The following is a 276,817-nucleotide window of genomic DNA, read 5'->3' as shown; positions in this document are numbered from 1 at the left end:
AAGAAGGCCAAGTTGCATTAAGGCAGAAGAGTGGCAGATGTAGAAAACATACGTGAGAGTGTCAGAAATAACTTTTTCAACGACTTTCGACCAAAACTATAATTTTTCCAATCTGAAAGCATCTAAAAATACCGAAAAAACAAGAAAATAAAAACGAAATGAATAATAACATTTTAAAACTATGGCGTTCACCATTAAAACTTTTATCCGTCCGACCCGGCGTTTATTTGGCGCGCTTAATTTGATTTAACGCCTGTTTCTGAGTCTCTCGCTTGCTCTTCCATTTCGATTCTCTCATGGTGTCTCTGCAATCAAATCAAAATGCCAAGTTAAATGAAGCCAAAAGTTTCAATGTGTATGCGCCTTTTTGAAGCATTGCTGTGTGCTCTATGGACCCATGCACACACATCCACCCACACACAGATACATACACACACTATCTACCATCCATTTGGCATTCTGTGGCTCGCAGGCCGCTTAATACGCGGCTTCAAAAACTTTAGACACAATATCGCTAATGATAATTACAAGCTAAAACTTTTCCTACATTTGCTTGTACTTCTCTCTCGCAACGCTAAAACACACGCACACATACAAACACACACACACACCCACACACTTGTGTGTGCTTCTGCGTTTGTGTTTGTTTGTTTTTAACTTCAGTTGGCAACATCGAAGCATAAATATGAAATTTTTCAGTGGCTTCTGCAAAAGTTAAGCAAAACGAGGGCATTTCTGTAGAATTTTTATAAATATAAAAGTGCATTTTACGTGAAAATATACAAATGAAATAATGTATAATTCCCGACTTTGTTCAATGACTTGTACTCTCATTAAAATCAGATCTTTGTAAACTGTTACTTTGTCGACTTTTGGTATGGATATTTCTTGAAACAATACATGTGAAAAAAATAATGTCCTTTTTAAAGCACGTTAAAGACAATTAGGAGCTGACATTGAACGATTATTATTACAAGCTATTTTCCAAGCACGTAGAGATCTTTCTCAATAAATCAATAAATCCTCATAAAGCGTTTTGAAAATAATCTGCCATAATTAAACAAATTTTCGTAACGGCTGTCCTCAATCCCATCTTTATGAACCTTAATTTAAACTCTCTTCTGACCCGCTTTATAAGAACATAATAGTACACTTTGCTAGGGTATAAGAACTAATGCGAAATGTAGTCACATGTTCCTAAATATGTAATCCCTAATTATTTTAAAATTGAATCATTTAGTGATTAGTTGAAAGTATTTCTCAAGTTATATTTGAACGAATTGGATCTTGTTCATATCGAATAGCAACTGCAACGCATCCTCAACGCGTCATCGCAATTAAAAATCCATTTGGTTACCTGAAAACCACTTCAGGTCAGACCAATTCTGGCGACAATGTCAGCAGAAGAACTGTGTGTCGGCTGGCAATTTCCGATTCCTCTATGCTGTCTCATTTTCATACATGTCGGGCCGCAAATGAAGTGCAAATTGGCTTAGAGTGTGAGCCGATACAGCGTTTCGCCTAATTATCAGTGAGGGTGACGCTTGATGTGGTCTGAACCACGCCACTAACTCAACGAGCACCACCAAATATACGACCTTTAAAATCTATCCGTGCGAGGGAAAGAGACACGCATACTTTTATGGGAAAACTTTTGTTCATTTGTTGGGAAAAACTTAAATAGATTAATTAAGCAAAACGTTCGTAAAGCAGGAAATTGAAACTAAAATTATAGCAAAAGTGATAAGGAACAAGAGAAACGAAAAGAATGGGAGAGAATTTTCAGGATTTATGGCATTCCTGATGATCAGCTGTTTTTGAGCGCTTCTTAGTTCAGCTTAAAATGCCAAAGGCGAAAGTTTTCTGAACTTTGTGACAAGTCCCTGCACTCCCCAGAGCTCTGTGCCAGCAGCAGAACTCGTAAAAATGGTATTGCCTAATTTTGGGCTGACGCACACACAAACACGTCCACATACACACACACTCATAAATATAGGCTAGCAGCGATGCGCAAACGCATTAAAATTTAATTAAAATAAATTCGCCAATAATTGACTTTTAATATGCAATCATTTGTATGAGAGTGTGATGCGATAGCTTCGTAACGAAATCCGTAATTCTGAAATTCCGAAATATGCATCATTAACAAATTACAATTTATTAAATTGTGCAGACGGTAAGAGCTCCAATTGAAACCAGACGCTCAGCGAATCGAGGTGAGAAACGTGAAGTAAGAGAAGGCGCCCTGTAGTATCTGAAAGAGCGAGAGTTAGTGCATTAATATGAGATAGGAGTTCTTTATTACACCTTTAGGACAGCCTGCAGGCTGACTCGAAAGTACTTCAAGCCCATCATATAATAAGGCTTACAGTTCATCTCAATTGCTATCACTACGACCTTCAACAGTCGCAGATTCTCGTGAGGATTGGTTGAGTAGTAAAGCACCTGCTCCCAATTTGATTGATAGTACATCGTACTCAGAGAGTCTGTCTAAAAAACGAAAGATATTAATTGAATTGGACAAATACCAAATATGATTAAATAATAGATGAACATGGGACTAGAAATGCTTCCTTGTAATTCAAAAAATACTATTAAAAGGATGTACACGGCAATGTTTAAAGCCAGAGGATTTACGCAACACTAACCAAAATTAGCAAATAAAATTAAACTGAATGTTACCATATAAGCCAATTCGGAGCCCAGCTGACCCAATGAGAGCAATTCCATAGTTTTGGCGCCAAACCACATGGGATAAATGTAGGTGCCCGTTGGACTCTGCAAAACAATAGTTCCAAGTTTCGATAAAGTAATTAATCAATTCACAAACACTCGCACATACCACATATGTCTTAAATCCCAAGGCGCATAATAATATGGCACTGCAGGCGAACATTATGAATATTCGAGCCGAGAAATGTTCCTCAAGCTGCTCTCCAAACCGATTGAGAGCCACATTGCGGTGCAATGTTTGGACAAGCAGCTCGCGCAATTGCTGCGCCATATGGGGACGCCGTCGGGCTGCCAGTATGAGGTCTATAGACGACTCCATGTCGCGCTGCAATAGCACATATCGACCCTTCAGATGGGCGACCAGTTCGCAGAGCAGCGTCGTCTCACCAAACGCCATCGTATCAATGGACAGAGCCACCCAGACGCTGCTCAGCACCAGCGGCACAAATACGTACAGTGGCTGGGCATTGAAAGGTGTGATCATGGGAAACACATAGTCCTTTTGACCAGTTATCAGCATCACAATTGGCGCAATCATGTACCCGGAGACGGCAATCAGATACAAAGAGGCAACCACTCGGTTCGGCAGCATCTTGAGCTCGATTTGACGAAAGAGTTGCGGTTCCGCATCGCGATCCACATAGATAGAGCTGAAGTATGTCTGTAGCAAATGACGCAGCTGATTTCTGTGCCAGAGAATATCCAAAGTGCGCAGCTGAGCCTCAACGAGGATCACGTAGGTGGGCATCCCGGTCAACAGGGTGTCAATGTTGCTTCTGTGAAAGCGCAAATAACGAAGTTCCGCATCATTATGCAGCATGAAGATCAGACAGCCTATCAAAGCAATCCCATAATCCAAGCGTTGCCAATTGGATGAGGTGCTGGCATCGACTGGCCAGAAGATGTGATTGAAGCGAAACAGCGCCAGTGGCCAGGAGAGCTTCACCCGTTGGCCATCAGCCAGCCGAGGCACGTAACGAACCATAATCAAGACTATAAGTGACTTTAAGTAGATGCTTGCTTATATACGAGAAAGCCATTCATCTGTTCACACACCCAAAACAAAGCTATCCACTTTGGGGACTGCGCAGGAAACAGTTGCCAACTTTTTAATGAGCCCTCCCATGCGTGCGATGGCTCAATTAAGTTATTAGCCCAAAACAGAGCAACGGAAACAGTTCAAACTTTAACGACAATTTTGGCTCATTTACTATGTAATCGCTTTGTCCTCAAATATTTGAGTAGATTCTAAACTTGGCCAGCACATTTACCCAGGCATCGTTTCAAAAGTCAGCAGGCGATATATTCACAAGTCAAATTGAACAGCAAATAGGAGAAAATTTAATTTCAATTGCAGTTTGTGGTAAGTGAGCTGTTAAGGCGACTCGATCATTAAGTTAATTGAAAAACGCGGATCGAGTTCGAGCTGAATGTAGTATTCTGTGAGCAGAACGCGACATTGTATTAAAAAAAGTTGAGGTCATTTCTCAAAATTGTAATCGAAAAGAATGATAAGCTCATATTTCAATCGGTTGGACGGACAAACAAATATCAACTCAGCTCGTCGGCATGATCAAAATATACATATATTGTCATTTAAAGGTCGGCATACATCTTACTGCCAGTTATTGCAACATTTAGTTGTTACTTTCACATCGTATCCACAATATTAACTTTGGGGACAAATGGCTAAAGTTAAAACATTTTCTTTTTTCTCGGTCCTTGTTATACCCTTGTAGAAAGTATTACAATTTTGTCAAGACTTCATACTATAACATATTCTTGATCAATATCAACAGCCAAGTCCTTGAATTCCTGCCTGTCTGTCCGTCTATCCATTTCTGTCGTGACGCAACTTTGCAAAGATCCTTCCGTCTTACTTATCTTATCAAGAAGGATATTTTTCAAACAGTAATCAACGCATATGTACTTGTTTGCCAGTTTTAAGTTATGTGAAGTACTCTTGCTAAATTGATTTATGATGTTATTTCTTCTTCTCAGTATTACTGCACCAAAGCTGTTTTACTCTAGCCATTAACCGCATTCCTTAGTGTTTGGCACTCATCTTAGATGCCCTGTCCTACCATCTATTGCTACTCTCCATTACAAGCCCCAGTTCGTTCATTATTTGCTGCTGCATAAAAAAGTCACTTAAGTAATTCATAAAAATCAATTAGCTTCAACGCGCAACTTTTGCACCCAACGATGCCACTTTCATTCGCACTACACCAACGCCAAACTCCCTTTCCCCTGGCCCTGTCCCTGCTGCAGCTGGGAGCAGTCCGTCGCATTTGCGGCTTGGCAGCAGCAGATAGTGGCAACAGTTTGTGTTATGAATATTTTAAGAGACCGTTAAGCAACAGAGGCAAACAGCGCAAACAGCAGGAAAAAGAGACAAAACCTAAGTCTGACTGTCCATTCCCTCAGCACCCCTGATCCACTGTCCAGTGTCCAGTTGGAGCTGCAGTTTGCTCGCCACATTCATCTTAATTTCCTGTCACGACAATGACAACGACGTTGGCGCTGCTCAGACCCGGCACGTTGAATGTTCCACTCTGGACGCTGGTCAGGCCAAGTGTGCGTGCAGCAACAATGGAAGCCGCTCCTCTCGCCCCATCTCGTGACCGCGCCAACATAATCCACAAGCTACTGATTTTTTTTCTTCTATTTCTCTTTTTTTTCGAGCGCTTTTCAAGCCTTTGTGGCGGCTGTTTCACAGGCTGCTCTACAGGCAGCAGCGGGAGGGAACTCGGCGTTGAAACTGTGTCTAGTCCGTCTGGCTGTGCCCTTTGTTTTGCCTTGTGGCATCGCGTGGTTTGAGTTCATAGCGATGCCGAATGCCATCAAACGGCAAAGGGCCAAAAGCGTTTGTCCAGGCAACCAAAACGGCGGCATAAACAACGCACAAGTGTGAGTGTGTCTATGTGTATGTATGTGTGGCAATGGCAGCCCCTCTTCTCATTGTATGCGATGCTATCGCGTGCCACAGGATATTGCACTCTAAGCCAGTAGATGGCGTCATGTAAAGCTGGACAACATCCGATTAAAACTTTACGATGTGCGTGTATCCCAGTCGTCCGTGCGTGTATGTATGTGGGCGGTGCAAGTGTTTGTGTATGTGAGTGTAAATGGAAGTGTGTTTGTGTATGTGTGCGTTGGTCAGCAAGTGGATAAATTCTCATTTACTGCTCTTTTAAGCACGTTGTTTTTGTCGCTTTTTCCCTGCTTTGCTTGTCAGCTTGAAATGCACATATAAATGGGTTGGTATGTGAAGTTGTTCATCAATTTTGCAACACATTAATGGAGTCATCTCTAAATATTTGGTAATACATTTTTAGGTCGTAAATAAAGAAGAGGCAGGGGCTTTATGATAACAAGTTGGTGTTAATTCATTTTAATAGTTTTATGTTGCAGTTATGTGCTCTATTGGGTTTGAGAATTAATAAACAATAAAAGTCTCAATCGTTCCACCTAAAATGTGGCGTTATTAAAGTTAGAAATTGTAATTAAATCACACAAAACGTCATATTCGCGCTACAGCGGGTAACTTAAGAAAGCATATATTCTAATTGGTGTGTTCTTTTCCGAATTTTCTTGCAGTGTATTCACTCTTCGTTGTATTACTTCTCTTTCTACTATTTTTTTACTAAATGTGTAGCTGTGCAGCTGCAGCAGCGCCCTCTGTTGGCTAGTTTCAGCATGTGTGTAAATTGTCCACTCGTTATGTGGGTGTGCGAGGCAACTGCTGATGGGGGAGTTTAGTGTTTGGGGCAATAGCGCGGCATGTTAAACTGACCGCAAGCATTGTTTATCATTAAGTGTGGCCCTCCGTCCGTCCGGCCGTCCGTCCGTCCGTCAGTCCGTCCGTCCATTTGTCTGCCAGTTGAGCGTCTATGCTTTGGACTGGTGCCTGCCTTTACCGACTTGGTGTCACATGTGTCACATGACACATATGTCACATGAGTGTGCGTGCTGGCGGCTTTTTTTTCCAACTGGCCAAACATGTGTAGCGCGGTCCAATCTTCATGTAGCTGCAGCTTCCAGTTAATGGAGCCGTTAGTTCGTTGGTGTCATTATAAAGTCCAAATGAATTGCCCAACTTAAAGCACTCAAACAGTACATAAAGCAAACCAAATAAACTGTAAAGTTTTTCGGCCAACAGTGCCCTACCCTGCCCTTTGATATCCCGATGAGTGCAGCGAGTGCATGCAAAACTTTTGTAATTAGGAAGCAATGTCGGTCATTAGTAAGAAGGGAAAGGAGGGGCGGCACGGGTGTGGCTTCTGCAGTGGGTGGTGCCCATGCAACTGCTGTGGCTGCCAGTCAGAGAAGATACCACAAAAAAGCTCTAGCACTCAAAACAATAACGCAAATGTTCAGTTTAACCAAGCCCGTAGAATAACTCTTCTGGTGGCTACGAATTTGCAATACGCTTTATAAGTATGTATAAAATTGCAAGCCAATAAAATTGGCTCGAGCAAACCGCAAAATGCCACCAATAATTACCTTAGGGACATTTTCAGTTCACGTTACATAACATTTGATTCCGAGCATCTCTTGAATTTTAACCGCCACTTAATAATTTATTCAATATTTTTGATATCAATGCTTGCAGGCAGGCTTCTATTGTAAAATATATATTTTTCCATATTATAAATTCAAATGTAATCCCTTACGTAATTCATTTTAAATCATAGTAAGTACTTAAATATTTAATTTTTTTTGTTAAAGAAATAATATTTGATTGCAAGTATTATATTTTCTAAAGCTTAAGACTTTGAAGCTTGGGACTTTTTCCGGATGTATCGTAAAAGAAGGCAATAATTTGTATAAAATTATTATAGATTGAAGATCCATAATCCAAACGAGAAAATTTTCCACTAACCATGACTATTATACGTATGGCGTGATAATGTAAGTTAAGAATCAATCAAAAATTCTTTTAAGCAGACGTTGAAGCTGCCTGTAAGCGATCAGTGAGACAGTGGGTATGCCCAATTGAAGAGTCTTAATCAATACAGTCAAACAAAGAGCTACTAAACGAACTTGGGCGATGGCGACCAACATTTTGGCTAACAATACTCCAAATAGGAAAAGCAAAAGTCAACTTGCAAAGCAATGGGTAGCTGGGAGGGGGGGGAATGGCTGCGCAATTGGACGAGCATCAAACGTAATTTTAATAAAGTTTGAATGTAAAAGTTTCTGATTTGAAATGCATATAAAAGTTAACTATTTCCGACGAAAACTGCGAAAACTGAATGTGTGTAAAAAGTTTGTTCTTTTTTTACTTTTTTTTCTTGTTGCATTCATTGTGCCGATCACAGTGGCTGTGGAGGGGACGAGAGGGGCCGCCACATGGCTCAAACAAACAGCGGATGTGGCAACCACTGGTCGCGCCCCACGACTGACAAGAGGCGCCGCCGCTGCGCCTCCACCACACTGAGTCGCGTCAGGTCATGGTCATAAATTAAAGGCAACAAACCGAGTGCGGAAGCAGGCCGCAAACGGACAAGCGGAGAACGCAAAGAGGGAGGTGCGGTGCGGCGCAGACAAGTGGATTTGTGGCCATTACATCTTGGACCACGACGGCCTGGGACTGGCACAGAGCCTCGACTTCGGTTTGAAGCAGTACGGAAGCGCAAGCTGTGCTGTTAAGTAGCCTCGAGTCAACCAGTCGCCGTCCTGGCTAACGATCAACTCGTAACAACTGGCCCCAGGCCGGACTTGAAGTTTTTTCTTCATCTACTCTGTTTGGCCAGTGGACAAGAGCGACCGAAGCTGGATATAGTAGATGCAGCGGATGGAAGTGTTTCATTCCACCATCAGCTACATCAAACTCTCTCTCTCTCTCTCTCTCTCTCTCTCTCTCTCTTACATACTCTCGCTCTCTCTGTTTCCCCCTGCCACAGTGTCTGTGCAGTCGAAAGGACGTTTGCTTTGGCGATTCCGAGACATGTTAGCATAGCATGTGACTTGAATATTCATCTTTGAACAAGCAAAATGGCTCTAGCTGAGATTGCTTGACTACAAAATTCCCTGTTCCTACTTTGTACTCACTAATTTACATACAAACGAAGAGAAATATGTATTGCAAGTTTCTGCAGTGCCCAATCGACCAGCAGTATCTAGGTTCCTAATTAATATGGGAGCTTAATCTTCTTTAATAGAGAATACTTCTTGTCTTTAAATATTCCAAAGCTTAAGTTTTATGGTATAATTTCGCATTCACAGCTAAAACACATTGATTCCGATTTCTGAATTATTAAAAGATGTTCGCAATTTTAATTACACCTGCATTGGACATTTATACATAGTATTGAGGCGACTCACGTCAGCGAAGCTCAGAGCGCGCCTTTGCCCCATTTGGGACTGACCATCTGGGTCTAGAGCGATAATTGTTTCTTCTCCATTCTTCGAGAAGGCCTTGGAGCTGTAGTGCAGAATGCTACCATAATCATAGGGTGCATCGAAGTTTTCCACCCGGTCCGCTTCATACTTCTGAAAATTGTGTTCTTTTCCCTCAGTAATGTTTTCCTCCACAATTTTCACGTAATCGTCGCGATCCGCAGAACTTTGCTGATGATGGAATCCCAAAGTATGGAGCAGCTCATGCTGTATGGTGCCTAGTCGGAAGCAACCAGTGTCCAAATCGTTGGGCTTTAGCTTGACCGTCTGCTCGCTGCCGATGTAGCCAACCTTGGAACTGCAGCCAGTTGTGGAAACGGTGACCAACACATAGTCCACGGTATCCTCACTGGCAGGCAGGAAACGTATGCAAGATACAAGTTCAAGACGCCGCATTCCCAACTCAATATGTTGCATTTGTGCAGCACCTACGTAAACGTTGCTGATTTAAAGAAGAGAATCGCATGCAACAATTACGAAACCTACTGAAGTGCTCATCTATCTTGTAGTAGACTGTGGCATTAGGCCAGTGACGAGTCACTGCTAGTTCTCCATTCCGTGTGAGTTCCACATCCATGTCACCCTGGAAGTAGTCACCAGCAAGCTCTGGATCAATTGCCTCATACTCGTCCGCTTTAAGCGGTGCTCCACTAGCGCCAAGACACAGGCAACAGGCGAGCAACAGAATGTCAAACCGAATCGACATCGCAAGAATTTCCAACTAATCCGTATGAGTTTCACATTTAGCTAATTGGACTTTAATTATTTGCTTGCTTATCATGAAAATAGCTTATGTTTGATAAAGGTCTCGTAATCAGAAAACTAAGTGCTTCTTGTCATTTTATACCTATTTATATCCATTGCAAAAAGGTAAGAGGGTATATTGATTTGATATGTGACAGGCAGAAGGAAGCGTCTCAAATACAGTGCAAGTTTATGTCCGCGACAATCTCTGAAGGTATAAGAGCTCAAGGCATTTTCTTCCATAAAATCGAAAAAAATATTGGTATCCTCATTTTGAACATATATCGAATCATATAAGAGCCTGAAATAGGCCAAGGATCCAGAATATATATTATATATTAGAGAACTCTTCCCAAAAATTAAAAAAGTATCATATTTGTTCTTATTGCCATAGGCTTTGGCATGTGTGGGAATAAAACCCATAGTCTATACAAATGAAGGAAGCTAGAATATGTGTATTGTCGACTCTGCGCTGGGTTCTGGATATATCAAAGTCGGAAACCCCCGACGAAAACATTCTTAAATGTTTTATTGTTATATGTTATATGGCTAATATGTTGATTTAATGTGAGTTAGTCGGAAGATATTGCTTGAATTCAAAGGCAACTTAGCGACGCCAGCTTGGTCAATTGATTCAGTTAACGTGGATAGCTTTGATTTGTAACAAAAGTTGAAGTAAATAAACTCCGTCAGTACTTAAATGAGCATATCAAACTGTATATAATTGTTGCTCTGTATCCAAAGATCAATTGCGGGAAAGCATCCAAAATCTTTAAATGTATGTCTCTTACCTAAGAGCTTAAGTCGCCAATCCAAACAGGTAACAGTTTCATAGTCCCGATAAATCATAATAAAGTTAGAATAGTGAAGCTCGTAAATGCTGAGATTGATTAAAATATCTTGGGAAACAGAATTCTTCCCATAGAGCTATATAATATAGTTCGGCGATCTTGATAAGATTTAGCGCATATAAAAGCGAATACTTAAATTAGGTAGATGCCAGGTTTGGTCAAAATAACTTGATACACAAAATAGTTATTCACAACAGAACTCAATTTATGACCGATCGTTTCTTATATATAGCTTATATATATTATAGCTTAGTTAAATGGTGGTAGCTATGTGGCGATTCGGGTTTCAATTCATCTATGTAAAAATTTATTATAGACTTTCACATTGTTTGCAAAATCAATTCATATCTGATGAAGCTATGGGTCAAAGGTTGTCTAAAAGAAAGTTTATTTATCGGCTTTAAGATTCCCACAGCTAGACTGATTGATTCCTACTGTAATTTTTAGGATAGATGTATGCTACGATCATTGACAAATGCATACATAGAGCCAAAGCCACATATATATGTATACATAAGAAACAATCTGCCTGAGTTCTAACAGTTAAAGGGGCATTGATCAACATTAGTTTATTTCTGGTTTTAGCATTGGACAATTGTACATGTTATTGAGACGAGTCACATCAGCAGAGCTCAGACCGTCTCTTTGCCCCATTTTCGACTGACCATCTGGCTGACGTGCGATAATTGTTTCTCCTCCATTCTTTGTAAAGGCGTTGGAAGGGTAGTGCATAATACTCTCATAATCATAGGGTGCTCCAAAGTTCCCCAAACTATCCGCAGCATACTTCTGAAAATTGACGAGTTTCCCCGTACTAATGTTGTCCTTGACAATTTTTACGTAATCATCGCGGTCTGCATAATTATGTTGATGAAAGAATCCCAAAGTGTGGAGCAGTTCATGCTGTATAGTGCCCAAGCTGAAGCAACCCTTGCCTATAGAGTTAGGTACCAACTTAACTGTCGTATTGTGTTTGGAGTAACCAACTGTGGAACTGCAACCAGTTTTCGAATCGGTGATCAGCAAATAGTCACGGATTTCCTTAGGGGCAGGCTCAAAGGTTATACAGGACACCATTTCAATATTCCACATTCCCAGCTGAATAAATTTCTCTTGATGAGCAGCTGTGGGAACGTTGTTGTATTAAAGGTGAGAATATTATGTCGCAAGTAAGAAACCTACTGAATTTTTTTTTATCTATTTTGTAGTAGACTGTGGCAAGGGGCCAACGCTGAGTCGGTTGTAGCTTTCCATCCGGCGTATACTTTATATCCATGTCACCCTCGAAAAAGCCAGCATTTAGCTCCAGATCAGTTCCCAGGTTACCTTCACTATTGAACGGCGCTCCAACAACGCCCAAATACACACAAGCGAGCAGCAGTATGCCAAACTGAGTCCACATTGCAAACATTTTCAAATGATCCGTATGCGATTAACATTTAGCTAGAGCTCACTTAAATAAAACCTTAACCATGAATAATTGATTCACTTAAGGCTTTTAGATTTGCTTATATGATCTAATATAATATAATATAATATAATATAATATAATATAAATGCCGAGTCGATATTGCAAGAAATGCTTGCATCAAATTTAGCTGGAACTCATTTTAATAAAACACCTCTAACCCTGTGGTTGGTTGAATCATTTAACGTTTTGATCTATCTTTTTATTTGCGTTTGAATATTTTTTCTCTCTTTTCATAGCTTTTATCTCTATCTAATGATAATCCTAATATGCTTAATACTTACTTTACTACTAACACACTTTAATAGGCTTAATAGAATTTATCGTTTATGCACAGCTTAATAAACGAACTACTAATCAAAATTAATCATTCATGTCCGATTGACTGACCCGATACAGAATACATCGTATAATTTTCGACCGACTAAGTAACTGATCGAGTGAGTAAAATTACCGATTTAGTTAACTAATCACTGAGTAAGTTCGGTAGCTCATATTAATGACCCGGTTAAACGACTTTAGTCTGAACTAACACAACTCTATCAAGGAGAATGTGATTTCTAACAGGAATTCCCTATCGTATACATGAAGCCCACAAGTCCTAAGAATAAAGTCATTTCCAAGTAAACAGCAGCCCCGTAGATTTCCAGTCGCTCAGTTGTGGAACAATAGTTACAACACTTACTCTTCCAGATTAGAGACACGCAAAGAAACGCGCAGCTGTTCTCCAGCACTTGCTTGCAGTTCGGCCAGCTGTACTGATAAGCCTCAATTCATTTATCTTATCGCACTGGAAAGTGTGCGCTACAATCAACCGTCGAGCGTATCTGTCATCTGCTCGAACTTGTAATCTGTAATTACCAGGTGAAACTGGAACCGAACGTAGTCCACTCATAAGGCCAACTAATTGGAAGCAGCGCCGCACTTAGTCATGTTACGGGAGTGCGGAGCAAGTTATTCATTCAGTTGTTAGTCGAGAATCGAAAGGCGTTTCCGAAACAGATATTAACTAAAGAATAGATAAAACTAAAAACGAAAAAACGAGGGCATTTTACAAAATGCCCATTCAATAAGTGAATTACAACAACAGCCCAGCCCCCTCCATCGATGGCACTACAATGCGTGATCCAGCCAAAAATGTGGCTGGGCCTCAAGCAAATATTACTCTACGTGGGCTTGCTGCTGTGTGTAGTGCTCCAGGTGTGCCGCAGCAAGACCCAACTGCAGCTAAACTGTCCCAGCGTCTGCCATTGTGATCTCTATGCAGAGCGCAATCGCGCCATATGCAGGTAAATCTCGGAGTCTGTCCAGGCAGAGAAACATTTACCTTTACTTTTCATTTTAATATCTATTTGCGCAGCGCCAAACGCTTGATAAGTGCCAGCCTTGACATGCCCAAAACTGTGGAGCTTTTGGATTTAAGCTACAATGATATCACTACCATTGACGACGATTGTTTTGAGGTGAGTTTGAAACGTGACTAATTGCCGGCATAAAGGAACAATCATTAATATCTATGCGATGTCCCACACAGAGCACAGTGCATCTGGTGAATCTGACACTGGCCCACAATGCCATCCATACGCTGCACGTGAACGCCTTTGGGGAGCTGCGACGTCTGCGCTCGCTGGACCTCTCCTACAATCGGTTGGAGCAGATTGATGAGCATCTGCTGGAAACTAATTCACAGCTAATGCATGTTAGTCTGGCGGGCAATAAGCTGGCCACACTGGGCGATTTTCCACTGCTGCGAAGCACTTCGCTGCGTACACTTAATTTACGCAATGCACAGATCAATCAGCTGGGGCCGGAATCGTTGAGCGCCTTGCCACAGCTGCGCCAGCTGGATCTGGCCCAGAATATGCTGCTCACTCTCAACATTAATGTTTTCCATGCGCCACGTTACTTGGCCTCGGTCAACCTGGACGAGAATCCGCTCAACTGCGACCGTGCTTTAATTAAGGTCGCCACTTGGCTGAGTTTGCGAGGTGTCACCGTCAGTATGACCGATTGCCTGGAGGAGAGACTGCCGTCCCATCCACTGGATGTGCAAGTGGACGGGGCATTTGAGGAGCCACCCAAACTGGAGCGCATGGAGAACCTGGAAAGCGGCAGTAGCAGCTCTGACGGCCCCAAGTCTGTGGTGGCAGTCTGGCGCGAACTACCTGATGATTCAGAGGAGCAGCAGCAGGAGCAGGAGCCGGAGGAGGAGCTTTCAACACTTATCGATGTGTGTGAGGGAAATCGCGAACAACTTTGCCTGCGCTATCGCAATTGCCTGGAGCGGGTCAGTCACGAGCTGCTCGCCGGCAGTGCCGCTCAGCCACCAGACCAGGTGAAAAGCACGCACATCTTCGACGAGGACGATGTCAAGCTGGCCTTTGCTGTGGGTGGCGCCACTGGCATCTGCATGGTCATTTTCATAATCAGCTTTGCTCTGTGCATAAAAAGCGGCTGCGAACTGAGAAGGAAACGTCGTCAACCGGCAGACGGCGAGACAAGTGAGTAGCAAAGTTTCTTTAGAACTAAGCTTTGACATCAGAACAGGTGCGTGTTACAGCAAAAACAGTTTATAAGTAGCCAGTTAGCAGAGCTTTCAGATCAGAGTCATTACCTTTGTTATAAGATGAGTTGACTTAGTCGCCCATTTACTCAGCCACCTGACAAATAGGAATCCGTGTCGAACCCCAGGCTGGTCCATTAAGGTAATATGGAATTAGCTGAACAATATAGCTATCGGTGCTTTTAGAATCTTTATGATAGAAAAATAACATTTTTAATAATAATAATAATAATAATTAATTTATTCCGTATTCTTGAGATTTTTAATCGTTTCCCTGTTCTTTTATAGCCACGTTGGACTCCTCGCAACAGCAGCTGCCCACGATTCATACTTGGACGCCTTCGACAATTCGCAATCCTCGTCGTTCTAATCCGCAGCGTTCACGGAACGCTCCCTCACGTGCCCTGGTACGGCAGCCGTATGGACCCGATGATAACTTTGTCTCGCGCCTTTTTGGCCGCCCGGCGAGGCGTCAGTACTATCGCAGCATAAACCAGAATACGGCGACGCTAATTAGACGCCTGAGTCGCAGTAATCTTTTCAGCACTCGCGATCGGGAGCCAAGTAGTCCGGAAACTCCGCCCGCAGCAACTGCAAGATTCTACACGGACATTGTGGAAGCTGGAGCAGTTCGACCGGAGACGCCTCCACCCAATTACGGGGATGTGGTGGTCATCGATAATTGTGATAACAAATAGATATCGAGCCAAATCGTGCTCCCTGAAATACCCAAGCAGTAGGCATTATCTAATAAATCTTTAAGAAAGACTTAAGGCAACATCTTTATAGTTTACAGCGGCATTTTTTTGTTTCATACCAAAATATCAATTGGGGATTCCTTTTTTCTTCTCTCTTTTTTTGTAGCATTACTTTTACACGACTGCAACAAATCGCAATAAAAACTTTTGACAAAACTATCAAAGTTGGCATACAACGGGAACAGGAAGAGACTGTGAAATTGCCACAGCCAAATCTTCTCCACCTCCTCCCATCCAGCCTTAAAAAATTTTTCAAGAAAGAAAACTTTACACACTCAAATAAATGCAAGCGTGAGGCGTGTGCAAGAGAGGACAGGAAATGAAGCGAGGGGTCGCCAGGCTACCGGATGTAGCAAGACAAATCGAAAACGCCACAAAAGAAAATAAAACCCCAAAAAAAAAGCCCCAGCGAATACTGGGCAAAACCAAACAATTTGCGCTGCAAAGCAGCAAAAGTGTCTCAAAAGAATCAACCACTAAAACTAACCCAGCCAAGCCATAAAACACGTAAGAGTCCTTTAGCTGAGAGCACCCAACTAGACGACACCCTGTATACACCCTTTTAAACACACACACACACACACACACACACAATTACGCTGCACAAAAACGCGTACTCTTGCTTTAACCTCACGCTTTTGCATATGCAATCTTGATTAACTTCGCAGCATGTAGACCGATCCTTGAAAATTGTTCAGGCCATGAAAATTTCATAGAAAAGAGTTTAATTTCCAAATTCGAGGACTATACCCCAATTTTTTGTTTGTTATTCAATTTATAAGGATATTAACTAAAGTGAAATATTCTCTATATTTTTAAATACAGATAGACTAGAATATATACTCTTTGGATTCGGAAAGCTTCCTTTTGCTTATTACAAATATTTCTACAATACGATCATACCCTCTTTCCCATTTCAATGGGCACAAGGAATGTAGAAGATAAAAAATTTTCTAGCAAATAAGAGTATTGAATACTTATGTATTTTTAAGCACACTGAAAGATTCAGTATTAAAACATTTTTGAAGTGACCTAAATAGGGACTTCGATACTTATGCCACTTTATGCTATTTTTATACGCAAAGTTTACAGGTTACAAAACTACAAATGTACAAATAAATTCTTTGTTTAATCCGAAATATTGGGATTTAGAGATGGGCTCAAACTTCAAAATTGAGTTTCGTTTGGGCTCGAACACCAACTCAGAAAAAGCTTACTGAAATATTGGGACATAGCTGAATGTGGCAGTTAATAATTTAAAGAAACTCCTCACTCACATATCTATTAAACGAAATCCAAAAAAGTGAAGTGGAAAAATAAAAATTTAATAAGTGTTTTTGGAGTTTCTTGTCGGACTTTCAAAAAACTGTCCATGTCCAGGCGTTTGTAAGTGCATAACTCGCGCTTGTTCCTTATATTTGAAGGATGAGCATCGACGAAAATCTGATTTATAACCAAAAACTACCCAAAGGAATATAAAGCTAATATACATTTCCAATCACCTAGCTATATGTTTGGGCACAACGCGGAATCTGGCTATCTAGATCAATCTAAAATTATCTTAATGCGCAGAGAACTCATTTCTATTGCAACGAAAAAAGTTTTTGTTGCCGAATTTGTAGCAACCTTGCTTCATGTGGCAACTCTGCCCCCTCTCTCTCGCTCTCATTCACAGTGTTGCTGTTGAATGTTTGTCTGGATGTCGCTGTTTGTGGCAGCTTTTCCAGCACTGCGCTGCATAGCACTGCACAAAAGTTAACGTATCCTGGGACCCAAAGTTGCGTTGTCAACAAGCGAATGCAAAAAGTGAACGCAGCCGGGCATAAAAATGGCCACCAGCGGGAAGAGCGAATGTTGCAAAGCGTGAAAAAATATCTAAATCCAACATTAATGAAAAACTTTTTGCATAATCCATGTCGCTGACGATGGGAGCAGCGGATGCCGTTGATGGTGATGCCGGAGCTCGAGGGTGGCGGCGGTTAGGGCTGGAGTTGGGATTGAGGTTGGGGAGACCAAAGCCACCAAAAAATCTAGAGAATCCAGCCAATGCCATCGGCTATAGACACTGGCAAAACTCAGCCAAGTAAAATACTTACCGCCAAAGAACCAAAACCTCAAAAAAAAGTCTGCAAAGAGATTCAAATTCAATGGGTAAGCTATTCAAAAGGCAGAGCAAGAACAGTTTGGTGTGCGGCTGTGAGTTTTAAGGATTGAAGGCCAAGCGGCTTAAAAGACTTTGAAGGTTATGCCAGAAGCAACTGATAGCTTGGAGTGCGCCATGGAAAAGCCATTGGTTATAAAATATGCCCAAGCTAGATATTAGGTAGTACTAGGCTGACCAAGCATAACTCTATCTTGAGCGCTATTTGAAACGCTAGTATAATGGTAGCTGGCAGACACCTGACGTAAAAGTTCTGCCACCAAGAAATCTTTTATGTCTCTTGCTAAGTCCCGGTTGCGGATGTACCAAAGGGCCCCAAGAACTTAGTCTCAGCAACTTGGATTGGAAGACTCAACAAGATACTGATCGATTCCAGCGCTTAATAAAACAAATAGTAAAAAAAAACCTGTTTACAAGTTTTATTCTCAGACCAGTTCGGAGAGCCTAGAATGTCAATAAAGTCGAAGTCTACATAAAAACATATTTCCCGAAATTGTGACAAGAGATCTTTTAACAAAAAAATAAAAAGATACTTAAGGTTTAAGCCTTCCGGCAATGTAATAAGAATTGCCTTAAGGTTAGGGCACAAAGCACTATCTTGAATGCTTAAAGCTAAAATACAAATTTCAAATTCTTGTTCAGCTTAAAGACCTCAAGCTTGAAGCATTCAAAGATTTTGCGTGTTTTTATTAAACGATTTGAATTTAACAAATCTTTTAATACAGACTAAACTTAACTTTTACTGCCACATTGAGCCATAAGCACATCGAGTGGCTGCTTCAATACAACCTCAGCCTTCGGACAGCCCCCACAACTAACGTTCATTTCTCATTCATATATTCAGAGAGCAGTCTTGCAAATCGGGAAATAAACTTCAAAGCATTTAACAGTTGTTCACTGACCAGCTTTGACCCACGCAGTACGCCCCATCGACCCGCCCGACGTTTCCCCTGCGATGTAATCTACACAATGCCACAGCACAGTTTTAATTGCTGTGACACGGCAGATATGGCTGACTGGAGCTGGAAATTGGTCAGACTAGGCAGGTGGTGGGTTGGGAGTGGGCAGAGTTCTTGCTGCTTCAGATGTTGCTGTTGCTGTTGTCGTTTTCTAATTTGATAAAGATAAAAATCATTTTATAAATGCCGACGATGGCATTGGCGACGTTGCCATCAAGTGTATGCCCCTGACAGGCGAGTCCTGGGCCAGGATATGCTAGAATACTCAGCTCGGCGCTGCTTCGTTCTTAATTGAATGCTCATTTCAAAGAGGACTCTGCCAGAGTTGCCAACGTCGTCGCTGTCGACTTTAATTGCATTTTTATTTCATTTCCCAGCAATTACCGCTGGTTCGTGTTCAAATTTATAAGCTCCAGCTGGTCGGCAGCACCTCGCACCTGTCGCCGGAGTTGCCGTCGCAAGAGTCGCACCTGTGGCAACATCCAAAGCTGTAAAGGTCAATCGTTGTATATCCACTGGCCAGCTTTACCATATGTGTGTGTGTGTGTGTGTGTGTGTGTGTGTGTGCAACTAGTTGAGCACTGCGGTGTCCTGCTGCCGTAATTAAAGGTTGCCCTGGGCCAGGCCAGGACTTGGGCGCGTGCTCCTGCTGCAGTTGCTTGTTGTTGCTACATTTTAGCAATATTTATAGTTGTTGCTGCGCTTTGGCATTGGTCTTAGTGGAAGCCCAAGTTGTCGTTGCCAGTTGTTAGCAAAGCAATTAGCATGAGTTTGTTATTGCAACACGGCAGCGGCAACAGTCAACTGCCCAAGTCGGGAGCAGCTAGGACATGCTGAAAGTTTTGGGTTTTACAGTAAGCAACCCTCCGGTATCCCATACCCCAATCCGTAGTAAAAATTAAATTTATTTACTCTGCTGCTTGGGCAAAAGTGTTGGCATATGGCCATGTGGCATTTAACTCTTAACAACAAATCAAATGTAAGTGAAACCTGCAACCAAGGGGCACAAACGTGTGGCAAGCACCTGAAAACGATTCGACAAAAGAGCCGAGGAAAGAAGCTAAGCCCTAGGGGAATCAAATTTGAATTTTACACTAAAAACTGTTCGTTCGTGTCAAATTTTGTTAAAGTCAATTTACAGCAAGTGCTATATAAACTCTGTCTCTCTCTCTCTCTCTCTCTCTCTCTCTCTCTCTCTCTCTCTCTCTCTCTCTCTCTCCCTCTCTCTCTCTCTCTCTCTCTCTCTCTCTCTCTCTCTCTCTCTCTCTCTCTCTCTTTCTCTCTCTCTCTATCTATATGATTAAAATATTTTAATCAACTAGATTTTGAACTCAGAGATTATCATTCTGTTCGGTATTTTCGTTCCCCCGCACTACATCTGCAATAATATATTGTAAATATGCCAAAAGTAAAAACTTGACATGGGCGTGAACCACGTCATGAGAAGCCTTGGCCAACGCGGGAAATCTTTTAGAAGGGCTGATTCTGAACCCATGGAAAGAAGAAATCATCTCCGACCAAACAAGAAATATGTTTTATTGTTTGCATCGATGATCATAGGTCCTCGGAATGCCTGATACGAGTTTATATCAAGCCATCTAGCTCGAGACACCAGATTTGGTAAAGTATCATAGATTGGGAATATTACAATTTTGGATATTACCCTTTACCTTATAAAATTTTAAATAAATATACACACAAATAATGCAATTTATGAAGATCTTACAATAAGAGAGAAAGTATTTAAAATTAAATTTTACATTTTAGCTGAAATTTCTGCAGGCAGAAGAAGCAGCGCTGCCGCTGCGTGAATTGTTGTTGTACATAAGCTTGTGCGTTACGCATAAATGCAGCTACAAGTGCCTGCATAAGGACTCTGGAATTTATGTTGCTCTAAAGGGTACATTTTGCCCTAAGGGTACTATTACAAATACGAGACTTCTAAAAGGTTCAACAGGTTTGGAGAATGGGCATGCACACAATACTTTTCCTTTCGTCAGGATACTCAATTCTGTTTTCATTCATAGCGCAATTTTATTTGTATAAATTGCCAAAATTATGTAAATATTTTAAATGTATTTACTAGTATCTTCTTCAATGGTATACAAAATAAATAACTAAGAACAAGTACAAATTTAAAAAAGTCTTTCTGTCTTCCGCTCGTTGTCCGCACTTGGGCGTCAGTAGCTATGCTTTTATTGAGGGTTGTATTTCAAAAATGTTCCCACAAGATAGGATAAAAGGTCATATATGCGAGATTTGAGCTGAAAGTGAAAGGTTGAAGTATTTTTACCTTCACCTCGAATAAACTCAGCACCGAAACGAAACATGTTTTAAAAAAATATGTCAAGCCCCTTAACGTAGCCGTGACTGTGTAAAATGATCTGTCACACTAAAATGAGCGCAAAATGGCATATGAATCTAAGACTTATTAGATGGAAATGTTCGCTATGAGGACTACGATCGGATATTTGTTGCTGGGTTCCCTCAGCTGGAACGTTTTTGCGGTGCCGATTAATCCGGACAACACCTTTGGGCTTTACCAAGGTGACATGGCTGTGGGCTTCAAACGAAATGGATTACTATCGCCAGATGAGCACTGGCCCAATGGCGAAGTCTACTATAAGATAGATGAGCAGTTCAGTAAGTTTTGAACATATGGAATCCATACCTGAAATAACGACGATCTTTTAGAACCTGAACATGTTGACCACATAAAACTGGCCATGCAAATTATTCAAAATGTGTCCTGCGTACGATTTCTGCCTGCAGTTGAAGATACCAAAAATTTCGTAGAGATAAAAGTTTCCCTATCCGGCTGTTGGTCTAATGTTGGTTTCCTCGGTGGAAAGCAGACGTTGTCGTTGCCAGACCAAGGCGTGAATCAGGGTTGTTTTAGACTGGGTACCATACAGCACGAACTACTTCATACTCTGGGATTTCTTCACCAACAAAGCTCGCCGGATCGCGATGATTACGTGCAAATCGCTTGGGATAACATCCAACCGGATAATATATCAAATTTTCAAAAGTATAATTCGTCCAGGGTGGGTAACTTTGGTGCTACGTATGACTATGGCAGCATTATGCACTACTCCGTATCTGCCTTCAAAAAGACTGCCGGCTTGGACACGATAACGCCTCTACAATCATTGAATGGTAGACGAATGGGACAAAGAAATCGTATGAGCGACGCTGACATAACTCGCCTCAATAATATGTACAAGTGCAATAATCATACAGAAATTTCCAATGTAACTGCAAAGGCGATTGAAGAAAAAACTGATCCACCTATGGAAACAACACAATTTTAAAACACAATAAATACGTGAATATAAAATCTTATAAGATTTGTGTTCAAATTGCATTCCTCCTTGGTGCATATTGGGGTCAAAGATTTGGTGGGTGACGATTCGCACTCAGATTCATATCTAAGGATCTTTCACAAAATATCAAAATATCCCGCTCCCATAGGTTGGTGCAATTTCCACCGATTTTCACGAGGCTTGTGACTTTGTTCATGGTTTGACCCCTAAGTCCATTTGGCATCTAAATCTGGCAACATTATTCTTGGTTAAAATTCACGTGAAATTTCCCACCCCTATAAAGTTCTGAGATCGCCGCGTTCATACATACGCATGGACGGATGGACAGACAGATGCAGCTAGATTGTCTCAGGCAGAGATAACTGGGAGATAGGAAGATAAAGCTTAAAAAACTATGCGAGTATGAGCAGAGATAAGGATTCAGATTTCCTTAATAATAAAACTCTTATAATCTTAGCCTCTCTCTCTAGTCTCTACATTAATTTATGTAAATCACATAGTTGGGCAGCATTAACAAATCGGTTTATTTTAAGTTTGAGTAGGTTTTTTTTGGCATAACAGAAAGAGAGTGTACCTATACACACAAAAATACATGCAAACATAGGAACAGACATTCATTCTTACAAATATATACAACTTGCTCTCGATATAAATAAACACATTTAAATACAAATATCTGGGAACAGATTGAAAATTAAATAAAAGGAATCAATTTGAAATATTACAAACTAAGTATAACCAAATACACGTGTTGCTTTAAAAACTGAATTAATAAGTATAAACAAACTTGTTTACTGAATAAATTGAAATCGGTATATTTTTGAAAAAAAAAGTAGAATCAATCTGCGAGCCACACGTTTTTGTGTGTACGTTTGTGTGTGTATGGGTGTGCTGTGTGTTCATTTTACCATGCCAGGTGATAAACCATGTTTGAAGACCGCATGAAGTGGAAAATTAAATTTAAATCTGAGCCGCAGGTCGACATTATGATTTTTATATATTCTTTTTCTTTCTTTAAAATATGTCATATGTACCTTGTATATAAATTTAACAACTCTCTACCACAGTTCAAATTGTAAATAACTTGTTTGTCGGTTTCTTAGTTAGATTTGTTTTAAAAAGTCGTTTCTTCATATCGGCTAGAGTTTGCAAAAGTTATGATGACATGTTTGAAGTTAAGCCAAACACATTCAAAATGAATTTGATAATAAAGCTTGCTATTCAAAAAATGCAAATTATTTTCTTATTATCCCAATCTACCAAGAAGGTGAGGTTGCAGCCTTACCGTTCTTAACTGCGCCAAAGTTTGTGTGGACAATAAAAGGCTTACAAAAAGCAAACAAAAGTATTTTACTATATTTACCTTTCTGGCAATAAGCCTTTTGGTTGTCACTGAAGTCCCAAAAGACTATCAAATACTATTGTATAATGATTGGGGACATAGGACATTTGCCATAAGCAACCTATTTAAAAAGTATGTATTCTAGTACTCAGCAGGCATTACTTTTGAGAAAACTGAGCCCTGTCCAGAAGCTAAAAGGGTTTTCCTAAAGATGACCCATTTAAATCGAAGCATCAACAAAAGAAGAGCGTTGTGTTTAACGCGCTAAAAATATACATGGCCAGAGAAGTATCGGATTTTGTCTGTAACACACAGATGAACTGCAACTTAAAAAGGATACTGAGTTTGGATGGTGCCTATTCCTGTACTTTTTTTATCTACCCCATGCTCAGTTGTACCACACCTGATTAAGGTTAATTTAACCTACTTAATTGCCTGTTGCTCGGGTCGATATATCCCCGGTGACAGTTAATTTTTAATTTAATGCACATAAACTGGGGAGCTCGTTCAGTTGTTCAGTTGCTTTGCCAAGCACTCTTAATGACATTTTGGGCCCATTTCAATTTACATCCGAGCACAAGAGGACATACGGTTACACATACAACAAGAAGTCGCCACAGATACTCACACACACACACACACACACACACACACACACACACACACACATGTCGGGGGTCAAATTGCCGTTGGCGGCATTTTACACGTGGTTCCTGACAGGTGCGAGGGATGCGTTTAAAGGAGGGCGCAAGAGCACGCCCGCTGCTCCTCACCCAGCCAAATGCACCCCAGGGACACCTTTTCTCCTGTTTTTTTTTGCGACTCGCCCAAAACATTTGCCTTCAATTTTGCTGTCCGTGTTTTATACTCTCTGCCACCCCAACTTGTTTTGCAGTTGTGCTGCAGCTTGTTGTTGTTCTCTGCCGCATCGTTGTTTATCGGTAAAGCTGCGAACTCACCTTTCAGTTGGCAGGACTCCTCCCTTTTGGCCACTTTAAACAGCATTTTAATGGCTTGTTTTGTGGCTCGAGCTGCTGACTGATTGACTGGGCTGTTGCTCACTTGATGAGTTTGTGTTGGTTAACATGATATTTTAGTTCTGGCCAACTTCTAATTAACACATACAAACTTGCCCTGGCAAAGCTTTCCGTTTTGGAGTGGCGGCTCATTAGCTGCCATTTGAATTTCCATTTCGTTTGCTCAATTTCATAAGCAATTGTGCGCCTAAACGTATGCACCACAAGCCAGGCTAATATATGCCACACACACAGAACACAGCACACACACACACACACACACACACGCTCACTTGCATTTATGAATTTCAAATGGGCGCAAACGAAGTTGCAGCTGCTGCGCGCAAAAGTATGCAACACAAAAGCAAGCAAAGTTGCCTAGCTTTTGCCCGGTTGTTCTCCTTTTCGTATGGTGCTCCACTCGCTTGATTTGCGCCACGTTTGTGCAAAACTTTATGCAACCACAACGGCTCTTTTTTATACGCCAGGCCAAGAAAAAGCTAAATCCAAAATCTTTTTGCCACATCGAAATACGTAAGCCCTTTTGCAGCTGTACGGAATAATTTTTTTTACATAAATAAAAGAAACCAGTTGAGCACCGCATCTGGATATTAAGGATTTTATCCAAAATAATAAAAATCAAGTGGGAATCATAATTTTAAATAGGTAGTTGTAGTTCAGAAATCAAAAGTAAGTCATTTGTATTAAAATTATTTGTAACTTTTAGTTTTTCTCTTTATATATTATGCTGATACAAAAGTGAGTTTTATGATCTATACGTTTAGAAAAGAGAGGTCGACTTTCTATCCTGGGGATTTATTGAATTGATTACTACAAATACAATTTTAAATGCTGTATATTTAAATTAAATCATCAATAAAATAATATACAAATTAAAAAAACAGAAAATATAAGTTTTCAAACACAAAAACTAAAAAAAATAACAAAAATGTTTTGTATTGAAATATTTCAGTGATATATAACACAATAAAGTACCCTGAAGCTGCTCCAAAAGACGGGAAAGTTTTATTTTAAATTTTTTAGTACAAATTTTATTCCCTGTTGCGTTCGCTGGCAAGCAATGCCACAAAGTTAAAATACCCGTTCACTTGCAAAGCAGCATGCATAAAAAATGAATCAGTGTTAGGTTTGAAGCAGAATTTGCTTGATTTTCAATAAGGGCCACGTTTTGTTGATCGTCATGAGGCGAGAAGCATGTGAGAAGTTTCAAGAACTCCGTGTGTTGTTGGTGATTGCATCACAAATCCATTTGCCAGCCTCCAATCTCGCGGTGGGCACTCAAGCGATGCGGTCAGACCAAATGGTCAATTGGCTGATTAGTCTTTAATTGGGCGGCCTTTTGTTAATTTAGACCGGCGACTGGTGACCGGCAACATTTCGACCTTTGCCCTAAAAGCGAATGCGCACAAATTTGAGCCCTGGGACGAAAGTAATTACACGGCTTGGTTGCAGCGCTCTGCTAGTGTCCATTCAATTTGCGTCCCTTCTTAGGGGAATGGGTGTTGACGATTTGTGCTAATTTCCGGTGCTCATATTTGGCAGACAGTCACGCCCATTTACGCAGCAGCAGCTGCGGCTGCAATAGGAGCAGCAGCAGGAGCAACAAACAGTTCCAATTGCACCACATCCTGTCTGGGAGTGAACGCAATTCAATTCAGCAATTGCATTCTTGACGGCACACCAACAATAACAACTGGGAGTGCTGTAAACGGGAATGTCCCACTAGCTGATACCCTTTACTCAGTAATATACACATTCAGTTCCCCCGTGACCGAATTGCGTGTCCTTGGCTCTACATACACTACTCGAGTATAGTTTATGGAGCCGACGGGCTCACACTGACGATTAGGCAGACAGGCAGATAAATAAAGGAAAACTCCAAGATCAGCTCAGAGCGTCGTTTTGATAAGGAATATTTATAATTTATTGAAATGTCGGAAATTATTCTGCCTGCTTGCCCAACCATTATACCCATTTTTATCCATTTGCAATAGGCACAGAATATAAAAAAGCTGCAAAGAGGGAGAAGTAAAACAGCAACTGAAACAAAAGCAGCCACAGACTTGTAAACACACTAAATCTATTATCCTGTCAAATTGACAAAACTCAATTTTTTATTTCCCCTCGCCCATCATCACATGGCTTGAATTAGGGGTACTCACTTTTTTGTTCGTTCTTTGATTTCATGGAATAAATTGACCAAGCCCGACATATATTAGTTAAGGTAAGCTGCTTTTATAAAGTCTATATCTTATCAATATCGGACTAGTTAACCATATATCTCAATATAAAGAATCGATTGAAAAAATTTGTTTTTGAGGTGAAAAGGACCCATTTCTATTTTCAAGAAATTCGTGCCAAACTCAGCAGTTAGTTCTCCTCACATATCTAAAATTCCGTAAACCATAATTCTAAAAGGGTATTTAATCTTCGCTGTGCCGAAGAAAGAAACAACTTACTTGTTTTAAATACTTTAAAAATAGTTTTACTTGGCTAGAAAAGTTTTATTTTATAATATCATAATTTGTTATTGGCAGAAGGTATTTAATTGCACGAGATGTCTAACAAAATCGAGATGTGATAAATGTGACATGATAGATGCTCGTTAATATTTCTATAGAAATAGTTGGATACTAACATAGTTTCTCTATATCCAACTTAATATTTCCAAAGATATGTTAACTTAGCTCACACATAGTAGGCCAAAGGTTCAGCATAATCTTCAAAGTCTGACCTCATTTACAGATTAGTTAACGAGTTTTTTTAATCTTTGGCTTCCAAAATTCGAGTTCTGGTAGACTATGGTAATATTTTGGTAATAATTTAAGAACGTTAAAAAACTATTTGTTAATACAGACAGCGAAATGGAGGGACTGGCGTCTCGAGTATTGATAAGAAGATTTTTACTTTATAGGTTCATTTGTGCTCCTTGAATCAGTTCAAAATATTCCTCATAGGAAGCGCTCTCAAAATTACCCCTACGCATAACTTAGCTTTCGATGCTCAGTAATCGTGAATATCCCTAATGGCTGCAGCGCGGCCGCTACAACGCACTGAGCTACCATGTCTATCCTGGCAAACAAAAACCCCCAACCCCCTCAGCCGTAAGTGCTTGCAGCAATCAGTTATGACCCAGCAACAGCAGCAGCAACAACAAAGTCAGTGCAACAAGGTTTCCCCGCTTGGCCAGCCAGTTCCTGTGGCGATTGTCAACAGCGCAGTTTTTGCGCTGTCTGCTCTAAGGGGATGGGTCGCTCGCTCGCTGCTCGTTGGCTCTATAAATCTGCACAAATTGGCAACACTCTGTGGGCTGCATTAAAAAATATTTTATAAAAGAGCAAAAGTAAATAAATATACAACGACCGAAGCAACCAGCGCAGCATATGTTACCAGTCAGCCACACAGTGCGCTCCCTCTCTCTCTGTCTGTCTCTCTTTTTCTGAATTTTTCAACAGCTGCTTGTTTATTTATGCTTGTAACGTTTATAAATCGCTTGGCCGAAAGTACGAAAAAAAGCAGGAAAAAAGAAAAGCGAATGAAAAGCACAAAGCGCAGCCCGAGACTGGTCCAAAGGTGGGGCACAACGTGGCGTATGCTTGCTGTCCTCAATTGAGTTATCAGGACTAGTAGCTGCTGTTCCTCTCTCTGTCTCTGTCTCTGCCTCAACCTCTCTCTCTCTCTCACACACACTCACACACACCGCACGCATAACTTCATAAATCAGCCAACTAACCGCATCGAATACTGCCCGTTACCTGCTGATGACCTTATTACGCTTAACTTGTCGCCTTCATTGCCGTGAGGTGTCCGTGGTTTTAATATTTAAACAGCGACCAGCTGCAGCTCCAACTTGCCATGGAATTGGCCACTGATTTGCTGGAGCTGCCTCCCTTCACCGCTTTCCATTTGCCATCCGCCCGCTCAATCGAATGCTGAGCAAATATTTGCGCGCCCACTCGGCGATATTTCATTTGAGTCGCATAAACTCATAAATCTCTGCTTGGCCAGCCAGACGAAAGTTATTTGGCCTGGACTCTACCTGGGCGGATGCGCGACCGAAGTAAGAAATCGTTAGACTGACAAACAGACATCAACATAGCCCCAACTGGCGCCAAAATCAATATTTTCATCCGAATGAAAAATTACCTGCAGCGTGTCCAAGCAGTTGTCCAAAATGGACAGCTACAAAACCACTTGGTTAGCCGTAAGCCGAGTGAATGAATCGACTCCAGATTCAGAAGAATCGGCGCCAGCTTTAGTGATTAGCGTAAGTAACTAAGCCACCGACTGCTATAGGGTATATCAAGGCGAGCTTGCGAATTTGCAAGCATTGCATAATTGATTAAACATTGAAAACGAATGACTTAATCAAGTGCGTGCCACGTGGCGTATACGCAATGCGAGCGCACACATTTACGATTCCACACAGACAAGCGCAACGACGAGGCCAATGAAGCACACAGCGATCCGGATGAACTAGATGATGATAATGATAAACAACAATAACAACAATAACAATAGCAGCAGCGGCAAATAAAGCTAAAGAAAAACAAAGACACCAATCAGCAGCAAAAATAAAACTGGTAAAAAACAAGCAAAAACGAAAAACAGTAGAATCTTTATAGATGCTGCAGATATGCCATGACCTTATCTAAGAAAAGTCGCCTTACTTTGCCACACAGCTGGTAGCAATTCTCAACAAGCTGAAGCTTCGAAAAGGCGAAGAGGCCTTTGAAATCCTAGGATCACAAGCAGTCTTCTCGAGCCGGACAGCTTTATTTTTGCATGTTGACCTGGATAGTTTATTAGTATATAAGACCAACTGAGGGACGATCCTTCCGGGGATATTCAGGGTGGGACGAGCTTCAAGCTCCTAGTCAGAAAAAATAAAAAGAGATGTTCAAGCATTACAAAACAAGTCTTTATGCAGTATTTAGATCTGCATATGTCTATCCTATGGTAATCTAATATAATCCAGATAGGGACTGCCATCGATTTGAATAAGATAACTTTAGAGGATGGGTGCGGCTCCAGATGAAGAAAACAACGTTGAGAGAATGCGTTTTCTTGTTATCCTGTGCGATTAATTTTATACTTCTTGAAATTTCACTCGCGTCTGAATTGCCTGGCAAGTGTATCAGAGCTTCGATTTTCGGATGTGTGATTTTTCCATTGTTGTTGTTTCTGCTGCCTTCATCATCTTCAGCTTCTTCTTCTTATTGTTGTTGTTACAGCTGTTGTTGTTGTTGTTGTGGAAGGCACTCTGCTACGTGACACTGACATGGATTTTCAAGTTGTTTGTCGTATGTGTCATTGCCTGCGGATGTCCTCTCAATGTAGCGACTGCCTTGTGCTCCGCTGTTTAGGCTCATCCGCAGCCAGCCCCAACCCCCGTTGGTTCGTGCCGTGCCCCAAAACCTTCTTGCACTTTGTCAATTCGTAAATCTTTTTGTGCGTCATACTTTTGGGCAAGTACCGCCAACGCCATCATCAAAGGCAACAACTTTAGAAAACTAACGCAACGAATGTTGAGACACCAGCTGTAGGCAGTCGTAGGCAGGCTCCTCTAACCTCTTACCATCCAGCCATTCGACAATTGTGCGAGTTAACTTTGATGAATTCAATTATTCGAGCACGACATGTTCGCCATCTCTGTTCGCCAGCCTATCGCCATCTCGCTCGGCGTGTGCGCGCGCGGTGCACGTGTTTGTCTTTGCTGCCGTTCAATGAGTTTATTGTCGTTGTGCTTAGCGGGAATTGAAATTCCCCCATGGGCTGCTGGTCCTGCCGCTGCGTGTCCTTGTGCCTCAATCTGTAAAGTGGATTTATTTTACCAAAACCGAAAGTTGACTTCTTCCTCATGCTGCACAGCCGGCCGCCCCCGCTCACCACTCGTAAAGTTGTTGTGTGCGTGTGTGTATAAAGCATTAAAGGATTTATCAATTTACGCAATGGAACCTTAGGTAGGCATCAATTTTGTTGATGCTCGCTTGATTTGTGCCTTATCGTAGTTGTTCACAGCAAGTGATTGATTAAACTGTTGAATTCTAAAATAAATGTAAGGAAATCTGCTCTGGAAGTCATTGGAAAAACGTATCCAAAACCAACTATATTTTTTTAATTTCATTTCCCAATGAAGTTTACTGAGTTTGGAAGAGAACATATATAAATAAAAATTATGCAAGTTTCGAAATATGTCTTGCCCGACAAGGAGATATCCTTGCGTCGAACTATGTGTAAATATATTATATATAAGTATTTATAACCTGCATATACTCTATTAGAATGTAAGCTCTTAACACCACTATTTCAGTATCGATATATGAACATGGGAGTAGATGCTTCCTTCTGCATGCTTAGTACGTTTGCGCAACACCATTATACCCATTTTCAATGAACTTAGGGTATATAAATATAACTTTTATTGGCTATAAGGTTTCATTTCTATAGGTTTTGTTTTTTTTTTTTTATTTGTAGCGACTGAAATTAAAATTTGTGTGATTTGATTATTTGCCTGCCAGCACTTTGATATATTTGTTAAATAATGTGCACTTTCATTTATTGTGCTGTGCGTCATTTTCTACAAAATAAATTGTTTTCTGTTTTCAACATTAATTTAATTGTTGTTATTGTTGGTGTTATTGCATCCACACTGACCGATCGGTGCTGCCAGCTTTTATGATTATTGCAATTGTGATTGTTGTGCTCCTGTTGTTGATGTTGTTGGTTTCATTTGTAATTTCTCGTTTGAGGCAATATATGAAATCGTTTAATTACATTTGAAGCGGTTTATGCATTTCTGCGGTCATTTGCATAGCATTCCGATGATGATTTCGATGCCGATGCTAAAATGCAGCTGATGTCGAGAGCATATTTATACCCTGAGCCCACTGAGCATAGGTAAAAGGGATATATTCGTTTTGTGCAAATTCGTGATCAGCATTAAGGAATAGCCCTTGTATAAACCGTTTGTTTAATAAAGTATGTTATATTTACCTACAGTTCACAAATATTTAAACAGCCGCTCAACGTTCAGGGTATCTTCTAGTCGGGCAGACGAGACAGAATCCTATTTTTTGGGTGTTTTCAATAGCTGCAGCGATTTCTTTAAAGTGTCCGCCATAAAAGCGTAAACCGAACCGCAACTAAGGCCGCATAAATCAGTTTGCCATAATCGTTATCGTTGGCCAACTCGCATTTCCCGTTTAGCAATTTTTATGCATTTTACTGTTCATAATAAAGCACTAAATGTACTAGAATTTCGGCCAAAATGGTTTATTGCATTCTGGCTGTCGGCATTTTGTTGCCGTGACGAACTACCCAAGTCTTCACTGTTGAAACCACCGAAACGCACCTAATTTTTCATCTATTTTAGCTGTTCGTTTCTCTTTAGCCATAGAGTATTAAGTGTTTAAAGTCGGTTTCGAAATAAAGTTACCATAAAGGACATAAGAATTATAAGCGGATCACGTAACAACACATGATATTCTTCAGTACATTTATAAAAAAGAAAACAATAAAGATTATACAAGTAAGCGTACTCTAGTCGAAATTGTCCGACTGGCAAATGTACATTTTGTATTTTCTCCGAAACGCCTTTAAAAATATTTTCTAATAAAAGTTTAAATTATATACGGAGATATTTTTCAATTTGCCAAGCCCCAATCTTCATTCCAAATTTGATTATAAAGTTTCAGATTTTCCTAGCTGTAGATAAGGTAAAAGAAAAACTGAGATAATCGAATTCAAGATCAATGAGTACGTTGTTACGTTCTAGATCAAAAGCTTTAAATTTGTACCGACAGATATGCAAATAAGGAAAACTGAACTTAAAGCTGTGAATGAAAGCATAACAATAACTCCCTAAAGCTCTTAGTTGGCCAATTAAATTCAAATTTATAATTTATAAGCTGCTAATTTAACGGCTGGGCGCACTGAGCGGCAATAATAACAACAACACTAACAACAACAACAACAATTGATATGCTGAATTAATGACAAGTAACAGGATAATGATTTCAGCACGAACTCCTGCAAACAACAGTCAGGCAGAAGGACATTTCTTGACGCAGCTCAAGTCGGACGCAGGCCCGATCCTTGTCTGTGCCTCGGCCAGGACCCAGGCACATTTATAGGTTATTTGCTTTGAACATTTGTTTGCTGGGTGCTGATGTCCTGAGCACGAAGTGTAAATATGCATGTGTCCTGCTGCCCTGCCCCCTTGTGTCAAAAATGTGTACAGCAAATGTGTCCGTCGGTTTGACTTTATAAATAAGTGAAATTATTGGGAAAATCTATTTGATTAGGTACAATTTATAATTGTAGATCACGTGCGTCTGGCTCTCGGGCTGTTGCCAGGACATGATTTTCATATCACATTTGAATTTTGATTTTGATTTGTGTTTGCCATGCGTAATTGCGCATCGGAAGTGCCGGCTGCCCCATTAATGATGCTGGCTATGCATTTGAATTTTCACATTTCGCAGCACTTTGGATGGTTATTGTTTGATTTTCGCTAACCAGAAAATGTGAAGCGCCATCTTTCGCACAGTAGCAGTAACGCAGATACAAACTTAAGCTTGCACTTTAAAGCTTGCCACAGCTTTTTACTGTAAAAGCATTTGTGCTACCCCCACTTAGACAATGTCCTTGCCGGGTAGCTGGCAAAAGCTCTGACACCCACATGCGCGTATACGTCTAGCTATTTCCATTGTCATTGAGAAATATTCGTGGCAGTACGCATGCACCGAAACTTTTCACTTTATGGGGACCCTTAGTGCCGAAACATGTGGCTGCGCATCAGATGTTTTCAATGAATGAGAGAGAAGAGAGAGGGAGAAAGAAGGAATAAGCTTTTGCGGTAATATGCGTATAACTCGCACAGTAAATCGTTACTGAAATCTGTTATATGTTAGATTTTTCTGTTACTATAGTGAAAACAGATTCTGAGATACCATTCTCTATTTAAACTATTACTTGTATTACTGATATGGCAGATTTCATTTTTTATAAATCTTAAATTATAGGTTAATTTTTAGAATTAAGGTCAAATATCAGAAAGAAATATTTAAATGATGTTAGTCTTAAAAGAAACATAAAATTACTATGAAAAAAAAGCATAAGCATTTTAATCTCAAATCAGCGTGAACTAAAACACAGTTAACGATTTTGCAAACTTGGCTCGCCTAATTTATGTTTAAGTCTACACTCTCTTCAAAAGCTCCGCTCTGGTCTACACGGCCAAGCACCGCCCACCCGCTGGCCATCAACGCAAAATCGATGCCAGACCCGTTTCGCTCTTTTCGCTGGCAACTGAAAATTGTCTGAGGGCTTTTTCCTCGCTGCTCCTTGACTGTGTGGCCCAAAACGCGAATGAACATCGACCGTGGAAGTTGACTGCAAGTGAAAAGCGCTGCACTGAAGGTGAATGAATAGAACAAATTCAACAAAAGTAAAATGTTTGCAGATCCAAGCAACAAATAGCAATAGCAACGAAATTCAAATGTTTTCTCCTTTGCAAAAGTGTTAAAAAAAAATAATTCAAATAATTAAAATATTTTAATTTAATGCCAATTGAGCTATTACATAAAGCAAAATCCAAGCGAAGGCCCGAAAAGTGTTGTGCGTGTGCTCATGTATGTGTGTATGTGTCTCTCTCACTCTCTTTTTCTCTATGTGTGTGGGTGTGTGTGTGCGTGTGATGGCACGCGCTGTGCTAAAAAGCAGAACATTTTTTGTGTATCAGAATTTTTGGAGTTGCCTAAGCAAATTTATTTGCACTTGCTGAAAATTTGTTGCAATAATTATTCGAGTATCGAAAAAACGCAGCCAGAATATTGTGAACGGTGGCCTAAATCATGGAAATTGAATTGAAAGTGAAAACGCGTGTGATGTGCCTGGCTTAAATATTGATTTTTCCACATGATTTTACGCATCGTGACCCACTAAGAAAATTGAGCTGATGATTTTAAAATTTACCAAATTACAAGAAGTCGCAAATCAAGACAAAAGTTGAAAATTGTTTTTAATAACTTGACAAAATAAATCCCAAAATTGTACAAGCTAAACAGTGTGCGTGTGTATGTTCGTGAGAAGAGAAAAGCTCTTGGGAAAAAAAACGGCTCTAAGAAAATCTCTATCCTGAGTTTGCTTTCAACAACGTCTTCGTGCAGCAGCAGAAGCAGCAAAAGCGAATTTGTCCTTCCCCTCAACCATACAACACACACACACACAGAAGCACACTTTCACACACATACACAAACACACACATATAGACATATAACGGGCAGTGAGATTCGCTCTATCAATATTTACGCATACCATTGTATTTTTAATATTACGTATACGCTCTGTTTTCTGTTCGCCCTCTCATTCTCTCTCTCTCGCGCGCTCTCTCTTTCTCTCTCTCTCTCTGCTGCTTGCCTTGCGCTTCCACGTCTGGCATTATATACACAAAAATATATTTAACCACGCGTTGAACAACAAAACATTCCGAATAAATTCGCAATCGTACTGCAAATCATCAATTGTAAATCGCTAATCGATAATCGAAAATCGTTAACAACAGTGTTCAAATTACATGTGAGACTAGCGCTGAGCAGAGGCCTCACTAGCCAAGCAGCACAACACACATTCAGCCCCCTCACATCATTCACATGATTCGTCTGCCTGCAGCCCGAGCCTGAGACCGTCTTGAGCCTTCCGCCCTCCTGCCGGATCAAAGTTCCAACGTTAACGCTTCGTTTATCGTTGCTCAAAGCCCAACAAGGAACAACCAACAAAATAGATATAAAAAGCATAGAAAACTACGTTAACTTATAATAACAATTAACTATTTTGGTCTGCGCCTTTTATATACATTGGCAGCATTGTCTAACTAAAAGGTAAGTACAAATGAAACTAGCGTTAGAAACAAACTTAGGTATATACGCATATAAGAACTAGGTATAAATAATAGGAATACACAATTAAAAACATAAAAGATACATTTTAGTGCTGTCCAAAGTATCTGTCTTAAGTTAATACCCATTTGATGTTTATTAATAAGTCAAATATTCTATTAAGGGAACAGTCATATATTCATTATTCATTATACTATTTTGCATATGTTGACAGCTTTCTGGGATAAGAAAAGTTATACATATCTTTAATTTCAAAAGATTTATTAACAATTATGTCCATCCCATCTTAAATACATTATGTCTATCATACAAATTGAGTTGCTTTTAATCTATGCGTCTAGCTTCGCTCGAGATAATCTACCTGCCTCGGGGACTGTGTCCTTCAACTGTGAATAAGGGCCAGCTGAACCTAATTAAGCAGCTCTTTGTTCTGCAGACTGTTTGTTAATTACCTGAGCCGTGAGCCAAAAAATAAAAGAGAAAATTAAGAAAATCGAGGCAAGAAGCAGAAAAAGTTGAACGCTATAAGCGTTTATTTTATTAGCACGAATTATGTGTGAAGCTCTTTTGGTAGAACATATAAAAACCGCACATAATTGCCAATAATCAAGTCGACGCTGCGTCCAACGCAAACGCACATTTATACTAACAGAGAGTGGCACTTATATATATATATATATATATATATATACACGCACACACTCGCCTGCCTTATTGAGCTTGTGCGTACTTTTGACCCCTTACGCCCATGCCAAATATATTTTTTAAACGAACCCTGATACAATAAACGTGGGAAATGTGTGTTTGCGACTGCAGCTTTTACAGATTGCAGCTGAATAACAGGGTATTGATAGCAATGAAAGCGAAAAGCATAATGATGTGGAAAATTAGTTTTCTTCATCATCATCGCCTTTGGGAGACTGTCGCCTCAGCAATCTTAACTTGGTTAGCCGTTCGTCTGGGTTTCATTTTCGCGCTACTCTACCCACGGCTTTTAACTTATTTTGTTGCCTTCTCTGGGTTATGTGCGCAGGAAACGCAGTAAGAGATAGAGAGAAAGAGAGAGAGAGAGAGAGAGAGAGAGGGAGAGCGAGAGACCTGGAGAGTGCCAAAGCAAAACACATGTCTCTCTCTTTCTCTCTCTGGCGCGCTCTCTCGCCAAAAGTTTAACCGTTTCCTGCTCAACGACTATCAGGGAATGAAGAAGCTTAACAATTAATGGCTGAGCTTCACTGAGGGTCGCCTTCCTGTTTTCCTCGCCTACTTGAAAAAAAAAAACACTTAATTCTATTTCTATTACATGCCAGCGTCATGTTTGCTGCTGTGTTCGCAGGTGGAATATTCGGCTGTGCCGTGCGTCTGGGCCAGAGCTTAATTTGTTTTGACAGCCTGATTGTCAGTTCTTGACGTTGACCTGCAATTTGAGTGCCTGTCACTGCTTTGTTCACGTATCTCGTTGCTGCATGTTTTATGAAGTCAATTTATCTTATCGTTAAATGAATTTGCCCCTAATCTAAATGACAACCAGTTGTTGCTATTTTTAGCCGTTTTTGCGCTTCTATTTCTCAGGTGCAATGCAGCTGGGTCAACAAGTACCCCAGCTTATAATACGAAAGGTCGCAATGTGAACGAAAAAGGAGTCGGAGAATTCTAATGTGCTTATATAAAATCAAGAATATTTTAATTATAATTCCCAAGCAGTTTTAGCTCTAACGAACTCTATTTGTATAACTTTAAACAGAATAAACTAACAAGCTTTGGTAGTTGTTGTTTTTTGTAATTCCCAATTAGTTTTACCAGGCTCAGTCTACTAGACTTTTTGTGATAAAAACGTAAAATAAAACACAATTAAAGTCACATAATAAAAACCAATTTATATAAACAAAAGCAACACCTAGATAATTGTTTACGGCACTCGTTTCGCAGTTAAACTGCGTAGTTTTTCGTTTTTTACTAGATTGTGCCAGACAAATGGGCACCAGGCACATCATAAAAAACACACACAAGCAAATGCACACCTAGCTGACCCGTGAGTCTAATGCCAGAAAGAGAGCGAGAGAGTCAGAAAGAGAAGGGGAGCGAGCACGCAGCCAAAAGCACAAAAGCAGCGCTGGCAAAATGTCAAATATTGTTGTGGTTGCGCGCAAATGTATGCGACAGTAAAATGCATGCGTGTGCGTATGTGAGTGCGTGTATCTGTGTGTGCTGCTACTAAAAGGAAGTATCTCGTAGATGCACTGCCCACTTGAAGCGCACACAACGACTATAAATCGTTGTGCCGTCTCTTTTGTTGCTGCTTTTATGACAGTATTCTCACATTTTCTCCACATTTTGCTTACAATATTTTCCCAGTGGCCGTTTGGCCTGTTTTATGGAAATCGTTATTCAGCTTGTGATTTGCAGTATTAATAAAATATCACGTACCGAATGTTCAAACTCTGAGATGGCTTTCTATTTCCAGCAAGCTTTTTGTAAGGGTCGAAATCGTCTTGCTTTGGAGTTTTTTGTGGCATTAATATTTCATGTGTGCTCAAATGAAAACGAAAAAGTGCCTAGAGTGCAAAAAGAGGCGAAGCAAGCGAGAGTTTTACAAAACTGAATTAAATATTATGTTACCTTCGACCTTATTTATATAATATATTTGTTATACATATTATTGAGGATATTCAGTGGATCTACTTAAGATAGAAATCCAAAAAACCATGCAATCAGACGTGTGTGTTGAAATACATACTTTTCCATTGATGCGTTTGTTACTTTATCCATTTGAAATAGGTTGTGAGTTTGATCCGCATGCTAGATAGATATCATGATTTCATTCAGCTTCATTCAAAAAAGTCTCAAAATTCTCTGCGTAAATTTATCTTTCAAGCTCAATCTCCAGTTGGAACGCACTTAGCCCAACTGCCGACAACTTGACACCGTTATTTGCTTGGGAGTCACGCCCCGGCTTGGGAGCACTTGACAGCTGGGCCGAGGCTCAAATTGTCTTTGGGCTAAGCATTTAAGTTTATTGATTTTGCGAAAGCTGTCGCCAATATTTGCTCAAGTAACTGCTGCAGGGTCCCAACGGCGCCACACTTGCCGCAGCAGCTTAAGGGCGTGGTCAGAACCAGGCTCGAATGCTTTCGGAATCCTATCAAATGGCTTTAAAATACTGCGTCTTATATGGTATATACAAGTGTTGCGCCCAGTGGCCGCCCACCAATTAAGTTTCATACAAAATAAGCAGGCATTTGTATTAAAATTTCCCGCTCATTTAAATTTCACGCATATTTATGAACAAAGTCGCTCGAGGCTGTGTGAGTGTGTGGGTGTGCTTATTTGCCTTTATGTGTGTGTGTATGTGTGGAGGCATAGGTTAAGTTTTCCGTTGCCTTTGACGTCATTTGGCTTGCAAGCAACCGCGGCAACAGCTTAGCTCAGCTTATTTAGAAGCAACTGGCGGCGACTGTGAGCCTAAATTACGTATACGACATGCTGGAAATGTAAATTTTCAACCTAGCGAATTTGAAGCTGCTTATCTTAATAATATATTTAAAATATTTTGAATATTGTCTTTTAAATTTATGAAAATCAAATCATATATTTTAAACTGTTTAACACGGCGCCTTCTAAGAAGGAACAACTTGATATATTCCAGAAAGAAAAATAAATTTTGCCCCACAGCAAAGATTAACCAATACCCAAGTCAAATACTATACCACAGAAGCCTCTGTTGCCAACTCTGATGGCATGAAATACAACTTTTAATTGGGCAATTATTTTATGTTAAGTTTATCTCAAACAATGTCTATCCAAGTCCTTGCTGCACGCAGCTTACTGTCAATCAAAGAAATATGAAAGCAACTGAAAAGAAAAATCCAGCGCAAGGCTCCTGACCAAAAGGTCAAAGGCTATGCGCACACATATAATGTACAAAAGCGTTTCAATTAAACGCGAATAAAATTGGATGAGTAAATAAAAGTTATTTTATTATTAATAATAATAAGAAAAAATGAGCACAACAAATAAAAGCGAATAAGAGGTCCCAAGTAGCTTAAATTGAATAAATTAACTTTGAGAAAAAACAAGTTTTAAGATATGCGACTGTTGTCAAGTTTGTGTATATGTGTGCGTGGAGAAAGCTGATATAGTGTATGTAAGTGTGCGTGCGCGTCGGGAAAGCTGATAGTCTTTATGAGAGTGTGTGTGTGGGCGCTTTAGTGTATGCGTGCGTGTCCTTGGCATGCTATTCATAAGTACTTTTACTTGCTGCGCCAATGGTCGACACCCTCGGCGCATTTCTAATGTTTCCAGGATATGCCGAGCTAAATTGCCAGCGACATTTCTAAGATTTCTTCGCTGAACTTTGTTGAAGCTATTTTTAAAAGATGATTGGCAAAAGAAAAACAAGAAAACATAAAAATATTTTTCCTTATTCTTTTTAATATAGTTAGGACATTGTTTGAAATAAATTCAAGATCTTTACAAACTGCTTGCTAATATTTTTAAGCTAAAGATGCTGGGAAAAAAAGCAGACATGGGTGCTATAACGAGCTTATTGTGGTGGCAATATGAAACTTAATTTCGTTTCGAATGGTGCGTATATATATGACAAGTAACTCGAAGTGGAAAAGTCATAGACAAAACGTGAAGAATTTATACAAGTACTGCATCCTCACGGGAATATGATTCTTAGACTAAGTGCTCAGCATTGTAGCAAAACAAAAGAACATCTTAAATTATTAATGTTAACAGCGATTTTATTATTACAATTTTCTTTGTTAAAAAGGAAAAATATAACTGGTGCTCAATGTCCACTTGTAAGTCTGACTCTCAGATACTTTGATTGCAAAGCAACCAAATATTGTTGTTGATACTTTTAAAAATTGACCAATGTTTCCATGTTTCAATGCTATATCATATAGTTTCAAAGGAACGTGCGGTTGACACTTATTGTGTATTAAAACTTGTTTGCTTAGAAAGATATCTTGTCCAAGCCCGTCATTTATTATTTTCACTCTGAGCTTTTCACTTAAGCTTCAGCTTATCAACACAGGATTTCTATACCACATTGCTCTATGGGAAGAATTCGGCACAATTTTAAGTTTCTTAGATATCTTTACTAAAGTATTCTCCTCCCAAATCTGCACAATCGTCAGCAACATATCTTTTGTGATATTAAAACTTCGACGGTTTAGTTTGTATGAAACTATGTGAAAATACTTATATAAATGGAATCAAACGAATTTTGTATTCAATAAGAAAATTATATCAAATTAATATACAATACATTATTTAAATGGATAAACAAATTTTAGTTAAGTTCTCTTAAGCAATTAATCATTATACCAAGGCTTTGTTAATACGTTGACAATTTTTACATCTAATCCAGTTTCTTGATTTTTGTTGGTTTTTCTAGTAACAACCACAGTGCAATATGCCGCCAAATGCAAAATCGGAAACGGAGCCAGAGCCGGCGCCTGTGTCGAGTGACGAGCCGGCGGCCGATTTGGAGACGGCCAATCAGAAGATAGAAGAAACAACACATCACTCCAAGTTTCGGGAATTGGAGCAGCAGGAACAGCAGGCAGCCGAGAGTCAAAGAATTGCACAAGTGGAAACAACAATAGCACCAAAAACAACAACAGAGGCTGAGGGTGAGACCCACATTGTGTACCAAGATAAATTTTTGGAAAATATATATATATTATGCTATATAGAAGCTGCTACCACCTCCGTGCCGGTTATCAAAAAGATTGAGCATGCTGGCGAAGTGGTCACCGAGGCGATTGCTGAACGCACTGGTCTGCCCACATGGGGCGTGGTGGCGATTATAATACTCGTATTCCTCGTCGTCTTTGGTATTATATTTTTCTGTGTGCGCAGATTCCTCAAGAAGCGAAGAACCAAAGATGGTAAGGGTAAGAAGGGTGTCGATATGAAATCGGTACAGTTATTGGGATCGGCATATAAAGAGAAAGTAAGTATCTGCAATGCCATCAAATCTTAGTAGTTATTGGGTTCTGGTATGCCATAGGTTCAGCCTGATATGGAGGAACTCACCGAAAATGCCGAAGAAGGCGACGAAGAGGACAAGCAGAGCGAACAGAAGCTGGGGCGACTTAACTTCAAGGTAAGCTTCGTGCCTTACATGGCTCATAATCAACTGAACTCAATTTGCCAAATGGCCTGCAACACGCTCTCAACTAATCCAACTAACCCAATACCAGATATAGTTAATGTCAATGCACTGTCGTTGTTGTTATTGTTTTTTACGTAAACAAAGGAAACACCTGTCAAGTCAAGTAAACTCAAGTCGCGTCGAGAGTGCCAGAAATACGTACCTAATCTATAAACTATTTTGACTATTTTAACTTAATCACATGCTCACAACATTTCTAGTATTGGTCAAAATAAACACAAGTGATTCATACAATTTCGCTTAGAAACTTCTTTTAATAATCTATGAAGCTTAAATTAATATCAGACAATTTATTATTATTTTAAATACTTTCAAAGCCCACGAAACAAAGCTCTTATATACATATCGTCAATTGACATCAGCTGAAAGTTAAGCTTTAACTTTACAGTATACTGGAGCTTAAGACTTATTTAACAGCTTAAATCCAGAGGGCAATAATAGCTTCTCAATTAAACTTTCGACTAAATGGAAAATAAGTTTCACTCAGTTTATCCGGTTTGCAGCTTTAATGTGCTTTCAAGCTAAGCTTGAACTTAAAAATATACTTGAACTTTAGAAGTATTTAATTTATTAGAAAAATATAGCACTTCAGTTCATCTTTCCACTTAAAATAAAAATTCACATGTATTTATCCGGCTTGAAGCTTTAAGTTTGAGGATGATTGCAACTGAACAGTTGCGCTATCAACTATAGCTGAAATAGGTTTCACTTTTTTAATCCGGATCAAAGCTTTCACGTACCTTTAAAGTTTTTACGTTCTTTATAAAGTTCTGTAGCAAAATTTTATCGGAATTTTGACCTTGCCCAGGACAAACCTAATGCTCAAGTACCATCGGCTGCAATGTTGTTTGGCATAAGAAAAGTCTAAGAATAATTTTTCTTAAAAAAAAAATATTTAAAATTGTAGTAAATGCAATAAAAGTATCATATTTTGAAAACTCTGCCACAACTGCACTAAATTCGAATGCAGCACACAAAACCCATAACACATTGAATATTTCTGAAATTTTGTATAAAGCTTTAACTAATATGGTTGTTTTGTCTCTTTCTTCTTTATGGGAACGAATACCGCATTTGCGGATATTATTCTATAATGTGTATATTGCAGCTTGAATACGACTTCAATTCGAACAGCTTGGCCGTAACCGTTATACAGGCCGAGGAGTTGCCTGCCTTGGACATGGGCGGTACCTCAGATCCCTATGTGAAGGTATATCTGCTGCCCGATAAGAAGAAGAAGTTCGAGACAAAGGTGCACCGCAAAACGTTGAGTCCTGTCTTCAATGAAACATTCACCTTCAAGGTTTGTTATTCAAATTTTTATTAGAGCTACCTTCCGTGGTGCTAGACATTGACTGTGAGTTCGCCTGCAGAGTTTACCCTATGCTGATGCCATGAATAAGACGCTCGTATTCGCCATATTTGACTTTGACCGCTTCTCGAAACACGACCAAATCGGCGAGGTGAAGGTGCCGCTGTGTACCATCGACTTGGCACAAACCATTGAGGAATGGCGTGATCTGATCAGCGTTGAGGGTGAAGGTGGACAGGTACGTAGAGATTGGCCCATGGCAACGTTCACAGTCTATAAATATACAAATAATTTTTTTGTTGTGGGCGTAAGGGTGGTTTTTACCTGGTATTTCCATTCTGTATGTATATGTACTTAACAAACTAAATGTGCCTCTAAGTGTCAATTATTTAGTTAAAATTGATTTGATTTAACTTTGGATCAAACAGAAACAAAAACAACAACTGTTGCTTATAATTTTGTGTTCATATTTGGGTTTGTTTACGTTGTCCCACAGAACAAGCCACAAACTACAGAAACCAGAAACCAGAAAACAAAAAACTCAAAAAAGCGTGTGACTTATGTAATCTAGACATGCATAAAGAGTATTCAGTACAATCTGAACTCCTCAAAATTGTGTTTAGTGTGTATGTAATTCGCATTACCATAAAGACTTTCACAACAGACCAACTTGATATTTGTATTTTAAACAAGTTCAATTTGAATTATGTGTCGGCTCCAGTAAAGTATTTACCCCAGCTCCACTCTCTGTCCATAAGTACAACAGAAACAATTTACAAAGACAACAACAAATAACAAAGAACAACAAAGATTAACATAAACAAAAGACAGACAGCAATGCGCAAAACTTTTATTCAACTTTTACATACCCAGTTCAAAATGCAAATATAAATAAAAATCAATTTTAAATATATATACTATATATATTACAGTTGTAATGCTCCATTGAATCCCATAACAAAACCAACAACAATAACAAAGACAACATGGAAAACAAGCTCCGTAAATTTTTGATCAACTTTCCTGACAAAGTTGATGAAAGATTGTCAATACTGAATTTGATTTCTTTGCACATTTTTCAATCTATAAATTTTAAGCTTTATGATTTCTTTTTGGTTTGTGTGAAAACTTTAACCAAACACACAAAGAACAAAACTACAACTGAAATATAAACTCTTCAATTTCTCTTTCTCCAATTCCCCCTCAACAAATTTGTTTCAATACATACATAAATATATTACAAAATAAAACTCTTGTTTTCTTGAACTTTTTTAGAAGGTAAATACAATGAAAAAATACTAAACTTTTAAAAAGAAAATACAAAAACAATTACCAAAAACCAATAAAAAAAAAACACTTATGCATACCCAATTCGTTTAGTTTTTCTTTATCCTATATAAATTGCTCTGTCTCTTTGGTCTGTCGCTCTTGTAAACACTCCAACATTTCAATATATCAATATATTTACATCCTATAATAAAAACAATAATTTCTATGCATCGAACTACACACACACACGCAAACAAACACACCACCTGCTAACCCAACCTATTGTACTATATCCAAGATAATCAATCTTATTAAATATCCCATAACAATTTTCGAGAGTTGCGCATCGTTCTACAAATTTCTCTTATGTCTGCATCTTTTCTCGCATCATTAATATTGTAGTTGAATTTTTGTATTATTCTATTTAATTGTTTATATAAGGACTTATTTAGCATTTCAACATGCAAATAATTACACTGCAATATTATTTTGTTGAGAGGATTTGTGGCATAAAAATACTGTAAACAGCAAACAGCATGGCATAAGAAATATATTTAATATACGATTGGCCTACAGATTTTGTAAGGTTCTTAAAGAAATTTAATGCAATTTCTATATCTGATACAGACATGCCGCTAAAAATAAAAGATAAAATGCTTTAACTTTAGACACAAATTTTCCACTCAACATCGCACACTTACCCTGTCTGCTAAGTACAACTTTCCCATTCTTTTTGCACCGTGATTGCATATATATTGCATATAATTCTTAAAGTAGCGATAAACTTGTGCACCCAACCAAAATACACACATAAAATAAGTCATTTTAAATTGGACCAACTAATTAAATACAAACAATACAAATACACTAACACACGCCCAGTAACTGACAAGTACACAGCAAAACTATCTACAAAACGCATAAACCCAACACTTCGCCTGCGAATGCAAAACTTTTAAACATTAACAAAAGAAAGTTAAAGGAAAGAAAATAGTTCATTCGGTGTGCCGAATATGTTATACACTTGCAGAAACATCTCAATATTACTATATAAATATATTACTATGATATATATGAGTAAAAAAATATCCTCGTAGACAGATAGCAAAGGGTTTTGTAGATGTGAAGGGTGAACTGTAAAGTTCGTAGTTGCTGATAGAACAACAACAGACAGATGCCTTTAACATTTTGGTTAAATGGAGTTTGGATAAATTCAAGTTTTATCAACACATCTAGAGAAACAGAGAGGATAGACCTATCATTTTCGTCCGATATGGCCTATGACAGCTTTATAATATAGAGCTCCGATCCGGTCGAATTCGAATATATACTACGGGCCACAGAAGGACAGGCCTCTGAAGAGAAACGGACAAAGGGATATATTAATATCGACTCGACTAGCTATACTAATTAAGAATATATATATATACCTAATAGTAATTAATAGATAGAATTAACTGCAATGGTATACAACAAAATGCCTTATAAACTTTACTAATAGTTAATACTTTATTATAAGCAACTAGTTTAGCAACTGGAATATACTCGAACATATATAAAGACACAAGCCAAGAAAAACCAAGCTGCATGTTTTTGCTTACAAACTATACTCTTCCGACTATATACTCTATTAAGACATTAATGCCACTTAAATAAGTACTCTACACTAACTTTTGACTACACACACTTAAACAAACACACAGACACGCGAACAACTTGTACACAATCAAATTCGTTGAAGCAAAACATTTTCTTATTTTCAAATTTGCCAATTTATTAAAATTTTTATGGAACTGCAATTGAAAAATCTTTAATATGCTCTTCATTTTTCTCTTTAATTATTTTTGAACGTATCGCTAAAAATAAACAAACAAAAATTCAATCAACAAAAAAATACAATCGACTCAAAATTCACCAAATTGCAACTATACAAAAAATCAAATTGAAACTAAACAAAAAAAAAATTCAATATCAAAACTCTACTTTACTCGAACCAACTTATCTCATAATCGATAACGACATCTGGAACCCCACTGAACTAATCGGAAACATGTAAGTATCGATACTCTCCTTGGGAGAAACTTCATAATTATCGTTATTTGCTTTGGTTGTTGTCCTCATAAATGTGTTCAAGTTATTTTCGTTGTGTTTGTGTTTTATTCAGTTTACAAAAAAACAAAAAAAAAAAAACAACAAAAAAACCAATCAAAATTTAAAAAATAAATTTTAAAAATATTTATAAAATTAAACTCTAAACATACGATTGTAAAAGCGTGAATAAATTTTATGTTTCTTAAGGTAATTGTTAAAATGCTTCTTTCGTAATTTGATTACTAGGAATTTCCTGTGTTTGGTTCTTTAACTCTATCGCTGTCTCGCCCGATTGATTAGTGTATAATGCAATTATATAACTATTTATTTATGATTTGCAACTTGTTTGTGTGCTGTAATGTTTAAGCAGAGCTTCGATGAAGGTCAGAAACAAATATATAAAACAAATGATCAACAAATGTTAATGTACTATTAATTTTGTTTTCACATATAATTTATTCAGTTGTTTATTTACTTTCAATCTTATTTTTATATTCTGGTCAGCATAAACATAATTCACCCAACATTCGACATTAAAGTCTTGAGACCTTTTGAAAGCCCATGCAAAGCCAAAACTTTCAATTCAAAAACTCAAATTCAAACTCAAGTCAAAGTAGCGGTAAGTGACTACTCAAAAACTCTCTCTCTCTCTCTATTTCTGTTCCTCTGTCTCATTCTGTTACTATATAACGCTCGCTCGTTCGCTCGCTCGCTCTTTATATAAACAAAAATTAATTTAACTATAACTATTGAAAAGAACACATGTTTTTTATATAGTACAAACACACAAAATATTCCACAAAATCCCAGGTTAGTTTGTACAAATTGCTGGCTTTGGAGAACTGAATCAAACAATTGGCAGTTGATTTCCAAATCGATCATTAAAATAGAAGTTTGCTAAATCGAATTCAAATCCAAATCGAAAATTTGAAGCTGAAAATTAAACCCAAACAAAGGCAAATGGTTGCAAACCAACCAAGGGTTTACATTAATATTATAATACTTAGATAATGCTAGCGAATTCATGTGCCACTTTCTTTCAATTGTAATATATAACTAATTACTCTGTGATGCCTTTCATGTACATAGACTTAAACAATATTCACAACTTTAGCTCGTTCTCCTCTCTCTCTCTCTCACTTTTTGTTTGATTTCCTAAATGCTAAGTACTTTTTGAGGCCACGGGCCCACATGTAGTTATCCAAAGAACGTAGCCAAACTGTACATATTATACGAATCGGCTGTCTTATATCTCAAAACTATCTCTCTATCAACTCACAAATTCGGTTTGCTTCTTTTTAACATTGAAACAAGAAACAAATACTATAGATACATATATAAATATCCGTTTTGCTTTTTGCGCCGTTGGTTTTGAGCTGGGTGACTCGATATACATAAGTAACAATTCGAAAAGAGTTTGTCTATAAGCATTATGACTTGTATCTATTATGAACAGTAAGTCTACAACAATTCTCTATATAACAACCCGTACAACAAGCACAACAACAACAACAAAGAAACAACACGCAAACGAAAGTAAAGAGGTTTGTTTTGTTTGTTTAGGTTAATTTCATAATCAATTTTCAGTTCTATTCACATATATATACACCAACAATATTTAAATATATATACAGACATATACTTTACCAAATCGAAGCTCTAAGACGTGCAGTAAATGTAATTCCATGTACTTATTTGTGACGTTTTCGTTTTGTGTCAATATTAAACTATAAATAAAGTTAATGTAACCATTGTTTAACTATAAAATAACTGTTTACTCCGTACTTCGTACTGTGCCATCTACCAATATATCCCTGTAAGCCATATATGATAAATCTATTTGAGTATTTCCTTATTTCATGTGAATTGGGTAAAAATATCTTACTGTTTATCTTGTGTGTGTACCCTTGTTTTTACATATATATCGATTACTTATCGTATGATAGCTCCATCGAGCTTATCTAAGCGTTACAGGCCGTGTTTACCACATTGAATTGCAGTTGAATATAAAAAGATTCAACAACTATGGAGATTCGGTTTATTGGTGAGAAGATTTTAAGCCAACCCTTGGATCTTCGCCAAGAATCTAACTATAGTTCATATTATTTTCTATGAATCTTAATTTCTAATAGGGCTTGTGATTAACTTTTATATCTTATAACAAGAATTTGCATTCATTCGCTACGAATTTAAATATTCTTTCAAACTAAAATTCCCTACGTTTCTATCAGTTAATCAAATGTTATCGAAATATCGTTCATCTCTACCAAAGAGTGTGCCCAAAGTGTCAAAGCATTCTTAAACAGATTTTGGGGATTGTGATGGTCCTGCCCATGTCTTTACCGATTAAAATCCTATTGCGACTAGTTATATATCTTATTCGTATATAAATCTTATTCAATGTACCTTTTTAGACTTTATGTAAAGTGTTCAATGTTGTGAACTCATATTGAATATTAACCTATGAACTAATCCAACGAAATTGTTTTTTTTTTCTAACTATTTGTCAAACAACAACAGGAAAAGCTTGGTGACATTTGCTTCTCGCTGCGCTATGTGCCGACCGCTGGAAAGTTGACGGTTGTTATTCTCGAGGCCAAGAACTTGAAGAAAATGGACGTCGGTGGATTGTCTGGTAATATAGCGTGCTACCAAAGCGTTGCCAAGTTGCGAGCAACGATTCCTCAAATGAGTCGGATTAATTTCGCAAATCTGGCAACGCTTCAGAGTCTATTTATGTGCATACTCGTATATAACCAAGTGTGATTAAATTTTGGTATTGCTTTGTTACTGATCTGATTAATAATTTGAGTACACTTTTTGATTTTCTTTGTTAAGATCAAATGAAGAAATGCAAACGGCAAGGCAACGTTTGCAGAGAGCAAAAATATTCATTCAATTTTGTTCCCTAATTACTTTTGTCAATTCGCAACATTCGATTTTTTTCAACTAATTTAGCGCAAATTTTCGACTTGCATACTATTTAATAATAATATTCTCTCTTAAGTAATATTGCGTACGCTAAAAATCAATTAATATCATTTAATACCAATCCATGGATATATTCTCGTCTGGCAACGTTACCATCACTGAAATTTGCACAGTTTTCAACTTATGCCTGGCAGCAGCTAAATTCTAATGGCTCTGGCTCAAATTAGTGGTACATTTAAATTCGCTTGCTTCTAGCTTCACTTTTGCATGTAATCTAATTCTACTTAATACATAATTTCAATTCAAACACTCGCATTAACTATTTCGGACCTCCGAGCGAGGGCCCAAATGCAAAACGTTGCCGCTGAATATATCCAAAAACAAAAAAACAAGCAAACCTTAAAGGGTTATCAAGTTCTTCTAGGCTTTTACAAACAAAAGAACATTTTCAAGTATGTTTTGGAAAAGCAATTGACATTCTTTCCATGCTCTAATGATATTCGATCTGAAATTCTGATGATGAGACTATTTGTATTTTTAAACTATAACTATATATTTTCGTATCTTATGATTTTTGTCGTTGTGTGCCTTGAGTTTCAAGAGTTCCCATGTTCTAAAATACTCGTTAACCAAATAACTAAATATATTTAATTTTACAATTTTCAATAATTCTTTTCAAGAGCAGGCAACCGAAAGTGGAAACAAACTTTTTCGATAACTACCGATGAACGATAAGCGAGAAGCTCTTTGTAACTCTTGCGATTTTCCATATGTTGATTACGTTTCTATGCGATGAAACCTTAAATGCTAACAAATAAAAGCATATAAGACTTTATTAACAATTTATATATTTGGCACATCCTCCATGGGATTGGCCTGTTTATACCAAAGTTTCTACTTTCGTTTGTTCTGGTCTTTTAATCGTTTGTTTCTTTTATTGAAGTACAATTTGTTAACTATCTTATAACCAATAATATATATATATATTATTAAACAAAGTACCGTTTTATGTACCGTTTTTTTTCGTTATATGTGTGTGTAAACTGTCAAAAACTTAAAACCAAAATTCAAAAGCTAAACAAAAAACTGCTCATCAATTTCAATTTTTTACTTTATTATTATAAAAGAAAATGTTTTCTTTTTCTTTCTTTCAATTTTTTCTATTTTATAGATCCATATGTGAAAATTGCAATCATGCAAAATGGCAAACGTTTGAAAAAGAAGAAGACAAGTATCAAAAAATGCACCCTCAACCCTTACTATAATGAGTCGTTCTCATTTGAAGTACCATTTGAACAAATACAAGTATGCGAGAATGTATTATACTATCCTATAAAACTACTACTACTCTACTACTACTACTACTACTACTACTACTACTACTACTACTACTACTACTACTACTACTACTACTACTACTACTACTACTACTACTACTACCTAACTCTACTAACGTCTTCTACTACTTAGACTACTACTACTTACTACCTACTGTCAACTGTAACCAAAGCTGTCCTTTCTGAACTATCAAACAAACCAAAACATGTTCTAAACAAGTTTGAGTAACAAGCCCGCCTCCCTCAATAAAACACACTAGCCTCTTTCGTGCAATTGTTGTTGTTAATATAACTATCCTTTTATATATATATATATATACACCATATGTATACACGTATTGTATATTACATGTGTTGAATACTCGTATTCGTTTACCAAACAAAAAACAACAATGTCACTTTTACTCAAAGAACTCTTAAAGACAAATACACGGTTGGCCAACAACTTTCGTATTGCCCGAAAACCTCTAAAATTCCACCAATTACTCGATTAATCAAATTAATTGTTATATGTGTGACCCCTCCCCCCAAAAAAAAAAAAAAAAAAACAAATTAACCGAAACGTATTCTATGTTCGATGTTGTATTTAACCAAAAACCTAAAAAAAAAAATAACACTTTTTGCTTTATGTTTTGTGTTTATATATATATATATATATATATTATATATACTTCGCTCAACGACTGCCACGCCCACATGCCGGCTGTAAATAATACAAAATATATGCTGAGCGCAGCACGTTGTTTGCGAAAGTCAATCTTGTCCTGATTTGCTTTTACGTTCTGTAGTTGATTGAGAAACTAAAAATATTAATAAACAATTTTAAGTTCATGCTTAGCTCTCAACTGATTTGGTTTTCAAAATATATATCTATTTGTATATGTTCGATGTTGATTTTGACACAGACAATGACAACTCGTAGGTTAGGTCTGTTCCGCTTCGTAGTAACAACTACAGACTCTCAAGCAAAGCCTGAGAAACACCCACACAGTCTACCCGTAGTTAAACAATACGCAGTGAGAGATCAAGAGAGAGAGAGAGGGAGCAGTAGTGCAGCTCCCTCTCTTTAATACACCGCGTGTACGCATAGAGCAGTTCGCAATGCAGTGCACGATCTATGGAAATGATATACATCAGAGATTCGAAACACACTCACTTTTAACTACAATACTACAAACCCTATAAACTACCTACTACTCTTTCCATAATACAAACTATCGCAAACTCTCGTCAGCGGCGTCAATAATGCACCACAATATACGGGTACATTATTTTGACACTGTCTTCTGATTTGAATATCGAATTAACCAATCGCACCACCACCACCACCACCACCACCACTTAACTACAGTACTACAATATACAAGAAATACAGTACAAGTTTAAAGATATATGCAATAAAAATGAACACCAGCAAAGAGAAGTATAGCGTATCAATATGAATACTTATAACAACATACATACATCTAGTACCACATCCAAAACTGAAAAGAACTCTGGTTACGTGTGCTAGTCCGAGACCGGAACTCCCAACACCCAACCCCCAAAAATCAAAATGAAACAAGTAGAAACGCAAACGTTATTGTATTATCTGACCAAGAAATGAAGGAAATATGTACGACAAATGGGATTGAATATTATACATTTTCGTTTACACGTATTTAATGAACATTTTTCTTTTTGCTTCAGCTTAAATGTTGACAACCAAAAAGCATTTTTATATCTATATAAAAACAATAAAAAGAAAAGTAACTTGTTCATTAGCCGAGGTTAACAGAGGCGAACTATATGTGTACATATTAACATAAGCTATATACTAAACCACCAGCAAAGAGGGAAAAACTCATACGCTTTTCATTTCAACAAACTAACAATATGTTTATTTATCTATCATGACAATTTTTTTTATTTATTTTAAAGCTTAGTCAAGTGCATGCAATGCTTGTTTAAAAAAACAAAAACAAAAAACAAAAACCATCCAAAACATGGACCCAGCTTTATCTCATTTACTTTAGAATTGTATTTAATGGCGCTTTTTGTAATGCTTGAAAATATGTCGCCCACCTTTAGATAAGCCCCCCTCAGCTTGTATTTAACTTTGTTGGGACGCTCTCCTAAGCTCTTCACCTAAAATCACAAATGAACTGTAATCTTGCTGAGAGAACTTCAAAATTGAAGGCAATTCGGTTCTCCAGACCGAAACTCTTCCAATCTTAACCTACACCATGTTCTTACAGAGCACCCCTAGCAAAAAATTAGTTCAACACTTAGTGCCAACTTTGCCTATGTATAATGCTTTCTAATACAGAGTTTGTAGTGTCGCCTGTCAACAGTAACAGTTCCCTCCCTCCTCTAAAACCACAAAACAGAACACGTATAACTCTCTCTCTCAAAAAAAAATATATATAATAGCAAAAGTTCTTTCATCTAAAAGTTCTATGCTCAACGCATAGCAGCCCCATGAAAGAGACCGTTTAGATAATAATTAAGCAATTATTATACACTGACTAACGCAATGTTTTTGCTATTGCAACCGGATTTGGAAAACCTTTAGAAAATCTGTCTCGTTGTTACCGTTGTGGATTACGATCGTATTGGCACCTCTGAGCCCATTGGACGCTGTATACTTGGCTGCATGGGCACCGGCACCGAGTTGCGCCATTGGTCCGACATGCTGGCCTCTCCACGTCGACCCATTGCACAATGGCATACTCTGAAGGATCCCGAGGAAACTGACGAAATACTAAAGAATATGAAGTAAACGCTACATTGCTGATAACTCCAGGTTGGTCGCAACTCAGACAACTTATCATTTCCATATATAACTGTTTGTCTTGACTGCCTGACTCACTGGTGATCAGCGCACAGTCCAAGTCCTAGGAAGCTATATTTTCTGTAATAACTTACTTTTTGGTCGAAGTTGGGACCTGAGAAGGGGTTCTTGAATTGGATATCCAATTGGAGAAAAGGTTCGAAGTAGTGTATGAAAAAGACTGTGTGGCTTGGATATCTGAGCGTCGGACCTACAAGCGAGCAGTCGCCGGCTCAACTCCAACTGCAATTTGCCAGACACTATAATGAACTTTCGTTTTGTCAACTACAATGCTGGCATTTGTTTTCTTTGGCAGCGCTTAACTTACAGGTGTTATGGAAACCATTATTAAATAAAACATATATTAATTAATCACAGAATGTTTACTTACATATATAATTTAAAGCTGGAAACGGGGTTTTTTAATTGTATTAAAAATGAGTATATTTTATTATAGAATAACAGCACACCTTAGTATCATGCGGATAAAGTACACGTACATACACATATTGAAGATGAAGAAAACCCAGAGAACTCAAGCAAACCGTCAACATTGAAATCGTATGGATCATCGGCTACTATTGATCTTCAAGAACCTCAAGACCCACAAAATAACAACAACAATCAACAAAAGAAATATCGTAGTTATTGCAAATCGATTTTTTTGCGCAATTCATCAACAAGCACGAAGAAAAAATATATAAAAAAGCTCCATTCACAGAAATCTAGAAGCTTAAGTTAAATCCATCACATTTTTATACATATAAACAAAAGCAATTTTTTGTCCATCTATAAAATGAGAGATTTTCTAATTAGATTTATCAGAATTATTTCAAATTAAAGTCATTTATTCGTTTTCATGTTTATAACATTATTGTTATCATTCAAATAAAAGATGAAAACAAAACATAGTTAAATGTAAATGAAAATGAAAATAAAATAAAATTCTACGAGTATGTTAAAAGTTAAATTGATAAAGTCTATATACTCAATATACATGCATACATTTATTTAACGGTGAAACAACAAACTAAATCATAATTTTAAAACGTTAAGTTGAATAACATTTTAAACTAGTCAAGCGTCTATATAAAAACAATTTTCTTACCAGCTTTCATTTGACTTTAAAGGAGAACAAAAGCTATTTAAAGTTTATTAGTAAATCGATGAAGAAAATATTAGACCTAATGACAACTAATAGATACCAGAAGACAAAAGATGAAAATAAACTGTTATGTAAATTATTTATTATATTTAATTATTGAGCATTATGTATTCCTTAAACTGTGTAAGTATATAAGCATCAACATATATGAGAGTACATGCCAGACATATGAAACAGAGAAAAATAAACAAAAAATAAATATATTGCGAGTATATATATATATATATATATATATATATATATATATATATATAACAATTTATGTATAACCTTTGCATAGACTTATGTTATGTATACACAATGCTGACGTTTGGCAAATCGGCTAAAAAAAAAAAAAAAAAAAAAAAAAAAAAAAAAAAGAGTAAGTAGAACAAACACAAATAACATCAAAAACATAAAAGCGAATAACAAAAGTTTAACTTTAAAGCGTGATTTCAATGGAATATATCATCAGTTTAAACCTTAAAGTACTTAACTTATATCGAAGAATTCCTCCCTTATGGATCCTGATTTATGATATTCTTTGGTAAACTTTTTAATCTATAAGCCTATCTATTGTTTTTAACTGATTTCCTTTGAGTTGCTTCTGCCCTATGTCGAACTCTTAAGGTTTCTGATACTCCTAACTTTCTCGTATTTGTTAATTTGGAAAAGCATATTAGGTCCTAATGAAAATATATATAAATATATATATACATACTAATTAAATGATTATTAACAAGGCAAAAAAGAAAAAAAAAAGAAAGAAAGAAAACAATGTTAAAACAAGAAATATTAAGAACAATAATAGTTATTACTATTTATATTATATTCAAGTATATATATACATATATATATATATATACATGAAATCTTAACAATATACATTTATATATAAACTTCTATAATGTTGTGCGGCCTGTGCACAAACCTACTAAATTGGTATTTTCAATGAACTGGCAAAAAGTAAAATAAAGAAAAAAAAATATTATTAAATAAATAAAAACTGCAATCTTAAATATGGCTAAATATAAACAAGTTTAATTGAAAGCATTCCAAGGAGAGCTGGCCATAAATATTATTGATTATTTCCATAATGCAAGTAAAATTAACTATTAAATTAGATGTTTTTGTCCTGTAAAAAATATTTAAAAATGGTATATAACATTTATAATAATTATATGTAATGATTATAATGCGTAGATCGGGATCGACAAGTTCCCTTCACACTGTTTGTAGTTATGTTCACCAAGGCAAAAACTAAAAATAACTCGAACACACACAAAAACAATGCAAACTGATTATACCAATATACCAAGAAAATATTTATGTATTATAATTCATCTAAATTACACGAGCAAAAAGTTCTTAGAAACAGGCATACAAATTCTACAAAAAAATAACGAATATTGTTCAATAAGCCCCAAACAAAGAATACGTACTTTGCTTTTCCAAATAATTACTGTAAATTATCAAATTATCAATACTAAACAAAGACACAAAACTTACCAAAACAACAACAGCAAAATAAAATACTTGAATATTAAACAAATTATATGAAATTATATAAAACGATGTTGATTATTGATTTAAACTGATGTCTGAATAAAAGCAAATGATATATAAAAATTCTAATTTAATTATATCTATATACATATATACATATATATATATATCTATATATGTGTGTGTGTGCATATACGTATATAAATATTATCAAATATAAATTCATTTGCGTTTTTCTTTAGTTTGGTATATTTATTTCTACACGACTTGCGCTGTCCTCAATTTTATACGACAGTGTGCGTACCTTGACTACATGTACATAATTAAACACACAAACACACTAACACACACACAACCACACAGATATAAAAACACACACACATACATACAAAGCCACCCATGAACTGACCAAAACAAAAAGCGTACACTTCAGTATGTATTATAAATATGGATGTACTATGATTACCGTTAAGCATACCGTTAGGCATACAAAGTGTATGCATGTATCTGTATTATTTTGCAACGTTTTCAATGCAAGCAGCGGTAAAAACGCAGCGCAGGAGCCATCACAAAAAGCACAAATCAGTAGTTGGAAACCAAAAAAAAAAAAAAAAAACCAAAAATTAAAAACCAAAAAAACAAGTATTAATAATAATAGTTAAAAATATTAAAAAATAAAATACGAAAGGAAAATACCAAAAGCTGTAGATGTCCATGTATTTTTATTTTTAGATATTTATGTATGTAATTTATATTCAATAAATCAGGCATAAATGCATTTAACAACACCATACGAACAGCATAAATAACAAAACTATAAACAATATATACTATATATAGAGCGCACCTGAGGATCGGTTTGCGAACTAGATCGGGCAGAGAAAATTGCACTTACATATGTATATGTATGCGTGTATGTTTGTGTGTTAGGCGAAAATGTAAGAATAGCAAATACAAGAAGAAAGTAAAAATAGGTAAACCAAAATATAGGGCAATGTTTGATGTTGAATTATATGTTAAAGGCCACATAGCGTGCATTATATGCAAATCCATATGGAATATACATAACATACATACATATTTACATAAATACATGCATACCAGGCAAACAATCTACGAAAAATAGCAAACATAATTTTATATATACCAAACGGAATAACAGTAAAACGAAGATTTATACATAATCATTACAGCACCGCATAGTATGAAAAATATCCATACCATATATATATATATATATATAGATATCTATATAAAACATAATTATACATACTTACCTATCCCATGCATAAATAGGTTGCTCTGTTTGAGACATCTATGTATATTGAATGTGGTCCGTTATTTGGGCATATCCATCAGTTTACACATTTTCAATTACGTGCAGTTACTTCATGTAGCGGTAATCAAAACCCAAAACAACTGGCCACACATTCTCACCACAGTCGCAAAATGCGGTTCACCACATCATGAAGCTCGTTTCGGAGTTTTGTTGTTTATGATAAACTGTTTATAGCTGTTTTTCGAATTTTAAAAAAATTATATTTACTATATAAAAATTAAATAAAAAGGACAAAAAAGAAGTCGTATATAATAGTACACATGCATAATACATACAAGTATATGTTTTAAAAGCTCTTACCAAACTTAATTGCAAACTGAATAACTGCAAAGCAAAAGCGATTGAATTATATTATTGATTAAACGACATACTGCATTATATATGCATTATGATGCAGCTGTATTGCATGCAAGAAGTATATACTTTTATTTCAAAGCAAAAACAAATATATAAAGAATTTAAAAAAAAACGATAGCAGATGTATGCGGATCTCCAACCGCACACCCAGAACAACGGCGTCTGTAGATATATTATACCACAAACACACTGATGTGAACACACAAATGAAATGACATGAAATGAAAAACGTTTATAAAGAATAAACAAATGTTTGAAACTATTAAAACTACTTATTATTTGGTTTTATTTCACGAAAATCATGAATTCAAATTCCGCGCCAACTTGCAGGCTTGCATTGCAATACAGAACTCTAAACGAAGGTCTAGCGCAACGGCAGTCACATTGTGACGTCATGATTGCCCAAGTCTGTGCTTTAAAATGCAAATTATTTCCGAAAAAAGTCACATACACACATACTGTAAAAAAAAAACTTGTAATATTATATTTAACATATCGGACACTTTTACATTGCCATCTAATACGATCGGAAGCGAACTGCGATAAATCGAGATGTTTGGCAGAAATTCGATAATTCTTGTGCGAAGCCGCCAAACTTTGTTCCAAATTAAATTTAGAATATGATCGAAGTTGGCTTGTTTTGCGCAAATATTTGACAGCACGCAGGCATGTTATATATTTACAATACAACTCAAGTCAATTGGAACAACAATGGCGCAACAAACAATTAAACACGTCTCCACAGCTCGAATATTGCTGCTCGGCCAAGCAGGTGGGTATCTCTCTCTCTCTCTTTCTCTCTCTCAATATATGGCATCCGATAATCGAACGTCGTTTTTTTCGCAGGCGTTGGTAAGTCCCGGCTAACAGATCTGCTGGCCAGAAGCGTTGACACGCCCACGCCCTCCACTAGGAGCGTCGGCGACGTCTGGTGGAATGTGCAGGTGCGCCTGCACGAGTATCCCTGTAATAAGGGGATGCCACCCACACCAGAGTGGACATCGTCCTCGTCGCCCAGCTCCTCGCACAGCTCCGAGCGCTTTGGCTCCTCGTGTAAGCTGTTTCGGCGCAGGGCGGAGGCCGCGTGTGACATGATCCCATATTTTGTGGAATTTTACGATTTAAAGAGCTCGTTGCGAATGTCGCGCGAGCATAGGAATCGTCTCTTTCGCAACATCGATGGCATTATATTAGTGTACGATCTTTTAGATATGAGCTCGCATGACAATTTGCACGATTTGCTGTATCATCCACTGCGCCAGATCTGTCGGCATCGCCACAAGCGGCTCCGACCCATCTTAAAACGTCGCCACGTGCCCATCCTAGTGGTGGGTACCAAACTGGATATGTTGAAAACGCGCCGGTTACGTCGCTCGGGCGGCATTGCCGGCCAATTGGGTGCAGATGAGATATTACTCAATTGCTTGGATCCCGACAGCTTGGCCGAGAAATCTCGCAACGAGGGCAAACTGCGAAAATTTCTCAACAATGCCGTCGACTTCAAGCAATACTTTCCAGCCAGACGCTACTGAATCTACATGCTATTATCTGTATATTTTGTACATTGAGTTTTTTAGTTTTAATAAGGTGTATTTATTTTTTTAAATCGTTTATCTTGTTCGCTTTAAGGCAGCTCCTAGCCAGGTGGCCACTGCATTTGGCGGCCGCCCAGGAAGTGCAAATGTAAATGGTAAACGGACTGGGCGCCATGTTGTCCGTTATTGATGACCACGCGGTAGCCCTTCTCCAGACCCAGTTCCTTGGCCACTTTGCGGCCCACCAGCATCAGATGGCCCAAGAGATCGGCGTCTCCATCCTCGGCCGTAGAAAGCTGCGCAATTGGCTTGCGCGGTATAACCAGAAAATGGGTGGGCGCCTGGGGCGCAACATCATTAAATGCCACACACTAAACAAGATAAGTGCAATAAAGATAATTGAATAGACAAAATGTGCCCTTTGTACCGACCTTCTCGTCTTCGTAGATAAATTTGCATGGAATCTCCTTGCGTAAAATCTTGCCAAAAATAGTGTCTTCGGATGCCGCTGCGCTCTGCGCCTTCTCTACCTCACTTGCCATTCTGGCGCAGGTAGTTGATATGCTGCGATAACTATGAAATTCAGGATGAAATCAATTTAAAAAAAAATAATTTCTTTTTATTTTGCGTACTTACCGAAAGATTCTTGTTAAATTCCGGCCGGCTGACACGAACATTGATAAGAGTGCTGCCAACTGAAGTTCAGTCGCTACTTGTCAACGTGCATTATCAAAACTACAAGGTTTCTTTTACTGCGAAAACTATCGGTTACGGCTGACAATTACGTCATAAGTGACATGCACATCTTGTCGTCGAACTAATATTTATACATCATCAAAAATATTGGAAATTTAATGATGAATCGAGTTTTTTTTATAAATAATGAAATTGAAATCAGTACAAAACCCCACAAACATTTTGAAATTGTTGATAAGCTTTGCAAGGCGCTGCCAACTTAAGCTGACATGAACTATCGATTACATTTAATGAAGATACGCAATTTTTCGGTAATAGAAACGGTCACACGACTGCCTTCGGCATTGGTCATCTGCGCAGCGAGTATAAAGCAACAAAACATATAAAGATTTAGTTTATATATTGCATTTAACAGTTACACAAATACCTTTCATTACTGGTGATGTCAGGGCTGCGCTCCAAAGTTATCACTCTCTACAAGCACGTAAGTATATTTGCCAATTAACTTGCCACTCACTGCCTGAACCACGTGCAAGTGCACTGTAACAGCAGCAGCAGCCGCAGCTTTAGGCAAGCGGGTCGGTGGAGGGGGACCGATACTAAGATTGCGTAAATTCCATTGCAGTTACAATACCTGGGTCGTGACTACCCTGGCCTGAATGGGCCGCAAAAGTTTCGCAAGCAAATTCACGATGCATTCATAAAGAACAAGGATGAGCGCGATCCCAAGAAGATTGTCGCTCTGCTGGCACAGGGACGATACCTCGCCAAGGAGGTGGAGGCGTTGTACTCGCTGAAAAAATATCGCAGCGTAAAACAGCGCTACAGCTGCAATGAAATGCAAAGCGGAAATGCGAATTGAAGGACTGAAACAGAAACGAGAATATGATACATAAACACCTTTTGTTTTTATTGTAATTGAGAAAACGAAACCAAATGTACACCCCACACACACACACACACACACACACACACACAGCTACCAGCACACATGCAAACACCAATTGTTATTTTCGAATGTCTTGTCAATGTTTAACTTTAAGTTATTGTTGAATAAAAGAGCAACAGTCATTGGATAAGCAAAAAGAAACACGCGCAAACATTGACTAATTATCTGATAACCTTGAATGGACGTGGGGGCATTTTGTCGATAAAAACAACCGTTGGATACACTTGCCAAATTATGACCACGGGTTGATGGTCGCCCGTGCGAATGCGTTTGCCGTCGGCGCCGGAACTCTGTTGACAAAATTGCGTATTTAAATTCGTTTGAACGTTGATCATCTGTCTACGTTGCCCCCGTCCATGTGTTGGTGATAAACAAATCTGACGCCGCTGTCAACGGATTGAGCTTTTTCATGCACTTGCCGAAGGGCATGCACACTATTTCACGCTCTTTGATACATGACTATACAGTAGATAAAAATGTCAAACAAGCCTTTATACACATATTAAACAATCGTTATCACAAACTGAAAACATTTAGTTATGCATTCCATGGAACAATAAGGTTCTGAGTCAATCGACGGTAAAGTCCTCTCAACTATTTCACTAACCAAGCCCAGCCTAAGCTATGCAATCTTATCATTGTGAATGATCTATAAAGTCGTACTATAAGACATTTTAAACTCCAGTCTAAGACCTGTTTTTGTTTTCTAAAAACGGTAGTTAAATATATATATTATTAAACTATTGATGAATCTTATAGATATGTAATAAAAGAAGGACACGTTATTAACAGGGTATGCAGGCATCGGTGTGGCAAAGTAGGAACTGTTGGTCGGATGAGATTTGGCCGAGATATGGGGGTGGTAATTTTTGACCCATGTCTATATACGAATCTTGGGGTAAGATTTGGACATGAATTTCGACCAAAAAATCGGTGTTCAGATTTGAATGCCAGATTAATCTAGAGGGAAAACCATGAAGAAAAAGCCAAACTTCGTGAAAATCGGATGAGATTTGACCGAGTTATGGGGGTGGTAATTTTTGACCCATGTCTATATACGAATCTTGGGGTAAGATTTGGACATGAATTTCAACCAAAAAATCGGTGTCGAGATTTGAATGCCACATTAAACTAGAGGGAAAACCATGAAGGAAAAGCCAAACTTCGTAAAAATCGGATGAGATTTGGCCGAGATATGGGGGTGGTCATTTTTGACCCATGTCTATATACGAATCTTGGGGTAAGATTTGGACATAGATTTCGACTAAAAAGTCGGTGTTCAGATTTGAATGCCACATTAATCTAGAGGGAAAACCATGAAGAAAAAGCCAAACTTCGTGAAAATCGGATGAGATTTGACCGAGTTATGGGGGTGGTAATTTTTGACCCATGTCTATATACGAATCTTGGGGTAAAATTTGGACATGAATTTCGACTAAAAAATCGGTGTCGAGATTTGAATGCCACATTAATCTAGAGGGAAAACTATGAAGAAAAAGCCAAACTTCGTGGAATTCGGATGAGATTTGACCGAGTTATGGGGGTGGTCATTTTTGACCCATGTCTAGATACGAATCTTGGGGTAAGATTTGGACATGAATTTCGACTAAAAATTCGGTGTTCAGATTTGAATGCCAGATTTATCTAGAGGGAAAACCATGAAGAAAAAGCCCAACTTCGTGAAAATCGGATGAGATTTGACCGAGTTATGGGGGTGGTCATTTTTGACCCATGTCTATATACGAATCTTGGGGTAAGATTTGGACATGAATTTCGACCAAAAAATCGGTGTTCAGATTTGAATGCCAGATTAATCTAGAGGGAAAACCATGAAGAAAAAGCCAAACTTCGTGAAAATCGGATGAGATTTGACCGAGTTATGGGGGTGGTAATTTTTGACCCATGTCTATATACGAATCTTGGGGTAAGATTTGGACATGAATTTCAACCAAAAAATCGGTGTCGAGATTTGAATGCCCGATCAATCTAGAGGGAAAACCATGAAGGAAAAGCCAAACTTCGTAAAAATCGGATGAGATTTGGCCGAGATATGGGGGTGGTAATTTTTGACCCATGTCTATACACGAATCTTGGGGTAAGATTTGGACATGAATTTCGACCAAAAAATCGGTGTCGAGATTTGAATGCCCGATCAATCTAGAGGGAAAACCATGAAGGAAAAGCCAAACTTCGTAAAAATCGGATGAGATTTGGCCGAGATATGGGGGTGGTCATTTTTGACCCATGTCTATATACGAATCTTGGGGTAAGATTTGGACATAGATTTCGACTAAAAAGTCGGTGTTCAGATTTGAATGCCACATTAATCTAGAGGGAAAACCATGAAGAAAAAGCCAAACTTCGTGAAAATCGGATGAGATTTGACCGAGTTATGGGGGAAGTAATTTTTGACCCATGTCTATATACGAATCTTGGGGTAAAATTTGGACATGAATTTCGACTAAAAAATCGGTGTCGAGATTTGAATGCCACATTAATCTAGAGGGAAAACTATGAAGAAAAAGCCAAACTTCGTGGAATTCGGATGAGATTTGACCGAGTTATGGGGGTGGTCATTTTTGACCCATGTCTATATACGAATCTTGGGGTAAGATTTGGACATAAATTTCGACTAAAAAATCGGTGTTCAGATTTGAATGCCACATTAATCTAGAGGGAAAACCATGAAGAAAAAGCCAAACTTCGTGAAAATCGGATGAGATTTGACCGAGTTATGGGGGTGGTAATTTTTGACCCATGTCTATATACGAATCTTGGGGTAAGATGTGGACATGAATTTCGACCAAAAAGTCGGTGTCGAGATTTGAATGCCCGATTAATCTAGAGGGAAAACCATGAAGAAAAAGCCAAACTTCGTGAAAATCGGATGAGATTTGACCGAGCTATGGGGGTGGTCATTTTTGACCCATGTCTAGATACGAATCTTGGGGTAAGATTTGGACATGAATTTCGACTAAAAAATCGGTGTTCAGATTTGAATGCCAGATTTATCTAGAGGGAAAACCATGAAGAAAAAGCCAAACTTCGTGAAAATCGGATGAGATTTGACCGAGTTATGGGGGTGGTCATTTTTGACCCATGTCTATATACGAATCTTGGGGTAAGATTTGGACATAAATTTCGACTAAAAAATCGGTGTTCAGATTTGAATGCCACATTAATCTAGAGGGAAAACCATGAAGAAAAAGCCAAACTTCGTGAAAATCGGATGAGATTTGACCGAGTTATGGGGGTGGTAATTTTTGACCCATGTCTATATACGAATCTTGGGGTAAGATGTGGACATGAATTTCGACCAAAAAGTCGGTGTCGAGATTTGAATGCCCGATTAATCTAGAGGGAAAACCATGAAGAAAAAGCCAAACTTCGTGAAAATCGGATGAGATTTGACCGAGCTATGGGGGTGGTCATTTTTGACCCATGTCTAGATACGAATCTTGGGGTAAGATTTGGACATGAATTTCGACTAAAAAATCGGTGTTCAGATTTGAATGCCAGATTTATCTAGAGGGAAAACCATGAAGAAAAAGCCAAACTTCGTGAAAATCGGATGAGATTTGACCGAGTTATGGGGGTGGTAATTTTTGACCCATGTCTATATACGAATCTTGGGGTAAGATGTGGACGTGAATTTCGACCAAAAAGTCGGTGTCGAGATTTGAATGCCCGATTAATCTAGAGGGAAAACCATGAAGAAAAAGCCAAGCTTCGTGAAAATCGGATGAGATTTGACCGAGCTATGGGGGTGGTCATTTTTGACCCATGTCTAGATACGAATCTTGGGGTAAGATTTGGACATGAATTTCGACTAAAAAATCGGTGTTCAGATTTGAATGCCAGATTTATCTAGAGGGAAAACCATGAAGAAAAAGCCAAACTTCGTGAAAATCGGATGAGATTTGACCGAGTTATGGGGGTGGTAATTTTTGACCCATGTCTATATACGAATCTTGGGGTAAGATTTGGACATGAATTTCAACCAAAAAATCGGTGTCGAGATTTGAATGCCACATTAAACTAGATGGAAAACCATGAAGGAAAAGCCAAACTTCGTAAAAATCGGATGAGATTTGGCCGAGATATGGGGGTGGTAATTTTTGACCCATGTCTATATACGAATCTTGGGGTAAGATGTGGACATGAATTTCGACCAAAAAATCGGTGTCGAGATTTGAATGCCCGATTAATCTAGAGGGAAAACCATGAAGAAAAAGCCAAACTTCGTGAAAATCGGATGAGATTTGACCGAGCTATGGGGGTGGTCATTTTTGACCCATGTCTAGATACGAATCTTGGGGTAAGATTTGGACATGAATTTCGACTAAAAAATCGGTGTTCAGATTTGAATGCCAGATTTATCTAGAGGGAAAACCATGAAGAAAAAGCCAAACTTCGTGAAAATCGGATGAGATTTGACCGAGTTATGGGGGTGGTAATTTTTGACCCATGTCTATATACGAATCTTGGGGTAAGATGTGGACATGAATTTCGACCAAAAAATCGGTGTTCAGATTTGAATGCCACATTAAACTAGATGGAAAACCATGAAGGAAAAGCCAAACTTCGTAAAAATCGGATGAGATTTGGCCGAGATATGGGGGTGGTAATTTTTGACCCATGTCTATATACGAATCTTGGGGTAAGATTTGGACATGAATTTCGACTAAAAAATCGGTGTTCAGATTTGAATGCCAGATTTATCTAGAGGGAAAACCATGAAGAAAAAGCCAAACTTCGTGAAAATCGGATGAGATTTGACCGAGCTATGGGGGTGGTCATTTTTGACCCATGTCTATATACGAATCTTGGGGTAAGATGTGGACGTGAATTTCGACCAAAAAGTCGGTGTCGAGATTTGAATGCCCGATTAATCTAGAGGGAAAACCATGAAGAAAAAGCCAAGCTTCGTGAAAATCGGATGAGATTTGACCGAGCTATGGGGGTGGTCATTTTTGACCCATGTCTAGATACGAATCTTGGGGTAAGATTTGGACATGAATTTCGACTAAAAAATCGGTGTTCAGATTTGAATGCCAGATTTATCTAGAGGGAAAACCATGAAGAAAAAGCCAAACTTCGTGAAAATCGGATGAGATTTGACCGAGTTATGGGGGTGGTAATTTTTGACCCATGTCTATATACGAATCTTGGGGTAAGATTTGGACATGAATTTCAACCAAAAAATCGGTGTCGAGATTTGAATGCCACATTAAACTAGATGGAAAACCATGAAGGAAAAGCCAAACTTCGTAAAAATCGGATGAGATTTGGCCGAGATATGGGGGTGGTAATTTTTGACCCATGTCTATATACGAATCTTGGGGTAAGATGTGGACATGAATTTCGACCAAAAAATCGGTGTCGAGATTTGAATGCCCGATTAATCTAGAGGGAAAACCATGAAGAAAAAGCCAAACTTCGTGAAAATCGGATGAGATTTGACCGAGCTATGGGGGTGGTCATTTTTGACCCATGTCTAGATACGAATCTTGGGGTAAGATTTGGACATGAATTTCGACTAAAAAATCGGTGTTCAGATTTGAATGCCAGATTTATCTAGAGGGAAAACCATGAAGAAAAAGCCAAACTTCGTGAAAATCGGATGAGATTTGACCGAGTTATGGGGGTGGTAATTTTTGACCCATGTCTATATACGAATCTTGGGGTAAGATGTGGACATGAATTTCGACCAAAAAATCGGTGTTCAGATTTGAATGCCACATTAAACTAGATGGAAAACCATGAAGGAAAAGCCAAACTTCGTAAAAATCGGATGAGATTTGGCCGAGATATGGGGGTGGTAATTTTTGACCCATGTCTATATACGAATCTTGGGGTAAGATGTGGACATGAATTTCGACCAAAAAATCGGTGTCGAGATTTGAATGCCACATTAAACTAGAGGGAAAACCATGAACGAAAAGACAAACTTCGTAAAAATCGGATGAGATTTGGCCGAGATATGGGGGTGGTAATTTTTGACCCATGTCTATATACGAATCTTGGGGTAAGATTTGGACATGAATTTCGACCAAAAAATCGGTGTCGAGATTTGAATGCCCGATTAATCTAGAGGGAAAACCATGAAGAAAAAGCCAAACTTCGTGAAAATCGGATGAGATTTGACCGAGTTATGGGGGTGGTAATTTTTGACCCATGTCTATATACGAATCTTGGGGTAAGATTTGGACATGAATTTCAACCAAAAAATCGGTGTCGAGATTTGAATGCCACATTAAACTAGAGGGAAAACCATGAACGAAAAGACAAACTTCGTAAAAATCGGATGAGATTTGGCCGAGATATGGGGGTGGTAATTTTTGACCCATGTCTATATACGAATCTTGGGGTAAGATTTGGACATGAATTTCGACCAAAAAATCGGTGTCGAGATTTGAATGCCCGATTAATCTAGAGGGAAAACCATGAAGAAAAAGCCAAACTTCGTGAAAATCGGATGATTTTCGTGATTCGTGATTTCGACTAAAAAATCGGTGTCGAGATTTGAATGCCACATTAATCTAGAGGGAAAACTATGAAGAAAAAGCCAAACATTTAATCTTAACGCTTGTCAATGATCGTGGAATGTTATTATAAAAAGCATTTATCACGTCACGTATACGTATACCCCAGCTGATAAGGGAGTTCATTGATGCCAATCAAATATAAAGGGAAATTTCTTAAACTCTAAACAGCCATCGACTACTAAATACCCTACGTTAAGACTCGTGAAGTTGCCTAATACAACGTGGCATTAGTCGAAAAGTCTCCATTATTGGGTTCATTTAAAATCTAAAACTGTAAGATCAAAGCTATGATTTTCAAACTGCCATTCAGCATGATCAATTTTTTTTCTATTTACTTTGTGCACAGAGTATACAAAGAGAATACCCTTGTAATCATTTCTAAATAGTGTAACTGGTCAGTCAATTCTTCCTTAAAGAAAAGATTGGGCTCATACGTATGCAACGTATCTTGGAAAACGAATAAGTTGTTCATACAAGAACATAATATTCAGAAGCTATATGATACAGTGGCCCGATAGTAATAGGATTTAGCATATATATGAGGAGCAAGTGAAACGAATAAATGCCAAGTATGGCTCAGATATCTTGATAAACGAAATAGTCAGAGATGTCTCCTTCTATGCGTTACACATATGAGAAAAGAATGATACCCCCTTCAAGGGTATAAAAAGGATGCATAAAAAGCGATATAAAATACTCTGCTATATCGAAAGGAAATACTCTTAGATTTCTAAACAAACTAAATCATATATGGTGATCAAATGCAAAGTATAATAATATAACATAACTATAATAATATAAAATATAAATTGCTTAACTAAATTAACATTTTTGGAATATTTAGTTGTAACATTTAATTATTATATAACTAACAATGACAACTTGAAGACAATATATGCAGGGCATAAAATTGATAAACATATAAACAGATATTTGCCGAACACATGATTTGTTTAGAATACAAATGCATTTATGTATAGGTTGTAGAATATTAATATTTAAGTTATTCCCTTGTTATATATAACATAAAACCTCTCTAATATTGTATTACTTATAATATTCTAAGCTAATATTCGCATGCCGCTGATTAAATAAAAATCTTACAATTACAATATGTTAAACTAAATATTGCTAAAATCACAAAGATTTCCAGGGGAAAGCGTCATGGTCACAGTATAAATGATTCGGATGCTACAAATCACTTTAATAAATACATATAACATATATATTTAGTAAGTAATCAGCCGAATTCAAACCCTAAAACATCATCCATGCCATAGTCAAACAGACGAAAGTCCTCCTCATAGATTTCGTACAGATGCCGTATGGCGCCAATAGGCAGTGGATCAAAGTATTTGCGCAGATTGGCGCGCGTGCTGGACGGCTTGTGGCCAGTGGGGAATGTCAAGTTCTTGGCCCCCGCCAGATACAGCGCCAAGGCGGAGTCATCCAGTAAGGTGTCGTATTTGCCTGCAAGGGAAATATGATTGTTTAAAAAATGTGTCATCTGAGTGTTCCATTATGTGACTTACCCACAACGTTGTACTTCATGACACAGGGATTGCACAGTTTGGCAATGACCTCCCAGTGCTCGTTGTAGTCCGTTTGGTTGGTGCGACTAAGCTCCGGCGTCAGCAAATACTGCACGAACTCGCCAAACTGAACATCGTTGCCCTGATTAAGGGACTCGTTGCTAGCACCGGGGCGCAGCTCTCGCACAATTTGACGACCCACACGAGACTGAAAGTACCGTGCGCTAGGCGAGCAACCCTCCAGCTTATTGCGATACGCGGAGAGCAGCCGCTCAAATGGATGCCGTACCAGAATAAAGCGTGTGTACTCTTCGCTGAGCACCTGGGCGCGGTCCTCCTCGTTCAGATCGTAGAATTTGGTAAACATGCCCACCGAATGCGCCAGTGACCCAGGTATCTGCAGCGGATCCGTGCCATTCTGCCACTTGCCCGTCAAGAGCATCAGCACCCGTTTCCAGTTTGTGCAGGCCACCTACACGAGCGAAAGGGAGAATCGTGGAAATAAAACATTTTGTTTAGTTCAAGTTCTGTTGCAATTTCAACTAAATAAACAATAATTCGAATGAGGCCACAAAATGTATTTTCTGGTTTTCCTATGAATTATGTTTACCTCTAAACAAGAACATTAGAATGTTGTCTGTCAGTGAGTCAGAATTTGGGCTCTATCTACTTTAAAGGAATTCTTTTGAAATCGACTCAACGATAAGCACGGCAAGCGCTAGCATGGATTCCATATCTCAACATAACAGTTGGCTATTTTTTATTATCGACAAATACATGTCGGGGCTTTAGGTGATATTTTCTGTATATTACAGCGAATTCTTCCTTCTCTACAAGATGGCGGGCAAAGGATATTTTCGAAAAAAAATATATGTATATAGTCCGGATTTCATGAGAATTATAGACACTTGACAAGTAAATCGGCGAATATCTAGCAAAGTAACAATTCGAAAACCTGTTTTATTTTAGCTTAGCTTCCGCTCCGTCAACTTATTTATGTATGCATGCAATTTGTCATAAACAAAGAGCCGGCAACAAAATATATAATGTACATGTAGATATGATTACAAAATACTTTTTCAATTGGAATTTGAGCCGACTGTGCAAAGTGAGTTGAACTTTAATTATAGAAAGTAAATAATGAGCAAGCAGAGTGAAATGTGGAGAGGGTAGTTGGCATATTTTATTATGATGAAAATAAAATTATAATTGCGAACAATGCGATCTACTTGACTCAGATACTCGGCCAAACACTTTTCTCTTAACTGCCAATGCTAATGAATTGCAATTTACGCCAAGATTTATGTTTAGAAAAAAATGCGATTTAATTGCTGCATGCGAGTATTTCAAAGCACGCTGAGAGCCGGCCACTTAGCTAATCAACTATAACTAAGCAGCCACAGCCACAATTACAGCAACAACAAATCAACTAAACATATAAACATTTCGCTTAGGCAGGGCAGACCGACCGACAATGTCGAGTGTAATTAAACGCTACAAAAGCATTTCAAATCACAAAAACAAACAATTTTCGTATACACAACACACAGGAAAAACTACGGGCCGAGTGGTGCTGCTGCTGCCACAGTGGTGCGCAGCCTGCCACGGGCCATCAGCCTACACTTGAGCGTTGTCAGGCTGTCAGATAAAACTGAAATATCCACCTAAACAAAACATATTGAAACGCTGCAGACTCAAACATAGCTGCGTAAATGAAACATTGTCGGTGGTTTAGTTTACGGTTCGAACCAGCTTCCTGCCTGGAAAGTGTTGCTTCAGCTGTGCTTATTCAAATATGTTGGAACTATATTGGGAATCCGGGCTTGAGCTTCATAATAAAGAAGATTTAGAAGTTAAAACCAACTCCCGCCTTAAGGTTCGGCTCGTTTCTGTTAACCCAGATTTGGGTTCGAACCGGTCGCAACCTATCATAAATTAAATTAATTACATATTGATTAATATTTATTGAAATTTGCATCTCTATATTAAGAGTTAACAACATATTGTTAGAGATTGTCAGAACCCTAAAAGTTCAGCAATTATAATCTCGTATGGAAAACTAAGCTTTGGTTCAAGTTTTTGGGATCGACTGTGCTTTATGCAACTAATCGGGCCTCCTAAGTTTGTGTTTACCAATAGACAGCGATCCACTGTGCATGACACAGGTAACAACGAATCGCGGCAAAGGTTCAGGTTCAGCGTTTTTCGAACACAATGCGCATACGTTAAAATTATTTGCAATACGTAAGCGATCATAAAATACAATTTTACACAATTTCTTTTGGCTATAAAAGGCACATTAAGCACTACACGCGATGGTCGCATAAAAAGCTCAGCTGTACAGTCGACAGTGGGGTTAATAGCACACAAATACGAATTCGTGGAACGCGGTCAGGTAAAAGCGCGCTAAGTTTTACCCAAAGGCATGAATTGCCCCCCTCAATGCAAGCTGAGATCTCGTTACTACGCCTCTGTCGAGTTGTAAATGATAAAAGAAAAAGAAATGATCGCGAGCTTGTCATACAACACGATACGCCCACTTTGGCAATCGATTCGTACCGCGATTATCAATGCGACAGGTGAACGCGTTGGTCTTTCTCTACATTTTAACCATAGAGTACTGTTACCAACCTCATAGCGAAGCACTCATTAATTAGCTAATTAAAATACGATCTGTGATATATGAGAGCTATTCTAAGCTATTTTGTTTGGTGCTAACTATATGGAATTTAAGCCTTATAGGGGGTATTATAATGTGTAAGGCATTTAAGAAGATGTCGGCTGTCCCATAAAGTATATATCGCTGATCCGTCTTTATGTTACAGGCAGTGCATATGTCGGAACAGGCCAGATCAAATTACTTTATCATATAGTCATATGAGTGAAAAGTATCTGGAACGCACGATAAGACATATCGTATCAATATCGGACTACTATAAGGCTCTGTACGCTGAATGAATCTAAAAATGAGTGTGGAACATTTGGTGGAACTACTATATTATATGACTTCCCTAGGAACTATCACATGGAAGGAAAGTTTTTGTATATGTGTGCAAGGGTATTCAATCTTCGACATGCCAAAAGTGAGTTTATCGTGATATTCACTAGTTTTAAGTCAAATGGATGTTGTGTCCCTACGATAACTTCCTCCGAAGTAGCGAAAAACCGTGTTTAAAGCGATCTCACATTATTTCCTACTGGACAAGTTTCCTCTTTGCAACTTTTTAAGATGTTCTCCTAATTTTAGGGAATATTTAAAGGTGCACATCATAAGTTCGTTTATTAGCAGGAAAACTGCCATTACACGAATATATCTCGACACAAGAATACCAGAAACTCAATTTGAACAACAATTGTAACATAAAGAAGAAAAAAGGTGTCGAACTCACAAAGTGGCGCCACAACCAAGAGGCATACGTCATGGCACGGCATGGCCCATTGGGTATTACTCAACAGCCGCAATCTGAGCACCCCACCTGCCTGCACCACAAGCAAGAGCTCATTATGTTGGGCGAGGGTTCAAAGTGCGTCGGACACATGAAACACGAAGCTATTTATATGTCGCACCTTCAACAGGTGAGCAATTCGGTTTTGTTGGCTGGTTAATCTAATCAAATAGTTCGTCTAATACTATATCATAAGTTGGTATTTGATAGCAAGTGGCAAGTGGAGGAAATGGTTTTTTGTTTTTTTTTTTTTTTTTTTTTTTGAGAATTCCACATGCTGCTAATTTGCTTCAATTGAATTAGTTTAGTTACGGTCTAGATTCTTATCGAGCGCGTTATTAAAATCGAAATTTAATTAATAAAGGCAAAAACTTTGATAATCCCCAATGGACGTCATTAAATTGGCCCATTGGGACGCGCAGATAAGGAAAAGTGTATCCCAATTAGAATATTCGCTGATCTAATCAACGTGCCTTGCTTATCGATCAGACGAGCAGACAGTCGAGAAGACAACCACTTTAGCATTCGATCTGACACACTCAGAGACAGCTCTTGCGTGTTTTTGAACCCATGCAAATTGCTCAGCAATTCTACAACAAATTACAAAACACTGATAATAATAGCTTATAATTGTCGGAGGCTCCACTGAAACGCAGTTTGCATATATGGAGAATATAAGGTGAACTCGAACTCAGATATACTCTGTAAGCAATTTAAGGTAAGCTGTGTGGAGGATTAAATTTATTTGGGTTTTTTGAACATTTTTTGAATTTTGAATATCGTTCAGAAGTGAGCAACATACAAGATTTTAGTTTAACTACCTTTCTTTATTGATTTAAAACTTACAAGCAGCTCCAAAGTTCTCTAAGGTCAACTCTGAATACAATGAATATATTTAATTTCATTTTTGTGGATTAAGATTTAATCGAACCGCATCTGAAAGTGCAGCAGACCCTGCATTCGCACATTTTGAAAGCAAAGTGCATGTGCGGATTAAACCCAGTCTACACTTAATTTACAAGGTATATAAATGCATTTATGGCTATATAATTTATAATTACACAGAGGTTTATGGAAGGTTATATGGTTATCTACGCCAGTACTATGGAAATTGACTTCAATAACAGACATGGCGTCGAATAGCCAAGCAAATCAAAGATTGACATAGTCTCTTGATAAGCCTACCAAGTGGTGCGGGATTTAGACAAGCAATCAGCTTGTACCACTTATAGTCAGTCTTGTTGTCTGGTCAAACTCGTCTGGTGAAAGCAACATAATCACACGAAATCGATTGAACAATAATCATGCCACATGTGGCAAGAATAAACAACAGTCCAACAGTGTGAGGGGCCGGTCTGAGCTGTTGTGGTTGCTGTGGCGCTGCCTCCGGGGGAGCATCAAATGTCAGCAGGCCAGTAAAAGAGAAAACGTGGAGCAAAAAATAAAACGAGTTTATTTCATGTGTGGATGAGAGGCATTTGACAAAGGGTCGCAGCACGCTGGACGGCCGCAAACGGAAGGGAGCTAAACCACACATGGCGAACCGGGCAGTCAGAATAGAACATATATAAAAAGTGTGTTCTAGTTGGCAATGCTCGACCATGAGATACCCTGTACCCCCCCAGACCGTCAATTCGAGCTACATTCAGTTCAGTAAAACATTATACTTTTTTGTGAACATTCGGGAAATAGGAGAATTTTTTATAAACTGAGTAAGTCATACGAACATTTTGTTTTTGGTCTTGTAATCTTCTAGATATACCTAATCGATTTTATGTTATAGGGTAATCATGTCCGGATCGACTCTGGCACTTTATTAGATCAAAGCTCCTTATTTCTGCTTGTTACATAAATTTGCACCTAACTATTATACCCCTTGTATAAACTTCCAATTGACACAGGGTATACAAATAAAATTCTGAAAATTTCGTTTTCAGTCAGAAAAGTTTTGTGTTCAAAGCTGACGCAGCGAATTAATTGAAAAGGTTAAATAAGTATAAAGAGAGGTGGGTACCTTGGGCACATAGCAGTAGAGCAGCTTGTGCTCCTTATCCACAATCATATGATCCATTTGCAGCTCGGTAAGATCATCCACAGTTTGCCTGTTGGCCTCCAGCAGCTCACACTGTCGCTGCATGAACTCCTGACGCTGTATGTTGATCGTTTGAGTGAGTTCCAGGCTATGTTTGGTGATTTTGACATTGTTGTTGTTGCCATCCTCAAAAGCGGCAGCTGCCAAGAGCCGCATAAAAGTGTAAAGCAGCAGAATGCCAAAAATTTGTACATTTTGATTCATTTTGGTCTTGTAAAGCTCTGGTTTTGGCGAAGTATATAGTTCAGGCTGTTGTTCATTTGGCAACTTTAAATATTTCCTTTTCGATTCGTTTTAGCTCTGCCGCCGGCGACCGAAATACTTGACGCGATGCACAAACTTCAAGTTAGCCCCGTTCTCAATACCCAGCGCCGTTAGAGTCGCGCGTCCGTTGTCAACGTTGTCATCGATCGGCTGATTGGTGTCCACGTTGAACAGTGCAAAGCAGCGCCATAGAAACCGCCAAGAGACCAGCGCGCGATGTTGGTGCCCGTTGCGCAGCGCCGAGTTAACTAATTCGCCACTGGAGCGCGGCATGGCTTCAGCTCCAGCAGATCCCACAACCTGTTGTCTGTCACTATCTTCGGCCCGGCCAGCGGCGTCTTCGGCTACCTCACGACGTTGTTCGCGTTGTCTTCGTTTCAATTGAGCGCACGAGATCGTGGCGATCGCTTTTTTCAGTTGGGCAATCGTCGGAGAGCGCTGATGGAGCTGAAATATCAATGAGAATGCACAGTGTGAGAAATGGAGAATGTTAGAATTTTAAAGTTTTGGATTAAGAGTACTGCAAATTTAAAAGCTGGTCAAGCACATGAAAACCCTCGGATATATTTCCATATAATATGGTTATATTAAGGGATTACGAATACAGGAATATCTAATTACGATTCTCACCGGTAATTTAATGGAAAAATGCATGAACATCGTATTGCAAGTTGTGGGAACTTTTTTTCGGATAACAAAATAAATTTATAATATGTAATGGGGATGTCAGACTCGAAGTTTTACCACAATATAAAACAGTTTGTATTCAAATAATCAGCATGAACTTATTTCTCTTCACTTTTAAATTCTTATTTTCATTGTTCCACTTTTCAAATGACGCTGTTTACATGAAAATGAAATAGTGTTTACATTAACGGCGAAAATTTCACCAGCGTCTACAAAAGAACCTTGCGAATTGGACATTAATCAAATTGATGGATCGAAAACGACTACATATATATGTATATATGTACATATTCAATTGAATGGCAATCGGGTGCAAACAGCTGCGCGCAAGGTAGCTGGGAGTTGTGGGGTCAATTGAGAGCTTCCGACTCTGAACAGCCTACCAGTGTTGCCAATTGCCGCCGCTTCAGAAAAGTAACGGATTTCATGTAAAAAGAGCTTCGTGAAATGTAAGTGTTATTGTTTTAGCTTTTTTGAAATTGCTAGCAAAAAAATTAACACTCTGTGGCTGACGTTTTCCGAAAATGGCTAAATTTAGCTACAAAATAGCTGCATTACCTCAATGTCGAGCGTGCTAAGTCCGTCGCGTTGCACGTGGATCGATGTTGCGCGGCCCTCCGCTTTGGCAATCTGTAATTATGAAATATACATAAAACAGTTAACGGTAACATCAGCTGCCATAACATTTGTTCTGGCCATCAATTAGCAGCTCCACCGGAGTAGGTCACCCAACAATTGATTGTGACGAAAGCGAGGCAGCGTGCTAATTGAGTTGCCGATCGGACAGTAAGGTGGCGCTTAGTGCGCGAATATTGTGACGTCACGGGATCACAGTTTGTGCTCTGAGAATGCTGCTTGTTAAGCACCACCTTAATGTTCGTTTCTCTTGCTGTTAACTTGCCTGGCCCAAAAGTTCAGCTGCCGTGGGATCGTGGGGCACATCTGCCAGCTCTTCGAACTCGGACAAAATCTGCCGTAACTCTTGGGAGCTTGCAGCCAACATTACATTATGCTCGGCTCGCTCAAAATCAGTTCCTAAGCGATCTAAAATTGCCCTTGATTTAGCGTGTTTTTTGCGCTTTGGTTGTCGCTGTTGCATGCCCGCCAAGTTGCGCGCCTCTCTAATTGCTTTCCTCTGCAAATTAATGGGCATTCTCTTTAGCCTTCTGCGTTTAACCGCAATTCGACGTCGTTCTCGTAATAAATCCATTTTACTGCTTTAATCAAAACACAGTAACAGCTGCAGGCAGTAATTTAATGTCTTCCTTTACAATCTTAATAATTGTATATATTAGAAAGAGCACTACACGAATTTCCAAAACACTTCAATCAACTTTTAATTTTCAATAGCGTCTGGTCATTCACACGTTGCGGGTACAAGCAAACAGCTGTTCGGAATCTGAGTGTGACCATAAACCAAATCATTTATTCACCACTTACTCAATTTGTTCGCAAGCGCTCAGTTCCGCGTATACTTTGCTCAAATTTGCGTTTCAAAAAGTTTTAGTCAATTGAAATCGAACAAAAGTAAGAAATTCAATATATTAAAATTGATAAAGTGGGTAATATTCTCTGAGTTCTCGAACTTCAGAATTCCAAAAAAAAAAGAAATGAATGGAACACATTTCTACATAAGCCGCACACACGAAATCACACACGAGCTTAAACATCTGGTTTCGAGTCATCAAAAAGCAACCCAAGTAGGACTATTCACTTAGAGAACTATCTGAAATGCCATAATGTTTTATTATATTGCCTGTATATGTAGCCGACATGGTGTAGTGGTAATCAATTCAGACCTTTTCCAAATTCAAAAATAAATAAATAAGCAATATCATTTTTATATATCAACATTATGTCGAAAGGAAAGGGACCTCTCTCATTGCTGTACAATGGTATAATCAATTCCGTTGATAAAGTGGTACCCCGAGGCGCGCGCCCATTTTGGGAATCACCGGCAGGTGCGTGCACTAATTATTACAAATATTTAATTTCTTATTTAATGTCTGTCATATAGGTCCAAAAACCGTGTTCTTCTGGGCACCTCTGGGCAAGTGGGTGAGTTAGACGATGATTGATCGATTTATTTAATAAAGAGAAGTGTATATGTGTTCTGTTTTTGGATTAAGGCTCTAGTGCTTGCTGGAATTGGAGATCTTTTAAAACGACCGCCCCAAAATGTATCCCTCAATCAGTCGGGCACGCTCGCGATCACTGGGCTAATTTGGTCCCGTTATTCCGTTGTGATCATACCCAAAAACGACAGCCTGCTGTTAGTAAATTTAGTGGTATTTTTAACACAGGGCTTTTTAATTGCCAAACATCTGAAATGGCGAAACGAAAATCCAAAAAATGTTGTCTTCTACCATCCGCACCATTTTATACCACTTTGTGACGACTGGTGGTAGCCACGGAAGATCAATGCGTTTTTAATGACTATGACAACGAAATTGAAGATAAAACATTTTAATATATACATATATACTTGAGTTCTTGTTATTTTATTTTTGACTTTTGCTTGGCAGCTGTCTTACATTACAATAGTTTAGCCCATACAAAATGGAATATACGAAAAACTCTTATTTCAGTTTAAGTGTTTGTTGTATTGCACCTAGCTTAGGTGATATTTCGCCAAGCTAGGTTGGGTCCTCAGGCTTTGTCGCGGACAAACGTCAAAGGCGGCTTTTTTGAATAATGCTGCTCGTCATACAAAAAAAAAAGTATCAAAACTCAAGCTTATCACGTCTGCCATGAATTATGTAATTCATTCTACAAATACAATCGGTAGGACGGAGTTTTTACAACTCGAAACTATTTTTCCAAATTTAAAAATAGAACCTTTACATCATGTCGAAAGGAACAGGACCTCTTTCTAAATTATACAACCTGATAATCCATTCCGTTGATAACGTTGTGCCCCAAGTGGCAAGGCCCTTATGGGAAGCTCCGGCAGGTGCGAATTTCCAAGAGTTTCGCTAAACAACCACTAATTCAAAGCCTTTACCTTTACCATTTAGGTCCAAAAACAGTTTTCTTCTGGGGGCCTTTCGGTAAATGGGTGAGTTTGATGAACTATACCAATGCCCTTCAATTTTGATAAGCCAATTCCGTCTGAAGCTCCTCGTTCTTGCTGGAATTGGAGATATCCTGCAGCGACCGCCGCAAAATGTATCCCTCAACCAGTCGAGCGTGTTGGCAGCAACTGGCTTAGTCTGGTCCCGGTACTCCGTGGTCATCATTCCGAAAAACTATAGTCTGCTCTCAGTAAATTTCGTTGTATTTTTAACTCAGGCATATTTAATTGGCAAGCATCTGAAATGGCGTTACGCGAATTCGAAAAACACGGCGTAGCATTAAGTAGATTTTCCCATTTCTCAATTGCAGTAAAGATGATCTGAAAAGAAATCTATTCTCTTGTTTTTTTTTGCGTGCCGCTCGGAAGCTTTACAACTTTTTATTCTTTTTCTTGCGCATTTTGCAATCATCTTGGTTCAAACTCTTAAGTAATAGTATATCTGTATATATTCATTATTAATAAGTAAGGTATTGCACGCCCACTTTAGTTGTTGTTTGTGGGCGTAGGCTTTGGGCATGTGACTTAAGATAGTTTGAAATTAAAACTTAAACTGAACTAAAATCGAGAAAATTCGCTTATAGTATATACAAAAATGTTATCGGCTTGGGTGCTGGCATCGCTGAGTTCTGGTTCTGTTTGGCCAACGGCGTTGCGCACAAGCCTCGCTCTGATTGGTCGTCCTGGCGTCTTGCGTCCTGCAAAGGGGTGGGGAGGCCAATGCGCTGCCTGCAAAGGAGGCTTCGTTCGTGCAATTGTCTTGCCGCCAACTCGCTCGAGCCGGGCTGAAACGAGCACCGCATTGCAGTTGGCAAACAGCCTGTGCAAGTCACGAAGCACATACACACACACACAGACACACACACACTTGGGCGCACACAACTGCAAATAGTTTTTGCTGTGCAAACAGGCGTATGCGTGATTTATTATCAACGATTTTTCCCATGCGCATGTGAGCGCAGCAATCAAATTCTATTTGCCTGTGTATGTGTGGCCTTGTATATGTGTGTAGCTGTGCGCCTGTGTGTGTGTGTGCGTGTGTGAGCTTTGAACGTTTGCCAAGTGCATTACGCTGCCTGCTGCCGACTTGAACTTTTAGCCGCTGCGCTGCCATTGGTTGGTCAGACCTAGGACCAGCTGCAGCGGCCGTAGCTGCCAATTGGCCAACGAGGCTCCTTTAACGCATCGCTGCAAAGAGAGAAAGAGAAAGAGAAGCGGAAAGGGTGAATATAAGTAAGAAGGATGTGCATAAGCATGCTCACAGTCACACTTTGGCTCCACGAGAGAAAAATAAGTAAACAAAATAGATGTCATATGATATAAGAATTTCACAGGTTATTGTTATATAAAGAAAACTTTCTAGAAACAAAAACATCCTCTTCAAAAAAAGAACGAGCGAGATGACGAACTATGGCTCTAATTAATAGGATAAAAATAAATAAAAGAAAATAAATGTATACATGAAATAGGAATTTTATAAGGAAGACCCAATGTATTTTCAAGGTTCTGTTAACTTAATATGAACACACAAAAATAATTAATACTTTTTGGTTTAATCTTTTATTTTTTAGGAATTTTGTCGGTTCGTGTTTTATTTGCTTGATTCATCAAATGAATATTTCTTTCTATACCAATGACTAAAACGTAAATATTTTCTACTCATTTGCAATTTGTTTTTCCTTTGCTCGTGTTATTGTAATTTCTTGTTTTCAAGTTTTCAAGTTAGATATATGTTTAACATTCATTCAATTATGTAAGTCTTTAAGATTGTAACGCTTGGATGGACACACCCCACCCAAGAGATATAACTGCATCAAATACGTCATGTTTTTTGGACTTCTCAGCCCTCATCTGGCTTGGTAAGGGAAACATAATGGGCGGGGGGAGGAGGGCTCTTAGACCACAACGCAACGATGGGAATGGGCGCTTGCCAAGATGGTAGGTTGCCAAAATCTCGAGAGATTTTCTCACGCTCGCTTCCAAAGAATCTCAGTGGCAATGAACTTTTCTCGCTCTCAAGTTCTGTTGTTGCGTAATGCTGCTGCGTGCTGAGGAATCTTGGCAGCCGTCCTGGGATTTCCCCAAGCACACACATACACACACACACACATGCAGTCTCACACGCACACTAACTACTTCTACACTGTAATTAAAGCGCCACCTGCCGCGTTGGCGCGTAAACAAATTTGGACTGCATAATTTATGATCATGGAGTTTTGCCAATAAGTTTCTGGATGAGTAGACAAACTGTCTGCCAAGGAAAATTCTGGGCCGTCGATCTTGCCCCTTCCGCCCCCTCTCTTCATCTTGCTGCTGTTCAGCTCGGTTAGTTAACTGAGGTCAGGGCTGCTGACGCCATTGGCCCCGGAACTGTGCTATTGAACAGCTGCCAATTGTGACCACTAGATATTTATCCATTCCAGGCAATTCCTCAAGCCACCCACCACCACCAACCATCTACGATCTACCATCTTCGCACAGAGCGCACGTGTTAATTATGTCTTGATTTATTGACTCTCGAAAAGGGCAACAATTGCCCCTAATTGCCAATTGAACAGCTGCTCAGTTGTTCGCCACTTAATTTACGACTTTAGTCAGGTTTCTAATAGATTATTATTGAGTATAGTGGGTAAATAAAATCTAAAAGACTGCCGCCTATACATTATGCATCTCTTCTGTGTGTGAGTCAAAGTGCTTGCCTAAAAATAACAGCGTGTCAAACATGACAGGAGTAGTTTTCTGGGCGGTCTGTGGCACGCGTTACGCAACGCATGCCACAAAGGCAAAGTGTTTACTCGACAATATTCACTCGACAATGTTCACACCATTTGCTGCTTGCATGTGTATATTTGAAAGTAGATTCAACTCATGTCATCCAATAGAATGCTTAGAAGCTAAGGCAAATTACATTTTTCGACGATTTTTTGTTGTAAAAGTGGACATAGTAAATGCTACTCATTCGGGCTGAGCTTTTAGCTTTAAGTTAGCATAATTGTGTACAGAAGGGGATGTACAATGCGCCAAAAGCTTTAATGTGCTTTCAAAATTGCTTAGCTTGAACAAGTTCTTATCTTCCCCAAGGACTTTGCAATCCAGTTCTGGAATTCATAGTCCATTGATAGAACATTTAGACAGGTTAATTGTTGTCAGTTAATGTATTGAAATAAGTTAAAAGCTTTCATGTGCTTTTGACTTGCTTGCTGTTATTCGATTTAGCTTCCAAAAGTGGCCCCTTTCAAAGAGGGGTTTTCGTATTAACACAAGTTTTGTAGTACAGAACTATATTAAGTTATTAAATGTGGTTTTGGGTTGTAGTACTTAAGTATCTAAGGAAGAATGTAAATATGTTTAATTAGTATTAAAATAATTTTGATAATTTTGTATGAAACCTATTTAGTTAAGCATATTTATTTCACTTCAATTATGATTCTTAGATACTATATTCAGTTGGGTAAATGTGCTTTCAAGTTGACTTCCAACAAAATGTAAGTATAAAAGTATATTTAACCTTAAACATTTTAAAATGTTTTCTTTTCATCCAAACACAATTTTACCAAATATCTTATTTCATTGCTTAAGATAAAGCTTCTACAAAAGAATTGGTCAATATATTACTTTTGCAATATTAATAAACCCAATAAAATTCGACCATAAAAGTGCAGACCATTTAATATGCCTTTGTCTAACATATTTTATATTGTTAATAAAAACCAGGGTCAATATTATTTAATGCATAATTCTACCCATTTCGCATACCCGCTGTGCATATGTACAAATTGTATATATCATGCTTGGGATCTGTGCTATATAGAATGTTTCACGGACGACGCAAAAAGTACCAAAGGCTTTGACGTTTTAAACAAATTTCGATTTTGTATATTGTTTTATTCTAGTTTTCGTCGCTGTTTGTGAATCGGGCAAAATTTGCTTTTATTTATTTTGCTCTGCAGCTAAAAGCGGATTTTTTGTTTCCCCAATTTTCTTGGGGCTTTTTGTTTTTGGGTTGATTTTCGATTTTTCTCGCTTGTTTGTACATTTTTCATTTACCTTGCTATTTTCGGACACACTTGACGGGAGCGAAGATCGACAAGCAAAAGGCACGGACCAAAAATTGCGCAGAACTGTCGCCAGAAGGCCCTTATATACCACATAAGCAGTACATGCTCGCATATACCCAATACATCTTTTATATATAAATAGTATTCGGACTGCTCCTGATGTTATATACTGTCCGCCGATCTGCGAGGCGAGGCGAGGCGGGGCGAGGCGATGACGCGCAATTGACGCGGGCAAAGACGCGTTGAAAACGCGCGACTATCGTCGCTGTCGCGTCTATTTTCGTATATCACATAGAAAAACAGATACAGATACAGATGCATACACAGAGATACATATAGATACATACATATAGAGATATATAGAGACGGCTAGGATTGTTTGTGTATTTCGCCTAATCTATTTCAGTGCTTCATCATTTTGTTAGTCGTTCGGTTTTTGCATTTCTTTATTTTCTTTTTTTCTTCGCTATTTGGTTTTTCATCAAAAATGTATTTTGTCTTTGGGATTTGTCTGTTCTGTCTATAGGACGGCGGCACAAATTGTAATTAGTGCTAGTTTTTCTAGTTTTAATTAGAATATTTCTTATTTTGCACGTATACCTTGAAGATGCCAATGCGATGCAGTAAGACAGAAGCTGTCACTTTCAAATACGAGAATTGTTCATTAAATACTAGATACGAGCATATATACACACATGTGTGTACATATGTATCTTAATTACGAGCATTTATACACACACACACGTGTGTACATATGTATCTCAGCATATTAATTGTCGTTATTATGGTCTTAAAAATCTTGTGTGAAGTGACTAAAAAGAAATCACAATCATATACACAATTTAAAAACTAAAACATTGGCTATATCTAGCAAGCCGAAGAGTTAATACCCTATATGCTATATGTATAGCTCTTAAATGCTTTTATATAAAAGCCTTACTTTGGGCGGGCCATAAGATGCTTGCATAAATATTTAAAGAGAATAGTAAACTTTATCTTCATCCTCCGATTCATTTAAGGCTGTGCTTAAAGATCACAATGAAGCTTGTGAGATTCAAGTTTGAGCTTTATGATATAGTTGACCGATCCGGCTGGTTTTGATAATTGCCCTGTGTGCAACAGAAGGACGGATCAGTTCAAGATTAATCTAAAACTCAGACTGACGAACCGATCTGTTGATACTGGTCGGAGATTTTGATAATAGGGTCGGATATATCTCTTTTTATTTGACAAAATCACCATGCCTTGTTCAAGGGTATAAAAACGGAATGTGTGCTGAGGTATGGATTAATGAGAAGATTGCTTAAGATTTTGCTTGACAGGAACTAATCAAAAAATAATATTAAAACTCAGAAAACGACTTAGGAATGCATTATGTATCTATTATTTTCCTTTAATTTCAATAAGGTAAGATAATTATTTACATAAGAAAGTAAAACACAATGGCTAAGTCTGACCAGTTGGGATTGCTTATTAGCGCGAAATTGTGAATGGCTAATAAAGTGATGAGAAATGTCAATTCTATAGGAACTGGCTTGATACCAAGGAAAAACGTTTAAGTATTATTTATAAGTAATAAAATTCCACAGAAAACACACAGTTTTTATTATGACACGGAATAAATCGTTCAAATGAAGATCGAACTTTCTTTTACGTAAATAAAACTAAAATTTTTGTCAAATAATTTTTGCACACAAAAAAACGAAAAACAAAAGCAACAATCTATGTGATTTATGTGTGGCAAAAGCGTAAAATTTGTGTTTTGGTGGCAAGTTCCATGGTGGTAGCTGCAGCCCCTGTGGACTCCGTCAATGGGAAAGCCACAAGCTCCAGTCAACTAAAGGGATATTGTGCGGGACGGCAACTTTCTCGGACAACGACGCGTCAACAACTGAGCAGCTGAATGTCAATCAAAACAAATAAACAAATGCGAACAACAATAACAACAACGAGAACAACTATCAAATAGAAAACTGAGGAAATTGGCAAACAGAACTTGAATATTAACTGCTGCCAAAACGGCGTGCGGCCAAAAACACAAAAAAAAAAATAAAAAACAAAAAAAAATAGAAAATGAAAATAGAAATTTGCCTGAATATTGGCCAATAAATTTTACAAGTCGTTGACGATGGCCAACGGATTCTCTTGGTCAAGGTCGAGCCAATCAAAGCGTCATTACACAAATATGTTTGTGTGTAGAAAATACTTATAATCATAATCATGATAATTGGAAACCTGTTGCCAGAGCCAAGTGCTTTTGGCCAATAAACAATCAGGCGCAACAACAACTGATGACGTTGTCAAACTGGGCAACTCGTCAAAAGAAATACAAAAAAAAAAACTCAATGTGTGTTTGTATGCGTCAGCAATTAAAATCATAATGAGAGTGCCAAGTGGCGCCCACCGCCCATCAGTGGCCAGCGGCCAACTCGACACGAGCCTCTCGCATTCCTCACACACACACACGCACACACATACACTCAGGATGCGTCGCTGCTGCCAAGTTGGCAGCCAAACGCAGCTGCGTCTATGTTTATGTTTTGTTGCTGTTGTCGTCGTTGTTGTTTTTGTTGTTGTCTTCCAGTTGTTGGCAATGTGTGCCAATTGAGAAGCAGGAAGTCGAATGTCTTGGAGCTGTACCAAGAAAATGCTGCAGCAGACTTGTAGGCGCTGCAAATTGCAGACAAGCGCTAGACGAATGCGACACCAGGGCGTATACGCAATGCGCCCCCAACCGAATGCGTTGCCAGCAGCAAAATGTTCAAGCCTCATGCATAACAAATAAATAACCCGGCATCATTACAGAAATATACTGAAAATAATAATAAAAATAGATGAAAAAAAAAACTACAGTCGGCTTCCCTTTTGGTCATCAAAGGATCGCCGCGCCGCACTAATAAGTTTTCAAGAAAATGAAAAATCGTTTGTGCATTTTTATAAGTGCAAAAATATGCAAATCGAGTAAATCATTATGACTGGACAATGGCAGCGACCGCGGCGCAGACAAAGTTTTGTTTTGAAGCGGCGCATAAAAATTTTCGGTGGCCTCAGCTTCGGTTGCAGCAGGCCGAGAGCTGGAGGCAGGTGGCAGGAGGCAAGAGTCACAGGACCAAATAATAATTTGGCGATTTATTTGTTTGTTTGTTTTATTTGCCATGTCTACGCCATGGAAATTATGGCGACTGACTTTTGCAACCCAAAACATAATTTCAACAGACATTGCGAATGGCACTTGGTAGCTGGACGATGGGGCCAGGGTGCAGTGGCAACTGAATATCATTCAAAAGAAATAAGAAACTTTAAGAACTGTCAAATTAATTGAACAAAAAAATTATTGAATTTATCAATTGATCAGCTAAAGCTTTATCTTAAAAGATTCTTGCTGACCTTATCAATTATTTTCTGAATAGATTCGTGCATAAACAAGTAGCATATCTTTCTTCTTCTTACACCACAAGCTGCAAACTTTATAATGCAGCTTCTTCTTCTCTTGACCCCATACAATGTACGATAAGTGCATTCTTGAATAACCCGAACGTCTAAAGTTTAATCCTTATGATAGGTGAAGGCTGTAAAATTGTCTTAAAAAGTGTATATATAAAGCAAAGCTATAAGTGATTTTGCTTTTAAATTTCAGGCAAACATGGGAGGTGTCTTAAGTTAAATATTCTACGAGACAACGTTCTAAATTTGGTGGCTCTAGCTATTATAAGCTGCCAGCTTTCCATCTGGAAAGCTAATATGTATATGGATTTTAATCAATTGCGTAACACTAGGACAAGCAATTATTAAAAATAAACTAGATCATAAAATGTTGAGGTCTCAAGATTGTTCGATATTGAATATTCTTATAACATATACGTTAGTATATAAAATAAGCTGTGAGGGAACATTCAAAGCTGTAACTAATCTTAATCTTAATGCAGACATCTAACCTTAACTTGGATCTCGGTCTGCACAGCCGAGTCGATATAGTCATGTCCGTCTGTCTATTCGTCTAATTCTTTGCATAATCATAATAATCTTTGCATAAGTCTGTCCTTTTACAGACAGTACATATGTCGGAACGGCATGGATGGGGATATCATACAGCTGCTTGAGTAATGGTAAGTTGGATATTAACTTCTTATCAGGATCGGACTTCTAAATCATATTATATTTGACAACAGCTTAATATTAAAACTCATCTGGAAAATATCTTCATTCCATACTCAGGTAAATGTATTTAAGAGTAGTTTCATTAAGAACAAGCTGAAGATATCCGTTTCTTCCTGTTTAAAATAAAAACCGTTTGGTTTTTTTTTCGTGAAATAACAAAGAGTCCACTGCAGAAATGTACATTGGACATCTGCACGAAGCAAACATAAAAAACTCTTTAGTTGTATGTGGATTCTCATGCTCAGCTAAATCGTTTATTTCGCAACTATTTGTCACATCGCATGTTCTTTGAGTCACACAGGGAGATTTTTGGGGCGATTCAATTAGTTTTAATTGCTTGTCGTCGCGCGTTGCCTTCGATTTATTTAAAAATGCGCCCGGGTGCCATCAATAAAATCAATGCGGGCCATAAATCTTTGGGCCGTTCATTGAAACGTGCTCAAATGCAAACGGGCTATCGTTTTGGCCAGAATCTCTGTTTTGGCGTCAATGATAAGGACTGGCAAAAGGAAGTGTGAACTCTGGCCGGGGCTGACCAGGACCATTGTTTGTTTGCCGAAGACTGCACGGCGAACATATGCAGGCAGTCAAGAGGAAAGGACACAATGCGCTCGCTGCCAATTTCCGGCCAAAGACAGAAAGACGGGGGCTGGGCGGGCAGCAGGGCCCAAGAATTATTTGCCAGGATGTCCGAAACATTGTTGGTGTCAACAAATTCCTTTTCAGCGAATGCCAAATGCAAAAAAAAAGTTCGACTATTGCCAAAAAGAGCCGAAAAAAGAGAAAATCTAAAATTAATGCGCAAGCATTAAGAAACGAGATGTCCTTTCCGCTGCGAGTCCTGTAGCTGGCCCTTTGCATACCGCGCGCACAATTAAATTTTGTGTTATTTTTGAGCAACTTTTGGTGCCAGCAGCTTCTTTGAGCTAATTTACTGAGTGCACTCCGTTGTTGTTAATTGCTTTAATGGCTCGGAAATTTCAGCCACAAGTCTGAGCTACCAATTCAATAATGATAGACTAGTAGACACTCTCGCAAGATTTTTTACAATTATTTTTTTTATTTTATGTGTCTGTTTTGTGTACTCAGTATATTTTGACAGGTCTTTATGAAGATAAAGAAGAAGCATTTTTATTTTATGCATATTTTTCCCACATATTTCCTATCCAGAGCAATGACCTTACAGATTTTCAACCAGGTCGGTGAGTTTTCTGTGACTGACAACTATAGAAAACTGTTAATGATTGTTATTCAGCAGTAGACCCTGCGTGCCGACTTTATTTGTACAGGGTATACAAGACATGTACAAGTTTTTCTGTATGATATTAATTGAATGTGATTCGCAATTGCGCTCATAAATTAAAGCTTTAAAATTCGAAAAACAAGCGCATGTTCTAGTATTTAAAAATTAATTGGTTAGCATTTGATATGCTCTTTAGATGTTTCCTTTGTTAAATGTTGACCATAAAATAATCACTTTCACATTTAGTGCACTATTCCAAAGTTACATTTTCGGGTTGGGGCTCTTGTTCTGGTTCTGGGCCATATACCATATTTTTGTGTCTAGCGAGTGGCATACTGTGGCAGCTGTGCATTGAGCCAGAACCACATCGGATAAGTAAGTCTAAGCAGGGGTGAAATCTGTGAAACCCGAATAAAAAGAGTAGGGGGCTGGGTGTGTGCCTTACCATTTTTGTAGCGCCTATAAATTGTATGTCTTAGCCGTAAATGTAACGCCCACCCTGCTTCCCCTCACGCCACATGACGCATTTAACATGTTGTCATTTTCTGCTGCATTTTGCTTATTTATGTGGCGCCAGGCTGTTGGTTTTTGGCTTTGAGAACTTGGCTTAAAGGAGAATGGATTGAATGGAAGTGGAATAGCTAAGCATGTGCTCATTTATGGGCTGATCTTCTTATGGTGACAGCTGCCAGGAAAAGGTAGTTGATATGCCATTAAATGTCCTTTTAATTTTAAAATCTTTTGAAAATCTTATATGTTGGTTTCCGTTGAATGAGTTAAACAGTTATCACTTGAACAATTCCTGAAAGTATCATATGCATCAAGTATTCCCTCTTTATCTGCTCTCAAGCTCATTGACATAATTGATTGTGACATTTCTTTAAAAAAGTAAATAACGAAATGGGCTTTTTTGTAGAACCCTATCTCAAACTAATTGGATCTATTTTTAAAAAAACAATGTCCTCTTCAGAAAACATTACTCAAGTAAATATGAAAAGGAGAGAATATGAGAATATATATATGTATATGCAAGATTTTGGGCTTCTGGTTATATCCAAGCTAAGGCATTAGCTTAAGACTGGGACTTGAAAGTATAATAACAGCATTCCGACAATTGAAGGGCACAAATCATAAAAGGAATCATTCTTGAGTTTTTCCAATGTTTGAAATTAATTTGAGAAAATAAAGGCAATGCTTAAGTCAATTTTAGGATGTACAATAGTGAAAATATGTGCAAACAAGGAGATCAGATGGCAGACTAAAGGAATATGGATGCCGAAGACTTAAGTTGAACGAAGATCAGTTCTTTTCAAGTGTTCAAGTGCATATAAGTAAGAGAAAAATATACAAAAAAATGAATTTAAGCAACCATAGGACGGCTTGAATCATTCTTTGCAGTTTTAATTCAAATTCATTGAATTGCCAAACTTACCATTTGTCTAGTAACAGCTCCGTTGTTCTCCTGTTGCTGCTGCTGTTCCACATTGAATCTATGCAAAGATCTGGTCAGGCTTTGAACGAGTCGCTTCGCAACGATGCACAAAACTCGCGCTGATCATTTATTTAAATCTTAACTTTTGTTAGCCATAAATTGTCTACGAGTGCTTTCAGTTACCAATACTAGTACCAATTAACTGCTAATAAGTGTGTGTATATTTGCACAATTGCTTATAGATTGCACTAGTGTTTAGATAATTATTGGGTTATATCATAGTTTGTGGTAATCGATTATATAAGTGGCATGGAAGTATTCAACGCTACGTTTGCTACTCATTTTAATTTTGGTTATATTTATTATATTTGTTTATATTTTTGTTGTAATACGATATTTGAAATATGTTTTATAAAGTTAAGCACTAGTCACTACTTAAGGTTGAGTTTAAGTTTATGTATTTTCTTTATGTTGAATATATATATAATATTTTTGATTTGCTTTTTTGTCACACGCGGCGTATGCGTGATTTTCGTAGCTACCTCTGCGGCTGCCGCCTGATGCGCATCCTTTGAGGTTTCGCACGCGTGTGCATGGCTGACAAATCATTAGCGGCCAGTTGAAACAATGGCGCTTGTTGTTGTTGCTACTGTTACTGCTGCAGTTGCTGTAGTTGTTGCTGCTGCTGCTGCAGTTGCAGTTGGTTCATTCTTTTTTTGTTCTGGGCTTTGCGCCAGTTGCTCCATTGGCGCACGTCGTTTTTGGCACTGGCCGAAAAAGTTGACGGCGCACGTTGGTCAGTTCAAAAGGTTTAGACACACACACGCGCGCACACACACACACACACACATATATAGAGCACAGCGCGTTTTGTTGTTGTTGTTGTTGCGGCGCGACACGTTTTATTTGTTTTTGTTTGTTGTTTGTTGTTGTTAGCTGTATAATCGAGACGAACGCATCCTGCGAAGCGGCCGCTGTTGTTGTTGCTGCTGCCCCACTGCACCACTGTGCCAGATGCATGTGTGTGTGTGTGTGTGTGTGAGTGAGTGCAAGTGTGTGCGAGCTGTCAATTGGCGTCCATTGCGGCGATCTTGGCCAGGGTCAAACCACACTGTTTGACTTGGCTAATCAAACTGCGTCTGCGGCCAAAAAAAATTCCTTGACTGTCATCCTGCGCTGCTTGGCACTGGCTGCCGCTGTCGCTGCTGTTGCTGCGTCGTCATCATCTTGGACCTTTACCATCACCACCTCTTGGCCAGTAATTGCTGTTGTTGGTTGGCTGGCTGGCTTGACTTGGCCTGGCTGGCTGGCTGGCTGGCTGGCTGGCTGGCTGGCTGGCTGGCTGGCTGGCTGGCTGACTGACTTGTTGGTTGGCTGGCCACTTTTCTTGGCTGGCTACGCGTCGCTCAAAAGTCAAAGCCAAAGCCAATCCAAGCGCTGCCCCTGTGCCCTGTGGGCACCAGGCACACCAAAGCCAACACACACATTTCTCGCACGGTGCCCAGTGCCAGTGCCAGAGCCCGAGCCGGTGACTGTGCCAGCTGCCCAGCTGCCAGTTGCCAATTGCCAGTTGCCAGCCTTTTGTTGGCTCACAACACCGACGCTACCAGTTTCTTGGCCAACTGACTGACGACTGCTCGCAGTCAGCCAGCCAGCCAGCCAGCAGCAGCAGCAGAAGCCCTCAGCCAGCGACAGACAGCTGCTGCCTGCGTCGTCGTTGCCGTCGTCGCTGCTGCTGCTTTTTGTGTCGTCATCGTCGCCGCCTACCGCATTTCACCGCCTGCGTCATGCCCCCCCTTTGATCATGGGGCGCCTTTGTCGCGTGCAATTCCAACTGGCTGCGCTCCAAGCGAATCTGCCCCCACCGCACCTGCAGCTTGCAGCGCTCGTTTTGCCGTCGTCTGGCTTCGGTCTTCGGCCACGTCGTGCTCTGCTGCCTGCTCGGCACGCCGTCAGCCAGTTCTCATGCTGCCTTCTGCTCTCTTCGTTCTCTGTTTTCAACGTTTTCCTCTTTTCAGAGGAAAAAGAAAAACCAAATTTTTCGAATTTGGATTTTCACATGTGCGGCTAACTTTTTACCCGCGCAAAATGTTTAGCGGGGGATAGAAGATTTATGACAACATCTGCTGGTCAGGGGAAATGGGCTGGATTTTTGATGCGGGCAAATGCCAAATCTACGTATGGACTTTAAATAATGCCATATTATAAAGAATTATTTTGCAGAACAATTGAATAACACATCCACACTGTGATTTACAATAAAAATTGCAATATAGAATTCCAACTCTTAACGTCAAAACTTTGCGATTAATATATTTAATTAAAGCTATATCAAATAAAGTAAATTCTTTAAGTTTGTTTTCAAAATTCAGGTAAATTTTGTATTTATTATATTATACATTATATTATATTATTCAGTTAATGCAAATAAATAGCACTAATTCCTCTAATACCTCTCTTCTTACTTTTAGAAATAAATTACAATAAAATGAATTTATTATTCCAATATTCAGCTTATATACAAGTACATACAAAAAGCTTGATACAGAGGATAATCACTCGACGCCAGTCTTCCAAAATTCTGCTATTGCACCGATCTGAACCTAAGGAGTTGCTATTTTTAGGGATTAATCTTAAAACAGTTTAACAACGTTTAAGTGATGTAATAAGAATTATACTTGAGATCCCTCCGCTGATTCGGAACTCATTTATTATGGGGGATGTATACATCGTCCCTCTTATTGTTGCAATAAAACATAAGGATCGAAGGATCGTCTTATTATATGTCAGCCGGACATCACTTTATAATTTCCGGTTATAATGCTGAAACGCGTTTTCTCAGGAAATATTTGATATAGTCTAGACAAAGTGGAATGGGATCGCCCCTTTGTTAAAGTTGAGATATAGTAATTAATATCCAAATCAACATAGTTTCAAAACTGTCATTAAGAGTAATTACAGGTGCAATAAAAATGTATTGTAAGTTACATGCCAAACTTGTTTGTTTTATTAGAACTGTTTATTATCAACGGAAGCATTACCTATGTAAGATCAGGTACTTGAGATTGGATTACTCTTACATTTGGCACACAATCAAATCAAAAAGCCAAGAGCTCTATCTCAGCGACAATCTAAAGTTCTCTTCGTCTCTGACAATTATGAGTGTACTCGAATGTGTATAAATAGATAGGAGAACTTTATATAGCAATATCTACACGTATACATGGTTGTCCCTGTGTGTGCGTGTGTGTTTGCTTGCCGTTTGACAAAAACATAAACGCAATCATAAAATTAGAATTTAAATGAGGCAGTAAAAAAAGTGGCAAGACAAAAACTCGCAAAGGAGCGTCCAAAACTTAATGAAATGCAAATGGTCAACAGGTTCTCGATGCTTTCGATGCCAATCAGTGTAAGTGTAGTAGAGCCTGTGTAGTAGATCCCGCCCCCCGCCCCGCACCCTGTCACGGCTCCGTTGAGCTGGGAATACTTTGTGTGAGTTATGAAATCGAGTGGCGCCAGGGTAAAAATTTTATGCAATTGCATAAAATGTGCACTGTTAAAATTTGTAATGCACTAATAAATTTCTAATAAATGCATGTTAAATAAAAGCCACAATGTTGCGATTGCGCGGGGGCAGCGGAGTGCGGAGGGCGGGGGGGGGGGGGGGGGGGGGGGTGTACTGTTCGCAGTGTTAATTGAGCGTCGATTACGTGGCTATTAATGGGCTTCTGGGCAAGTTGGTTAACAGGCGTGCAAAAACTGTGACAACAATGCAGGCGCACACACACACGTGTTGACCGCAGCCCGCAGCAGCACGTGCTGCCGCTAGACAAAAACAAGCGTGTCCACGCCTTCATGCTGCCCCTGCTTCTTGTTGCCCCTTCCCCCTGCCTGCCACAGCCCCTGTTAGCCTGTATTACAGACTCTGCTGTAGCTGTCGCCGTGCTTCCGCTCCAGCTAAACGTTTATTTATAGCCCAAAACAGCGCCAAAGGACCAAAATCACACAATACCCGCACCGAACCGCCTGATGCCCTGCCATCCCAGCGCCACTTCAGCTAGACAAAGGCCACGCCAAAGATAAACATACGATTCGAAATTTGGGCTTGAGTAACAGCCACAACGGTTGTTGCCAACGCTTTCTCCCCACCCCTCTGACCGGCTCTTAACTGGGCTGCAGCAAAAACCAGCGACCATCAACGGGTTTCGAGGTTTTTTTTTTATAATACTCTGTATCCATTGAAAATGTATAAAAATGGGTTTTATGGTTTTGTGTAACATATGAGAATTCCTTAACCATAAAGTATATATACCAAGTCGATCTAGTCATGAGTCCGAAGAGATTTAAGCTTAAAAATTTGAAGTATTGCCCGCGAAGGTAAAGTTTATTTTTATGCATCAAACCGATGCTATTTCTAAGAAATCGATTAAATTCGAAAAAAAACTCATTCTATTTCCACGAAATCGATAAATATGATTTTTAGTTTCGATTTTTAGTGCATAGATCATAAAAACGACAAACCCCAAATCTTGTATCAAGGCTCGTGTATATTATAAACAAGGCTTTTTCTAGACTTTTACAGGAGGCTCTTGTAGTGCAAAGATATAAGATAAAAATCTCTATGAGGCAGTTTAAGCAGCAGCAGGATCATGATTTTTAACTTATATCCTCTGGTATACAATTTTGGATGCCTCAATTTACTCATAATGTTAATAATATTAATGTGGTTTATAAGTCTAAAAATACTTCAGTTGACATCTCGGCACTGGGTGTCTCTTCGTCGTGCACGCCCGCCAATAGCACTCTTACTTGTTAGCAACAGGACTGGCTGGGTGTTAGCTGGCGGGGCAGGGAGGAGGGGGCGAAGGCTACACACATCTTGATTTTTGCCAAACAAAACATTCTCGAGCACTTGCTGTGGCCATTGCAATGGCTGGAACTGTATTTGCTTATGTTAGTCACGTGGCTTTCACTTGGTTTGCCAAATTGCTGGACAGCAGCGGGCGGCTGTGGGGGGTAGCCCACAACTGAGCAATCATTTTGAGTGAATTTGTATAAAAAATAGAGAACTTGAAATACCACAGAAAAATATTTGTAATAGCTTATACAAATACCACATTTATTGTGTCCAAAGTTACATAAATTATAGCCTGAACTAGAATAGAAACAAATATTAAACAAATGCTCAGAAATAGGCAAAATTGAACCAAAAATATATGTGCTCTTAAGATATGCTCTATATAAAAAAATATAATTAATTAAATGAGCTCAATGATTTTTCCAATGGGTTTTAATTCAGTTTCAACAAAGTTGAATATGTTGTCGGTTGGGAGTCTTATAAAAAAATATTCGTAATCATAAGGTTTTTAAACAATTATGTATGGAGAGCCCAATAAAAGTGGTACTCAAATATACTTTTTGAAGTCGGAAAAGAATTTAAGAAATGATAAAGAAATATGGCGCGTATATATAGATTCTTGCTAAGCTTCGATAGCCCAGTTGATGTAGCCATTCCCTGTGTGCTCGTCTGTTGGTTCTATGATCTATAGGTCCATCTTTAAAGATTCCCTGAACCAACACTGAAGACTCTAAGCTCATTACATATGTAAAAATCTTACCAACATCGAGAGTCAATTATTAATTGGTCCGAAATTAGCCATAAAATGAGATATTATTGGGAAACGTTTCTGTTTTTCAAGAGATTTTGGCCAAGCGCAGCAATTACGGCTTTCACTCATCTTCTTAGATATCTACCACACCATATCAAATCGGACTAATATATTGCCTACTATAAGAACAATCGGCAGGCAATACAGTTTTTTAATGAAAGCAAATATAACCCACTCGTATTAAAAAAAAATTACTTTATTACATAAAATCCATTTTAAAACTGTATTTTGTCACTTTCAGAACCAAGTCAGCTTTCCGAGAAACCAACTCTTAAGAATTGGCACTTAGTTTGGCCCTTTGCTATTTTTTGATGAAGAGATTTTCTTTAACAAATCGCTGCTGAAAGCTTAATTCTTATTTTAAATATACTGTGTGTCTGGCCTTATCGCTGGCCACTTTTTGTCAAGCGTTTTGAGAGCGGAAACCTTTTGTTTTTGCTGCCACAGTTAAATTGGTCGCTTTCTAATCGCCTTCCTGGAAATTAGCTTCCATTCATTTTGGGTTTTTCGTGAAGTTGATAATTTCCGCAGGCGTGCACACACTTTCACACACACACACACACACACACACAGACACCCACACACATTATCGAAAAGTTTTCAGGTCATTAAGTTTGTCGACAGCCTTTGGCAGGAACCAGACACACAGACAGGCGAGAATTCAGACACGGAGCTGAGAGAAGGTGTAAATTAACCTAAGCTCAGGAAAATGGCAATAGAAAAACAATTGAAAATTCAAGCGTTCTCAGCGCTCAGTTGAGGCAATTAAAGCACATTTAAGAAGGTATGTGTGTACATAACTTATATGTTGTATATTCCGGAAAAGATTTCACTGATTTTCGGAGTGGGGCACGGGGTGAAGCAATTTAATGCACATATGCTAAGATTTATGTGTTTTGTTGGATTCGCTTGGCCAAAGTGCAAAACAAAGAGACATTTTATTTCGTACAACATTTTTTTTCGAGAGCCTCAACTGGATTTGGGTGCGAGAAAGAAGGCTACGTCTGCCAGCCAGCTATAAAGAAATGCTCATACTTTTTAATGCCCTTCCTGAGGGTCTTACAATTTTTCAGTGCATGCAGTACGTGTAAGGAGACCACATCTGAGTCCATATTAGTGGCTGTTGATGTATTATGAATACGACTTACAACATGAATTCTTTATGTTGCAAAGTATGCACTTTTTGCAGGCAGCCGAACGGGCTTATTCATATTTCCTATTGTTTTTGATATGAAATTGAATATCTCAGTTTAAGCCGTTTCCATTAAAACACCGCTTAACTTTAAAGTATTAGAGTATGTTTTAGAGCATGCAGTATTTCATAGAGCAAGGGAATTAAATATTTGTCACGCCCAAGCAAACATTTCCGACTTCTAACGTATATATATTTGCCTAGATGCTGTCATGCTGTGCAGCGCTCTGGCATTTGAATGCATGAAATTGTTTTTGTCGCGTTTTTAGCATCCTGCGATGAATATCCTGCGAATACTGTTGCTACATTTTTCGCCCACTTGGCCGGGCCTGTCAAAGGGCAGCCGATTTTTTTGCTCACCCGGCTCGGCCCGGACCGACGCGCCCCGCTTCGGCATCGCGATAGCGCCAGTAAACTCAGGAGGTAGCGCCTCGACGACACAGATATTAGCCAATGCGTCAAGGAATGCCCGCCGAAGCGCAGAAACCAAGCAGAGAGACACGCGGCACGCATATTAATTTGATGCGATTGTCTTGGACTCGGACTGCGACTGGGATTGTCGGTGGGTCGGTCGGACTAGTCTTTGCCTCTATCTGCATGCAGAATGCGTTGTTTATGGCGAAAAACTAAACAGCATATTTTTTTGCAGTTTGCATTCAGTATGCAAGGCAATAGCCTAACAATTGTTGTTGTTGCTGTTGATTGATCAGCAAGCTGAGAAATCAGGGCAAACTTCTGTTGCATATGCAAATTGTGAAAGTTTAACTGTTGGACTCGACGACATTCACAATGTTGCCAATGCATTGATTTGTGACCTAACTAGCCAACTAACTAGCTGGTAAATAGTCTCACATAAACAACTTGATTGATGCAAATCCTGTTCACGATTTATTTATAAAACATATTATAAGACATTTCATGCAAAGCGTATTTTACGGCCGCCTACAAATGTTTCGTTCTTTTGAACAATTAGTATAAGCATCAGATATAAGTATGTGAAGCAACAATTGCTGAGAATAAATCAAATTTTAATTCACATTTTCACCTCACATATATATAAACACATTCTACCAGCTGGTTGGATGAACCATTATTAAATAATTATTTATGTTTTCTTAATTTTAAAATTCTTTTCCCTTATTTCGTTCCAATATAATATAAAATAAATTTATGTTTACCTCATTTCACACCAGAAATTCGAATTCAAACAGTGTTTGTTTTCAAAATTTAAAATATCAAATCCATTTTGGAATTCTCTAACATTTGTATGCCACGATGAGTTGCCCCTTAAAGTATTATTATGTTGTCACGAATGCGTAGGTGTTATGTTTCCGTGTCCAGAAAGTTTATCTGTATAATTAATGAGTTTCCACAGCAAAGAGTATCTATCTCCATATGTCCATCTATATTTTTGTATCTATCTATCTTTCTATTAAACTAGGCTCTCCATTTGTAAAGCTCTTATTATTATAAGTACTATGCACAAGTCTGCCATTCTGTTGCAGGCAGTTCATGTATCGAAGTTTATTATGAACAATTTTTTGGTTTCTCAAGATTTCTTGAAATAACTTGACTCGCATATTTGAACGGGGTCGAATGAACAATTGGTTGTAATATAAAGAACTTTCTTTTAGAGATAGGATATCTCTAGGATCGAACTCAATAATTACAAGCTTCATCTATTCTCATATTATTTTTTTCGTGTAACTACAGCAACTAGCTGCCCCACACCTTTACCCAACATAAGATAAACGAAATCCCCAGCTACAAACTTGAACAAAAAGTGTTTTATTAAGCTTTTTTTCTCAAATAATTTCTTTGATGTTGAATGATTTATTTAAAAATACTTCCTGGCTGTGGCCAAATAAAAGCACATTCTCCGTTTTGTCGCTTCTTCTTGTGAAGCACACAGCTTAGGCCTTACCCACTAAGACTTCAGTTCGGGCAGTGCCACATTTGTTGAGGACATATTTGAAACAGGTGTAGACGCCAGATATATTCATTACCTGCGCTATTTACAGCACGCAAACGCTGACTTGGCTATAAATACAACCCCGAAGGAGTTGTGTCTGAGGCAAGCGCACAGTTTGCAGCGAATAGCAGCCGGCAGTTAAATAGATGGCAACTTAAATGGCACACACACAAACACACAGCTGCACTTTGGACATGCTTGTATCAGGAGTCAACGTTCTTCAATAGATCCATTACCAATGCTCGACCGGGGTTATGGCCAAGCCGCAACATTGCGACACAAAAACACTTGAACGAGCAGCAGTAGCATCCCCTTAGCAGCACTTTTTTGTTTGAGTTATTTTACGAGTTTTATTGGCTTTTATTGGCAACGAGATTTGAATTTTTCAAAACGACACTTGCGATGCAGAGGCAAAGGCAAAGGCAGTGGCTGCCTGCTGCATGCTGTCTGTTCCCCCGCCACCAGCTGTTGGCCTAATCGCTCTGCTGTGCCTGCCCTGTCGCGTTGTTAGTCATTTTTTATGGAGCTCACTCTCATTGAGTATCGCAGTCGCATGCTGCCTGCAGGTCTAACAGGTGTCGTCCTGCTTCCTAGCCATATGTGTTGTGCCCGCTGCTGTGATTTCTGGCCACATAACTTACCACTGATTGCAGTTTTATGGTCAAAGTTTTTGGGTTCACGTTACAGCTGGACATTTATAGACAGCGATAACGTACAAACTGCTAATTAACTCCGGCATAAAACGTTTAAGCCTTTAACCAATGTTAAGGCCGAGCAAAAAATGAATAGGCAAATTCAACTCGCAGCTGCCATTCAAAGTGTGCCGCATAATGGCAGCCGCAGACAGACAACTTGCTAATTTTCATGCGCCATTTACGGGGCGAAATCTCGCCAGAATAGGCCGCCCACTTGCCAGCATCCAAAGTATTTATACCCTGTATCGAACGGTGGAAAGCAGTGTCATATAATATTCGGGGATTGTGGCTGCAAATCGGGTTTGAACCAAGCCGGGCCAGACCGACCGAAAATAAATAAAAATGGCATAGCCTTTGGTGGTACAATCAAAAATGGGCATTGGAGAGAGGAATGCGATAACGTCGACGATTATTATATTATGTGAATTTTTACTCACATAAAACTTCTTCATGCCTCGAAACTTCAAAAAGGGTATTCCTTAGTCAAGCATATTTAAAAGACGAATGCTTACTTGCTTTGCTCCTGTTTGCCTGTCGCATCACGAATTCACTTGACAACTCTTTTATTTTATTTGGTGTATTTTCTATCTTTTTTTTATGCGGCACGTGGTTGTCAGCCTCCTTTAGACTACTTAAAATTCAGAGCCTGACATAAACATCCTTAAGTAACCCAGTCAACAATGCCAAATGCGCTTTAACGATATGTCAGAGATTAGAGCGCTAAAAATGCCAAAGCAATTAATTTACAGCAAACTGGAGGGAGAGAAAGGTGAAATGGCAACGGGAGAGTTTCTTGTCTTGGCTGTAATTTGATAATCAACTGTGTTTTAAAAAACACATTCTCAACTATTTCAACCACTTTCGCAGCTTTTACTAATCTACTTTTGTGTTGAAATGGAGAGATCAGATTGTTTTTGTTTGAATATAGAGAAGTACAAGTATTGGAAATGAAAAATAAGAGTATGAGGAACAACTGACCAAGGAGGGCATATGAAAAGTGAGAACAATGTGAAATAGAAGTGTTCATGACTTAATTTAAAAATATAATATGAAATGTGGCAGCAGCAAACTAACAAAGAAAACTCGAATGTTATTGAACAAGCTTTCTGTTGAAATACAATTTAGAATTATTTATAATATATAAAGTTCTTGTATTATGAACTTTTTGGCCTATCAAAGTATCTTAACCCAATACTTCCGAACTACAAGCAAAAGCTTGTCAAGCTCGGACCACCATATCATATGGCTGCCATTGGAATAATCGATCGAAATGTAAGTTTTTTTTACCTAAGCCAAATTTGAAACATACGAAATCTACCATGCTTCACATATATGAGCCTAATCTAAGCAGCATAAGACTACCATATCACATAGTTTTATTGAGAGCTTCACAAATTTTGTCAAATATCTGTTAAGCCGTAAGCCTTACGTATATAAAAGTTTTAAGTCTGCCGTTTCTTCTCGTTCATTTCATAAATTGAACATAATCACAACCAATAATAATAATTATTATTGAAAGATAAACTCTATTTTAATAATTCTTACTCTATTCTGTTGTGAGTCGAGTGGGGAACTGACATGTTTTAAAGAATATCTTGTCACGAAGAAAAGAAAAGTTTGCAGTAGGAAATTCAAAGAAAATGTGGCGAATGCGATTTGCGACACATCGCAATGAGTTCATTTTGCGCTTTTTGTCAGCAAATGCAATAATAACCACAATAAAATGTTATAAAAATGCTCATGCATATAGTGCATATATATCTTATAATAAAGGCAGCCAGCGGCGTCGGCAACAAAGCAAACAACAATTTCCCTCATATATAACAAGTAAAAGAGAGCGTCTAAGCCAAGCACATGGAATAAAGATAGAGAATATGGGAGTGTGTTTTGTATTTATATGTGTGTGGGCGATTTGAAGGCAGAAGCGGATGTACAAATTGCAAAACATAATTCAAATTGTTTGACTTTTTTGACAATGACTGCGCCAGTTCCACTTAACCCACCCTTTCACTGATACTTGGCAACTGCTTTTATCTTGGCATATGCATGGCTATACATATATGTGTGTGTGTGTGTGTGTGTGTGTGTGTGGGAAGTGGAGCTGGGCGCCACCCTCTGTAGTATATTTGTACACTTTTTGTTACTGGTTATTTAAGCTGCACTCGCGTTGCAGCTGAGCTACCGACTTTAAGTTTATTAACGGGCATTGTACCACGTTGCGTATGAGTCACATTAATTAGCTGAAACTGCTAGCGAAGTGCGCTTAAAAAGCAATTAAATGTGATTAGCACAAGTTGCCAAATATATTTTGCATGCTTTTAGGCGCCGCTTCAAAAACCATTGCGCAATCTCGGGCAGCGCCCATCGAATGGATTTTTGGTTTTAGCTGGTTTTTAGCTTTTATTCCTAGACTTATTTTATTTTTTTGGCACACACAGCCAACCATTTGACTTAATTAGTTGGCCGATGCCGTCGTCGCCGTTGACGCCCCCTCAGCTGTAGGACGGGGGCGGTGAGGCGGGGCTGCGTTTGCGGAAAAACTATGAATTTATTTGACACTTGAATAAATGCGGTTTTTGCGGCGACAACGAAAAATGTCAGCCCATATTTTTCGTTTATTTTTCCCCAGTTTCCAATTCTCACCCATCGACAGGGTGTGTCGACAGGGCTGGCCAGGCGGTAACGGTTGCTCGTATTGATATATAACCCATGTCTTGTCCTTGTACTCGGTGTACTTCATGTTCGATTCACAGCGCCGCGTCGCATATTTCCGTTTCCTGATTTTCTTAGGCCAGTGCCTGGTTGAACATATACATGCGTGTGTGTGTGTTGGTGTTTTGTTGGTGTGTACTTAGCGTTTTGTAAAATCCCATTTTGGCTGTCTAATTTATGAATGTATGCGCTAAGTATGCGCTCATGCCAGTAATTGTGATATGTGTAAGTGCATTTCGCTGCCAAAGACAGGGTACACTGCCAAAACCAAAGGAAAGGCCATGATGTCATTTGGGTAAAAGTGCGTAGATTGAGTCTGAAATTAAAGCTGAACTGATTGGATTAGTTAAGTCTAAAAAAGGTATTTATTAAAATAGCAACTATCCCTGAGTTTACCATAAATTAACTCAAGAACTCTTGCAAAAACATATTGCTGAGTTGTGGCTCCTCCCATAATTCCTTTTAGTATTTAACAAACCAATATTCTGAACCGAATTCAACTAAAGCTTATAATATTATAAAATAGCTTAAGCTGTAGCCAAATGCAGCTCAAAGCATTCCATTGCGAAATGGCTTTGCCAACTGCATAGACTATTCCAATAACTGGTACAATGCACCCATCAATCCCAAAGAAGCCCAGAGTCAGCCCAATAAATGCGACAACATAACAATTTGTATAGCTATTAAAATTACTGAACAATCAAAAACGAACCATTATATTATATGTATTATGTGACGAACCGTTAGCTGTGAAAATAGATAAAGAAATACTCGTAGCTGCCAAATTTGGCAGTGTCGGAATTTGTTATAGACTTATCGCACTTCTCGATTTTATTTTGACTTTTTAATGCCATCATTAGTATTCCGAACAAAACCTTAACTAAACGATTACATATAGCACAGCCCAAGACCAACCGAATTCCCAGTGTCGAGCACAGTCCGTGCTCGCGAGTCCAACGTACCAGAGCTCCCATATCAATTGGAATTTAGAAATAATGTTAGCCGCTTTATTGACATTTCTAAGCATTGTGGGCTTTTATGCACTCTCTTGTTATCTATACGAGCAGCTGAGAACACCTTACCGATTGCTAAAGTTGCGCCTGGCGGGCAATCCAAAGGAAAGACTCTCCCTGAAGGAGCGTTTTGGAAGCTGGGCGGCAATTACGGGCAGCAGCGATGGCATTGGCAAGGCCTACGCCAAGGAGCTGGCACGAGAGGGCATCAATGTTGTGCTGATAGCCCGGAATGAGGAGAAACTCAAGACAGTAGCTGAGGAAATCGGTGCGTATCAATGTCTGGCATGCCACTTAACAGTGCACTATCTAATCGACTCCTTTTACAGCATCGGATTGCAAAGTACAGACCAAGATTGTTGTGGCGGATTTCACGCATGGTGCTAAAGCCTACGAGCACATTGAGCGCGAGCTGGCTGATCTGCCCGTGACCATACTAGGTGAGTAGTCGACCTGCTCGCACACACTCACACACACACACACACACAAACACTAACGTTGATCTATCCGCCCCCTAGTCAATAACGTTGGGTTGGGCCTGCCAGGTGCCTTCAGCAAGTGCAGCCAGGAGCAAACCCAGCAGCTAGTCGAAACCAATGTGATGGCCGTCTCACAGCTCTCGCGTTACTTCCTGCAGCGGCTGCGCGCCTCTAAGACCAAAGGTGCGATTGTGAACGTGAGCTCCGGCACGGAACTGCAGCCTGTGCCATATGCTGCCCTCTATGCTGCTTCCAAGGCATATACGCGCAGCTTTACGCTGGCGCTGCAATGGGAGGCAGCTCAGTATGGCATTCATGTGCAGCTATTGTCGCCCAACTTTGTGGTCACCAAGATAAACAACTACTCCAAACGCATAATGCAGGGCGGTCTCTTAATACCCACAGCCGAGACTTATGCGCGCAGCGCTGTGGCCCAGCTAAGGGATGGTGTGGACGAAACTCCTGGCTATATCTGGCATCATGTACAGAATGCAGTTATGACCGCTTTTCCGTGGAGATTGCGCTTGACATTGGCTCAATTATTCTTTACAGTAATGGCCGACAAGAAGAAAGATAAATAAAAGCATTGCATACTTCAAGGATGCAACAGTAATCTTTATGGTTAGTGTCTCTGCTCAATGTTCATTGGCTTGTGTCTGTGCCAAACATGTCTTGGCTATTGTACTTAGAGCTTTAAACGGTTGAAAAGCTTTCTCAACAGTTTTTTTGGTCAAAATCAATAATTTAACTCCGAAGTACATAAATTGGATGATAGGTCTTTTTAGTCTTTTATTGTCAAGTGACACGGTTGCAACACACCTTCCTTGTCGCATTTGACAGGTATGCCTTTAAGTTGCTTTTACTGATATAAGTATCTAAATTTATAACTTTATTTATAAATTGAATTCACATTTGGCTTTCTGTAAAAAGTTCTCAGAATATAGCATACCATAATACTCGAACATTTCTCGTTAGGCCCTGTCATACTCATTTCCTTATTTATAATGCCGGCATTTTTTTTAAGAGTCATTCGAATAGATTTTGCAGTCAATTTTCAAAGCATATTTACATTTTTGTTGTCTCATCGAAAGTGCAATCAAAATCACTTTGAAATGTTTTGTTTACCTAGCATTTGGCATTCGAGGTGTTTGTATTGTTTGTTGATTCTGAATAGAAAGTGTTGAAATGCGTCGCGATATAGAAATACAGTATAAGGGATAATTTTTCGGAATTAGAATTTTCTAAAAATAATGCATTTGCTTATCACTGCATTTTCCAAATTCAGTTAAGTATTTTTAGCTCAGACGCTTAAAAACATTGAATTATATATATCCCAACTCTACTTCAACTGTTTTCCATTTCCACTTTAAGGGACACTATGCATTATTTATTTTTCTCAGAAAATATCAATCCCTTACGACCAAAAAGTTTTAAAAAATAAAAGTTTTCCCTTACAACAATTGTTATTTAAAATTAACTTACTTAATTTTTACAAAGAAATTACTTTATTTACAACAGCAATATTGTTTATTTAACAATTGTAAATTATTTATGATTAACTGACTTCCCAGGTTGGGGTTATTGCATGTCGCCAAGTATTTTTGCATCTTTTGCTAAATTGTTTTCAATTAGTCAAGAGACCCTCTCCCTCTGACAGGCCCAGCCCCAGTCCCAGTCCGAGTAAGTGTAGGCTAATTATGCAATTGGGGGTCATTATCAGCCTACAAAGTGTCAACCAATTTAACGGTCACACTTTTTATCCGGCATAGAGAGTGGCCAAAATCTCAGACAATGGGCTAACGATAATTAAAGGTCTCATAATTTGGCGGCAGATTTTGTAATCTTCCCAGCGACAGCAAACGCTAAACTTGATGTTTATGAAGTAATGAAGCTACAAACTATAATAAAAAGCAACTGAAAGAGCGGCAGGCGCACTAAAAGATACATGTTTTTGTATCTGTATCTGCAGTCTTCATGTTCATGCTCATAACCAAAGAGACAATTGCAGCTTATAAGAAACCCGAAAAATATATATGTAAGCGCGGCTCGATTTGCTGTGGTCGTGAGCTCTGCGGGGCCTGTAACTCGACTTCAGTTGCCGTTTCGGTGCTTTAGTGCGTGATTGACGCTCGGAGCCGCTACTTGTGCCAAGACCCGAAACGCACGCGTCGGTCGAACAACTCAAATATATTTGGTTTAATTGAAATTCAATCAAATTCAAATATAAAACAAGTGACGCGTTCCAATACATATGCTTAGCATGTTGATAAGTTTGAGCTCAATTATATAAAAATTGACGGCTCTCAGCTGTCGCTTATCAAATCGTTGCGTATATACATATACAAGTTTTTTGTGTGAAATATAACATATAACGACACTATCTGTCATTATGCAGCCGGTGCTGGAACTGAGCATTTATACACTGCTGCGCATGGCGTTCATTTGGCAGCTCGTCTCCTTGGCCATTTATTTGGTAGGCACTTTGGCAATTGGCGCCTTTCTCTACGACAATTTCAAATCCTTGATCAGTATTATCAAAGCCTTGCTGGAGCCGTACTTTCAGCCGCAGTTGCCGCAGAGCTTGCTGGATAAATTTGGCAAATGGGCAGGTAAGTTATTTCTCTGCTGCCATTCACACACATTAGTAAAAAAAATATATTTACATAATTCGCAACACTTTCGCATTCACTAGATAAAAGCACAACACAAAAACAGGCCTAAGGCATTTGCATATATTACGTTTATTTTATCTTTATATATATTTTTTGGTTTTATTGTGTTTGAAATTTATTAACCTGTGAATATTTCAAAATATATTTCATTTGTTGGCCTTGTAAATAAAAATTTTCTTTAAAAAACGAATTTTTTTAAAACACCTTTAAAAATTAAGGGCCCGGAAATCTAATATTAGGTCTGTAAAAAGGAAGTTGTGTTTTCAACAATTCACGTTATTTATTTATCAAAACATTTCTTCAACGTGCTTGAAATATATTTCAATAAAATATTTATAGTTCGTTTTTATCAATTAAGAAGAGGATGTAGATCGGAGGTCATATTATAATACTTCCCTTATTGAAAAGCAAATAAAATATGTAAATAAAACGATTTTTTAATATAAATAAAGAGCGCAAAACCAGGAAAACTAAACACCATTGATATTATTTTATAATATCTGATAGAGAAATTTATGTGTTTTTTTGTTTGTCAAACCCTCACTAATATTTTTAACCATATTTGTGCACTTTCATAACACCCTTTTCACACTTTTTATGAATACTGAGTACAAAAAGAATTTCTAATAATGAGCAAATAATTGCAAATATCTATTATTAATAATATTGTCGATTATATGAGATGCGATATGCACTCAATCCAATTATATAGAAAATATAATCTGCTTAAATTATGTAAATTGCATGCTCAAAGGCATTCGTAAAAAAACCCACTAATTTTCATGGTAAATTATTTAGATATATCGTGACCATCCAAGTTATTAAGGAAATTGTTTTTCAATGCCCAAAACAATTTATGTTTCCTAGGTCCAAAGGCTAAACGTGACAAAGTGATAACAATTACTTATCAAAATGTTCCATGTACTATAGTTTTATAATAGATTAAACATTTACATGTATTTCCATGATAAGAGCGGCATATCGAACAGCTGTTCCAGTGTTTGCGTTCTCTGTTTGTTTATGCTTTTTTATAGAGCACACAAAGTCATTCAACCCGCCTAACGAAAACGAAAACAAAACCAGATTTACGCGAAACTTTTTTCTCTTATTTGGCACGGTTTTAAAAAGAAAATAAAGCAAGAGTTTATTATAATAATAGAAACAAATTGCTTTGCAGCGTTCGTGTTGACATTTTTACGTTCGGCTTTTTATGTCTACTCATTTCAATATTCTCAAGTATTTTTGACCTTGAGCAGAGTGAAATATTATTTGCCAATTGAGGTTTTTCAATTAAAATATTTAGTTGCAAATACTGTTACCAACTTATAACGGTCTGTGCAAATTTGCCGCGCTTAGCACACGCGCTGCTGCCGTTCGTTGCCAATGTTTCCGCTGCACAAATATTTGGCAACCAGAGTGGCCAACAGCAGCAGCAACAACAAATATACCCCAACAACTACAACAACAACTTCTAGTTTAACAGTGCCAACAGAAATGCCGCCTGTTGGCCAGTTGCGCAGTCGCAGTGGCAACTGTGTTGCATTGACTCATTGCAACAGCAGCACCAATAGCCGCAGCATGTACAACAAAAACATACCAAGTTTCTGTTTTGCACACCCTGTAAATTCTTAAAAGTAGGATATGATGGTTTGTGCGTGGGTATGTAACAGGCAGGCGGAGCTCATTATGGAGCCCATAAACTATATACATAAGTATATATTCTTGGTCAACTTAAATATATTATTTTCATATTAGCCATGTCTGTCTATCTATCCGTCATTCTGTATGAAAGTTATAAGATCCTAGAGACGTCATATTTGAACCCAGCACAAGCTTACTTCTAATCATCGATAAGTAATCTTAAGTACCGACCAATAACCTAGGTAAATATACTTGTCTCCAGATATAAGAGCAAGAGATTTCAAATTCGGCGCAAACGTTTTTGGATACCTTTCCCCTTAAATAAGTAAAAACTCGTTTTAAAAGTTAAAATCTTAAGCTTTAGTTTGTTTATATCAATGCTATATTTAAGCCCTGAAAATTCCCTGAAGATCAGGATTTATTTATGTGCAGAGGGTATATCGTAGTCGGGAACTGCGGACATAAGCTCACTTGTTTTCTTATTGGTATTTGGATTTGTATTGGTTTTGGGCTCGGCAGTAGTAACTACCACATGCCAAAAAGGCCCGACCGAACAAATAATTAGCAAGGGTGTGTTAAGTAGTTGAGTTACCTGCAACAACTCAGCATTTGAAATTGAATGTATTTAGATATAAATTTACAAAATATTTGATCTCAAGAAAATTGCAATATAATGTCTGACCGAAATGATATTCCTAATTCAAACTATTTCATGTTAAGAATTTTCGCAGTCATAAGAGTTTTTTTTATTTATTTAAGCAGTCAATATTGTTATTATTATTGACCATTTTAAAAAATATGGAACAAAATAAAAAATAAAAAACAAATGCAAGTATTAGCATACAGCATACCTTAAAGACAATATTCGTCTAATTAATATATCGAGCTTTGACAAATCCATGTGAAATGAAAGATTAGAAAAAAGTTAAGCTATTACTCTTATTACTATTTCTCTGCCTCCCCTGCTTAACTTAAATATTTTGTCCTTTCTCTTTTTAGTGATAACCGGCGCCACTGATGGCATTGGCAAGGAGTATGCCAGAGAATTGGCACGCCAAGGTCTCAATCTGGTGCTCATCTCACGCACCAAAGAGAAGCTTATTGCGGTAACCAATGAGATTGGTATGTAAAGGGCTGTCCAGATGCGTTAACTGATCTGACCTGTCTCTCAACTTTTACAGAGAGCGAGCACAAGGTGAAGACCAAATGGATAGCCGTCGATTTTGCCAAGGGACGCGAAGCTTACGACCAAATCGAAAGGGAGCTGGCGGGCATTGAAGTGGGTATACTGGGTAAGTACAGAGAGCAAAAGCCCATGTGTTAAAACAGAATTAAGAATCCGAGAATTGAAAGTATACAGTACCTAATAGGCACACTAATATAGGCACTATATAATGAAAAGTAAAAAAGTCTCTGAAAATAGTAAGGGCTTATGTGTGAAATCTATAAATAAAGAATCGGCTCACAGCCCACGTTTGAGACTTCCAGGTCAGCTAGAAGTTACTATTATCGGCATCCACGCTTGCCCCTTTTCGAAAATTCCTCAGTAATGAATTTTAAAAAGAGGGTATTATATAGAGGGTATTACCCGGTTTTGCACGGTTGATCGGATGAAAAACCAAAACTAGCAATATAATAGTATAACTTCAATAGTTCAGCATAAATACGACAGTTATGTTTTTGAGTATACAACATTTTACCCTCATTTTCCACCTAGCAGATGTGGATTCGTAGTGAAACAGTTCTCACATTAACTTTTACAGCTTCGGCTTGATCGGATAAACACAGTAAATATAATTTCACCAGACAAACTGCGAGTGAGACCCCAGATTTGGAGTAGGCTACTTAGTAATAGTACTGGAACTTGAGTATTACAAACTGTCTTGAATAAATTAATAATACATTACTGGTTGCAATTGGAATTTACCGTACTTTTGGTGTCCGTCACCAGCCCATCCACAAGTTGCCACAGCACCCGCCCACCCCGTGGACACATTATAGCCAACTCATTGTCAACTAACAGTAGCCGGCCGTGTGTCACTGACGACAACAATTAGGCAGCTTGGTTTTCGGTTTGTTTTGTTGAGTTTTGTTGTCAATGGCATTGAAAAAACTTAGCTGAGATACTCGTAATGGCGTGCAATTATAATGACTCTTTGCGGTAGGGCCATTTGACGGACTGCCGGGCAGATTTTCAAACATTTTCAAGTACATATAAATAATTTCTGTGTCGAACTTTTAGAGTTTTATTTGCCAAACTCATAAACGCTTTGACGCGCTTCAGCAATTTACATTTTTGTTGCGTTTGAGGCAACCTTGCCACAGCATGGCTTAAACCGATAAGCATCTATGGCCTTAACTGGGGGAAAATTCGGTCTTCGTTGCAGTGAACAACGTGGGCAGAATGTATGACTATCCGGAGACTCTGGAACTGGTGCCCGAAGATACCATCTGGGATATACTGACCATCAACATTGGCGCTGTCACCATGCTGACCCGCAAGATAGTGCCACAAATGAAATCGGCTGGAAGGGGTGCGATTGTTAATATTGGCTCTGGATCGGAGCTCCAGCCCATGCCAAATATGGCCGTTTACTCGGCTACCAAGAAGTATGTCACATTTTTCACTCAGGCCCTGGAGCAGGAGCTGGCCGAGTTCAATGTGACCGTGCAGCTGGTCATGCCCATGTTCGTGATTACCAAAATGAATGAGTATTCCAATTCGGTGATGCGCGGAGGTTTTCTAATACCCACTGCACGCAGCTTTGCGCGTTCCGCTGTCTTCACGCTGGGCAAAACGAGCATAACGACGGGCTTCTGGACGCACGGACTTCAGGTGAGACTAACTAATTATTAACAAACAGGTCATTTATAATCCAGTAAATGGAAGCGAAAACGTTTTAAACGAAAGTATTAGCAATAGGTGCTCACACTAGAGATTAAGCTTGGGAAGAACTTTACTAGCTCCGATAGCTAGAATGGCCTATGTCCTAACGAGAAGAACAGTTTGGTCGACTAGCAAATACCCCGTATTCAGGACAAGTTGTTTCTGTTCTACGTGTATACGCACACAGTTTAGTATATGTATATTGCGATTCTTCTTATATCTGCCCCACACTATAAGAACTACACTCTTGATTAACTTCGGTGTTTATAGTAGATCTTTGCGTAATTTGTAGCGCTTGAATATGACACATTAACATAACAAAACATTAATCTTCAGTTCTTTACCCTTTGCAGTACTTTTTTATGAAGCTGGCGCCGCAGCATCTGCGCATGCTCATTGGCCACCAGCTGACGCGCCGCCTGCGGCTCGAGGGTTTGAGCCAAAAGAAGATAACCTAGTAAACAAATACTGCATTGCACGAACAACTTGTACATCTTAGATCTTAAGAGTCTTGTAAATATTGGCGCATAGTTTTAATCATAATAAAAACTGTAAACATTTTTCGTACAAAAACCGGCTGGGAAAATCAATTTACAATTTTTTTTTTTTTTTTTGCCAACTGATTGCATAACTTCTGTGTTGTGTATGCTCGAATAGGGGAACGGGGGGATATAATCGGAGCCGTTGAACCGGTTGCCACTCTGTTGACCGACAGACGGAAGAGCTGCAATAGGCCGAAAAGCTTCGCTTATTCGCAGCGAGCAGGCTTTTGGTTTTGAGCTAAAAAAAACTCAAATTCGAATTGCATTCATGTGCATGCAAAATGAGTTTCAAGTGGAATCCATGAGGGTCTCTCAATTGTGGTCACTGGCCACGGGTCGCACTGCCCACATTATGCAAGCTGACATTACAATGCAAGTTTTGGGCCCGAGATGGTATGACTGGCTCTATTGGGCCAGCTAACATGCAGTTGCTTTTGCTGGGCTAAAATACGTTTACTAATCAACTAATCAAGAAGGGAAGGAATGCGAAACATGCGAAAATCAGGAAGATAAGTCGATGAGCTTAAGCCACAGACTATGACAATATATATCTTATTCCAAAAGGTGGCTCCTAAAAGGACTTTGAAAACATTAAACATTAACACTGATTAAACTTCGTTCTTAAATCAAGGTATGTATATGTAAAGTTACTATGAAGATTTTATGAAAGGTAAACTGAAGATCCTTACATCTAAGATATACTGTTGTGGTTAGGGAACTATCCTACCCAGACTACTTTTCTTGAGAAACTTACAGCCCAAAACCTAACATCATTTGTTTGATTTGCTTACAAAAAGATAGTTGCTCTTATAAAATTTACCGCAAGCCCAATCTTAAAGTTGAATCTACAGTGAGTGACAAAAAAATGAGACGAAAAAGCATAAAACAGCTTCCAACATAAATAACTAATGAGTGCATATAATAATAAAAAAAAAAAAAAAACATTATGAAAGCCAGGAAAATAGGTAAGCGTTTAAAATAGTAGGTTGTAAATGTAATCACGGGCCTAATCGGAAACAACAAATAGTTTCCGGCTTGATTTTTAAATTATATTTTTCTATATTTCTCTTAACTTTAATTTCAACATCTTCGAACCTAATTTGCTTACTTATGAGTCTGTACATCGAAGCTCTTTGCCTTGGGTTTTTTTACTTTGAGTCGAACCTTAAATTAAACCAAAAATAACCAAACCGGAGCTATATATAATAACCAAGCTATGTTTTGAAGTTGGAATATCGAATCGTATTATTGCTGATTTTTACAGATTTTATCGGGTACAATTATAATTCTTGAATTTTACTTGTTGTATTACAATAGTAAAAATCTTTAATGCTCTACTTTTTATATCTTTGAGACTTGAATCCATACCAAGCAAATGAGTAAGAAATAATATATTTTCTTTTATTAAAATCATATCGGCGAACCAGCTTTAAAGGTAACTCCGAATTGTTTTCGTATATCTGGACCTCTAAAGTGCTTAAAACCGCTTCGGACATTTTCTTTTTTTATTAAATAGGTAACCATTTTCCAGCCCAACTATGCTGAATGGTATATCCCATTAAAAACTATTGATTCTTTGCTTTTTTTGTTGTTTTATTCCTGCTTTGTTTGTTGTTGTTATTAATGCATTTTGGTGTTTGTTGCTTGTTGCTTGTGTAGCTGTTGGTCTTGTTGTTATTTACGAAGAAAATGCAAATAGAATAATAGAAATAAAGATCTTACATATTATGTGCAAAGTGTTAAACAATGAAATAAACAATTTTCCTATGTGCGCCTTGTTATGCTGATGTGTTGTTGCTGTTAAACACACTTATACTGTACATTATGGTCTATAAATTGTAAATTGTAAATTGTAAATTGGATGAATTCCATTGCGAAACGAAAATTGCCAGTTAATATTTATGATTAGAGCAGATGACGCCAAGACTGTCCGAGCACGTTGTGGATGTCACGTCGCCCCAAATGGACCGTAACGCTGGCCAAATCGAACGTAGCTCTGCGAGATAAAAATAGTTCATATATCAGATATAGAATTGGGCAATTAAATCTTATGGAACTTACCGCCACACACACACGCTTCCTCTGTTGCAGTTCATCCCAATTATGAGAGCCCCGAACCGAGCAGCTGTTTATTGCCTGCAGCTTTGACGTCATCTGCAGGAAGCAAGAATCGAATAAGAATTTTCTTTAAATACCAGCTGGCCCAGTTTTATTTATTTCTCAAAATGATTATTGCCCGCATTCGCAATACCAAAATTATATATGATATTTATATTCATGTGGAGACGTTTACATTTGTTTCAATGGATAAAATTGGGGCTCTTGAAAACATTTTGGCAGCCGATATTGAAATTCAATTTTGGGTATATGCGCAGATTGTTTTTATTTTTATTTTTTGTACTTTTTATCTTTATTGTTTTCAAATTCAATTGGTAAAACGCATAAACAATAGCCACAAATTTGTTTGTTGCAAAAAATCATTGCTTTTCGATATTTTTAGTCAAAACTTATTTCGTGCGGACATTATAAAGAAAGGATTTTGGTCTTACTAGATAAGTATCAAATACTAAAATAATATTTAATTTATAAAGAGAATAGTGAAGACTTTTTAAAAAATAGAATAGCACATTTTCGTTCGATTCTTCCCATATAAGAATATGGTAAAGTAGACCCTTAATGATAAGATATGGCTCACATGTTTGCATAGAAACAAAAATATGGGCAGGACTATCTAGCGAATCGGCTTTTGAGACTGATCAAGAATATGTATATACTTTATTGGGTACAATATGATTCCTTCTGCAGATTTTATGAATACCTTCGAGCTATCTTCTACTGCCAATTATAATTATATAACAAAATAGCTAAAAGAATCGAAAAGGTGTATGCTATTCAGATCGATAATTTATTTTATACTCATACATATTTTAATGTACTCAGCGAGCATTAGAATCTAAAGAAATTCAAATCGCTATGAGAAATAAAAAAAGAATTTTGAAAATTATGAACGCTCAAAATATCACGTCAAATTCATTTGACAAATTTCACACGCTGCAAAAATATTTCAAAAGTTGTTTTATATATATATTTGTATATATAACGCAATCGTATGGAGCGGTAGATATTTAGAGGGCCATGTCGAAATGTCGTCTTAAAAAAGCAAAAACTTTTTGGAAAGTGATTTCTCTAATGTCGCAAGATTTGGCACCGCTGTCAAAAAAGAAAAAAAACTAAGCATAATCAGGCGAAGAGCCGGATGGGGGTTTAGACATATATGTATCCAACGTATACCATGGTATTTTTTTTTTCATAGATTTTTCCTTTGCTAATTTCATAAATTAATGTCATAGAAATGCTCAGCATGTTCGCTAAAACTGTTCAGATATATGAAAAGAAACCACTTTTTGATTTGCGATGAGCAGCAATAATTTGATTTTAAGATTAAAATTAACTTATAGATACATACATATATAGATATAGATATAGGTAGATAGATACTGTGTGCTTGACTCACCTGACTTAGGGTACTAATAGAAATCCATTAAATGCTAGCGACTTAGATCCTAGTCATAGGTAATTTTGATTTTAAACATACATATTTAAATATTGTTGTTGGAATTAAAATTCAACATGTAAGATTATCCTTGAACTATTCAAATCATGATTTAGAAAGCGGCTTCGTAGAAGGCATAGAGCAAAAATAGCAACAATGCCAGGATTATGAAGGTGGTAAACAAACTTCTGGCTTCATTCATTTTGTTCGAGTTGCTGTTTTAGTTGTTGCTGCATTGTACAAAAAGAGAATTATAGATATTTAATTAGCCAAGAGTGAATAGAAGATGTCCCCGTCTTTGGGTTTGTGCTACTCGGTTCACAGAGTTTTATACTATTGCTTTTAGTTTGTAATTGAAGTCAATTCGTCAATTTAGTTGTAAATTAATTAAGCACCAAATGCAACTTAATTTTGGATACACACACTTGGGAGCTTTGAGGAATCGGCAAACCGTTCGAAGCAAATGACACGGAATAACTGAGAAACGCACCAAAATGTTCTTCTCCACAAACTGGCCTATAATTTTTATCACGAATCAAAATCCGACAGCAGACCGCAGTCAGCTCATTGGAATTATGGTTCTATATATTTGCCATACACATACATTCAGATATATGCATATATATAATATACTTATATAAATATATATATATATATATACATATATTTGAATATCTAGAGGAACAGAGATGGTTGTGGATGTGGTTGTCCAGTTGTTGCGCATATTTTGATGCGGCACACATCGCGTTTATATGTACGAATATTGCCAGAATTATACGCAATATCTATAAGCATGTTTAGATTCCATGGATGCGTGTGGGCGGCGCAAGCGCCTCATATGCATGCCTCATGCAGCCCGAGCATAGCAACTTCTCCAAGTTCTCCCAGTTTCGCTCTATTTCTCGTACCTAACGTATCAATTCGTGAATTGTTTTCAATTTGGCCATTATTCATGCTCGCCGGTGGCAAATTGCCTTAGACCTCGTGCGGCTATTGAAATATGTTTTTTGAATTTATTTATTTATTTGTTTATTTTTCCTGTGGTCAGCTTTTCGCTTCGGTTCGGTTCGGTGTGGTTCGGTGCGATGCGGTGCGGTCAGCATTCTCCAGGCAGCTGTATTCTAAATCGCAATTCATATTTATTTTCTTTGGCCGCTAAATATATTTGAAATTGCTTGTGCCATATGTTTATTTGGTCTTTGAAACATGTCCAAAATATATTTAAATAATTTCATCGAGGCACGTACCACCGACTGTGCCCTACATGCACAGCTCATTGAATCTTAGGTATATTTGGAAAATTGACTATAAGTTCTATGCAAATCCATTTGGTCTGTGCTATAACTTAAATGGACACCTATCAGCATACGGACTTTGGCATCTATATATCTAATAGGTTAGATGTTTCATTGGAAAATATTTTAAAATGTATATATTTAAAAAAATAATAAAGCCTTTAAGATATTAAGATGTAAATTCGTAACGAATGTATCTAACTTCAATCTGAACTTTACAAATTCGTTCCTTTTTCATTTAAGCACTTATGTATCGAATTTCTTAAGATCCATGAACAGAAATACAGTGCATATAATAATCAAAATGAATACTTACGCACCACCCCTAACTCTTGTTTTTATAATTCCTACTAATTAATGTAGTCTTGAAACTTAACTCTTAACATTAGAACTATAACAGACACATCTTATTTAAAAAGGAATAGTATTTGATATTTCTATTCAAAGTCTTCATTTCATTCCTTATAGTTTACGAATAGGCTGCAGACTATTTGGTATCTCGAACACTTTTAAGTTGTATATATGTAAGTACATCTGTTCGTGCATTACATTAAATATTTCAAATTGTGAGTTTATTATTATAACAACTACTGCCCTGGCTTACCTTCTAAGTAAATTCAAACTCACCTTTGCTCATGCCTCTACCCGTTCAGTGTTGTTTTACAACACTGCATAGATGATCCAAAGGAAGAAAAGTAATATGGCCAAAATGCCGAAGGTAGTCATCAAGTTACTTGCTTCACTCATCTTTGCTTAAGCGTCTTAAGTAGATTTTGGGAATAAATAAAAGCAATTAATAAATGAATTAAGTATTATATTAGCATTCAATTGAATAGTTTTTATCGACTCGAACAGCCTCGCAAAGGTCAGGCTATAAAATTATTACTTTTAGCTGGCGCGTGAGAATTTTATGTGATATAAACATTAAAAATGCGCCCATAAATTTCAAAAACACATATCATTTTGTTTTCAAATTATACAACTAGAAATTTATGAAAAACCATATGAAAATGTTATTCATATCAAGAACCTCGAGCTGGCGACAGGCTCCACATAGACGAGTATATTTGTTTGATGTTTCGCATTGGTTTTCTGTGCTGTCTCTATTTTTGTTGTTCTTTTGCTAAAGCAATCAAAATGTCTGTCTATATGTAGTCAATGAAAACTACGTATAGAATTTGTGGCAAAATAATTCCAGTTTCATAGATTGGAACGGTTCCAAATATTTCTCGATAAATTTATGAGCACGGCACACTTAATCTCAATTGAGATTATGCAAAAATTTTACTCTACATTCATTTATGCTCTAATTGGAAAGACCATCGATTACCTGGGCTTTTCTTTTTTCTTTAGTTATTATTGCGGACTGTTGTATTAACTGCAGCAAGGCTTTGGCCCAACTAAAACCAATTCACGCACTTGGCTGTTGGGTTGCGCAAAAAGAAATACTATGAGACGCCAAACATTGCTGTGAAAGTATCTATAAGATAGAAAAAATACACACACACACACATAGAGATTTACGAAAACAACGACACTCGAGAGAAAAACTTTGGCTGTCAACTGGCAAGTGGAAAAATATGTGGACTATGGTTCGGTCTCCAAAAAGCACATTGGCCAAAATGAGATGCCAATAGTAAATGTTGCTTAAAAGTTTAAGAAATCACATCGAAAATAAATAAAATAAATGTATGCTGCCGGTTTGACAGTTTGCGAGCAGCCGCAGCCGACAACAAAAAACAAAAAAATGGAAGAACAATAACAATGCTTTTTATTAAAAATAATTCATATACTATATTATATAAACATCTTCCATGCATGCTTGTTCCATTTTTGAAATACAAGAAAAACCATTATCGAGTGTTTTATTCAAGCAACTTTTCGACGAGCTTTGTTACGCAAAATTTAGGTGCAAAGGAACCTACCATAGCCAAATTCTCTGAAAGATGACGTTTCTTTAAAATGTGTTGGACAAATCATATTTAGAAAAAAAACAGTCAAGATTGAAGAGGTCTAAAAGATGACGTTGTCAAGAGTCATTAAAATCCATTTGCTGAGCCAACGCATAAATTGTGAACTTTAGCTGCGAAGATGCTCAAAACTTAAATAAAATTGACAAATACGCAAACAGCATATACTAGAGACGATATAGTATTAGGTATAGGCAACGCCTACACTTTCGTAAACAACTTGGCGCATTTTTTAGATTCATGGTTCTATTCCAAAAGTCGGTACCTGACAGTTGTCATTAACTCAATTTGAAAATGCACTGCGCAAATGGTGGACATGAACTCTGAAGGAAAAAAAAAACAATACAACAAATGATATAGTATAGAAATAATGTGCATAATGACTTAAACAATTACTGAAAATAATCTGCAAATATTTATGGTTCAATGCTCGTGAAATTGTGCTGAAAATATTGAAAATTGCTGCCTCGGCATGGAACAACTGAGAAACAATAAGAAGAAACGGAAGGTTCTGAGCTGCCGAAGATTAAATACACATGCAGACATTTGGCTTACAGTTTGGAGGATATGTGAATATTGTGAAGCTTGTGAATATCTTGAAAAACAGAAAATATTTCATACAAAAGGTAGATCAGATAAAATTTGCTTAATGTCTGCCGAGTTTGACCCAAAAATCTTGATGAACATAAATGTGTCTCCTGCAAGAATTACATTTTCGAACAATCATTTCTATAGCAGCTGATGTTAAGGTCCGATCCGGCAACCGAAAAATGGACCTAGGCATAGTTTAATAGTTTTAAAACTGAGAGACTGGTTTTTACTTCACTTAGACTCTTTGAAATAATAAATATTGCAGAGTGTGGATCCCTCTACTACAACTTGCATGGAGAGGAACAAGGAGAATAAATCAATAAAATAAAGAGAACAATCGCGAGGTATATAGAATGGATGGTACCGCATATTAAGGATCAGTTTTATATAAAAACAAACTATATATCACGATTTAAGTTCTATATCCGTTTATACATACATAGGGTTTTACTCACTTGCATGCAATGGAGCCAAGCCCTATGGTGAAAATGCTAAAAATTTAGCTTACAATTGAAATATGAATACCTTAAAATCTTACTATTCCTCTAATGACGATATGGAATTACTCGGTAAGAGATATACCCTGCATATGGATCATGCGGATATATTTCATCAATTCAAAGTATTAATCATATTTACCATAAATTATGCCACTAAAAGCTACACTTATTAAATATATACACTCTTTAAACTTGACAATTGTAAGCCTTTAAAATTGTTTTCCATTTATATGGAAGGCTTCCAAAATTTGATTGCAACGCGTGTCAATTATTAAATCTTTTCACAAGTTCGACATTGTTGAACTTACCTAAAAATAACTTAATGGATGCTAAGAATTGGATAGATGGGAAAGAGGGGGGCCAGGGTGTGGTACCAGATGTCTCTCGTTCTGGGGCTAATGTCTATCTATTAGTTCCCATTCTGCTTGACATTCCATGGCGGTTATGTGCCCCTGAAAATGGCGAATGTATATAAAAAATGTATATATATTTTCATATATAAAACATCTATATATATCGTATATGTGCTATAATAAAATAACTATGGTGGGCGTTGGCAGCCACACGCAGCGATAATAAATTGGCAAACTATAGAAATTAGCTTCTATCTCTGGAAATAGGGCCTAAAAACAAACAATAAATCAGCTGAACAGCGCATAGACTTAATAAACAGACGTTTGCAAATCAAATCAATTAAGAATTGCAAATCTAAACTGAGTTTTTCAATTATTATATTATATTATTAAAACTTTATGCCAACTGTCGTATTGGAATTACCTCAAGCAATTCCGATTCTGTTTTTGATCACCTTGCGAATTATTCACAAACGATTTTAGGGACTTTAAACACTTTCAATAACATATAGACACTAGTTTCCTAACAGAATATTTTTAAATTTAAGTTTGGCACTGCTTGACTACAAAAGCAACAAGGTGAATGCACTGCTTCGGCCATACACTATTACACGCCACAGCTAAATATTTAACGTTTGAACTGCTTACGTTAGGATCGGCAGGTGATGTAAACTTAACATACGTGCACTGCTTGCAAAATGCATTATGCTAAGCGTTAACAGAGCGAGCTGCGCACGCGCAATGTAATCATCTGTAGGTAACAGACCCGATACTAGTCAGTTCTTAGGATCGGCGGAAAACGGCAATAATGATTCCGGCACAGTAGTGTGATACATAATAATGTTTAATCGAGTAGAATAGAGTGTGTTCTCAACTAATCCTTTCACAACTCAATACTGTTAATAGAGGATATTAAATTAAATATTTAATCGAAAGAAATTCTCAAGCTTTGCTTGATTTTGATTAATGTTAAGCTAGAACACATTACAACTTATCGGGTAATATAATATAATTATGTGGAACTATTCTTAATGACTTTCCATTATTCGCATCTGTTGATCATACACTTGGCGGGGGGATTCATTTGCGACTCTGGCGCACATTTGAAAGCGGTCTGGAACTCAGGCAGGTTCATATAGCCACGATTCAGTTGCGCCGCAAAGATCTCATCCTGACGATTGCACAGCTGCTGAGCGACCGCATAGAAGAGCACACGATGCTCATCCAATCCAAAGTGTTGCAGGACAAACTGCTCGGCAAAGGTGAAACGCTCGCCCTGCAACCAGAAGTGATAGTCCCGGAGCGCGGCCTGGAACGATCGATGGAAATGAAAGACGTCGGCCACTTCATGAGAGCTAAGTGGGCGATAGATGGCCGCCAGTTGGGCATCGTAAAGCTGCAGCGTTTGCCGCTCCAGGCAGTCCAGTGCGGTATAGTAGCCATCGGTGTCCTGCAGCAGGCCCGACTGACGCCACAGCTCCAAGCCCTGCGTGGCATAGTAATGGTACATGGGGCGATGCAGTGAGAGCAGCACAAAGTGCAGAAAATGGCGCAGAAAATAGGCGGATTGCTGCTCATCCTCCTCATCCACATAGGGCGACTCAAAGGCGTGCCGCAGTTGCGCGCGTCGCAGCTCTAGAAGATTGCCATAAAAGCAATCCGGCCTGAATCGCACCTGGCCGTAGTGCAGCGTCAACTCGCTGATATTGAGATTGCGTTGGGCGTGGAGCTGCAGCAGGCGTGATACCTGCAGCTCGCGGCGCTCCACGGCCGCAGGCAGCAGATGTCCATACCAGTCGCGACGGCTCAGAGTGGCGCGTCGGCGCTGCTGGAAGCGTGTGGTGTGCAACTGGTACATGGCCAAGGCGACATCCCGAGTTAGCTGCGGGGTCAGCACATGCCATTGCCAGTACTCGGCATGGAGCAGACGCTCAAACTCCGCTGCCAGCTGAAAGCAATCCTCGTAAGCCAAATGCTGCTGCGCCTGCCACAGCACATAGTTGTAGACAATGCGCGGTTCCGTGTGGCGCAGCACCTGCCAGGCATGGGTAATGCGCTCCACATTCAGCGGCAGCTTGCGCGCCGTTGCCAGCTGCTGTTCCGTGAAGTTGAGCAGTCCAAAGAAGGCCTGAAAGTAATCCATTGTGTTGTCATCCAGCTGCAGCTGCTCCTGTCCAGCTGAAGTCGTGCTCTGGGCTCCTCTGTTGGGCTCGGTCAAGCTGCTGACCAGCGGCAGCTCGCCGCGCATGCCACGGCACAGCACACGCAACTCGTGCGCCACAATATGCGCCACCTGCGGATGACGTCCGGCCAGCACGGTCGACATGCTCTCCTGAAACCCGCGCAGGCTGGGACAGGGCTGCTCCTGCATGGGCGCCACATAGATGGTGTGCTCGGCAAAGTATACGTGCAGTAAGGTGGGCAGACCGTGCGCCGCCAGCTGCGCTGCCAAATGTATCCAATTGAGCTCTTCAGCCAGCTGCCTGCGTTGCCATTGATGTCGCAGAAAGGGCCAGCTCGACAGAGTCTCTCCATGAGCAGCCAAAAACGGCAGCTGCTGCAGCATGCGCTCCCAGTGTGTGGCAGCTGGCTGGCGGCTCAATACACGCTGCTCCCCCCGCGCCTTGCACTCCACGTAGAGTTGTGCCAACAGTTTACCCGGCAACGTTTGAAAGTTGGCATGTTGCAATTGAAAGAATTCCATGCGATCCTGCATGTTATACAAAAATGGAGGCACTGCATCATCTGGATCCGGAGCCAGTGCCAGCTGTCCAAAGTTGCCACACGCATGCGCATAGAAATCCTCACACGGCTCGGCGCTCACATTTCTCAGCTCCACCATCTGCTGCAGATTGCGCTTGTACAATCGAGTAAAAAACAGTGCCGACTCGGATTCCCTGTTGCTCCCATCTGCAGTGGTCGCTGTTTCCGCATGTACCAGCCGCATGGCTGCCAGCAGCACTGGCAGCTGCCATTGCCAGAGCATTTTGCCCATCCGTTCGCTTGGCTTTTTTCGCGAGAACTACGCCAAGTCGATTCTAAGTCTAAGCTGGAGGCAGCTCGCAGCTGATAAGCTGGCAATACTGTGGAGAACAGAGGGCTGGGGTAGATTGCGCAGTTCTCTAAACACTTGATAGCAGATGTTCCACTGTGCCGCCTTGACCTTAAAGATTTGCGCTCATGCGAAGTGAGCGCAAGCTTTTCTAACAATCGCTCTCTTATTAGGGTAGTCGGCGTTCCCCAGCTTAAATGAATCATTTTGTATATATAATACGCACAAAACCTCAAACAGATCCAAAACAAACAAGCAAGAGTGGGATAAGGGATATATATAGCATTTAAAATAAATAATTAAATAATTAAATTACAAATAAAATAAAAATATATTCCATCTCATCAGTGCGAACTAATACCTTAATAACTTTTGGCGATACTTGATGTTTTGGGAATAATTATTCTGAAGGGAAGCCAATCTTAATAACATTATGGGGATGTTTTCCATCAACAGTGGGTTGCTTCCCTTTAGCTCACGAGCCAATGATTAGTTCTCTGACCGAAGCATTCATACATACGAACAGAAGGACAGACAGATTTATGCGGAACAAGAATTCCTATCTACTATGATTCCTACTATCACTAGTAGTATATATACTACTGCTATCACTATAGTAGTATATATCTTTACCCATCTTAAATAGGTTTAGTGTACAAAACATTTATTTTTTTTATTTTCTAAACGTGTTAAATCATTAATAATAATGGACATCTATTTCATTTTTCATTTAATCAGTAGGCTTGTGCGTTTTAATCGAACGCACAACTAAAATTTTTTCATACAAAAAAAGTAGGCTTTTGCGCTTTAATCAATTTCATTTTACTCTCACTGAAATAAATGTTCGCTGTGTTGTGGAAAAAGTACTGTAAGAAACTATAATTCAAGAACCCAAGAAGAATTCTCGTTAATCATTAATTTGACCGATTTTCAGAAGAAAAATTTCAACAATGGAGAATAGCAACCGAGGACACACTGAAAATGAGTGTCTGGATGACAAAGAGGGCTCACCACAGCCGGATAATTCCATCGAAAATGTTTGTGGCGATGAAACTGCTCAATATCTGAAATATTTGGAATATAGGCTGAAAAGATACCCACCCCATATCAGAAATATCATCAAGCTTGAAATTCGCCAAATACTCTCTGGGGCCGATAGGGGATTGCTTGATAAGCACCTTGATACATTTTCTCAGGAATAATGCATGCTATCCCAGATTGTAACTACATTTTTTTATTATAAAGTTTAAGTTTTAACCAGACAAATTTAAAAAAAAAAAAAACATATTTAATTGTAATCATGTTCATTCAAAGGGTCTATCGAACTTTTAGTTCCTACCAAAGCTGAATCACTGCTTGGATTTAGTGTTGAACAATTTTGAACAGCAATGGGCGGGAACACAGCAAACGAATTATTTTTAAATGTCAAATATATTTACTTTTAAATAATTGTAAAATTATGACAAAACTATGTTTCTGAGTTTTTATTCAGTTTTCAATAAATAATAAATTAAGAAAGGACTGTTTTTAAATTTTCATAGACTGACTGGCTGATTAGCAGTGAATATTGATTTAAATGTATTACCTACATTTATATTTCCTAACAGATAATGCCCCAAAATGCACGAATCAACAAAGGATTCTAATATTAAATTTTAATAGCGATACTCTTCCAGTTTGGAATCTTCTAATGTCTCAATACCTCATCTTGATGTGTTTTAAATTGATAGCAGAAGTAACTAGCTACATTTAAAATACTTGTAACGGTTGCGTAAATATCGCTCATCTCTATTTAATTTCACCTTTAGTTTGCTTACTGTGAATATTTTTAATGCAAATTATGAACACAACATAAACAGTTTGTAGAGCTTTGAGCGGGCTTAACATTAACATTACCATTAACACACACACACACACACACACACCTCTTGCATGCCTCTGTTAACATGCTTTATTATGGTATTTTAATACCAGATGTTATCTTTGGCCTGTTGATGAACACACAAAGTTGATATGTACTTTGGGCCCGCGCGCGCTGGTATTCCTATCGGCCAAAGTGCATCATTTTGTTTCAGTCTAAGCTTTTCCTGATGCCGTTAAGAGGCGTTAAGGTTTTAGAGTTTGTGGGACTTGCTCCAGGCCCATTGTGTGGCAAAATACTCGCCGATTTTGGCGCCAGCGTTACGCGCATTGACAAGGTAAATGCGAAGTAGACTTGTTAGCCAGTATAAAAGCACTGAGATTATCTTTAGGTACTAGACAATCCCTTGGATGTACTGTATCATGGTAAACGCTCTCTGGCCGTTGACTTAAAAAAGGCTGCGGGGCAGCGGCTTGTACAGCAATTGGCCAAGAAATATGACGTGATAGTTGAACCATTTCGTCCCGGAGTCATGGAGAAGCTTAATTTGGGCCCTGGACAACTTTGCACAGATAATCCGCGCTTAATCTATGCGCGCTTAACGGGATTTGGACAGAAAGGCCGCCTAGCAGCTCGGGCTGGCCATGATCTCAATTATGCAGCAGTATCTGGCGTGCTATCGATGCTGGGCCGGGAGCATGAGAAGCCAACGGCGCCCATCAATCTCTTGGCTGATTTTGCAGGCGGAAGCGTTATGTGTGCATTGGGCATATGTGTGGCATTGCTGGAGCGCCATAGGTCAGGTCTTGGCCAGGTGGTGGATGCAGCGATGGTGGACGGCGCTGCATACGTGGCCAGCTGGTTATTTATGTCCAGGGAGCTCAGCATATGGAATCAGAGTCAACAGCGTGGAGTCAATCTGCTGGATGGCGGCGCCTATTTCTATGACACCTATAAAACAAAAGATGGACTTTTCATGTCCGTGGCCGCATTAGAGCCTCAGTTCTTCGAGCTGCTTAAGGATCGCTTGCAATTGCCACAGGAGCTGTCCCAGTACGGAGAAGAACACCAAATCCTTGGCAGGCAGCTTTTAACGGATATATTTCTGACAAAATCCCAAGCCGAATGGTCAGCGATATTTGAAGATGTAGACGCGTGTGTCTATCCCGTAGTGGATTGGCAGAAAGTCCAGGAGCATGGTCACAACGCCGAACGCCAGTCATTTGAGCGAGTCGGCGACATTCTGGCGCCCCGTCCAGCTCCCCGTTTAAGCCGTACGCCCGGTAAATTACGCCGAGATGTGCAAATGGAGGTGCAGTCCCTGCTGGATGAGCTGAACATAAAGCCTGAGCAACTGCGTCGACTGCAAGAGGAAGGCGTGCTGTCGTTGCCGATTAACCACAAACTGTAGGATTCAAAATAAAAAGTGATCTTTTGTTTTCTTGCATTCAAAATACTTTTATTTTTTCCTTGCACACAAACACAATTACATTTCTTATTCCATCACGTACAAACTATCAGTCATACATTGCTTATTTTTAAGCCGCATTTTATACATACTTTTCGTTAAAGCGGACGAGTAACCCTACATTAGGTGCAACCTTAACAAATTAGTTTCTCATCTACGCTGTTCGAAAAATCAGAGTATGGCTTTGCAAGCCATTTGATTAATGAACAACTTAAACAGAACACGAGTAGTTTATTTTCGGATTGCATTCATGACGCACACTCTTCACGCATGCTAAATAACTCGTACACGCTTTAAGTAAATTAAATAAAAAAGAGATACACACTAAAGTTTTTGTTTTTTTACTCATAATTTGATTTTCTAAAGCACCGCGCGTCAGCGTAACCTTTTAGCCGCATATATGCGTACATTCATTATATGTATGTGTACACACAATTGGCATACATACATTTATTAATTAATATGTTGGTGTTGCGTAAATTTGACTATTTTGCCGTTAGTTTGTATCGTACGTCCCGCGTAAAGTAATTAATGATAGTCCTTATGTAGTTGTAAGTATTTATGTATTGTATAAGTAGAAAGTCTCAGTTCTCAGTATAAAATCAGTACCATATGTTTCGTTTTCAATTTGTTTTTATCTCAATCAATGTCATTTTTCGTTTTCATCTAAACTTTTAACACTAGCAATCGTTTTGCTTTCCATTGCAAAATACAATTTCTTTACATTGCTCTGCGCTGCGCGTGGTGCTTTACTCAATGATTCTCACACACACACACACTCACACGCACACACATCCATCCATACATCTATAATATATATATTCATACATACGTGCATATGCTGCAATCACTCAATAAATGACGCCCTCACACTCACATCACGCTTCCGGTTAAATGCACTGGACACGCTAAGGAGTGTCCCTAATGCTCCTGTGTCAACCGATTGTTTGTTAAGCATAACCTATATATTATCTTGTAGTAAGTTATGCTAAATAATGTAATAACAAAATCAGACCGACAACAATTTCATTACATTTTTTAGTTTTTAATTCATTTTGTGAACCTGGAATGATGTTAACAGTCACCCACTCACACACACATACACACACTCACCGCACACATACAAACTCACATACACACAATATATCAGTCAAAGTATCGCACACAGGAATACATATGCATTAGTTAGCAGACTTCGTTTACAATATTTATCTACATGCGTAAAATTTGTGCAAGATCAGCTCTCAAGGGATTCGTAATGTTTCATTCAGAAAATTTCTCTGCATCACTTTCAGACACGCTTAAATTTACAATATATCATTTGTCATATTTAATCATCATCATTATCATCACACTAGCGCACAAGTTCATCAATCATCAAAAATTACGCCTGGAATAAAGATGTTAAAGATGTTTAATTCATTTTAGTTTTTTTTCGAATATTATTTCTGTACTTACGTTCACATAGTATCCAATAAGCCTCCAAGTTCCATTGGTATGTTAGCTCTCAAACATAGTTCTCATACACGATGTTTAATCCGGGGATTGAAGCGGCAGAGTTACATTAACAAATCATCCGCCATCCGAAGTCACATTTGAAGGTAGTAATACTAATATAATTATTTTGGCAATTCAAATTGTGAGTGTATAAGCTGTTGTGTATTCAAATATAAATGGATGTATGCATTATTTGGAAAGAAGCAAAAAAAAAATAAACTGAACTTTGACTTTTGGACGGCTGTGTGATAATTATAGATTTAATCTAATGCCAATCGTGAATGTGGGCTAATACACTTTTTATATGTACTTAAACAAATAAGATTCGCAACTAAATCAAATGGCATTAGCTTTGTCAAAGCAGAAACTAAATTTCGTTTTCGAATATATTTCGGAATTTTTTTTTCTTTAAGGTTCCCGAAAGATATCCTTACATTTTGAAAGGGTGCAGAGAATTCTCAAAAGATTTTAAACGGGATTCCTTGTTAACATTTAATTTTGGTCGGATTTCATCTTGTTTTAATTATGTTCTTCGTATAGAGTGTAAATGTTCGTTTGTCCGAATTGATTTCGTTCTTGTATAGTCCTTATAAGTATGTACATGTGAGTGTGACGAAAGATAAAAATGGTTTCAATCATTTTAATAAACAAGCGTCGTGTTTTTTGTTATGTCCTAAACAGTCCTATATGTTGTCTTTTTATTTCTATGTAATGTATATATGTATGTAAAGTGAAGTACTGTAGTGTTACCCTGGTCCGTTTTCGTTAGTTTAGTTTAGTTGTTAGTTAGTTTGTCTAACTATATATATATACAATACAATATGACGCTGCAGGTAGTTGTTTGGTTGTTACTGTATTCGTTTTGTTTCATATTTTTGCATATTGTTTTTGTATTTAAAATTAATTGCAAATTATTAGGCGCTACTATGAATATTGAATCAATGACAATTTCATGTTGTAAAAATAATTGTTTGTTTTGTGGGTTCTCCCCTACTATATTTTTCATTAATTGGATTGGGATTTATTCAGTTTGTATTTTGAATTGGCGTCCGTTTAAAATCTTTTCTTATTTTTGGTGTTTATCAATTTAATTTTGGTACATCGTCCACTTTGAAATTTGCTTACAGCTAAAGTCATTCGTTTTATGTTTGAAGTTCGCTTACTGATCTCTAGAAAAAACTTACATTTAGTAATATCACACAACACGCCACACACGCGCGCATTTGAAGTTTCATATAAGGAGTGGGTTCTCTCCTATATAGCACTTCAATCACAAACCATATATAGTTTCAGTTCAGACATCCACATACCTCAGATTCACACTGCAACTAGACGTGGAGATTGGTAGTAATTAATAAAGCATTCATATACATTTTTCACACACTGCTCACAAGTATTACATTTAATCGCAGTCGCACACATAAGCACACTCACTCATACACACACCCACACACATGCACACTCACATACATACATACATACACATATACATACGCATATAAGCGTTTGTGTGAGCGAAACTCATAGTTGCACGTGAACATACATGCTTCTCTATATATAACTAAGAGTTTCATTTCCACAGCTTATTCAATTTTCTTTTGGATTTTTTACATTGATAATTCTTATAAATGTATGTTTGCAGCCATAAGACAATTTTATCCAATATTGCTATGTATTTTAGTTAGTTTTAGGTGTACTGGTTTTTATGTTATATTATATATATTGTTACCGATTTTGTTCTTACTTTAACAACTCAATAGAGACATGGACATTATTTTGAATAACTTTTTTTGTTTGCACTCTTGTTTTTTTGTTGTTGTTTTTTTGTAGTTTTTTTTTTTAGTTTTTTGTTTTTTCAATGTATAAAATCGGGTTCTGTTTGTCATAACAGGAATCGTTGTGCTAACAGGCTGCTTAAATGGTAAAGTTGTCATAATGCTTATAAAGAAAGTCTATGTAATTGGTAATGGGACTTTGATAACGCTTCTTAGGAAATATCGAATTTACTAATGGTCTCACACAAAAATAACAATATAAATATCGTAATCATAGCAGGATTTGGCTTATAATTAAATTTACAAACAAAATTGTCTTAAATTTTAGGCGTCGCACAGCAACAATAAATCGGACAAACAAACTTGCAGATAGAATTTTCGAATTCGGACTGGACTGTAATAAAATGTGTAAATAGCAAAATGAATGTTAAATGCAATAATTGCTGCAGGTTACTCACCAGTTTGGCTGCGTACATACATTGGGGGTGGGAACATATTAACAACTAAAAGACCAAATTACTGGGCTATAACCTGACTGTTAATCTTCTTGATCTCCTTGACCGCCCATGTGCATAACAATTTGGTACGTTGGCCCTTTGAACGCTTGCCTTCAGCCAGGAACTGAGTGATGATCACATCATCCAGCAGAGGATAGAGACGTGGACCGAAAGAGGTGCACAAATCCCCAATGAAGCCGGCTACACTTGCCATCATCAAATCCGAGACTTCACCCTCTTGTGCAATGCGCTTTATAAAGCCAATAATGTGTACCAGATGAGGTTCCATGTGAAATACATCCGGATTGGCCGTTTGCTCAACTCCCTTAAGACCTTGAATGATACCGGTGTAGGCCTCTAGAACACTCTCCCGTAGTTCATTGATGTATTCGCTCATGTCAGAGTTGGTGGAATCCACCTGTGCAGAAAAAGACGTATATTATGTAATCGCAGTCAAACACTGGACAGTTTATGATCAATATTACCTGCAAATTGGAAGCTGCCCTTAACATGTCCAAAACTACATTCAAATACTTGAGAAACTCGCTCCCAATGCTCAACGCCATGTCCCCAAAAGCAGATAGAATTTGTGGCTTTACGCTGCGATGAAGGTTCGGCTCGGACAGATCGTTCATTAGTACGGACATTATTTCATCGCAGTAGGGCACCATTAGATGCTTTAGGGCGCGACAAATGTCACCAGTTAGTCCAACGGATGCACAGCAAACCTGGTATTCTTGATGATTCTTTAGTCCCATGATTAGGAAATCTTTAAAGGCTGGCATGTATTTGACAAATTGGAAGCCCAGTAGCTCGACCAGCGTGGAGACAGCCAAAAAGGCATCCTCTTGAACACCACCTGATTTGCCTGCGCTTGAACTAAACATGGTGAGGAGTGCAGTCATAATAGCATCCGAAATCTGTGGAGCATCCTCCTCGCGCACCTTCCGCAACACGCTCTGCAGCGTAGCACAGAGCAAAGACTGCAGGTCATTGAAGTGACGGCGATCGCTGTGGTTGCTGATGTGGTTCTCCATCTGCATAACCTGGTTTAGACGTTCCAAGATGACAATGGTGGTGTGCTGCACGACCAAATAGCAATCCAGAGGTGAATTCTTAATCATGTTCATTAAGGCCTCGTAGGCAGCACTCCGCAAATTGGCCTGAGCACCATCTGACCGATCTGTGGCTTCCAACAGCTGAGTGATAATAAACTCAAAGTAAGGCGACAATGCATATGATTCAGGTGTGTCGCCTTCATTGGTGACGGCAGCTTCGTAGGCGGCATCTGACAAACCAATAAAAGCCCAGCACACATTCGCGGCCACGCGCGGCTCCGACTTAAGACTCTTGACGAAGCACTCGAGCAAAGTTTGTAAATATGTTTTGTTGATGGCTGCTTCTGGAATAATCTAAAATGCAAGAGGTGTAGGTTTAAAGGTAATTATGTTATTAAAAAGAGAATTAAATGAGTGGAAATATCGACTATCTCAAATTGGAGCGATGGTAGCCTCATATTGTAGTAATAAAAATTATTGTATACTAGTAATCACATTCTGCGAAAAGTGTTTGCCATATTTTGTGCGTGAAAAGCAATGCAACAAACTAATTATAGTTTTGTCACATGATCGGTTATTGATCAAAAGTGATTCGATATCGTGACGTTGTTCGGTACTTACGTCGCATATACGGCCAAAAGTCCAAGCCGTGGTGTCGCGAACTATGACGCTGGAATCGTACATTAGGCGTATCAGAGTGGGCATCGCCTGCTCAACAAGTGGTTTCAGCGTGTTAATTTCCAATCCATTGAGTACTGAGCCAAAAGTCATGACTGCAGCATCGCGATAGCGCCAATTGGGTGATTCGATATTATCCTTGATGAACGGCAAGACATGCGGCACAATTTCGTCCTCGCAGCAGGTGGCTAACAGCATCAGACATACTGAGGAAGCCTTGGCCGGACTCCAGGAGTCTTCATCGTCGCATTCATCTTGATTGGTGAGCTTCTCAACCAGGACCGGCGTCAAGAACTGAAGAGCTCCTCGTGCATAATGCTTAGAGACACGCGGTGGTGCACGACCCTGGTCGGTGGCCTCTTGGCTCTCGATGGCAAGATCGATTTCCTCATCGCTCACATTCGACCAGAATTCAATGCCCTGGAGAGCGATTGCATCATTGTCCGACTTCATGGCCTCCAAGGTTATAGGGAATAGTGCCTGAGCCATGTAGGGCTCCATAAATTGGTAGTACAGTGACATGATCTTTACTAAGCACTGCAAGGCAGCAACACAAATCTGTGTGTCTGTGCACTGCGTGGCCTCACACACCACCTCCATGATGAAGTTTCGTTCCATATCCTTCTCAAAATTGGCTTTGGTAAACTCGAGAGAGTTGTGCAGCGCCGTCGTTGCAGCCAATCTGACATGGTTGCTGGGCTCTTGCTTGCGCATTCCATGTATGATGGCCGTAAGCACCTGATTGGACTGGTTTTCAAGTACGCCATATTGGATATCCTGGCAAATGTAACCGATTGCCTCAAGCGCAGCCTCTCGGTGCATTTCGCTGGAGCCCTCATGAACAACTTTGTTGACCAGAGTCTGTATGAGTATGCCCCAGCGATTGATGGGCAACTCAATAACAGCCACATAAGCAACGCATTGGGCCGCGCAAGACGGTCGCGTATTCTCAGTGCCTAAGGCGACAAGTATCTGCGGCGACAAAAAATTGATTCAAATTAATGTGTGGCACATATGCAGATAATGTTAACTAAACCAAAATGAATATCACATGGAAATAAGAAAGGACGGCTATCTGCGGCACGCTTTGTAGAATCTTCGCTTATGGTTCTCATATGTGTGAGAATGATCCTGTAGCTCGTAAATACATATTCCAGTGTAAAGGGTTATTCATTTGTTATAAAATTGTTCCTTATGATAATTTGAACAATATCGAAATGTCGACATCAACGCTAATAGAACTGTTCTTCCGGCTGATTTGGACTATGGAAGGTTAGCTTTATATTAAGATAAGTTTGCGTAGAAGACAGACAGACAGACATGGCTATATCAACTTGGCTATTGATAATAATCAAAATTATATACACTATGGGATCGAAAATGTCTCCCTCAACACGTAAGACATCTTATGACAAAATTGTAATATACTCATGAATGGTTTAGAAATCAATATAGCTGGAATGACATGCATAATCCGTACGTACATTATTTTTGATTAGCTCTCGCGTTTCCTCGGGAAACTGATGCCAGCGCTCCTGATACTGTTGACTGATCTGCTCGTCCTTGCTCGTCAAGTGATTCTTTAATTGAAGGCCAGCTGCCATGCGCGCCACGGCGCTGTTTGTTGTATCCACAAGGATTTTAGACAGTGCTTTGAGAAACTCCGGCAGGTTGCTGGCGGCAGCCTGTTCCAGGAAGTTCTTTGCCGAGAGCAGTTCATTTTTGTCTGCGAGGAGTGAACAAATTTGAGGTTATGTTTCTTAGCAGTATACAATATGTTTTCTTTTCTATATAGTAAAATAAACGTGTACATGTACAAATATTATATATATATTTGTCATGCACATATATATGTGTGCAATTGTTGTGTATAGCAACTGAACATACGCTTATGCTACGTTGCAACCCTGCGCAACATACGCGTCACTGCCGCCGACGTTGCGCCGCAGCAAAGCCTATAACAAAATGGCTTTCTGGTTGGCCCTGAGCGACAAAACTTAGGTGCTTTTTATAGGTGCTTGCATCGAATGAAATTGAATGTAGAAGCATGCTTAAAGGGTTTTTATCACTCACCTGGTGAGACCGTCTTCTCCAAGATAACAATTAGTTGGCGTGTTATGTCTGAAGTCATTTTTGCGCTCTTACTTTCGATTTCGTGTAAATGCCGTAGCTGTTAGGGCGCGAATGTGTGGAAATTTTTCGTAATCGCTTAGCTTTCTATGGTGCGTATGTATGTGTAAATATAGACAATACCGAGCAGCTGGCAAATAGGTAAACGAAAATGAAAATATGCTTTGTAAGATTGACGATACGACATACACACTTTGGTTATATTCGTCTCGTCCTATAATTGATTTTTTCGCTTTTATACTTACTCACTATGCGTGTCTGTTTCCCCTTTGTCTGCGCGTTGCTGATGCTGTGTTGCTATTTCGATTTTGGCTATTTCAACTGTCAAAAAAAGCGGGACCAGAGCGACTGTCGCTCAAATTGATTATATATATAACTTAAATTTGCTTAGCTGCAATTAACTTGGAACAAGAATTTTTATGTTCGATAAAACGTGAATTGTTAAAGAAAGAGAAGCAGGCCGGCTCTGAATAATTCTCGACTCCACATGGAAAAATGCTGCGCGTCGATCTTTCTGCAAGGTGGCAACCCGCGGATTGGGCATAGCTGTCAGTTGAGTTTGAAGTTGATGCGCGTCAATAAGAAACACTTAAAGAAGTTTACCCGATTTTAAACAAACTACATTTTTATTGAACGGATACATTTATTCGCACAGATTTTACTTTTAAATAAAAGTTTTATCGAAAAAGAAATTTGACTAAAAAATCAACTCTGTTGCCTGTTGCCCAGGTTGGCAGGCCGACTAGTGGCAACGCCACTTTTGCAAGTGCACAGTGCTGACGTTTGTTAGACAGACAGACATAAGCCGAAAAAAGAAACAACATTTGACAATTAAACTCCAACTGAGACTTTAATAGACATCGTCGAGAATTTGGCGTAGTCGCCCCACGTATTGATATCATTCCGTTAAAGGGTACTACATCAACATTAACTCAAACACTTTCTGGCTCCCCATCCACCTGACTGCAATTGTGGGTCCGTTTTTATTAGTTGTCAATTAACAAAAAATGAAGCCGTCTCGGTGCCGCTGCACCATGGACCCTTCTCTAATAATCCTAGTGGTGTTGCTTGTTAACACGTCAACGATTTCCGAAGGTTTCTATCTGCCTGGCCTGGCACCGGTTAACTACTGCAAGAAATCGGATGTGTCAACTACGTGCAAGGTAAGTGTGTGTTGGTTTTATTCGTCTCTATATGTGTGTATTTCTGGTGTTCGCAACACCAGAAAACGGTTCGTACATTGTTAATGGTCTGCAAGGGAGGTATGCCCCCCTAACGGAAGCAGTGATAAGCGCCCTGAGAGTGATATTGCTTCGTGGTATGTATACTGTGTAGGTGGCGTGCTGACGTAGATCGTAGTGTTTAGCATGTTAGAACTGCTTACATAGTACATACATACATACACACATATACATACATAAGGGAGTATGTTAGCACAGTTGGCTGTAAGACATACGTTTCCGCTGTGCTCTAAATTAGAGCTATGTTTTTGTCATGCGTCTTAAGCAGATCTTATCATTTTTTTTTTCTCAATTAGTGTTTCTCATAAAGCTGTAAATATAAATCTATGTCGATAAGGCTATTAATTCTAGTAGACACTTTTAACGTATCTATTTCTGTTTGGAGTCCCATGCATTTTAATACCCTTTCAAAGGGTATAATTTATCATATATCATTAAATATATATGTATTATAATATATAAACTTGGCAATACCAAGTCTTACTAAGATTCTAGCATATTGGTAAAATCCTATCAATATGGGAATACTGTCTCATATAGCTTTACATAATTAATCAGTGATAAAGTTTTTGATAAAAAATCTTCTGCAAAATAAATTAAACTAGGCGTGTTGAAAAATTTTGGATATAGTTGTGCGGTCTTCAAAACAGCTTTTCGATTAGGCACAAAAATTATATTTTATCCCAATATGTTTTCCAGTCAGATGTCATTTTGTACGTCAATCGCTTAAATACCGAGGAATCTGTCATTCCTTATGAGTACCATCACTTCGATTTCTGTCTTGGAAGAGAGGAGAACTCCCCGGTTGAGAACCTAGGTCAAGTAGTGTTTGGCGAGCGAATTCGTCCTGGTCCCTACCACATACAATTTATGGAGGATGTGGAATGCGCTGTGGTAAGTGCAAAAAAAACCCAACTATGGCTATCGTTAAATTATTTGTAATTTAAGGCTTGCCGCAAGAATTATACTGGCGGCAGTGCGGAAAGCGATCGACGGATGATGGTGCTCAAGAAGGGCATTAGTCTTAATTACCAGCATCATTGGATTGTGGACAATATGCCAGTTACTTGGTGTTATCAGCTTGAGACGGGCAAACAGTACTGCAGCACTGGCTTTCCGATGGGCTGCTTGGTACGCACAGATGGCGATGGTTGTCCCATTAATTCGATATACAATCGGCCATTGCACTATTATCCGTTCAATCATGTGGATCTGGAGATAACTTATCATAGTGGCGCTCGCGAGGATTGGGGCATGGGCTTCGGAGGCAGCAGTGGCCGTATCATATCCGTAAAAGTAACCCCGAAATCATTAAATCACGCCGATCCAAATAAGCCAAACTGTCTGGGCACTGAGCCGCTGGCCATACGCGAGAGTTCTCTTAAGAATAGCGAATTTCTGTCGATCATTTACACGTACAGCGTAAAATTCGTGCAGAACGACGCGGTCAAATGGTCTTCGCGATGGGATTATATTCTGGAATCAATGCCACATACGAATATTCAATGGTTCTCGATTCTGAACTCCCTGGTCATTGTGCTCTTCCTGAGTGGAATGGTCGCGATGATAATGCTGCGCACACTGCACAAGGATATCGCGCGATATAATCAAATGGACAGCGGCGAGGATGCACAAGAGGAATTCGGTTGGAAGCTAGTGCATGGTGATGTTTTCCGGCCGCCACGTAAGGGTATGCTCTTGTCCGTATTTCTTGGCTCCGGAGTGCAGGTATTGGTCATGTCAATGGTTACCTTGGCTTTTGCTTGCCTTGGATTTTTATCGCCTGCAAATCGTGGCGCCTTGATGACCTGCTCCATGGTGTTATTTGTGTCGCTGGGAACCCCCGCCGGGTATGTTTCAGCGAGAATCTATAAGAGTTTTGGCGGTGTCAAATGGAAGAGCAACGTCATCCTCACTTCAATCGTATGCCCCGGGTGAGTTGCAATTAATATGCTGATTACTTCCTTAATAACAAAGGGTTTTTTTTTGCGTAGAGTCGTCTTCTCGCTGTTCTTTGTGATGAATCTAGTGCTTTGGGGAGAGAGCAGCTCTGGCGCTGTGCCTTTTAGCACACTGATTGCCTTGTTGGCTTTGTGGTTTGGAGTCTCAGTACCGTTGACCTTTGTTGGAGCCTATTTTGGTTTTCGCAAGCGAGTAAGTGGCTATATAATACGTATTTTTGTTTTGTGTTTCGTGAATAATGCTCTTAACTTTCCTCTTTATATTGCAGTCATTGGAGCATCCAGTGCGTACCAATCAAATTCCACGTCAAATACCAGATCAGTCAATCTACACGCAACCTATTCCCGGCATTGTTATGGGAGGCGTTCTGCCGTTCGGCTGCATCTTCATACAGCTGTTCTTTATACTAAGTTCGCTGTGGTCAAATCAGATGTACTACATGTTTGGATTTCTCTTTCTCGTATTTCTCATACTTATCATCACTTGCTCGGAGACAACAATCTTGCTCTGCTATTTCCATCTATGCGCGGAAGACTATCATTGGTGGTGGCGATCGTTTTTGACATCGGGCTTCACAGCCGTTTATTTGTTCATATATTGTTGCCATTACTTTGTCACAAAACTCTCGATTAAGGACAGCGCTTCGACGTTCCTCTATTTTGGGTACACGGCTATAATGGTATTCCTGTTCTTTTTGCTTACCGGCACAATTGGCTTCTTTGCTTGCTTCTGGTTTATAAGAAAAATCTATAGTGTTGTCAAGGTCGATTAGGCGCATAAATCAAGTATTTATAAAAATGTGCGAGCCCGTGTGTTTTGCATGTTTAGCCACAATTTACACTTAAGCCTAATGTGTGTGATTTCTGCGCTGTGGGTGAACAGCCGGTTTTCTGTTTATTATAATGAACTTATTAGTATACATATAATACATCGTAATGTATATAAATATATGTGAGTATGTTGTAGTACCGAAGCGCGCAATAATGTTAAGTATAACCAGAAGTACGAGAAAGGGTGAAAATCAATTGTGTAGGTAACATGTTTCAAAAACAGTCTATTAAATTTTTGGCGTGAAGCTTAATCTTTTCAATGTAACGTCCTATTTACGATATAAACATGAATCCGAAAAATTAACAACACAAATATATATACATAACAAATAAATTAATTCGCTCCTGTATCGTTATTATTATTCTAATTTACTGATTTGTAATTGAAAGTACATTTCCTTTTGTTTATTCGTTAAAACAAATCCAATTAATTTTATACTAATGCTTGGATTCTAAGGATAATCATGATTGTAATCATATGTGTAATATTTTAAAAGATGTACTTTAGTTGAAAGTGATTAAAACCCACTTTGGAATTAAAAATTAAATTATAAAAATACAATTTAAATAAGTCGCCCTCTTCCATTCGATTTTAAGCAAGGGTTGCAACCCTCTAAACTGCACCAGAAACGCCAATCGGCACTTTTGAGGCTTCCGCTGAAGTGCAAAATTGTTTTCATTATTATTTCAAGAACCAATATATTTCAAACAAGCGTAGAATCGATTCTAAATTCATGTCCAGCCAAATTGTGGAAAGTGAGGATGAATTTGATGAGTCTTCGGAGTTGCAACAAAAAAACACGCTCGAATCGCAGCCATCGGTGGATGTGAATAGATTCATTGATTCCGAAATATTTATGAATATTAACATTGGACACCATTTCAGGAAGCCTTCGATTTGGACGATCTGTTGCCAGTCATTGGCGAATTTGGCAAATATCAGAAACTTTTGGTCTTTGGCATTTGTCTGCCTGCTTGCATACCATGCGGATTTTGTGCCTTCAACCAGCTCTTCATGGCCGACACCCCAGACGATTATTGGTGTCGGGTTCCCGAGCTATTGCAATTGGATCTCGAGCAGCGCAAATATTTGGCCATACCCAAGGAACTGGTAAGCCACTGTTCAGGGTGCGGCTATTAGAACAATTCTTCAATTCCATTTCTTTTAACATATGTTTAGGAGAACGACGAGATGGTATACAGCAAATGCTATACGTACGGAGTCAACTGGACGCAGATGCTCGACTTGGCTGATGACAATGGAGGGAATTATACGTTTTTGGAGCCCAATAGCAGCTGGCCCCTGGTTAAGTGCAGTCAAGGCTGGGAGTACAACACCAGCATAGTCTGGTCCTCGATTGTGATCGATGTGATTAAAGAAGCCAAGCTACGATCAATCCACATGTAGCCCCACATGTAGAGCAGCTCTTTGCCACTCATTTCCCATTCACGTCATATCCTGCCCAGGCACAAACATAATAATATCTGTTAAATCCGTTAACAGTTCGATTTGGTATGCGATCAAGACATATATCCCACCATTGGTCTGGCGGCCCTCAACAGTGGCGGCCCGGTGGGTGTCTATTTGTTTGGGCTGCTCAACGATCGGGCTGGGCGGAGACTCTCATATTTCACATGTTTGGCCACCCTGCTGGCGGGCAGCTTGATGACATCGCTGAGCAAGGACTTTTGGACATGGGCTGGCAGTCGAGTAATCGTGGGCCTGACTATACCTGCTGTCTACCAGATACCCTTTATCATATGTAAGTCTCTGCCCACATATTAGACACGTCTTTGAACTCCTTCCCGTTTGGCTTTTATTTAGCTCTGGAACTTGTGGGCGAGAAGTATCGCAGCTTTGTGACCGTCATGACCTGCACCTTCTACACGTCGGGCATAATGCTGCTGTCGTTGGTTACCTATCTGGAGCGGGACTGGGTGCGGCTTTCCTACTACACATCTCTTCCGTTTTATTCCTACTTTCTGTACATATTCATAATGCCCGAGTCACCGCGCTGGCTTCTTATGCGCGGCCGCCTGGAGGAGGCGCTTAGAATACTGGAGAGCATGGCTCGCGTTAATGGTCAAAAGTTTCCGGAGGCAGTACACAGCAAACTGGAGGCGCAAATCAGAAGGGATAAGCTGAAAAAGCAGAAGAAGAAGGTCGCCAACGTAGGCCTTGCGGATCTGTGCCGCACGCCCAACATGCGGCTGAAGACCATATTGATAACGCTCAGCTGGTTCGCAAATGAGACTGTGTACTTGGGACTCAGCTATTACGGCCCCTCGCTTGGCACCAATCAGTACGTGAGCTTCTTCTTGTCGGCAGTGGTGGAGCTGCCGAGCTACCTGTGCTGCTGGTACTTTATGGACACTTGGGGTCGACGTTGGCCTCTCAGTCTCTCCATGATATTGGGGTAAGTCCATGACTACTTTATTCACACTTCTATCTTCATTAATCCTCACAGCTACGACTCCTATAAATTTGAGCCGTCATTTGTCCAAAAGTTAGAAAAATGTTCAGTATTTCACCCTTAAGTTTGGGGTATTATTGGAAAATGGTATACTACGGCTTCTATTACCAACCCATTTTTATAGATCTTTATGAAAATTTATGTGAAAAGTGATTCGTGTGAATTGACTTCTTTTCTATACATAAATTTTGAAGAACTTCTGGAATAATTGTATTGAAATTTCTTAAATCTTATTTTATTAATATATTTAGCGGCGTCGCTTGCATTATAACTGTCATGCTGCCCGATGACGCAATAGAGGAGACATTAATCCTATATCTCATATCGAAGGCTCTTCTTTCGGCCTCATTTCTGATCATCTATCCCTTTGCCGGCGAGCTGTATCCGACGCAAGTGCGCGGCATAGGCATTGGTGCCTCAAGCTACATTGGTGGCTTAGGTCTTATTGGGATACCATTTGTCACTTACCTGGGCAAGGAGAACCTGAAGTTGCCGTTGGTAATTATGGGATTCGTATCGATGCTGGGTGGCATGACGGGCCTGCGCTTACCGGAAACCCTGCACCATCGCTTGCCCCAGACCATCGAGGAGGGCGAAGAGTTCGGCAAAAATTGGCAGTTTAAGGATTGCCTGCACTGCAAGCCACAGCCGTAAGTCACATGTCATATGTTCCTGCATAATCTCTTGGATACCTTTGCATCTGTCTCTTGCAGCGATGTCCACTCACCGCCAGCTTCCTATGAAAATCTAGATGTACTAGGCGGCTTCTCCAACAATGCTTCCGAAGTCGAACTGGAGCTTAAGGACAGTCGACGTCAACGTCCGCATCCGCATGTTACGGAACGCACTCCTCTGGAGGACAGTAGCGGGTCCGTTGGCAGCACTGGAAGACAGCATCGGGCTTCCATGAAGCGCCTGGTGCGCCAAATGAGCGTTATGGACACACAACGGACCCACGACGGCACCATGCAGCTGACGCATTGGATCTGAGTGTGGGGAACATGGGAATATATTAAATTATTTATATCGATATATAGAGCTGATTAAGAACATGATTATTCACACAACTTATTATATCGTAATTAAATATACGAAGCAAACAAAAAGATCAAAAGATCAAGATTGTGTAGATCGAGAATAGATCGATGAGTAACAATGTCTCCTCTTCTAAAGAGAAAACGAGAAATCTTTTTAAAGCTTTCAAAATTTCCAAAATATTGTGCTGTATCAAAACAAATTCGTTTGTCTTTTAAGAGAGAGATTCCTATTATTCATAAAGTATTAACTCCAAAAATAATTTGTTTATGGTTAATATTAGCTAAAGGTCCAGAATGTGTTTAACTATATCCGATTAATAATGGAACACTTTTGGCTTTAGGGTTTAAAATTATATAAGAAAAGAGTATGATTTGTTTCAGAAGCTAACTGCTGTTCCATTATGTAATTTATATATCTTATACCATTGTAAAATATATGTTGAATTAAAGATATATTAACAAAACAAATATTTCAAATTCAAATATTTTTTATAATACACATGTACATGTGCATATCCGCACATGCATGTACTTTGGCATATATGCATGCATACATATACATATGTTTGCGTGCATGCTGCATATATATGTATGCATGCTGCATTTATATGTATGCATGTTTGTTTGTGTATATAGAATTGTGAATACAACATACATACACACATACATACATATGTACATACATACATATATACATACATACCTACATACATGCATGCATGCATACATACATACATACATACATACATACATACACAATACACACACACACACATACATACATACGTACATACATACATACATATATACATACATACATATATACATACACACATACATACATACATACATACATACATACATACATATATACATACATACATACATACATACATATATATATAAACATACATCACACAAAAAAAAAAACAAAAAAAAATTACCAAAAAAAAATACAAAAAAAATACCAAAAAAAAACACTTCACTACTAGCTAAGCTAGTGCAAAACTGCAGAGCCTACTTGAATTCTTGAGAATCGAGGAGGAGAGCACTTGGCAGAAATTCGTTTTATTTAAATTTGCAGCACAGCAAAAAATAAGCTTGGGCTGCGTTTTGTATTAGAAAACAACCATGCATGCATACATACATTCATACACGCATACATACATGCATGCATACACGAACACACACACGCCCCCACACACACACACGCCCACACACACACACACGCGCACACACACACGCAAAACTTTATTCTTGGTCAAAATATCCTTTATTTCCCACTGCCATAACTCGGTCAAATCTCGTCTGATTTTCATGAGACTTGGCTCTTTGTTTATGCTTTGGTCTCAAGATCAATTTGGCAACATTATTCTTGGTCAAAATTCATGTGAAAATTGTACCCACAAATATCCTACATAGACATAGGTCAAAATATATATGAGGTTAAAGGTGACAAAGTTTAATTGCACTCTGCAAGGCTATTGTAGGTAAACAAAAACCCATTAAAAAACAATGTTTTATCCGGCAACAAATAGAAATGTGCATATTTATATAGTTAGTAGGATATAACTGTAAGTCTATAGTCGCATTTCTGATTGTTTTCAGCTGGCTTTTATTTATGCATTTATGCAATCAATTATGCAGTTAATTGTTGGCAAACAAAAGCAAAAACAACAACAACATCAACAACAAAAACAAACACAAAAAACTAAATTGTTTATTACCTGATTCTGACGAGGAATGAAAATTGGCTGCAGCTGTCAGCCGCAATTGTCTGATGCTGATGCTGATGCATGGCTGCCATAGGAAGCGTTGAGAATCGAGACGTGTTCGAATGGTTGTTTTTTAAGCTCCCAATATATTTATTTGATTGATTACAATTGTCGAGAGCTGTCAAGAAGGAAGCAATGAAAATTTTATGTGTAAAGGGTTTAGCGAGCCGACGACACTAAAGCATGTCTGGAATCTCTGGTTTGCTGGCGCAGTCCGAAAAGAAGGGCTCGGCCAGCTGCCACATTCTGTGCCTGCATGAGGAAATTATACGCCAGCTGTTTACGTACCTGCCCACGTTGTGTGACAAGGTGCGACTAGCGTGTGTGGCGCCCAAGTTCCGGCACGCCTTCGAGAGCTGGGCGCGGGCGCACAGGTACACACTGAAGGCGGAGGATGTGGAGCAGATGGTGCTGCCCGAAATCATAGACTTCTTCAAGTTGGCCGGCCCCTATATAAAAGTGCTGCTGGTCAACTGTGCGTCCTTTCAGAAGGAGTCGCTGCTGGTCGAGTTCATTGCGGAGTACTGCAAGACTCTGGAAGAGATCTACTACACCAACGTGACGGATGAGTTTCGCTATTGTGCGCTGTTGTCGCGACTGACGGGTCTGCGGCGTGTCAGCATCGATTGCCTGGATTCAGAGGATGTGCTCAGCCTGAATCTGGACGGTAACACGGAACTGGAGTCCTTTGAGCTGATTAATGGGTGCTACACTGGTAAGCCGATAAATTCGAAATGCCAGCTTAAACGGATTGCTTGTACCCGATCGTAGGCAAACACCTGTGCGGCTTCTCCAAGCTCCACAGGCTGGTGCTCCGCGACTGTTTGCTGTGGAATTCGGGCGAGTTTGGCATTCCATTAAAGAAGCTGCGCACCCTCGTCCTGGACGACTGCTGCTTTGAGGTGATGAATCAGTCGCTCTACCAAAAGATAGCCGAATGCTGTCTGGAACTCGAGGAACTGTCCTTCTCTGGTTGTGATGCCAACTTCGAGATCATTGCCCAGCTGCCCAATTTGCAGCGTTGCACACTCAAAACCTGGATGACCTCCAATGAGCTCAACCTAGGCTTCTTCTCCACTCTGGCCGAAAAGAAGGGCAACAAGCTGACATTTTTAAAGCTTTCAGGACAGTTTGACATTAGCAACCAGCATGCCCGCTGCCTGGGCCAGCTCAGCAGCCTGACGGAGCTCCATTGGTGCGACAATGATGTGCTTGAGGACGAACACTTCAAGTTCTTCAATGAGCTCAACGGGCTGAAGCTGTTCGGCTTGTCCTGGTGTGGTCGGGTCACCGACGTCGGCCTCATGCGTTTGGTGCGCAAGTGCCCCCAGCTGGCTTGCATCGATATCAAGAGCTGTGACCAGATCACCGATCAGTTTGTCTTGAATGCCGTCTATTGCTGCGGCAAGACAGCGGACCGAACATTGACGCTGAACGTGGAAGAGACCAAGATCAGCCGCACACTGCTCCAGGTAGGTAGTTCAGAAGGAAATCAAGTTTTGGGTAGTTAACTTCTGCGCCACACAGCATCCCGAGTATTTGCAGCCCCTCAACAGAGTAAAGCTGAACTTTACGCATGGCTCGAGCTGAGCCACAGGGTTTGTCGCCGGAAAATCCATAAGGAAGTACTGGCTTTTGTTGTATTTATGAGCGCAACCTCATCGCATATAAAGCACGCACACAATGCTCAATTACTGAACGCTATCAGATAATTGCGAGCGTGTACTTTTACGGACTGGCCGTTTAATAATCAAGCGAGAATCCATTTGAAACATTTTGAAAAAACTTAATTCGATTCACTTCGTTTCAATTCGACTGACTATCGGCGGTCGCAATAAATTTCGCATTCAATTGTTGCTTGAACTTTGCCGTACGCCAATTGAAATGATGTCTGTGTTAGCAGCAGGAAGCCGGCCAAGTCAGTCCAGTTAGCCGCTTGCCGCTTGGCCGCTTGCTCACCTGTGGCCGGTGGTTAGCCTTAGTCATCGGCCCGTCTCGGTGCGGAGGCTGTTGCGTGCAACGTTCTCGCACTCGCTGCCACAATCACAATGGCTACAAGCTGCAGCTGACCTCGACGGTCTCCTTAAATAGACGCCGATCGCGATCGCTAACGCGCTCTGACTTAGTTGTAGTACACATAACCCATTGACATCGGCTTTGCCTCCGCAAACATATTCAAAGCCTTGACATGTTCAGGTGTCTGCTGCGCTGGTGGCTTTTCGCCTTTCTGCTTTTTTACACTGACTAATTGTGTACTTCTGCTGGGTTAGCGTACTTGACATTTTCCTCGGATGCGCTGATCGATGCAATTCCCGCGCCAGCGAACCAGTTGAGAATTGTAATATGCTTGAGTTTAAGTTATATAATCAGCATACTTAGTTTAATTACAATCTAAGAGCTTGCCTTTGTTCTTGATCAGCAGCACAGAAGAAGGAAAGAGTCTCTTAAGATGGCAGACAATTCTAAGTCAAGGATTAAATATACCCAATTTGCCACGATATTTCAAATTTTCTTCTCAGCCTCTAGACCTATAGATACATCTAGAATATTTCCCCATTCCTTCAAAATAAAAGAAACTCTTTCGAACGGCCTTGGGCTCTAATATTTAGCTACATTTGGACATTATACTTATGCTTCGAAAATTTCATAAAGATCGGACAATAAACTCCGAAGATACCCAAGCATGCTTTCGACTAGTTTAGGCAGAGGAACGCCGAAAGCCACCCACTGAAAACAGTTCGAATTTTAGAATTCGGAAAATCCATGCCCTGAAAAGTACTAATGGATAGGCATCAAGTTTTACTCGGATTTCGGATTGCGGAAGTTCCTGTTCCTGGGCACAGGGTAACACCTAGTCGCGCACGCCCTAAATGGAGCATTCTGAATTGTTTAATTACAAGTAAATTTATTGAAAAGGTCTGCTTATCTCACCAGCATAGATACACCTCTGTGAGACTCTTCTCACATAGGAAACTTCAACTCCAGTCACAGCTTCAGCGCCACCTCCAGCAGCAGAAGAAGAAGCAGCAGAAGAAGCGGCGGCACCAGCTCTGGCACTATTAGCGTCATCATCTTTGGTGCCAATTGCCATTTGAAGATGTTTGCAGGCTTGTCAAGGTGCCATGCCGCGTCTAATCGAATCGAAGCCGTGTTTCTGTCGGCAGTTTGACAAACCCGTTGACTTAACACAATCGCATGTTGTGGCTTTGTGGCTGGCTGGCTGCCTTCAATTGTTGACCGCGGTGCATGCGGCTTAGCTGGAATTTAACACGCGGCTATCAGACGATACACATCTATACGGTTCAGAGTATAAAGATGTAATCGTGCCCAGCCACGGAGACTACCGTCGCTTGTTCGCTGCCCAGTTCTGCGTCTGCATAGATATTGCTTAGTTTTTAGTTCTAAGTGTTTCTCGTTCAATGCACATAAATAATACGCCGAGCATTGGTTATTCGAACGTTGTATTGCCCAGAGCATGAGAAGACGGGACAGGTCGAGGTCAACTCTCGTTAGCCAGCCGCCGTCCGAGCACCATGGGTGCGAAAAGCGCCATAAACAGAGGCTTCACATGAACGAACGTCTCGGATGCGGCTTGGCATCTGCTTGCGGCAACGTTTTTGTGTGCATTTCATTTCAGACTTCAACTGTCCAGCATACTGTTTTGCTCCTTGTAAATGACAGGTCGCATAATTTATGGAAATCTCACGTGCAGTTAAAACATTTTCAAGTGCCATCGTTACGGATACAGTTTTTTCATACAACTCCAATTGTCTTGGACTTTGCACTATTTTAGTTGTTGAATTGATTTAATAATGTATAATTATAACCGCAGAAACACAACATTTTTGGCCTGCCGCAAAACAAAAAAGTTTACTTCTAACAGTTTCTTATTGTCATTTCTCTTTTGAGTTTTACTTCCGATCTTTCTTTCTTGCACATTTTCTTTTGCATTTGCCTTTGCGCATTACCAGCACACCAACACGCACGGACACACACACATGGACACACCGCAGGCACCGTACGATAATAAATACTGTGGTAACTTTACCAATGCTGCCAGTGTTGCCATAGTGTTCCTTTGTAAAAGTAGCTGAAGCCATTTTTAATAAAAATAGCCGAAAAGACATTCTATGCACAAGTTGGCAAGGCGGATTAAGTGTACAATGTTGGCACACAAAAAACTGCGCAGTTTCCTTTGGACCAGTTTACTATAAAACTTGCAATAAATATGCCATAAACAAGACAAGTGGCCAAAAAAAAACCAAACTAAACTTTAAAAACAGTAAAATTTCGCTAGAAAATAGCTTATTTGGAAGCAGTGACTGCTTGTAGGTGGGCAGTAGGCAGAGTATCAAGCTGTCGCGCGGTTCGAGTCGGTGCAGAGGCTAAAATTGTTTTCCTCCTACCTATTTAAAGCCTGCTGAAAAAACGGTCGACTGCGTCGGGCACATTTACATACATTTACGCTAAAAATGCCTACTATAAATTTATTGGAAAATCGCTTTTAGATATGCTAATCAGAAACTATTTTAACCCGCAATAACGCCTGCACCTGCACGTGTCGTTATCCTTTGGCTATTTATATTGGCGCTGCAGTCAATTGCAAGAGAGTTGTGACATCATCGTTAACATCGTACGAAGGACACGAGCAGTGAAGGCCAAGCTAGAATGTACAGTTATCCGCGGAGAACCAAAGATTGAATACCCTCACACCGTATTACACTTTTACGATACATTTAGAAAAAATGACTATCGTGGGTTAAGAGTAATTATAATTAAATCTTCCTCATGAGAAAATGCAGCTTTGCACATCCACCTGATCAGGAATATATTTTACGGAGTCAGAAATGCCTACTTCTTAGCGTTACATAATTCTTGCTAAAATTATAATAACCTCAGCAAGCGTATAAAATGGCCCACGCACACCAGTTTCGCTGTGACGTCATTGCGAGCGAGAGGCCGCTATTTATACTGTCAATTGGAGCAGTCCAGCAGGCGGCGAACAACTCTGACGTCACATAGAGAGAGATGGCTGTGAATTGAGTGCAGAGAGCAACCGCGACGTCACTGACGCACGTGCCCGCTGCCGGTCAGAGCGAGAGCACAACATCAGCAGCAATGCAGACAACAGCAACGTCGCGGCGTGGACGACCCTCCGTTGCCGGCCGGCGTTTTGTCTCTGTCTCTGCCTTCGCCTCTGCCTTCGCCTCTGCCTATGCCGCTGCCTCTGGCAGCGCACTCACCAGATGCTCCGAAGCTTTCATTCATGTTGCGAGCGCAATTAACAGCGCATGTCCATGTTGCCCGTCACGGACACGCGTCGCCACCCAAATTCATGACGTCTTTGTTTATTGATTTCTCGTATGCCTTCATGACGTCACGGCGTGTGCGACCAACCAACCACAAAGCGCTGCGCTATAAATAATGACACGCTAATTAACACTGGAACCTGATAATCGCCGGAAGGCGGTAGTTGAATACTTTCACCCGCAGGTATTTAAACCATGATTATTGCAATTAATTTACCTAAGAATAATCTATTAAGCATAATCCATCATTTACCGTTGCATATTTATTGTAAATATGCGTGTAATTGTTCTAGTCCTGCGCAAACATTTCAGTTGCTTTAGTTCTTTTAAACGGAAAAAATACTTTGAATTTTCCAGAGAGTCTGGATTCAAGGCATTTATAAATAAGATTAAGATGGAACTATTAGGAAATACATTTCGGAAATTATTCAACTTTTAAGTTTTTGATATTATATATATCATATTATATATGCAGGTGCTCATTTTATTACATTTTGTTTTGAAAATTAGGCATTAACTAATTTTAAATGTTAATCGCAGTCTTAAGGTTGAATCCAGTTCATAGTTAATGTCAAATTGTTTCAAGAACGTTTACCGTTATATTGCACGCTCCTCATATCGATTTTCATTTCGGCTTCAAGGCAACCAAACCGTGCCTTTAATTGGGATCTCTTCGCTGAGGTCAAAGACTCAAATGGGTTCGGACTAGCTTGTCCACGTCATAGCTCTTTGATTGTCTACGTATACGTGTATTACGATTTTGAGGATTAAAGTTTTATTTAGTGTCTGTTAAATCTTAAGGAAATGCTGATCTCCCGTTCGGTTCCTCTACCCTTTCTCTTTCTTCTTATTTGAAAAAACTTATAATTGTTATTGTTAACTCCCTTACTATCTAATCTATATTTGAGACACTCCTCCAGATTTTTAAATTCTTTTATTTTCATCGAACTTTATTATATTTAATTCTGATTAATAAATATTTTAACTTAATATAGTTTATTTAGATACAAATTTTAAATATTTCCCTATTCCCTATCTATTCCCTACTAAGGACATCCTCTTCAGCTGTATATTCTCAGGGCAGGAATTTATCCCCCCGCCCCCTCTATTCGACGATCTTATTGGACGTTTTTGTATTCTGATTAGGTTCGCGGCTTTTAACGTTTGTATTAAAATGTATTGAATACTTTGCCTGAGATTTCTTTTGTCGTTTTTATTAAGTAACTAATTTATAAAGTCAAGTAAGGACAGGTATTTTAGTTTGTGTAAATACAAATTCATTAAGTAACTTCTGTATAAACTATGTATACATGAAGCATATTTAACTTTTTGAATAACTCGCCCCCATTAACAGGCGTAATTGAAAGAAAGTTATTTTTAAATATAGTTTGTGCTTTGGTTCGTGCACTTATTTGTGTGTCATATTTAAGTCCTAATATTTCATTTCCATCAGCTCGACAAGAATGCATGTCCCATTATTTGTGTGGGGGAATATGCCGATAAGAGAAGAAGAAGCACAGTCGCGTGTGTGTGTGTGTGAGAGAGTGCTTTTGCGTATGCTTTTGCCTGTATTGAAAGAAGCTGAAAGGAAGGGAGCTGAAGGAAGCTCAAGGCAGCTGATTGTAAGGACAACGCCTCGATGAGTTCAGGGAATCTTCTAGTCGGGACTTAATTTATATTCCTAACTATATTGGCAAGCGATACGGATCAGGATCAGGATACATACAGTAGTATAGACTGTTTGCTATTGCATTGTTATATGACCTATTTTGCTTAGGATTATTTTGATATGCTTATGATTATACGGAAAAGGATGGATTCTAAGATTTCAATCGAATTATTTGCAAACTTTATCATTCATTACCAAAGTGAATTACACGCCTGGCGTATACGTGATATACTGACATGCTCGCCTCAAAATGCAATTTGGCCAAAAGCAAAGCTGGCCAAAAACAAAAGTTGCACAAAATACTTGCACTTTATGTATTGCAATAGATGCTAGACGTTTTCAGGTATAAAATACAATATAATGACAATAATTCGCCACGAAATGCACCTGCAGGCAGAGCCGAAAATTTGCATGGGATGTTATGGGGGTAACTTGGCTTATAGTTATGCCCGGTAATAGATAGGTGGGTCATCGATAAAATGGGCATGTCGGCATGCCGGCATGCCTGTCCGGGACGGAATGAAGCCAGCCTAACTAAAGCAAGCCAAAGTTAAGGAGAGGTAAAGGGTTGGCCAAAACCAAGCAAAGCAATTTATGCAAATGATTCAAAAGGCGCCGTCACAAATGCGCTGTCTAACAACAACAACAGCAACAACAACAACAACAACAACAACAACAACAACAACAACAACAACAACAACAACAACAACAACAACAACAACAACAATAAAGGCAGAAACAAAAAGGCGCAATAGCAAACGCAAAGTGCCGCTTGCTAATTGAAATTTGGTAAAGACATACAAAAATCAAAGCCTAAACAGCAATCAAAAAGAGCTAAAATTCCTTAAATTAAACTCACGAACTCCGCGCAACGATGCGAAAACGATACGTGGATTAGGCCAGAGACAGAGGCCCAGACGAACAGACGTACAGACGAAGAGGTAAATTTGGCGCAGCACATTTAGAATATCATCGCAGAAAAAGACAAAAGCCAAAGCGATTCGACGGGCAAGGGTAGGTGCAGGGGCAGGGGTAGCGGCAGCAGCAGCAAAAGCAAAAGCAAGGAGTGCCCAGCTATTGGCTTGGCCTGGCAAGCCATGCTTAATACAGCCAATAAAACCAACAACAATAACATCTTGGAAGCGACTCCAACTTCGACTCCGACGCTTGTCCGCCGCGGAGTATGTGTGAGTGTGTTTGTGTGTGTGTGTGTGTATGCACTTTTGGGGCCACGAGCGGGTCAGCAGCAGCGCCAACAAGTCAGAAGCAGCCATGAATAAATGCAACAACAACAACAACACCAGACCAGTTCCACTTGCGTCGCTCCCAAAATTCAACTTGTACGTATCTCCCTCCATACACACATACATATGTACACACATACATACATATGAATTTGGTGAACTGCACTGCAACACTGCTGGGACCGCTGGCGCTGCCAGAGCGCAGAAAAAGCATTATGGGAAAAAAATCTAGCGAAATCGAAAGGAAGAGCCCACTGCGCCCAAGTCGGCTGACCGACGATCTCACGTTTGTCTCAAAGCTCTGTTGTGATTCAGGCTCAGGCATACGCTAAAAACAGTTAGAAAACGTGGCTTGGAATCTGTCTAAAAATAGCCACAACGAATGCATTACACAGCACGAACTCGCAAAACGAACGAAAACGAAACGTTACCGGCCTCACCTACATATACTTCTGCTCCGCCTCAAACTGGTAATCAAGCACTACGAGGCCGACTCTCACTCTCACTCTCCCACTCAGTCTCTGTCCACGACTCTTTTTTTTTTGTGCTCTCGCAGCCCAAGAGGATTGTGAGCCGAGCTTCGGCTTCACGTTTTCTATGTGTGAGTGTGTGTGTGTGTGTGTGTATGCATGGGTGTCACTTGTTGCTTTCAGTTTCAGTTTTAGTTTTGTTTTTAGTTGCAGGGGAGGAGCTGTGTCAGCTACGTATGTATGTGTATAAAAACAACGGTTGTTTACCGCTCATGCTTGTGATCTGCACACCCTGGTGTCAATGGTAAAGCACATTAATATAACTACAAATAATACACTTACATACAGCTATTGCATGATGATGATGATCATCAGTGTATTTTATTAGAGGGCCTGGTAAAGATGATCTATTATCAACATTTGTATACCCTATACAAAAATGATGATCATGTTTATCTAGGCTAACAATTAAGTATTTGTTTTCATAGAATATAAGCGTTAGGTTTTTAATGGAGGTTCTAAGCAGGCGAAAATCACACACATAACACGCATGTTATACATGCACAAACATGCACGCACGTAAGCCTACGTGAAGCCACAAGGCACTTACCGGTACATGTAACCGCAAGCCGGCTCCCTTTCCGTTTGTTAAGGATAATTTTCGATGTGGGCGTGCGTGTAGCAAAGCAGAGCTGAGCAAGAGCGAGGGAGAGAGGGAGAACGATTCAGGTGAAGCAGCTAGATAGCAGAAATAAGGTAACTTAAAAAAAATCAATTTGCTATTGTTGTTGTCACCTGCCCGCTGCCGTCGTTAAAAGAACAGAGAGGGCAGAGCTTTTATGACGCAAATTATTTCCGTCTTCGCTTTCATGCGACGTCGACGTCGACGTCGAGCCGTCCATCTATATTATTGCGTGCTTGTATATAGCATTTGCCCACTGCTGTTTTGGCAGCAGCGCAGGCGCCCTAACGACGACGTCATCGATTTTCGCTCGCACGAGTTGTGTATTGCTGCTGCCGCAGCCAGCGGCTCTGCTGCTGCGGCTGCTGCTGCTGCCCCAGCTCCTGCTTTGGCTGATGATGATGGCTCGGGAATGACGTAATAGCGCTTACGATTTGGCTTACCAAAAAGCCGAGCGCGCAAGGTAGGTCGTGTGCTGCACCCGACGACGGTCTCCTCTCCGTCTCTCTCTCTCTCTCTCTCTCTCTCTCGCTCGCTCACTCTTCCTCTCTCACACACACACACGCGCAAACTGGCAGGCACACAAGTAGAGACCAAGCAACCAGCTGGCAGCCAAAACGATTGCGACGCCGACTGAGGCAGATTGTTCGTTTTGTGCGCTGCTCCTCCGTTTGGATATAGTCGCGTGTAACCGTAAAGATAAGTTCAGTCGCGTCACAGACGCCGCATTGTTAACAACTTTTCGCAAACATTAAACAAACCAGCCCAAACACTAAATACCTGAATCAAATATAATTAGCAAACGGCACTTTTTACATCCAAAGCACACACGCATCAAAATGTATGTACACGTACTAATTCGCGCATTAATTAAAATATTGATAAATAAATAATAATGTGCTGTGTTCAAAGAATCGTTTAATTGCAACAAGTTGTCATATCTAGTCCAATACGGAAACGGAAGCCGACTGACAACGCAGCGTATGCGTAATATCGCACAACTCCGTTGCAGTTGTAGCGCGCGTGCCACAGTGCGTATGTGTAACGTGACGGTTAACGGTTAACGGTTCACGGTAGACGGTAGACGGCAGAACGGTGAATAAATCGTATCAATTGTATATGATTTGATAGACTTCAGTGCAGGTGCATTGTTTAAACTGCAACAGGAAAAGATTGTTGATGTCTTTACGCTGCTTACGAATAACATTGAGATAAGTCCTTGTGAGACCTACACCTACACACACATATACACAGACGTGTGAGTGTGTGTGTGTGTTTGTAAACGTGAGTAAGCCATTGCGTAGTCAGTTGCTTACGTCGTCAGTTGGCAGTGCGCAAACGCTTAGTGGGCAAGGGAAAAGCGGAAGGTCGCCGGGCCAAATCGCAGTAAACGCAAGTTCAAGTTTAAGGACATGCTAAAATAGGCGAGAACAAAAGTGCCGCGAGAAACAATAATGAAGAGCAGGGCGCAACCATAGCTGGGCCTGACTACAACTACAATTGAATATATATAAGCAAAACAACTACGGCTGGCGAATTGCCAAGGGTTGGCTTCAGCTGGGACGTCGTGCTGGATCTCCATCGCGTTGCAGTGCGCCATACAGGTGTTTAATACATTGCCTCCATGTGTCCTATATTTGTTGTTGTGCTTTCTGTGTTTATTTTGTGTCTTGTGTCAGCATTTGATTATCACTCACAGTCACATTCGCCATTCACATCATTAACACACGCCAGACTCTGGCTGAACTCTATTAACTATAATGCGCGATCGTCTTGCCTCCCTGATTGTGGTGAAGCAAGAGGCGTCGGCGTCGCTAAGCCACAGCTGCAACAACAACAACAACAACAGCAACAGCAACAACAACAAAAGTAGGTTTCCTGATCAAAATGAACAAATGCTACCGCAGCAGCCGCATCAACAAGTGAAACTTTTGCTGCCATCGCCGGCCATCAAGTGCGAGTCCTTACAGTACACGTTCCCACACTACGAGAGCAGCATCTACTATGAGATCAATAACAATTCCTGCTACAGGCAGAACTTGAATACACCTACAAAAAACACAACAACAACAGCGGCAGCCGCTGTTTTTCCGGCTGCGATCTATCCGTGCCGCAATCTCTTTCCTGACGGCTGCGATATTGGACATTTGGGCTGCTCGATCAACGCGTCCGGCGGCGGCGGCGGCTCGCCCGGCTTATCCGGCCAGCAGCAGCAGCAGCAGCAGTTGGCTGCTAGCAGCGGCAGTGGCAGTGGCAGCGGCAGCGGCAGCAGCAGCAGCAGTAGCAGTAGTTGGCACAGTAACGGAATACACACGTGTATGTATACGACTCCTATCGGTGGTGGTTGTTTGTTTCTAATTAGTGGGCACACGTTGCGTATGCGCAATATTACGCATTGCCAAAGCTGCTGTGTAATTAAATGGCAGAAAAACGACTGCGAATAGTCTTGAATGCATGCAGCTGGCATTAACTAAATTGTGGGACACGCCTCGGGGAGAATACTACGATGCACGATGACGACATCAATTTTCATCAAAGCGCATAACAGTTGTAATAAACATAAAAGAATAAGGCAAATAATAGATGTAAGAGTCTCGCTTATCCCAATTGGCTGGCTTCACTTCACCTCACCTCACCTCATCTCACCTGCGTCTTGGCGCCGTAGCTGCTGCTGCTGGCAAACACATGTTTACCCGCGTCAGCAAAGCATCGCGGAGGCAGCAGACGGCGAAGAGGAGCAGCCACTGTGGCAGACAGGCGCAAATAGAGGCAGAGCGACACAATGTCTGACGCAAAATGATTTACAAATGTACAAATCTATATGACATGCACACACACACACGCACACCTGCATGGCACGTTTATGTATACAAAACACGGCAAATGAAATGAGGTTGGAAATTATGCACGCCTTCAGGCAGGATATGCGCTCTTCTTGGCCATATACACAACATTTAATCATGACGTCTTATTATTATTATTCGCAAGTCTAGCTCCTAGGGAATAAAGTGATGGGCATACATTTTTGGATGCCAACAATTGAACATAATCAATATATTCCAGTTTACGAACTTTGTTAGAGAGAATGTTGCCTAGTAAAGGAAAGCAATATTCAGGGATTGGCCTGGGTTCTACCAAAGACAATATATGTATATAGCCTGAATCCATTGAAAGTGGATAAAAAGTTTTATTAAATTATATTTATTTATTTATTATATTTAATAAGTAGAGGAAATCATCAACAATGTTGGTATCAATGTAGGCTATCAAATCAGATCCCGAATATTCAACTAGTTAACCAACTATTAAAATTGAAGGAGCTTACGTTTAGAGTTATCAAGACTTTACCTCTATTGCTTTATATGCCGAAGTTATGACATTTTTGTAGATATTTCTCATAGTGTCAAGTCGAGGGTAGATTCTTCCGTGAATTTCCAATTTTTGTGGCACTGCAGGGTAACTGCTAGTCGTGCACAGTCGAGCATTCTTATTGTTATTATTGCAATACGTATTATTCGAATTATTGGCAAGAGGAACCGAATGTGGCCGGCAGCTGATGACAAACCATGACGCCAGCGACGCCATTAAGCCGAATGCAAAATGTTACAGCAGTTTTCACGGATTACACGGGACAGCATGCGGCACGGGCGCGTCATCGTCGCCGTTGTCGTTGCCCCCGCCTTCGCCCAGCCCCGGAGCAAATCTTTTGAACTTGAAAACCCCAAATTGATGTCGTCTGAGAGAGGGCTCGAAAGTGTGCTCAACTGCGTCAGAGCTGGCATAAGTGTTATGCATATGGGTCTGGGTGTGTGTAAATACACAGATGCATCTGCATCTGCATTTAGGTCTGCATTTATGTATCCGAGCTGGCTCGACCACGTGCTGATGACGTCGCCAGAACTGTTTATGAGACAGCATTTCGTATGCAAAATAATCACGAGTCATTTTCGTCTACAGTTTTTGTATCTTTTATTTTTACTATTGCCGTCCGGCAGCTAATTTCGTTTCGGTTTCGGTTTTGGTTTTGTTTTTCTTATTTCTTTTTCTCTTGGCGTGTGAAATTTTGTTGTTTCTATTAGAAACAGCAACAAATTCCATTTCTTTGGCTGCCAGCTTTTGTTATTTGCCGCGCATTGCTCGTACGCCCCTTTTAAAGAGTCGCATCATCAAAGCCCCATTGCATTTCTGTGGCAAATACATGATCATTAATTGTGTACCCTAAATCTATTGAAGTGGACAACAGGCAGAAGGGGACAACTTCGAGCTGGTACGATCTAGTTATGTCCTTCTCTTTCTATAATGCATTTATCTCAGACAGATAGATCATAGATTTGCCTGCTTCAAGTTTTTCGCTTAAAGTCATATTTCTACCCATTTCCCGCCAGGTGAAAATTTAAAGACATTCAGATATTTTTAAAAAACCTGTGTTAAGTTCAAAAAAATAATTTAAGATCAACGATTTTCGCTTATTTTTGTCTCGATTAGAGAATCATGCAGCTGAAATATAAACTTTCACTTATAGAACTTCTTACACGCATTTCTTAACCAGAAAGGGTGGATTTGGCGAAAAGTGTGAATAACGTCTGAAATGAATTTGTATAAAGATCCTTGTATTTCTATTTATGGGAAAAGCACTTTTAAAACTAAACCGTTTTCCGTGCATTTTCCACACATGCGGGTGGAATTTCTTAATCAGTTGATTTGTGGAAGTCGGAATGCCTTAACTGGTGTTAGGGTATCTAATAGTCGGGCACTGCCCACTAAATAAGTAATATTTGTTTATCTATCCTTTAAGTAAGCTATTTGAATCGACTCAGTAAACAGTCTACGTGCTTGGGCTATTGACTAAATGTAAATGTAATGAAAAGCTATTTGTTTGCATTTAATATCCGCTTCTTAAGCTTCTAGCAATATAATTGTTTTCCCAAAGATCCCGACCGATTGAACTATTTGGGTGCAAACTGTTTCACAGTGTATCTCAAATTTGGATCAATTTGTTGCCGCTGACTTTGGGGTTGATCAGGTTTTGCTCGTAATTTTCACACCTCGCGCGAGACCACAAATATGAATTTAATTTTTGAAAAGATATTGCGGCTTTGCTAATGATTATTATTGGCTCAGGCGCCTGCCTAATTAACTGTGTTGATTTATGCGAATTTTATAAGCAATGCAGAGACACAAAACTAGGCCCCAGCCGATTATTGTCCATTGTCTACGACTTTTCGCTTGGATCGTTCCCAACTACAGCATCCATCAATAAAGCTGCGTCTGGTTTTTGGGGCTACTTTTTATACACTAAGCGCGCTTTCGGACAAACCCTAATGACGTAATAGTTATGCATTTATTTTATTATATTGATTATATTCGCAAAGTTTGCCAAATTAATTGGCTGTGTTTCTGCGTGACATATTCTCTCTTCAATTGGTTCACACGCTTTAATGACGCCCATTCTAAATTGAATTCTTGCCCTACACCCATTAAAAATGCTTAAATGGGGTATGTTGTTTTTGGGTAAATGTATGTAAAGTCTCTGATAGCACAAAGTACATATATTTTGATCACGAAAACGTTGAGAGTCGTTCTGGGATATTACAAAAACTAGAGATTTAAAAATTGAAATATTATATTCTAAGAGAACTTATAATTTTTTCGATAACTCCTGCTATTTTCATAATATCGATAAATTTCGATTTTGAGATCTGCTTTTTTGCTCATAACTCGAAAATAAGAAGAACTAGTTACACTCAATTTGGTTTGTAAGCTTCTGTATAGTTTACACAGATGTATTATAGAGTATTTCACTTTTTGAAAAACTTTGCTCAGTTGCCCGAAGTTGGGGTAGAAGGGTAGAACGCTGCGCTTAGGCATATACCCTCTTTAATATGCCATGTTAAAGAACTAAAAAATTCAAAAGGATCGTACTACGTAGACGGAAGTTAATTAGGAACCTACTTGCCATATATAGCGTAGGACTTTAAAGAAGAAGATTCCCTACAATATACCTGTATCCAAGGTAACTCGAACGTTTGTAACGCCAGCTCGGCGCTGCGGGCCATGTTCGAGTCGGGCACGCCCGAATAGAGCGCAGTTAGTTGTTTGCATCGTGTGCATCGCTAAAATAAATTCTAAATTCGTTCGCGTTCTTTAATTTTAAACTATTGCCGCATAATAAAGCTCAATGCACAGTATGCAAAATTGTCTGCTAATGGGGCTCTGCTTATATCTAGACGCAGCCCCTTAGCAGGTTTGGAGCCAAGAATAGATGCGGGCCCGTGGTCGTTGTTCTTGCCAATGCAATTATTTGGCTAGTTTTGTTTATTTTTGTTGTTGTGGCGCAATTGATTCCGCATAGTTTGTATTTTGATTTCGTTTTCAATTTAATTGCAATGTAATTACAATATGCCAATAATGTGTGGCGAGTGCAATGTCCTCCCATCACGCGGCGATGTCACACTTTGGCACGCTGAGCACTTGCCGTCCACACGGATGGACGGATGGACTCGGACGGATACTCGGATGCTGCTCAGTCCGAGTCGGAGTCAGAACCAGTCGAGGCCGAATAGCATCTCATGGGAATGCATATTGAGGCGTCGCCAGGGCTCAGCCAGCAGGTTTTCCTCAAGCTTTTGGTGTATTTCTTGTTTTTATATTTATTTATCTATTTTTTTTTTGTTTGGTTTTTTTCTTCTTCTCTTGTTGTTGCTGATTTTTGGTTACTTTTTGGCTGTTGGTCAATTTGGCTGCCGGTTGCTGGCGGCGCATGTGTAAACCTTAATTTGAAACTGATTGGATTGCCTAGCCGTTGGCCTGTTGTTGCTTTTACCTTGTTTCGCTTATAATTTTTTCAAATTTTGTTTATTTCTTCATTATACTCTGCTCACGAGGCGAACGAGAGTATGCTGGTTACCTGGCTGTCCGTCTGTCCGTCTGTCCGCCATAAGGCGAGGACATAAAATATGTCAACATAATACATACATAAAAATCTATATTTCCGTGACGAAGTCTGCGATTGAGCTTCTTTTGAACTGTGTACAGAGAGTATTGCGTAGTCAGTTAAGCCCGATTACAAAGACTCTACTTGTTTTCCCACTGCACTTGATGAGCCAATGACCGCGATTGCGCTTGAAATGGCGGCCAGACATAGGTTTTTTGGGCAAAAACTTCTTATAATTTTTGCAATAAGTAAGAACAAGCAAGAATAGGTGTTTCCGGGGCATTGAACATTAAAGACATCCGCCGATGCACGATTTAGTCTGATCATAAATAAAGTATTTAACTCTCTTATCAGCCTGTTGTTACTAGCTCATATACTCCCATTCACTTTGGGAACAGAGTATAAAAATAGAACATCTTTCGCGAATGATCAAACGTTCGAATAACAAGAACAAATAAAAGTGCGCTAGTTGGCAGGACCTGACTAGGAGATACCCTGAATCCAGAATCGAGCCGAACAGCTTCCCTGCAAGACCTTCTCATTAATTTTTTAACAGTATCAAAAGACGTTGTAAACGCGTATAAATAGTAAGCCAAACAAAAGAATATCCTATTTGTCTCCTAGTTTTTATGGCCTGCTTTCTCCGCTCTCCTCAATACATATTCGATTTCACTTATTTTCTCTACTAATTCATTTTCTAGAAAAACTATTTGAAGCTTTATGTTCATTTAAAGAAATTGTACTTTTTTCAATTTAAAGAGAACAAAAATATCATTAATGAAGAAAAATATATAAAAGATGAAAAATTTTTCCACCAGCTGAGGGAAGTGTCTTGAGGTTCTTAGCCTTTACCGATTAGGTCGTCACTCGGAACAGATTTTTATATATGTATTCAGATGATGCGCATTCCCAAAGCCAAGCAAGTCATATATTTGAAGCTCTCTAGCAATATTTTACTATGCGTCAAGGATTCAAAAGTCACACAATAATTTACGGCTAAATAGCAGCCAAGTAATACTCGTTAATTCTGATATGACGACAAATGCAGCGTTTCTCAAGAGCTCCCATCAACATAAATAGAAACGAGTTGAAATTAAAACTTAAATAGAAAAAAAAAAAAAAAAAACAGAAATGCTTATAATAAAAACCATGCGTGGTGGCTACAACAAAAATTTGTTGTCCAACTTTTTGCTTCTTTAATTTTATTATTTTAATCATTTTTTGCAATGCGCCATGACGAGTGCAAGCGGCCAGCCGCATAGAGAACGCTGCCAGATATCTTTCGGATAACCGAGGAATCACCAAAGAATAACAAGTTTTCATGTTGCCGCTCCTCTTCCAGCTCCCTCTCACTATTTAAGTTGTGTGGAGCGTGGATCTGGTGTTGTAATGTGGGGCCCAAAACTGAAAAATGTTTGTTAATAGCTGCTGCTGCTGCTGCTCAGAAGATTGTTGCTGGCTGCTTCTGCAGTTCTTGTCTGAAGGAAAATTTGCCAAACTAACAGCCAGTGCTGTCAACTGTCGCATGCGAAATCAAATGTTAGAAATAGCTAAAAATTTGAATTCAACGGTTATAAACAGATCTAAAGAAGTTTGTCTCGAGGCAGTTGCAAAAGGTTGCGCTTCTACTATGAAACCTTCTGCAAGCTGCAAATTGTTGTTCTGGGGTTAGTCTCATCCTTCAAGCCCTATATGCTTTAAATCTGTATTATTCATCCAAGCATTACTTAGCTTTTGCTTAATTTACCACATAATACCACATAATATAATATACCACATACAGCAATTTCAGCTTAATATGTACTTATTAAGCTAGAGATGATAAAACCCAAAAATTTACATATCGATAGGCGATCAACATGGCTGCAGGGATGCCACCTAATAAAAAAACAGCATGCGGTCCCGTTATGTACAGAAAATACTAGATAGATCTGTAGGCTGTAGGCTCCTTCAACAACTTAAGGTTGGCGATATAGGAAAACAGCCAAACTTAGCCAGAATATAGCTAAATTGGCAACACTGTCAGTTGCGTCTGCAGTTCTTGTCTGAAAGAAAATTTGCCAAACTAAAAACATGAAATCGTACAAATTGTTGTTGTTGTTGTAGCTGTTGCATAGCTCAAACTTAAACATTTTTTGTAAGCGTCTGCCTAAATTTGTTGTTGTTGTTTTTTTTTTTTTCATGCACATGTGTGTGTGTGTGTTTGTGTGTGCGTGCTGGCATGCTTGTTTATATGCAATTGGCTTGTTCAGTGGATCTTTTGGCGCCCAACTTGTTTCTTTAATGATTGAGTTGCTGGAGATTCAGCGGCGTTTGCTTGATTGACACTCAGTCAGTCGGTGTAACATAAATGCAAGCAGATAAGTCGCATATTGAAATCGATGGGGACTACACTATGGGCTAAAAAACAATGACCTTTATAAGCTGTGGCTACTATTTATAGGGCGCTTGAGGTACGCAAGAACAAGAGCAAGCGTCGTAAGCCCAACAACACGTGCAAAAATAAATCGTAAGAGCTGAAATCCAAACAACAACAACAACAAAAACAGTTAGGGAATTGTGCTCCATAAACGACGCTGGTCGTATTTGATGACGCAATCGTTGTGAAAACTGTATGTGCTCTTAACTGTGCTTTCTGTCCTACACCAAAAATAGTTCACAGACGCATTGTGACGTCATTAGCTACTACGATGTGACCAGCTGTAGGTCGGAGTCGCCGTCGACGTCGACGTCGACGTCAGCGTAGCTGTCGTGTGTATCGACGTACAAAAAAGGAAAAGCAGAAACCCGAACTGATTCGTCTCTCACGTATGCGCTCGTATTCTCTATACGCTTGCTTTCAAGGTCGTTTCTTTTTCTTTCCCTCTCTCTTTGTTATTTTGTTTCTGTTTCTGTTTCTGTTTCTGCTTTCACTAACCAACCCCATGATGATTTCACACTTCCCAACCTGCCGCAACTCAAACCCAAAGTCGCAGTGCAGTTTTATACACGCCTTCTTTTCGGCACACAACTTCCCAGTCTTTCTTTCCTTTGCAAGGTACTTTTTATGGGGCTGTTTAAAAGGACCTTGAAACGGGGCACAAACATTTATAGGAAGTTGCTAACGTTGAAATTTCGGTACTTTAATTTTGAAGTTGTTTTGGTTTCTATCGCCATTTATTTGCTTTGTATTTGACCTCTAGGATTATCATATTTGTATAAACCAACTATATTTACCCGGCTCTGTTTGAGAATTGTCAAATTTAAATTATTTAAAGTTCTTTTATAGTTCTTATATAGTAATTTGCAGCTTATTCAACTGAAAGTTTCTTAAAGACGCTTTGGTTAGGAAACGTAAACAATTAGCTTATAGTATATGAAGTATGTATGTGGATACATATGACAATTATATACTAGTTATTCTCGTATACCTTGTGGCGAGCCCTCCCTATAATTAAGTTCTGAGCAGCTCCAGTCAAGCCCTATTGGATATATGTACATCATTACATATATGCACAGTACGACACGCACTTGAATATCGTGACGTCCTTGACAATGTACACACTCAACTCACAGCTGGTCGCCACATCCTTCGCGCACATCATACATAACCACGGATCGATAAAGCAAGCCTCAGCTTGTAGTACGCGTAGCTCTTGCTGCTGCTTGTTGCCATGTCCAAAATAAAACTGATGACGTCAAGGAGGAAGCGAGACGGAGTCCCGTAGAGGAAGCATATATAACGGATTCACGCTCTCGTTTTCTCGTTTTCTCGCTCTCTGCCCTCGTCTGCCTTCCTTTCTGACTAGCGTGCATTGTTCTGCGACCACTGCGTATGCGTAATATCGCGCATACCACGTGTTTGCTGCAAAACAAAAACAAATTTTACAAGCTAGTGAGCAGCATTCGTCGTTAAAGACACATACATGTACGTATGTACTACGAGGGCTGCCTTCCATGTTGTTAATTGTTTCTATTGGAAATTTTGAAATACGCCCACTGTAAAACTCATCACGTCCAAATATCCCACTCACCTGAGTGTTCATCAAATCGATTACAATCCCATTTCATCAAGTCCATAATTTGACTACTTTGATTTCTTGAGATTGAAGTCCTTTATAACGACTGTCTACTGTACATAACAATTAAAAATGGACGCAAATGCTTTTGTTCCATATAACATATTCTTGACTAATCTGTTAATCTCGGGAACTTTAAGAATCGGTAATTAATTGGGATATTTGTGATTGGTATCTCCCACTGAGGACCTCTCGGCACTATAATTCTTGCTGATTCTTATATGGGCTACTTATAAGTGTTAAAGCAGATCAGTAGCAGGTTTCGAAAGATGTATTATCCTTGTAATGATTCAAGTTCAAGTCCTAGGTATGCATATAGAGTTGTTTGAGCCGAAGGCCGTAGTTACGAGTGATATATATAATACAATAATATAAAGAATAATATAAGTTATTATAATAATAATAATCCTAACAATAATAAAAACAATTATATGTCTAACAACAATAAAAATAACCATTTCAATTATCAAACTGATCCAAATCCAAGTCATATAATATTGAATATACTGAATGTGTTTGAAGTTTCCAGTACTGATTCTCATTTGGCACTAATTTGCGTTTGTTTTATGTCATAAATTTCAATAAAGATGTTTGAGCGTTGCAGCTTTATGGCCAAACCATAATTTAAACAAAAGCAACAACTAGAAAGATTCATATAAACATACTCACGAATGCATATAGTATATTATGCATATATACATTTATAGATAGAGTCGGCTTAACAAGTCTGCCTGTCTGCTCATTAGCATCTCCATTGTTATGATTTAAGCTGTTTTTAGCAAGTTTAATAATAGTACTTTGCCGACTTTTTAATAATACATTTCTTCGGGAGACTATTTCCTGTCGCCGACATGCAATAGAACGGCTTTTTGACACTAGATTTGAAATTCGTTTCTTCTTGGCCATGCCAGATATCATTTAACGCATAGATTTTATTTAAAACTTTTTAAATCTCGAAAATGTGTTTACCACACCGAGGCACTCAATTGATTGACAAGAATCTAAATTTCAAATTTGTGTTCTTCTGATATATAAATATAAAATAAAAGAATAATGCTAGCTCTACCTATAGTTTCCTAGGTCGACGGATAGACTATACACATATATATTCTATACTTCAGATGCTAGCTACCTTCATTATAAGCCCATTTTAACAATTTATATTTTTATTTTAATTATAAAAAAAAAACAAGCTAGTCCTCAGACTAATTGGACTGCAAATACACAGGTAGAAGATGTGCCAATCGGTAGCCTCAGCTGCACTTTGTCTTTGACGAAGCCTTCACTTTTGTGAATGCAGTTTGTGCCGTTGGGAGAGACTTTATTCCCCAAAGCGTTGTTCAACCTTCTGTCTCTATATTTACAGCAATTCTAGAGTTTATTTCGATTAATTAACACATAATTATTAATTGCATAATTATGTTAGAGGCATTTTAATAATATTTTTGCTCTAATCAATTAACGAACCTCTTTATGTTTTTGGATAATTTTAAATTTATCTTTTATCTGTGACTTCACAGACTTATAGACTATAAAAGAGGTATAAGGCGCAATGAATTGCATGCAAGTTGTCTAAAGAAAACCTCAATCATGTTGGGATGTGTTAGAACTAACCTTTTTTCACTATTGGCCAACAATTTTCTACTACAATTGATTCTTTTTGAGATGGAATGTAACAGAAACAATTTAAAATCAAATTTTTTGGGATAATTAAATCAAATATTTGGCTTAGTATAAAATTGAGAAGATTAAACGTTTATGTATCCAACTTGCGCGTCCTTCAATGGGTTACAAAAAAAGGATGCCAATCCTTGGTCAACACTGAGCCAAGAGCATCGGCACTTGCATGTTTTTAGAGCAAACAGACAGCAAACAGCGAAGATTGTGTCCAGTTTCGTTTTTCAATTTGTACGACCTTTTGGCTTTGTGACTTGCCTAGTTAACTATTGGCAGCGCGATCTCCGGCTGTGCCATGACAATTGGCAGTGGAATCGGAGCTGCAATTGGAGTTGGTTAATGAACGATGCTTTGAACTGTGGCAAATTCTTTTGTGTGCTTGCTGCACGCGGTTTTAACATTGAACTTTTTGTGCAACCAATAGACAGCGACACATAGTTACAGATGGAGGTATTCACATAGATACACACACACACACACACACACACACACGAATACGAGCATATATAACGTGATTCCCACAGCATCGAATGATTTATGGCTGAAAAAAACAACGTATGTAAAAAGGCATAATAAAAAGCATTTTGTCGATAGCCGGTCGAGCATTGCGGATCTAACGGATGAAACAAGAACCTTGTTGTGCATTTAACACGCCATTCGGCGACTGAGGTAGAAAAAAATACACACCTCAATCATCGCCGGCCGCGGATTGCAGATTGAAAACCAGCCAATAACAAAAGCAACAAGAGCCGCAAGACAAATACATAAATGAAATACGATAAATAATGGGGCAAGTTTTCTGTTGCTGTTTCTGTCTCTGCATTTGTTTTTCTCTCTCTCCACAATGCGATCGCCTGCCAATCAGCATTATTGGCTATTGGAGTCGCCATCACTTTCCGGCAATTGTGGATCGATCAAACGGAAGACCTTGTAGCTCGGCTGCCAAAATGACGCGTGCAAATCTTCGTGCAGTTCTCGAAGGTTCAACAAATTGGAGGAGCCCATTAAAAGTACACGCTGCCACATTGGGGGAATGCATGTGTTTTTTTATTCGGTTTCAATTTCGGATTCGCATCTCGCGCTCTGCCTGCCAATTGCCACAATGTTGAACAATTAGCATAAATTAAAATTGGTTTACGGCGCAACATTTGCACGATGACACACTGCAAGCCGAGTCCGCAGCAGATACAGATACAGATACAGATACAGATACAAAGACCGCAACGACCATCGGACAGATATGGACGCTGGCCCGCTTATGATGCGGCCGGTGATGAGAGTAAAAGTGGTCGAACCGGTTCCACTCGGACGCGCTTTATTCTATTTCTATAGTTATCTGCTTAATTTATGACCATGTCGCGCATCTTAGATTCGAACGCAGTTCTAATCGTGCCATATAAAGAGCAGACAAACAAAAAAAAACACACAATAGAAGTATAAAACTAACTGGAAAGAACATTTAACGGGATGCCACCGATTAAATAGCGCTGCAAACACATATGTATATCTATATATATATATATTCATGTACAGACTCAAGATCCGGCAATAAAGTATCTGGTGTTTATTTAATATGCGTTTAATGTGTTTATATTTATTAAAGCACATAATTAGATAGTCGATAAAATTGGCAGATTTTAGCATTTGCAAATATCGATACTGTTCGAAAATACATACACTTTCCTGGAATCGGTGTTGTCTTCTTTTATGCGTTACACGCTGCGTGACACAATCATAATACCCTCTGCAAGGGTATAAAAAAACACTTGCATATGCGCTGCGATGCTTCTCTTCAAATTCTCCATTTGCGAATCGTAAAAATAGTTTATGTACAAAGAATTTTAAATACTATTTTGCGCATGTGTGAACCTATTCGGCATAAAAGTCATATTATAAAAAAGCATTGCATGATATCAAGAAATAACTTTGCGATGCCGAAAATTAAGATTGCTGACTTAGAAGATTTGCAATTTATGTATTTATACATTTATATACTCCATACATGAATCATTATTTCGAATACTCTCACTTTTTTCTTATTTACAATGAAACAATACAGTTAATTAAAATGGTATTTACATTTTTTTTAAATAAATCAGTATTAAATATTTCAAATATTATGAAAATAAAGTTCGGACTTTTTCGGAAGCTTTCCCTTCATTTCCAGGTATAACAATGTGGGCATATCCGACAAATCCTGTCCCATAAAGTCCAAAATCGATAATACCTCAATTAATTACAGTTTTAAAGCAACTGTTTTGTGCCAACAGTCTAAGAGTCACTTATTCCCTATAGATAATAACTGCAGCTTTTTCTCGACTGTTTAAAGTTCTGGTCATGCCTTGAACAGAGTATAGCGCAGTCGGGTGCACCTGACTGCAACGTTCGTTCTAACTTGTTTGAATATGTGCCAGAGTTTTTGGCTGATTCTGATTTAGCTTTTGCTTTCGTTGACCAGTTTCAAGCGCTGCTAATGCGCCGAACAAATAAAATATTTAGACACGAGCAACTACAAAAGCGTTGATTTGACTAAATTAAGAGCTGGCTGCCTGCCGCAGATTCAGATTCAAAGTGGAATCAATTCTTGCTTCGGCTCTGCCGCTGTCATGGGAAACTGATGCAGAGATCATCAACAGGTTTTCATATTGACCAAAAGTGCTGAGTGTACAATTTGTACAGCTTCATTTTGTGAATGCCGCGGCTCGCTGTGCTATCAACGGCCATTTAATTTTGCACTTTTTTCAAAACCGGGCTGTTTTTTTTTTTTTTTTTTTGCATTTCAATTGATGACATGCACAAACCCATCCATATTTATGTGGACACTTTTGTATGACTGTCGAACGGTAAAATATATATACACTAGAACATATTTAATCCAGACAAGTTAGGCAAATGATGTTTGAAAATGCAAATGGTATCGAATTTGATTCGCACCTGCATCAGACTTATACAGAATTGTTGTTTTTTCGTTGTCAAAACGGAATAAAACTACAATTAAAACCATATTGGGTTTGAACCGGCGATCACTCGCTTGCTAGTTCGACGCTTACAAATCTAAACTAAACAGAAAACGAAATCTACAAGAAATTAAATAAGCAAAACAATCAAAACCATATTGGGTTCGAACCGGCGATCATTCGCTTGCTAGTCCGCGCTCAAAAATCTTAGCGTTGCAAACTTCAAACAGCATTTTCCACAAATTTTCTAAAACTTCGTCCTGCTGCTCACTTTCTAGTCAACAGCTAAAAATTAGCTAACTAGCTTAATTGTCTGTTGGTCGGGATAAACTCTTTTGTATATACAGATTTAATCCATACAATAAACAGACATTAATATATCTCTCTATTTTAATTGAACAAGTTACTCGCAGGGCAATGCAAATTAATTGTGTAATTAAAATTGCAACCCAGGCTCCACACCATGTTTGGCCAAATTGCAAGCTACCGAGTTAAACGCATATCGCGAAGGCGTCATCATCTTTGCCAGCATCTGTGGATGTTTCTTCATCGTCCTGGCCAAAATCGTGACTCTTCTGATGCTGTGAAAACAGTTTTCGATCTTTTCACTGCAATAATGCATATTAAAATGCCACGCTAATTGCTATTATAGGAGACCCTCGCCTCTTGCATGCCTCCCCTCACCTCTGTTCCGTGGGCATGCTCTCGGCTACTTATGTACGTCCGCTGGCCGGCAATTAATTAATAGACACAACTAGACAAAATTTTACTGCAAATGCTACACCAGCCAAAGCTGGTCTTGCGTGTTACCAGTTGCCAGCCAAGCTACCAGCCAGCCAAAAAAAAAAAAACACACCATTCAACAGACAAATTTTTATACACAAGAGGCAGAATGGAGCTTCACGTTTGGCGAGGCATCGCTGTCATTGTTTTTGCCTATTAATTATCGCCAAAATCAACACAATATCAACAATGTGTTGTGTGGGTGAGAAAGCCAAATCGTATAGACGGGCTATGCCTGCAATAAAAAGAAATACCGCGCCAAGTAGTTGGCCAAAAGCTGGCTGTAAAGCTGTCAGCTTCTTTATTCCATTGCTGTTTCCTTCGGTCAGTATGCTGCGGTCAACACAGATCGCAATTATTTATTTACATATAAGCATAACCAAATATAAAACACTTTCGATGCAGATGATTTAACTCGACAGTTGAAAACTGTGAGAACTGGGGGCTCGGCGCCCGAAGATCTGCCTTAACATGCAGTTTCGCATCAATCAGCCTTAGACAGGCGCACTCTCACTGTGCAACCCTGCGTTGGCTGTAAAATTTTGGCTAAAACTAACATTGATGTTTAGCGTTGACAATTTAGTTCAATTTTATGGAAAACTATTGATGACACTTATGTGAGTTGATTTGTATCGGCACATTAAAACCGATAAGAACCGCTTTGATAAAAATCGATATATCGATTTTTCGATGTTTTATTTTTGAACATGGCTATAATAAAACAATTATGGCAACATCACTATAATATAACAATTATGGCAACTTGCTCTCTGTATTCGGATCACTCAGAGACCTTTGTAGACCTTTGAAATATCGATGGCAACGTTGTGGCAAATGACAAAAATTTATCACACCTTAGTTAACCCTCGACACCTTGACGCAAACGAAAACGCAAACGCAAACGACGGGCCTTTTACGTCTTGGAATGTGGCCAAAGAATTGCAAACGACGCGCCACCCCAACTTTGCTTACACTGGCTGCAATAAGTTAATAGTTCGATTTCTGGGCAGAGGCGATACAGACAAGACACAAGACAGCAAAACACCAAATAAAACCAAAACTAGGAGAAGCACCGCAAACTAAACCAAACCTGAAGACTGACAATAGACAACAGAAAAACAGCAAGCCGCAAACTCAGAAAAAACAAAAAACAAAGCAAAGCTCGTCTAATGGATAAAACTCTGAGCTTGGCTTTTGGGTGCGTTCCGTGAACTCCACGATGTTTGTGTGTCAGCCGGCGTAGCAGACACCGACACCAACAACGAACCAGCAGCAGCAACACCAGCAACAACAATGACTGCGACCAGTGCTAATGATGTAGCCAGATTTTGGCCACATTATGATCGTCATGATGAAGTTCTGTTGGTGTTTTGCCCACAAGAGATTTCATAGCGCTTTTTGGGTGCTGCTGCTGCTGGTGCTGGTGCTTCGTGTGCTTCATTATTGATTTAATAACCGTCTTGAAGACACGTTTAAGCTGCAGTCAAAGCGTGTGCAGCAAGTTGACTCCAGCCCGAGTCAGATCTGAGTCGTTATTGCGATGCCTAGGCCGATGCCACGAATTCCACAGCCAAACCAAACAAAGTTGTAAGCAACAAGCTACAAGGCACATCCATGAAATTCAAACCATGCCAACTAATGGGATGTGGATGCTACCCATCTATATACATACATATATATTCATATATATATATACGGTACATTTATAGGGAAAGTGGATAGGGGATGTGGATGCAGCAATAAAACACACATACGTACATTTCCATAAATATTTAGGTGGGCATGGCTCTGAGCAATGCATTAGCTAATATTAAGTTGTTTACAATCGCAAACTGGGTGGGTGTTCAGAGTGGGACAAGAAAACTAAAAAACTTAATGTAATCAAGAAGCTGACGAAATTTAAAACTAACTCTAGCTGTCAGTTCCCATTAACTATGCTTTGAAAAACTTAAACAACTCGGTAATCCATTAGATTAATTAAACTAATATAATAGGCGTTGTATGAATCTTGTTTGGGAGTTGTCTGAATGTAGAAAAACTGGCAAAAACAAACCAAAAAATTTTCGTTTTCAATTATGTTATATTCTATTTTCTTATATTCTATATTAAAAGATATCTTCAAAAATTGATTGAACAAAACCGAACTGTTCTTAATTTTATTCCTGCACAAATAAAATTCGAAGCTGATATTTTTTATTTCCTGTGTAAATCACTTCAAAATATAGGCCATAATATTGCGTTTTTATTAGGTATAACTGCTTTCAAAATATCGCTTTGCATTGTTTATATTGTGTATGACAATTTTTGCATAATAAAACTTACATTTTAAAGTATAACGGTTCTTATCAAATTTAATTTTTGAAATATTGTTTAAATATTTTGGTATCAGAAGTCATTTTAAATTCATAATAATTAGATACTGTTGAGATGGATAGATACAGATAGTTAGATAGATAGATAGATAGATAGATAGATAGATAGATAGATAGATAGATAGATAGATAGATAGATAGATACATACATACATAGATATATAGATAGATAGATAGATAGATAGATTCTATATATATATCTATCTATATATGTATATACATATCATCAGTAAAGGTATGAAATGAAATCTAATTAATACTCCTTCTAGATACCCTTTAGTTAGATAGATAAAGGTACGAAATTAATATAGTTATATAGTTTGAGGTAGATAGAGAGACTATATCTTTAGCATCCTCAGTAAGGGTATAAAATGGGGAATGAGTGAAAAATATATATTTCTTTTCATTTCATAACATATCAGTTGATGGACTTTTTAAAGAAGAACCTTAAGCTATTCGCAATTGTTTCCTTGCGATTTCGTACTTAGTTAGATAGATAAAAGTACGAAATTAAGTTTACTCATAATTAAATACTCTTAAGGTAGATAGAGAGACTATATCTTTAACATCCTCAGTAAGGGTATAAGATGGGGAATGAGTGAAAAATATATATTTCTTTTCATTTCATAACATATCAGTTGATGGACTTTTTAAAGAAGAACCTTAAGCTATTCGCAATTGTTTCCTTGCGATTTTCCAGCTGCTATCTTTCAAAGATGGGTATATGAGCAAAATTTCATTGTGCTGCATGTATCTGTAAGATACAAAAACTCAAATTTAGATATGCAAAAATAACGATTTCATTGGTGCGCGCCGCACACTAAATCAAATGTTCATGAGCGCGCCTCAAACTCACTGACAAATATATGGGTTAGGCACTACGACGACGACGACGACGCCGAGGTTCAGATTTTGGGAGCTGGCGCTGCATCTCACAGTTACCCATACAAAGCATTATAGAGGTCCAAGTGTTTGTTGCCTTTGGGTGTTGTTGGAGTAGCTGGTGCTGGTGCTGGTGCAACCTGCTGGGAACTGCGCTCGCTTTGTTAAGCTAAGGCAATCGATTTGGTCCGCAGAGCCAGCCAGCCCCCTCCTCGGCGCCCTCGCCCAGCGATCTGTGGGGCTCGATCTTCTCATTTGGCTCTTCGAACGAAAGCGAAACTCAAAACGTGCCTTTTGCAACAATAAGTCGAAAACCGAAATTAACACTAATACGAGTGCCAAAGCGGCATTGAAATGGGGAAGCTGGAAGGGTAGACTAAAAGCTCGTAATTACAATGTTTCTAAGACTCCGATCAAGTCAATTAAACGTATTGTATTTGCTTATTGTTCTTTAAAAAGTTCTCTGATTATTTTCTAACAAGAGGGGCAATTTTGGCGTTTTTTTTAAATTTATATGGGACTGATATGGACAAGCGCAAAAAAAATAGATATATCAAATAAATATATAATAGAATACTTTAGAATATATACCCTCTTATTTCACAAATTGGAGAAAAGAAATGAAGCGAGCCTTGCTCTGATATATATACAGTTTTGTATGCCATATTTAAGCCCAAATAATTTTATATAGATCGGACTATAGACACCGAAGTTAATCTAGAATACATTACTCATACGCATTGTGGATCGAAGGAAACAAGAAGCACACACGTTTGTGTAAATGGAACCAAGTTAGAATATTCGTAACGGCGGCTTGACTGCAGGGTAACTGCTAGTCGAGCACAGCCCTTAGCACTTGCTTAGGCTGTAAACACAAAATCTAGCTTAATTGTCCTACCGAAAGTAATTTCTTATAAGCCCAACTCGTGTACGATCTTCGCATGCAAGCGCATATTTTGATAGCTTGAGCTTTAGCGGTTTTTTTTTTTGGCGGCATTGCAACAAGTTGTGGCAACAATGCAGCGCGGCAGCAGAGAAAAAATTGTGTCAAATTTGTATTTATTTTGGCCAGATTCCCACCCGCTCCAAGGCTGCACCTTGTTTTTAGCTGGGCTTTTATTTTGGATGCGCTTAGAAACCATTCCGAACGAAAGGCCTTATGCATACTAGCAATTATGTAAGCGCCGTCCCAAAACTTGCAGCTTTTTATCTTTGTCTCAGTCATGTCAATCAGGCGGCGACTCACCTAGACGTTGATGCAGTGCAGTCTGCGCACCTTTGACCTGCCGGCCTTAGCCTGAGTCTTGGCGTCGAACCAAGCTGAGCCGAGTACGTAGATTTTATGTAAAACAAATACATTTGTGAAACACTTTGCATATTTCGCCAATAACATATTTATTCCACTGGAAAGTGTGGAAAATTTACGTAAACTGTTAACTGAAACATCATCGAGCACTATTCGATCGACCTATAGCTATAATCTTTGTGAAAATTTATTTAGACCTTTCTCACAAATCCCCCGCCTGGGTTGAAAGTGGCTGGCAATGTTTTTCTTGGCGACATTTTCGAAAGTTTCGATTGGCTTCAACATTATTTTAAGAACGTGATTTGAATTCCACCCGCAACAGTGGAATTGACGGAAGACAGTTATATGTTACTTTTAACATAATTATCCGATTGAATCTCTTTTACAATGCTTTCTATTTTAATAATTTTAATTTGACACATGGAGTTCAAGGTCATTTGGATAGATTTAAGTCTCTTACGGGCAGGAAATTGTAAAAAAAACAAGTAAGAGGTTCTAGTCGGGAGCTCCCGACTAGGGGATACCCTGCACCCTCTTCTTCCAACATCAAATGCATATATATATTCTATTTTAGAAGCTAAATGGTGACTCTAGTTCTTATCGATTGCTTGGAAACGGAGTAAGTGATCGATTATCGGAAACAAACTCGATCTGCGCGGGAGCTAGGAGCATCTACATCTAAAATTTCAAGTCTCTAGCTCTTAAAGGTCTGAGATCCTTTGGTTCATACATACGGACGGACGGACGGACAGACAGACGGACATGGCTAGATCGACTCAGCTATTTATGCTGATCAAGAATATATATACTTTATGCGGTCGGAGTTGCTTCCTTCTGCCTGTTACATACATTTGGCTTTCGCATACCCATTTTTAATGGGTTAAGGGTATATATATACCCTTATACCCATTTTTAATGGGTTGAGGGTATAAAAAGCCAAACTTCGTGAAAATCGGATAAGATTTGACCGAGTTATGCGGGTGGTAATTTTTGACCCATGTCTATATACGAATCTTGGGGTAAGATTTGGACATGAATTTCGACTAAAAAATCGGTGTCGAGATTTGAATGCCACACTAATCTAGTGGGAAACCCATGAAGAAAAAGCCAAACTTCGTGAAAATCGGATGAGATTTGACCTAGTTATAGGGGTGGTAATTTTTGACCCATGTCTATATACGAATCTTGGGGTAAGATTTGGACATAAATTTCGACTAAAAAATCGATGTTCAGATTTAAATGCCACATTAATCTAGAGGGAAAACCACGAGGAAAACGCCAAACTTCGTGAAAATCGGATGAGATTTGGCCGAAATATGGAGGTGGTAATTTTTGACCCATGTCTATATACGAATCTTGGAGTAAGATTTGGACATGAATTTCGACTAAAAAATCGGTGTCGAGATTTGAATGCCACACTAATCTAGTGGGAAACCCATGAAGAAAAAGCCAAACTTCGTGAAAATCGGATGAGATTTGACCTAGTTATAGGGGTGGTAATTTTTGACCCATGTCTATATACGAATCTTGGGGTAAGATTTGGACATGAATTTCGACCAAAAAATCGGTGTCGAGATTTGAATGCCACATTAATCTAGAGGGAAAACCATGAAGAAAACGCCAAACTTAGTGAAAATGGGATGAGATTTGACCGAGATATGGAGGTGGTAATTTTTGACCCATGTCTATATACGAATCTTGGGGTAAGATTTGGACATGAATTTCGACCAAAAAATCGGTGTCGAGATTTGAATGCCACATTAATCTAGAGGGAAACCCATGAAGAAAAAACCAAACTTCGTGAAAATCGGATGAGATTTGGCCGAGATATGGAGGTGGTCATTTTTGACCCATGTCTATATACGAATCTTGGGGTAAGATTTGGACATGAATTTCGACTAAAAAATCGGTGTCGAGATTTGAATGCCACACTAATCTAGTGGGAAACCCATGAAGAAAAAGCCAAACTTCGTGAAAATCGGATGAGATTTGACCTAGTTATAGGGGTGGTAATTTTTGACCCATGTCTATATACGAATCTTGGGGTAAGATTTGGACATAAATTTCGACTAAAAAATCGATGTTCAGATTTAAATGCCAGATTAATCTAGAGGGAAAACCATGAGGAAAACGCCAAACTTCGTGAAAATCGGATGAGATTTGACCGAGTTATAGGGGTGGTAATTTTTGACCCATGTCTATATACGAATCTTGGGGTAAGATTTGGACATGAATTTCGACCAAAAAATCGGTGTCGAGATTTGAATGCCACATTAATCTAGAGGGAAAACCATGAAGAAAAATCCAAACTTCATGAAAATCGGATGAGATTTGGCCGAGATATGGGGATGGTAAATTTTGTCCCTTGTCTATATGCGAATCTTGGGGTAAGATTTGGACATGAATTTCGACCCAAAAATCGGTGTCGAGATTTGAATGCCACATTAATCTAGAGGGAAACCCATGAAGAAAAAGCCAAACTTCGTGAAAATCGGATGAGAATTGGCCGAGATATGGAGGTGGTAATTTTTGACCCATGTCTATACACGAATCTTGGGGTAAGATTTGGACATGAATTTCAACCAAAAAATCGGTGTCGAGATTTGAATGCCACATTAATCTAGAGGGAAAACCATGAAGAAAAAACCAAACTTCGTGAAAATCGGATGAGATTTGGCCGAGATATGGAGGTGGTCATTTTTGACCCATGTCTATACACGAATCTTGGGGTAAGATTTGGACATGAATTTCGACCATAAAATCGGTGTCGAGATTTAAATGCCAGATTAATCTAGAGGGAAAACCATGAAGAAAACGCCAAACTTCATGAAAATCGGATGAGATTTGACCGAGTTATAGGGGTGGTAATTTTTGACCCATGTCTATATACGAATCTTGGGGTAAGATTTGGACATGAATTTCGACCAAAAAATCGGTGTCGAGATTTGAATGCCACATTAATCTAGAGGGAAAACCATGAAGAAAACGCCAAACTTCGTGAAAATCGGATGAGATTTGGCCGAGATATGGAGGTGGTAATTTTTGACCCATGTCTATATACGAATCTTGGGGTAAGATTTGGACATGAATTTCGACCAAAAAATCGGTGTCGAGATTTGAATGCCACATTAATCTAGAGGGAAACCCATGAAGAAAAAGCCAAACTTCGTGAAATTCGGATGAGATTTGACCGAGTTATGGGGGTGGTAAATTTTGACCCATGTCTATATACGAATCTTGGGGTAAGATTTGGACATGAATTTCGACAAAAAAATCGGTGTCGAGATTTGAATGCCACATTAATCTAGAGGGAAAACCATGAAGAAAAAACCAAACTTCGTGAAAATCGGATGAGATTTGGCCGAGATATGGAGGTGGTAATTTTTGACCCATGTCTATATACGAATCTTGGGATAAGATTTGGACATACATTTCGACTAAAAAATCGATGTTCAGATTTAAATGCCAGATTAATCTAGAGGGAAAACCATGAGGAAAACGCCAAACTTCGTGAAAATCGGATGAGATTTGACCGAGTTATAGGGGTGGTAATTTTTGACCCATGTCTATATACGAATCTTGGGGTAAGATTTGGACATGAATTTCGACCAAAAAATCGGTGTCGAGATTTGAATGCCACATTAATCTAGAGGGAAAACCATGAAGAAAAATCCAAACTTCGTGAAAATCGGATGAGATTTGACCGAGTTATAGGGGTGGTAATTTTTGACCCATGTCTATATACGAATCTTGGGGTAAGATTTGGACATGAATTTCGACCAAAAAATCAGTGTCGAGATTTGAATGCCACATTAATCTAGAGGGAAACCCATGAAGAAAAAGCCAAACTTCGTGAAATTCGGATGAGATTTGACCGAGTTATGGGGGTGGTAAATTTTGACCCATGTCTATATACGAATCTTGGGGTAAGATTTGGACATGAATTTCGACAAAAAAATCGGTGTCGAGATTTGAATGCCACATTAATCTAGAAGGAAAACCATGAAGAAAAATTCAAACTTCATGAAAATCGGATGAGATTTGGCCGAGATATGGGGGTGGTAAATTTTGTCCTATGTCTATATACGAATCTTGGGGTAAGATTTGGACATGAATTTCGACCAAAAAATCGGTGTCGAGATTTGAATGCCAGATTAATCTAGAGGGAAAACCATAAAGAAAAATCCAAACTTCATGAAAATCAAATGAGATTTGGCCGAGATATGGAGGTGGTAATTTTTGACCCATGTCTATACACGAATCTTGGGATGAGATTTGACCGAGTTATAGGGGTGGTAATTTTTGACCCATGTCTACATACGAATCTTGGGGTAAGATTTGGACATGAATTTCGACCAAAAAATCGGTGTTCAGATTTGAATGCCAGATTAATCTGGAAGGAAAATCATGAGGAAAACGCCAAACTTCGTGAAAATCGGATGAGATTTGACCGAGTTATAGGGGTGGTAATTTTTGACCCATGTCTATATACGAATCTTGGGGTAAGATTTGGACATGAATTTCGACCAAAAAATCAGTGTCGAGATTTGAATGCCACATTAATCTAGAGGGAAAACCATGAAGAAAAAGCCAAACTTCGTGAAAATCGGATGATATTTGGCCGAGATATGGAGGTGGTAATTTTTGACCCATGTCTATACTCGAATCTTGGGGTAAGATTTGGACATGAATTTCGACCAAAAAATCGGTGTCGAGATTTGAATGCCACATTAATCTAGAAGGAAAACCATGAAGAAAAATCCAAACTTCATGAAAATCGGATGAGATTTGGCCGAGATATGGGGGTGGTAAATTTTGTCCTATGTCTATATACGAATCTTGGGGTAAGATTTGGACATGAATTTCGACCAAAAAATCGGTGTCGAGATTTGAATGCCAGATTAATCTAGAAGGAAAACCGTGAAGAAAAATCCAAACTTCATGAAAATCGGATGAGATTTGGCCGAGATATGGGGGTGGTAAATTTTGTCCTATGTCTATATACGAATCTTGGGGTAAGATTTGGACATGAATTTCGACCAAAAAATCGGTGTCGAGATTTGAATGCCAGATTAATCTAGAGGGAAAACCATAAAGAAAAATCCAAACTTCATGAAAATCGGATGAGATTTGGCCGAGATATGGAGGTGGTAATTTTTGACCCATGTCTATACACGAATCTTGGGATGAGATTTGACCGAGTTATAGGGGTGGTAATTTTTGACCCATGTCTACATACGAATCTTGGGGTAAGATTTGGACATGAATTTCGACCAAAAAATCGGTGTTCAGATTTGAATGCCAGATTAATCTGGAAGGAAAATCATGAGGAAAACGCCAAACTTCGTGAAAATCGGATGAGATTTGACCGAGTTATAGGGGTGGTAATTTTTGACCCATGTCTATATACGAATCTTGGGGTAAGATTTGGACATGAATTTCGACCAAAAAATCAGTGTCGAGATTTGAATGCCACATTAATCTAGAGGGAAAACCATGAAGAAAAAGCCAAACTTCGTGAAAATCGGATGATATTTGGCCGAGATATGGAGGTGGTAATTTTTGACCCATGTCTATACTCGAATCTTGGGGTAAGATTTGGACATGAATTTCGACCAAAAAATCGGTGTCGAGATTTGAATGCCACATTAATCTAGAAGGAAAACCATGAAGAAAAATCCAAACTTCATGAAAATCGGATGAGATTTGGCCGAGATATGGGGGTGGTAAATTTTGTCCTATGTCTATATACGAATCTTGGGGTAAGATTTGGACATGAATTTCGACCAAAAAATCGGTGTCGAGATTTGAATGCCAGATTAATCTAGAGGGAAAACCATAAAGAAAAATCCAAACTTCATGAAAATCGGATGAGATTTGGCCGAGATATGGAGGTGGTAATTTTTGACCCATGTCTATACACGAATCTTGGGATGAGATTTGACCGAGTTATAGGGGTGGTAATTTTTGACCCATGTCTACATACGAATCTTGGGGTAAGATTTGGACATGAATTTCGACCAAAAAATCGGTGTTCAGATTTGAATGCCAGATTAATCTGGAAGGAAAATCATGAGGAAAACGCCAAACTTCGTGAAAATCGGATGAGATTTGACCGAGTTATAGGGGTGGTAATTTTTGACCCATGTCTATATACGAATCTTGGGGTAAGATTTGGACATGAATTTCGACCAAAAAATCGGTGTCGAGATTTGAATGCCACATTAATCTAGAGGGAAAACCATGAAGAAAAAGCCAAACTTCGTGAAAATCGGATGATATTTGGCCGAGATATGGAGGTGGTAATTTTTGACCCATGTCTATACACGAATCTTGGGATGAGATTTGACCGAGTTATAGGGGTGGTAATTTTTGACCCATGTCTACATACGAATCTTGGGGTAAGATTTGGACATGAATTTCGACCAAAAAATCGGTGTCGAGATTTGAATGCCACATTAATCTAGAGGGAAAACCATGAAGAAAAAGCCAAACTTCGTGAAAATCGGATGAGATTTGGCCGAGATATGGAGGTGGTAATTTTTGACCCATGTCTATACACGAATCTTGGGGTAAGATTTGGACATGAATTTCGACCAAAAAATCGGTGTCGGGATTTGAATGCCGCATTAATCTAGAGGGAAAACCATGAAGAAAAATCCAAACTTCATGAAAATCGGATGAGATTTGGCCGAGATATGGGGGTGGTAAATTTTGTAAGATTTGGACATGAATTTCGACCAAAAAATCGGTGTCGAGATTTAAATGCCAGATTAATCTAGAGGGAAAACCATGAAGAAAACGCCAAACTTCGTGAAAATCGGATGAGATTTGACCGAATTATAGGGGTGGTAATTTTTGACCCATGTCTATATACGAATCTTGGGGTAAGATTTGGACATGAATTTCGACCAAAAAATCGGTGTCGAGATTTGAATGCCACATTAATCTAGAGGGAAAACCATGAAGAAAAATCCAAACTTCATGAAAATCGGATGAGATTTGGCCGAGATATGGGGGTGGTAAATTTTGTAAGATTTGGACATGAATTTCGACCAAAAAATCGGTGTCGAGATTTAAATGCCAGATTAATCTAGAGGGAAAACCATGAAGAAAAATCCAAACTTCATGAAAATCGGATGAGATTTGGCCGAGATATGGGGGTGGTAAATTTTGTCCATGTCTATATACGAATCTTGGGGTAAGATTTGGACATGAATTTCGACCAAAAAATCGGTGTCGAGATTTGAATGCCAGATTAATCTAGAGGGAAAACCATAAAGAAAAATCCAAACTTCATGAAAATCGGATGAGATTTGGCCGAGATATGGAGGTGGTAATTTTTGACCCATGTCTATACACGAATCTTGGGATGAGATTTGACCGAGTTATAGGGGTGGTAATTTTTGACCCATGTCTACATACGAATCTTGGGGTAAGATTTGGACATGAATTTCGACCAAAAAATCGGTGTTCAGATTTGAATGCCAGATTAATCTGGAAGGAAAATCATGAGGAAAACGCCAAACTTCGTGAAAATCGGATGAGATTTGACCGAGTTATAGGGGTGGTAATTTTTGACCCATGTCTATATACGAATCTTGGGGTAAGATTTGAACATGAATTTCGACCAAAAAATCGGTGTCGAGATTTGAATGCCACATTAATCTAGAAGGAAAACCATGAAGAAAAATCCAAACTTCATGAAAATCGGATGAGATTTGGCCGAGATATGGGGGTGGTAAATTTTGTCCTATGTCTATATACGAATCTTGGGGTAAGATTTGGACATGAATTTCGACCAAAAAATCGGTGTCGAGATTTGAATGCCAGATTAATCTAGAGGGAAAACCATGAAGAAAAAGCCAAACTTCGTGAAAATCGGATGATATTTGGCCGAGATATGGAGGTGGTAATTTTTGACCCATGTCTATATACGAATCTTGGGGTAAGATTTGGACATGAATTTCGACCATAAAATCGGTGTCGAGATTTAAATGCCACATTAATCTAGAGGGAAAACCATGAAGAAAACGCCAAACTTCGTGAAAATCGGATGAGATTTGACCGAGTTATAGGGGTGGTAATTTTTGACCCATGTCTATACACGAATCTTGGGGTAAGATTTGGACATGAATTTCGACCAAAAAATCGGTGTCGAGATTTGAATGCCACATTAATCTAGAGGGAAAACCATGAAGAAAAATCCAAACTTCATGAAAATCGGATGAGATTTGGCCGAGATATGGGGGTGGTAAATTTTGTAAGATTTGGACATGAATTTCGACCAAAAAATCGGTGTCGAGATTTGAATGCCAGATTAATCTAGAGGGAAAACCATGAAGAAAAAGCCAAACTTCGTGAAAATCGGATGATATTTGGCCGAGATATGGAGGTGGTAATTTTTGACCCATGTCTATATACGAATCTTGGGGTAAGATTTGGACATGAATTTCGACCATAAAATCGGTGTCGAGATTTAAATGCCACATTAATCTAGAGGGAAAACCATGAAGAAAACGCCAAACTTCGTGAAAATCGGATGAGATTTGACCGAATTATAGGGGTGGTAATTTTTGACCCATGTCTATATACGAATCTTGGGGTAAGATTTGGACATGAATTTCGACCAAAAAATCGGTGTCGAGATTTGAATGCCACATTAATCTAGAGGGAAAACCATGAAGAAAAATCCAAACTTCATGAAAATCGGATGAGATTTGGCCGAGATATGGGGGTGGTAAATTTTGTCCATGTCTATATACGAATCTTGGGGTAAGATTTAGACATGAATTTCGACCAAAAAATCGGTGTCGAGATTTGAATGCCACATTAATCTAGAAGGAAAACCATGAAGAAAAATCCAAACTTCATGAAAATCGGATGAGATTTGGCCGAGATATGGGGGTGGTAAATTTTGTCCTATGTCTATATACGAATCTTGGGGTAAGATTTGGACATGAATTTCGACCAAAAAATCGGTGTCGAGATTTGAATGCCAGATTAATCTAGAGGGAAAACCATAAAGAAAAATCCAAACTTCATGAAAATCGGATGAGATTTGGCCGAGATATGGAGGTGGTAATTTTTGACCCATGTCTATACACGAATCTTGGGATGAGATTTGACCGAGTTATAGGGGTGGTAATTTTTGACCCATTTCTACATACGAATCTTGGGGTAAGATTTGGACATGAATTTCGACCAAAAAATCGGTGTTCAGATTTGAATGCCAGATTAATCTGGAAGGAAAATCATGAGGAAAACGCCAAACTTCGTGAAAATCGGATGAGATTTGACCGAGTTATAGGGGTGGTAATTTTTGACCCATGTCTATATACGAATCTTGGGATGAGATTTGGACATGAATTTCGACTAAAAAATCGGTGTCGAGATTTGAATGCCACATTAATCTAGAGGGAAAACCATGAAGAAAAATCCAAACTTCATGAAAATCGGATGAGATTTGGCCGAGATATGGGGGTGGTAAATTTTGTCCATGTCTATATACGAATCTTGGGGTAAGATTTGGACATGAATTTCGACCAAAAAATCGGTGTCGAGATTTGAATGCCACATTAATCTAGAGGGAAAACCGTGAAGAAAAATCCAAACTTCATGAAAATCGGATGAGATTTGGCCGAGATATGGGGGTGGTAAATTTTGTCCTATGTCTATATACGAATCTTGGGGTAAGATTTGGACATGAATTTCGACCAAAAAATCGGTGTCGAGATTTGAATGCCACATTAATCTAGAGGGAAAACCATGAAGAAAAAGCCAAACTTCGTGAAAATCGGACATGAATTCGACCAAAAAATCGGTGTCGAGATTTGAATGCCACATTAATCTAGAGGGAAAACCATGAAGAAAAAGCCAAACTTCGTGAAAATCGGATGATATTTGGCCGAGATATGGAGGTGGTAATTTTTGACCCATGTCTATACACGAATCTTGGGATGAGATTTGACCGAGTTATAGGGGTGGTAATTTTTGACCCATGTCTACATACGAATCTTGGGGTAAGATTTGGACATGAATTTCGACCAAAAAATCGGTGTCGAGATTTGAATGCCACATTAATCTAGAGGGAAAACCGTGAAGAAAAAGCCAAACTTCGTGAAAATCGGATGAGATTTGGCCGAGATATGGAGGTGGTAATTTTTGACCCATGACTATACACGAATCTTGGGGTAAGATTTGGACATGAATTTCGACCAAAAAATCGGTGTCGAGATTTGAATGCCACATTAATCTAGAGGGAAAACCATGAAGAAAAATCCAAACTTCATGAAAATCGGATGAGATTTGGCCGAGATATGGGGGTGGTAAATTTTGTAAGATTTGGACATGAATTTCGACCAAAAAATCGGTGTCGAGATTTAAATGCCAGATTAATCTAGAGGGAAAACCATGAAGAAAACGCCAAACTTCGTGAAAATCGGATGAGATTTGACCGAATTATAGGGGTGGTAATTTTTGACCCATGTCTATATACGAATCTTGGGGTAAGATTTGGACATAAATTCCGACTAAAAAATCGATGTTCAGATTTAAATGCCAGATTAATCTAGAGGGAAAACCATGAGGAAAACGCCAAACTTCATGAAAATCGGATGAGATTTGGCCGAGATATGGGGGTGGTAAATTTTGACCCATGTCTATATACGAATCTTGGGGTAAGATTTGGACATGAATTTCGACTAAAAAATCGGTGTTCAGATTTGAATGCCAGATTAATCTAGAGGGAAACCCATGAAGAAAAATCCAAACTTCGTGAAAATCGGATACGATTTGACCGAGTTATGGGGGTGGTAAATTTTGACCCATGTCTATATACGAATCTTGGGGTAAGATTTGGACATGAATTTCGACTAAAAAATCGGTGTTCAGATTTGAATGACAGATTAATCTAGAGGGAAAACCATGAGGAAAACGCCAAACTTCGTGAAATTCGGATGGGATTTGACCGAGTTATGGGGGTGGTAAATTTTGACCCATGTCTATATACGAATCTTGGGGTAAGATTTGGACATGAATTTCGACCAAAAAATCGGTGTCGAGATTTGAATGCCACATTAATCTAGAGGGAAAACCATGAAGAAAAAGCCAAACTTCATGAAAATCGGATGAGATTTGGCCGAGATATGGGGGTGGTAAATTTTGTCCCATGTCTATATACGAATCTTGGGGTAAGATTTGGACATGAATTTCGACCAAAAAATCGGTGTCGAGATTTGAATGCCACATTAATCTAGAGGGAAAACCATGAAGAAAAATCCAAACTTCATGAAAATCGGATGAGATTTGGCCGAGATATGGGGGTGGTAAAGTTTGACCCATGACTATATATGAATCTTGGGGTAAGATTTGGACATAAATTTCGACTAAAAAATCGATGTTCAGATTTAAATGCCAGATTAATCTAGAGGGAAAACCATGAGGAAAACGCCAAACTTCGTGAAAATCGGATGAGATTTGACCGAGTTATAGGGGTGGTAATTTTTGACCCATGTCTTTATATACATTCGTATATGCGAATCTTGGGGTAAGATTTGGACATGAATTTCGACCAAAAAATCGGTGTCGAGATTTGAATGCCACATTAATCTAGAGGGAAAACCATGAAGAAAACGCCAAACTTCGTGAAAATCGGATGAGATTTGGCCGAGATATGGAAGTGGTAATTATTGACCAATGTCTATATACGAATCTTGGGGTAAGATTTGGACATAAATTAGGACTAAAAAATCTGTGTTCAGATTTGAATGCCAGATTAATCTAGAGGGAAAACCATGAAGAAAAATCCTATATCATATATATATTCTATTGTAGGAGCTATATGTCAAGTTTGGTGACTCTAGCTCTTATTATTTACCAAAATTGCCCAAAAAACAGGATATCGATATCGATTTTTATCGATTGCTTGGAAACGGAGTAAGTTATCGGAAACAAACTCGATCTGCGCGGGAGCTAGGAGCATCTACATCTAAAATTTCAAGTCTCTAGCTCTTATAGGTTCTGAGATCCTTGGGTTCATACATACGGACGGACGGACGGACAGACAGACGGACATGGCTAGATCGACTCAGCTATTTATGCTGATCAAGAATATATATACTTTATGCGGTCGGAGTTGCTTCCTTCTGCCTGTTACATACATTTGGCTTTCGCACAAATACAATATACCCTTATACCCATTTTTAATGGGTTGAGGGTATAAAAACCAAGGCTCAAGGTATTTCGCTAGTATAGTATATAATGAAAGAATTATTCACAGAAGTGATGTAAATTTAACTGAAAGAGATTATTTAAATAGCTATTGCTTCTACAAAGTACATACATATTTGTTTGGGTCTTAGAACTGGTTCTTCGTGGTAAATCAGAGTGCCACGCATGTGAATCTCATATTCGCAAATGATATAACACGCCAATTTGAATTAAACCAGTTTTTCAGATTGAGAATCCGAAAACAGAGGCTGCATCTCCCCCGAGAAGCACCTAACAACTGAACGGTAAATCTTTTATTAGAATTTCATGCAAATTTGAAACAGAAACAAATCGCAACCGCAGCCTGCAGTTGATTTTTATGAATCCGCTTTTGCATAATGCTCGACGTCTACGCCGACGATGACCAATGCAGCAGCAGCAGCAGCTGCCGTCAAGTTCCAGAGTACATCGCTGGCAAGTGCCAAAGCCAAAGTATTGGCCAATCTGCTCAGAGGGGAGCCCAGTTGAGAAGGGGATGGGCCAACTGGTTAAGATGCGCTCACGCGCGTATTAAATGACTTCAATCCACTCAATTGGCCGGCTCCGGCTCACTCTGAAATGTCCAAGATGGCCTTCGATCATTTTTGCAGCGATTAAAAAATGATGACGCGGTCGCCCGTCGCCCGTCGCCGATCGTCGCCTTCGATCTCGGTCTTGTGGTTTACTTAGTATTTAAAGTGGCGCAAAGACATTTTTACGAATTGTTGCGACACTTTTGTTTTACTTCATTGGGAAGTTTTTTGACTCATGGCGCTTCTTTCGGCTTGAAATTCTTTTACTTTCACTATTTCCCTATCGAGCCGGGGATTAATTCATTTTTGACCTAAACAAAAGTTGTTTTAGTTCAGTTGATAAAATTCACGATATTTTTATAATTTCAAGAATTTACTGATATTGGCAAAAAGTGGCTTTGTTTTTAAATATAATTCTTGATGTTGTTATTTTTTGATGCATTTCCCCTTCGTCCATTCTTTGCCTGTATCTCATTTATTAAAGCACACTTGTTTTCCAACTTAAATGAAAATTTCGTCCTCAATGCTGCGAGCCTGATCCCACCGCATGTGACTAAGTGAACCCTGTCAAGGAATATATATTATAGTCTTATAGATGACAAAACAAGCATAAAAAAATTGTATTTATTATCATTCATATTTATTCGTTTCCATATCTTTGTTTGTTTTTATTTTTTGATGTTGCTTTTTGCTTTGTATCTAATACAAAATGCATAAAACTGCATTTGAACTGGCGACCTCCCGCCTGTGAGTTCGACGCTCAGGCACCTAAGCCACGCAGATTTCTGACATCAAGTTCGTAGAAGACACTTATATTTTACTGCCCGTTTATTCAGATAAACATAAAAACAAGCGGACATGGCTAGATTTTGTTAGCCCATGTCCATTATATATTATATATGTATGTCCATATATTACAAATGTTGGCTGTAATTGTTTTCCATTCTTGGCCGATGGATATGATACATTCTCTGAAATCAAGCAAGAGATCGGCTGTTGATGCTGATCAAGAATAAGAATTGGATAAGTCTTCTCTTGCCTGTTAGGTATTTTTATTGATATTACTTTTAGATATTTTAATGCCTTAAAGCATTATCAAAACGGCATCAAATAGACACATTTGTTCTTAGAATTGTCTGATAAAGAAAATGTTCTCAAGAATCTTAATAAGGTCTAAATGCTGAGAGGCAAACAAAATATGTTGTAATAGTTGTATCGGGGCACAAATGGGCCAAGTCGCAGACCAGAGTTGAAGACGAGTCGGGCAATTAGTTGGAACGAAAACAATGTAGCATAAGACGGCGAACGCGATTGCATAAATCAATCAAATTGTCTCTCACTCGAGAGCATTGAGTAATAGATACAGTTTCGATATGAGTTTCACAGAAATTGGGTTTTGTTTCTGTCTTTTTGCACAACTTTAAATACCAACCCCATTACCCATTGCCCATTAAGTATTACATTTTGTGCAGCATCAGAGCCAGCAACAACAACAACAACAACGACAAGAGAAAAAAAAATAAGCAAAAAGCCATCGATGAAAATCGACAATTAATAGTGAAAGTCTAAACAAGTACCCAGGCCAACAATGGGGCAGACGAACGGCATCATCATCATCATCATCAAAGGTACTGCAGGAAGTTTGTGGCCTGGGCGCAGGTCTACGGCAGAGAGTCTATTGGGGCAACCGCCTCCGTTGTCGTGGATTTCAAAGGCGATAGCATCGACGCCTCCGCCGTGCCCCTGCCAAACCTGCAGCTCAGCAGCTCAGCAGAGCAGCAGCAGCAGCATGGGCAGCGTCTGACAAAATGACTAACTCCTTGGCCCAAACCTGAAATCCATTTGTATACTTCTCACAAAACTTCACACGAAACTAACCATACCCAAGGCGGCCGAAACGTCTGATTTCTGGTGCAACGTTTTGCGCTGTCCGCGTAACCAACGTTGCACCCACTGACTCAATGACTGAATGCCAAAGCGGACGCAGCGGACGGAGCAGACGAAGCGGGCAGAGTCACCCAACCGCCTGACCCGTGCGGCATGCCAAAGACGTCGACCATGCAACGACGACGACCACGACGCATTACCATTTCTTTGGGTCACTGCGCAAGTTCCTCTTAGCCCCTGTCCCTGTCTGTATCTGACTCTCTGCGTCTCTGTGTCTGTCTGTCTGACAGTTTCGGCAGATGCATATGTCCATGTCCATTGATCAAGCAGCCAGGCAGAGCAGAGCGTGCAATAGAGTTCGCAGTTCAAAGTACACTCGCAGACGAGACTCTGCTGCTTACAAAATAATATGTATTAACAATCTTATACAAAAAAAAAAAAAAAAAGCAGAAAAAAAAATACAAAAAATTAGCCAAGTTATGCAATGAGAAGAAGACACGAGAAAACTGGCGAAACTTGGGCCTAGCCAGCAGCAGAGCATTATAATAAATTTGTTAGCCGGCGATGATGGCACATAAAGGACCCCAACCAAGAAATTGTTTATGTTGCCTTCCCAAAAAGCCGACATCCCAAATACAGCACACCGAATCTATGAAAAGAAAAAAAAAATCTAGTCTAGTGAATATTTGAAGATGCAACTGGCTGCGAGACCCAACCCAAAGCTTAGGCTTCGCAGCCAGAAATATTTTCGGCTATGCCCATGGGTAATAAAAACAATGGCACATTGTTATATTATTAAATGAATATCGCACGCTCTTCCCGGTAGCTTTTTTCACGGTAGCCCACGGTAGTTTTTGGGGTTTTTGTTTCGGTATTTTGTTGCCGGCTCAAAGGGTATCGATCAATTGCTTTCTAAATGACCCAGGGCTAATGCTAACAGCACAGCAATGATATTTTATTTCCATTTTAAATCTTTCCCGGTGTGGCTCATTGTTTCTCAGTCTCAGTCTGATCGATTTGCAAAAGATTACGTTCGCTATACAAAAAGCAAATAAATTTAATAGAAAATTGTAGAAATCAAATATAATTGCTAAAAGCATTTTCGCAAATTAAATCAAATTACCAGAAATTTTCAATCTATCTAATGCTCAAAAGTACTTATTGGATAGATTATTGACGATGCTAATCAATTAATTGTATGCCCCATAACTCTTGGCTCTAATCTGTACTATTTATAGCTGCCATTTTTACATATGATATTCAAACGAAATTATTACTTTCGAACATTGAACGTGTAGATTAACGAGATGTTACAATTTTATATTTCAAAAGTCTGATTGTTTTGAGAAATTTCGCCCGTATCTGTGGAAAATTGGTGGATATCGGCTGTATGAAACTTTTGAGGATCAGGCTTAATGCTCACTTCCAAAGATGCCTGTAAAATTTCATTAAAAACTTGCTTAAAATTTTTGATTTAATTCTTTTTTTAAATATACAAGAAAAAACTTTGTGCAGGCAAAGCCGGGTAATGCCCGCTAGTTCATATGAGAACCAGATGTAATCAAGTACGATTACTTTTAGCTATATCTGAATCTCTTAAGTTGTACGGGCTGTTTATCTTCAGCCATTAGGAAATCTATTCAACTGCTTTAAAAGAAATATACATTAAGCTAAACGAAATAAAACTATACAAATTGTGAAAAATGATTTTATGAAACAAATATGAAAATCAGCAAACAAGCAAACCAAACCAAAACGAAACGAAGTGTCGTTTTGCAATTCGAACAGGCCATAATATTTATTTTAATCAAAAGCGAACACCCGCAAAGCCAGCGCAGTCGACGGACAGCACAATTTATTACATTTAATGTGCAGCATTAACCAAGATTGAGATGCGATCCTCGTATTGGCGCTGGCTGCGGCCAGACTCCAGTCCCCCAGCCCTGGCTGCAACGTGAGCATCGCTTTTGGCAACCTCCGACCTCCACACTGCTCCCTGCTCCCTGCTCCCTCCTCGTGACACACAGAGGTGTCCACATAGGGTAGCCAGAGCCACAGAGTCGACTCTTGCGACTCGGATGGCGACTGAGGAGCGGTGCATAAGCATTTCTAATTAAGACATTCGATACGGTTGTTTGCGTGTGGAACGCAAGACAATTGAGCAACGATTTTTATTAAAAATGTCTTGCTGCCGAATAAATCTTATGCTTGTGTGTTTTTTTTTCGAGCCAGTGACATCTTATGGCCAGGCATCAGACAATCAGCTCATCAGCCACGCTTATAGAATAAAGTATGCCCCAGACACCGCTTAACATTTGCAAATTATCACGGAAGCATATTAAAGGCCAAGTCCTAATGGTTTTCACCCTATTATCCTTGCAGGTGCAGAGACAACAGCAAGTGAGCAGCGCAGAACGCCGCCCACAAAATCAACGGAGCAAGGCTCCAAGCATTTCTCGAAAGTGGGCAAATCCAAGAGCCCAAAAGCCGAAAGTGTGAACGTTGCAATAACCAGAACTCCACTAAGATCTCCAAAAACAGACACCAAGCTAGCAGAAGCCGCGACTGCAACGACAATTGCCCCAACTGCAACAACAACAACTGCAGCAACCACCAAAAGCAGCCAAACGAGGCTTCAAAACCAAGCGACTACAAGCATGTTACTTTTGCAACCCAATGTAAGTTCAGCCAACATGAAAATCAAATCAAATAAAATATATATATATTTAAGAGAGGGATTATTTAGAGGGATACAAAGGATATTGGAAGCCATTCAAGTTCATGCTTAATTTTGACTTCTACTACTTATTTTCAATTCATATAAAAAGTCCTAAACAGCTAAGATCCCAAGCCTGGTAATGCAAAAGAAACAAGTTCTTTAAAAGGGAGAGCCCTACTGGAAGATTTCACGAACCTACCCTCTAGCTAGCTTTACAAGCATTTTAACTAGATACTATACATGCACACACACAAATACAGACACGCAGCCCCATATAAGGCCCATACTATGGGAAATGCGTCCTGATTAACTTCGGTGTTTATAGTCCGATCTTTATGAAATTTTCAGTAAATTTTTTATGGTATACAAAAGTGTGCAAATACCAAAGCCTAAGTCTATACCCGGAAGAATACGTATTATTATTGTGGGGAAGTTGGAACGCATTCAAGAATTCAAATATTCAGAATCTTTTTTTCTAACTCTTAGCAGCATCGATTTATTGATAATTAATAGGAGAACCTATTTCAAGTCTCGTTTAACCAAACGGATAGCCAGTAGAACGACGAATTTGTGTAGATCGCATCGAATACTGAAATGTATATTCCTTCTGGAGTCGATCAAGCCTCCTCTCCCAGTTACATACATTTCCACAAGGCCATTATACCTCTTTATCAGTACAGGGTATAAAAGCAGAGCTTGCACATTGTTATTATGTTAATTTTTTAACGGAGCAGATGTTGCCTAATATACAGAATGTGTCGCTGCAAAGTTCCATGTGGCAAGACCAATGGCTCAATGGCCACCTTAATTGCCAGCTGTGAGGAGGCTAGGAGGTGAGCAGATTAGTTAGGAGCTAGCCAAGCCACCCAAGCACCACAAAAGAACAGCTACAGCAACTACCACAATAGCTGTCTAATTGAATTTAATGAAATATGTATGTTGGCAAACATTGGCAGCCAAAGCGTCAGGCAGAACCAATTAGAAAACAAGTGAGAAGTTCGCAGTCGGGTGGCAGCGACTGTGCACTACTCTGTTCACAGCAGAAGAAAAGCCAAAGGGGATCTTCCTGATTATGGTAATAGTAATTGTAATAGTTAAAAATTAGAAAACAATCGGAGCATCAATTTCAATCCTCCACTAACATTTTAATATAGATTGCTTTTCAATTAATTTTTTTAATGCATCATTTTTTGAGGAGTTTTTAACTTTGGTTTAGAAAAAGTCGGTAAATCCCTAAGAGACTCACGCTTTAAATTTTCTATTGTTATTTAAAGACCATTTCAGCTATAAGACTGAGCTTAATAACTTTCTAGCATATATTAATATTTAGGGAATATATATACTCAGCTCAGAGCTGCGAACAGAGCATCACAATTATATGACTGTCTGTCTAATAGGGGTTGCAATCCGTGCACCAATCGGCAGGCGCTGTAGCATCGCGCATGTCTAACAGGCGACTTGACTCCACCCTTGACGAGGACTAGGAATAGAAGCTATCCTGCGCTGCAGAGTATCTGCCACTAACTTAGTCTAACCCGGACTTTCTTGCCTTGCAGAGCTCCTTTAGTTCACTCTCGTCGTTCGACAATTTCTCAACGCAAGCCGTGGCAACGACAACGACGACGTCCACAGTAGCTGCAGTAGCGAGTAGTGCTGGACACCATCACCATCATCATCATCGCCATCATCATCAGCATCAGCAACAGCAGCAGCAGCAGCAGCAGCAACAGCAACAGCAGCAGCAGCTAGTTGGGCAACAGCATCAGCATCTGCTGCTGCCCACATCCAGCCAGGTCTCGCTGCTGACCCATGAGGAGGATCAGCTGATCAGCAATCTTGCCGATGCGGCCGTCACGCACAGCGAACTCTTCTCGGATTTATTTTTTCCATCGGACTCGAACAACTCTTTGCTCTCGCCGGCGCTGGAGCATTCGGTTGCCAGCTATCCGGACACACAGATTGATGTGACGCCGTCCAGTGAGACTCTGATCGGCAGCAGCGAGGATATCACAGGCTCCATTGAGAATCTCACCAAGCTGACGTGTCTGCGCGACAAGCGGCTTTCCTCAATACAAGACCAGGCCCCAGCCAATAGCAGCGCCGGCTCCGAGCAGGATCATCACGCGATTTGCCTGCTCAGCCTGCGCTCCAGCAGCGATCCCGCAATTGCACTCCACGCTCAGCAGCAACAGCAGCAGCAACAGCAGCAACAGCAACAACAGCTGCAGGCCGCCTATCTGCAGCGGCACGGCGCCAGCGACTTACTGATCTCACCCATTGGGGGGCCGCTCTCGTGCGGCAGCAGCCTGCCCAGTTTCCAGGAGACCTACTCTGTCAAGTACAACAGCAGCAGCGCCAGCAGTCCGAAGCAGGCGTCCTCCTCGGCCACGGGCACGCCCTCCGATCAGATCTTGACCATTAAAATGGATGAGGACTGCTTTCCGCTGACCACCGCTGCGGAGGTAATGGCTGACCTTAACTCTGGCCCCGGTTCTGGCCAGTCGCTGCACCAGCTGCAGGCTCAGCCCTCGGCCCTGGCAGCCGCCGGGCACAACAACAACAACAACAACAGCAGCAGCAACAGCAGCGGCTACAACTACCATGGTCACTTCAACGCCATCAACGGCGCTTCCAATCCCTCGCCCAGCTCGTCGGCCAGCTCGCTCTACGAGTACAGCGGAGTGGGCCCTAATGATGGCTTCTACGGGCAACAGCAGCCAGGCTATCAGCACATTGTAAGTATGAACCTCCTGCCCGATATTCCGGCAGCTGCCTTAAGGATATGCTTTCAATCCTTTGCAGAACTACAACACGCCGAATGGCGAGCGCTACTCCTTGCCCACATTTCCCACCATTTCCGAGCTGGAGGCAGCAACGGCTGCCGGCGCGTCCGCGGCAAATGGCGGTGCCAACTCCGGCTCTGTCGTGGTCGTGCCCCCGCTGCGTCGTGCCTCGCTGCCTGTGCAGCGCTCCGTTTCGCCCGCCGCCGCCGCGCACAGCCCCAAGATGGCGAAGCTGGCGCTGGGCTCGAGAAATGCGCACACCGTGAATGCGCTGCAGGTGCAGCTGAGCTCGGCACCCAATTCTGCTGCCAGCTCGCCAGTGAGCGGAGCCGGCACGGATTTTCTGCACAACCAGGCCCAGGGGCGTCTGCTGCAGTCCACTCATCCAAACTCATCGCAGCTGTGCGCCGTGTGCGGCGATACGGCCGCCTGTCAGCACTACGGGGTGAGGACCTGCGAGGGCTGCAAGGGCTTTTTCAAGCGGACCGTGCAAAAGGGCTCCAAGTATGTGTGCCTGGCGGACAAGAGCTGCCCGGTGGACAAGCGGCGGCGCAATCGCTGCCAGTTCTGTCGTTTCCAAAAGTGCTTGGTCGTGGGCATGGTCAAGGAGGTGGTGCGCACGGACTCACTGAAGGGTCGCCGCGGGCGTCTGCCCTCGAAGCCAAAGTCGCCGCAAGAGTCGCCCCCATCGCCGCCCATATCGCTGATAACTGCATTGGTGCGCAGCCACGTGGACACAACGCCGGATCCCTCGTGCCTGGACTACACACACTACGAGGAGCCACTCGATCCGCTGACCCCGCCGACCGTAGCCAGTGGACTGGGCCTGAGCGAGGCCGACAAGGTGCAGCAGTTCTATCAGCTGCTGAGCAGCTCGGTGGATGTGATCAAGCAGTTTGCCGAGAAAATTCCCGGCTATTTGGAGCTCACGCCCGAAGACCAGGAGCTCCTCTTCCAGTCCGCATCGCTGGAGCTGTTCGTGCTGCGCCTCTCCTATCGCGCCCGCAGCGATGACACCAAGATGATTTTCTGCAACGGCACGGTGCTGCACCGTAACCAGTGCCAGCGCTCCTTTGGCGATTGGCTCAACGGCATCATGGAGTTCAGTCGCAGCCTGCACAATCTAGAGATTGACATATCGGCCTTTGCCTGCCTCTGCGCCCTCACCCTCATAACAGGTTGGATACTCAACTACCCAGACAAACCCTGCAGATTTGAGCTAAATGTACTTACCCATTCCTTGCAGAGCGACATGGCCTGCGAGAGCCGAAGAAGGTGGAACAGCTGCAGATGAAGATTATTGGCAGCCTGCGAGATCATGTCACCTACAACGCGGAGGCGCAGAAGAAACAGCATTACTTCAGCCGGCTGCTGGGCAAGCTGCCCGAGCTGCGCTCCTTGAGCGTCCAGGGACTGCAGCGCATATTCTATCTCAAGCTGGAGGATCTGGTGCCAGCACCGGCCCTCATTGAGAACATGTTCGTTACCACATTGCCCTTCTAGGCGCCATAACTTTGCTTCCTTATATTTAGCTTTTAATAACGTAAATAGATTGCGTAAGTAATTGAAATTGGAATCTCCCAGACAGCATGTACCTAGTTCTAAGTGATCTCAAGGAGCCTGAGATAGCAGAACCCCGAAAAAACACAAGAAACAATAAAACAAAAAACATGACACAACAGTGTCTTTAGGAAGTTAAAGCTATTGAATTAAGTGTTCCCAACTAGACACTTACATATACGTATAAGCATGATCGATCCGAGCCCGAACCCGTACCCGCACCCGTACCCGTAGGCTAGGGTCAGCCTGGTTCCGTATAGGCACTGAGCAGTGCATAATTGGAGCTGTTCATGAATATTTCAGCACTGAGGCAAGTCCGTGGCTATTCGTGACTTGTCAGCTGCACACAGAATTTACAACTTGTTGACGTTAATTGTTAAATTGTTTAATTCCGATTCCGACTGTCAAAATCAATGGGCGCAACACGCACATCCAGCTGCGTACCTAGACAACCTAGTGGATATATTGGAAAACCAACTCTCAACCTTTCGCTGCCCGCTTCGATTCGACCAATTTTTGTTTGCCTTCAAGTACAAATCAGAGTTCTTTCGTGCAATGCCCACTCTTGCCTTTAGCTTACGTCTAGTCAATTGTATTAAGAACCAGATGCACACAAAATAAAGCCTAAGTTATGATTACGGATAAATATAGCCAGCACGATTTTCCCCCACAAAGTATTTCTCCTTCTTTGCTGTCTAGACTTAAAATAAAAACCAGATAGATATAGTCTCTAAACGTAGCATACAGATAGGGTTTATAGAGTTTGGTCGACATTCATGAGTTCTTGGTTTGAGATTTTATGGCACGACCGAGTGCACAAAGAGAGTTTAAGTACCTTTATGTGATTTGTGTCTGACACATACAGAGCTGCACACAAGTACACAAACTATTGAATAAGACGAAAAAGATATTTATGTATAAGTAGGTGTAAGCATAAGTATTTTGTAATTTAAGGTCATTATCTATTACTTAGTTATAATATAACACACAATTATATGGAATAGTTCTCAAAGAATTGCATTGAATTATGTGTTTCCCTACATGTTATTTCGATTCATTGCCCTCTGTGTGGTTTTGTGATAAATTGGCGTTAAAGTCTACTTATGTCCAACTTTTATATGTTTTTTATTTTTTAATGGTATATCTGCAATGTAAAAAATTGACATCTTACAAATCTTAGCTAGAAAATAATTGATGTACAGCCTTTCCCCTTTGTTTGACAAAATCTTGCATGGCTATAATTAAAGACTAAGTACAATAACCATTTAGGCCTAACAAATGGAAAACATATCTCTTCAAGCTTTTGGAAGCACAATACAAATCTTAAATGTTGTTAACTTATTTTCGATATATGTGCAATAGCTGAATTAAATATCACAGTACTTATTGTACTTTTATAGCTCATTGATTATTCATTTGTTGAGTATTGTATTGTTCATATTCAAGATTATTGAGCAAATTATTAATATAACCATTACTAATTATTAACTAAGGCAAAGTAATTCATTAACTATTTAATCCACAGCCGAAATAAACGGACTAGTGCTAAGAATATAAATACATATATATATATATATATATATATATATATATATATATATGTCCAGTAAACAGCCATTTTCTACAGATAGATAATATACATTCTAGATGTAGGTAACCATAAGAAAGCACTTGTGTAAACCTACCTATGTATTTATCGTAATCCTAAGCGTAAGCTCGCGTAACGGTTAAGAGCGGTTAAATTATAAATTGAAATTGAAAAGAATGTGACCAGATTGGTTTTGGAAATGGGCTTAAATTGGGATTCAAAATCGGAAATGATGCCATTGTCTAGCCGTTACATATCATAAAAACCATGGAAATATACAAACTTATATCTTTGATCATAATATTTAATATTTTTACATAATAGAGAATTAGTCGTTCGCAAAGCAAACAAATACAATTTAAGCCAGATATAGTTATAATGATATGTACATACTTACAACCTACTTTGTACCTTCTAAATATACATACATATGTACATTCATACATACCCACTATGTATGCCGCATGCATCGGTACATCAACATATATATATATATTTTGAATAGGGAACTTTTACAAGAAACTTCTAAATTGTCACAAGACCTTTGTGTTAAATGTTCTTTTGTATATTTATATGTATGTACATCTAAATGAATGTCAAGTATAAACATTTTTGGTATGCATATTTTTGAGAAATGAATGATACATTTATCAATGAAACGATTTTGAAAACACTTTTGAATATATTACATGTATACATACATACACAATTTATCTGTAAAAGGCATATTTTTAATATATACATATAGTTACATACGCATATTTTATTATCTACTTTCCTATCAGATAAATAATAGGCAAGGGTCTATGTTTAAGAGCCCATGAAGCTTTATGGATGGCAAAAAATTGAATTTTTTAGCAATAATCTGAACACAAGAAATCAATATATACAAAAAAAAAAACGAAAAAAAAAAACAAACAACATATATTAGCCAAAAACAAAAACATATAATGTACTTCATTTGGTTCTTTGACAATGATATTGTACTTATGTGCATAAATATAGAATATTTCGTGCACAAAATAAAATGTTGAAGTTGAAGCCCATCAGTTAAGCTATAACTAAAGACAGGATTTATATTTATATATATGTTTATTTATATAAATATGTATAGAAAACTTATAGAAAAATACACCTAAAATGCTATATCTACAAACAAATATATATATATAAATATATATATATATATACCTTTACTGTATGCATATATATGATATACATTTTCTATTTTACTTTTATTGTTTCGTTTAATATTGTATGTACCTACCAACAAGTAAATACAAATCATTTCATTTCGATTTAATAAAGAATTAAGCATTAACCTATTCTATTTTTCTATATGACTTTTGAGCAAATTAGTTCTAAAAAGCATATATATATTCACAATGTATACTATCACTGATTTCAAATAAAATGTGTTTACTTTTTTCTTGAGTGTTAACCAAGTGAATTCTATTTGTTGAAAGAAGTTCATACATTTTTTGATTACCTATAATTGTCAAGCTTTTGGAAAACAGTAAAAATTTTCTTTGCTAAAGAATGATACAAACCGGACTAAATCCGAACTAATCTGAATTGGACTCAAAAAATGGAGTATTTGAAAAATAAGGTTCTGCTATGTACGTACATACACATATGTTACATATGTACATACACATATGTTACATATGTACATACACATATGTTACATATGTACATACTACAATGACAGTCGAGTCCCGAAAGGAACAAGATACGCAGCCAACTCAAGCAGGTGTCGCAAACGCTTCGTTTTGAGATAGATAAGACACAATTGTTGTCATATACTTTATTTTATTACAAAACGTTTTTGAGCTTAAATTGACTTACATAAAATATAAAAATAATTATAATATATACACATACAGTAAAAATGGTAATTCAGTCAAAGACAGGCATCAATGTGTCAACGTTATGCCGGCAGAGGGGACAACGGTTGCCCCCTTCAAAGCGCCGAAGCTGCTGTGAGCACTCCTTGCACAGGCAAAAATGCCGGCAGGGCAGTACAACAATGTTCCTGTTACGTTCCAGGCAGACCACACAATGTGTTCGGCTGCCCGACGCATTTCCAGATGGTTCGGCAACCTCCAGTTTTTGCAACACCCAGGATAGATGTCGATCAGTCCAATTAGAGGCCCACTCCAAGACCCAGCGCACTTTGGTTGAGACCTCAGTACGCAGGCTTCTCAGCAGATAGACGGCAAGGAGATACACATATCTGCGAAACATGTACAGTACCAGGAGAACAGCGATGCCAATTGACAGTCGGAAGACGTTGTTAAGCAGATGTGTGCCACGCTCTACAATATAACTAACTAGCTTATCGAGTAGCAATATTATATAGTCTACAATACAAATGATGGCACGCGGCAGCAGTAGTAGAATCCACAGTGTACAATTGCCAAGTCCAATGAGCACGTTGCCCAGAAATAAGATGACTTCCTCTGCCAAATAGCGTGCCAGACTAAGCCCATCGCCGGTGCCATAGTATATGTAGTCGGACACCTCGCCGAGCATGTGACGAAGCTCGCAGTAGAAGAGAGTGCACTCCTTATATATAATAGTAGCTATTTGGTAACCATCGCATAGGACCTTCCAGATGTGCGCGCCGGCTTCAACGAGACAGTAGCCTACGAACCAGCTTGCAGCCAGGAAGTAGTACACGACCGCCACGAGAGTCTCGATTACGGCCGTAATAGGCCGTATTAGCACCACATCGAAGATATGTCCGACTGTGCTCAGTAATGAAAGCATAGTGAGCACAAATACATTGTAAATAAATAATTACGAAAGCCAAAACTAAAATGAAAACAATAGCAATGCCACCCCCTACGAGCGCAGATATACTATCGATTTCACTATCGATAGAACCATATCGGCAGCATGACAAACCAGATATCGGAATCGATTTATCACATTCGATTTTACCTTACGTTTGATTTAAAATTCAGCTGGAAGGATATTGTTTCGATATGCAAAACGAGTATAGACATTTAATATAAAGGAGAGATATTAAAATGCCCATTGTTTTTATACAAAATATTTATTTAAGATATAGTACAAATAATTCAATAATAATAATAAGAAATTCAAATTTCTAATACATTTTGTGCCCCTAAGGCAAGTTGCCGTTTGAAATTCCTAAATTACTTAGCAAAGCTATAAGCTCGTTATTCTTTCTCATCGCGGCCATCACTTCTAATTGCTGCTGCTTCATCATGTGCAGACGATTGCGTTCCTTAATTTTGGCCAATTGGTTATTGCTGTTAATATTCTTAGTGTCTAGGGCAAGCTTCTGCTCAGATTTGATGTGGTAGAGCTCATCGCGAATACTATGCAACTTGCGCTCGCAGTCGCGCACGTCCTTCTCCAAAATCTGAGTTTTCAGATACACCGTTTGCGCCAGTTTATACCAGTCAGCCAAGCATTCGGCCATTTGCGCTACAGCAGGATTCACGTTATCCAGCAGCAGCTGCTTAATACGTTTTCCATTGTGGTCTACTTTGATTTTCTCTAGCGCGTGGAATTGTTCGTCGTTGTAAGTTAAAGTGCGTGTTGCACGATCACGCAGCAAATGCTGCCAAGAGTCGCGCAGACGCTCTACCAAGTACTTTGCCTGTGCGCTAGCTCGAGTGCGGCAAGGACATTTCTTTCCATGCATCAGAGACGACCACTGATCGCTGTTAATTAAGAATGTCAGCAACATGGTTCACCTTTGAGCCACTTGAGTTTAAAGAGTTTAACTTACTTCAGTTCGTCGTCGGTAACAAAATGCTTGTGCATCTGCGTGATAACATCGGCTGCTCCATCAAATTCACTCTTTACATTGTCCAGGGAACCGAGAAGAGTCTTTAGCTCCTGGTCGCCTTTTGTCTGTGAAAAGAGAACATTCTGATCATATGAACAATATGAAGGTGCTCGGCTTACCACACTTGCCATGATGTGCACCACATCTGCGTAGTCAACTACAGTCGATAGCAGATTGTCAAAGCTTTCGGTTTTTCTAAGTATGTGTTGAAATAAATATGGTTTCTAGACGTACAGAAAGTTTTCTTTCTCTGCTTCTTTACTCACTTCAACAACAATGTAATGGTGGTTATAAGCATCTCGATAAATTGTTCAACTCCCCTTTTGATTAGGATATCCATGGTGGTGAAGATATCTACGCGTCGTTTGCATTCATGGCCCACACTGCAAGCAGCCTGTAATAAGTAAACGTGTAAATCTAAAAGCATTCACGATTGAGATTCGGTGAAATGAAAGGCTGATATACCTTAGCCAGACTCGCATCATTTTCAACGGATACATTTGGCGGAAACACTGGGAACTTGGGCAATTCCAATTGATGTGGCAATTGAACATTGTTATCATCGTTGCTGTAAAGGAAAATGGGCTGCTCCGTAGTTGTCTTGGGAAACGCTTTGGCTGCAAAAAAAATCAACTATTAGAAATAAAAACCAAGAAAGATGGGCATCTAATATACCGATGGTCCGTCGTGACACTTTCTTTTCAAGGTGCTCGTTATTAAAGAGCAATATTTGTTTTTCCAGTGGCACCTCGGTCTGCAGGAATATGCGCTCGCGAAAGTTGTCAATCTGTTCATCTGGCTCCAGGAACACTTCTACCGAGCTGGTGCGATTTGTAAAAAAGACGTGGATGACACGCTTGCGCAATATCAGAGTTACTTCCTGGAAGAATCGATCAAAGGACCAGGTCTTCTCCCGATTCTCCTCCAACAAACCAGCCAGCAAAGGCGTGACGAGCGTCTTGAGACCTTGCGATAAATGTGCATGGGGCGGCAGCGTCGTTGACCACTCAATAGGTCCATTTTCGGCCAACTGTGTGCCAGATATGACGCCAGAGGCCTTTTTCGTGGTTATTTGGTGCATTGTCTCGCGGTTCTTACGACCCCCGAATGGTCTGAAAGGCAAATTCCCAGTAGCAACATGGTAGAGCGTCACCCCAATGGACCACAGATCCACATTGGCAGTAAATGATCTTTGTATGGACTTGCGCAGCACCGCGCGTTCATACAGATCGGGATGCAGATATTCCTCAGTACCATAGAGCGAAGCGAACGGCTGATTGTCTTCGAGTTCACGTGCAGCACCAAAATCGGTCAGCTTATATATGGTTTGACCATCTTCAGATATGAATTTCATGATGTTGCCGGGCTTGAGGTCCCGATGCACCAACTTATTGTCTCGCAAATGTTTCATTCCAGCGCATAGATGCTCCAGCACCAGTAGGAATTCTTGCTCCGGAAGGCCGTACGAGTTCTCGGGATCATCAAGTATATTGAATAGACTGCCGCCAGTACACAACTCCATAACTATAACCTTTCCGCGTCCCTCTTGATCCTCCTCAATGGCCAGCAATTTGACAATGTTTTCATGGTTTACTTTTTTCAAGGCTTCGAACTCGCGCATCTGCACATCGGCGGGGCGCATGTGACTGTACGGATTGAAAGTTTTAACGGCAACGGATTCGCCAGTTGTCTTATTCACTCCCTGCAAAATTGATCAAATATGTGCATACGCCACATAAATGCATAATGTTTTCCTACCTGAAACACAGATCCGGTGGCGCCTTTGCCCAGCACGCTGGTTGTACACCAAACATAGTTCAGCGAGCCACGCAGGAATGACATTTTGAAATAAATTATTTTATTACGTTTTACCAAGAAGCATTTATCAAATCAACTAATAGATAGATAAAGAGAAAATGAATTTGTTTTTCATATTTTCATCGGTTTCGATAAATTGATTACAATTAAGTCTTCACTTAAACAATCGAATAGATCCAGTGCGCCTATCGAACTACTAGTTCCATTCCAATGTAATTCGAGTTTAAATAGTTCCGTTATATGGAACATTTAAAGATAAAAACGGTGCTTTATTCGCAGGGAACATTTCTTTTAGGAATGTGTATTTGCATAAACTGCAAAAGTACTTTATATGAAGACGAATACCTAAATAAATAATAAATCGTGTTGGTAAAGTACTAAAGTACATAGGCAAAACAATCGATTACAGCTATCGCGCAACACACATCTTTAGTTATAATTTGTTTTATTTTTTTAGGCTGCGACAAGTTAAGCAGCACTTTGCTTATTATTATTATTTGTAAAGGCAACACAGTATGACAGTTTTGTGCATAGTTTAACAGATTGCACCATTTCGTTATTGAACGAATGGCAATAATGTATATAAAATAAAGTAGTTTAAGCATAAGTGGGCGAGACAATTGAAACACCTTCGCGCCGAGTAGCGGGTCGCCTTGTTGTTATTTCTTGATAATAAGCGGTGCGTGCGCGCGTGCTGGAAAACAAAAGAATGAAAATTAGATTGCATTTAGTGCGCTTCATGTACATTAATCTAATACTAAGGTAAGACAACAAGCAAGTCACACATTTTCAACATGTACCTGACCATTGTTACGACTCGCGACTCTCCATTTTTCTTGCAGCTGCTGTTTCTGGCTATATGATAATGCTGCTGCGGCAGATGTTTCCTCGGCTAATGCTGCAACAGCGGAAAATGCGAACAGAGCCGTGCATCAGCCGGAGTCTCGAATGCAGATTCCATTGGCGCCAGGCTCAGAAAATGAGGAGACTTTCGCCATACCGTTAACAAAATTTAAAACAGTTACAAATGTGGCAAAAGAAGATGCGCCACCAACCGCAACCACAACAGCGTCGACGTCGACGTCGACGACGACGACGACATCGCCACAGCAAGAAGCAGATAACATTGTGATGAAGTTGGGCAGCGCGCCAAGTACTAGTGCAGAAGCTATAAGCGACGCGGTAATAGACACGTCAGTGAATATAAAAGTGCTGCCGTCTGATGTAAATATCAATAATAATAACCAATATTTTAGTGTAGTGCCTAATAACGAAAAAAGTAATAGTGCAGAGGAGACAGCGACCGCTAAAGTGCCAAAAAATCAGTTAAACAAAATTAATAATATTAATATAAATGATAATATAGATGTTAATCAAGTAGACAAATTACAGCAACCAAATCAAGGTGGCGATGCGCCCAAACCAATTCCAGCTCCGGATCATCAGCGCAAACAAAGGTATGTTGTTTTTTTGCATTTTCATTTATATCTATAAGCATCCATTGCACACGACATATGTACATATATATAAGTGCAGTTTTGGGTAATACCGGGACCAACTGCAATAATCAACATAGACTTATTTAACACAAAGCGTGCCGAGCTGCACGTTGCCTTCATCTTGAACGTGAGAAACCGCTCGAAACGCAACTTACTCGCAAATGGGGAGAGACATCAAGAGAGCGCGAGCTATCTCTTTGCTCCTTGCCAGTGTTGCCAACTATCTCTTCAAAACAGAAGCTAAATGAAATGTTAAAAAATGCAATTGCTGTAAACTAGCTAGAAAAATAGCTGAATTGGCATCACTGCTCCCAAGCTCAAGCGACGTAATCTTTGCTACTTCCCTGTAACCAATTGTTGAATTTTCATAATGTTGTATTAAACTATTATCTGCAAATAGTTTTCAAATAGCTTCTAAATATTTTGTACTAGCTCGCACTCTTATCATCATTGTTTATTTGTTAGACTATTATTATAACGCCTTTGTCAAAAGTGCCCGACTCGATGATACCCTCTAAAATACCTCCGGTGCTTCTGGTACAATTTTTATGATGAGATTTAATGATTTTACTTTTAAAATATTTAAATCTGTGTCCCTAAGATGGAGGTTACCCCAAGTTATGTATAAAAGACTTTGAAAATATATATCTACTGATATTGGGGAAATGTGAGCAGATATCCAATATAATAAAAGAAACCTTTCCTGCGTACGTACACACATTTTGATCAAATTTGCATACAATACATTGGGGATCAGCCCAATTTTTAATTTTAACAGACTAAACATTATATACGGAAAATCGTCACTGCCGTTTTAATATTCGTTCACAACGCTTTAAGTATATGCTCGTGTATATCCGCTTCAGTCAAAGTTAGCCATATTGAGCCACGTTCACTTTTTAAGCTAGTCATCGAATTGTGTAGTGAGACTAAAATTGTTAGCCCACGTCACCCCGTAAAGGTTAACCGTGCAAATCTAAAAGCTATATATCCACTGGGAGCGTGGCAATTCGGAAAAATCAATACTTCATAGAGTTTTACGCTGTTGGTTTTAGCTGCCTGATTGTTTTTACATACCTTGTATGAGAAAAAATTTACTTTATAGATACCTCTCTCCATTACCCCTTAATTGTCAAGAAAGTATGTTTTAGTTCGAGCTAGGTCTACTTTTAAACCAAACACCGAATTAAAAAGAAAGTTCAAATGTTAGTGTTGCGATTTGGGAGTACAGGGTATTAACTAGTCGGGCACTGTTGACTAGAGCAGTCGTGTTGGGCTTTCCCCTGAAAACCTCGCATTGCCCGCATGTTGTTGCTCAACCTATGATTATATAAGAACGTATATTCAACATTTGAAGTATATGGATATATATATATATATATTACAAGAGTAATTTTGCTAGATTTCGATGCCAAATTGATTAAAAGGCTAAACCATGCACGTAGAGTCAAGCCGCCGGAGAATCTGATGTGATTTGACCAAGTTATGGGGGTTGGATGTTAAAGCGTACCATTTTTACATGAATTTTGACCAAGAATAATGTTGTGTGTGTGTGTGGACGTGTGTGTGTTACTGTATGCATGCATGTATGTATGCGTGTATGAATATATGTATGGTTGTTTTCTAATACCAAACGCAGCCGAAGCTTATTTTTCGCTGTGCTGCAAATTTAAATAAAACGAATTTTCGCCAAGTGCTCTCCTCCTCGATTCTCAAGAATTCAAGTCGGCTCTGCAGTTTTTCATGCTTAGCTAGCAGTGTAGTAATTTTTTTTGATATTATTTTTGTGTTTTTTGGTATTTTTTTTTTTATTTGTTTTGTATGTATGTGTGTATGTATGTATGTATGTGTGTATGTATGTATGTGTGTATGTATGTATGTGTGTATGTATGTATATGTATGTTTATGTGTGTATGTATGTGCATATATATGTGTGTGTATGTATGTGTATATGTATGTATATACATATATATGTATGTATGTATATAAATATGTATGTATGCACATATGTATGTATGTATGTATGTATATATGTATGGATGTACATATGTATGTATGCATGTGCATAGATATGTATGTATGTATGTACGTATGTATGTATGTATGCACATATGTATGTGTGTACGCATGTACACATATATGTATGTATGTATCTACATATATATATATATATACACAAACAAAATTGCATACATACATATATATATTAACATGCATACATATATATGCAGGCAGATATGCAAAAATGTACATACACAGATGTATGTATATGCTTGGATTCTGCGAAAAGTGTGAAACACGTCTCAAATGATTTTTCGTGCACTTGCATTACCTAAGGTAACTACAGTGAACATTTCAGCATCCTAGATGTTACTGTTTGAGTTGTGCTGTGATCACCAATCAGACAGTCAGACAGGACAAACAGTTTTATAAATAGAAATAACGTATTTCTTTTTATACATATTATTTATATTTACATATTATTGATATTTTGTTTTTTCGGGTTCGTCCTTGCTTATCTACATTTTGAACACTTGTGACTTTAACGTTTAAAAGCTTGATATTCTCGGAATTCCCTTTAGCTAATAATCTGAGAGAGGTGCATGGCACATGAGTCGTTCAGTTAAGCAAAATAATAATATATTGTAGAGATGCGCAGAGACATAATACAATATTTATTTGATGGTAAATTAGTTGCGTGCTGGCCATACGACAGGTGTCATAATGGGCAATATATATATAAACTGAAGAGATCGCATTTGCGAATAGGCCGAATGCTGACAAAAAGCACCCACGCAAAGTCTTGTCACAATGCATTTTACTGGTAATTTGCTTTACAGTTTTCAATTTATTTTCCTTGGCTCTTAAACGGCGGCGTGTGAGCGGCGACTTTCTAAATGCCTCGGCTGTCGCCTGTTGGTCTATCCAGCTGTCTGGACTATCTATTGGTGGCCAATTCATTCAAAAAAGCAAACTGCGTCGGGCCAGATATTACTCTTTTTTTCTTTTCTTTTCTTATTTACGAGCCGGCGAGACGCTGTGGGAGTTAACGCCAACGCCGATCGATGCTCGTTCGATCCTTATACGGCCTTACACAACATAGTACCAAAACACTTTGTTGTTATTGTTGTTTTTGGTGTGTTTAATGTTATTTGGTAAAAGTGTTAAATGGTATCATATTAAAATGTCCAGTTCGGTTTGAGTGGAGCTCATAAACGGACTCTAGCATAAATTATTATATTTGTTGTGCTTAGCTTTTGCAGTTGAAAAGTGAATCCAATGCGCCAGAATCAAGCGACCAATTATCAAGCATCTGCAGTCTGGCAATCTCCTTCCAGACATTTCACACATGACAGGTGATCGCAGCTTCGATGATCGTAACTTTCACTTTCAGCGAATGTGTAAGGACTCTGTGAGTAAGTTTTGCAATTTAGGCTTTCGAAAATGCATCATGATCTTGTTACTCTGATCAAAGCTGCAACTACAACAACAACAACAACAAAAAAGCCATAATCACGTCCAGCAACAACAACATGATATTGCTATCAAACTAACGACGCTCAAACCCATGCGCCACGCTATCAGACTTAATGGCTGCGATTGTTGCCCATGCAAATGATTAAGCCGCCTTGTTGTGGGAGATTGAGGCTCAGCACCAAACTAAAACACAGATCACCTCACCTCAATGTCTCCATATTTAATTGATTGTGAGCGTGCGCACATTGACTTGGTTAATCAATTTGATCGCCGATCGCTGATCGCTGATCGCCGATCACTGATCTCGTGTAGCCGCATCGATTAGCCTGTTGCGCAGATCGGCATTGCAAATCATGATCTTGTCGTACACCTTCACTTCGTTTTGTTTTCGCATTCCTACTGCATTTTCCGAGCACTTTTTATGTGACGTAGGCGCCTGTCCACATACAAAAAATCCGGTTTTCTTATTGTTTTCTTTGTTTTGCCGGCATTTTTCCACCATTTAATTGCTGTATCCATCAAACTAAATGCAATCTGGCATCGTAGGCGTCGAATTTTACTTTGGCATAGGGGCAATTGCATTGGTGTTCGTACCCTGTACTTGTTAATAATGTATAAAAACAAGCAGAAGGAGGTATTTGATAAATGAAAAAAAAATAAGAGTAAGAATAGTCCAGAGAGGAGTGCCCGACCAGGCGATACTCTGCGTCAAAATATGGAAATTTCATTATATATACACACCATTTCTTCTTAAATTGTGGGAAATGCTTTCTGGAATAACTCCGATTCTGATAGTCCAATCTTCATGGGACTTTCAGGTTCCAAAGATGACCTACAAAAGTGTGTACATACCACCTCTTAAATAGGGCAGTTATCCATAGAGTATTCTGTAATCTTTCCGGCTAATGCTTCGATCTATAGCGGCTGCTTAGAGTTGGGCACTGGGTATATTTTAGTCGAGCAGCCTCGGCTGGTGTGCTGCAATTTGGAGCTCGTCTTTGGCTACTTATAAACGCAAAACCAACTCCAGAAGAAGTCCCCTTCGTTCGCTTCTGTTCCAGCTGGCTGGCGATTGCCTCGAGTCAACCACTTAACAGCTCGTGTGTGTGTGTGTGTGTGGTTGTTAGCCATGTTTTGAGTTGTATTTGTTGTTTTGGCCATTGTGTAAGCGCTGTGACACAAAAACACTTTCGCATTACAAGTGTTTAACTTGCAATGGGCTAAGCAGCAAAGACAATATCAGCGGGAAATTCAATTGTCACTTGCGGCCCGCAGTAACCTTTATCTGTTTGTGGAAAACCTCACGACGCACTAAAGGAGCTGTCGATGTCGATATCGATGTGGATGTGGATGTCGTTTGTGTTTAAAAATAACAAAAACAAAGACGCTCATCAAAGGCGTTCGAAGCTCCGCGGTGGCCACTAATATCTTTGACGGCACAGGCTGGAGGCAAATTGCCAAATGGTTTTAGTTTTATTGCCTTTGCGCAAAGCTTATGGCCTATGCATGAAGGTTGGTTGCTTGGTGTGTGCAGATTTATGGGCAACAATTTCACTTTCTGTTGCATTTCCAATCATGCACTTTATTATTTGCTTAAATTGCTTATTAATACCCCCATCCCATAAAAATGTAAAGGAAAAAAACATAAACCTAAGTTGTAAAAAAGACACGCAAGTGGCGATATCTGAGCCGATAGATAGTGTACAGGTTCTTACCCAGCATGCATTGAAACACGCCAATCTTAAAACCAGAATTCAATATCTTTTTTTCTATAAACCCGATTATTTGGATACAGAACAGTCGAACCTAGACCTGAATAACAAAATAAAGAATATATAATTCACTTTTTGAAAAACACTTGCCTAGCCCCAAAGTGAGTATAGGCCGAACTATCGAAAATGGGAAAACTTGATGAGTTGGATACAGATAACAGATAAATAGGATATACCAAAAGCCTAAGCTCTGGTAAGCATGTCCTTCTCAAATCGTCGCTTTTTAACTACGCACAAACTTCTAAGCTTCATTCATTTTACAAACTTTGAGAGGGTATTATAATTTTCTCGGGAAATTACGCATGGAAGTGAACGTCTACGACCTCATAAGAAGGTATATATATATTGGATCAGTGTCAACTGCCAAGTCGGTATAGCTACGCCTGAATATTCGTCTGTCTGTTTCTATGCATAGACTAGTCTGAGTTAAAGCTTAAACTTAGATAGGTTTCGTCTTTTTATTGTGGTAGTCGGGGGGTTTAGCTGGCATAAGAAAGATCGAAGAAGAATTGTTCCTACTTCTTCTGTGCTTAATAATGATGTAGAATCATGAATGCTTAGACTGAAGCCTAAAGAATGTTTTCATATGGGTTAATAAATAAATATTTATCTGCTAATAACAGAAGAACTTGCATGCCTGAATAGCGTATTGATACCCTGTAAAAAGTAGGCTATATTGCATATGTATATATATTTAAGGGGATAAAAAAATGAAGGCATGCCAACCCTATAATAATCTGCACACAACATTTGATGAGAAAGAGAAGCTATGTTTGAATCTGTCTTTCACCTGGCTACAGGGTAACTCTCAGTCGCGCACGCTGGGAAAGAGCGCCTGGCTTGTTATGTACAATTATGTTTGTGTTTGGGAGTACAGATGTCTTGTGGCTATTTCTATAAGCCGTGGTTGTATCCCTAGAGCTCGACTGCAACAGAAAAAGGCGTCGGAAACGGATTAGCCCCCGCAACAATTCAAAAGGGGGCAGACCTCAGATGTCAGAGTTGCATTTTTACACACAATATATGTACATAAATATGAATTAGTTATGGCTTTATAAGTTTTGTGAATATGAAATATGCATGTTTACTTTAAATTATTACTAATTCTAACTAGAGCAATGTCCGAGAGTTTTATAAATAATATAAAGAGTTTTAAGTGAACGGGAAAATATGAAAAAAAAATAAACTCAATCTGTAATTGCCATAGGTTAACATAAGATTTTAGATCTTAACATCTTAAAGATATACCCTGCATTAAGGCCTGTAGAGTGTGAAAGTTTCATCTGTGCGGATTGTTTAACTTGTTATCAAAGTAGCGGCAAGTTTAGCAGCGGCTTCCACAGCAATAGTAATAACATTACACACACACACACGCGCACACATGTGTGTGTGTGCACGCGAAGCTGTGCGACAAGTTTGCCGGCAAGCTGCAGTTGACACGCGGCTAGCGATTCGCTCTGCAAGTGCACTGCAATGGCGTTATGATATTGGGTGCTCAGCCTTGCTGAGAGGCGAGAGGCGCACTCTTTGCACCTGTGTGTGTGTGTGGTATGTGACGTGCTCTCTGCCAGTGTTGCCAACTGTCGTAAGAAGCTAAATCGAATGTTAAGCTACATTAAATTGGCAATTTGGTTCGTATGTTGGGACACAAAATGACAAAGAACTGCCTTCTTTTGGGCAGTGTATTGTGAAGGCATTTATAAACGTTTATTGTATTGAATCAAAAATAATATATATATACGGACATATTTATAGAACAAACCATTGCCTTTAATGATGTTTCGCTTATGCGAATTCGACTGGATCGGTTGAAAGTAGTTAAAAAAGTTAATTTAATTGTTTGGGCAAATTGTCTTTAGTAGGTGCAAAAAGCTGGATTATTAATCTAATCAAGCCGAAACTTCTGCTTATTATATTTTGACGCTATCTTACAGGTTTCAGCAATTTTCCTTTAAATAGCTAAAAATCGAAACACTGTGATTGGCCAAATTTGACTACAAAATAGCTAAATGTGGCAACACTGTCCTCTACCTGGCTCTGTGCGTCTCTCGCTCTTTTCACGACATATGGCGGAAATTTCTGCACACTTGGGCCGCAATTACTAGAGCTTAGTTGTAACACGTTCAGTTCTCATTTCGATTTCCAGTGGTGCGATCGTGCGCTCGCACGCTGGCTCGGTGAGTCCGCGAGGCGCGATATCTATCCAAGATCAAGTCCACATCAGTGTTATCCTGTAAACCTAGTGTCCTGTTCGTACGTGTAAGACGTGGTGCCAGCAGTGCACTCGCTTTGTATCGTTCATTTGCAAAAGTAATTAAAACGAACCGCAAATCCTTCGTCCTTAAACGGCAGCAGCAACAGCAACAACAGCTCCAACAACAACAACAACAGCAACCTAAGCTTTTAGCCATAATATTCATTAATGGATAACGTTGCCAAAGTGGTTTCGCATGTTTGTTTCTTAACAAATATTTATGAGAGCGCTTAATTGCAATTCATTCAGTGTCGCCAGCAGAAATATTGTTTGCCGAGCCAATATTGATTAGAGATTGAGATTCAATGCTGAAGAGGCTGTTATTGATATTTGGTACAGGAAATCGTCTTATTGATCTTCGCACCCAACAACTGACCATTAATTATATCCGAGTCTGCAAATGAGGTGACATCGCGATCTCTAGTCGGATAACCTACCAATAGATACATTAAACTGTTGATCCTGATTGACTTTTTGGTGATCAAAGCGAATGCCAATTTTTGAGCGCCAGGAAGCTGACATTTTAAGTGTGAAATATTGGCAATAAGTGGTTAAACGTTTTTAATTTACAATCCGGTCTCAGGCTGATTTTCGAAGATACTTTTTAAAATTCACTTAAGAGGTGCTTCACACTCTTCGCAAAGTCAATTCGTGAAAAATTGATGTCGAAAATCGGGCTCCAATTTATTACCAACGACCTTGATGAACATTTATTTAAGTCGTGTTCAAATTTATAGAAATATTTATTTACGATTTTTTCAAAATTCAAATCAAATTTGAGTTAAAATGTTGCATGCTCGAAAGTTAATCTTTCTGTTTTGTGGTAATTTACTAAATTGTTTAAGATCTATGCAATCTTCATTTTATATATTTTTTATACAATTTTCGCTTTTATCCGATCGACTGTGAACTCTTTTGTAAACGTCTACAAAACTTATAGTAAATTTCTCACGCTCGTGAAACGTGTAATGCCTCCAATTTTCAGACAAACCCTGTTCCGGGAAAAGCCGGGTAATATCCGCTATTCATTAAAATTGTAGTAAATATGTGCATCTTAATGGTAACAAAAAAATACGCGCTGCAGCAGGTTGTGTATTTTTGACAGACAGTTCTCTGCTTCTCTCTACTCCGCATTATACACACTTATCACATTTAAATAAAAAATGAATGTATAATAATTACGAAACATGTAGGTTTATTGGCTTTTTGCAAATGTCCGTGCGTTCGTTATTTTTAAACTTGCAATATATCTCGTATCTGTCAGGGTGTTTAAATCAATATTTCCCACAGCCTGCGAGCTAGTCCTGACTACATGTATTCAAATTGGAAATAGGCTTGATCTAAGCATAGGACCTTCATGTTAATCTGGTGGCCATCCAAAAGTAGGCCTTTAACAATAAATGCACATCTGGACACACATGAAACTAAATTTTAGTTGCATGCAGTCGTTATGACCGTCGGCATTTGCAACGCCCACATAAATAGCTTTCGCGCTGCAACGACAGAATTAGATTAATGATTCCAACAACAAAAATATGTGTCATAAAAATTCTCACATAATATTTGCTCTTGAACATGCATATTTTTGCGTTGTACACAATACTGCGAAATGTTTAGAAGAAGAAAAAATAACTAAGTTTTGCTGTGGAAAATTATAAAATTATGTTGAAGGTTTCGGGCTAAATTATTGTGAATTAGCCTAAGGTAACTACGAAATAGAGTTTAAAGTTTTTATATCCTTGTGAATATTTTAATTTTATCGCGGAATGCGTGTCTCCGACTCCATCAGCCTGGGCGATATGTTTTTAACTCCGCTCCCTACATATAAGATACATATATCTTATTAATATTGGAATAACATTTCATGTTCTTCCATCGGTCATAAATGAGTTATTCGAAATATTTCCTATGAAATCTGAAACAAATGCATATCAAATCGGATCAAAATATGATATATTACATATATGAAATAAGCCATTCTTAGCCATGCATGGATATATGATCAATGGATTCTATCTTTCTCAAGTGTCTCATAAAATCCAACAAGCAGGAATGTTCCAGGGGGATGCAGCCAACAGTACAATGCTCTCTTCTTAGTGAAATAACAAATGACATCAGTTGAAGTCACTTCAAAACTAACTCCAGGTCGCCTTAAAGCCGTGATTTTAAAGCTAATTTCCAATTAATGAAGAACTGCCTATTTTTAGCTAGATCTTTAAAGCGGACAATCCGTCATTTACCTGAACTATCTTAAGAATTTGGCCTTAAAATTGTTGATTATAGACATTCGCGATTTGCCTGTTTCCTTGGCTAGAAGGAACATCGCAGTCTCTGGGCATTCCTTACATTGGGCTCTTTGAGCCTTTCTCTGGCGGCGCTCTTAAGTAACTTTCCATGTTACATATTTTCACTTTTTGAAAAAATTAGAAAATAAGCATATCATGTTAACGACAGTTTTCACAGCGTCACAACAGAAAATGCCAAAAGTATTTCACATGTGGCTAATCTATTCAAATGCAAAAGCCAGAAATTCCTGCCAAACTTGTAGCACACAGCCGAAACAAGCCGGCTGCTGCCCAGTCATAAGTATTACAATATTGCAAGCTGACCGACCGCCAGACAGATTTCGGTTGAGGTTTTGATGCAGGCTGCAGGCCAACAAGTCATAAATATGCCAGCCAGGAAACCTGGAGTTTCCCCACGCCAGACATCAAGGTGGGCGTTGTTGATACCTGGTTACGAGCGACTGCAGCTCAGATTTATTATAGAATTTTTGCATTTAAACATGATTTTGGGCGGTCTTACAAAAAGGTTGCACAGTAACAGCACCGGGGAAGTGACAACTTTGGCCCGTGCAAATTGGACACACTTAACACGTTTAGCCGTAGTCGCGGAGTCCATTTGATATACTTTCTAGTGGAAGCGCGGATGCAGAGCATGCCGTTAAAATTAACATTGTCTACAGGTGTCAGTTGCAAGCGCACTTTAATGCCTCCATAAACAAAATCCGAAAAACCCAAGATCAATTGTTTTCTTTTAGTTTGTTCGTGAGGCAAAAGAAAATGTGTACGTAAATGGGGCGCAAAAATATCCGTAACATGCAGAAGCAACATTTATTTTTATTTTTTACTTTAAAGCAATGTTTATATTTTTATGAACCCATCGAAAATTGGTAAAAGGGTTTAATGCTTTAGTGCAAATTTACGTAACACGCAGAAGGAAGCATTTTCGGACCCATATATCCGTATATATATAAAACTGTTTGTGACTGAATGACGGACTGACTGATTGATTGCCCAAACAGTAAGATCTAGGAAGCTGAAATGTTCACTGTAGTTACGTTAAGGCGGGGTTTCGGGAATATATGTACTGGAACAGGACGTTGAGCTGACCAACCAAGAGTGCATTTCCCATGTTGGGCAAATGTATGAAGAAAGTTTGATCCATTTTATTTATAAAGAAGTTATTTTAAAAATTCATTTTCAATATATCGAGCCTAGGCAAGAAATTCACGATGTGACGTCGGTTGTGAACTAGGTGAAAATCAAAATAGTCAAACAAATCTTTATATATATACAGACTGATCTAGACTTGATGATATCCTCTATCTACCTATATATAAAGCCTAGGTGTAGAGGATATCTTCTCGTCAGTCGACTTCTTGCTTTTATAGATCTGCGAGCGAATCTACGAGCGAGTATATAAACGGTCGGGTTTTTTTTTTGTTATTTATCATTTCAGTTTATTTTGAGATGGGCTATAGAATTACCAACAGCTGGTCTTTTGTATTTGTGGCGGGCTTTTGTTCAACAGCCTCGTTTCGTTTTCGTTTCATAACTTAAAGGCAATGCTATAGTCGCTGTTCCATTTCGATCTGAGAGTATTCGGCTAGCTAGTAGGTGTTGTTGGGCTGATAGGTGTGGCTGATGGCCAAATCAGTGCAAAAAAATGACGCTTTTTAATCATTTATTAAACAACAAAATGCATGTAGAACTACTTAAAGTGCTGGCAACAAAATGCTGTTACAATACATTGTAAAGTTCATAAGTAATGAGTTGAAGAAGCTGAGAACGAACATAACCATGTTTTTAATGTTCTTTTGGATTTTATGGTTTTCCCAAATCATTGCCATATCGACAGTGTTCATGAGGTGAGACAATGAGTTACATAGACATTTCTAAAACCCATCATATTAATGTGGCACCTTCCTGACTCATTTGTAAACAAATGCAATAATTGCGTCTCTTTCCAGCTTGCCCGAAATAATTACCGAGCTGCCCGCCGTTACCGTGGCGGAGCTGCCCCTGGAGGTTGAGCATGTCAAAGATCGCTTGGAGTCAGTCTTACCGCACGAGGCGACGCACAGTTCGGGTAACAAAACCGAGAGTCAGCAGCCGCCAAATCAGACGTTTGAAATTGCCAAGGAAGCAGCTCAGAAAGGTGCGTAGCCATTGAGCATTATCGAAAACGTGTTGAATTTAAATGAGTTCTTAATATTCGTAGCTGAACTGAACATCAACGATCCGGGCGGAGGATTGGAGCTCCATGCGTTCGCCAGTTCCGAATCGAATGCTACCGTGGATGGCAATGTGACCAGCGAAGGAGGCCAGATCGCAAATGCTGCGGCAGCCGCAAGCAGCAATGAGACTGTCGAGGAAGTGCCGATGCCCGTCTTCTCGGAGTGGGCGCAAAAGCAAATAGAGGCAGAGGCGAGTCGCGAGCAGGCCATGGAGCTGGAGCAGCAGGTTGTTAACAATTCGGCGCAGCGTCGAAATGCCACCGGCTCGGGCAGCGGCAAGCCGCCGTCGCTGAAGTTGCGCGCCAAGAATTATGCCTCGCCCGACTGCGGCGCCAAGATAATTGCCTCGAATGCAGATGCCACCAACACGGGAGCTGTGCTGAGCCACTCGAGTGACGAATATATGCTCAGTACATGCGGCAGTCGCATCTGGTTCGTGGTGGAGCTATGCGAGGCCGTGCAGGCGCAAAAAGTGGAGCTGGCCAACTTTGAGCTCTTTAGCTCGTCGCCAAAAAACTTTACAGTGGCCGTGTCCAAACGGTTTCCGACTCGCGACTGGAGCAACGTGGGCCGCTTTGCGGCGGAGGACAAGCGCACGGTGCAGACGTTCGAGCTACATCCGCATCTGTTTGGTAAATTTGTGCGCGTAGACATACATTCGCACTATTCCAAGGAACACTTCTGTCCCATTTCGCTTTTCCGTGTGTTCGGCACATCCGAGTTTGAGGCGTTCGAAACAGAGATCCGGCACAGCGATGAACTGGACGACTTTGACGATGACTTTGGCGGGCAGGAACAGTTGCACAAGACACTTTCCGGCACCGATGGCGGCGGTGCCAACATATTTCAAAGCGCCTCCGATGCGGTCATCCAGATGGTCAAAAAGGCTGCCCAGGTGCTGGTTAAGCCCTCCAAGCCGTTACGCTGGTCCACCGATTCGCTGCTCTGTTTCACACCCACTGCTGGCCTTTACAGCTGCCAGAGCTGCAACAGCTCTGCCGTGGATCGCATTAACAACCTTCTGTCCTGTCAGTCGCAGCAGCTGCAGCAGCTCCTCCTGCTGCCGCAGCTGCGCACACACCTGCTGCAGTCTCGCGTTTGTCAAGCAGACTATAACATCAGCCTGAGCTTGTCCAGGGAAGAGGAGCGCGCGACAAGCGGAATGGACAAGCGCCAAAGCTTCTATCTGAGCATGTTGCCTGCAGAGCATGTGGGTGCCATGTGCAAGCTTCTACAGGCGGAGCACAGCAGCGTCGTCGAGTATCCGGTTGAATTGACGAAGGCTGAGCGGCAGCGGAACCTCGATGTAGCACAGCATTTATTCGAAAATCTGACCATAGCTGATCCGTCAAAAGAGCCGGATTCAGAGGCTAAAGTTACCGTGCCGAATGATTCCTTGCCTGCCGTCACACCTACCTTGGAAGTAGTATCTGCCGAGATGTCCACGGCCAGCGAAAAACCTACAACCGATGCCCAGCTGGATCCACAGCCAACAGATAGCTCCACAATAGCGGCCACACCATCTGACGTGAATATATTTAATGTACCAACTGACACCCAGAAAAACCCGACACAAGGCTCAGGACCCGTTGTTCCCGACACGCCGACGGCTAAGCCGGAATCGCAAGTTGACCCCAACGAAGTGGAGGCCTCCAAAGCGCCTCCTAGCCCTACGACTAGCCACCCACCAACAAGCTCGGGCGAATCGGACAGCGCAGATCTTGTAGGCAGCGGCAACGGACTGGATGACAGCAATCTGTCCAACTGGGAGAGCATCGATAGCCTGCTGACTACAACGGTTGCATCAATAACGGCAGGTGGCGGTGCCGCTGCGGCTGCCGCGGCCGTGGTCAATGGCAATGCAAACATCGGAGGCACTGCCAATGCCGGAAATGCGGGTAGCCTAAACTTACAGCCAAAATTAACGCACGGACCGCAATCGGAGAGCGTTTTTATAAGGCTATCGAATCGAATTAAGGTGAGTAGCAATTAACTTGGTTTGCCTTGGGAGGGAACTCTCATCATTTAAAAGATGAAAAAAAGTTGCAGAAGACAAAAGCAAATCTTCAGGAATATATATTTTCGATCTAAGCGAGCAGAAGACAAAAACAAATCTTCAGGAATATATATTTTCGATCTAAGCGAGCTGAGTATATTTAGCCATGTCCTAATGAGAGATCGAGTTGATTAAGAAGACTGCAAAAGACTAATTTTTTAAATATATAATCTCCCTTACCATACGCAGAACAAGTTTATTGAATAATCTTTTTTTTTTTCCTTTTATCCGATCGATTTCCAGACATTAGCATAAATTCAGAAATTATAGGAGCTGCATATGAAGTTTCTCGTTTAATGTACACAGATTGAGTTTATTTCACTTTTTTTTTAGATACCTCCTTTCTTTTTAAATTGAAAAAATGTGCTGTTTAGTTTTTACACACATTATGCAGCCATATTTGGATTGTTCATTAAATGTTTAAACAGATCGGACTATAAGCACCGAAGATATGCAAGAACAAATTTACTTAAGCTGCGTATCAAGAAGGAAGTTATATTGATTGTAAGGGGAGCTTGGGTTAAGGGTAACTCGCTATTGGGCACTCTGACTTGTTCATATTGGGGTTTCAAAGAAATCTAGCCAACGCGGATGTCAGTAAGGACATAGAAACTTCGTTAGTTCCCACCCGCTTCCGTAGCGTGCCTGTGGCAGCCTCGCATGTTGTAGACGTATTACGGTTAACTGCTATTACACCTGGCCACACCCCTATTACGTTATTCCAGTTTCACCTATTTGCGAAGGCGGCCTTGTCATGGCCACTGTTTGGCTACATCAACAATGACGTCAAAGTCGCCAAGCAGCCGGGCGTTGTTTAATGTTGTTATCCAATTCTGTCTTTTGCAGGCGCTCGAACGTAATATGTCGCTGTCGGGGCAGTATTTGGAGGAGCTGTCGCGTCGTTATAAAAAGCAGGTGGAGGAGTTGCAGCAGACGCTTACACAACAGTCGCTCACAGTGCGCACTCTGGAAGATCAGAGCCGACGCTTTATTGACCAGGAACAACTCTACAAGCAACAAAGCGCCGAGCTGGCCGGCGATGTGCGTGCGCTCACATACCAAGTGCAGGCCTGCATCCTCGTCATCATCATAGTGGGCACGTGCATCTTTCTGATGCTAGTGCTGGGAACTGTCTACTATCGCAAGTTGCGGCGCCAAACCCAACAGTTGCTTCCGCAGGCAACGACGGGTAATAGCCAGCAAAAGCTCAGCCGTCGCAAGTCATATGAGCAAATGATGCAGCAGTCGCCCGGCAAGCAGCGGAGGCCAAGCGAGGAAGCCATGCTCATACTGAATGGCTGCGGAGACTCGTCCCTGACGGAACAGTCCGACGCTGGCAACGGCAACGGCAGGCAGCGTAAGTTATCAGTCTGCTATGGGAGCAACAACAACATTGCCAACCACATGAGCAGCACAAGAGCTTCGCTGCACAGGCGGAAAGGTGCAAAGCATTCCTGGCACGCTAGCTTAGATTCAGCGCAGGTGACGTGCGGTGAGAATCCCGACAAGTTCTTCGATGTGGGTAAGATAACTGATTAAAGCCGCGACAATAGCAACTTATGCTATATACATTTATTAATTTGTTGCAGACACTCTCAAGAGTAATAAGATGCAAAATAAGTCCGCCAAAAGGAAATCGCTGCAACAGTTCCAACAGGAGCTGAAACGCCAAGAGTCGGCACCTGCCAGCTACACAGAAAACAGTCTAACTGAGGAGCCTACGCAGAGCGACTTTGATGAGAGTCTCATTCTGGACGACGAAGATCTGTGCAACTTCATACCCAACACTGATTTGGCTTACAACGAATTTATGCCTGAAGGCCCGTCAGGATACCAGATCCTAGACACACTCGATGGAAAGGCTGACAAGGGTCAGACAGTGAAAAAGTGTCGACGCGTTTCGTCGCCAGCGTTCTTTAAGTCGCCGTTTAGCAAAAATAAGAACAAAGGAGGCAGTCTGAACGGCATGGGTGGCGTAAAGGGCAGCCAGTCGGCGCATGAGGCGACTTCTTGGGAATGGTATCGCCTGAGGCGAAGCGAGAAACAATCAAAGCAGTTGTCAGTGCCGAGTGTATCCATCTCTTCTACGCCCAATGCGAGCCTGGACAATTCATCTCTGTCGGAAATTAACTTTCCTTTTAACTCAACGCAAAACTCCTTTCGCATACTAGGCGAGGCCATACTCTCCTCTGGCGAGAGTAGGCCCAGTGGCAAGGGCAGCGCTGTTGCCGCCGGCAGCAGCAGTAGTAGTGGCGCCAGTACCACCTCCTCGACAACGAAAAAGAAGCAGCGTGCTTTCAATAATATATTTCGAAAAGTCTTTTGAAGAAGACGACGTTTGCCGACTATTTAAATGTTTTACTTATTAAATTGTTCCCTCAATTGTGTTCAGTTAGGTTTGTCTACCAACGGCATCAATTGGACTGATGTTATCTACGTAGATAATTAAAAATTTTGTGTGAATGAAACACTCCAGTTTTGTAAAATACCGGTCAAAAGATTCAATTCGTTTCTCTCAAGAGTTCCTTAGTGTTGCAGTAATATGCAAATGACTGTCAAATCAAATTAGTTATACCTTCATTTGATTTTTAATTGTAATAATATGCTCGCTGCTTGTATATACATTTAAACAATGGAAATCTACAATAATGAAAGTGCTTGCTTTCACGAAAGGCAAGCTTCTTTACTTAATATTCCAAGCCTTTTTTGCTCTTGCCCAGCGCTAATTAAAGTATTTAGTTTATAAGCATTGCAAATTGTCGCTGTATTAGTTTGTTATTAGCCTTATTACAGCCATTACTTATTGAAATAATTATAAATTGTACGTTTATTTAAAGTAAAAGCAGATAACATTTATTTATAAAATCACTACAAAATTAATTTTTATATTTTCAATTCGCTTAAAAATTCCGCAACATCGAGCGCGTCTTTGTTAGCCAATTTCTGATCCCTAATAGCACTGTTCAGGTGACGTCCGGCTGTACCCATGTGCTTCTTCCATTGCTCGACTGTTTTGTACTTTTCATCGTTTGCGCAGAAAATAACCTCATTGATATCTTCATCCAGTTTATAGCTACACACAGATGCAAACTCTTGCTGCAGATCGCCCATCGCCTCCTCGCGCAACGATTCGTCTCGACACACCAGATTTAACATGAAGAGGCCATTGGGCCCAATGATCTCCTTTATGTACATAAGTATCTTGTGGGCAAGAAAACTTTTGGGCGGACAGCTCATGCCCAGGGACAGATCCTTACTATCTACATCGAAAAGCACAGCTGCAAAATGTATGCCTGCAAAATTAAATGTGGTAAAGTAGTTCCAAACGATAATAAACGGCTTTTTTACCTTCATTGCAACAGCGCTCTACAAAGGCGAGGCCATCATCAATGACGACATGTAGGCGATCGTCTTGCTTCAGCTCAAAATATTGCTCAGCTACTTCCAGCATTATGGGATCTATTTCTACAGCCGTAATACGTGTTTGACTGCACCGAAAATTGATTTAATTTGGAAGAAAACAAATAATAAATAAGAAGACTTACGGAAATGCGGCATGCAGGAAACTGCACAGCCCACCGCCGCCCAGCCCAATGACCAGCACGTCGCTTTGTACATCTTTTTTCGGGCCCTGCATGGTCACGGCCAGCTGCACGCCCACAGACATGAAGAGATGATGATGGCATGCCAAGTAACCAAAGTCTATTTTTTTACGATCCTTTTTCCCTTTGATTTTAACTAAAAAAAAGAGTTAATAAGTACACATATGTATATAGATCGCCGCAAATTTCAATTCTTACCTGTTTTCACCAAAGCTTCTGATTGCACCACAAACTGATTTTTGAGGAATATCAGACGGCGAAGTGTCTTGCCATCGACTTCCACTTCTTCAATGCGAAAGTCGCCGGATAATTTAGAGAATCCAGAAATCAGCGTTTCCCGCATTCCTACTTCAGAGCCCAAAGATAAGTAGGGAATCTGTTCCTTCAGACCTGCAGGCGCGAGATTCGTAATGCTATAAGCCAGTTCGCTCTTCACCTCCTCCAGCGTGCTATAAACCTGATCGCGATGCAATGTCACAACAGCCAGTCGCTGAAACTTGGCGGATGCCTGCAGTTTTTTTCGACCTGCTGTTGTTGCAAAAAGCCACTCGGTTTCTCGCCCTTGAGGCACAATAAAAGCGGCATATTTGCCAAGACCTCGCGATGGCAGTTGATCCATGACATGAACCGTGTATCGAGGCGTTGGCTCTGCAGCCCGATGCAGGTCCATGGTGACTTCATTATGGCCAACAATACTAGAGCGTGCCAATCCATTGCAGACCAGCGCTGCTTTCTGCACAGAGGCCACAGCATTAGTGAGGTCCGCCGCACAACTGAAACGTTGCATTTTGTCGCTACCGAGTCCGAACTCAAGGATCTATAAGAAGTCAAGTTATGCAAGAGTATCGTGGCAAACTGAGGCAGTTACTCACCGGCATAGGCAAGCTCTTAAACTTGGTGGCAATTATAACAAAAACAGGTAGCGTTAGTGATTCCTCGGCATTTCTTTCCTTGTTGGCACGCTCCACATCCAGACAGTGCACAATGCGCAACATGCAGTTGTTACGCGGCAAGAACTCCAGCAGATAGTCAAGTATGTGCTCCTGCAACATGGATATACCAACGTACCGACCGCCATTTCTGCAATTTATGAGGAGAGCATTTATAATACACCACAATTATTGATGCGGTCAGGTGGATTTACCGCATTGTGCGCAATATTTCTGCAAAATAACGATCTACAATATGTTTGGTGTCCTCGGCATCATTCACAAATATGGCATCTAGTGTGCCCTTATCCAAAGCCACGGAGAAGCTCTCGTCTGAAAATGACATATCCGTTGCGTCCATCTGAAGGAACTTCATGTCCGGCCGTGTTTTCGCGTTTAGTTCTATCATTTTTTTTACAGCAACAGGAGAGATGTCAATGTTAGTTATATCCCGAAAGCCCGTGTCATACATGTCCATGCTGAGCTTTGAATTGCCGCAACCAAGCATCAGAATTTTGTCGGCGGGCTTTATATACTTGTGTATCTGATCGCATAGTTCCAAATACTCGCCATACCTGAAATACTTAATAATTGCAATTAAAATATTTATCACTGAGCCTTTTCCTCCTCATGTGCTAAACACGTAAAGACCGGCATACGGTGCATGTGTTTATTACATGCGTGCAATTACCATTCAAACGCCTTTTCACCGCGTTTTTTGAAAAACTCATTCCAGTAGTCCGTTTGAGCAAACTCCTCACGCGTTCTTGGCAACAAATTCATTGTTTGTTCTCAGCAAATTAATTGTAGTCAACGACTAGCACGCTTGTTGTTTATCGCGCAATTGGTGCTACTTCAATGTTATTAAAAAATGTACTAAATTTTGCCACATAATTGTGACGTCATGTAGCAGAGCGTAAACTTTATTTGAGTAATTGTTTTGTTTATGTCGCCAGGTAAATAACTTTGAAATAATTTGGATTTTTGCTAGACCTATATTTTCTATCCCAAAAAAAAATGGTTTCTTGTGTAAATCAAATAATTAACAAATAAATCTTCGCGATCCTGCAATGCAAAGCGTGTGAGTATCGATAACAATTCGTGTTGAGTGTCGTAATTCGATAGTAGAGTACTTTGTGTACCCTTAATGTCACAGTTCTCAATATTATTCACAAGTCAATAAGTAGTTTTTTTATTTAAAAGTCAAAGTAGGGAGTACCGTTAATTCTGGTATTTTGATGTCAACAGGAGGAGTTTTCTGTAAACTTAAGCAGCTTTAGCCATTCGCAAGCATATGCAATTTTTGATTTTGCCATTCACTGCGAATAGCACACAGCTGAAAACTGATTTTTTGCTTGTTAAAGTTAACTTGCGTTTTGTTTCTGTTGGATTCGTGGGCATTGACATAATTGATTTACCCCTTTTTGTGCAATCTCATGCTGCTACGTGCACATACAGAACAGAGTGAATGTTGAGGATTGTAGAAAGCATTACAGGGACAGAGTAAAAGTAACAGCATCATAAAAGGGGGAGGCGATCCGATGTTATCGCTTGCTACGAAGTTTTTCACATCTAAATACGACACAATGGAAATCAATTGAGGCACGTCAATGTCAACGTCAGTTGCACACAATAAAAGCAGCAACACCTATCGGCTTGTACGAAGTGTTAGTGGAAATGTGAAGAGCAATTGCAAGTCGTAGACCCTAGAACTGGAACAGGTGGAACAGTAAGAGTTGCAAATGCGTGCCGCAGTTGGACTTGTGCAGTCCCATGCTAGCGTGGAGCCAGTTATGTCACGTCTTGATTACGAGCAGAATGCTCTGCACCATAGCTGCCTGCTGGTGCTGCTGCGCGGTGTGGGGCCTTCACGCGCCCGCATTTTGCAGCGGGCCTTTGAGAAGGTGCGACGTGTCAATAATATCAAAGTAACGGGTAACTCTACTGAAACTATATATATGTAAATAGAAGTGAGACATTTGATAATGCTTTAAATTCTCGTCTAGATTCTAGCGGCACTGTGCGTACCATTTATTTTCGCTTCATACATGATCATCCTGTGGAGCACAACGATTGGGGCGACTTTCAAACGCATCGTCGCCTGCTCGGCCTCATAACAATTGGAAAGTTTGACAACCAAACGGAGCTTAACGAGCTGTGCCGGCACCACGAATCCCTTAAAGTGCGCTATGGCAGCACGCTATACGAGTCACGTGCCATATTCTTTGGACCCGATGCAGACACAAAGCACACTTCAAGCACAAGCACCGTGGTCAATGGACAGCCTGTGCTACAAACAATTGGTGAACACACCGCCAACGCAGATGTGGTAATCAAGGAAGAGCAGCCTCAGCTTCCTGGCCGCCTTCAGGATGAGTACACCACGCCGTCCAATTTCAAGTCGCAGGCATTTTTTTATCGGGAGCAGGATGCCGGTATGGATCTGGAAGCACGTATCGGTGATTTTTTGAGCGCTCTGTTTTGGGTGCTGGAGTCGCGACGCCTTGAACGTTCGCGTGAGAAAGCCGACAAGGTCAGTCTGCTGCTGGCGCCCTTTGAGAAACGCGATTTTGTAGGCTTGGACATGGAGTCGCGCAACAACCGCAAGCGCTGCGTGGGTCGTGTGATGAAGAACTTGGCGGATCTGTCCTTGCAGGCTGGTCTCTTGGACGATGCACTAAGCTTGTATCACAATGCCAACGAAACACTACGCTCAGTTGGCGATTCCCTATGGGTGGGCGCGAGCGAAGAAGGATTGTGCGCGGCCTCGGCTGTTTTTCTGTATCCACAGATGCGGGAGATTGAAACGCTGCACAGGAACGCATCTCTGCAAGAAACAGGCATGCTTATTTTGGATTTGTTTTATTTTTTTTTTTTACTGTTGTATGCTAATATCGCACATAATTTTAGGTACTTCACCACTGCGAAATACGCCGGAGAAGTGGCGTGCCAGCGATGCGACTAAGAAAATAAATACGGCCGCCGTGATGACGGGAACCACGACCGCGGCATCAGCAAACTGCGCAGAGGCTCTTACCTCACACTCTTCTTCCTGCTCATCGGTGTCATCCCTTTTGACCAACAATTCCTCAGCATCGGGCACGCCCACAACTTCAACATCCTCTTCCTCGACATCGACAATATCGGCAGCACCGTTTGGCCAGCGTAATGGCGAGCTGCCCGGGAATATACTGAAGCCCGAGGAGATAACCAATTATTATCGGAAGGCGATAATTAACTATAGCAAGTACCGCCATGCCGCAACTATTGAGACAGAGGCTGCTCTTAAGGCTACGCGCATTTGTATTGAGCAGAATCGACCGCTGGATGTGGCCATGTTTCTTCAAAACATTCTTTACATAAATCTCAGCATGAGCGAGTCGGAGCGCGTCAAGCGATTCGAAGTAATCACGGAGCTGTATCAGCAGATCGGATACCAGCGTAAGGCTGCCTTTTTTCAGCGCCTGGCTGCGCTTAAGCATGTTCAACAAGGTTCTCAAACACCAGACTGGACTCAGAGCTATCGTCTAATGCTGGGCAGCTTTACTGGCTATCTGCTATCGCTGGATCCTCTGGAAGTGCTGGAGAATGGAGCAGGTTGGCCGGCACTACAAATAGATCTTGTACAGAGTCTTATATCTGCAGCGAGACGCCTGGGACACTCTGCTTTGGCTACTCGCCACATGACGTTTCTGCTTCAAACACAATGGGACAATATGTCTGCTACGGAGCAAAGTGAAATGGCTGTACAGTTGCAGGTGTGGATTTTGAGATACATTTTGTTAAAGTTCGATTTTATGATGTTGCTTTGATGAAATTAATTATTATAATTTTAATTAATTTTGAGCAACAAAATTAAAACGAAACTATTTTTTTATTGTCTGCTAATAAATATCGTTAACATTTTCTCTTTAATATAGAATCTGAGCGCACAATGTGAAGGCTCGCCTGTGCCTCTTGTGCTAGAAAATGGGACTGTGATACCGCCCGCCAATCTCACGGATCTACCATACTGCACGCAGGTGGTAGCACGAGATTTACCTGCCCACTTGCGCCCTCTGCGAATCAAGATCGCCAAAGCCGACAGTGGCCCATTTCTGTTCACACCTATACACTTTAATTCTGTTGATCGCCGGGATAAGAAAAAGGACAAAAACAAAATAGGCATGCGTAATAATGGGACCCTAATCTAAATAGACTTATTTATGGTTTGCTTCTTTTACAGACTTTTTATGGGTGCAAAACGATCTATGTGAGGTATGCGTTACCCTTCGCAATCCATTGCCCTTTGAGCTGGCCGTCACCGACATGCGTCTGCTTACAAATGGAGTAGTCTTTGAATCGTTGCCCCAGACAATTGTTTTGCAGCCACATGTGCCCACGAATGTCTCTCTACACGGAACACCTATTGAAACTGGCCAGTTGGATCTGCAGGGATATAGTACTCATACGTTGGGTGTCAAGTCTAACTGCCGGCTGAAGCACATGCGAGGACGCAACTTTCCGCCCAACTATCTGTTGGATGTGATACCAGCCCTGCCAAGTATCACTATCAAAACATCGCTTCCACAGTCGGCCACATTTAGCAACATGAACAGTGCGGACCTTGTGGTTACATCTGCAAGTCTGACCTTATACAATGGAGAATCCTCAAGTTGCATCATAACCATCCGGAACGAGAGCAACACTTTGCCGCTGGAACACCTCGAAGTAAGCATCAATTCAAATGTGGAGCAAGATATGCATAAGAAAATGTTTCGAATTGATGAAGCGGCTCTGCAGGTAAACTTATACAAAAAGTGTAAAATGGTCTGTGATAACAGCCCTTACGTTCCAGGCTCAGCTGCCCGTGCCTCCGCTAAACACTATTGAATTTATACTACACATTTATGCGGATGCTGATTTTGTTTGCCCCCTGCCAGCCGACTCAATACAATCTTGCGCAGCCGGTGCCTCTTCTGAATATGGGGCTTCTTCGCTATCACAGTACTCTAACATTTCCGGCCAGTCTGCTAGCCTGCCCTTGCGTGTCAGCTCGCCGCAGCATCGTCGCCAAGATCCGCAGAATATAAGTATTCGTTCAACCTTTTCCGGCGTTCAGCATTCGCTAGCTACTTTAAGCCTACAGCCAGGCGGAGCGGGGTCGAACTCGCGCGCCGCACAAAACAGCCAACATGTAGAGGCGCAACTTCGTCTTAAGTACTCGGGCGGAGAGGCCTTGGTTGTAGGATACTGTCGTCAATGTGCCGTGTCTTTTAACTTAGAGCTGCTTCCTAGTGCCCAGATAACTAGCTGGGATGTGCTCCCCGCTGAGATGTACATAAGTAAACGGATCTTTCCATAACATATGATGTATTAACTTTGAAACTCATTGCAGACCTTCACAGTTCTACTTAGTATTGGACATATCTAACCTAACCGCTCAAGAAATGTCGCTCAATTACACTGACAACAAGAATATACTCATCGAGGCCAAAGAAAGTTGTCGCGTACCTATTCCAGTGGACCGATGCTCATTGGAGCAAATTTGTGTAGCACGTGCAGCGGAAGTTGCTGAGAATCTGGAACGCGGTACTATATTCATGCCTTTCCCATTGTGTCTGTCTTTAAATAACATTTTCTTCCAAACGCAGAGCTGTGTTTTCGAACGCAACTTCTGTCCTTCAGCGAGGCAATCAGCAAGCTTTGCTCAACTCACATAGCTGAGCGCGTAAAAATAAATTGGCTGCTAACGGGCACTGATATTAAAGGCATTGCTTCGCTACGTGGAATTGTTCTCTCCCATAGTATGGTGGATTTGACCACAATCTCGCCTCTTCAGTGGGGTAAGTAATTATTGCCTTTCTATCAACGTTTTATTAATTGTTTGGTTTCTTTTGAAAGCTATAAGCTTCCAGGATACGCCAGTGCAGCCACACAGCGAAATAATATGCACCGTCGGGCAGCGAGCACTGCTTAGCATCAATCTCACGAACCAATCTTTACAGCCACTCAAGAATTTGGTATTAACTATCAAATTCTATCAAGACTACTTAAATGGCATAGAAAACTACAATCTAGAGACTCGGGTGGCAATTTCTGGACCTAACCGGTATGGGCAACATATTCTCTCGCTATAAAATTGAAAAAATAATATTTGTATACTGCAGAATAACAATCCCTGTTTTGGATAAGTACGAGCAATCGCAGCACAATTGCTCTGTGATATTTTTTACGCCTGGTCGTTTCAAGACCAGCATTGAGTGCGCCACCAAACCACAACAGAGTAGCAGTATTTTGAGCCGGTCCTGTCCAGAAGCTACCAACTTAAGTCAATTAGAAACATTGTCATCTCCAGCAGCCAATTTAAATACTCTGTCGGCTTCTAGCCTTGACGAGCAACAGGCGCATATATGGAAATTTATACCACCTATTGAGGTGACTGTTGTAGAGCCGTGATTGAGTAAATTGTTAATGATTTCTAGTTTAATTTTGTTGTATCTGTATTTGTATTTGTTTCTGTATTACGTATACCTAGTACTGTATATGTGCTGCCTCCTGTAGTTCTATGCGATATATGATAGATAGCGCTGTTAATCTGTGTAAACACAAATATCTTACCGTTGTTGTAAAATGAAAAGCAATTGTTTTCAAATTAATAAGCATTACATGTATATATAACAAAAAATATATATATGATTAAGCTCAAACTACGCACTATGCTTCACAGCTGAAAATGCCATAATATATGTAAATAGTATGCTCCATATATCTATATGTATACAGCTTCAAACCTGAAAGTGAAATATTGATAGGTAGATGTTTCGCTTATTAAACCCTCAAGTTGAGCGCGTCAACCACAACAAATTTGATAACATGTATGTATTTACAATATTTTTATACAATAAATAAATGCAGAGTTTTGACGGCAACTTTTTAAAAATAGTACATAAGTCCATTTGCAGAGTTTCCAGAGCCACCTTTAGCCCAATCGACGTATATCATCCATCGTGTAACCATTGCGATGCATTAAAATACACAAGAGGATGTATAGGTAGTAGCCGCCGGGAATAATCGTCAACGCGCCAATTATTGTAACTGCCCAGATGCGATCTGATCGTTCCTGACCTACGTCCGCAATCCAATCTAATGTCGCACAACAAATGCAAATCTATGTAAATACAGATCGAAAAGACGGATCATCCCAATTTGTATTGACACTCAGCATACATATGTACATACAGTTCCCCCGATGAACAATGTGAGTATGATGGCAATTGTCTTCCACGGTGTCGACTCATCTACATTCGGCGGTAGCCATTGCTCGTTTACAAAGCCATCCGTCTCGGAGGCACCTTCAGCGACCTTGCTGTTGCCACCAGTCGATGCCCCAGTGACATTCAGGCGCCGTCGTGAGTCCGATTTGGTAGGCAACATATTTGGAAACTTGCTCCGATTCATTAGGTCAATTGTACAATCGTTGTGGATAACGCGGCGCTCGATTTGTAACAGTTGTTAGAAGTGCTTGTCACCATTTCAACTGTGATTTTTCTGATCAAAGTTAATGTTGAAAACAGCTGTGCAAGAGTTGCACTTGTACAGCTGACAGCCATATGATATTTGTTTTTTAATTAATGGTGCAAAAGTGATCCATTTGTCATGTGCTGAATTTACCGAAATTCTGACTGTTCTATTTAATCTAAAAACTTTTCTGCTTTTAGGCACGCGTTGGGTTCTTACAAACGAACGTTTTTAAAATATTAGACGTGTTCTTTTCTCTTTTGGTATTTAAACGCTGAATTTTAAATTAAACTGTAAATTTATATTTTTGGTATTTTTTGTTGTTGTGTCAGAACTTGAAAACTAACTAAAAGCCTGCACGGACAATTTAAAAAAAGCCTGAAATTTTTATTTATTAACTCTGACACTTTCATTAGGTTGTGGTTGATAATATACGTTTTTTTTTACAATTTGGATTGATAGTTCGAGATAGGGATGGAATAAGTTGCGATATTCGAATATCTATGTCTATTCGGGATTTTTCGTGCCTTTATTTTTGCAGCCTTTGGCCACACTCCTGCATTAAAATGAATTGCAAGTCGACAGGCACACCAAAAGGCATGGTTTAATTCCAACTTTAGTCATAAATAGCAATCAATATTTATATTTTCATTTGACTCAAAGATAACAAATGCCTCTAGTAACATATATAGTTTTAATATAGTGCACATCTTAATAATCAAACAATACACATAGAAACATGTCAATTGGACGACTTTGAGGTGCTCCACTGGACGTGCGTTCCTAAAAAATAAAGAAATAAACTATTAGGCATTGCAAAAACTTGGTCAATAATAATATTTGCTTATTGCTGGATCAGTTATACAAAAAAAGTGATAAATCAATCATAGACATCAGATGTCCCTATCAAAAGTATCATCATTATAATTGGATATGAATTATGTGTCGGAATATTACCATAGATCCCTTTTAGCATCTGGGAGTTGCTTCACTTTATTAGGAACCACATACAGTCCAGGCACAACACGGTATTAGTAGAACGACAAATAGGTGACGTATTCCTAAAAGTAATAAAATAATTTGTTTAGCTTTGCATAAACCAAGTAAATCATAATCATGCTTTGTTCTGTGTCAGTTTTATAAAAAGTGATAAATCAATCATAGACATCAGATGTCCCTATCAAAGTTATCATCATTATAATGGGGCTTAGACGTGTGTCGCAGTTTTATAATGTTCTTACATAGTTCAGGTCTATTTGGCATCTGGCAGTTGTTTCTTTTTATTCGAGTGCAGCATCCTTCAGGTATAAAATAAGCCGGTCCTACTTGACCAACAGCTAGGTACTCCATTTGGACGAGATCTCCTAAAGAAAAACACAGAACGTATTAGGAAAGGCAACAACTAAGTAAACTATAATATAAGCATTGTGCTGAATCAGTTTTATAAAAAGTGATAAATCAATCATAGACATCAGATGTCCCTATCAAAGTTATCATCATACTAATTGGATATGAATTATGTGTGGGATTAGTAGCATATTCTTACATTGCTTTCGGATTCATTTAGCATCTGGAACTTGCCTCACTTTATAAGGAGCAACACTTATTCCAGGCACAGCCCTGTTTAAGTCGATCGACAAGTTGCTGACGTATTCCTAAAAGAAATAAAATAATTTGTTTAACATTGCAAAAACCAAGTAAAACATAACATCTGCTTGACATGCATCAGTTCTATATAAAAAGTGATAAATCAATCATAGACATCAGATGTCCCTATCAAAGTTTTCATCATTAAAGCGGGGAAAAAGTCATACAAATGTACACTAAGGAGCGGAACTTACAAACTCGCCAGACACGCAGTGTTTTATTAAAATGGAAGACATCATCTGAAAAAAAACATGAAAGGGATAAGCAATATGTATAAGGTATGAATTTATGAATGCTTATTCTTTTTTTTTTACTTTTGCATCTATTAAAATGGCAGCAATTTATCTTTCATGCTAGTTCTAATATATTTGTACTTACAATTTCCACGTGTCCTGTTGCCTTGTAATTGCTACAGCCAATTATTTAAGGTTAAAAGTAGCCTTTTCACCCATTTTCAATTGATTCAAATTCAATTCCAAAAACAGTTTGATGAACATTTCTTTGCTGTTTCCAACCTCGTTATGCGCCTCATCCACGTGGTGTCGTTTTCACTTCTAAAATTGGCAAATTTTAGTGCGTTTTAAAATACTTATAAGTGGGGCGGGTGTCAGTATTATTTCGGTCATTTTTAGTTTTTAAAATAGGCATCAAATAAACAGCACTTTTGTTTTGTTGCTATTGACTAACATTTTATGTTTTATTATATAAATAGAAATTGCTAATTGGACACTGCAGTTGATATAACTTTTTTAAAAAAATCCGCAGCTAATGTTCTTAACTGGCCAACAATTTAAATTGCTTTCAGATACATATTTGTGAACATATTCGTGTATGCCCAACATTTAAACTGACTTCTCATCAGATTAACTGTGAATATCTAACAAAACATACATACATTATCTTATTACTATTTTCCGCACATTTTTATTTTTATCGCTGTTCTGCGTCGTGATTCTCAGCCTGCGACGCTGTCAGTTCGTGTTCCTGCTCCTGCTCCTGCTGCTGCTGTTGCAATTTCAAACGCTTCTTGGCTTTTATGTCGGCCAGCGTCTGCTCAATGGACCGCATGTCCTTTTTGTTCTTACTGGGCACAAAGCCATAGCTTTGATTCGTTTCTGTTTTGCGGGCTGCTTGCAGGGCCGCCGATTCGCCGATAAGGTGGGCATATTTTGTTTTATAATTGGAGGTTGGTTTCACTTCAGCGCTGGTGTCCGCGCTGCTGCTGTGGGCTGCGCTGGAGCTCGCTTCAGATGTGGATTGCTTGTCGATCAGACTTTGCTCCTGGGCTAGGCGCTCTTTCCGCCGCTCAGAGTATTCTTTGGCTATGTCCTTGCTCCAGCCTTCGCCGTTACGACGGGCTGTTACCTCGTCCTCGCTGGGTGGGTGTTCCTTCTTGTAGACTACCGAGTGCCGGTCCTCGTCCTCGCGGCCAAAGCTCATTGCTATGAAACCACCATTTTCCGCTATTTCGTGTATAACTGAGCGATGCACCTTGTCCAACGGCTGGAACTCAATGTATGTGCGATCATCCTTAGCAAATCGTCCCATCCTTTCCTCGACGTACTTTCGAAATCGCAACAGCTCTTCCTTTTGCTTGTTTTGCATCCGCTCCACCATTTCCCGCTGTTTTTTGATCAGCGTCTTTTGCTGTTCATTTGTGGTTGGCGGAGCATCCATTGAGTTAAGTATTGAGTCAAGCAGATCCATTTTGATGTTGCCGATATCCGTTGATTGCGCATTAACGCATATGCCAATTATTGCTTATTGTATTTAACACACAAGGCTTTCTATTATTAGTTGCTAATTTATTAAACTAATGACAACATTTGGATTATTTATATATTTCTTTTATGTATTGTATAAAATAAGATTACCGGTGCTTCTGCACCAGAATACTAGAATACCCATTTCTGAATACTGTATACCATTAGGTATTTTTGCCGGCCTGCAATCTAGAATACTGAACACGATTTAGTATTATTTGGAACCTGCAAGCAGGTTGGCAGCCCATTAAAACAGGCGGGTGGTGTTTCTTTTCTGTTTTCAAAAACAAAGCTAAGTACACATCAAAATAGCTACTACTGAAGGGATTCAGATGTCTGCAAAACGTCGTACACTTGTCCACTGGTTCCGCAAGGGACTTCGTGTTCACGACAACCCCGCGCTGTCACAGATATTTAATGAAGCTCGAGCGTCGCCGGAAAAGTTCTATATTCGACCTATATTTATATTAGATCCTGGTATCTTGGATTGGATGCAAGTGGGCGCCAATCGTTGGCGTTTTCTTCAACAATCCCTCGTCGACTTGGATAAAAAGCTCAAGGAACTTAATTCGCGCCTGTATATTGTTCGCGGCAAGCCCGTTGATGTTTTTCCTGAGCTGTTCGAACGTTGGAACGTCCAGCTACTGACATTTGAATCAGATATTGAACCGTACGCCCTGCAGCGTGATACGACGGTACAAAAGATAGCATCGGAGCATGGAGTGAAAGTGGATACCTACTGCTCGCACACGATTTATAATCCAGAACTGGTTATAGCCAAAAATCTTGGTAAAGCGCCTGTTACCTACCAGAAGTTCTTGGGTATTGTCGACAAGCTGAAGTTGCCCAAAGCGCTGGCTGTTCCAGAGAGCCTGCCGGATGGAATGAAGCCAATAGCAGATGAATTCGAAGAGATCGATTCATGCGTCTATGACTGTCCAACGTTAGATCAGTTAGTCAAGCGGCCCCAGGAACTCGGCGTCAACAAATTTCTGGGCGGTAAGGCAAAAATAACATAACTTCAATAGCAATGTTTAACAAGTCTTGACTGATAGGTGAAACAGAGGCACTGCGTCGCATGGAAGCATCACTTATCGACGAGAATTGGGTGGCAGCTTTTGAGAAGCCGAACACGGCACCAAACTCGCTTGAGCCAAGCACTACGGTGCTCAGTCCATATTTAAAATTCGGCTGCCTTAGCGCGCGGCTGCTGCACCATAGGCTTAAAGAGATTCTGGTGCGGAAGCCAAAGCATTCCAAGCCGCCCGTTTCGCTAGTCGGTCAGCTGCTGTGGCGCGAATTTTATTATACGGTAGCCGCAGCTGATCCAAATTTCGACCGTATGCTGGGCAATGCTTACTGCCTGCAAATACCCTGGCAAAAGCAACCTGACCATCTGGAGGCCTGGACGCACGGACGAACTGGGTATCCCTTTATCGATGCCATCATGCGCCAGCTCCGGCAAGAGGGGTGGATACATCACTTGGCGCGTCATGCGGTTGCTTGTTTTTTGACGCGCGGCGATTTGTGGATCAGCTGGGAGGATGGGCAGCGGGTCTTTGAGCAGCTGCTTCTTGACCAGGACTGGGCACTAAATGCAGGAAACTGGATGTGGCTCTCAGCTTCCGCATTCTTTCATCAATATTTTCGTGTTTACAGTCCTGTAGCGTTTGGAAAGAAAACTGATCCCACTGGCGCCTACATAAGGAAATACGTCCCTGAATTGGCTAAATATCCAGCGGGATGTATCTACGAGCCATGGAAAGCAACACTTAGCGCTCAGCGTGAGTACGGATGTGTGCTTGGCGTTGATTATCCACATCGAATTGTCAATCACGATATCGTCCACAAGGAAAACATAAAACGCATGAGCGCCGCCTACAAGGTGAATCGTGAAGTGCGCACCGGCAAACAGGAGGATCAAAATGATTACGAGCCATCGACGTCGCAATCCACTGGAAAGCGCAAAGCAAGTGCGGAAGCAAAAAAAACGGTTGCTAAGCGCAGACGTTGACTATCCACGATATGATAACGATCACCAGATAGCAAAGTCTACATATCCTTAATCCTTGTTATATATCAGATGTTAGGTGCATTTCAAATACGTCTACTCTAAAGCCAGATATGCGATCTATGCTATAAGATATTCCAATGTTGATAAGGCTTTGCAGACATACAAGGTTTTATAATGGTTAGCTATATGATATAGTGGGTCGATCCGTTATACATACTGACAGACTAGTTTGAAAAGAAATAGTTAGTTCTTCAGGTGGCTCTGATCAAAAATGTGTCTAGTTTATGAGTTTGCAGATGTCTCATTTCGAAACAAAGAATACCCTCTTCAAGAGGTTAACAGCGCTAATTGTAAACCAGATCGCAATAGTTGAATAATCAATAGTATCGAGTTATCTTTATTGTAATCTATTCGTAGATTTCAAAACCTTTCACAAGCTTTTCTTTACCACAGCTATACTTTAATCGAACGGAGTGTACTATTTTATTTAGTGTACTAATGTATATTCCAGCTATATTCTTGAAAGGAGATTTAGTCCATGGCATTGTTATATATATTTTTTCATTAAATGTAACCTTTACATTGTTCATTGATATACATTTTAAATAGTTGTAGTCTTTCCATAACTGTCTCATGTTTTTACGCTCAAAGTAGCCGATGAAATTTCAAGCACTTTCTCTTGTTGGATACTTGCTCTAAAGCACATTCTCACATCAGTCATTACTTTCGGCATAACATGAGCTCGGGCTCCTATTTCGAAGTAAAATTGTAATCCTATAATTTCTTGTTATTCAGTGGAAGAGACTTGGTAAAAGAATATTTATTAAAAATGTTCCGGAATCTATGCATGTTGCGCAAAAATATCCTCCTGTCAAGGATTATTTATTCAAGTTACACATTAAGGGCCAATGTCATCAGCTCGAATCTTCAATCCAAGACAATGACAACTGAGTCCCGGGGTAATGGCATTTCGGTTACCGACATTGATGTATGCGATCTGGCCAAAGGTGACGTGGAGTTTACTCGCAATTTTCTCACAACCTTTTCGACCATATCGCCTGTGAAAATTGCGTTCAGCCCGGAACCGGCGGTTGAGTCAGATGCCATCGCTGAACCACCAAGTTCTGATTCCGGTGGCTGTGGCATTGGGGGTTCTAGCACTAGCATCCTAGATAAGGATGGGATGCCGATTGTGCCCATAGAGATCGATGGTTGGAATCACCCCGACGATGAGGACGAAGTGGGTCCAACCGTGCAGAATAATTCACAGCATATTGAAATTGGAAATGACAATGAATACAAAGCTGAGAACTTGCTTGTGGTGCCCGAGAAGCGAGAGGGGCACTTCGAGTACAAGGGCATTAAAGTAAAGCTACCAGAGTCGGCTCACAAGGATATTGGCACCTATCGTTTCCGTCGGGACCAGGAGGACTTGGAAACGGTTGCTGACGATATGCGCGTGGTCAAGTTTGACAAGAAATAATACTGTCTACCCTTTCCCATACGGTCTGTGTAATTTGCGAGTTTCATTATAGTTGATCATGTTATAGCATAATAAAATTTACTTTGGGATATTAAATCGGAGCTGAGTACAGGATATTTCCTTGTCAGACATTCTCGACTCGATCCCTGTTGCTTAATTTAAATTCCATCTTTCTTTTTATCTATTTAAGCCTGCTGGATTTTAATTACAATGTTTACCCTACCTCCAACTTTTTATAGTCTGGTCTTGCGATAATTCTAAAGGGTTTGGGCTAGGAATTAAATAAATAAATGGTGCTAATATATGTACATATGTACACTTCGTGAGAATTCACATCGAAAATGTTGTGATTATTACTTTCTCTTAAAAATATATTAAATAATTTATTTGTTGATACTTCAAACTTCAATTTTCAAGTTTCTAGTTCATGTAATTCCCGGGCTCGCCGCGTTCACGTTGTTTTCATCAAGAAAATATGGTATTCATATTTTATAAAATACATTTTCGGATAGATGTTTCCTGCTGCTTTACACGTACATTGATACAAACTTTCAAAAGGCATAACGCAGCCTGGAAAGGAATTAGCCCCATTTAAGCACAGATAGACTTTGGGAAACGTTTTTCGACCTCTCTGCTCTTGTCAATCAATAAAACAATTAAATATCCTTTGACTCTTCCGCTGGCAATTTCAATCAACAAGCCAAAACATGCTGCCCTTCAACATTTTCGCAGGAATAAACATCCTTTCGACCCTCTCAAGACTACTTAGCTGAATTGATGACAACGCATTAGGCCAGGCGGCAAATTAAGCTGTTATAATGCGTATGAAATGGTATTCGAATCAACAAAAAGAATATGATTCCCTATTAAGCCCAGCATCGAGCCGGGGGATCGGGAGCCGTGTTTCAATCGGCCGTAAGAATGTGCACGCGTACCTTGGCAGACTGCCGGACGGAAAACCATAAATTGTTGTAATGCGAGGGATGGCAATTCGGCAATTTTATAGCTAAATTTTGGCCATGGAAACATTTGAAATTGGCAGTTGCCAAGCTGATATAAAGATACTTTGGGAACTATCCGGTAGACAAAAAAGCAGGACTAGTTGATTGTGTAGAGCTGATTTAATCTGTCAAATTATTAAATAAAGTTATGATTAAAATTGTTAGACTCAAAAGTTCACTTGGCAACAAAAAATCACAAGGCGAACTTTGTATGCATTTTCCAAGCAAACACCTTGGCTTTAAAACTAAGATGCCTCCCTTTGCCTTTTGTGCTTAGTAAGCTAATTTAGCTATTTTCAGCTATATTTGACATTAGATTCAGCTACCTTTTATTAAGGCCACAGTCAACAGCACGGCACACTAAAGAAACGACACGTACAGCTCGCATCCTTCAGCTATTTTGGCCTTCACTCCAGGGGAGAGAGAGAGAGACAAAGTGATGGAGAGCGAGAGAGATAGAGAGACGGAGAAATTATGTTGCAAATAAATACATGTATTAAATATTCGTTCGTGCCCAAAAATAAGTAAATGCATGCACTTTTCTGCCATAATTGGCAATTTGCGTTCGTTTCCGACTAGTATCTGTTGCTTACCTCTGTATCTTACCACTAATAAGACTCTTTTGTGGCAGCTGAGATTCATGGCTTGGTAATTACGACGACAGGCTTATTGGCAGACGCAAGTGTCATACATAAGTATTTTCGAGGGCAGCTACTATGGAAGTACATATGTATATAATGTGGACTAGACTGGGAGACTAGCTGAACCCAGCGACAAGGTGTTGTTAATCTATCTGTAGTACAAAAAGTCTTTTACCTATTTGTCAATGCGGCCATGCCTCCTGTTTCCTCTAGTACATTAGACTATGGAATATGCAAGACTGAATGGCTAATAAATAAATCCAAGTGCACCTTTGACCCCATTAACAATGGCTGAGAACCAACGAGAAACCCTTGACTGTTAGCATACTTTGAAATGGATTGTGGTCGATTTCATAATTGACAAGATTGGGCCTAGTACACCCTAGTGGGACATCTACATACATTGTATAAAATGAACACCTGAAACTCTTTGGAAAAACGCGCTTGCCATTCAGCTCATTAGTTAACTAAGCTCATAATGGATATAAGGTGCTCAAGATTTCCGCTAACAAATATTTTGTTTTGTCCGCATTCGCCGCCGGGTCGTCGCCGTTTCCGTTTCCGGCAGCTGCACGGAGACAGTTGGAAAGCTGAGCAGATGGTGCAGCATTTATTCTTTAAAACAGTTTACCTGGCTAACTGCAACACATTCATAAATGCACACTCCTTTACCTAACCAGTTCCCCTTGCCTTCCTGCCACGAAACTGGTGGTATGCGCGTGAGGACAGGTAAATTTGCATGCAGGGCTTTTGTTTTTGGCGGCTGGAAACCAGCTCAGTGGGTAAATGGGAACAACATTCGCCGTTTTTATAAGTGCAAATGCAAATTGTTAGGCGCGTTGGCGAACACAACAAATGTGGCCGCAAAGTAATCAGAAAACAAATAAGAGCGCTTGAGTCGGGCGTGCCCGACTGGGATATACCCTAAATACAGGGTACAAGCATTCACTCACAAAGCCTACACAATAAAATTGGTTCAAATACGTCTCAAAATGAATATTAGACGATATAGTTAATATGGAATGAGTTACCACAAAAAGAATTTGTATTTCAAATTTCAAGTCTCAAGGTTTTACCAGATTAATCTTCCCATTTTCATTCAGATGATGCACTTAATTTAGCTTAAATTGTTAGTGCAAGAACTTCCAAGAAATATCTGTATTCTCTCTTCTCTTCCTCTCCTATCTCCTATATTATCGATCCTCATTAAAGTTAAGATGGGTTTCGAATATAATTCCAGTGCTGTACACTGGTTAGTATAATAAAAGCAGCGTAACACAACACTGCTTGTCAAAGCTATTTGAATCTCTTATGTCAAATAACATGACTAAGCATGTTTTAGTCTCAATATGGCTGCGCTGGAATTAGGTAACAAATCAAAAAAAAAGGATGACAAACTGTGAGTAAAGCTGCTTTAATTAATTATTTAAACTTTGGGCCATATTGATTGCCCTTTATAGCAACAAGTTTATCTGCCCCATCACGTATACGAGTCAGCTGCCCGATCCGACTGTGGGCTGCAAATTTCTACCGTGTGGCAAAACTTTGCTAGACTTTACCACAGAGCCAGTATCCTTTCCGCAGCTGGAAACCCAGTTTAGCTATCAGTTTAAGGGGCTGCAGCTGCTCTTCGATATCGATCTGGTCAATCCAAGTGTTTACGCGCACAGCAGCGCGGAGGCAATGGAAATGGACCCCAAGGATGCCGCCTTACTCGCGGATATTGAGGCGCTGCACATTAACAATCAAAAGCCAAAGGCGCTGCATAGCTTTCCGACCCGCGCCCAGGAGTGCCGTGAGCTATTTGCCAAGGAGCGAACCGCTGTGCCTCGGCCACGGGCGGGCCTTCAACGGCTGCAGCCGGAGCCGGAGCATCTGGAGCTGGAGTCCTTCAGTCTGGAGCAGCAGAAGCAGATCGTTCAACAAACATTTGTTGATATTGAGAAGCCGCTGGGATGCCATCCCACAAAGTCGGCAAGTACCGCACGACCCGTCGCCCAGCTGCCCATTTTTCCTGAAGCCAACTACGCCCAATATGAGCACGAACTCGTCCAGGTCCAGTTTGGTATTCCGCCCAGCGGCAATAGCAACGGGCTGCTCAAAGACTGCGGCAACTATCTGATCAACTTTAAGGTAAAGCCCGAGCCGCTCTTCAAGCAGATTCAGCATACCTCTGGCCAAAGCCTGGTGACCTACCTCGCCGAGGAGCGCTACAAGGAGGAGCGCACGGCGGACAGTGCCGACCGCGGGGAACGCTTTATGCTGCGGGAGAAAGATGGCAGCATCTACTACCAAGCTGTCAGTAAGCACATCAAGTTGCGCAAGGAGCGGCCAAGTCCGCAGGCCACGGCCAACGTCTGTCTGCTGGTAATCCAAAGGAATGTTTATTCCCAAATTCGTATAAATATGTCTACTTTCCAGCAGATCAAGCGCACCAAGGATAATCCTCAACAACCTAGCTCCGGAACCAAGAAGTAGTCGTTTTTAGCTTCACAAAGTGGAATCTTAAGAGTTTTACTGAGTAATGTATATAACTGACATTATAATTTTGGAATTATAATCTAGGTTTCGAATATTATTGTCTGTTAATATTACGATTTTTTGCTTCCTACGGGAGCTAGTGAGGTCCGATGTTGTAAAACTAATAATGAATCTAGATATCGATCCTATAGCAGCTATACGATTTGATGCTTCTATCCGCCCGGTTTTTACTGCCTTTAACAAAATACTGACCCATTCAAGTGTACTTTTTGGTGTCGGAGATGTTTTTATGGCAAAATTAAAATGTTCATTACACGATTATAAAGACCATTGAGAACAAATCCAAAAATTCACTTGAAATAGATATTTATTATGCTTAATATATCCATTTTCAATTTTTGGGATTTTTAGACTGCTTTCCGTTAGTCTGCTTCGGTATAAAAACAAAGGATAAAACTGCACAGTAAATTAAAAAATTGAAAGTCGCAAGTTTCAACAAAACTCGATAACATTTAATTTAATAAATCTTTAAAATAATTTAACCTGCCGCAATTTAAGTACCAAGTTGTACCAAGGGCAATATTAATACCTTTTACATATATTATTGTCCTTTTTCCCCTTTATGAGTAACAGTCAGAAAAAATGGGCAAGTAACAGAGGGAATACCAAAAAAACATTTTTAGTACAACCGACATTAACAGCCATGCATAGCAGCCAAATTCCTTAGCAGCACTTGTAAGGTTGTAATCCTAGCTAAACCATACTGGTAATAACAGCTGCTATGAACAACATTAGCAACAACAATGGATTTACATAGTGTTATTGCTTTAATAGCAGCGTTGACCGCATAAACTCCAACCGAGATAACTGTTGAAATAACATGGATAAATGTAACAGCTACTTCGCAAATATTAGCAGAAATACCAAGAAGGACAAGAACAAAGCTCAATAACAGTTTCTGCTAAAAAACAGTCACTGCAGACATATATGCTAAAAATGTACCAAAACATGGTACATATGTAACAATATTTTGTTTTTCATACAATTTTCTTTAACGGACTCTTTTCTTCATCTTACCTTATTTAAGCGGTCAACCTTAATAGTTGTAAATTTGTTCCTACTGTTTTTCGATCTTCAAAAAAAGAGTTCCAGCGACAAGTAAAAAGTGCTTTAGTCGGTACTGCGCGACTGGAAGATATCCTGAACCTTCTGCTATGTGGACCTTATAGCTTATTATTATTTATTTATTTACAATGAAATTCTTTTCAGTATATCTTGTGCGAAAGAATATTTGTATATTTGCAGCCTTACAACCTAACAGCTTCAGCATTACTCAACTCTGCAATAAACTGTTAAGTAACATAGGGACAAACTAACAGTCGTGCAAAAATTAACAGAATTTCCCTAGCATGTACAATTTGTGCGTTCACAGTTTCAACCCCTGATGTGCATCTCCTGCGCTTAAAAAATAGCCATATTCCATTTGTCGGAGTTGCGGCGAATTCAGAACGTTCTGCAAAAGCTCACTTTGCTTGTTGCCGGCATCGGCAGCCGCTTGGCATAGAAATGTCCAGTTGCCGTTTCAATTGGCGGTGGGTGCCATCGCAGGCAAGTGTACACAAGTACTACATAGTACCCAAATGGAATGCCGGCGTTTCGGAAGTGCTCCACGTGTCCAACGGCTTATAGTGTGACAAGTCTGTGGCGTCGCGAGTGTCTGAAAACTCAAGTATTTGTCGCTGGCTTTGAAAATAAAACAATAGAAAGAAGAGCCACAAATTGCAATCCGACCTGTAGCAAAGTGTTAATTCCCAACGAGCATCATTTAAGGACGTTTCTGAACTCATACTCCAGGCACAGCCACAGTGCCACCTTAAATCAAGGCTTCAAGCCGGTTTTGAACCGGCTTGCAAATTGAACCGAACCAGTTGTTTAAGAAACAGCTCAACTTGAGCCCAGGTTTAGAGATTTCAAATTTTGCATGTTGATCCTTCTAGTGGCTGAGCAGTACCAGTTTGTTTTAAATGATCAATAACTTTTCTCGTTTCCAAGAAATCGATAAAAATCGATATCGAAATCAAATTTCAAGAGCTAGAGTCAGCAGCTTTTAAACGTAGCTTCTCGTATACATTATACAGATGAAATGTTTTTCACAATTTCCTAGTTTTTCAATTCCGACTTTTGTAGTCTACTTCATTGTCTACTTACCTGACCTATCCTAACTTAAAATGTATTATAAATATATAAAGATGAAGAGATTAAGGAAAATTTGTTGTCAATTAAGATCAGCTTTCGAATAAGCCCCGACCTGTGCTATATTCTGAACCTGGCGATGTTAAATCATTACGAATTGGGAACAATTTACGGGCCAATGGGTTCAAATCGAATCATTGGTTTGTGGATATAGAAAACTTGGACCGGGAATCGAGCTAGGGGAAATATTATGGCCTTTCCAGATCGATTCAGCTAGTTGTACTGATCAAGAATTGATCTAAGTTTCATTTGGCTGTGGCAAATATTTTAATAGGTTTAAAATTGTATGCATGATATTTGTTTCGGATCTGTCGCAATTCGATAATAATATATTTCGAATATACACGTGCTGATGCACACATAACACTTGGTTTAATTGTTAAGTATGTGGAACATGAATCGAATTGCATATTGCGTTCAAAAGAGCTGGGAATGGAATTCTCGATGCTGTACGTGAAAGACGCTTCCAAGATGCGCATTCGACTAGTTCTTGTACTCGCGCACATTCAGTTCATTTTAATAGGCATATATGCCCATCCATATAGATTGACCCTCTACAGGACCAAGACCCCCTCCTACGTGATGCGCGGATCAATGGACACGCCAGTCAAGCCAGTGGACTATTGTCAAAAAGGACTCTGCCCGAAAGGAGAACGTCACATTTGCTGTAAAAACGAGTTTGTAAGTTGTCCGCCGTCGAACCCGAGCCGCATATTCAAATTGCAATTGTTTCATGCAAGTGGGGCGACAACTGTCCCAAACCGCGCGAGGGCGTCAACATGGAAAGGTACCGGACTACCATTCTGGACCATCATAATAATCTACGGAATCGTATGCACATGAAAATGAATCATTTGCCATCAGCGATAAAACTTCGCCATCTTCGGTGGGACGAAGAACTCTCCGTAGTGGCCATGCGGGTTACAAATTATTGCAACAATATTACGGGCAGTAATTGTGTGAATATTCCACGTTTCTTGAACGTGGCTCAAAGCTCCTACACCAATCGGTACGTGAATAGAAACATACCAAATTTGCTGTCTATGATATTAGTTAACTTTTGGTCAGATAGATATTATACATTTAACGCTTCTTATGTACACTCATTCCCGGAAAATGCCTCGAAAGAAGATCAGATATTTGCCAATATGATAAATCAGAGGGTTGATAAATTGGGTTGCGGCATGTTACTTCATGCCGACGTTGGCAATAACATATTTCATTTCACCTGTTTGTATAATGAAAAAATCAAGCCTGGACAACAATTGTATGAAATAAAGCCATAACAATCTATTTCAAAAGTATCTATTTAAATGATACTCAACCGATTAGGCTGCCATATTTAGTTGCAAAAGAGAAAAGTGATAAAGCTTTAACGGAGCCGGGAAATTCCAGTACATTCGGCTAATCATAAATCAAGAAAATCTAGAAAAAGGACAAGCACGAGGTTTGTATGAAAGATCCATTGGGAAATTTGACAGGGAATGCACATTTGGGAACTGCCAACGATTCCTAATTCACCTAATTCGACGCAACCTCAGACCCCAGACATAAAAAAAAAACAAAGCTGAATATGTTAACTAACAGGTGTACCGAAGCTGTTGAGAGACGGATAACCTCCGATTTTTTATTTAAGAGGAGCTTTCGCTTAAGAGGAGGGTCTCGAAGATGCCGATAGTTCCATTGAAAAAAATATATTTTAGAGGAGTATCAGAGGAATTGATGGGATCAATAATAAATGAACTCTGCGCGAACGTTGTCGACCAGTCCTCCGATGAATATCTGCCAGGATAAAAGGATAAAGTAGCTCATTGCATACGCTAGGAATCCCAGAAGGAAAACCCCAAGTTTATTAGTGGGTTTTCGTTCCCGTGTTGATATCAAGGGATTCGGTTATGTTTTATCCATTTTCGATTGACGCAACAGCGGCTTGTAAAAAGGTTTAATGAACATATTTTTTTCATATTCTATGATAACATTTCCAATGAATATATTTCGGTTCCGCATCTCCGATTCTCTTCACGAAGAAATGACCTAATGACATTTAAATATGATATCTATTACACTATCTATATTACATTTTATACATATTACGAATTCTTGATCAGTGTAGCTTTATGTAAAAATCGATAACATAGAATGGGGAAATTAAAGAATTGATAAAAGTCTATTTTTAGCATATAATTTCTGCCCAACAACAGCAGCAACAGCAGTCGGCGCCGACGTAGCTGTTATATGCAGCACAGGCACATGCGGTCGACGCTGGCAGCGCAGAATGCAGAGAAATAGCAAAAGCAGCGTAAGTGCGGCGCCGACGCGCCGTCAACGTCGCCAGCAGCAATAATGACGCTGGTTTTTAGCATAATGCAAAAACAGCAAGCAGTGCACTGGCCATTTTATAACGGTAAGTGCGCGCTCTATACTCTGTTCTCTCTACCTCTCTCTCTCTCTCTCTTACTCGAAAAGTGTTTGGCTTTTAGTGCACGGCTAATTTCCTTCCTTTTTATTGGCGTACAAAAATGTATTGCATACTTTTAGAAAAATTGTATTTATGTTTACATAGAAAACAGAATGGTAGCGGGCGACGGCGTGAAGAAGGCTTCTCTGACCCGTTCAGATATATATATATATATATAGTTTGAACATTCCGCACGGTCTTTTGTCTGACCTCAAATAACTCTCTGTTTCAAAGCAATCAATATCAAACTTTGTATAGGTCCGTATTATTATGTTAGACTCGGCCGAGTTGAAATTTTATGGATATAGATGATAATTATTTTATTATTATAAATCATAATGATGGTGATTATGTGATTATACGAATACTCTATGGCACAATAAGATCTAATGCACAAAATGTAATTACAAGTTATTAAAGAAAATATTAGAAAACGTTTTTGTACGCTTAGGGTATCTCTAAGTCGGGCACGCTCGACTAGAGCACTCTTGCTTATATATGTGTCTTGGCGAAATCGTGCAGTTATTTATTGTATTCAATTGCATATAAACCAGACTCTTTTTTGTTTTTTTTTACATAAATTTCCAAATTGTGAGTAGTTGTTTTAGATAGACTCTTGAATTGTTTCATGAAGTCGGGTACTTAATTTCATCCGAGAAATGGGCCAAGAGCTGCCGGGTCATGTTCAAGTATGTTGCAAGGGCTGCAGTTGACACCAACTTATAAACTGATTTTCCCTTCGACTTGACATTATTCGAACGTTGCTGGAAGGCACCTCCTTATCCAACTTAACCACCTCGTTCTCCATAACGCTTTAATTTGAGGTTGAGAGGTTGCCTCTTGTAATAAGGTAAGGCAAATTTAAGCGCAGTCATTCGACAAACATCGACAAGGACTTAGTCGAGCTGAGTTACTCATAAATCCTGCCTGCCTTTCTGGCAGTAGGCAAAGCTATTTTAGCTCAACTCGCAGTTGGCCAGAACTTTATTTGGTTATTTTAAGTTAATAGCCGGCTCGAACTCTAGTTTTTGAATTTAAACAAACTAGTTGTTCTTTCGAGCCAACATAATTGGAGAGCTCTCCAGCATACTTTTTCAGGGCTTAAATTCTTTTGTAACTTTAACTAAACTTGTTCTAGTTTGGGTGTGGAAAGTCCTCCTTTGGATTAAGCGTGTGTGAAACTGAACCATTTCATTGGCGACTGATGATAGCACTGTGTGGCCTTTGCTCCTGGCTGTTGACGTGCCACATGCCTCTCATAGAGGCTTCTGCTTATTCCTGGTTGGCTTTATGGCTTGAACATTTTCCATAATAAGACGAGTGCTTATTTTAGCTTCTGCAGCTGCTTCTGCTTACCCATTTTGGATTATGCCAACACTTTTATGGCATGTCCTATGAAGATTCTCAAGCATACCTTTCTCTGGAAACTGTGCCCCGCCCCAACCCACCTGAACGGCAGAAGAAGTGTAGCTGTGCGTCTGTCAGCCAGTCTTCAATCTCTTTTGTGCCTCGCATTTCAGCTTTTCTGGCACACGAGCCACAAACTGCTAATTTGGTTTGATGTATTGCCCCAGAGACATCCATCAGCAGTTGAAGCCAAAACTGACGCTGACGCTGACGCAGACGTTCTCTCTCGGAGCTACACATTCAACAATGTTTTGGAGGGCCAAAACGTGTCTCGACTGTCTGGGACAACAATTGTTTATGGAATATTTTGAGTAGATATTTTCCGGCTTCCTACTCTTTGAGCTTGCATTCGGAGAATGTTTGCTACTTGCTGGTATTTATATTTTCCAGACGAAAGGAGGATTTATGCTGATCTAATCTAAAAGCTATATATACTAATTTTGGCAGATAGGCTATCATATAATATTATATTATAATCGACATTCAGATTTACAAAATCTGAGATGCTTTAGACCTATGCCCTGAAGTTGTCAAAAGCAGAAGAAGGTACTTCAAAAAGTATATTCCATATGTATATCAAAGGAAGCAGGCAGCTCGACGTTGCGCTTAGGGTATCTCTAATGTCGGCACTCCCGACTATTTTTATTTGCAACAAATCCGAGTTTTAAGCTTATTTGAAAAGTGCTTGAAGCCGCACTGTCAAATTACGACATGCTGCTGAATAGAAGATGAGTCGGATAAAGACCCTTTCCCTTTTTCTAGTCTCTTTGCAGCGGAATGTAGGAGGACAACAACCACAGTGTTCCTCCAGTCTTCTGCTTTGAAGATGTGTCGCCATTGTCGTCGTCTGTGGCCGCGATGTCACCGCGAACGGAAGCCATGAATCACACTTGCAGCTTAGCATTCCTGCGCTGCGGATGCCTTTGTGGTGGTGGTCTCCGCTGGCAACGGACACGGACCTGGCGCAGTTCTTGCCAATTTTTGACTGAATTTTTGGAATATCACAGAGCAGCGCAGAACAACGGGCATGGACGTGGAATAATTAACTGACGAGTGGATTGTGAATTACCTAGGATTACTTTACTCAAACAGATTAACGCTACTTCGCTTTTTTAACAACAAAAAATATGCCGGACTAGAGTATACTACGTGAACAGGTTTATTATGAACTTTCGCTCATGCATCTTTTGGATTTTCTGAAAAGTGTACAACACTTTTCCAAATGAACTTGAGGACAGATCTAAGCTTGAGTCCGATTGGGAGGTAGATCCAACAGGTACACACAAGTTCTTCCTCAGCTTCATCTTACCCCTAATTAATAAAATAAATAAAACATTTCAATTTTGTAGCTATTGTGGTTCACCAATCAGGAGAAAAGGTCATGTACGCAGAGTTCATAGAAACCAGAGACACAATTTAGTATGTAGGTCAGTTTTAAATGCATTGACCGAAGGGTGGGAATGGGGGGAATAGAAAAGTGTCCCCTTTGGTTGCATAGAAGGAAATTTGATTATTTGTCACGGCAACTGGTTAAAAGGTATCCACTCGACGACGCAGAAGTGTTCCAGCCTGTTCCTTATTGTAGCTCGTCACAAATGCTTTTTCGATTACACTTTCGTTGCCGCAGTATGCATTTTAATTAGCGTTAATAAAAATGCAGCAGCTGCTGTCGACTGGCAACAGCCACTGTCTCCTGTGCGCCGGGCACTGACGACCTCCTTAATGGCATTATCAGCTCTGCTCAGCTTCATCTGCTCCTGTGGTGCATTTAATTAATGTCATTATGCAAATTTAAGCGACCGAACAGCAATTTCTTTTTCTCCCAAAATTGTATATAATACTTTGTTTAAACTCGGCCTGGGCCGTTGTTGTATCCATTAATATAAGTTTGCCAGTTGCGGAAGAATCCCAAATAACCCAATTCTATATAAATAACCAGCAGTACGAGTGTTTTAGTGTGCCCGACTAAGAGATACCTTTTTCTCATTGTTTCAGGATTTAAATAAGAAAATAACTTAATTTCAGTTTGATTGCGTATTTATGTTCAGCAAGAAAGGGATACGCTTTGACTATTTTAAGTAAGCCAAAAATGCTAGGGTATAAGATAGTCTGCCTTCTGCGCCAAGTTATTTTTTGCAAATGTAGTTCGTGCGAGCAGACAGAAAAAATCAATACACTCTATTTGACATTGCGAACAGGGTATAGCCATGACAATAACTCGAAAGACTAGAAAATGAATGAATAGAAATGAATACATGACTCGCAATCCGCGTCCGTACATCAATCATACGCCCCTCCGGCTTACAGGAACGTATTCAGCAGTGTGATATATGAGCCGGTTGTGCTAAGTATCTGCAAGCGAGATAATACAGAGTGAAACAACTTTACACTTTTCCAGATAATCGGGCCTTACCGAGCTGAAGGCCGGCAGCGAAGGCGTAAAAAACGGCACAGCAATTGTTTTTGCCCACTGCGAGCGTCGCAATATCATTAAAATCATTTTCCTGGTCCTCGCATCGCATTTGTACCACGCAACGTCGTAGAGCGTGTCGGCCACAGCCAGGCTCTATGGGAAATAGACAGGTTAATGGGGCAGAGGGACAAGCAGGGGAGCGGAGGGGCAGTTGCTGCATCTTTCTCGTGTAATTACAATTTAGCTCAAGTGCAGCTTGTCTGTGGATATAATTTTCTTGCCTATGAACAGGCGGTTGGGCCTAAATATCCTTGGCAACATGTGCCATATTTTTGATATACTTACCTGAGGCTTATTCGACTCTGCTTTTACCGATCGTTCTAATGACAAGATAATCCCCTCCAGCAGACCTCATAAGTGCAGGCAGGCAGACCAGCGGACGGACGGACAAAATGATTGCGACTCAGCTGGTCGTCATAATTATCGCACCCTCTAGTTATAATATGCAAATTACTAACACTTTCGCTGACGTGATTGCCGCCGTAGCAATAGAGGAAGAGCTGCGTCAGGGCGGCAATGGTGTAGCAGATGTAGGTTAAGCCGCTGAACGAGGAGGTGTTCTGTCAACGGGCCAGTCCGGCGAGTCCGACGGGTCCGGCGGGTTGGTCGAGTTGTTCGTGAAAGGAAAATGTGAAAGAGCTGTCAATAATGGCACAATAAGGATAGTCGGGAGTGCCCGACTGGATGATGCACTTAGGGGTTAAATAAGACAGCAACGATTCAAGGCTTAAAACAGAGTCAAAAGTTTCTTCATTTTGTGGCGGAAAGGGTATATAGGTTCATTAAATAAAATATTCTAGCTCTGAATAGAATATATATTTCGCATGCTAGCTTCTGTTGTTGTGTCCGAGATCGACGCATTTTCAATGAAGGAGAGAAGGACCTGGCTAAATACATTTGCACAATACAATAATACTAGTTTTATACATTTCCAATAGGTTTCGGCTAATCAAATTAGTTTGTAAATATCGTTTATCCTATCAAAAAATCCCAGCTGGGCTACAGACTGAAGTCGCTTTCACATTCAAGAATTTAAATTGGAAATTCCAAATAGAAACAGTAAGTCGACCTAATGGGAAACTTTTAATGGACACTGTGGACTTACCAGCATAATGTCCAAAATGGTCGAGCAGAGAACGAAGGCTGCGGACAGGAAATGCATCAACACGATGACGGTGAATTGGCGCGTCAGGTCCGTGCTGAGATCGATAATCGTATTATGGCGATCGATAATACTGACCAGCCGGGTCCGGATCGCAGCATTTGTTGCAGGCGTAAAAAACTCCTCTGCACGGATTTGTGTGAGAGGGCAAGCATTATAAAAAGGCATTGGCATCGAATACACCAGCCGCCTACCTTTATCCAGATCAACGAAAATGGAGCGTATATCCTGCTGTATGATCCAAAACACGCCGCTTATATACATGCAGCTGCACACGAAGAAACCGTCAATAAAGCTGAAGGCGAAGACCGTGCAGGCACCAGAAGCCGTCAGCAGCAAATAGCTGAGTGGAAAGAGCGGACTCTGCGTGGCCCAGTCGGGTAGTCTGTGAATGGAAACTAAACTAATTAATGGGGGATTATTAAAAGAAATTTAAAAAAATATAAAGAATTTACTTAAAATAATATACGAAGCTAATCAAAATATATGAATATATGTTTCGAAAATGTTTGGGTTAAAACATATATTATTAAAGGAATTAATCTATTTGAAAACAAGATTTGTATCAATTTAATTAGCTTGTGTAAAGTTAAATTTGATTTTTAATTAATTAATTTGTAAGCCGTGAACCTATTGAATGTGCGTATATATTTTTGGAATGTATATATATTTTTGCTCAGCATCAACAGCCGAGTCCATCTGGCTATATCAGTCTCTCTGTCCGCATCGATCTGGGCAATTAGAGCTTGAGACGTGAAATGTCTTCTCTCGCGAAGATTAGGAATCAGGCAGATTAGATTTCAACTCACATTATATTGAAGGGCAGCTCCACCTGACCTGGCAACTCCCGAAGCCAGCGGTACAGGCCCATGATCAACGGCTGGACATTGAAGGCGGTGTTGGTTATGGAGCCCGAGCTAACCAAGAGTAGACTGAGGCGATTCGCGATTGTGGATAGGCCAACCAGCATTCGTTGGGCCTCGTCGCTTCTGGTGGCGCACAGTAGGCCACGTAGGCGCTCCACGAATCCGAACCACTGGCGATGGTACATAAAGAATATGCTCAGCTTGAGGACACACACGGCCTTTGTGCTGCCGGGACAGAAGGCCTCCAGAGCGCTAACTAGGTTGTTAAGATTAGCAAAGCCGTAAAGATTCTCGCCACATGCACCAATCAAGATGACCAGGAAACTAAACGCGTAGAGCAGATTCTTATCCCAACTACGCTTGTCTTCTGGCCAAATACCCAGGATTAGTCCAGAGAAGCGAGGAACCCGATAAAAGCTCTGCACAATAGCCGGTTCGGGGCCGTCAATCATTTTTTCAAGTATATATTTATATATATATATATATATCTATCTATCTAGTGAATATCGATCACGCTCAGTCGAGACACAGTCCAAAAATGTCAGCTTGCTTTTAGCTTTTATACGCTTCGAGCTAATTGTCTGGCGTCTGCTGTCAATGTCTTTGATTGGGCATTGGGTATGGCAGGACATGTTTTGCTTGGACTTTGGGCAAAAGTTTTAATTGTTTTTCGTTTGCTCTCTTCGCTTCTCTAGCTCCCTTCATGACCTGAAACACGCCCCTTTTTTACTGGGGACTGCCTACCAGCTCGCATTTTATAACATCTGCCTCCTTGACCAATATATAATTATTAATTGTGTCTGTTGCTGTGATTTAAAAACTTTTCTGTTGTCCAACAAGGCACAAACACGATACATTTAATAAACGTTTCAATCGCAAAGTTTTTCATTCATATTGTAATCGGTTTTTAATTGTGATACCACACGGCCGATTATAGCTTCTAATAAATACTTCTAAAAATGCTTTACAGCCATTGCTAGTATGGCATGTAAGCGAGTCCTCTGCAAATCAGCACGTCTACATATATCTAGCCATTTCTCCTAGCCATTTCGCCTGCCTGAAGGCAGCCAGAAGAAGGCACTAGCCGAGCATATCTAGCCCTGACTTCTTTGTGTCCATCTGCGAAAACGCGACGATCTCAAAGCCTATAAGAGCAGGAGCAGGTCAAGTTTCTCGCATAGTTTGCAGGTAAAGTTAAGTTATACATTCTCATTAAACTGAAACAAGCGTCTTTTAGTTGGGAGTGCCCGACTAGAAGACACTCTGAATCAAGCGGCGAGGTACTCTCGAAAACATGCTGGCTTTTTTCTATAGGAAAAGTATCCTTGAATAGCTAAGGTCTTTCTAGTCCAATTATAATAAAATGTTCATGTTCATAAACATATCCACAAAATGTGTGTAAATGCCAACGGTCAAGACTCTGCTTTAAAAATGAGTTATTTGGTTCTAAAGTCCTGGAACTATAAGGGAAGCAAAAACGCAGCCTTACCATAAATTGCCTATTTGATCTACAAAGAAGATTCGAATGTACTATGCTGGTCTATCTGAAACTTCAACGAAGTGGATAATTTAGTGCGGGTCGAACAAATAATTTCTGTCAATTTCCCAACAACGAATACACACATTAATTTACTACTGCCTGCATTGTGTGGGGCATTATATAAGACCGCAATCCAACCTACAATTTAGCAGTACTGAAATGCTGCTACATTTACCTGTCACTTAACCTAGACGACATTATGTCCGAACGGACCGTAACTAATCCCGCACAGACTCAGCAACAATTCAGTTTGTGAATCAATGTGACACACACCTGCAAGTACACAGTCTGAGCCTGCAGTATGTGGCACAGAAAGCACCGAGCATGCAAAACTTGTGCCACATCAGCGCATGGCAAGTGTCTGTCAACATCTGACTGTCAGTGCTCCCCCCTAGCTGCCGCTCCGCCCCCCCTGAATCACTCATTGACGCACACACTGTAAATATAAAGTGCCCATCCATGATAATCATAAAGCGAACCTAAGAATGCCTGTAATAACAACTTTGGTTACAAATCAAGGAGCAAATATAGTTTTTTGATTATATTAAATTTTTAATGCGTATTTATATAGTTTACGTACAAGTCGTGATATCTATTTTAGTTTGAATCATACGTAAGCGCCTTGTACGCCGGATGGGAGGCATCCCTCCAGCCGAACCTGTCACTGGGATGCTCACGCCTGCCCTGATGGAATCCTTGCTTCAGCTGCTGTGCCTGTTAATGCGATCCCGTACGCTTGGAAGTCCCAGGTCCCTTTGTTGCGCACAAGTTTGCACTCGCCCTGAAGGTGCACCCCATACGTGCAGCTAGAACAATTATATACTCGTGTAATTAAAGTTCAGGCTCGGCGTGCTGTTGGGCTTTGATGCGGTAAGTGCAACCACCTGAAACTGTGAGTAAAAACTATTTTAAGTTATTTCTATTCAAACAGTGCCGAAGTTTATTTACCTGCTAGTTCAGGTATACGTGTATAAATATGCTATTTTAAAATGAAGAATTCATGCAATTTCAACTTGTGTCGTTGTATTTTTAACAGCTGCATTTCCGTTTCCGTTTATCGGCCTGACAGCCGTTGTCCCTAATGTAACCAGCAATTGCCGAGACCCTCTCGGCTGCCATCCTTATCCCTGCCATAAATTGTAACTTGAATGCAATATTTTGTTCAAGGACCCGACGCCTTCATGCATCATCGTCGCAGCAGCGTGCCACTGAATTATGCGCCAATAAATTTGTTATTTCCACATGCAGCAACATTATTTCGTGAACCGCAGCTGTTCTCTACTTGGCAGCCATGTGCTAATTTAGTCTACTGTTTAACAAAATATTAGTTAGTCAAAACCGTGTGTGCACTCGCATTATGCACGACACTGACAGGGACAATTGGGCGCAACAGGGCGTATGCTTGACGCGAATGGACGCCGTTAAGCTAATTGCCTAATTAGGAGCTGTTGACTGTGCAAGGGAGGTATAAGACGATCCCATCTTAGATTTGCCGACTTTTCTATTTAATTGAAGGCGGCGCAATATTGTGCCACGTTGGTTTGTTGTTAAATCCCAAAAGGACTTATGGGTAAATACTCATATCACAGTTGGGACTTCTTATGCAATGGCAACTGGACCGCTTTTTATGGATGGTGTGATTTAAAAGGCTGGCTTTAAAAACTGTTAAGGCAACCCACGTGAAAGTTATCACTTGGCAGTAAATGTAGAAAACGCAGCGTGGATCCGCATGTTCATGTATCCACATAAGCATAAACAGGCGAACACATGTGCGACAATAAAATGCAGTTAGCGATTCGTGCGGAGAAACTACAGACATTTGTCCTGTTTGCCGCTTCTTGCCCACTTGGTGGTACATCCAGACTTCTGCCCGAAAATGGGGGCGCATAAGCTAACAGAACCACAATGAACGTGGCAATGGGTTTCCCATTTGAAAGCAACATTTGCCCAAACAAGCGAAGGCAACAAACTACAGCAGCAGCAGCAGCAGGTCCTGCTGCAGGAGTGAAAACGCAATTGAAAAATGCCACAGTTTGCATAAATCAGCGGAAAAGCGCCAAAGCGGCTCGCAAACCAACCGAACCAGGCACAACTGCTTCCTAGCCAACCGGGCAAACATGGCCAAGCGTGCTGTAAACATGGTCAACACCAGCTCAGGGCAAATATAATTTACTGATAATACGATTGGCAATCAAGAGGCCCATGTGAGCAGCTCGAATAGTTGCTCCTTTTTTTGATGCATCGCCAGTGAGAACGGGCCAGCTTGTTTGTCTGTCAGTTGGTTTAATAATTGTGAGGTGCTGAGGTGGAGCTGACGGAACCACAAAAGTTTAATCAACGATATCTAGGTAGATGCATTGTAGATGCATATACAACGATAAAGAATGCTCGAGGCTTGAGTGCCCTGCTTGGAGATACCCAAAACCGGGCACCTAGCTGAATTCGCAAATATAAATTTAAAACTCCCATTTGGAGTGCCTACACGGGTTATTAAATTATAATTAATCAAAAAGATTATAAATATAAATATTATAATTATTAAACAATAATATAAAAACGTACCAAGACATTCATTTGTTAAATGTTTCAATTCGTTTAACAGAAGAATAAACTAACAAGTAAGAGGCTCTCGTCGGGAACTCCCGACTAGAGGATACCCTGAACCCTCTTCTTCCAACATCAAATGCATATATATATTCTATTTTAGAAGCTATATGTCAAGTTTGGTGACACTAGCTCTTATTATTTACCAAAATTGCCCAAAAATATGATATCGATATCGATTTTTATCGATTGCTTGGAAACGGAGTAAGTTATCGATTATTGGAAGTCGTTTTGGAACGACATACCTCCGCGCGGAGTTATGTCGTTTTGGAACGTCATATCTCCGCGCGGAGTTATGTCGTTTTGGAACGTCATATCTCCCGCGGGGAGTTATGTCGTTTTGGAACGTCATATCTCCCGCGGGGAGTTATGTCGTTTTGGAACGTCATATCTCCCGCGGGGAGTTATGTCGTTTTGGAACGTCATATCTCCCGCGTGGAGTTGTCGTTTTGGAACGTCATATCTCCGCGCGGAGCTATTACCCGAGAGCTTTTACCCGGGGTAGATTCAAATATCAAAACTTTTTTGAATATTTTTTTGAAAATCTCGGGTAAATATAATCTGATTTTAAAATATGATACCTTTTTGAATTCGTACGGATCCCTACTATCATATGGCATTCACAGAAATTAAAAATTTATGGGTTGAAATGAGTTGTTGACCAAAAAACGTTTCGTTTGTAAAATCAACCTTTTTTGATCATTTTTTTAGACTATCTCGGCCAAATAATCTCAGATTTTGGAATTTTATACTATTTTTGACTCGTAAGGATCAGTACTATCAATTGGCATCAGAAAAATAAAAATCTAAATTTTGACCCAAATCTACCAAAAAGCAAGGGGTTACATCACGTTCAGGGTATAAAAAAAAACTAAAACAAGTTAACTTAGCTTACAGCATACTTTGGGTACAAGCCCAATGAATAACAATGGATCGTCCCTGCACCACGGGACAGTAAGGAAACAATCCAAAAGAATAAAAAACACAATAAGTTTCCTATAACGAAAACGTAAACCGATAAACAAATAAATACAAATACTGCACTTGCAGTATAAAACAAACCAAAGTAAAGAAAAGAAAATATATAATCTTACACTATCTAATATAGACACATTATCAAGTATGGACACATTATTACCTATTTATCCGATATGGATTCCCTTGTGACCTGCGCTTTTGTTTGAGTTGAGTTTGAGTTGCCAAAGTTATCTCCCTGAAGATGAATAGCAGATTGGACTCTGTGTTTTGGTGGTTTAAGCCAGTCACTAAGTTAAGTTAAGTTAGTTATTAGATTGAACTGCAAACATGGAAAAGAACAAAGTGAACTAAAGTAATCGGCCTATTGTACAATTTGGCTTTGGACACATTATTACCTATTTATCCGATATGGGTTCCCTTGTGACCTGCGCTTTTAATTCCGTTGTAGCTCTTTAAGTTTGAGTTGCCGCTCTTGTATTTGAGTCAGGGTCGGTGCCAGAGGCAATTCTAACGAGCTCTGCATGTTGCCTTCCCGAGGATTATGTAAGCACAAAGTACGCATGACTGCATTGAAAGCATCAATATTATTCTTAAGACACTTGCGGGTCCGCTCCGCATGCTCCTCAAGTTGAGTACAATGGTCTCGCAGTGAATTATTGCCAACATCTAATATCTGGGCGTAGGCTTGGTAGCTCCTATTTTGTTGACACAAGCAGTTTTGCAGTTCTTTTTTGGAATTGTTTCTTCGCCATATTTCAATGCAGATGCAACCCATTCTCTGATCAAGCTGTGTAGACTCCTGACTCAGCGCACAAAGCTGCTGCTGGTGAAAATTAAGCTGACTCTGCAGGTCGGCTTCTTCCTTGAACACGAGGCGTAGCTGTTGCTCTATTGAATTAGTCAGTTGTGCCTGTTCGGCCAGTTCAATTTCCGTATTCTGTAGATCCTGCTGCAGAGTAACGATGTCCTTGGCGCTCGACAATTCATCCGGAGCATCGCTTGTACTACGTGTGTTCTTACGAAAATCAAAATCGCATATGAAAACTTCATTCCCCGTCGGTGCAAGGTCCAAAAGAAAGTCCAATATCAGCATCAAGTGGTGCACAGACGCGTTGGGCACCAATAAACAAGATTTGTTTATTTTGTGTGGATATTTTAGCAGCTGCATCGCTTTAATCGTCTGCTCAATGTAATTTTCTTTATCCAATGGCTGCAGCCGAACGCCAGTAAACGCCAGCAAATGGCTGAGAATGCGCACAAGCTCGTTCACGTTCATTTTTTGAATGCCCCGCTTTGAGATCGAATTAAAAGCAGTTATTTGCTCGATGTAGACCAAAAAGCGCTCCTCCATTTTCTTCATGGCATCTTTGTTAAAGTCTAACTTACGCCTCGGTAGGCGACCATTTTCCCTGTGAGGCATAGGAAACTCATTCGATTTCGATACAGATGTCACGGTACATTTGGAGGTCGATGCCGAACGAGCGTTTGTGTGAAGAGGCGACTGCAATAGTTCCCTTGTGCGTCGAGGTTCTGAATAAAGGGTCTTGGACATTGGTCCCATTAAATTAGCGCATTTCGTAATATTTATTGTGGGAGCAGGAAGATGCCTCTTTAGCTGTCCTTTATTGGATACGGAATTCGGGAGTTGCTTCGCGTGCAACGGCGACTTCAAGAGTTCCTTAGTGGTGCGTGGTTCTGTGAGACACCTGTAACACAATCTCGTAATGCTGTTTGGCTTCAAACATATATATAAAAGTACATACCGCAAATAAATGTTGGGACTGGCGGCCTCCATCACTGTTTTATAAACTCGTTCAGGTTATTCAAATGTCAGCACTTTTATTATTTATATTGCGTCAATCAGCGCTCTTCTCACTGACGCCAAATAATATTTGGACACACCGGGCATGCAGCACGCAGTGTTGCCAGATATTCAAATAAATATTCGATAATATATGAATATTATCGAGTACGCAACGTCAATAAATATTTAAAAAGAAAACCTATCGAATTTGGTATCCAAGCAAAGTTACTTGTTTTGACTAATTCAAATTGAATTCAATTGTTTTAACTTATTTTCCTGTTGTAGTTTATTTTATTTAAAAGTCAACTCAAGAAAACTGAAAAAAAAAACTCTCATGGCTCCCAGAGCTGACACAATTGTCTCAGGTACTGCAAATACTAGAAACTTAAAATCTTAAATATTTATTCTCCTAAACCATACGCAATTTAAATTGCATCCTTTCATTTTGGGTATATCTTCCCATTTTGAAAACGCTGATAAAAATCGACTTTGACACCGAGTCTGATCCTGAACACTTTGTTCTACTGGCACTTTCGAGTAGAGTTCTCTAATCTGCCTTGGCAAATTATAAAATGGTTTAAAAACATTGTTAAATTAGCTATTTTCTGACAATATTTGAATAACTGTGCTACATTTTGATGCACATACACGCACTTATGATCTAAAATTAATCTTTACAACGATTTGTTGTTGGTGGAGAAGAATTTCCGGTAGACAATTTCGCATATCACTAAATAATTTTGCATTTATTTTATATAATACAGTACATGTTGCATTAAACTAATTAAATATATATTGTTTATATATATAATCATATAATTTATAAACTTTATACGCCTTCATTACATAACTTTCGCTTACACAACTACATTTATGTAGTTGTTCTCAAATTGCATTTAGTTTGCAAACATACCCGAGTTTACAGCTGGATTTTTGCTCTAAATTTGTTAACAACAATTATTGCTATTTTATGAATTTAAGTGTGCCGTTACAATTTTTGAAATATAACATGTTTAGTTTCTTGTAAGAGTTGTTCCTTATTTCTTGTGTGTTGTGTTGCTATGTGCTAAATGATTGCTTTACAAGTTAAAAATCTTTATCTATGCATTCATAAACATCTGCACTTCTCAATATTCAACTGATGGCCAAATAAATATTTGTTTGAATTATGACAACAGCAATTTGAATTATTTACAACATTGTATAAAACTATAAAAGAACATAAAACTTTACATTCCTTGTTTATTACTGAAGTATTTGCATGTATGTAAATATATATTTATATATTGATTTATTTGTGGACCGTTTGAAAGACTAACAAGTTAAAATTTCATTTCTTTCAAAAATGCCTACACAATGCGTTCTGCTCGGGCGTGTGTGTGTGTGTGAATCTCAGTTGTTTTATTATCATTGAATAGATCATAGGCCGAAACTTAACATGGAGTGCAAGGATTGAGCCAAATAAGCCTAAAGAAAATGTATGTATTTCTTTTTAAATAGCTATGCAAACGCAGGAATAGGATGCATTCCACACAAGGGAAATGTGAACATAGTGTCTACATTATAGTTATACATACGTATATGCATGTAGGTATATGTATAATAATAACAGTAACTATCAACGTAACGGACGACAACGGGACGCTCTCAATTGGAATTAAACATTAATCAACAAACTGACCACAAATCGACTACCACTCATTCCTGGCAGAAGCCCTCAGTCTCCTCAATGGCAAAGGTCAATTTTTCCACCAACTGATCGTAACTCTTATAAGGCGGCAAGTCTAGTCGATTGAAGCACGTATGGGAGCGCGGCAGCCAGGTCTCCTTGCCCACCTTCTCGATGCAGAAACGCTGCGGCCCATTCGAACCCATCAGCTCCGCAAAGCCACCGACCGGAACTCGACATGTACCCGTTACAAACTGCAATAGACGGGCTCGCTTCTCATTGTCCGTTTCGCGTACAAACTGAAATAAAGTTCGACGGATAATTAGGGAATTAATAACGAAAATTGATAAGTTGCTCTTACCTGCCAAAACCAGACAACTTGCTTGGAATTGCGATTGTAATGTCTGTATATTGTGTTGCGCTGCCAGTCCTCAACATCTACGTCCTGCATACCGCACAGTATCAGCTCCAGCTCGCGCTCGTCAAAGTACTTGAGCCACTCTAGGGGCACAACTTCGTTGAAGCCCTCAAGGAACGTCTTGGTCTGCTGCTCAATGCCACTATACAATTATGAAATGGAGAAAAAACATCAATAAATGTACAGGAAGCAATGACTGGAATTAAACAATTACCGGGTCATACGCCACTCGGTCATGAGTGTTATATACTCCTCCTTGTTCTCCTCTGTAACGCGCTCCTTCTCGCCATTCTCTTTCAGCTCGTGGTGTATTATCTGGCCTAGAACTTCGAAGTCAACGCTGAACCACAGCTCTAGACCACACTCGTCAATGTTATTGTCTCGCACCCAGATGAGCGAGTTGTAGAACTCGGGATCAATGGTCTCAATGTCCTTGATGGTCAGCTTCTTGTTCAGCATACGCTTGTAGAAGGGCATCGTAAAGCCACTGTAGATAAAACGACCATGGTACAGGGCCATGGCAATGAACCGTCCAATGAACTTAAAGTACTGCAAGTGGTCCGGGTTCACATAGGACGCAGGATTGATTTGTAGGCTATAGTTGTTCTTGTTTGCGTACTCGAACAGACAGTACATGGGATTGAGCACCTCGTGCGACAACAGAAAGAACCACTCGCGCGACACACCGCCATAGTCCAGACCCTCCTCCCCACGAAAGATTATGTACAGACGGCGGCGCAGTTCGTAGGCGGGTAGGCGCATAATCTGATGATATGAATCCTCGAACAGCGTCTGCCGTGTGACGGTGATCTTGATATGCGAAGGCAACGCATTGCTCTGACACAGGTAGCGGAACTGGGACAGCTTCCAGCGGAAGCTGCGCTCGTAAGCGCGCGGTACGCCATAGACGCCTTTGGCGCCCTTCGGCGCACCAGGCCGGGGGTCTTCGAAGGTAGTGCGCCGCGTGTTATGATCAACAAAAAAGCGCTCGCCAGCAGCCGTGTAGCGGATTTCCCAGCCCGGTGGCAGTGGACCCTCGTTAATCAGGCTCACCTCTTGTCCCTGAGTACGTGGATCCTCCCATTGGGTGGTGCGGTTCTTGTGATTTACAAAGTAGACTCGGTTATCGGATTGCACCTTTTTCTCCCAGCCATCGGGCAGCGGACCCAGCGCATCTTCGTCGTCTTGCGTTACTGGCGCTGTCACAGCCGTCGGTTGCTGCTGCTGCTGTGAATAAAGGAACCGCTGATTGCCTTGGGCCACAACATGAGCGCGCTGGCCCTGCCAGTGCTGGAAGTGCATCAGGCGCTCGCTGTTCGGCCGTTGCCAGGTGGTCTTTCGCGTGTTGTGGTCCACATAGTAAACACGACCGCGCACATCCTTGCGTATCTCCCAGCCGGGCGGTAACGGTGTCGGCTTTTCCCAGTACGTCGAACGTGTGTTGTGATCGACGTAATAGCGACGTCCGTATTGATCCAACCGTATTTCCCAACCGGCCGGCAACAGCTCATCTTCCGCTGGTTGTGTCTGCAGCTGCGGATCTGACCCATTGCTTACAGGTATCCCAGTGCCACATGCTGGTTGGTCCGGCGTTCCGCTTAGCATGTATGTTCCCTGTGCGCCGTTCTCCATCGGCCCATTCGCGTAGACTGGCGCCTGGGTCAATGGACGTTGCTGTGCCGGCACTGGGGCCGGCGGTTGTTGTGGGTAGGACGCTGTCTGCGGCACAGCCGCTGCGGTGCCATTAGCCAGGCGCAGCGGCTGCTGAGGTTGTGCAACCTGTTGCTGCTGCTGCTGTTGCTCCCAGACTGGCGGCGCAGCTGAGCGTCGTTGTTCCGAGGATATACCGTTAGACTGTGGTGAACGAGTAGCCGCCGGCGGCTCCGCATTGCTGGAGCGCATAGGCATTCGAGCACGCACGCCTCCATAGATCATACAGCTACGTCCTGCGGCAGCAGCATCGCTCACCGCAGTGTTGACCGCCTGGACGGCAGTGCCATTTTGTTGCAGCTGGACTACCTTGCTCATGTCCAGCTTAAGGCCGTTGAGAATAGCCACCAGTTCGCCACTTTTGGTTTGTCGGTTGTCCGACTTGGAGGTCACAAACAGATCTATGGTCAGTTCGAGGTACTCGCAGCGCCCGTTGTAATGGTGCAATATGTGTGCCAATTGAATGACGCGCTCGCCAAGCATTGCATCCTTGCGAAAGCTCGAATGGTCCAGCACCTTGAAGTGCAGCGTCGAATTGGGCGTTATCTGAAGCGTGTGTAAATTCAAATTAAATTTGGTTAAAGAACTTGTTTTTGCTTAAAGACTTTTCGCCTCTCACTCACCAGCACTGTGAACTCCTCGTTCCATTTTGGCAGATAGCTGTTCTTCACCAAATCCGTCTTTCGCTTGCTCTTGCTGTCTATCAACAGCTCCACATAGGGATTCGGTTTTAGAAATCCATTATTGCGCAGCGAAGCCTCCTCAACTATAAAATGCAAGCGAACATCAATTTGTATTTGCAACATACCGAGAGTTTTTCATATACTCACTTGTCACGCTTAACTGATAATATCCTTGATTGCTGTTCCCATTGCTGCTGCTACTTGCACTTCCACTTGCACTCCCGCTCGCACTGATGCTGCTACTGCTGCCCGATGCTGCTGGGGCAGCAGACGTTCCCGGCTGGTTTGGATTGGCAGCGCTGTTGTTTACGGTTTGTGGAGCGTCGAGGGCGCTGTTGCCAGCACGAGAAGCTGCTGCACCTGCTGCCTGAACATTACCATCGGCCATTTATTGGCTGCTCCTAGCTACTAGCTAAACTTCGAGCCTATTATTCCTGCCCAGCTGTTCGTCGCCGTTAGGGGCTGTGAGGAGAGAGCAGCGACAAATTGTTAATTTTCGTTCTGACAATTTGTAGCTCTACAAAAGGTATCAAAAAAAAAAAAAAAAAGATTGCGACAGCAAATTTGATAAGATTGCCGCCAGGCCAATGATTTGCCAGCAAGTAAGCGAGAGTCGGAAATGGTTTATAAAAACAAGCCACAAACCCATATAAATACATATGCTTTTAAATATACACATGCCACATGTATGTATCCATACAATAAATGTATGGCGCGTTCCTAAACATGATGATAGCTTGTTAATATGTGCTGGATATCAACTGAGCAAAATACAACCTGATAACAAGTCAGAGTACTTGAGTTTTCGGGATACCAGACTAGAAGACACCTCGTCCCACAGGATGGAAAGTGCATTCCTCAATAACTTCGGCATTCTCTGTTCTATCTTTTTTAAAATAAGGCTTAAATTTTATATCCTACAAGAGATGCTTCCTTCTACCAGTCAAATAGATCAATCATTTGATTTGGTTGAGATGAGATGTTTAAACCAAAACGTTATAGATTTTATAACAAATTAAAATTAAGATTAAACAGCTAGATTTGGAAAATTCTCCATAAATACTCTGGCAGACTTTTATCTCAAAAGTGTCTTTTTAACCCAGACTTTAATTTCCGACAGATGATTTTTATTCTCGCTTTATGATATAATATTTCGAGCAGCTAGCAATTGCTGAGTCTGACTAGTATATTGAAATATTGAAAAGGAAAACAATTTTTCATATCGGATCTAAGTTTAATAAATTGGGCCGCTTGCTAGAAACAGACTCGACACGGATGTGCCTCTATTATACTATAATAAGGGTATAAAAGTCGTGAGGTTGGGTTTTCCGCAAAGTGAACGCTCGCCGCACAAACAAACAAACACAAATATGTATGGCTTATTAATTGTAGCTATCGTATATTTTTCCCGGTCAGCAGTCTTCATCTAACTACAAATATACATAACATACTTACTGTACCGAGACATATCGCGCGTAGTTTTATACATATGGCTGTTTCAGAATAATTTTGATATCACGCAGCCCACCTCCCCACCTGCCAGAATGGGTTGTATAACCGTGCCAATGAGTCACATGAAAAAAGTACCCTGGCAATACAATATATAGTATATGGACATGAACTGCATGCACAGAAGAAATATATTTAGATGAAACTAGTGGGAATTTGGTGAATGCAGCGCCTATTAATTATATAGCTATTATCACTATGATATTCTATTTAATTGTTAACTAATTAGGGCGCTCTTCTTCAGTTTATTAACTGTTATTTATTTGATATGACCGTATTCCTACGTGCGGAATGTGGGAAGTTGGGGTTTTTGAAAGTGGGCAAACGTCTATTTACTTGATTGTAAATTCAGCAATAATTTAAAGTGGAGTGCAAAACAATAGTAGATTTATTAATAATCAGTAAATAGAGAGCCTGAAATAATACATATGTCTGTTGTGCCTCTGTTGTTATCGAGTAGGCACGTATGGGATTGTGCTAGTATGTGTGGTATTTTCCTACATACATACGTACGTACGTATACTGATATGATGAGGGCAGGCCAAGATTATGGGCAAAAGGAAACTCAAATAGGTAATCAGCGGAGCGAGACAACAGCTGCGTCGTTGGACTTTTCAAACATACGTACGTATGTACATTGATGTATATGCATGTATGCACTTATAGTTATCTATGCACATGAATAAATGCCTAAAAATGCATTGACACACACTGACACACTGATCGGTTAGGGAAGGGGGGGTGGAGTGGGGCGCGCATTAAGACACCTGAAGCGTAAGTACTTACAAGCAAACATATCGGTTTATATATTATACACCCGCACACAACACACTAACACTAATACACTCGCACTCGCACTCATGTAACGCACACCACTCCTATGCAAACCGTTTATTGGTATGTGTTTACATGCATATGCATGGGTATGTGTGTCACACTGTTTGTTTGTAATTGAGGCAAAGGTCGCGGCAACGCTGACACTTCATTCTTGCTTGGAGACAGACAGAGAACTAACTAAAAATACGACGCACATTTCATTGCACACAGCTGCTTTTGACTGTAAATGGGAGTTATTTCTAACATTACCTACATTACCGTCCCAATTGTTTCGCTTACCTCCTGCTCTTGTTTTTCTACAATTTATGTGCTATCAGCGTCTGTCTTATTACTGTTTCGACGAACAAACAATAATCGCGCGATTTGTTTAAAATTATTTATAACGGGCGCGTTGCACTTGATAGTCTAATGAAGCTTTGCATTTTGTTGTTTTTAGTTGGTTTTGTTTAAAAGGCAGAATCAATGCATTGGCAAAAAATTAGTTTTCGTTTCTGCTTAGTGTTACCGGTCCGACAAATTATGAAATACCAAAAACTCCGTAAACTGACTATAAAAATACCACAACAAGGAATATCATAAGAGTACATACTTCATTTTGGCGGCTCGAAAATAAAATTCGTTTTTTATTTATTTTTTTCAAAATGAAGTTGAGTAAAATTTTAAATTTTCTGCAGTTTTGTGTTGTTAATGTGTCTGAAAACAGTAATTAGAAAACAGACTGGAAAGATAAGCGAGTTTGATATAGTTTTTCTTCGCAAAAATCTATAACAATTAAAGATCATAAAAAACCTTCCATTATTATGAGTGCTAATAAATGCAAAGCATATTTTTGCGATACGGCAGTAAAAACAGAATGTTGCACTCTAGTATTTTGATTTCAGTTTAAAAAATGTCTTAAAAAACACCCGATACATTTTAATACCAAAAAATACGCCTAGCAATAATTTGAACAAGACTATCGCTTATCGATTGTCAAAGTTATTGATGCCATATAGCCGTTATTCGCAATGCCTTATTTGATTTTAAATTTCAATAGTTCTTTTCGGCAGCCGTTATAAAATTGGCTTTATGGAAACTTAATGATATACTATAAATACATGTATAAGTAAAAAACAAAAAAAGTATTTAAATTAAAAACAGCGTAATGCAAAAAATAAATTATGTTAAATTACAAATGTGATACCTTATGGGGTTTTTGTTGGCTAGATAGTATCCTATTTGTCAAATTATATATACCATAAAAATATGCAAGGTAACGATATTCGCAAGTTACCGACTCCTTTAAAAAAGTTTACCGACTCCTATTCATAGGTCATAAAAATGGATCACGTGTGTTATATCAAATATACCTTTAATGATGCATTAGACCATGTTTCTAACATAATCAAATTCAAAAAACAATTCCGCATAAAAGTGAATTTACTTTTACTTACCATCTTCTTGATTTGTGTGTCGCCACATCCAGCTTGTTTTTATAAACAATTAATACCTTCCATTTCGCCTCCTGAGTGCTCGCTTATATATGTATATATACTTTGTTTGTTTGTTAGTTGTACTTAATGGGAGTGCCAACAAAAAGCGCCCAGCTCGGTGGGTATTTTTCACGCTTTGCTCCATATTCAAGTCTCGGTTCACATTTCTCTGAGCTGCCGGTCCGAGCGCTAACTATGGCAGCGCAAAGTGAAAATTATTAAAATTTAACGTTGTACAAATCTTGGATGTGCAGCCATTCGTATCGCGCGCTTTGTCTAAAGCGGAAGTTTGCTTTCGAGTCGGATATTGTCAACAATAGAAAAAATCTAACGAAATTAGCTAATTCGCCAAGTTAATCATCGATATGCATGGCTCTTTAATATATGTGTGCCTTCTAATCAGTCTATTTTACTTTTCGGAAGGTACGCCAAAGATTCAAATCGGAAATGTGTTATGTGAACTAAATGGAATATTAAGAGAAATTTCGAAATGTCAAGATTACATCATTCAAAGATCGGAGAACTGATTTGCATTAAATGCAAATTTTGAACTGGATATTTATTATGTACTCTCCGCTTTCTTTTTTCCCTTTTCCTGCTGTCATCCAGGTAAGCCGTGCCCTGAAAAGTCGCGTCGCCACAAGACCCGCTGCGATGCCTATTATAAATGCCGCGATCTGCCCTCGAACTCGCACGTCTGGATTCCCACCAAGTGCAATGAGGGACTCGTATACGAGCACAATGTGGGCAGCTGTGTGCTGCCCGGCGAAGACTGGGAATGCATCACCCCAAGCGAACTGGAAAGCACATCCAACAGTCTCCCGGGCAAGGACGCCGACATAATCATCGTTAACACCGAAGACGAATCTGGACTTTTGCTCAAGGAGTCCTCACACTTGCAGGACGACGATAAAAGCGTGGACATCGTGCTGGACGCCACCATCAGCAGCGAGGAGAGTGAAGACAAGAAAAGTCCAGCTCTGCCCGCGCAGCAGGCTAGTGAGTATGAAAGCTCCTCTTCCAGCCAATTCGATTCCAGTGGCGACGGAGAACTTGTCGACCTGGATGGTCAGCTGCAGGCAGCAACTCGCGAGGGTGAGGTGAAGATCGGCCATAACAGCAGTCAGTCTGCTCCTATGGCTATGTTCATGGAACCATCGTCGACAAACAGCGGCGAGCATATGACATTTAATAGCCAGCTGGGCTCACCCATCGATCCGAATCTCACCGCGCATCTGCAGCGTCTCTCCCAGCTTATTGATGGACTGCAGCAGAAGTACCAGAAGACGGATAAGCCTCAGTTGGAAATGCGCCCGGATCAGTTGAATGCCTTTTTGGCCCACTTTGATTTAAAAAACCATTTCGATATGATCAATCCTTTGGGCGGCCACATGGAGACAACTGCTCCAACTACTACAATGAAGCCAGCGGCTGCATTGGCCAGCACCATTGCGGAACAGCCTGTTCCCTTGCCCAGGCCAACGGTCAACAAGACTCTGCTGCAGGAACACTTGACCAAGCATCGCATGCAGCCGGAGACCAAACTGATCCTGTCCAGCGCGCAGCCCTTCTCGTCGCATGGCCAGGGCTATGCAAACTCTCAAATCGTGGTCAACCGTCCCGAGGGATCGGTCACGTTTACACTGCCCCAGTATGGCCATGGCGCGGAGCAGACTCAGCAGAATAGTCAAGCGCAGAGCCACGAGTACAACGATCATGAGCCCAAGGTCTCGGAGGAAACATTGAAAACGGTGCTGGAGCTGTCCAAGCAGATGATTGCTGCCCAGAACCTGCCCAAAGTGCTGCCGAATACCGCCTACAATGGGGCCTTCTACGCGCCGCCCATTCTACAGCCCGTTATACTGACACCGCACGGTAATCCCTTCCAGCAATACTATCCAATGCAGAACTACGAGTCGCAGCCACCGCCGCCGCCGCCACGGACCCATTATGTGCATCACAAAAAAGCGAGCGGATACAACAAGAAGCAGCCGAGTACCACGATCATTCACAACAATGTGATCCCCGTGCATGTGTCCAGCACCAGCTCTGGGGAAAAGGAAGTACTCGATACCTATGGCAACAGCTTGGGCGTCTATCCCAGCCTCGACAACAATCACAAAAACAATCAACTGGACGAAAGCAACAGCAGCAATAACTACTACAACAAATTCATGACCACGATGACAACAGCACGACCCAGCTCCGGGATGTCGGTCACGACGATGAGCAGCCAGTACACGGGCCAATATGCGGCTCCATATGCAAGCGAGTTTGCACAGACGACGCCTCGTCCCTTCGAGGAGCAGCCGTCAGCGGCAACGGTGGCCTCCTACTACACGCCCAGTCCGCATCTGGATGAGAACAACGCGCATCGGGTCTTCCATGCGGAGAGCTACCCGACATCCATGGACATTGGCATGAATATGCCGCGCCCGATGGATGCGCATAGCCCGTACCCAATGCACATTGATCCGGATCGAGTGAAAATACGACCCAATTCGCATAAAATCGAAAGCATGGAAGCGGAGGCTGACGATGCGATTAACGCGAACTATGTCAACAGCAATGCGAATAACAACCAGAACAAAAATCGACACGTACTGACCTACAGCAGTGCCGGATCGACGGACACTGGGATGCTGGGCATGAGCCATCAATTAGCACCTGGCTCGTATGTGGAGCAGAACTATGCGATGCCCCAGAATGTGGCGAATGCGCAGCAGCAGCAACATGATTATCAGGCCCCTTACATGGCCAGCATGAGCAACAGCGTCTACAGCGATGCCGTCGGGAGCAACATGTACAGCTCTGGAGGGGGCGCGGGAATGGGAGCTGGCAATGGCATTCAGATGATGCCCGGCAAAATGAAGTACCCGTCTGGGCTGGGCCAGCTGGTTAACTTCAACGGCAACTTCATCAGCTTGGACGTGTTCCAGAAGTCGATACTGCCATTGATAACCCAGTCTCCGTCCGCTTTGACGGAGCTGGGCAAAGTTGAGGTGATCACATGCCAGGCGGGCGTGCGGCAGCCCAACCAGACGGACTGCACACGCTATTTTGTGTGCAGCAAAAAGGATGGCAAAGTCTTGTCCTACTCCTGCCCACCCTACACGGGATTCAACAAGCAAACGCGTATCTGTGATGCTGCCACCTATGCCCAGTGCGGCAACATGCCCATCTTCAATGGTTACTCCATTGAGGAGAACCGGCGACAGCAGATGGAGACGCTCAAGATGCTGGCGGAGGCCAAGCGCCGGCAAGAGGCGACGCTCAAGAGTCAGAGCATTGCCAATATACTAAAGCAATACGGCAGCATGCAGGAGCCGGCAGCTCCTGCAATATCTTCAGGCATAGACCAAAGCCTATTGGACTCGTACATGGTCAGTCTGCCGGACCCCAGCAGCACGCCACGTCCCACGCCAGCCATAGCCACATTGCCGCCGATCAGCAACAGCAGCGGATCCGTCAAGAAGCGCAAGTACTACTGCCGAGAGGGCGATAAGATTCCCGACCAGACTTCGATCAGCAGCTATTTTGTCTGCTACAAGACCGCGCAGGGCCAGATGAAGGGGCACAAGATGACCTGCTCGAAAGGGCTGCTCTTCTGTCCGAGAACGTTAATGTGCACCCTGGCCAGCAAGTGCTCGGGCTAGTTGGAACTAGAGAATTTGTTGCCGATTGAGCCTTTTGTCTTTGACTAGTTTTGTAAGTTATTTATTCTAATTTAAGCATGCTAAGCGACTAATTCTCTTCATTAAACTTAGTAATGACAACTCACAAGTTCGTTTTTATTTAATATGCTGCTGCTTATTAGGTTGCTGCAGGTTCAAGAGGTCATCGTGAAAGTAATGCCATATTCTACCTGTCGAGCACGTTAAATACCTTGTGTCACAATTTCTCTCATGACACTCGCTTTTAATACCAGTTCTTAATTGGCGCGGACGACCTTCCTATAAAACTTGACATACTCGCGACTATCAACTGACATGTATGCCCAAACTGGTATACCCTTGCCGGCAGTCCTATCACTTTATCATCAACTATGCAACATGCTGAAAGATTCAGCTTCGATCCAGCGTTAGTCGATATGCAAACTATATTCTCAGTTTATTATCATTAACACGTTGACTAAATTGCCTGGAAGAGTACTGAAAATTCGGCACTTTGAACATGGCCAGTTTTCATGTTTAAATGTATGCCAAGATGTTAGATTGTAGGTACTTGCTATGGTAGGAAGTTTCACTATTTTAATGTGCTCATAAGTTTTAATGTGCTGGCAGCTTTAGTAGGTTGTTATATGTACTATATATACCTTTTATTTATGGAATAAATGAAGCATATTTCATTTTCACTCAGTTAAATATGTTGAGGTGAGAGTGTTTCAGTACGCGAAAGCCAATATCTAGGTTGGAAGGTAAAAACATAAAAATATTAAGTTGCCAGTCGAATTTTAATTTCAACTTAAAGCATAATTGTGTTTATTTATATGGTATATAAACATAGCTGACTTTGTAGGCAATACGTTTTTATACCCTGAACCCATTAAAAATGGGTACAAGGGTATATTGTATTTGTTCAAAATCCAAATGTATGTAACAGGCAGAAGGAAGCATCTGCGACCCCATAAAGTATATATATTCTTGATCAGCATCAACAGCCGAGTCGATCTTGCCATGTCCGTCTGTCTGTCCGTCCGTCTGTCTGTCCGTCCGCATGTATGAACGCAAGGATCTCAGAACCTATAAGAGTTAGAGACTTGAAATTTTAGATGTAGATGGATGCGACAATAAACATTTAGATAAATTGATGGACGGACGGAAGAATATCGACAAGCCTGTTGAGCTTGGAATTTAAATGTTAATCTGATTAGAATGAATTTGTATGGAAATTAACTATGGTACAGGCATAAGCGAAGTGAAAATTAATTTTAATAAAATATGTTATATTTGTTTTTGCATAGCTACAAAGCATCTGCTGTAGAACAAAGCTTGGGCAATTCCAGAAAAATAACTTTTCGATTGCCTTGTGTTTTTAAAACTAATCCTAATGCATACCACATTTGGCTCAACTGAAAGTACAAGCAAATGAATTATCAAAAAGGTTTAAAAAACAACTTTTTGAAAAGCCAAAGCTAAAAAGCAATGTATACGCAGATACACAAGTACGAGCCAGCTAAGCTAACGTTTTATTTATTTCTATTCTAGATTCAATATTATTCATATTCATATATATCTTTGAAATTGAAGAAGTGCACATCTATCAACTTGGCCAAAGAGAGAAATGCCACTTTCACCTTTCATCGAAGACGAATAATCTGCTTTTAATTGTCTTACTATAATTAGTATCTAATAATTGTTTAAATTAATACTCACACAATGCTGTGCACGCGTCGCCAGGCGTATTAGAAATTTCTTTCTTGCAATTTAATATGTCACTCACGCATCAACTTCTCCCAACTGGAGAAATGATCATCTAGTACTCCAACAACAACAACAAAATAGCCAAAAGGTGTCACTTTTCTCCAGACAGCCACTGATGATATTGGCTGTAGTTAAGTCAATATATTTGATAGCCATGTGCCATGCATAACCATCTGCTGGGATTTTCTTAACAATAGCAATTACAATAAACAAATTTGCGCATGCGAGCGACCTTTGGCAATACTTTTCACGAAAGCATGCTACAATTAAAGCACCGAAACATGGGGCAGATGAAAGTGGTTTTGCACTTATTGCACAGGTTTCTGAAAGGTTTTTTAATCTCTACTAGGGTTTCAATTTGTTTACAGTGGCACGAACCGGTCCCGGCCCCAGTTGTCCGTAGACTGGTTAAAATGGCAACAAACAGATTTTGTGCTCATAAAAACAGAAACTTAAAATGAAAATGGGATAAATACATATTAAGTTAAAAGGTGATAGAGAAATGGGTAATATTTATTACTACTCTACTTGCATATAGTTTTACAGTTTATCATTATTTTCTTGAACATTATGTTGCACATCACACAAACACAAGAGATCTTTACTTCGATTATGATTTCCCATTTCAACAACTAGATATCAGTTAGGGTACTATTTCGAATGATCTATAATTTATTAATTTGATCTTCGATTTAGTACACTGCTTTCAACATTTAACAACTACTTAAAGTTCTATATTTTAAATATGAATATTGCTTTACACAGAGAGCTACTAGTACAATAAGATGCTTGAGAACTCATTTCATTTGCGCTGCTTGTTGACATTTATAGTATAAACATTGCTTTTTGGTAACATATTTCACAACAAGTTTTCTATTTGATTTGAAATACACGACCTTTTGCCCTTGCTCGGCTACTTGGGAAAATATTTCAATAAGACAAATAAGATATTGATTTCAATGTTTTAAGCAATTGATTTGCTTAATATTTTATAGTCTAAAAAGTATTTACGATTAACTTGCGTTAGTTTATAATTCAATTATCACATTCTCTTTGATGATGATATATATTCATTTTCATTTGGACTCGTTTCACAACGAGCTTTGCTTTTAGAGCGAATTTTAAATAAATATTGCTGTAGGATTATTATTTTTTCTTCCATTAGTTTGAACACGGAAATCATGGAAAGCGTTTGGAGAATTTCAAGTTTTAACTTCACGCAGTTGTTAGAAAATTTACCTAGCCCTCGTATGGCACATAAGGCGTAGGAACATAGTGTATAAAACAATTCCATGGATAACTCCAGCTCAGACCATGCCGAAACCCTCGCTGCCCTCGCTGATGGCCAGAAGCAGCGATTTCTCGAATTGCTCATAGCTCTCGTAGTCCGGAAGGCAGAGCTGATTGAAGCTGGAAGAAGACAACAGAACAGAAGTTAAGAGGCACGTGATGGGGCATACATACGCACCAAGTGTGTGCCGTGGGCAGGTTGCCAAACGTGGGCGCCGCAGTTATTTGGAATTGGGGATTGAGCTCCTGAAAGCCGCCGGGTGGCAGCTGGGAGCAGCCCGTGGTGAACTGCAGCAGACGCGCCATTTCCGTCTGGCTAAAGTTGCTCACGCCCGCCCAAAACCAGGCGAGCACGCGCCGAAACTCGGCCGAGTTTCCATTGGCAATGTGATGCGACTTGAAGTCGCTTACGGAATACTCCCCAGTGCCACACATCAGTAGCTAGCAGAGAATGGAATATATACTATATTTGTTGCAACAAATAAAGTGTCTTTACCTCCAGTTCGTTTTCGTCGAAAATGCTTAACAAGTTGTCCGGAATGATAGCATTCAGGCCCTTTAGAAAACTGTCGACTTCATCCTTAACGCTATTGCACAGCCGCTGCTGGGCCAAAGCGTCTAGATATTGATTTTTGGTAGCGTTGGTCACGCGAGTCTTGGCACCATTTGGAATAAGTTCTATGGTCTTGTTCAGCTGGCCGCTGGCATCGTAGAGGTCCTCCACGAAGTACAGCTCCAGGGTGTCCGTGTCATCCAGATCTGTATCGAGTATGTACTTGATCTTTGACAGATACAGATCTGGATCGTCCTGCTCAAAGTACTAGAGGACCAAAAACAAATCTCAGAAATAAAACAGATGTAGTAAAAAGCATCCCACTCACCTTGTAGTGCACCCTTAGCCCAATGAGCTGGGCCAGAAAAGAGCGACTAAACCGCGCGCGGACCAGTTGGCGATAACTGCCGCCCAGGGCACTCTCGAAGAGACATTTGCCGACCATTTTCCCGGCGAACTCAAAGTACTTGAGCTTCAGATGCGAGGGCCGCGTGGGATTGGGATGCACCAGTGCCTGGTGCTTGTCGTGGAATGTACAAAAGAGGCCGCCGCGCGAGTCAAACAAGGCGCTGCAAACCAGCTCGAACCACTCGCGGCGCAGGCCACCCCAGTCAATGCCCTGCTCTCCCTGGAAGGTGACCTCGAAGTTGCCGCACCAGTCCGACACCGAGAAGCCCTTGGTGGCCTTCATGCTGCTCTCCAGAATCTTTTCGCGATGCACCTTAAGTGCCATCTTCTCATGATAGTAGCTGGCATGGAACTTGCGCACCTCGTGATAGAAGAAATCCTGCTTGTCCTTAAAAGTCTCGGAGCCGCCAATGTTCTTCAGCAGAAAATGCGTAAAGGTGGCTGCAATTATGTTGCGATCCTTTGAGGCCAGCTCAATGCGCGGCTGCGCTCCATCGTCTATGATGAACACCGGCCCGTGCAGCTGACTTACCAGCTGGGGCAGAAAGTGGAACTTGGTCGACGGACAGAGCCGAAAGGTCGCAATACGTTTGGGAATGAACTTCAATATCATTTCCTTGATCGTCACCTGAAAGATCAACGAGTTCTGAGCCTGAACATTTCGCACAATCAATTTCATCTGCAACTATGAGACTCACCTGTTTCGGTCCCACATAGCACATCACCTTGCGCGGCTTGCTCCTCGTCGTTCCGTAGATGCTCAGCAGCTTCGCCTCGTAGCAAATGTTGTGCTTCCGCGAGGCTATGTTCTTGTGCACGAGCGTTGTGTCGCTACCTTCAAATACATTCAAGGGTTAATAGATTAATTAACAACAATTATTAGCTATTGAGGTGCTGACGAGTGAAAGTATTTAATTTTTGAGAAAATAAGACTTGTATCCTGTAAGGATATATACTATACAAGAATCTACAAGCGCAGGTTCGAATATTTTGCTTTTATATTTTGCGAGTTATGCTTACAAACCCAGTTCTTAAAAGTTCACATAGGGTATTTATTTTCTTGACCTAGCAAACGAGCTGAGTTGATAAAAGGTCCGTCTTTCTGTCAATCCGATCGATCTCTGAGTTAATCGATGACTCTTTTATAAAGGGTATTTCAATATTTGTCATGAAATGTGTAACGCATAGAAGGAGACACCTCCGAAACCATAGAGTTGATATAGCCATGTCCGTCTGTCTGCCCGTCTACTTTTGCGAACTAGGCTCTAAGTTGTGTGTGTATAAGTGTGATTCCTAACTCTCACGGTTAAGACTGTGCGTTGACCCTCAACTAGTTAGATAGTCAGAGACATGTATAGTTGTAATCTATATACTTACTGCTCAGCACGATTATATCAAAGTCCCCATTGGGCAGCTGCTGGTCGCGATAGCTAATGATGGCGCGCAAGCACGTGGGCTCCGGGAAGAGAGCAGTCACCGAGACACGCGAGTTGACGCGGTCGTAGCTAAAGGCAATGGCATGCTGGAGCTTCTCGACGGATACGCCGTGCAGATCATAGATGGCCACGCGGTAGCCCTGCAAGAGGAGGAAGTGGTTAGATTAGGAACCAGGATTAGTAACCAGAAGGTACCTGCACCGCCTCGTCGGACTGCTCGAACAGGCAGGCATTGCCGAACTCGTCCCTGGGCTCGATATGCATCAGGGTCGGAGCACTGGCGCAGCAGATGAGCGTACTGGCCGGGCGGATGAACCTAGATCTGCGCGGATCGATGGCGCCGGGCAGAAAGTTGCGTACAAAGGGCGAGCCGGCGATGTGGCTGGCGCCGATAAGTACTGAGATCTTGTACTGGCCCGCGGTGCGGACCGTAAACTTGACTTTGGCAATGTTGGCATTGTTGGGATCTGTGGACGAGCCCAGCTCGCTGATTGTGACCACTTTGCGTGTACCCTCGGTGACCTCCACAAAGAACTGGTCGGTATCACAGATGGGATAGGGCTGGCCGTTGCGCTGGAAGAAGCGCACTATGAAGCACATGGTGCCGCCCACTCGGGCCGGATCCTTCCAGTCCCACTGCACCCTACAGTTGGCCGGCAGCAGATACTTTCCGGTTACATACTGCAGCAGCGAATGGCGCGCCTCGGGCGCCAGGGAGGGCTGTGTCATGGCGGCAAGAGTGACCAGACCGGCAACGGAAACAGACACCACCAGCATGCCACCCCATGTCCAGGCGTCCTGATGCTGACTGGACTTGACCACCGTTGACCACAGCTGCGCCTTCAGAGCGTCTAGCTGTGCCTTCGATGTGGGCAGGCCTTGACGCGCCGTTGACCACAGCTGCCAGTCCTTGCCGAGTATCTTGCTGGCACGCGAGTCCTCCAGCCAGTACACGTCCTCCAGCGAGGCCACCTCAACGGCCAACAAACGTTGGTAATGATGCTGCATGCGATACTCCCGTAGCCATTCGCGCAGAATTAGCTTCTGCTGCAAATGGAGGGCAGCTCGTTGCAGGCGCTGCTCGTCCCCCGGCGGCAGCTCCGGCAGACGTTCTGGATCACCAGAGCTTGACAACGATGAGATCCCTGTAAGAAAAGACACAGACGGCATTATAAATATTAAGTTACACAAGCATAAATGAAATACAACTAACTTTAGGCGCTGCAGCTAATTGAGTTAAATGGTCAAAGTTTGTGCAGAGTTCGAAACTTTAACGATATTATCGTTGTCGTCAAGGAACACGCTCCTCACATACAAAAATAAAACCAACTTAATTGTGTCTTAAATTACAAGCCCACTTATTTAGTCAGGCGACTGCGTCATTCGGCAGGAACTTCGACAACCATGCCAATCAATTATATTTCAATTTTTATGACTACCAAAATGAGTTCGAGCCCGCATCCAAATTTGTACGACCCGACCAGCCCACAAGCGCTTATCGCTGACTTCCATCGCACGAAATGTTCTTCTTTGTTCCCTCACCAAGCTACAAATCCAACCAATTCCAAATAGTTGACTCTTTGTCCCCAACTTTGCCCCGCCA

At 40.0% G+C, this 276,817-nt stretch overlaps 38 protein-coding genes, 5 long non-coding RNA genes and 4 other non-coding genes across 70 annotated transcripts; 23 read left to right on the top strand and 24 right to left on the bottom strand.

The window, feature by feature from the left end:
• Positions 1-2,203: 2,203 nt before the first annotated feature.
• LOC115763109 (odorant receptor 35a) lies at positions 2,204-3,718 on the bottom strand. The gene is made up of 4 exons (XM_030705553.1): positions 2,843-3,718; positions 2,683-2,778; positions 2,308-2,490; positions 2,204-2,254 (listed from the first exon to the last, which is right to left on the bottom strand). Exons 1-4 carry the CDS (start codon positions 3,716-3,718, stop codon positions 2,204-2,206), a joined length of 1,206 nt encoding a protein of 401 aa, XP_030561413.1.
• Positions 3,719-8,955: 5,237 nt separating this feature from the next.
• Positions 8,956-10,200, bottom strand: LOC115763110 (seminal metalloprotease 1-like). The gene is made up of 2 exons (XM_030705554.1): positions 9,625-10,200; positions 8,956-9,566 (listed from the first exon to the last, which is right to left on the bottom strand). The coding sequence occupies exons 1-2, from the start codon at positions 9,842-9,844 to the stop codon at positions 9,019-9,021; spliced, it is 768 nt and encodes a 255-aa protein (XP_030561414.1). The 5' UTR covers positions 9,845-10,200; the 3' UTR covers positions 8,956-9,018.
• A 1,076-nt stretch (positions 10,201-11,276) lies between these two features.
• LOC115763055 (seminal metalloprotease 1-like) lies at positions 11,277-12,150 on the bottom strand. The gene is made up of 2 exons (XM_030705480.1): positions 11,916-12,150; positions 11,277-11,857 (listed from the first exon to the last, which is right to left on the bottom strand). The coding sequence occupies exons 1-2, from the start codon at positions 12,142-12,144 to the stop codon at positions 11,298-11,300; spliced, it is 789 nt and encodes a 262-aa protein (XP_030561340.1). The 5' UTR covers positions 12,145-12,150; the 3' UTR covers positions 11,277-11,297.
• A 347-nt stretch (positions 12,151-12,497) lies between these two features.
• On the top strand, positions 12,498-15,557 carry LOC115763054 (leucine-rich repeat-containing protein 24). The gene is made up of 4 exons (XM_030705479.1): positions 12,498-13,490; positions 13,562-13,664; positions 13,736-14,702; positions 15,053-15,557. Exons 1-4 carry the CDS (start codon positions 13,309-13,311, stop codon positions 15,460-15,462), a joined length of 1,662 nt encoding a protein of 553 aa, XP_030561339.1. The 5' UTR covers positions 12,498-13,308; the 3' UTR covers positions 15,463-15,557.
• Positions 15,558-21,078: 5,521 nt separating this feature from the next.
• Positions 21,079-21,987, top strand: LOC115763234 (seminal metalloprotease 1-like). Its single transcript, XM_030705710.1, has 2 exons — positions 21,079-21,285; positions 21,337-21,987. Exons 1-2 carry the CDS (start codon positions 21,084-21,086, stop codon positions 21,954-21,956), a joined length of 822 nt encoding a protein of 273 aa, XP_030561570.1. The 5' UTR covers positions 21,079-21,083; the 3' UTR covers positions 21,957-21,987.
• Positions 21,988-33,721: 11,734 nt separating this feature from the next.
• Positions 33,722-54,139, top strand: LOC115763138 (synaptotagmin 1). Of its 5 annotated transcripts, none has more exons than XM_030705586.1 (12): positions 33,722-33,770; positions 34,915-35,230; positions 40,653-40,890; positions 40,954-41,213; positions 41,277-41,366; positions 42,544-42,738; positions 42,809-42,985; positions 48,634-48,742; positions 50,210-50,343; positions 52,930-53,160; positions 53,645-53,682; positions 53,725-54,139. In XM_030705586.1, the coding sequence occupies exons 3-10, from the start codon at positions 40,671-40,673 to the stop codon at positions 53,134-53,136; spliced, it is 1,392 nt and encodes a 463-aa protein (XP_030561446.1). In that variant the 5' UTR covers positions 33,722-33,770; positions 34,915-35,230; positions 40,653-40,670; the 3' UTR covers positions 53,137-53,160; positions 53,645-53,682; positions 53,725-54,139. The 5 variants fall into 5 exon arrangements, with proteins under 5 accessions (XP_030561446.1, XP_030561445.1, XP_030561442.1 ...); XM_030705585.1 differs by having other exon boundaries at positions 41,271-41,366; XM_030705582.1 differs by having other exon boundaries at positions 41,271-41,366; positions 48,628-48,742.
• Positions 54,140-58,191: 4,052 nt separating this feature from the next.
• Positions 58,192-59,134, top strand: LOC115763152 (rab-like protein 3). 2 transcript variants are annotated; one of them, XM_030705601.1, is made up of 3 exons: positions 58,192-58,305; positions 58,380-58,385; positions 58,743-59,134. In XM_030705601.1, exons 1-3 carry the CDS (start codon positions 58,245-58,247, stop codon positions 59,063-59,065), a joined length of 390 nt encoding a protein of 129 aa, XP_030561461.1. In that variant the 5' UTR covers positions 58,192-58,244; the 3' UTR covers positions 59,066-59,134. The 2 variants fall into 2 exon arrangements, with proteins under 2 accessions (XP_030561461.1, XP_030561460.1); XM_030705600.1 differs by having other exon boundaries at positions 58,197-58,305; positions 58,380-59,134.
• LOC115763153 (histidine triad nucleotide-binding protein 1) lies at positions 59,103-59,803 on the bottom strand. Its single transcript, XM_030705603.1, has 3 exons — positions 59,705-59,803; positions 59,500-59,641; positions 59,103-59,439 (listed from the first exon to the last, which is right to left on the bottom strand). The coding sequence occupies exons 1-3, from the start codon at positions 59,743-59,745 to the stop codon at positions 59,170-59,172; spliced, it is 453 nt and encodes a 150-aa protein (XP_030561463.1). The 5' UTR covers positions 59,746-59,803; the 3' UTR covers positions 59,103-59,169.
• A 273-nt stretch (positions 59,804-60,076) lies between these two features.
• On the top strand, positions 60,077-60,854 carry LOC115763154 (electron transfer flavoprotein regulatory factor 1). Of its 2 annotated transcripts, XM_030705605.1 has the most exons (3): positions 60,077-60,127; positions 60,180-60,248; positions 60,390-60,854. In XM_030705605.1, exons 2-3 carry the CDS (start codon positions 60,207-60,209, stop codon positions 60,624-60,626), a joined length of 279 nt encoding a protein of 92 aa, XP_030561465.1. In that variant the 5' UTR covers positions 60,077-60,127; positions 60,180-60,206; the 3' UTR covers positions 60,627-60,854. The 2 variants fall into 2 exon arrangements, with proteins under 2 accessions (XP_030561465.1, XP_030561464.1); XM_030705604.1 differs by having other exon boundaries at positions 60,110-60,248.
• A 7,221-nt stretch (positions 60,855-68,075) lies between these two features.
• Positions 68,076-74,622, bottom strand: LOC115763007 (carbohydrate sulfotransferase 11). Its single transcript, XM_030705397.1, has 3 exons — positions 74,254-74,622; positions 68,794-69,265; positions 68,076-68,731 (listed from the first exon to the last, which is right to left on the bottom strand). The coding sequence occupies exons 1-3, from the start codon at positions 74,533-74,535 to the stop codon at positions 68,502-68,504; spliced, it is 984 nt and encodes a 327-aa protein (XP_030561257.1). The 5' UTR covers positions 74,536-74,622; the 3' UTR covers positions 68,076-68,501.
• LOC115763010 lies at positions 71,444-74,712 on the top strand. Of its 2 annotated transcripts, XR_004017848.1 has the most exons (6): positions 71,444-71,550; positions 71,619-71,876; positions 72,041-72,369; positions 73,305-73,951; positions 74,023-74,245; positions 74,630-74,712. It is a non-coding gene; the product is annotated as an uncharacterized LOC115763010 (long non-coding RNA). The 2 variants fall into 2 exon arrangements; XR_004017847.1 differs by lacking the exons at positions 71,444-71,550; positions 71,619-71,876; positions 72,041-72,369 and having other exon boundaries at positions 73,012-73,951.
• On the bottom strand, positions 74,603-76,616 carry LOC115763008. Of its 2 annotated transcripts, XM_030705398.1 has the most exons (3): positions 76,184-76,616; positions 75,841-75,912; positions 74,603-75,042 (listed from the first exon to the last, which is right to left on the bottom strand). In XM_030705398.1, exons 1-3 carry the CDS (start codon positions 76,490-76,492, stop codon positions 74,626-74,628), a joined length of 798 nt encoding a protein of 265 aa, XP_030561258.1. In that variant the 5' UTR covers positions 76,493-76,616; the 3' UTR covers positions 74,603-74,625. The 2 variants fall into 2 exon arrangements, with proteins under 2 accessions (XP_030561258.1, XP_030561259.1); XM_030705399.1 differs by lacking the exons at positions 75,841-75,912; positions 76,184-76,616 and adding an exon at positions 75,226-75,339.
• Positions 76,617-77,031: 415 nt separating this feature from the next.
• On the top strand, positions 77,032-77,755 carry LOC115763009 (mitochondrial pyruvate carrier 2-like). The gene is made up of 3 exons (XM_030705400.1): positions 77,032-77,243; positions 77,300-77,340; positions 77,412-77,755. The coding sequence occupies exons 1-3, from the start codon at positions 77,138-77,140 to the stop codon at positions 77,688-77,690; spliced, it is 426 nt and encodes a 141-aa protein (XP_030561260.1). The 5' UTR covers positions 77,032-77,137; the 3' UTR covers positions 77,691-77,755.
• Positions 77,756-78,047: 292 nt separating this feature from the next.
• LOC115763132 (mitochondrial pyruvate carrier 2-like) lies at positions 78,048-78,687 on the top strand. The gene is made up of 3 exons (XM_030705576.1): positions 78,048-78,235; positions 78,300-78,340; positions 78,400-78,687. Exons 1-3 carry the CDS (start codon positions 78,130-78,132, stop codon positions 78,631-78,633), a joined length of 381 nt encoding a protein of 126 aa, XP_030561436.1. The 5' UTR covers positions 78,048-78,129; the 3' UTR covers positions 78,634-78,687.
• A 12-nt stretch (positions 78,688-78,699) lies between these two features.
• LOC115763133 lies at positions 78,700-90,125 on the bottom strand. Its single transcript, XR_004017871.1, has 2 exons — positions 89,247-90,125; positions 78,700-79,543 (listed from the first exon to the last, which is right to left on the bottom strand). It is a non-coding gene; the product is annotated as an uncharacterized LOC115763133 (long non-coding RNA).
• A 12,223-nt stretch (positions 90,126-102,348) lies between these two features.
• Positions 102,349-103,589, top strand: LOC115763092 (hydroxysteroid dehydrogenase-like protein 1). The gene is made up of 3 exons (XM_030705530.1): positions 102,349-102,767; positions 102,829-102,939; positions 103,018-103,589. The coding sequence occupies exons 1-3, from the start codon at positions 102,482-102,484 to the stop codon at positions 103,557-103,559; spliced, it is 939 nt and encodes a 312-aa protein (XP_030561390.1). The 5' UTR covers positions 102,349-102,481; the 3' UTR covers positions 103,560-103,589.
• Positions 103,590-105,309: 1,720 nt separating this feature from the next.
• Positions 105,310-110,733, top strand: LOC115763091 (inactive hydroxysteroid dehydrogenase-like protein 1). The gene is made up of 5 exons (XM_030705529.1): positions 105,310-105,587; positions 108,291-108,413; positions 108,473-108,583; positions 109,679-110,127; positions 110,532-110,733. Exons 1-5 carry the CDS (start codon positions 105,368-105,370, stop codon positions 110,634-110,636), a joined length of 1,008 nt encoding a protein of 335 aa, XP_030561389.1. The 5' UTR covers positions 105,310-105,367; the 3' UTR covers positions 110,637-110,733.
• Positions 110,734-112,367: 1,634 nt separating this feature from the next.
• Positions 112,368-116,990, bottom strand: LOC115763062. Of its 2 annotated transcripts, XR_004017851.1 has the most exons (5): positions 116,899-116,990; positions 116,196-116,329; positions 114,235-114,503; positions 112,782-112,874; positions 112,368-112,716 (listed from the first exon to the last, which is right to left on the bottom strand). It is a non-coding gene; the product is annotated as an uncharacterized LOC115763062 (long non-coding RNA). The 2 variants fall into 2 exon arrangements; XR_004017852.1 differs by lacking the exons at positions 116,196-116,329; positions 116,899-116,990 and adding an exon at positions 114,697-114,792.
• A 2,869-nt stretch (positions 116,991-119,859) lies between these two features.
• On the bottom strand, positions 119,860-122,005 carry LOC115763090. The gene has a single exon (XM_030705528.1). The coding sequence runs from the start codon at positions 121,975-121,977 to the stop codon at positions 120,025-120,027; it is 1,953 nt and encodes a 650-aa protein (XP_030561388.1). The 5' UTR covers positions 121,978-122,005; the 3' UTR covers positions 119,860-120,024.
• A 1,893-nt stretch (positions 122,006-123,898) lies between these two features.
• LOC115763178 (alpha-methylacyl-CoA racemase) lies at positions 123,899-125,318 on the top strand. The gene is made up of 2 exons (XM_030705636.1): positions 123,899-124,232; positions 124,287-125,318. Exons 1-2 carry the CDS (start codon positions 124,125-124,127, stop codon positions 125,304-125,306), a joined length of 1,128 nt encoding a protein of 375 aa, XP_030561496.1. The 5' UTR covers positions 123,899-124,124; the 3' UTR covers positions 125,307-125,318.
• Positions 125,319-125,359: 41 nt separating this feature from the next.
• On the bottom strand, positions 125,360-133,686 carry LOC115763175 (importin subunit beta). Of its 5 annotated transcripts, none has more exons than XM_030705629.1 (9): positions 133,244-133,686; positions 132,942-133,128; positions 132,353-132,594; positions 130,812-131,840; positions 129,618-130,544; positions 129,094-129,550; positions 128,045-128,188; positions 126,822-126,973; positions 125,360-126,753 (listed from the first exon to the last, which is right to left on the bottom strand). In XM_030705629.1, exons 2-6 carry the CDS (start codon positions 132,997-132,999, stop codon positions 129,152-129,154), a joined length of 2,655 nt encoding a protein of 884 aa, XP_030561489.1. In that variant the 5' UTR covers positions 133,000-133,128; positions 133,244-133,686; the 3' UTR covers positions 125,360-126,753; positions 126,822-126,973; positions 128,045-128,188; positions 129,094-129,151. The 5 variants fall into 5 exon arrangements, with proteins under 5 accessions (XP_030561489.1, XP_030561491.1, XP_030561492.1 ...); XM_030705631.1 differs by having other exon boundaries at positions 133,248-133,686; XM_030705632.1 differs by lacking the exon at positions 128,045-128,188.
• Positions 133,687-133,770: 84 nt separating this feature from the next.
• On the top strand, positions 133,771-137,549 carry LOC115763177 (transmembrane 9 superfamily member 2). Its single transcript, XM_030705634.1, has 5 exons — positions 133,771-134,161; positions 134,939-135,133; positions 135,188-136,173; positions 136,234-136,393; positions 136,470-137,549. The coding sequence occupies exons 1-5, from the start codon at positions 134,006-134,008 to the stop codon at positions 136,971-136,973; spliced, it is 2,001 nt and encodes a 666-aa protein (XP_030561494.1). The 5' UTR covers positions 133,771-134,005; the 3' UTR covers positions 136,974-137,549.
• A 164-nt stretch (positions 137,550-137,713) lies between these two features.
• LOC115763225 (carcinine transporter) lies at positions 137,714-140,963 on the top strand. Its single transcript, XM_030705699.1, has 7 exons — positions 137,714-137,858; positions 137,918-138,142; positions 138,212-138,400; positions 138,536-138,794; positions 138,857-139,448; positions 139,757-140,155; positions 140,219-140,963. The coding sequence occupies exons 1-7, from the start codon at positions 137,766-137,768 to the stop codon at positions 140,493-140,495; spliced, it is 2,034 nt and encodes a 677-aa protein (XP_030561559.1). The 5' UTR covers positions 137,714-137,765; the 3' UTR covers positions 140,496-140,963.
• A 1,456-nt stretch (positions 140,964-142,419) lies between these two features.
• On the top strand, positions 142,420-144,174 carry LOC115763222. Its single transcript, XM_030705696.1, has 3 exons — positions 142,420-143,032; positions 143,089-143,789; positions 143,845-144,174. The coding sequence occupies exons 1-3, from the start codon at positions 142,501-142,503 to the stop codon at positions 143,905-143,907; spliced, it is 1,296 nt and encodes a 431-aa protein (XP_030561556.1). The 5' UTR covers positions 142,420-142,500; the 3' UTR covers positions 143,908-144,174.
• Positions 144,175-153,213: 9,039 nt separating this feature from the next.
• On the top strand, positions 153,214-195,926 carry LOC115763203 (probable nuclear hormone receptor HR38). The gene is made up of 5 exons (XM_030705668.1): positions 153,214-153,295; positions 189,712-190,007; positions 191,605-192,783; positions 192,851-194,009; positions 194,078-195,926. Exons 2-5 carry the CDS (start codon positions 189,987-189,989, stop codon positions 194,332-194,334), a joined length of 2,616 nt encoding a protein of 871 aa, XP_030561528.1. The 5' UTR covers positions 153,214-153,295; positions 189,712-189,986; the 3' UTR covers positions 194,335-195,926.
• Positions 195,927-197,777: 1,851 nt separating this feature from the next.
• Positions 197,778-198,812, bottom strand: LOC115763096. 2 transcript variants are annotated; one of them, XM_030705534.1, is made up of 2 exons: positions 198,352-198,812; positions 198,218-198,297 (listed from the first exon to the last, which is right to left on the bottom strand). In XM_030705534.1, coding segments are annotated over exons 1-2 (402 nt in total). In that variant the 5' UTR covers positions 198,752-198,812; the 3' UTR covers positions 198,218-198,295. The 2 variants fall into 2 exon arrangements, with proteins under 2 accessions (XP_030561393.1, XP_030561394.1); XM_030705533.1 differs by having other exon boundaries at positions 197,778-198,812.
• A 300-nt stretch (positions 198,813-199,112) lies between these two features.
• LOC115763259 (serine/threonine-protein kinase TBK1) lies at positions 199,113-201,647 on the bottom strand. The gene is made up of 7 exons (XM_030705737.1): positions 201,564-201,647; positions 200,481-201,507; positions 200,271-200,422; positions 200,072-200,199; positions 199,925-200,000; positions 199,746-199,870; positions 199,113-199,677 (listed from the first exon to the last, which is right to left on the bottom strand). Exons 1-7 carry the CDS (start codon positions 201,645-201,647, stop codon positions 199,113-199,115), a joined length of 2,157 nt encoding a protein of 718 aa, XP_030561597.1.
• A 404-nt stretch (positions 201,648-202,051) lies between these two features.
• LOC115762986 lies at positions 202,052-202,506 on the bottom strand. Its single transcript, XR_004017845.1, has 2 exons — positions 202,424-202,506; positions 202,052-202,317 (listed from the first exon to the last, which is right to left on the bottom strand). It is a non-coding gene; the product is annotated as an uncharacterized LOC115762986 (long non-coding RNA).
• LOC115762981 lies at positions 202,311-220,061 on the top strand. 4 transcript variants are annotated; one of them, XM_030705361.1, is made up of 7 exons: positions 202,311-202,385; positions 202,466-202,816; positions 202,880-203,080; positions 214,878-215,065; positions 215,129-217,122; positions 218,047-218,722; positions 218,790-220,061. In XM_030705361.1, the coding sequence occupies exons 1-7, from the start codon at positions 202,333-202,335 to the stop codon at positions 219,524-219,526; spliced, it is 4,200 nt and encodes a 1,399-aa protein (XP_030561221.1). In that variant the 5' UTR covers positions 202,311-202,332; the 3' UTR covers positions 219,527-220,061. The 4 variants fall into 4 exon arrangements, with proteins under 4 accessions (XP_030561221.1, XP_030561220.1, XP_030561222.1 ...); XM_030705360.1 differs by having other exon boundaries at positions 202,466-203,080; XM_030705362.1 differs by lacking the exons at positions 202,311-202,385; positions 202,466-202,816; positions 202,880-203,080 and adding exons at positions 210,549-210,681; positions 214,617-214,775.
• A 7-nt stretch (positions 220,062-220,068) lies between these two features.
• Positions 220,069-222,802, bottom strand: LOC115762983 (eEF1A lysine and N-terminal methyltransferase homolog). Of its 2 annotated transcripts, none has more exons than XM_030705365.1 (7): positions 222,423-222,802; positions 221,947-222,306; positions 221,675-221,882; positions 221,001-221,619; positions 220,746-220,938; positions 220,549-220,688; positions 220,069-220,493 (listed from the first exon to the last, which is right to left on the bottom strand). In XM_030705365.1, the coding sequence occupies exons 1-7, from the start codon at positions 222,512-222,514 to the stop codon at positions 220,084-220,086; spliced, it is 2,022 nt and encodes a 673-aa protein (XP_030561225.1). In that variant the 5' UTR covers positions 222,515-222,802; the 3' UTR covers positions 220,069-220,083. The 2 variants fall into 2 exon arrangements, with proteins under 2 accessions (XP_030561225.1, XP_030561226.1); XM_030705366.1 differs by having other exon boundaries at positions 221,947-222,314; positions 222,423-222,494.
• A 179-nt stretch (positions 222,803-222,981) lies between these two features.
• On the top strand, positions 222,982-228,642 carry LOC115762982 (protein brunelleschi). Its single transcript, XM_030705364.1, has 10 exons — positions 222,982-223,666; positions 223,738-224,571; positions 224,642-225,489; positions 225,652-225,895; positions 225,957-226,513; positions 226,569-227,047; positions 227,109-227,302; positions 227,365-227,556; positions 227,615-227,822; positions 227,881-228,642. The coding sequence occupies exons 1-10, from the start codon at positions 223,474-223,476 to the stop codon at positions 228,167-228,169; spliced, it is 4,038 nt and encodes a 1,345-aa protein (XP_030561224.1). The 5' UTR covers positions 222,982-223,473; the 3' UTR covers positions 228,170-228,642.
• LOC115762985 (transmembrane protein 230) lies at positions 228,227-229,524 on the bottom strand. The gene is made up of 2 exons (XM_030705367.1): positions 228,953-229,524; positions 228,227-228,881 (listed from the first exon to the last, which is right to left on the bottom strand). The coding sequence occupies exons 1-2, from the start codon at positions 229,169-229,171 to the stop codon at positions 228,693-228,695; spliced, it is 408 nt and encodes a 135-aa protein (XP_030561227.1). The 5' UTR covers positions 229,172-229,524; the 3' UTR covers positions 228,227-228,692.
• A 359-nt stretch (positions 229,525-229,883) lies between these two features.
• LOC115763242 (sperm-associated antigen 7) lies at positions 229,884-232,601 on the bottom strand. Its single transcript, XM_030705720.1, has 7 exons — positions 231,774-232,601; positions 231,257-231,432; positions 231,073-231,117; positions 230,778-230,886; positions 230,473-230,595; positions 230,189-230,292; positions 229,884-230,014 (listed from the first exon to the last, which is right to left on the bottom strand). The coding sequence occupies exon 1, from the start codon at positions 232,583-232,585 to the stop codon at positions 231,809-231,811; it is 777 nt and encodes a 258-aa protein (XP_030561580.1). The 5' UTR covers positions 232,586-232,601; the 3' UTR covers positions 229,884-230,014; positions 230,189-230,292; positions 230,473-230,595; positions 230,778-230,886; positions 231,073-231,117; positions 231,257-231,432; positions 231,774-231,808.
• On the bottom strand, positions 230,083-230,159 carry LOC115763313. Its single transcript, XR_004017901.1, has one exon. It is a non-coding gene; the product is annotated as a small nucleolar RNA Me28S-Cm2645 (small nucleolar RNA).
• On the bottom strand, positions 230,359-230,433 carry LOC115763315. Its single transcript, XR_004017903.1, has one exon. It is a non-coding gene; the product is annotated as a small nucleolar RNA Me28S-Cm2645 (small nucleolar RNA).
• Positions 230,663-230,737, bottom strand: LOC115763312. The gene has a single exon (XR_004017900.1). It is a non-coding gene; the product is annotated as a small nucleolar RNA Me28S-Cm2645 (small nucleolar RNA).
• LOC115763314 lies at positions 230,954-231,029 on the bottom strand. Its single transcript, XR_004017902.1, has one exon. It is a non-coding gene; the product is annotated as a small nucleolar RNA Me28S-Cm2645 (small nucleolar RNA).
• A 352-nt stretch (positions 232,602-232,953) lies between the features above and the next one.
• Positions 232,954-235,286, top strand: LOC115763240 (cryptochrome-2). The gene is made up of 2 exons (XM_030705716.1): positions 232,954-233,640; positions 233,697-235,286. Exons 1-2 carry the CDS (start codon positions 232,974-232,976, stop codon positions 234,653-234,655), a joined length of 1,626 nt encoding a protein of 541 aa, XP_030561576.1. The 5' UTR covers positions 232,954-232,973; the 3' UTR covers positions 234,656-235,286.
• Positions 235,287-235,389: 103 nt separating this feature from the next.
• LOC115763244 lies at positions 235,390-236,239 on the top strand. Its single transcript, XM_030705723.1, has one exon. The coding sequence runs from the start codon at positions 235,485-235,487 to the stop codon at positions 236,136-236,138; it is 654 nt and encodes a 217-aa protein (XP_030561583.1). The 5' UTR covers positions 235,390-235,484; the 3' UTR covers positions 236,139-236,239.
• A 2,817-nt stretch (positions 236,240-239,056) lies between these two features.
• On the top strand, positions 239,057-240,572 carry LOC115763241. 2 transcript variants are annotated; one of them, XM_030705717.1, is made up of 3 exons: positions 239,057-239,179; positions 239,241-240,147; positions 240,202-240,572. In XM_030705717.1, the coding sequence occupies exons 1-3, from the start codon at positions 239,130-239,132 to the stop codon at positions 240,256-240,258; spliced, it is 1,014 nt and encodes a 337-aa protein (XP_030561577.1). In that variant the 5' UTR covers positions 239,057-239,129; the 3' UTR covers positions 240,259-240,572. The 2 variants fall into 2 exon arrangements, with proteins under 2 accessions (XP_030561577.1, XP_030561579.1); XM_030705719.1 differs by having other exon boundaries at positions 240,205-240,571.
• A 2,388-nt stretch (positions 240,573-242,960) lies between these two features.
• On the top strand, positions 242,961-243,807 carry LOC115763243 (venom allergen 3). Of its 2 annotated transcripts, XM_030705722.1 has the most exons (3): positions 242,961-243,195; positions 243,255-243,523; positions 243,587-243,807. In XM_030705722.1, the coding sequence occupies exons 1-3, from the start codon at positions 242,986-242,988 to the stop codon at positions 243,798-243,800; spliced, it is 693 nt and encodes a 230-aa protein (XP_030561582.1). In that variant the 5' UTR covers positions 242,961-242,985; the 3' UTR covers positions 243,801-243,807. The 2 variants fall into 2 exon arrangements, with proteins under 2 accessions (XP_030561582.1, XP_030561581.1); XM_030705721.1 differs by having other exon boundaries at positions 243,255-243,807.
• A 1,791-nt stretch (positions 243,808-245,598) lies between these two features.
• Positions 245,599-247,720, top strand: LOC115763245. The gene is made up of 2 exons (XR_004017889.1): positions 245,599-246,253; positions 246,315-247,720. It is a non-coding gene; the product is annotated as an uncharacterized LOC115763245 (long non-coding RNA).
• An 827-nt stretch (positions 247,721-248,547) lies between these two features.
• LOC115763181 (odorant receptor 22c) lies at positions 248,548-251,332 on the bottom strand. Its single transcript, XM_030705639.1, has 6 exons — positions 250,824-251,332; positions 250,198-250,399; positions 249,958-250,137; positions 249,311-249,412; positions 248,793-248,945; positions 248,548-248,731 (listed from the first exon to the last, which is right to left on the bottom strand). The coding sequence occupies exons 1-6, from the start codon at positions 251,330-251,332 to the stop codon at positions 248,681-248,683; spliced, it is 1,197 nt and encodes a 398-aa protein (XP_030561499.1). The 3' UTR covers positions 248,548-248,680.
• A 1,679-nt stretch (positions 251,333-253,011) lies between these two features.
• On the bottom strand, positions 253,012-258,040 carry LOC115763237. Of its 3 annotated transcripts, XR_004017888.1 has the most exons (4): positions 257,766-258,039; positions 256,398-257,708; positions 256,163-256,321; positions 253,012-253,310 (listed from the first exon to the last, which is right to left on the bottom strand). XR_004017888.1 is itself a non-coding variant. In XM_030705714.1 (3 exons), exons 1-2 carry the CDS (start codon positions 257,795-257,797, stop codon positions 256,436-256,438), a joined length of 1,305 nt encoding a protein of 434 aa, XP_030561574.1. In that variant the 5' UTR covers positions 257,798-258,040; the 3' UTR covers positions 256,131-256,289; positions 256,398-256,435. The 3 variants fall into 3 exon arrangements, 2 of the variants coding, with proteins under 2 accessions (XP_030561574.1, XP_030561573.1); XM_030705714.1 differs by lacking the exon at positions 253,012-253,310 and having other exon boundaries at positions 256,131-256,289; positions 257,766-258,040; XM_030705713.1 differs by lacking the exon at positions 253,012-253,310 and having other exon boundaries at positions 256,131-256,321.
• Positions 258,041-259,153: 1,113 nt separating this feature from the next.
• On the bottom strand, positions 259,154-265,134 carry LOC115763034 (E3 ubiquitin-protein ligase Su(dx)). 2 transcript variants are annotated; one of them, XM_030705444.1, is made up of 6 exons: positions 264,912-265,134; positions 262,434-262,748; positions 262,227-262,369; positions 260,108-262,149; positions 259,837-260,035; positions 259,154-259,774 (listed from the first exon to the last, which is right to left on the bottom strand). In XM_030705444.1, the coding sequence occupies exons 2-6, from the start codon at positions 262,672-262,674 to the stop codon at positions 259,505-259,507; spliced, it is 2,895 nt and encodes a 964-aa protein (XP_030561304.1). In that variant the 5' UTR covers positions 262,675-262,748; positions 264,912-265,134; the 3' UTR covers positions 259,154-259,504. The 2 variants fall into 2 exon arrangements, with proteins under 2 accessions (XP_030561304.1, XP_030561305.1); XM_030705445.1 differs by lacking the exon at positions 264,912-265,134 and adding an exon at positions 264,582-264,776.
• A 1,335-nt stretch (positions 265,135-266,469) lies between these two features.
• On the top strand, positions 266,470-269,760 carry LOC115763129 (dual specificity protein kinase splA). The gene is made up of 2 exons (XM_030705573.1): positions 266,470-266,527; positions 266,714-269,760. The coding sequence occupies exons 1-2, from the start codon at positions 266,470-266,472 to the stop codon at positions 269,758-269,760; spliced, it is 3,105 nt and encodes a 1,034-aa protein (XP_030561433.1).
• Positions 269,761-272,018: 2,258 nt separating this feature from the next.
• LOC115763125 (apoptosis-resistant E3 ubiquitin protein ligase 1-like) lies at positions 272,019-276,357 on the bottom strand. Its single transcript, XM_030705571.1, has 7 exons — positions 275,410-276,357; positions 275,156-275,354; positions 274,477-274,613; positions 273,699-274,424; positions 273,314-273,637; positions 272,996-273,258; positions 272,019-272,937 (listed from the first exon to the last, which is right to left on the bottom strand). Exons 1-7 carry the CDS (start codon positions 276,220-276,222, stop codon positions 272,835-272,837), a joined length of 2,565 nt encoding a protein of 854 aa, XP_030561431.1. The 5' UTR covers positions 276,223-276,357; the 3' UTR covers positions 272,019-272,834.
• Positions 276,358-276,817: the final 460 nt, after the last annotated feature.

The sequence above is a fragment of the Drosophila novamexicana genome, unplaced genomic scaffold, assembly GCF_003285875.2.
Source record: "Drosophila novamexicana strain 15010-1031.04,08,12 unplaced genomic scaffold, DnovRS2.1 tig00000689-arrow-pilon, whole genome shotgun sequence".
NCBI lineage: Eukaryota > Metazoa > Arthropoda > Insecta > Diptera > Drosophilidae > Drosophila > Drosophila novamexicana.
This window is presented reverse-complemented; position numbering and strand designations above follow the sequence as displayed.

Bases quoted from the DNA above. Each gene is read 5' to 3' on its own strand.
- LOC115763203 (XM_030705668.1), top strand. From the start codon at position 189,987: ATGTTACTTTTGCAACCCAAT. The intron at 190,008-191,604 runs GTAAGTTCAGCC...CTTGCCTTGCAG, and splicing joins TGTTACTTTTGCAACCCAAT to AGCTCCTTTAGTTCACTCTC. The intron at 192,784-192,850 runs GTAAGTATGAAC...AATCCTTTGCAG, and splicing joins AGCCAGGCTATCAGCACATT to AACTACAACACGCCGAATGG.
- LOC115763125 (XM_030705571.1), bottom strand. From the start codon at position 276,222: ATGCAGCATCATTACCAACGTTTGTTGGCCGTTGAGGTGGCCTCGCTG. The intron at 274,614-275,155 runs GTAAGTATATAG...ATGTATTTGAAG, and splicing joins TGATATAATCGTGCTGAGCA to GTAGCGACACAACGCTCGTG. The intron at 274,425-274,476 runs GTGAGTCTCATA...GTTCAGGCTCAG, and splicing joins GCTATGTGGGACCGAAACAG to AACTCGTTGATCTTTCAGGT.
- LOC115763222 (XM_030705696.1), top strand. From the start codon at position 142,501: ATGTCTGGAATCTCTGGTTTGCTGGCGCAGTCCGAAAAGAAGGGCTCG. The intron at 143,033-143,088 runs GTAAGCCGATAA...ACCCGATCGTAG, and splicing joins GATTAATGGGTGCTACACTG to GCAAACACCTGTGCGGCTTC. The intron at 143,790-143,844 runs GTAGGTAGTTCA...TGCGCCACACAG, and splicing joins TCAGCCGCACACTGCTCCAG to CATCCCGAGTATTTGCAGCC.
- LOC115763240 (XM_030705716.1), top strand. From the start codon at position 232,974: ATGTCTGCAAAACGTCGTACACTTGTCCACTGGTTCCGCAAGGGACTT. The intron at 233,641-233,696 runs GTAAGGCAAAAA...CTTGACTGATAG, and splicing joins CGTCAACAAATTTCTGGGCG to GTGAAACAGAGGCACTGCGT.
- LOC115763237 (XM_030705714.1), bottom strand. From the start codon at position 257,797: ATGGAGGCCGCCAGTCCCAACATTTATTTGCG. The intron at 257,709-257,765 runs GTATGTACTTTT...ATTGTGTTACAG, and splicing joins AGTCCCAACATTTATTTGCG to GTGTCTCACAGAACCACGCA.
- LOC115763243 (XM_030705721.1), top strand. From the start codon at position 242,986: ATGCGCATTCGACTAGTTCTTGTACTCGCGCACATTCAGTTCATTTTA. The intron at 243,196-243,254 runs GTAAGTTGTCCG...GTTTCATGCAAG, and splicing joins TTTGCTGTAAAAACGAGTTT to TGGGGCGACAACTGTCCCAA.
- LOC115763175 (XM_030705629.1), bottom strand. From the start codon at position 132,999: ATGACTTCAGACATAACACGCCAACTAATTGTTATCTTGGAGAAGACG. The intron at 131,841-132,352 runs GTACGTACGGAT...TTGTCGCCGCAG, and splicing joins GAGAGCTAATCAAAAATAAT to ATACTTGTCGCCTTAGGCAC. The intron at 130,545-130,811 runs GTAAGTACCGAA...CTTGCATTTTAG, and splicing joins CTTTTGGCCGTATATGCGAC to ATTATTCCAGAAGCAGCCAT.
- LOC115763225 (XM_030705699.1), top strand. From the start codon at position 137,766: ATGTCCAGCCAAATTGTGGAAAGTGAGGATGAATTTGATGAGTCTTCG. The intron at 137,859-137,917 runs GTGAATAGATTC...ACACCATTTCAG, and splicing joins AATCGCAGCCATCGGTGGAT to GAAGCCTTCGATTTGGACGA. The intron at 138,143-138,211 runs GTAAGCCACTGT...ACATATGTTTAG, and splicing joins TGGCCATACCCAAGGAACTG to GAGAACGACGAGATGGTATA.
- LOC115763234 (XM_030705710.1), top strand. From the start codon at position 21,084: ATGTTCGCTATGAGGACTACGATCGGATATTTGTTGCTGGGTTCCCTC. The intron at 21,286-21,336 runs GTAAGTTTTGAA...ACGATCTTTTAG, and splicing joins TAAGATAGATGAGCAGTTCA to AACCTGAACATGTTGACCAC.
- LOC115763242 (XM_030705720.1), bottom strand. From the start codon at position 232,585: ATGGATCTGCTTGACTCAATACTTAACTCAATGGATGCTCCGCCAACC.
- LOC115763007 (XM_030705397.1), bottom strand. From the start codon at position 74,535: ATGAATCAAAATGTACAAATTTTTGGCATTCTGCTGCTTTACACTTTT. The intron at 69,266-74,253 runs GTACCCACCTCT...TCGCTCGTGTAG, and splicing joins TCTACTGCTATGTGCCCAAG to GTGGCCTGCACAAACTGGAA. The intron at 68,732-68,793 runs GTAAGTCACATA...TTTCCCTTGCAG, and splicing joins CATGAAGTACAACGTTGTGG to GCAAATACGACACCTTACTG.
- LOC115763034 (XM_030705444.1), bottom strand. From the start codon at position 262,674: ATGGCCGATGGTAATGTTCAGGCAGCAGGTGCAGCAGCTTCTCGTGCT. The intron at 262,150-262,226 runs GTGAGTGAGAGG...CACACGCTTCAG, and splicing joins ACGAGGAGTTCACAGTGCTG to ATAACGCCCAATTCGACGCT. The intron at 259,775-259,836 runs GTAAGAGCAACT...ACTTTATTTCAG, and splicing joins AAGTTGTCTGGTTTTGGCAG to TTTGTACGCGAAACGGACAA.
- LOC115763096 (XM_030705533.1), bottom strand. From the start codon at position 198,751: ATGCTTTCATTACTGAGCACAGTCGGACATATCTTCGATGTGGTGCTA.
- LOC115763109 (XM_030705553.1), bottom strand. From the start codon at position 3,718: ATGGTTCGTTACGTGCCTCGGCTGGCTGATGGCCAACGGGTGAAGCTC. The intron at 2,779-2,842 runs GTATGTGCGAGT...ATTGTTTTGCAG, and splicing joins TGGGATTTAAGACATATGTG to AGTCCAACGGGCACCTACAT. The intron at 2,491-2,682 runs GTAACATTCAGT...TTCGTTTTTTAG, and splicing joins GCTCCGAATTGGCTTATATG to ACAGACTCTCTGAGTACGAT.
- LOC115763177 (XM_030705634.1), top strand. From the start codon at position 134,006: ATGAAGCCGTCTCGGTGCCGCTGCACCATGGACCCTTCTCTAATAATC. The intron at 134,162-134,938 runs GTAAGTGTGTGT...TATGTTTTCCAG, and splicing joins ATGTGTCAACTACGTGCAAG to TCAGATGTCATTTTGTACGT. The intron at 136,174-136,233 runs GTGAGTTGCAAT...TTTTTTGCGTAG, and splicing joins ACTTCAATCGTATGCCCCGG to AGTCGTCTTCTCGCTGTTCT.
- LOC115763138 (XM_030705582.1), top strand. From the start codon at position 40,671: ATGCCGCCAAATGCAAAATCGGAAACGGAGCCAGAGCCGGCGCCTGTG. The intron at 40,891-40,953 runs GTGAGACCCACA...TATGCTATATAG, and splicing joins AACAACAACAGAGGCTGAGG to AAGCTGCTACCACCTCCGTG. The intron at 41,214-41,270 runs GTAAGTATCTGC...GGTATGCCATAG, and splicing joins GATCGGCATATAAAGAGAAA to GTTCAGCCTGATATGGAGGA.
- LOC115763129 (XM_030705573.1), top strand. From the start codon at position 266,470: ATGCATGGCTCTTTAATATATGTGTGCCTTCTAATCAGTCTATTTTAC. The intron at 266,528-266,713 runs GTACGCCAAAGA...GCTGTCATCCAG, and splicing joins TCTATTTTACTTTTCGGAAG to GTAAGCCGTGCCCTGAAAAG.
- LOC115763154 (XM_030705605.1), top strand. From the start codon at position 60,207: ATGTCAGGGCTGCGCTCCAAAGTTATCACTCTCTACAAGCAC. The intron at 60,249-60,389 runs GTAAGTATATTT...ATTCCATTGCAG, and splicing joins TTATCACTCTCTACAAGCAC to TTACAATACCTGGGTCGTGA.
- LOC115763152 (XM_030705600.1), top strand. From the start codon at position 58,245: ATGGCGCAACAAACAATTAAACACGTCTCCACAGCTCGAATATTGCTG. The intron at 58,306-58,379 runs GTGGGTATCTCT...TTTTTTTCGCAG, and splicing joins ATTGCTGCTCGGCCAAGCAG to GCGTTGGTAAGTCCCGGCTA.
- LOC115763153 (XM_030705603.1), bottom strand. From the start codon at position 59,745: ATGTTCGTGTCAGCCGGCCGGAATTTAACAAGAATCTTTCG. The intron at 59,642-59,704 runs GTAAGTACGCAA...TGAATTTCATAG, and splicing joins AATTTAACAAGAATCTTTCG to TTATCGCAGCATATCAACTA. The intron at 59,440-59,499 runs GTCGGTACAAAG...TATCTTGTTTAG, and splicing joins TTATCTACGAAGACGAGAAG to TGTGTGGCATTTAATGATGT.
- LOC115763055 (XM_030705480.1), bottom strand. From the start codon at position 12,144: ATGTTTGCAATGTGGACTCAGTTTGGCATACTGCTGCTCGCTTGTGTG. The intron at 11,858-11,915 runs GTAGGTTTCTTA...ACGTTCCCACAG, and splicing joins AATAGATAAAAAAAAATTCA to CTGCTCATCAAGAGAAATTT.
- LOC115763092 (XM_030705530.1), top strand. From the start codon at position 102,482: ATGTTAGCCGCTTTATTGACATTTCTAAGCATTGTGGGCTTTTATGCA. The intron at 102,768-102,828 runs GTGCGTATCAAT...CTCCTTTTACAG, and splicing joins GACAGTAGCTGAGGAAATCG to CATCGGATTGCAAAGTACAG. The intron at 102,940-103,017 runs GTGAGTAGTCGA...TCCGCCCCCTAG, and splicing joins TCTGCCCGTGACCATACTAG to TCAATAACGTTGGGTTGGGC.
- LOC115762982 (XM_030705364.1), top strand. From the start codon at position 223,474: ATGCGTGCCGCAGTTGGACTTGTGCAGTCCCATGCTAGCGTGGAGCCA. The intron at 227,303-227,364 runs GTACTATATTCA...TTCCAAACGCAG, and splicing joins TGCTGAGAATCTGGAACGCG to AGCTGTGTTTTCGAACGCAA. The intron at 227,823-227,880 runs GTATGGGCAACA...TGTATACTGCAG, and splicing joins GCAATTTCTGGACCTAACCG to AATAACAATCCCTGTTTTGG.
- LOC115762985 (XM_030705367.1), bottom strand. From the start codon at position 229,171: ATGAATCGGAGCAAGTTTCCAAATATGTTGCCTACCAAATCGGACTCA. The intron at 228,882-228,952 runs GTATGTACATAT...GTATTTACATAG, and splicing joins CATTGTTCATCGGGGGAACT to ATTTGCATTTGTTGTGCGAC.
- LOC115763008 (XM_030705398.1), bottom strand. From the start codon at position 76,492: ATGGATTTATTACGAGAACGACGTCGAATTGCGGTTAAACGCAGAAGG. The intron at 75,913-76,183 runs GCAAGTTAACAG...TCATAATTACAG, and splicing joins CAGCTGAACTTTTGGGCCAG to ATTGCCAAAGCGGAGGGCCG. The intron at 75,043-75,840 runs GTAATGCAGCTA...TTGATATTTCAG, and splicing joins TTAGCACGCTCGACATTGAG to CTCCATCAGCGCTCTCCGAC.
- LOC115763090 (XM_030705528.1), bottom strand. From the start codon at position 121,977: ATGGGCAAAATGCTCTGGCAATGGCAGCTGCCAGTGCTGCTGGCAGCC.
- LOC115762981 (XM_030705360.1), top strand. From the start codon at position 202,333: ATGAAAATTAGATTGCATTTAGTGCGCTTCATGTACATTAATCTAATA. The intron at 202,386-202,465 runs GTAAGACAACAA...TTTTTCTTGCAG, and splicing joins TACATTAATCTAATACTAAG to CTGCTGTTTCTGGCTATATG. The intron at 218,723-218,789 runs GTAAGATAACTG...AATTTGTTGCAG, and splicing joins CGACAAGTTCTTCGATGTGG to ACACTCTCAAGAGTAATAAG.
- LOC115763181 (XM_030705639.1), bottom strand. From the start codon at position 251,332: ATGATTGACGGCCCCGAACCGGCTATTGTGCAGAGCTTTTATCGGGTT. The intron at 250,400-250,823 runs GTGAGTTGAAAT...TTCCATTCACAG, and splicing joins GAGCTGCCCTTCAATATAAT to ACTACCCGACTGGGCCACGC. The intron at 249,413-249,957 runs GTAAGTCCACAG...GCCCGTTGACAG, and splicing joins CCATTTTGGACATTATGCTG to AACACCTCCTCGTTCAGCGG.
- LOC115763110 (XM_030705554.1), bottom strand. From the start codon at position 9,844: ATGTCGATTCGGTTTGACATTCTGTTGCTCGCCTGTTGCCTGTGTCTT. The intron at 9,567-9,624 runs GTAGGTTTCGTA...ACGTTTACGTAG, and splicing joins CAAGATAGATGAGCACTTCA to GTGCTGCACAAATGCAACAT.
- LOC115763091 (XM_030705529.1), top strand. From the start codon at position 105,368: ATGCAGCCGGTGCTGGAACTGAGCATTTATACACTGCTGCGCATGGCG. The intron at 108,414-108,472 runs GTATGTAAAGGG...CAACTTTTACAG, and splicing joins TGCGGTAACCAATGAGATTG to AGAGCGAGCACAAGGTGAAG. The intron at 108,584-109,678 runs GTAAGTACAGAG...TCTTCGTTGCAG, and splicing joins CATTGAAGTGGGTATACTGG to TGAACAACGTGGGCAGAATG.
- LOC115763054 (XM_030705479.1), top strand. From the start codon at position 13,309: ATGGCACTACAATGCGTGATCCAGCCAAAAATGTGGCTGGGCCTCAAG. The intron at 13,665-13,735 runs GTGAGTTTGAAA...TGTCCCACACAG, and splicing joins TTGACGACGATTGTTTTGAG to AGCACAGTGCATCTGGTGAA. The intron at 14,703-15,052 runs GTGAGTAGCAAA...GTTCTTTTATAG, and splicing joins ACCGGCAGACGGCGAGACAA to CCACGTTGGACTCCTCGCAA.
- LOC115763132 (XM_030705576.1), top strand. From the start codon at position 78,130: ATGTCGAAAGGAACAGGACCTCTTTCTAAATTATACAACCTGATAATC. The intron at 78,236-78,299 runs GTGCGAATTTCC...TTTACCATTTAG, and splicing joins CTTATGGGAAGCTCCGGCAG to GTCCAAAAACAGTTTTCTTC. The intron at 78,341-78,399 runs GTGAGTTTGATG...TTCCGTCTGAAG, and splicing joins GGGGGCCTTTCGGTAAATGG to CTCCTCGTTCTTGCTGGAAT.
- LOC115763178 (XM_030705636.1), top strand. From the start codon at position 124,125: ATGCCGTTAAGAGGCGTTAAGGTTTTAGAGTTTGTGGGACTTGCTCCA. The intron at 124,233-124,286 runs GTAAATGCGAAG...GATTATCTTTAG, and splicing joins GCGTTACGCGCATTGACAAG to GTACTAGACAATCCCTTGGA.
- LOC115763009 (XM_030705400.1), top strand. From the start codon at position 77,138: ATGTCGAAAGGAAAGGGACCTCTCTCATTGCTGTACAATGGTATAATC. The intron at 77,244-77,299 runs GTGCGTGCACTA...TCTGTCATATAG, and splicing joins ATTTTGGGAATCACCGGCAG to GTCCAAAAACCGTGTTCTTC. The intron at 77,341-77,411 runs GTGAGTTAGACG...TTTTGGATTAAG, and splicing joins GGGCACCTCTGGGCAAGTGG to GCTCTAGTGCTTGCTGGAAT.
- LOC115762983 (XM_030705365.1), bottom strand. From the start codon at position 222,514: ATGAATTTGTTGCCAAGAACGCGTGAGGAGTTTGCTCAAACGGACTAC. The intron at 221,883-221,946 runs GTAAATCCACCT...CATAAATTGCAG, and splicing joins GAAATATTGCGCACAATGCG to AAATGGCGGTCGGTACGTTG. The intron at 221,620-221,674 runs GTGAGTAACTGC...GACTTCTTATAG, and splicing joins TTAAGAGCTTGCCTATGCCG to ATCCTTGAGTTCGGACTCGG.
- LOC115763244 (XM_030705723.1), top strand. From the start codon at position 235,485: ATGTTCCGGAATCTATGCATGTTGCGCAAAAATATCCTCCTGTCAAGG.
- LOC115763259 (XM_030705737.1), bottom strand. From the start codon at position 201,647: ATGTCATTCCTGCGTGGCTCGCTGAACTATGTTTGGTGTACAACCAGC. The intron at 200,423-200,480 runs GTATATTAGATG...TTTTTTTTGCAG, and splicing joins AGTGTCACGACGGACCATCG to CCAAAGCGTTTCCCAAGACA. The intron at 200,001-200,071 runs GTGAGTAAAGAA...ACACATACTTAG, and splicing joins ACCATTACATTGTTGTTGAA to AAAAACCGAAAGCTTTGACA.
- LOC115763241 (XM_030705717.1), top strand. From the start codon at position 239,130: ATGGCTGCGCTGGAATTAGGTAACAAATCAAAAAAAAAGGATGACAAA. The intron at 239,180-239,240 runs GTGAGTAAAGCT...TGCCCTTTATAG, and splicing joins AAAAAAAAGGATGACAAACT to CAACAAGTTTATCTGCCCCA. The intron at 240,148-240,201 runs GTAATCCAAAGG...TCTACTTTCCAG, and splicing joins CGGCCAACGTCTGTCTGCTG to CAGATCAAGCGCACCAAGGA.